Source organism: Pogona vitticeps, chromosome 4 (assembly GCF_051106095.1).
Source record: "Pogona vitticeps strain Pit_001003342236 chromosome 4, PviZW2.1, whole genome shotgun sequence".
NCBI classification, from domain to species: Eukaryota; Metazoa; Chordata; class Lepidosauria; order Squamata; family Agamidae; genus Pogona; species Pogona vitticeps.
The window spans coordinates 47,200,001-47,483,390 of NC_135786.1; the positions used below are offsets into that span (position 1 = coordinate 47,200,001).

At 40.4% G+C, this 283,390-nt stretch overlaps 4 protein-coding genes and 3 long non-coding RNA genes across 22 annotated transcripts; 2 read left to right on the forward strand and 5 right to left on the reverse strand.

Annotated features, from left to right (window-relative positions):
* Window positions 1–815: 815 nt before the first annotated feature.
* LOC140706574 (uncharacterized) lies at window positions 816–20,249 on the reverse strand. Its single transcript, XR_012086290.2, has 2 exons — window positions 1,429–20,249; window positions 816–1,120 (listed from the first exon to the last, which is right to left on the reverse strand). It is a non-coding gene; the product is annotated as an uncharacterized LOC140706574 (long non-coding RNA).
* Window positions 20,250–24,356: 4,107 nt separating this feature from the next.
* On the reverse strand, window positions 24,357–27,840 carry LOC144588670 (uncharacterized). Its single transcript, XR_013544322.1, has 2 exons — window positions 27,804–27,840; window positions 24,357–27,757 (listed from the first exon to the last, which is right to left on the reverse strand). It is a non-coding gene; the product is annotated as an uncharacterized LOC144588670 (long non-coding RNA).
* Window positions 27,841–35,864: 8,024 nt separating this feature from the next.
* Window positions 35,865–82,077, reverse strand: DYRK3 (dual specificity tyrosine phosphorylation regulated kinase 3). Of its 8 annotated transcripts, none has more exons than XM_078391851.1 (4): window positions 49,692–49,724; window positions 49,089–49,204; window positions 38,887–38,965; window positions 35,865–37,758 (listed from the first exon to the last, which is right to left on the reverse strand). In XM_078391851.1, exon 4 carries the CDS (start codon window positions 37,735–37,737, stop codon window positions 36,187–36,189), a length of 1,551 nt encoding a protein of 516 aa, XP_078247977.1. In that variant the 5' UTR covers window positions 37,738–37,758; window positions 38,887–38,965; window positions 49,089–49,204; window positions 49,692–49,724; the 3' UTR covers window positions 35,865–36,186. The 8 variants fall into 8 exon arrangements, with proteins under 8 accessions (XP_078247977.1, XP_078247976.1, XP_072853361.2 ...); XM_078391850.1 differs by lacking the exon at window positions 49,692–49,724 and adding an exon at window positions 39,468–47,612; XM_072997260.2 differs by lacking the exons at window positions 38,887–38,965; window positions 49,692–49,724 and adding an exon at window positions 80,388–82,077 and having other exon boundaries at window positions 49,089–49,200.
* On the forward strand, window positions 58,508–125,734 carry EIF2D (eukaryotic translation initiation factor 2D). 3 transcript variants are annotated; one of them, XR_013544320.1, is made up of 16 exons: window positions 58,508–58,804; window positions 61,374–61,564; window positions 62,628–62,711; window positions 69,218–69,308; window positions 71,150–71,257; window positions 73,198–73,496; window positions 74,838–74,955; window positions 76,784–76,829; window positions 77,450–77,553; window positions 85,067–85,225; window positions 85,674–85,763; window positions 87,594–87,689; window positions 91,052–91,172; window positions 92,812–92,986; window positions 94,108–94,232; window positions 112,290–125,734. XR_013544320.1 is itself a non-coding variant. In XM_020810668.3 (15 exons), exons 1-15 carry the CDS (start codon window positions 58,749–58,751, stop codon window positions 94,176–94,178), a joined length of 1,809 nt encoding a protein of 602 aa, XP_020666327.3. In that variant the 5' UTR covers window positions 58,508–58,748; the 3' UTR covers window positions 94,179–94,308. The 3 variants fall into 3 exon arrangements, 1 of the variants encoding a protein (XP_020666327.3); XR_012086288.2 differs by lacking the exon at window positions 112,290–125,734 and adding an exon at window positions 98,508–98,615; XM_020810668.3 differs by lacking the exon at window positions 112,290–125,734 and having other exon boundaries at window positions 94,108–94,308.
* RASSF5 (Ras association domain family member 5) lies at window positions 95,269–207,763 on the reverse strand. Of its 2 annotated transcripts, XM_072997261.2 has the most exons (6): window positions 206,551–207,763; window positions 168,824–168,945; window positions 105,374–105,487; window positions 103,092–103,389; window positions 100,915–101,030; window positions 95,269–98,348 (listed from the first exon to the last, which is right to left on the reverse strand). In XM_072997261.2, the coding sequence occupies exons 1-6, from the start codon at window positions 207,746–207,748 to the stop codon at window positions 98,196–98,198; spliced, it is 2,001 nt and encodes a 666-aa protein (XP_072853362.2). In that variant the 5' UTR covers window positions 207,749–207,763; the 3' UTR covers window positions 95,269–98,195. The 2 variants fall into 2 exon arrangements, with proteins under 2 accessions (XP_072853362.2, XP_020666324.2); XM_020810665.3 differs by lacking the exons at window positions 168,824–168,945; window positions 206,551–207,763 and adding an exon at window positions 145,933–168,698.
* Window positions 207,764–229,422: 21,659 nt separating this feature from the next.
* On the reverse strand, window positions 229,423–275,060 carry IKBKE (inhibitor of nuclear factor kappa B kinase subunit epsilon). 6 transcript variants are annotated; one of them, XM_072997257.2, is made up of 21 exons: window positions 274,880–275,059; window positions 268,636–268,751; window positions 267,179–267,319; window positions 265,718–265,847; window positions 263,624–263,805; window positions 262,554–262,714; window positions 262,327–262,437; window positions 261,038–261,217; window positions 259,626–259,822; window positions 258,091–258,152; window positions 256,033–256,124; window positions 253,419–253,520; window positions 251,169–251,244; window positions 249,837–249,949; window positions 244,119–244,195; window positions 239,687–239,726; window positions 238,193–238,294; window positions 235,326–235,488; window positions 234,597–234,697; window positions 231,751–231,822; window positions 229,423–231,438 (listed from the first exon to the last, which is right to left on the reverse strand). In XM_072997257.2, exons 2-21 carry the CDS (start codon window positions 268,720–268,722, stop codon window positions 231,411–231,413), a joined length of 2,217 nt encoding a protein of 738 aa, XP_072853358.2. In that variant the 5' UTR covers window positions 268,723–268,751; window positions 274,880–275,059; the 3' UTR covers window positions 229,423–231,410. The 6 variants fall into 6 exon arrangements, 5 of the variants coding, with proteins under 5 accessions (XP_072853358.2, XP_072853356.2, XP_020666329.3 ...); XM_072997255.2 differs by having other exon boundaries at window positions 258,091–258,155; window positions 274,880–275,055; XM_020810670.3 differs by having other exon boundaries at window positions 235,392–235,488; window positions 258,091–258,155; window positions 274,880–275,054.
* On the forward strand, window positions 241,975–250,100 carry LOC144588669 (uncharacterized). Its single transcript, XR_013544321.1, has 2 exons — window positions 241,975–242,641; window positions 244,064–250,100. It is a non-coding gene; the product is annotated as an uncharacterized LOC144588669 (long non-coding RNA).
* Window positions 275,061–283,390: the final 8,330 nt, after the last annotated feature.

Here is a 283,390-nt window from a genome sequence, read left to right on the forward strand (position 1 = left end):
AAATACAAGTAACTGCTGCAACTGTTGGACACATTTTGCCATTAAAAAGGGGGGGGGTATTTCCTAGCTCCTGGTTGCCATAGTAGCCACATTTTATTTACCTAGGTACTCCTCTTTTTTGCTTCTTTCCACAATCAGCTACCCTTCTCCCAATCCCATCCTGTCCTGTCCTTTCCTGTGACATCGTTGGATTCTGTCCCATAAAGTCACTACAGCTGTACCCCTCTCTCAAGTTTGGACCATGAATCTCAAGGAATGGGGTACTTCCAACATCAAAGCCCCACTCACTCTTCTAGTTAGGAAGGCAAGAAGAGATACTCACATTATTTACAATTAATGGCCAGAGATAACTCTTGCAGAATTTGAAGGGCATGCTAAGGGACTTTCTCCATGGAGAAAGAGGTATGGTTTTCTGTGCTTTTCCCTTTATAGAGAAACGGAAGATGAGCAAAAAAAGAAAATATTATTTCAGAGGAAGGGTGTTGGGTGGATTTTACAGGCAAGTGATGGCAACTTTTGCAAAGATTCCCAAAAAGAAAGCTAGGGTTGTCCCTCCCATCTCACCAAAATGAAAAAAAAAATGGAAAGGAGAGAGCAATCAAAGGGACAATGAAATGGTGCCAACTTCTCAAGGCAAACTTTTTGCCCATCACGAAATCTCATTTTTGAGGCAACCTCATGCCCCACGAGATTTTACCATCACCCAGTCTCCTTTTATCAATAACAAAAAATAAATGTGTAATTTAAAATTGAAAATAAACACAGATAGTTTTTCTTGACCCAGAAATAAACAAGGTAGTGTAACACTGTTGAGGTCTATGGGGCTATTTGTTTACTTAGATATCTATTGAAGAACCTTGCAAACACAATTTCACAAATTGAGTCTCTTCTTATTCACAGTTATATTACAGATATGAGCAATTATAATAACAGCAAAATGCTACAGTTTGTGCACCCAAGTCTTCTGCAACAGCACCAATACAGAAGTTGCTTGTAGAATTGCAAAGTTCAAGTGTCCTTTTGAATTCCAGTTCAGGCAAAAATCCAAGATATCTTCCTCAACTGGGCTAGGTATCCATGACACAGAAGAATCAGCTCCACATGCAGAGTTTTCAAAAACCTAAAATAAAATATCAATTCAGTTGCTTATACATGAATTCACTATGTGGATTCATCCCTCCAATACTCACAGCCTTGCTGTTTTTCTTAGTCCCTACCCCTTTGGGCTGAACCAATATTTTATAGGGATTACAGTAGGAGAAAGCCCCCACCCCACACTGGAAGAGTTTAGTTTAAAAATAAGAAAAGGAATGAGCCACTAAAGAAAACAGAATGGACAGGAGGAGATCCAGAGGAGATCTCAACCCATCACCATAAAGTCAGTCATTCCATAGCTGGCAAACCTTTGTCAACCCTTAGATGTCTCACCCTTAAAACCTTCAGTGCCAACAAGGGTGAGGAACACTAGGCTTGGATCCTAGGCGGTGCAGTTTTCATCTCATTTGTCTCCAAGCTAAAAATAAAAACAAAGGATGGGAGATGTGGTGGGACATAACTTTTTCTTCTGAGAAAGTTATGATTCCTAAACTGCATCAAATAAGGCTAGCCTAAGCAACCCAGTGAAGAAATCTAATCCTGGCATCTATTGTAATTGTGTGTTTAACACAATTTGAAACAAGTTCTTTATGAAATAGTGTCACATCCCCTTGGATTATTTTCACAACCCCTCCGCCTTGCCCGCTTGGGAACTAATGTCTTTAACCATCTTTTCCTCAGAGGTATAACAAGGCAAATAAACTGGTATAGAAAAAGAAGCATGGAAGGTTACACACTGCAGTTTTGCAAGTGACTCAAAGTAGTTCAGCAACTTAGGAAAGAATCCACAGTGCTGCTAAAATGCAAAATTGCAAATACCAAGGCTGGAAATATCAACCAAAGTGCCCTTTCAGAGATGTTTGAAATGTTCAGGAACAAAAGATGCCATGATTTATTCTGAGAAAGGATCAGAGTTTGGACATGTCACCATTTTGAGCTAATGTACCTGGAAACTGGAAAGTCAGCATGGCTACTGTCATTGCTGGGTGCAGGATTCTGGCAGGTGTAGTTGGAAAAAGTAGCTTTCCAAGTGCTGAAAGGCTTCCATGGACTTCCTGCTACAGTATTTCCTCTCTGTGTAGATTGAGATGTTGGAATATCAACTGAAGTGCTTTATCCCAGAAAATGGGGGGGCGGGGTCAGGAATCAAATGACTCCCAGAGGAGAACAGATGAATTCTTTCTTACTCTTACCATTCTTCCAACATTTTTCTTTTATGAATTTTTTTCTTTTATTAATTTTAGGTGATTCTAAAACAATAAGCTTTCAGGATGTGTGTGTGTGTGAACCGTTTCTAGAATAGCATTTCTACCCTCTCTTGGTAAAGCTCTTCTTGTTGTTGGGATAACCAGTGTGGTGTAGCAGATAGAGAGAGTGACAGATTAGGATTTAGAAGACATGGCTTAGAATCCCCAATCAGCCACAAAACCTCATGGGGGGGAGGTATGGAAATGGTAAAAAAAAAAAAACACCACTCCTTAAATATCTTGCTTACCTAGAAAGCCCCATTAGGGTCACTATAAGTCAGTTCTAGAAGACATAGAAAGAGCTTCCTCAAAGAGTGGAAAGTTTTGCAAATACACTTGGGATCCCCTGGGCAGTGGTGTACAGACAGCCAATTCTTCACTTCCAGAAGTGTTGCACTATAAACCTGCTGATGAGCAAGATGTCCCAGCACTTTTAAAATCACAAATGATAATTCTAACATTTTAATTTGTGTTTAATGTTTACCTATATTTCATAGAGGTCAAAAATTTTAAATTATGAAATGCTCTGATACAAATAAAGAAAAAGCTGGTACTGACGATGGCATATAACCCACTTCAGAAAAGCTGACATGTATTTACCCACCATACAACTCTTTAAAGTGCAGAAATTCTTCCAGAGAAAAGGAACTAGAGGTCATGATGAGCTCTTGATGACTTTATAGATTTGTCTTAATCCCACTAGCACTTAGAATATTTTGGCAAGGAACATATAAAAAGAATAGCATAATTTTGTGCTGAGTCTTTTCACATTGGCCTAGGCTTTCCCAGAATTATTCCTTTAGGAACTGTGAGATACTTGCCTGGATCCATTACACTTCCTATAGAACACCATTGAAGAATCCACTTAAAGCTTTCCGATCTATCATCTCCTGTTAATGATTTGTATCAAAGTTGAACACTCTTAGTGTTTTTGATGGGTTTCCCTGGAAAGGGGCCAACAGCTATGGACATAATGAGCAATTTGTCATCTGTGATTGAGGGTTTGACAGATAACTGAGGAAAGGTTAGATTTGTAGCATGATTGCTTTTTGTTTCCCAAGAGTCTTAAAACTAAGTGAGGAATCTCATCATGACTTCATGATTCAAAGCATATGCCCAAAGCATCATTTTGGTATAAACGTAGCAGCTCATGCTCAGCTTTTCCAGTTACATGAAGAACAGGGACGTGTGTTCTAGCATCTACAAAGTAATCGTAAATCTTTACCCTCTGCCAGCAGGAAAAGAGTATTTATTTGCCCAGCATGATTGGCTGAGATTACCTCTATTAGCCATAAGCAGCTCCGGTCACTGTCCTTAATCCAGAGAGACATATGCAGGCCAGATTGTGTGGCCTACGTGGTAGCATATATTGTATTTATTGGTATGTATGCCAGGGCACAAGTGGGCTCCAGGGGTTTTCCTCCATTTTCTGGGCAGCAGTCTGCTACTTAAGGTGGCCCTCCCAATGCTTAAAATAACTAGCACATCTAACCACTGATCAGATTTTAAAATTTTTAGACCACTATTGTATCTGAAGCAAAAGGGCATTCACATAAACACCTCCCCCACTCTGGCAGGTTTGCTGTTGCATGGTTGATCACGCAACCACTTGTGAAACCAATCTCATAAGCAGTGTGACATCAGGTGTGCAAAGTGAAGCCTGCCAGAAAAGGACAAATATTTACATGATTGCTGTTGTGTGATTGGGTAAAACTGGCCTTACTTTAACAAAGGATTTCCATTCTGTAGAGCTGCTTATCCAACAAAATATCCAGATTTACCCCTAAATATGAGCCAGTCTTTAACCACTGACAGAAAACATGGCAATTTGTGCTAGAAGAAATCATTAAAGGTTAGCGGATAGCAGCATATTAGTATAAGTCATGCATATTATATGCATCATTACAGCACAGCATTACCTGCATATATTATCCTAAAATGATGTGCATTTGTATGTTGAAATAATAGATACAGTTAGAATACATGGGAGAGAAAACACACACACCCTTTCCTCCAAATGCAGACACCCATAGGTGTTACAGGGAACTCCTCTGAATTCTTGTGTCCTTCCTTTTTTCTGCTCAGCAGCTTTCAGAGAATGAAATCCAAACTCTGCTGATTTATTCAGCACCATTTATCAGGTATTGATTGTTCTGCTCCACGACCCACTTGTAGCAAAACTGGCATCCAACCACCACTGCTTTCACTTCTGTGTTTGCACTTCACTAAAAGCAGTGCTGTCAGCCCGGCCCCAGACACTAGACTAAAAAGGTTTCACTGGCTAAAATCCATTAGTAAGTTGCAGCCATTGAATGATGGGGGGGGGGGAATCAGCACCTATGTAAATTCCACTGATTCAGTGGGCCTACCCTAGTTGTGACTCGCTGTTGGACTTCAGGTAGTGAATGTTGTGAAACTATTTGCTCTTCTTCCTCTTCAGCTGACACAGGCTATCCTTGGCTTCAGACTTCTTATCTCAGCAGCTTATCTAAAAAGCTGCCAGGTGCAAATTTAACAGGAATCTTGAGTTTGCTTGTACACCAATATTCCAGCCACACATTTCACCACCTAAGAAATAAAATTTTGCATATTCACTGTCCTCACAGGGGAAAAAAAATTACAGAGTGAGCACCTACAAGAGGAGCTAACAATAACATGAGAGGTATTCCATCCATTTGACATCAGCATAAATGGTCACATTTTGAGGGCACGGGTGGTGTCTGGGAGGTGGAGGATCAGAAAGATGCCAAGGCACAAACTTTGGCAGACTGTAAAGGGAAAGGGTCTATTCTGGATTTATCATGCTCATCCAAATAGCACCTCTTCTCCACATGCAAAAATGTACTTTTAAGAAAAAGGAGGCTTGTTCATTATTTCTTAATCCAAAACTGGTCTTTATTTCAACTACTGCCTCGGAGTGTCAGAGCTTTTGCCCTGTTCTGTCTTGCTTTCTTGCTGTTAGCAGTTTTGGGAAGGACAGTCCAGTGTGCGTGTTGTCCATACAAGAGAAACCTTATTTTGATCTCAGTCAATTAAACCAGGTAGCTTAAGGTTTAGAGCAATCTTCATTATCTCACACCTTTTATATATTAGTTATTTCACAAGTACTTCACACCATGCAGCAGGATCATCATCTGATGTCCAACCACACAAAAGACAGTCATAACCCAGTGAGTAATTCAGTTTGTACCAAGGTAATTTTGCTCTGAGCTTCAGTCCTTTGGATTGTGAAGGCATATTTACTATGCAACTAAGCTAAGAATCAGAAATCTCACAGCTTCTATGAATTTTCTAGATGGCTTTGCACAGCCAGCTGCTTTTTCTCATCCACATACATCTACAATGTCAAAATAATCATATTGTCTTATTTCACAGTAAAATGTAAAATGGATGGATTGCAACCGGATAATACATATAAAACACTCTGAATACTTCCAAACACTATATAAATGTGAGGTGTTGTTTACTGTTATATACTCCTCTGGTATAATAATTCATTCCTGCCCACATTTCCTCATAGCCATCTTAGTTCTGCAAAGAAATCAGTAGGGCAGGAATATACTGTATGTGGCAGCATATCTGCAGTACCATCCTACTGTTGCTACAGACCAAGCACAGTGTAGTGGATTTAAGGTGTTGCATTAGCAACATGCTTAGGTATGTATCATCTCATTTGTGGTGCAGTACTGTACATTTTAGAACTGTCATAGATAATGCACAAGGACTCAAAGAACCAAATGTAAGGATTCATTTCTGCCTCCGGTACACACCAGACACTTACAGACTGTTATGTGTGTAAGGAATTAGAAGGCGTATGGGACTTGTAGTCATACAAAGATGGAGTCTGTTAAGTTTTCTGTGTAGTTTGGATTTAAGCCACTGAATGTCTCATGGGATTGTTGTTCCAAGTTTGCTCTGCTTAGTACCAAGTTAAAGAGCAAGGTTTGAGAAGACCAAGAGGAAGACAAAACACCACATTCCTCGTAATTGGCACAAGATAAGCCACCTGCAGATCTCATGTGAAATATGGACAGTGAACTGTGTTACGCCCTCATAATCCTAATTGGTTGATAACTGGAAAGCATAGGAAAGAGGGAGGTCCAGAGACATTTAGAAAAATGGTTCTTTCATGTATGTGACAGGTGAATGTTGGAGAGAGAGAGAGAGGTTTATCTTTTTGAAAGAGAGGGGGGAGGGATTTGCCCATTTTCTCTAGAATACTAAGATGTAGATTGTTTGCCAATATGATTACTTTACATAGATTTAGTTGTTATTATTTTAAACTAGAAATAGTAAGCTTATTTGAATCATAGTAACTGTTTGGATATAATCATGCTTCATGCTTTTTAAGCTACAGCTGTATTTTAATGGAACTACTTTATTTTCTTAATAAAACAATTATTCTTCAACAAAGGACTTATCTCTTGAACAGCAGGACTGCACCTAAATCCAGTATGGAGTGGAAAGGTCACTAATTGCTACTATACAGAGAGGTCCTGCCTAGCCAATCTGTTGTGCTGTCTAAGGAAGCACACAATCAATGGTTTATTGGTTGTTGTGGGTTCTTCGGGCTCTTTGGCCGTGTTCTGAATGTTGTTCTTCCTAACGTTTTGCCAGTCTCTGTGGCCGGCATCTTCAGAGGACAGCATTCTGTGCTCTCTGTGCTGTCCTCTGAAGATGCCAGCCACAGAGACTGGTGAAACATTAGGAAGAACAACATTCAGAACACGGCCAAAGAGCCCGAAAAACCCACAACAACCATTAGATCCCGGCTGTGAAAGCCTTCGTGAATACAATGGTTTATTGCCTTGTAAGTAGGCAAGGGGCTCTATTTCAGGTCGAGCTTGTCCATAGGGCAAGGGCTACACACTTCTGAGGCTAAAGGACCTGTTTCAGGTACATATAAAAAGTGGTGGTTGCTTGCACCTACAGTGACTCCTCACTCAAGATGCTATCTCTTTAGGGAGAAGCGATTCTGACAATGTGTAGTGGAGCAGCTAGCAAGAAGAAGGCTTCAGTAGTCTCCTTCACAACACTGCAACAACATTTGCTGGCCAGAGAGAGAGAGGTCATATCCAGATGTCCTGAATGACATTGTATGGTTATGTGGGACTTAAGACTAATGGAGGGATAATAGTACTGATGTAATAAGGATAATAAAGGAGACACAGTGCCCCACCTAATACACTTCTCTCTTTAAAAAATACCTCTCTATTACTATTATGAGATACATGGATGCCTTTTGATTTTCAGTTAGAATTGTTCATATAGCTGAAGATAAATACTTCTGCTGGAGAAATTAATATTTTTGCTCTGAATAACAAAAAATAGAACTACCTCTTCCCTACTCGACTCCACACCCCTGACCACCACATAAAATTAGAAAAGATTTTGCCAAGTTTCCAGCAATCTCTGTCCTGCTGGACAATATCTCTTGCCCTGTCATCGGCTTGTCTGAGCAGCATTCCTTAGCAGGTGGCAGCTATTTTAACGGTGGTGAAATGTAGGGGGAAGGGAAAGTAGTGGGGTAGGGTAGGAATACCATCCATTTTCTGTTGCTGATGAAAAATGTTTAGACCAGCAACAAACTTCAAATGGCAACTGCTGTTGCAGTGGACAGAGCAGCTGCTCTGGCTGGGTAATGCTGAAGAAATTTTCATGTGAACCTGCAAGTGGAGGAAGACCACAGCAGGAGCATAAACCAATCATGTAGGATTACATGGCCCTGACCTACAACCTGGAATGTGGTAGGAGCCAGAAATAAAACTGTTTACATAGCAACCAAGATAATAGTAACCACTAGGTAGGGGAGGCACATTGCTTCTCTTTTTCCCTCCCCATCATAATTGTTCCAGTTTGTTTCTCAAACACTAGTTGGTTTATATTTGGAGAGGGTTGAGACAGGTTTGTGTATGTGTTGCATTATTATATTTAAGGCTCTGATGGAACAGTTGAGGCCAGATGTGGTTTGGATGTGTGACAAGTTTCCCACTTCATGTTGTTTTTAAGTGTAACAAAAGCTACAATAATCAACTGCAAGCAACACAGAAAAGCTTTTCCACTTCTAGGTATTTGCAAGAGCCTCAAAGTACTTTTGCACAGAGACATTCTATCATTACCAGTAAAAGCTATCGTGCTCCTAGCACTACTAAGAAAGAAAGAAAGAAAGAAAGAAAGAAAGAAAGAAAGAAAGAAAAAGAAAGAAAGAAAGAAAGAAAGAAAGAAAGAAAGAAAGAAAGAAAGAAAGAAAGAAAGAAAGAAAGAAAGAAAGAAAGAACTATTCCATCTCCCCACCCCCGTATGTGTGTATGCATGCACACCCGTTGAGGAAAAACAAAATTGCAGCAGTGGACAAACATTAAAATGGATTTTAAAAGGAATGCTATGTTATCTGGACCCCATCTAAAATTCAATGAATGAGGCAGGGTGATGGTAGAACCAAAGCCTTATCAAGAACCATCCTTACCTTCTCAGTTAAAACAACCACATACATTTATCACAGTATTCATTCACAAAGGTGGACAAAGTGGTTCAAACCCACGGGCACAGTGATGCAATTAATGTGAGGATTGTTAGGAAATCAGGTCATTTTGAGAGGCAAAACAAAAAGTTGGATTTTGATATATATATATTTTTAAACTAACTTTTGTGTTTTTTTAAAAAATATCTCACGATCTCTTCATAGCACTAACATTAGTGCTATGAAGAGATCAAGGTACATAACATGCTTCAGGCTAGAACCCTATATGTACTTACATACTGTAGATAGGGAAGTAAGCTTCAGTGATCCCAGTCAACTTGCAATAGAGTTATGCTGTCAATTATCTACTTTCAAAAACTCCTGTTTAGGCCGTTTCAAAATATCTGTGGCCACGTTCCTTTGGATGAATTCCAGAAGTCACCAGAATAAAAAGAAAATGTGTCTGAATGGATGAGTTCCTGAGTGGTTCCATCCCATTCAGAAATGGGTCAAAAGTACTCACATTTCCTTTGGGACAGGATATTTTCAATATATATAAAAAATGTAAAGAACTATGGTTGACAAATTTGCTAGGCCTACTTGATCATGGCATTACCATATACAATATAATCCAAACTCAAAGATATGCTGGCTCCTTAGCTTCTTAGATGTCAAACTGACTGGCAGATTCTTGCCCATATCCATCTTGGTCCCCTTTCTGAAGGCAGGCACAACATTTGTCTGCCTCCAGTCTTCATGGACCTCACTTGTTCTCCAAGAATTCACAAAGGTGATAGCCAAAGGCTTTGAGAAGGTTTGGATGCAGTTCATCTGGCCCTAGAGACATGAATCTGTTTAAAGTAGCTAAGTGTTTCCTGTTTCCATACTACCACTTAACCTATACAGTCGTGCCCCACTTAACGATTGCCCCGCATTACGATCAATCTGCTTTACGACAATGTGTTTGTGATCGCAATTGTGATCACAAAGTAATGGTCTAAATGGGGGAATTTCACTTAGCAATGATCAGTTCCCTGCTTCGGGAACCGATTTTCACTTTACGATGATCAAAAACAGCTGATCGTTGGTTTTTTAAATTGGCTGCTGGGTGCTTAAAATGGCTCCCCGCTGTGCTTAGGGATGGATTCCTTGCTATACAGGCACAGAAAATGGCTGCCTTATGGAGGATCTTCGCTGGACGGTGAGCTTTTGCCCCACTGGAACGCATTGAAAGCTTTTCAGTGCATTTCAATGGGGTTTTTAATTTCGCTTTACGATGTTTTCGCTTAACAGCGATTTTCCTGGAATGGATTATCATCATTAATATAATACACCACTGTATTATTTCTCTTATTGATTTGGTTTCCTCCTTTATCTTTGAGTGCTTCCACCACGAGATTTTACCTAATATTTCCTTAAGCTTCTTAAAATGATCTTTCTTAGTCCAGAATGCACATCATGTAACCCTTCCCTTTTCCTTTTATCAGGATAATGTGTCACCTTCACCTCAGATTCTCCAAGAATTCTCAAAGGTGACAGACAAAGGCTTTGACTACTGTTACTATATTGACGTGGTCCAGGGCAGCTGATTGTCTTCTCACTTCTCCCGCCTTCTAGAAAATGACATTGTCAGCAGAGAAAGTGAATAATTTTTTGGCCCTTACATTCTTGATAGAGCTAGACCATCAGAGTAACTAAGGTCTCCCGTTATAACTATACATCACTAAGAACCGTCAGACTCATTCACCCATTTTGATTTTTTTGTCCATATGTTCTTCAGTAGCTTTTGATACTCCAAATGATGGAACCCAGAGCTACACATCTTTTACCTATTAAACAACTCCCTTTCTGTTCAGTTTATTATGTTTCAATAAGTCATACTTTTCCATTGCTACATTTCAGCCACCTCATATTTGTTAAGAGTTTGTTGTCTCTTACAGAGATACGTGAAACCAGAAGTCACTCCTTTCAGCTGCCAGTAGAGTTTAAAGCCCTCCAGACCATGTTTGTAAGATTTAAAGCAAACATGTTCAATTCAACATAGGAGATACAAGTCATTTAAATGTATTCTCGAAGGCTTTCACGGCTGGGATCTGATGGTTGTTGTGGGTTTTTTATGCTCTTTGGCTGTGTTCTGAAGGTTGTTCTTCCTAATGTTTCGCCAGTCTCTGTGGCCGGCATCTTCAGAGGACTCAGAAGATGCTGGCCACAGAGTCCTCTGAAGATGCTAGCCACAGAGACTGGCGAAACGTCGGGAAGAACAACCTTCAGAAAAACCCACAACAACCATACAAGTCATTTCTTGCATTTTTCACTGAAGTGCAGAATACAGTTCAAGAAACCAAACCTTTCCATGTGACATCATCTGCCAAGCCAGTTAGCTATTCATTTCTAATTCTTTGGTCTCTTCCTTGGCCAAAATCTTCAACAGGGGAGGTTAATCTTCTTAACTAGATGCTGAAGGCTATGTCTGATAGTATATTTTGTTTTCCTATAGATCAGAAAGCAAGGACAAGGGTCAGTGTACTTAATAAGCCTTGGCAAGTTCTGTCCCACCCTGTATCATTGTACCAGGGAAACTGCACATTTGAGACATTCTGCTGGGTCTAAAATTAGATTTCTCCATAAGAAGGCGCCCAGGTTATCTACATAGGCTCCAAAACATGCATGGATCCCTCCAAGGCCCTTCATCTGCCATACTGAGTGAAACAGTAGAGATTGAAAGCACTGGCCTGTTGATTCAGTGTTCTCTTACCTCTAGCTTGTCCAAACTAAATTTCATAGCTCGGCGGAGATTTGAACCTGCATCTGTCGCACTCCAAACCAAACACTCAAGGACTAGACCAGTTATAAGGCATGAAAAAGACTTGTTGTCCAACCTTCCAACTTTTGAAACTTTAAAGGAACTAAGAGCGGTCTGGTTTTTATCAAAGCAGCAGCAGAGGAAAACACATGTCTATTTCTCTCTCTCTTCCCTTCCCATGCATACTGTATTCATGGTCTAAATAAATTCCTTCCTTCCTATTATTTATTGTTATTGGTAAGCTGCTTTCCCACATGAATACTTTCAGTATTTGCCACCCTAGAGAATACACCTGCCATCTGGTGCCCTCCCTGGGAAAGTCTTGTTTTTTTTTCTTATTTTAAAATCATGATATCCCACCATGCATTGGCCATATCATGTAGTGGTATGTGTTGTTTTATAATGAGGGTGCCATGGGCAAGAATAAACATTTGGCTTCCCAGATGTTTTGTACTTCAGTTCCCAGAAGCTCTACTCAACATGGCCAATGGTAAGAAGCAGAGATACAGTTGAGTGAGCCTGTCTTTCTTCTCTGTGAAAGATAGTTATTGCATAAACCTCTAGTCAAGCCATTGTGGTTACCACCTAGGTCATGTATCATAAACTTACAGCATCTCCACTGGCTTCCAATCCATTTCCAAGCATGAGTCAACGTTCTGGTTCTAACCCATAAAGTCCTAAATGACTTGGGTCCAAGCTATCTCAAAGACTGTGCCTCCTTATATGAGCCTACTTGGGTGTTAGGATCATCAGTAAAGGCCTTGCTCTCCATCCTACCACCTTCACAGGTACATTTGGTGGGGACATAGGAGAGGGCCTCTGTTGCTGCTCCCAGACTTTGCAGCTCCCTCCCACAGGAGGCCAGTCTGGCCCCATCTTTGCTGTTCTTCCACAAGTCCTTTCTTCTCCTGCTTTGAATGTGCTTTGGTGTTGCTTTTGGATACCATTTTTAAGTGTGGTATTTGCTAGACCCTTTTTAGTATTTGGATACTTGCTATTCTTAGCTTTAAATTTTGTGTGTGTGTGTGTGTGTGTGTGTGTGTGTGTGTGTGTGTGTGTGTGTGTGTGTGTGTGTGTGTGTGTGTGTGTGTGTGTGTGTGTGTGTGTGTACACACACGATGTAAGCTGCCTTGGCTCTTTCTCAAGGAGAAAGACAGGGTAAACATATTCTAAATAAAATATAAATAAGGTTGCTTTTTTAAGCATAGTTAGATAGGCATTTGCCCTCTGCTTCAAGCAGGAGAAGTTTTCCTTTTTCTTTGAAATTGAACTGAGAGCCACAGACATTTACTCAAAATTATGTAATGTCTCTGCATTGGATTATCTCAGCTAATTCACTGCACAATGCTTTTATTCAGTTAATGTGTTCATTAGAACAGATTTTGCCTTTAAAAAGTCAGTCATATAATCTCAAAGCCAACAAATTTTGGATTTCACAAAGCGTTAGGCACTGTATGCTTTTCAGATAAATTTTCTATACACTTCACTAGAAGTAGACAGCACTTGAATTGAAGTTCATCCAATAAAAATCTGCATGTGTCCAATTTTAATTCAGATCAGCATTATGCAATGGATACAGCTGAATTCTGGGTCAAATCGCCTTTATCTGTGTTGAGCCAAGCATGCTTAGAGTTGAAGTGAACAACTTTGACCTGGTTACAGTGTAGATTGGGACTGGCCTGGTTTGCACCAGAAAAAGTCAGCATGTGAAGTGTTTAATTTTTTTAAAACATGTGCTGCAATTGAATATCACATACAGCAAACTCTGAGATGGCATTCAATGATGCAAAAGCAGGGGAGTTGAGCTTCACTGACAGACAGCTTCACTCCCAATGAAAATAAAATTTCTTCTATACTCTCCGGTCTCCGAGAGCACGGGGATGATACCATACTGCTTTCCTTGACACATTTCTGCTCATTTCCTTTAGACACTAATAACCTACCTAGTGTCTAAAGGAAATGAGCATAAATGTTTGTCTTTACTTTAAGAGCCTGGTGGCGCAGTGGTTAAACTGCTGTACTGCAGCCAAAACTGTGCTCACGACCCTGGGTTCAATCCCAGGTAGCGGCTCAAGGTTGACTCAGCCTTCTATCCTTCCAAGGTCGGTAAAATGAGTACCCAGCTTGCTGGGGGGGGGCAATGTGTAGCCTGCACAATTAACTTGTAAACCGCCCAGAGAGTGCTTGAAGCGCTATGGGGCGGTATATAAGCAGCACGCTTTGCTTTAAGACTGGGTGTATGTGTGAGGACATTGGATGCTTGCTTTCTTGTTTGGCATCTGAGTGATTAGGCTTTGATCCATTTTACCATGGTATGTTCTTTCTTTCTCCATCTTTTCTTTCCTCACCCCAACAGGTTTGGGGGTTTCCTTCTTCCATTTGCCACTTGCTTTGCCTGGGCTGTGGTTTTATGTCAGCCATCACTCAAAGAAACATTGCCACTGCTTCACGAACAAAGCTTTTTCCAACACCGTGACCTGTTCTTCAGGACAAATAATGACTAGAGATGGGCACGAATTAATTTGGCCCAGGGTGACAACATTTGTTGGTGAGGTGCCACTGATGTCATGTGTTCCCTCCCCTCACCCCCACTCTGGCCAGGTACCCCACTCACAAGCCTTTGTGCCACACCTGTGTCATCCTCCACTGCTGGCTGCCCAGTCTGGGAAGGAGCTTGGACTTCCCTTCCCTGTCTCTTCTGGCATTTGGCCACTCAACAGCTGCACAGGGAGAATCCCTGTTACTCCTCCTCATCTGACTGAAAGACAGATGATGTTATCCCCTATCTCACTCTCTTTCTACCATCCTTTTCTCTCTCCTCTCCACCTGACCTCAGAAAATTTACTTTTTTGGACACTAATTCCCAGAATCTCTTAACAGCATGGAACTGACTTTGCTGGCTGGACAATTCCAAGAGTCGGAGTCCAAAAGAGTTCTTTCCAAAATCTGCTTCCCATCTAGTATGCTGCAATAGTAATAATAATATTAATGTGCCATCAAGTCATTTCTGACTTATGGCAACCCTCTTCAGGGTTTTCTAGGTACAGAGTATTCAAAAGTGGTTCACTATTCCCTTCTTCTGGGAGCACCCTGGGACTGTGCAGCTTGCCAAGGTCACACAGGCTGGCTCTTCTCCCCGGAAGGCACAGTGGGGAATCAAACTCCCAACCCAGATACTGAAACCACTGAGCAATCTAGCCACATCAGCAGGCTGCAAAGGAAGGAATGAACAGTTTGGAACCTTGATACCAGTCAGAACACCTCTTCCCGACGAGATCTGCCCATCCTATATGATCTTATCAGGCCAAGCGAATGAGAGTATTGACCCTGAGAGAAGCCCAGAAAAAGAAGACAAAAAGCCACTCTCAACTCTTGGTAGTCACTCCCCAACTCTGGAACAACCTCCTGCCCAAAATCTGTCTGGCTCCTTCACTGGGAACTTTTAAGGTAAAGGTAAAGGTTCCCCTTGACATTTTTTAGTCCAGTCGTGTCCGACTCTAGGGGGCAGAGCTCATCCCGTTTTCAAGCCGCAGAGCCAGCGTTTGCCCAAAGTCAGTTTCCATTGTCAAGTGGCCAGCATGACTAGGGAACACCGTTTTACCTTCCTACTGAGGTGGTACCTATTTATCTACTCGCATTTTGCATGCTTTTGAACTGCTAGGTTGGTGAGGAGCTGGGCAAAGCAAAGGGAGCTCACTTCGTTCCGTGGATTCGATCCTACGACTGCTGGTCTTCTGAACCTGCAGCACAGATGCTTATGCGGTTTAGCCCACAGCGCCACCACATCCCTTTTAAACTTTTAAACAATCGCTAAAACCATGTTATTTTAGACAGGCCTTTCTGGATCTTATATCATCTTAATTCAGCAGTTGTTTTAACACTTATACTGTCAGTCCTGCTACCTTGCTCCCATATTCTTTTAATTATTTTCAGTTACATTTGTTGGTGTGAATGTGTTTCCAATAAACGTATTATTATGTTTATTGTTTTAAATTCTGGTATGATGAAATATTTGTTGAATGTGTAAACCGCCCACAGTGTCCTTGGCAGCCAGATGCGCAGTATAGAAGTCAAACAGATAAATGAACAAACAAAGGTTTATATAGATCACTTGGGAAGGGCTTTTGAACTTCGGCTGAAGCTCACATCCTGTCCTAGAGGTAAAGATTGCTCACCCCTCCTTATGGATGACTATTACACATAGTTGTATATCATTAGTTTATTGTGTGTTTGGTGTGGAGAATCAGCAAAGGAGAAGAGTGTTTAACACTTCCCAATACTGCTCTATTCACCTGTGTCCCCACCCAGCGCCTTCCCTTTCACAAGAGTCCAATGCTTGCTTAAACAGGCAAATATCTCTGGGAGAGGCAAGTGGCTCTGGGCAGGTGCATGATTTGGAGGAGAAAAGTGGAAAAGTTAAGTGGAGTGGACACCAGTGAAATAGTTCAAATGCGCAATCCCTTTCTAGCTCTGGAAAAAATGAGAAAGAGGCACTCTTGGCTATGGCAGTCTTAGCATCTGTGTGGCAGATGTTTGATTATCATGGCTCCACAGACTCTACAGCAGGAAAATTATAATTTGCCCCAGCTTTCAGAATTTCCTTTCTTGATGGATGTTTCTAAAATAATTTGATGGCTGATGCAATTCTGCTGAAGATTGTCATTTTCAAAACCCAGTATAAATACAAAGAAAGTAAAAATAATTTAAAAAGAGCAAGATCTGTCTCTTGTCTCTTTGCTTGTCTCCTTCAGCAATCCAGATTCAGACACAATCCATTTATGCCTGTGCATGAAAAGCCATCTTCCATAACAAGGCTTGGCAAGAAGGCTCATGTTAGCAAAAACCATCAAGTCTCTCACAAGCCTAGAGTTCTAGTCGCACTGAAGATTGGATGAGCAGCATCTTTGCTGACAGTGGACTCAGTGTTTGAAATGCTTATTCCCTACCTAGATGTAAGGCACTCTTAAGAGGAAAAGACAGTCTGTGTATTCTAACCTGAGCTTATCTCTACGGCAGTTTGGAAAATTACCTTGCTTTAATTTTGCAATTAATCTGCACCACTTGTGTGTCCCAGGTCTCTCAGCACATAGCACTGAAAGATTTCTCTTGCTTGGAGGGATAATGACGTAAGAGAAGGAAATAGGCTCTTGCCCTAATCTGTGATCTGACCCTTAACTGGCAAATGCCTTGAGAAACACACACTGTGATAACTTTCCCAGCTGACCTGGTTGCTATTGCTAGCATAGCTATAACTACACCAGAGATTGAGTACATAATTATAACATGAACGGCCTGAGAGACTTTTCTTTAGGTGTCTCTGCGTCCTCATAGCAAACCATGTGCCAAATAAACACTTAGCACTTGACCTTCCCCCTCAAAATTTTTTGACTGAAGAGATTTAAAGTACTTAAGGTTTCTTTGACCTAAAGAAATAGTTCTTTGGGAAGGTACTCATAGTTCAGAACAGTTGATGGTGAAGAGATAACTAGCAACTTAGGTAAGAATCTTTCTCAAGGAAGGAACCCTTCAACTAGAGATGTCAAAGACTAAAAATGGACCCACATAAGGTTGTCAAAGGGACAAGGCTCACAGGCTCAGAGTGCCAGGATTTTAAATTAATAGGCCTGATGCCACTGTCTGATGCCCACCTAGGCTTCTCTGAGCTAGATTACCTGCAGACCTTAAAACAGCTGGCAGGAGAGGGGACCTTCCAAGCACCTTAATATTGTCGTGAACTATCCTGTTGTATATTCGCAAAGGCATAGCATCCACACCAGAATCAAAGAACATGAGAGACACTGCAGACTAAAACAACCAGAAAAATCTGCAGTAGCTGAACATGCCCTGAAACAAACTGGACATGAAATTCTATTCCAAAATACTGAAATACTGGACAACACCAGCAATCATTACGTCAGACTGCACAGGGAAGCCATTGAAATCCACAAGCACCAGCAAAACTTCAACAGAAAAGAGGAAAGTGTGAAGCTCAACAAAACTTGGCTCCCAGCTCTCAAAAATACAGCATGCAAAAGGTCAACGAACTCTACCCATCCACAAGGACAAGGGATCACTACACACAAAAGACCAGCTAATGACACCCATCAACCACAGGAACAGATAATCTCTTCCCCTTAGCACAACAATACACCCACAACAATACACACTAATCACCCATCTTACAGAAAAAGACAAAGGCCTATCTCAAAGCCATAAATACTGCACTCCCAAAGCCAACTACACCAGAGCACAGAGTGCTGTCCTCTGAAGATGCGGGCCACAGAGACTGGTGAAACGTTAGGAAGAACAACCTTCAGAACATGGCCAAAGAGCCCAAAAAACCCACAACAACTATCCCTGTTGTAATCCATTGTATTTTGAAAGTTCCTGCTTCTGAATTGGCAATTATGGCCCATTAGCTTTACAAATTACCTGCTCCTGGTGGAAATCAAAACAATCAAATCTGATTGCTGGCATGGATTTTCTGTCTGTTTTTTTTTTTAAATTCTCCTGCAAGATGTAGCTTGAGGAACCTGTGCACTTCAGAACTTACCACTGGGCATGTCTACATACAAAACACACAGTGCCACAGAATTTAGATACAAAGGGCAATCAACATAAAAAAACACCTCTTGATGGGGTAGTTATTTAAGTAATGAAAAGGAGTGCTATTTTACAACAAAAGCAGAGTCTATATACGCAAGACAGAGGGGCTGCTTATTAAGGAAGCAAAGAGCTTGAAGGAATTCTTAGAAACAATTGTTTGGATGTCTTATTTAGGAAACAGGGATGTTCTGAACTGAGACATTGCCTAAACTGCAGTTTCTTGAAGAAACAATGGATAGATTGGAACAGTTGAAGTTATGTAGAAACTGGTGTAGGAGTATGTAAAAAAATCCATTTGAATGGTCAGAGCAGCAACAGCGCTGGAGCAGAAGGTAGTTATTTCTTCCATAAATGGTACCTTTGCCTGCAGGTATTCACATTCATAATTCTCTGCATTACTGCTTAACAGGCAATTAAGATTCTGAAGAAAGATGATCATGAAGAAAAACAGATGCCGCAACACACCCAGTACATTGATTGCATTGTACCTTGTTCGATGTCCTGAGATTATGTTGTGTGAAGTTTGAGGGGATCAGATCTGCTGAAAGCAAATGATCATACTCAAAATAGTAAAAGGTAAAGGTAAAGGTTCCCCTTGACAATTTTTGTCCAGTCGTGTCCGACTCTAGGGGGCGGCGCTCATCCCGCTCTTCAAGCCATAGAGCCAGCGTTTGTCCGAAGACAATCTTTCCGTGGTCACATGGCCAGTGTGATTTAGACACGGAACGCTGTTTACCTTCCCACCGAGATGGTACCTATTTATCTACTCGCATTTGCATGCTTTCGAACCGCTAGGTTGGCGGGAGCTGGGACAAGCAACGGGCGCTCACTCCGTCGTGTGGATTCGATCTTACGACTGCTTGGTCTTCTGACCCTGCAGCACAGGCCTCTGCGGTTTAGCCCACAGCAAATGTAGCCAGAACATTACTACATCTTTGGAAGGAAATGTATCTCCAATGTTCATCCAAAACTATGGAATGTGCAATCAATTGCAATGCTACCTTTCTCCTTACCCCATTTTTAATTCTAGACTTGTTTAGAATATATAGAAAACCCATACACACTACTTATACCTAGTTCTCACTCATTAGAAACAAAATTAACCTGTACTTGCAGAGGCTGGCTTTGTTTGTATGCCAGCAGCATCAATACAGTAACTGCAGTGGGCTATGCTTCTTGGGTAATTTGAAACTGAGAGTTGCTTAAGTGTCCCCATAGATACAGACAGGAACATCTTATTTCCTAAGCCTGCCATGCTGATGTTCCACAAAAAGTATACAGTGTTAGATTTGTGTGATCTTATGTAAATAGGAGGAAGGGCAGGGAGTAGCTTTTTCTCAAGAACATAAAGGCCTTGCTGGATCATATAGGCCTATGTAGTGCAGCACAGAGGCCAATCAGATGCCTATGGGAAGTCCAACAGGGTCCCCTCTCACTCATATTCCACAGCAACTGCTATTAAGAGGCAAAACACTTCTAATACTGGAGGCAATATAGACTAATGATATTAGTTTATGTTTATGATGCTTGACTTGTTATTCTGTTATTATTTTTATCTTATGTATTATTGTCTTATATGTTCCTCTTTAAGCCAGGGTAGTGGTTTACCACTAATGGGCAGAATTAAAGTTAGGCGGGAAGATAGGCAGGTTTGGCAGTTTGTGCCAGTTCATTTATCAGCCAAACAGGTATTTGGCACTTCAAAGCCCCACCTCCTCCAGTAGGCATCAACTCAGAGGCAATGCCTGGAAGAGGTGGGGCAGGGAAGCCAGGCCACTGCCTCTGAGTGGGCACCCACCAGAGGAGACAGAGCTTTAAAGCATTGAACACCAGTTCAGCCAATAAGCAAACTAACATGAATTGGCAGTTTGTGCCCATCTCTAGGTGGGAAATAAATAACTATATAAATAAATATTCTCCATTGTTGTTGTTGTCAATGTTATGTGCTGTCAAATCACCTTCCACTTATGGCAACCCCATGAATGAGAGATCTCCAAAATATCCTTTCCCCTAACAGCTCTGCTCAGCATTTGTACATTCAAGGATCTGGCTTCTTTTAGGGATTAAATCCATTTTGTATTGGGTCTTCCTGTTTTCATGCTGCCTTCAATCTTTCCCGGCATCACTGTCTTTTCCAGAGAATCTTGTCTTCTGATGTGCCAAAAGTAGGACAGCCTCAGTTTTGTCATTTTTGCCTCTAGAGACAGTTCAGGCTTGATTTGCTTAGGACTAGAGATGGGAATATTTGCTTTCGCCTCCTCCAGGAGACAAATACAAATATCGCCATCACAGGTGGCTGAACCAATGGGAGCCTCACCCCAGAACCTGACTGTCCACTTACCACTCTCAGCATGCATGGCCATCATCATTTGCACTATGCCAATCGTAGAAGTGACCAGACTGGGACCTCCCTCCCTCCCTGTATTGCTGACCAATCCAGTAAGGACATGGAATGACGAGCCTCCCCGCTCAGCTGCTGAGTGTTCAGCAGTGCAGGGAGGTGGGGAAGTCCCGGCTGGGCTTCTTCTGCGATTGGCATGGCACAAACAACAATGGGCTGCAAGTGCTGCACTGCAAGTGGATGGCTCGGTTCTGGGGAGAGGGTCCAATCAGCCTGGCAGTCTGTGGTGACAATATTCATATTCATCTCCCCTGGGAGATGACTAAGAATATCCCATCTCTAATTAGGACTCACTTGTTTATCTTTCTGGCAGTCCAGGATATCTGCAAAGCTCCCCTCTAGTGCCATATTCGAAATGAATCTATTTTTTTCCTGTCAGCGTTCTTCACCACCCAACTTAGTAATCAGCAATACAATGAATGTATTTGGTATTTGTTCTAATGACACATTCATACACTCAACAATCTTTTCTAATTTCTTCATTACCGCCCTTCCAAGTCTCAGTCTTCTGATTTCAAATGTGGTCTCCATTTGGATTGATAAATGAACCAAGGTATAGAAAATATTGAACTATTTCCTGCATTAAAATAGCTAATTCATTTTTACAGTCATACAGTGCTGACAAACACTTCTTACCTGTCCTGAATCTCCCAACATTTAGCATCTTTGAATTGAGGCCTCCAGGTTTGAGTATTATGGAGAGAGAAAAATGTCATGCCCACTTTTTCCATGCCATGCACAATTTTGTCCACTTCTGTCATAATTCTCCTTACTCACCTTTTCCAAAATTAAAAGCCAACAGCTTTGTATCATTTTCTGAGAAGCTATTCCAGCTCTTTGTTTTGGTCACCCTTTTCTACACTTCCTCAGCTCCATAATACCTTTTTAGTGGTATGGTATACCACAAAAAGAACTGTAATACAAGTGTGTAATTTGTAGCTACACTATAGTTTTGTAGAAAGGCTTCATTATGTTGATGTTATGTTTCAATCCCTTTCTTAATAACAGCCCTTCTTTTTTAAAATCTTTAACTGATTTTAAGTCTATAAAGAACATTCCTCTGGTTCTACGAGTGCTAAATTTGCTCTTCGGTGAGAGACTTTTGACTCTCAAAAACCTGTTAAAAACATAAGGAGACAGTGTCCACCTGATCCTTCTTATCCACATATTTGTTTGTGTTTCTCATGATCTTTAAAAGATATCAGGATTTACCTTTCAAGAACCATGTTGATTCTTCTTCTGTATGCTTCTTCTACATGTTTCGTAACTTCATCTTTAATAATGCTTTCCATCATGTTACCAGGGACAAAGGATAAACTACTTGGCCAGTACTGTATTCTGTTGCACCACAGTTTTTACACAAGCTAAAAACTGACTTATTGGAATAGCTGAGGATTATACTTGTGCAAGGAGAAAACGGACACCTCTTTGCCCTAGTGTCAAAGAAATCCTGCTCCATGTAGAATGGGGGTTGACTTTGTGACCCAGGCAAAATAATTCTGGCTCTAGTCTGTAATTTCCTGGGTTCTCCTCAGTCTGATCATTATTTTAAAAATGGCTTTCCATCAATCACTTTCCACTTGTCCTTAAAATGAGACTCTGTATTACATACTTTTGTTATATACCAATTTCATATTTCAGTTATTTCAGATCTGTCCATTAAGCCTAGAATTTTAGGATCTATCCCCATTGTTTTCCTCAGTTCTTTAGACTTCCTTCATAAAAATATCAGTTTAGGCTCAAATGTTTGTCTTATCTCTTCTCCTGTGAATACAGAGGCATCAAATTTGTTTGGGTTTTCTGCTATTTATTTTACACTATTCACACTTTAAAACTCTTCTTGACCATTTTTCTGTTTCTGATGTGTCAAAGTTTTTTTTATTGCTGTTGTTTTATTGTTGGTCATAATTTCATTAGGATTATGGATAGCTCAGTCAGTTAGGTATTTAGTTACAAAATCAGAGATTGGGAGTTCAATTCCCCACTGTGCATCGCAGAAGAGCCAGCCTGTACAGCCATGGGAAAGCTGAACAGTCCCAGGGCACCCCTAGAAGAAGGGAATGGTAAACCACTTTTGAGTACTCGTTACCTAGAATACCCTGAAAAGGGTCACCATAAGTCAGAATTGACTTGTAGCTACGCTATAGTTTTACAGTCTATATTGTAAAACTATGGTCCTGTTTTACATAAAAATGTAACTATTATGGTCTTTAAAAGCTTATATATATAGTCTTAATTTCTCTAGCAGCTTTGCTAACACTCCTAATTAAGCATGGAGATAACATCTTGGACTTTACAATACCTTTCCATGATTACCCTTAGTATACATTCCAGTTGAAAATGTTATTTGGAGTGAGCATGCTAATGGTCCATCACAAAGAAGTTGGGTGCTTTTTTCTAAAGCATGCATGAGAATGCTATTAAACCTTTCTTAAAGTCTCTGCCAAATTCCTGTACCCATTATTCTGAGATAATGCTTCCTGCTGATCTCCCTGTGTGATCTGTGTAGCATAGGCAGCCAAACGAAGACTTTGTCTTTTGTGTTCAATGTGCAACACCATGGCGTACAGCAAACGAGGAAACCCAGCTAGGCAAGTACATGGGGGGAGGGCAGTAATCAGAGACTGCAAAGACAAAAAAAGTCTAGAAGGTGAATGCAAACATTATTACATACATCAAAGCAATTAGGAGAATAATAAACATGTGTTGTCAAATCAATTCTGACTTATGGCAGCTCTTTTCAAGGTTTTCCAGATAGAGTATACTCAAAAGTGGTTTATCATTCTCTTCTTCTGGGGCCACCCTGGGACTTTGCAGCTTGTCAAAGACCACATAGGCTAGTGCTACTTGCAGGAGGCAGTGTGGAATTGAACTCCCAACTTCTGGCTCTGCATACCTAAACCACTGAGCTATAGCACCTAAGAAATAGTCACCTTCCTCTGCCTTATCCCTTTCTCATTACAAATACCTAAAACCTGCTGAGATGATCTCACTTGTGTTTACCACCCATTGTCTAGACTAGGCTCTACTTAGGCTGGGTGATAATTCATGCAACATAAATATTAAGCCCTGGGACAGACACACAAAGCTGTTTGGGACTCAGGAGCAATCTGGCACATGGTTGTTTTTCAGCCAGGGTGAGGTTATCAGGAGGGCAGCACATAAAGCATCACCTGTCAACAATAGCACAGCAGCCGAAAAAAGTACTGCACTCAACAAACCAAGCTTCCATTGCAAAAATTCTAATTTAAATGCAATGTCAATTCCTAATTAGCACTAAACTGTATAAGCAGTACAAAATATGAATTGGGATTAAATACACTTAATGAACAGAGGGGGTTACTTCTAAAGAAACAGGCACTGGATTGTGCAGCATCTTTGACAGTGTTAAATGAAAGGCAGTTTTGCAAGACTGAATCCCAGAAACAGGAAACCAAGTCTGAGACAAACTGTCAAGAAATCCCTTCCTGCCATTTTTGATCCTTATTTGATTGTGGGTTCCTACAACTGCAGCTTCTTACCGCAATTCACAACAGTAATGCACAGTCTTCACAAAATGACTTCATCATTTACTCAGATCCATGGGAACCATAAAGCCCGTGGAAAGGTCCTTGTTCTTGAAACTGATACTAGATCAATTCTTAACTAGCCTTTGACCCTACTCTGGATGCACCTCTACCTTCCACTTGAGTGCTTCCCAATTAGTCCCATCCTTCAGAAGTTCACAATAATATCTCACACATATTTACTTGGTAGGGCATGTTTATTCTCAGTAATCAGCCAGAAAGGCAAAATATTTCCAAACCAGCAACACTGTTTTCTAGCTACTGCTCCAGTGCTGCATGACATCTGGACTCAAATCAGAATCCTGAACTCTTCTCAAGACTGGCAGACACCAATACCCTTATGAAAAACAGATTACCTACGGAATCCAGTCATATATTTTAAAACAAATAAGTGTATATAAATTAGATAAGCATACCTATTTGTCAAATGATTCATGTGATAACTATGCGCCTTCTGATGCCACGTTACTGGGGAAATTCCCACAAACTACGTTCCAGTTTTATGTAAAAGGTCATATTGAATATCTAATGAGCACCTTCTGGCATTAGTTTTCACAACATCATGAAATGACACCTACTCATTATCCTTATTACTGCAGGACTTTAGTCTCTTTGCAGAAATAAGGAAGTGGAACACAAGGGTCAGCAGGTGTGTCTATAATATGGGTGTACACTATGCACAGCAGAAAATTATACAAAAGGGAGATATTCAACATCACAAATACAGAATAATACTAACGACAAGTCAATGCCTTTACAGGGGGAAATTAGGCACTTATTCAGTTCAGGTAAGATCGGACATATTGCATAACTGCATGTTAAATCTATTCAAGAACAATGAAGAAATATTTCATAATCCACCTATAACCTGGCCTCTGTATTTCCACATTTTTATTTTGCCTGGTTGCCCATCACTGGCACGCTGAGACAGAACACGGTGTAAATTACAGAGACAACCTTTTAGGGTTGATGCTATTGTCACAAGAATACTGGATATGCAGAGCTCATATATCATTCCATTTACTTTGCCAATTATAAACACCATGCAATAACAGTATGGTAAATACTGAAACCATAGTGCATAACTTCTGTGAATTATTCAGATAGCCATAATGTGCCTAGTACAGTGGGGTCTTGACTTAAGAACGGCTTGAGTTAAGAACATTTTGACTTAAGAACCACTCTCATAGGAAAATATTGACTTGACTTAAGTACTTAGATTTGAGTTAAGAACTTAAAAAAACCACGTGGGAGGCAGGGAAAGTGCAAAATGTGAACTTTCAGTTAACTGTTGGCCAGTGAAAAGGGTGCCTGTCTGCTTCCTCACTCCTCCCAGCGTTTAGAGAGTGGATTGGGAGACAGTCTTCAGACTGCCTGGTACTGCCTGGACTGTATTTTCCCTGCCTTCCCTGAACCTTTCTTGACCTAAGAAAAAAAGAAACAAAATATCCCCCTCTAGTGGTCGAAGGCAGAATAGCGGCTTCCCATTAGTTTCTATGGACGGAAAAGAGCAGATACGGATCAAATGGTTTTCAATGCATTCCTATGGGAAATGCAGATTTGACCTGAGAACTTTTTGACTTGAGAACCGCCTTCCAATACGGATTAAGTTCTCAAGTCAAGACCCCACTGTACTGTAAAAGCATACAAGACAAAATATTAATCAAAATTCAGAATTGGCAGATGAATGACATAGTGTAAAAGCACGAGTAACTGTGGTATCTCTTAGAAGCAGCTGCTGCTGCCTGGCTGCCTGGCTACACTAAGGGTCTCATAACTCTCTGGAACCAAGTGTGATGTGAAATGTTGTAGTCTACATACAATACTGTATTTTAAGTTCAATTAAAAGAGGGTATGAGACTTTAAGACTTCATTTCTCTCACTTTCTCCTCCTCAGCATCAAGCTCTTTGTTCAAGGCAGTCCAAGCCATCTGAGATACCGCAGTGTTTATGATAACAGGACCCAAAGGAGCTATGATGACACTCTTCTAGCATAGGATGACACAAAGTTCAACCAGTGCAGACCAGCTATCAAGATGCAATGAGCAGGAAGAGGTCAACTGGAAGGGAGCAAAGAAGAGAGGACAGCACTTTGCAGAGATATGTTTCTGGAAGATAGATTCTCACAATCATGAACTTGATATCACACCATAAAGGAGAAATGAAATAATACTGTGCATTACAATCAATGCACAAATAAAGAGTAGCAAATATAAAATTCTGTAAACTGACATGAAGGGGACAATGATTTAAATGTTTCCTTTTTACATCTAATGTGTGTTGTTCTATCCCAATCTCTGTGCTATGTGCATCAGTTTTTGTTGGGATTTACCTGCATTTTACTTGTTCATCATGAGAGATCACAGCTCAGAGATGCAGACGATAGCACTCACTGTATGCATGTGTGTATCCCTCTCTTCTCTAAATGCAAAGTCCTGGGCAGTGGACTGAAGTACACGAATCACCTGGTCAATCTTTCCTAAGCTGATATGTATTTCTGTTTTATAGTATGTACATTTACAATGTTCATCTACATGTACTGTAAGGATATCTGTCTATCTCCTATTTTTAAATATTAGTTTTATCCTCATCTGGCAAGATGGAAGTACTCTAACTTTGTTTGGTAAGAGCTAATGTCTCTGAAGCTTAGAAAGCATGATAAAATTAAAATGCCTCAGGAACTGAGTGAGAGAGGAGGGAGAAGACAAGAAGACTGAAAATTATGGCTCACACACATTTAAAAAGTCACGAAGATTCACTTACTAATTTTTTAACTTAATTTCCACCCCTTCCTCTCAGATATTCAGTTACTAGCACACCCCGTCTAATTGTTTTATTTTTTAAAAAAATAAAGGCTCCATCGAACCATTACGCTCATAACACAAATTTGTCCTCATTTTCATATTACACACTGAAGATTTCCCATGTTAAAAGTTATTATTCTGAATGAAAAGAAAGCAATTTGCAGTTAAACTCAAATGGTTTTATAGAAGAAAAATATAATCCCTTGGCGCCTCGTTCTTTTGACAAAGTAAAATGGCTGCCTTCTTGACATTTTCTCACCATGTTGTCACAGATGAGAGAAAATGTACACAGAGGTAATAAATGTGTGGACAGCTCCTGCTTGCTATACATAGATACAGCTGGCTGGAGACGGCTGCAATTTGAGTCTGTACATATAAGGAGCAAAGATGTTGCTACAAGAGGATTAAAACTGAAGTCAGAATTCTTAATCAGATGACACAGATTTTAAGAGGAGGGATCACTATCACCTCATCGAGAGACCCCAACAGAAATTTATTCAAGTGAATACTCATCTGGTACTATATTTATTATCACTAGGAATAGACAAATCTGGCTATTTCACTTTCTCCTGCATTTGAACATTTTTAGTCTCAAATTCCTTTTGAAGAAATTGGAAATTTTTGGTTAATTCAATTTTTAAAAATGAAACACAATGCTTGCCCAACACTAATTAACATACAAGCACTGACTGTATTCTTTTGTTTTGAAACCTCAATGCACATCTAATTTATGGTGATCCTAGTAGAGATTTCAAGATATGCAAGATATTTAAAGCTTTACCAATGGTATCTCTCCCTCATGGCTAAATGTGAATCTGAACCCCGCTCACCTGAGTCCATAACTATCTGCTATAACACTGGTTCTTAACCTTGGGTTACTCAGGAGTTTTGGACTACAACTCCCAGAAGCCTTCACCACCAACTGTGCTGGCTGGGGTTTCTGGGAGTTGCAGTTCAAAAACATCTGAGTAACAAAGGTTAAGAACCACTGTGCTATAACATACTGGCTCTCTAGAAGTATTTGCAGCTGACTATTCCTTATTGCCATGGAAAACTGCATTGAAGCATTGACCTGTTCCACTGGCAAAATTGCTTCAAAAGACTATTGCTCTGGGAATTCAGTACAAACGGGCAAGGATCAGAAACAGCCATTCAGAGCCCTGGAAAAGTGCAGGTTCAGGGTGTAGTCTTTCTTTATTCATGTCAAGAGAATTGCACAATTCAAAGCCATGGATACACATGAAACATAAGTAAAATCAAAAACCAATTTAACTGTCAAGACAATAAGACTATTTTTGACCTGAACTAGTCAGAGCTTAAGATGCATGCAGAAACTTTTCCTCAACTTCAACCACTGTCCAGAGGGCTCATCGTCCATGATGCAACACTTGGAAGTGACGGATTTGCTGGCTGCACATCGTTGCCCAGAGAGGGAATGCCCGAGTGAATTCACAATGTTTTCCCACCCTGCAGAGGCTCCTTCTACATCCCTGAAGAGAGGGACATTGTGGTTGAGATATGACTGAAGGTGTTTGCATCAACCACAAATAGAAATAAGGGAGTTCTCTTTTTACTTGTGTGGAAGTGGCTACAGTTGATTTTCTCTCAAAAATTGTGTCACATACTTATTTTTAGTAATAATTTTCTTATAATGGATTATCTCCCCTACAGTCTTTACAGTCAGCCACAAGTTAAGATTTTCATTTTACCTGAAGTACATAAAGTCTCAAAGTGTTCTGAAATGTAAAAGCAAACCAGATATCCTCAGAAAAGTTAGTGGGCACTTATTAACAACTGACTTCACAAAGATTAATTGCGTCTCCACAAAACCCTGAGCATGCTCATCTTACATTTCACAGCTGCAAAACATATCTTTTTACAGCATGCAACTCAGCTGTGAACTATGCAGCTGACTAATTGAGTAATTTACTGTACCAAAGCATAGGCTTCGTTTCAAGACAATAAGATCTTGAGTGATCTGTGCTAGATTTTCCTTTCCAGTACAAAGATATAAAAAGCACTCTTGGTTTCTCAGAGTTAAATTAGAACAGTGACAACAGAAGAATGCTATGGTAAGATCTTAGATGTCCAGTTTCACAGCTCCTGTGTCAAGAACTCACGTTCGGCAACTACAGAATGAAATTAAAGCTAGCTATAGTAGCTTCCCTTTAACATGCCAAGTACAGTCTTTATTTATCTGAAGGTACAAACAGAGCCATTAAAGATGGGGGAAGAGAATGAAGGGAAGACTATTTAACTACTACTCCATTAAAGGAGATGTGAATCAAAATTGAAGTCAAATATATTAACTCAGGCAATACATTCTATGAAAGGTACTTCAACTAGTGTTTATACATATATACAAAATTATAACTTGCATTGAGTATGACTAATCTTTCAAGGTTTGCTTCAATGGCACCTACAAATAAGCAGTATTATCACTTGCAACAGTGAACACCAGCAAGTATGAGGTCAGCTGAGAGCCAACCTGCACCAAGACTTTACTGATTTCTTCATACATTCACAGGGCAGATCTTTGCACAGAAAACTAACATTCTTGGCAACAATTGTCGAGAAACATGATGAAGCTGCATTCAGGTAGGGTACTAAAGCTCAACCACATACACAAAGGTCTCTTTCCAAAGCCTTTTGGATGGAAGTTGTTGGATATGCACAGGTTCCTGCACACCCTGTGCTAAAAGCTACCCTGGGGGGGGGGAACCCCATTTTCCCACCATTTACTTCTGTATGTGCATCAACTATTCTGCCAAGTGATATATGAGTCTTCATACTGCATCGGCTATTTGTGGGCAAGCAACACCTTCTCAGACAGATATTATGCATTAAGAAATAATAAACCTCAGAAATACTACTCAAGTCCTGTACAGCCAGGTTCACAAGATACTTTATATGGAAATCTATCCATGTTTTTTCTGCAAGCATTTTTAAAATCAGCAACCTAAGCAGTAGTAGTGGTTTAGCAGTTGTTACTCTTAAGGTACCTGAGAATCAAAACAAAACTTTTCAGTCTGCAAATAATTTGAGGTACCAGCCCTACTTTCCACTCACTTGTGTTCCTCTAGCTTTAAAAATGAAATAAAATGCTTTTTCGCATTTTGAAATCAAGGGCTTTCTTCTGCTTTTCGATTAGAATGTATCTATAGTGGTGGACTCAGTTCCATCACTGGATACCTTAATCATTGTCACCTAACTTCATTTTCCAGGCTTGGCACTTGCGCCCAGTTTTAATGAAATGGGACATGTCCATGTATTTATACATGATTCCATTTTTTTCTCTGCATATATTTTATAGCAAGAAGTTTCTTACAAACTAACGAATATTAAATCTCTGTAGGTATATCAAGATCTTAATGCCAGATAGTATGAACAAAAAGTTTAGGTCCCAACATTTTTTGTAGATTTGCTCACAAACAAGATGCTTAAGAAAACTATACATTTATTTTAACTCATTTTTAAAAGATCTTAACCATTTTAGCAAACATCACTTCATTTGAATATTTAAAACCTGACATTCCAAAGTATTCCTTCACACAGAAATTATTCTAAGTTACAATGAAGTTCAACATTAAATATGTCTTGCACTATGCTAATGCCTCATGACAACATAAAACAAACAGACACAGAGTGGAACAAAGAATTGGAATATTCAGAGCAAATTAACCAATGGAAATATGCCCTAGTGTCAGTATCTGAAGATACATGAAAAATCTGTATTTCAAACCTAATGGACACCACATTATTTTGAAATAACTTGGACACCTCAGCTATACCCTGGTGATGTAATACCAATCATGTTTCTTTGAGGTATATGATGTGGGTGTATTCAGTGGTGGGCCCTTCTTTGTTTAGTCATAAATACAGCAAATTAATTTTATATTAAAAGCCTTTATATTTGTAGATATGAATGGACAGTACTTTTAAATTACATTCCTGAAATTTGGAATCTAAGTGATATTCAGCACAGATGCAACCTAAAAGATTTTACCATTTTAACAAGACATACTTCAGAACTACACATACACCATCAATCTTCAATGTTCAGAAGATCTTAACTATCTTTACTACACATGAACATCAATTCTATTGATAACTCCAACTGAAATATTTTCTGAACATATGATCAGCTAACATTAACGTACATGCCCAGCCCATGGTTATATTTTATATATCATTTTTACTTTTATTTTTCCCCTTCTTTTTCCCTTTTGATATCCAATAAATTTTTTTAAAAAAAATTTAGGCCCAAATCCAGTTCTTTAGTATGATCTCTACACAGATTTTAACTGTCATTATGCAGTATTCAAAATAATGTGTAGTATTTCATCTACCCTGTTTCCCCAAAAGTAAGCCCTAGTATGATTTTTCAAGATCCTCGTAATATAAGCCCTACGCCAAAAAATAAGCCCTAGTTAAGTGAAACCCTGCCCTCCACCATTGTCCAACATTGTGCAGCAACAGAAGATGATGACATTACTGTATTTGAATAAATATAGATTGTTGTACATGAAAAAAACCACATCTCAATAAAATCAACCCTACTGCACTTTTGGAGCAAAAATTAATATAAGACCCTGTCTTATTTTCAGGGAAACACATGGAAATAGATGCAAATAAGCAACGGAAGGTAAAATTAAAAAAACAAAGAACGTTAGAAATGTATCTTCATTGAAAATCCTTTGGATATCCATATGCAGAGACTTGTAAATCAACCAGGCCAAAACCTTTTTCGGTGCAGAAAATCCCTCATGAATTGCAATTAAAAAACCTAAATCTGAGATTTGCAAAGTCACCAATCTCTTTCATTAGCAGGTTTACAGCAAGGGAAGCCACTCTAGAACATGGAACAAAGATCCACTCAAATTTTTGAGGTGATGCACCTGCTTTACAAGGATTATGAAAAAGTGACAAGCTAGAACAAATAATCGAAGATATATTTAAGCTTTGTGTTTTCCCAGTTCTACTATCTAGGAAACTGCACTAAGCTTTTATTACAAAGTTCTGGGTACATTATCAGCCTTTTCCTTCTTCTCCTGGGATTAGAAAGCTATCATTTATGAGCCTTTTCAGAAAAACAAAAGTACAGAAAATGCTTCTTTTAAAAGGTCCACAATTTAAATGAGAGGTTAGTGGAGGGCCTGTTTAAATTGCCCTTCAAAGGGAGCAAAATGCACTGATAATTATTATTAGCCAACAGAATAATTGTTGGCTGGAAAACCCAGTGAGATGGAATGCTTGACTGTGGAGCTGGGAATCAGTAGTTTTGACTTTCCATTGTGCCTTGGAAGAGAATAGCCAGACCATATAGCCTTCAGAAAGCTGTAGTCCCAGAGTCCCCCAGCAGAAAACAGCAAACTACTTCTGAACTTTATATGCTCAGGAAAGGATCATTGTAACTCAGAACTGACTAGACAGTACATCATCATCATCATCATCATCATCATCATCATGATTATGATGATGATGTTGTAATTAACAGCTGTATCAAGACTTTACTTAGTTTTCCAAAGCAATCGAGATCCACTCCTGGTGACTTACCCAAAAGCACAGATGAATCAGGATCAATGAAACCCATAAAAAGCTAGCAACAAGACACACTATAGTCACACGATACCTCAGTGAATTTAAGTATCTTGTAGATATCTTGAAGATTCACCAGACCTCACAGCAAAGATAAGAGTAGCACTAAGACAGTTATATTGAGCTATGAATACTCAACTGAATCATATGCTGATTTATTTTAGATTTACATTGTTTTTATTATTTTAGTGTGATCATTATTTTTAACCTTTATTTGTATATCATCCAAAAAGCTTTGGCTATTGAGCAGCATAAAAATGCAGTCAATACATTAAAAAAATCTTGCAGATATCTGCTTATCTTTTTCGGCTCTGTGTTAACTCTTTATCTACAGTCTTAATGTTCTTATTTGATCATTTCAAGTAAATTATTACAGTCCACGTACTTTTAAAAGATGCAATGCGCACAACACAGTGCATTATAAAGCGTACACAGAAAGCATTTAAAAACAGGAAGTCTAGATCTAACTTTCTTTGTAAGAAAAAAATCAACTTGACAATTGTTATTGTTTTTGATAAAATCAGTATAGAATGAAAACTATTTCAAGGTTGGATGCTTCTTGCAAACACTGTATACTGGTCATATTGTTTACAAGAAGTATTTTGTACATTTTGAATCTATTAAAAATTACATGAAAATGCAGCTTGAGCGATTCTAATAGGACATGAATATTCATCACCACAATCTCAATAGACTCCAAAAGACCAAAAAGTCATCTTTGGTGGCAACCCTACATATAATTATCTGGAAGCAAGCCTCATTTAACTCAGTAAGGCTTAATTCTGAGTAGAAACATAAGTGTTGGACTCTTTAATGGCACAAATGCAACTACAAGATGTCTTTCATTTGAACAATAGCAAAACTACAGAACTGTTTTCTCGGTATGTAATTGGGCAATATAATAGGGACTGAAGATGGTTTGTTCAATGTAGAGTCACTGAGTTCTACTTTACAGAAGATAGTCTTCTCAGTGGTTCCCAACCTTGGATAACCTAGGTTCTCTTGGACTGCAACTCCCAGAGACTCTGGCCAGCACAGCTAGTGGCAAAAGCTTCTGGGAGCTGCAGTCCAAGAACACCTAGGCTACCTAGGTTGGAAATCATTGCTCTATCTGAAGTTATTTTACCCTCACAATCTCTGCTGCCAAGGGCTGAAAGACCAATAATACTTTACCATGAGACCTCTTAACGATTATAAGCATTAAAATAAGTCTGCTTCCATTACAGATTTATTGCCGTTATATTTACTAGATTAAGAGCTCAATTTTAAATTAAAAATCCCATGTGTGCATATAGGACACACTACATTCCAGCTGAATGAAATACATGCAACAGATATTTTAAATCCACATATAGTGGTGACGATAATGCATTCCAGGAAAATCGCCCTTAAGCAAAAACATCGTAAAATGAAAATAAAAACCCCATTGAAACTCACTGAAACCTGTTCAATGCGTTCCCATGGGGTAAAAACTCACCGTCCAGCGAAGATCCTCCATACGGCAGCCATTTCCGCTGCCTGTATAGCAAGGAATCCGTCCCTAAACACAGCGGGGAGCCATTTTAATCACCCGGTGGCAATTTTGAAACCGCCGATCAACTGTTCAAAAAACATTGTTTTGCGAAGAATTGGTTCCCGAAGCAGGGAACTGATCATCTCAAAGCAAAATTCCCCCATTCAGACCATTGATTTGTGATCGCAATTGCGATCGCAAAAAGATCGTTGTTAAGCGGTTTCGTCGTAATGTGGGGCAATCGTAAAGCGAGGCACCACTGTATACCATATGTGAGTTCTATAGGGCCTTCTGGTATAAACCACATTTAATAGATAGAAATTGCCATAATACCTCAATCCAGAAGTGCTTGAAAACTCCTGTTTTTATTATACTCTGTGAAGTTATACAAAATCAAGTACCAGTGAGATCTGAGTGAATAAAGCCCAATTGTGATATATGAAGTAGCACTTGTGACATTAACCAAGGAGTAAATAAAATTACACAAAATTCAACTAATGTTGGAATGCACATTGAAACTAAAATTAAAAGTTATCTTAATTTAAGAGCAATATTTTCTGATAACAGGAGAAATGAATTTATGGTATTTTCCTTGTAACTATTATAATAAAAATGAGGCATATTTATCAGTAACTGTTACAAATTTTAACTATTAACAACCTTAGAGAGTGGGGTCAAAATCATATGTAGGAAAAAGAATTTAAATGGCACTTAACTGATTTGCAAACACCCGATACCATTTCACATCAACAGTGCTTATGATGTGACACTAGTAACAAGGAATTTGTTTTCTCATGGGACAGGTGTAAATAAATTTTTATGAGGCCTGACAAACTATCAAGTGCTTGCCATGGAAAAACATAGTTTGGTGTGGCAAACCTATAAGCAATACTTTATATACCATAAAAATACATCTGATATTTATTTTCCAATAATCAAATGCTGTTCATTCATATGGTGCTCCATTTTATTGAACAACACTTTAGAAATACTGCTTACGTGGACTAGTAGCCTGCTATTACTTTTTCATTAGTTACTGGCATTTCTAGTTTGTCAAAATTTCTGGTTATAATGCTGAGACCTAAAGATTGTACTGTGTCTAAAACAACATTTGTCCTTCAAACAAGTGATTAAAATTAAAATCAGTTAACTATTTATAAGTGAGGAAATGTTTTTGGCTACATTTCTAGCTCCACATACCTAGGGCAAGTTATAAAGACCAATTTAGCAGAATAGGATCAGAAAGAGAACCAAGTGCATTAAACTATGGAGCTAAAAGACCAGTATCTTCATTGACCCAGCTTGACACCTGTTAGTCAGAATCCTGCCGACAATCTGTGTGTGCATGACAAAAATCATGGGTGCACATCAATGAACACTAGTGGCATCTTGCTAAGGTGGTCTGAAATTCTGTTCAATAAAATGTTAACTACATTTTGCTGCTATAGCTTACATGACTTCACTTATGCATGTTTAAAATACCAATAGGTGATCCTGCCACTATCCAAGAGTATGTTATTGCTTCCAGCTGCAAGGAATTTGAAGAAGGGCCATTTCAAGGATTAAAGGTTCCCAAATATTGATATCCTCCACCCATTACATAAAAATGACCATAACTCAGAGAAATGAAATGTCAAAAAGTGTGCTTTTTTGGCCATCATTCTGTGATTATTCATTAGTTCATCAATCAAATGCATAGTTAGGCAAGCATAGTTCCTTCAACCTTGTGTACAGAAAATAGCCTGCAAAGTGAGACTGCCTGCATGGAAAGTGGGCTTTTTCAAAAGTTTTATTACAAGAATGCTATAAAATCCATCTATTACACAATGTGTAATTTCAGCTAACATAACAAATGTGCTGACCTATTGGAAGTCATGAAACAAGCTCCACATTCCAGCTGAAACGTGACAAAACAATCACAGCCCTTAGAATGCTTTATGTTTTGATTCAGATTCTTTTTTATACAAGATTTAGTGCTCAATATAAATTCTTTTCTTTTTCCTCCCTCCTTAAACATTTGTATTTAACAATCTTTTTATAAAGAAGATAATTAAAAACACAGCATATGTACTCTAGGAATATGTACTTCTCTATTAGCTGACCAATTTTGGTAGCACAGTACATAGAGGTATATTGGCATTTGCATCAGACATTAAATTAGCTCTCAGTTTGTTAGCTACCCCAATAACTGGGGGTAATCTGGAACCAATCCCTGGGAAAGAGCTCGTATAATGAGCAATCCGCTTGCCTGACGTTTTATCCATTCCGGGTGGCTTAGGCACTCGTTTACAAATCCAAGGATGTCTTAAAGCTTGGCTAGGAGTCATCCGAGCTGAAGGATCCCAATTAAGACATTCTTTTAAGAATTCTATAAACAAGGGGTCATCACAGCCTTTTAATGCTGTAACCCAATCCTTGTTGCCTGGAGCACCACGCATTTTACCCCTACGTGATCGACTACCAGTAAGAGTTACTTTCCCATCTGCCTGTGTTGTTACAGTGCAATAGCGAGGATGGCCTTTTGAGTTGACAAAATTTTTGGCTCGCTTGGACTGGTCCAGTAGCTTCTGTGGGGGCATTCCAAGGAGCTCCATCATACAAGCTAGCTGATCACCCTCATCCTCTCCTGGAAAAAGAGGGTAACCAGTCAACAGTTCCACAAGAATACAACCAAAACTCCACATGTCTATAGCCATCCCGTAACGACTTCCAAGAATGACTTCAGGGGCTCTATAAAATCGAGATTGTATGTAAGTATAGACTCTTTGGTGCTCAAAACAACTGGATCCAAAATCAATGACTTTGATCCCACTCCGCCCTTGCTGTTTTAGTAGAATATTTTCAGGTTTCAAGTCACAATGTATGATTTTGCTTTTATAAAGACCATCCAGACACTGAAGTATAGAATGGGCAAATTTACGTACAAGTTGCACACTAAATCCTTGAAACTTGTTCCTTTTGATCAGCTCATACAGATTCATGCTCAAGAGTTCAAAGGTCATACATATGTGATTCCGAAAGGTAAAACTCTCTAGCATATGGATCACGTTCATATTGCCAGTCTTATCCTGCTTTTTGAGATGCTCTAAGATCCGGATTTCCTCTGCTGCTTGCCTGTGGAATCTCTTCTCATTACGTACCATCTTCAAGGCCAGGTGCTGGTGGTTCTTATGGTCAAAAACTTTAGCTACTTGGCCAAAACTACCTTTTCCAATTATTTTAAGCACTTCATATCGGTAGGCAAGATGGTCATGAGGCACATGGATATAGCTGCCATGTTCATCATCATACCCACCATTGTTTGGGCCACCAATAACTCCTTGTCTTTTCTTTGCATTTGGACCCACAAAATAAATTTCAGGGAAGTTAAGTATTTCTTGCTGCTCATATGCTGTCAGCTGTTGTTTATATTGCTTCAGCGCTTGATCTGGTGACTGACCACCAGTTTTATGTGCTTTTGTTGAACTGCCACTATTCTTGGTGGTACTTATACTCTCAAAGCTTTTATCTTTTGCTGGAGTCGGAAAAGATCTCTCTGAACCATTTACTCCAGAGGACTGGAGAGTACTACTCCTTCTGTTGCCAGAGTCTTCAAATAACTGCTCAACTTTGACTTGGCTCCCAGTCAAAAGATGATCCTTCATTGTGACTGTGTTAGTAGTTACCTGTAAAGATGAAACAAAGTAACACTTTAGTATTCAATTTTTACTGTAACAACTAGGGAACGACAATGAGATGAATTTTCAAAATGGAGGAAGTAAAAAGTATACTATTTTGTATTTAATCCAGGCACAGGCAACATTATAACAGCATGCAAAAAGAGCAGCTATGCAACACCTATTCTTCAATACGCATATGCACAATAGTGAAGGTTCAGCACATATCAGCCAACAACAGATGCATGTGTCTTTGCTTGGTCAGAACCCCAGCTAAACTGCACCACATTACAAATAAGCTTGGAGAGGGAAGGGAGAAATGGAAGCACATTACTCAGAAGCAGGCTTTCCAAAAGGAAGGATGGGCAGATGACCAAGTTGACAGGGAAGTGAAATTTTGGTTACCAAGGACTGCATGCCAATCGCACATATGTAACCACAGCTCTCATTCACATTTATCTGTAATCTAAAACCTACCCAGACCAATTATGCATGTGCCTAGGATATCACTAATCCAAACTTGAGCCCAGCCAAATGAATTTTTACTGAGCTATACAAGTGAAGAACTAAATCCTTCCCCCAGTAAATAGAAAAATAAAAAATAGGTAAGAAATATTATGAAGATTATTTCGTGTTTCTTGGATTTCTGAGCAACATAAGCACACTGACTCCATGTTCTAGAGGTAATGCTTGCATTTATGGCTTGTACAACCTTTGTTTCTGCACTGTAAGACTGTTACAAGATGCTGTGCTATATTGTGCAACCATTGTGGGTAGCACAGAAATATCTATTGTCCACGTTAGCCTCAAATCTCAAAATAAAATAAAAAACAGCTTTGAAAATTAAAATAACAACTTACTGTTCAATAAAAAACATATATATGTCTGAAGACAGTTGGTGAGTGTTGCTAGTCAATTCCTGTCTACAAACCTAATACCTATAATCCAAACGCAGCACTAGAATAACAACTCTTGTGACACATAACTTTGAACACTACCCTTCACTGGAATGCTAGTGCTCCGTATATGGTATTGGCTTGGGAAATGGTTTCAGAAGCTCAAGATATATATATTCCTGATTACTGCTTAACTGCTACATCTGTCTGGAAAATGTAGACAGTATTGTGAGACACACACCTTTCCAGGAGCCCACAGAAAATTTGATCCAGAGAATTAGCATTTTAGAAACACATTCTTCACTGGGCTTATGGCTGAACTGCAGAGAAAGAACGACAAACTGTGAAATTCTGAATAAGGTGGTCACTCATAACACATAATTAATGAACAGTTGGTGCCATTTTTATTTCTGAAGGCATCTATGTTTCAGGGGAAAATGCTATTTTTCAAAAGTGCCTCCTCTGGCCCCATCAGTGGTCTCAAGTGCCCTACACAGATTTTTTTTCTTTTGTTTTACTGTCAAGCTATGAAGATAAGCAAACACAAAGACAAAGAGAGTCCATCTGCAACTGAACTCAAACTGAAAATTAGGTCCTGCATAAAAATGTTAGCTTCAACTTAAGCTGGGTAAAATATACATGTTCAAATAATATTTCACAATTCAGGTTCACATTTAACAATAATACTAGCTGTGAAGTAGCATACAATAACCAAAAGGCACAGAACTGAAAGGCATTCTGATATGCTTAAAGATGGAGATAAATACATGCCAGGTAGCTGGAAACTGGTAACAAGGAAAAAGAGAAGTCAGAACTGCATACCATATGAGGCAGCAGGGTTCCTCAGACTGAACTATTTGAGACTCCTCCCTGTAGACAGAAAATGAAAAACATTCCTGGATTCTGAACTTAAAACTGTCTGACCCAAGAGTGGCGAGAATCCTGCCTACAAGTTATGCCATATGGAATCTGAGGCAGAGCAACTTTTTTTAAAATAGCAAGTTTCTAGCATTTGTATTCCAAGACAAGGACTAGGCCAAGTATGAAAAAAAGCATTTGCTGAATGGCCAGAAGGTCAACTGGATTTAGTGAGCATGTTGCAAATATTTACATCCATTCCTCAGCCAACAATGTTTCAGTCCTATGGAGGGATTCCCATCAGCTGACACAAACCAAACTTCAACTCCCTGATAGTTTCTTCACATGAACATCCCAAATTTTCTGAATATTATGATCAAGTTCTTTTGCAAACACACTTTGCTTCCCAAAGTGAAATCCCTATTCAAGACTACGATTCCTCCCCCACCTCCATCCTTCTCAGCTGTCTGCTGGAATGGCTCTTCTGTCTCCCATGAACACAAATGCCAAACCACCTACTGCAGGGCCTGACTCTGTAACATAGCTACCCCTTCCCCCTCTGCTTTGGAAGAGATCTGTTACAAGCCTTCTGGGTCAACATTTTGTTTTATAACTGACAAAATGAATACTGCGTTATCTTTTAGGGAAATAAACTGTGGTCACACTCATTAACAAAGTATAAAGATGTTTATTAATAATACTAAATGATTAGTCTTTTGATTGAACAAAGACGACATGTCAAAGGACCTACAGAAATCTGTCACAGAAAGTATTTGCTTGGGAAAACTCCAGCTCATTTCTCTGCCCAGTTTCCATTATCCAGTCATTTTCAGGAGAGGGGAAAGGAGAAAAACAAATAATCTAGGAGTTTCAAGTTCTATAAAATATTAATCCAGTTTTAAACTTCATCTATTTCCTATCAGACTGCACTGAATGAAATCTCTTCCCTTGAGCAGTATACATGAAAATCTACTTTGCATTTCTAACTTAGCACAGTCCAAAAGGTACTCAAGCACCTGAAAACACTTGTTTTAAGACAATAATTAACACCAGACCAGCCATCTACTTAATTGATGGATACAATTTCTCCAACTACTGTATGTTCTGTAAACAATAACCATCCAAGGGATCTAGAAAAATGGTTTCAGTGTAACATTATAAAATATTTAAATGAGAAAGCTCTCTCATCTTGACAAAAACTCTAACAATGGTAAGTTTCTAATAGTGTTCTCCTTGTACAATATTATTTATTTATTTGAAATATTTTAATCTTGCCTTTCTTCTCAAAAAAGGGCCCAAGGCAGCTTGTATCACTGAAAAACAATATTGAAAAGCTAAAAACAGTTATTTCTGGCTGCAAATTCATCCTCACGTGTTTGAAGCCACCAAATTAAAGTATTTTTATGGCCATGGTGAAGCTACACTGTGCAATAACTGAGACAATCTTTTAGGCATAGGTAGAAGTTACTGTCTAATTGGTAATTTAGTGCTCCTCGAAATACATTAACAGATGTGGGGAACAAAACAATTCAAGCATTCCCCCGTTCTCAGTAAGAAGTCAGCATTTTAAAGTATTTACTGAAGCATTTACATGCATCTTTGAACAGATGTCGAATTTATCTTTTAAAACTCAGTGCATAGACACTTCCTACTACTGTAGCACCATAGCCACCATTTTTGAAACTTCTATTTTACATTATTTGCATGGGACAACCTGTTTGAGGCTGGGGGAGGAAAAGTTCTGGAAGCAAAAACAAGAATGTATGGAGCATGGAAGCAAATTTGCATTTCTGGGTATCCAAATTATCTTGCAAATCAAGTATTTAATATCTGCCATTTGCCTTTTCCCAGGTTGACTGACCAAGTTCAAAAGCCAGACAGTAGAATGGTGGCCCATTTTACTCTAACAAACAAAAGGGAAGAATTACAGTCACCACACAATCTCCTTAACAAAAATATTTTCTGTGACTGATAAAAATGCAAGTATATGTAACTGTTCAAAGAACACCGCAAACAGCATTAAAATAATCAGGTACTGCTACGATCTACTGTTCACTTGTGACATCAGAACAACATTATCTAGCTAGGTTACTATATGTGGCTAACTGGCCAATTAATCTTAATTTTTAAGAATATTCACTGTCTCTCATTCATAGAATGGTCACAGCTGAATGATACTAATAGTGATAATGGAACAGATGCATGCTTCAAAAATAACATTTCTTAGTCCTTGTAATTATGCATGTAACTAACTGTAATTCTTTTTTTAATAAAAGAGGAATTATTTTAACATATAGAGAAGTCTACTACCAAAATTTTAAAATGAACTGGGATTCTATCAACATTTAATTTCTACATACTGTATTCCCTGTTTCTAAGAGACTGTGTTCAAATAAAATATTATATTTATGCTCCACCAATCTCCCCAAATTTACCTATCTCTGTTCCCAGTGGGTAGTTATGTAACCAGAAGGAACAAAGGATGACAAATTCATTCCATTATTCTAAGATGATATAATTCTCTTATCACAAACAATACATAGGATTCTAACACCAATCTGTCTTGCCATATGCTCCCCCCACTTTTAATTGCATTGTTTTATTTAATTTAATTGATAAAGAAACGGTACCTAAAGTACTGGCATTCAGAACTATCAACAGCAAGAACAGATTCTTATACAATTAATTCAACATTCACTGTATATATAGCAGATAAGAATACAAACACTTATATCCTAAATCCAAATGCCTATGCCTAAAGACTATTAGTTATCTCCCATAAATTGCAGCCTATCCTCTAAAAGTACCTTTTTAATCCCACAACCTGAAAAATTAATGCTCTATTTAATCACCTATGTATTTTATTAAAATTTGAATACAATTTTTTTATATCAATATATCATATAAACCAGAAAATCAGTATCTGAATGTGTTTATGCTTTATTTTTGGCAATCTTGAATCCCAGTGATGTTTTAAATTTAGTTTCATAATACAATGTCAGTAAATTTTCACTTCCAGATAAACTTCTGGCAACCCACATCAATGCAGTATCACTGTACCTTAGTTAATCGGAATTGTATGCATAACCAGAACAGAAGTTGAGGAGCAAATAGTAACACAAACTATAGAGAACATAGTAACATCACCTGTCACTCCCACAGTATCCATGGCAACACCAGCACAAACCAATAACAAAGCATACACATGAGACTTCCACATTAGCCATATAACAGAATGAGCCAGTCCACACAAGGAATGAAGTTGATGTCTCAGTGATATTACTCTTAAATACACATATACAGCAATACTCCAGAAATTCTGACTGACTTGCTGTGGTATGGATAATAGGCCAGCAACTAAAAGCCTCCAGAAATCCCTAGATACATGGATCCAAACTCCTTTATGCCCTTCATAGACAAATCATGACTACACCTGCTCTGAAATGCAGCCAAAAGTCTACTAATCGAAGTGAGTTGAAGAAAAGGTATGACTCCAGTTTTCTACTGACTTCGCTGGTTGTCTGTTCATTGACAACTATGATTCACAGTACCTGTTATTATCTTTGAAGTCCAAAACCAGGGGTAGTCAATCCTTGGTCCTAGGCCTAATTTTATGGATCTCTCAATTTCATTTGAGGAGCTATTGGCATGTGACTAGTTCAGACGTTTGGTAAGAGTGGTCAGTCCATTCCTTGGCAGCCTTCTGAACAACAGGGAGACAGCGGGAGGAAGACAGAGAAGGGGTGGCAGGAGAAAGTGATGATCCACAGCTTCTTTTGGCTTTGGCCTGCCAGCAAATACTTAGTATGATGGATGACTCAAGGTAATATACACCTCAACTGAAACAAGAACGCCCACCCCTACTCAATACAGTTTAGGACTGTAACACTTTCAAACTAACATGATAGTAATCATATGCTGTCAAGCCTATTCTGACTCATGGTGACCGTTTTCAGAGTTTTCCAGGTAGAGAATCTCAGAAGTGGTTTACCATTCTCTTCTTCTGGGGGCTACCTCCTCCCTGAAGCTGATGAACAGGTTCTTCTGTCTGTCTCCTGTCTGCATAAAATATGTTTTGTGAGGAAAATGAAAAGTACATTTTCTGTGGAAATGTGTAGATTATAGAATCTCCTGAGAGATTTTGGAGGCACTGTTCCACCAGAGAAAAACTATTTCCTCCATACAAAAATGTGGGTTACTCTCTGGTTGGCCTCTAAGTCACTCTGCTTAGCAGTTTGGCTCCACTGACCATTTGTTTGATCTGATTAGGATAATTGTAATACAGTGGTGCCTCGCATATTGACGTTAATTGGTGCAGCAAAAATCGCTGCAAAGTGATTTCGTCGCTATGCGATTTTAAAAAGCCCATAGGAATGCATTGAAACCCTTCAATGCGTTCCTATGGGCTTAAAACTGACCTTTAAGTGAAGATCCTCCATACAGCGGCCATTTTCGCTGCCTGGTAAGTGAGGAATCCATCCCTAAACACAGCAAGGCAGCCATGTTTTTTACCCAGCGACCATTTTGGAACCGCCAATCAGCTGGGGGAAAATCATCGCTTTGTGATAATCGGTAAGCGATCATCGCAAAGGGATTTTTCCCCATTTAAAACATCACAATGTGATCACAAAAGCGATTGCAAAAAGTTCATCGGTATGCGATTTCATCGTTAAACGGGGTGCCCGTTAAGCGAGGCACCACTGTACTTTCTTGAATCAATTTAAAAGTCTCATCAAGAATCCTTGTTTGAGTGAAAAGGGGAGAACAAATATCCTAAAATTAATTCACTCTTTTGACTATACAAGAAATAAAGACATGCAACTGAGCCAGCCAGATAGCTGAGAAGTCAAGGGTTCTGGAACACGAAACAGGTGAGGAAAATTTAAGCTGGGAGGGATGACAGAAGCAAAGTCAAATTTACATTCTGCATGTTTTACCAGCTGTAATTAATGGCAGAAACAAGAAAAGGCACAGAGAAAGATAAAAATCCATACTGCACAGTACTTCACAGATGATTTTAAAAATCCATAACGTTGAGGAGGCAATAGAAAACAAGGGAGGAAAGAGTCCTAAAGTGTTGCTAGAGTAAAACCTGGTCCACCAGCACATCATACCATGGCATTTTGCCTACTCAATAAAATAGAACCCAAGTAACATACTATTCCCATAGGAGCACAGATCCATATGTAAACAACTGAGAGAAATATAGAGAGGCAAGAGGCATATACATACTGCACACCAAACACACCAGATACCAAAGACACTGATACTGGGCACCAAACATCAAACCGTACCACCATGATGCATTTCCAGTCCCCTCCCCTCATCTATCTTGCTCCTATTTGGAAAGAGACTATGGCCACCAATTATATACTTGACCAATGTCTTGTAAAGAACTGTAGTGGGACACTGTGTGCAGCAATTTATGTTTCGCTGTATGAAACCAGACTGTGATCGTTATTCACAAAAGAGACTGTGGCTGTTTTGAATAGCTATGATTGAAGTGAAGAATTCAACAGAATTTACCTTCACAGTTACTAAGTACCCCCAACCCCGCCATTAATTCTTGTCCTTGCATCTTCTGTGCAGGCAACACAGCTGTTGGAGAAGGGACACCAAGCTGATACAAAGTTAAAAATATTTAACATCGGCATGCTGTTAGCATTAGAAAAGACAGTCTTAATGTGTAGCCAAGTCTCTCCTTCCCTTTACGTGTATAGAGTGTATCAGTCTGATATCTTCAAGTTAGGGGGGGAGGAGTTAGCTAGGTGTTTGTGTGTGGAGTCCTGGGTTAGGACATCTGTAGAGTTCTACTGAAATATAAGACTTTATCAGTGTTGTAGGTGAAGTGGCCAGTGCGTTTTGACCCTCCACTGAATTCAGTAGAGATATTTTGGCTTTTATCATCTTTTTAAAAAGTTGTATGGATCTGCTGCAGCAAAGTAAAAAAGAACCATGTAGTACTTTTAAGACTATTAGCTAGCATGGGCTTTTAAGAACTAGTGTGAGTTTTTATGCATTATTGCCCACTTCCACATGCACACTTATCAACTTAAAGATTACAATATACATACAGTGCACATTATTGGGGGTGAGATATTGACAATGGGGCCAGAAAATATTTACATGCAGAAAGTACTCATATTACCTAAAATCCCATGCGTGTGCAAGGAGAGGCTGCATGCAATGAGGGGTTGCATGCACAGTATTTGCACTAGAATCAAGGTTGAAGTGCTATCCCTGAATCACTTCTGCTGGTGCTTTATGTCAGTGGTTCTTAGCCTTTGTTAGATGCTTTTGAACTGCAACTCCCAGAAAGCCCAGTCAGCACAGCTGGTGGTGAAGGCTTCTGGGAGTTGCAGTCCAAAACTCCTGAGTAACCCAAGGTTAAGAACCAGTGCTTTATGTAATCAGACATATTGTGGTTGCCCAGCACATTTACACCAGTGCAACTTTACATTACATTGGCATAAACAGAGCACTGGCCATTGACAACTTCAGTGTATTTTTTTTACCTTTAATTGCTTAAGATGGTCAACAACTACTTTTGACCCCTATGCTACTAGACATTCAACCAGGACATTCTGATGAATTTATACCAGCACAACCCTGATACCCGTAGAACATAGCTAGCCAGTACAAGGAATTTATATCTAATGATCCTAAAGTACAGTTGGCATTACTCTGCTAAGATGGTTGGAGATCAGAAAACTCTCCTACTATGGAGCAAGTTTGATTCTGATTAATAACACTAAACTTCCAGCAAAATTTATCAACAAGTTCTACACCTGGTGAGAAGTCTGTATTTTGCCGCTCAGCTTTGGCAAACCAACTGAAGGACAGCTGGCATGTAAAAAGTCCTCTCCCAAGCAGAGCAACGATCTGGATGATGATCAGATGACTTTTGGCAGACTGACCCATATTATAATTTTAACAGCAAGCTCTATTTTCCAATCAGATGACTTTGGAATAACCTGTCACCCTGTGTCCAACACTTCCTCTTGCAAAAGCTGGAGCACATAGTTTATTTAGCTCATAGCCATACTGTTAGCAGCCAAGAGAAGTGACTGACAACACAAGTGGTGTGCTGTTTAGATTAGCTTTACAGTTTGTGAAGGCTCCCAATATAGATGTGGACTTGGAAAATTACTGTACCTTCAATAATACAGCAACAACTTTTGATCCAACAAGTTTCCAATTGCACTGTAAATACAATGGGACTTATTCTTTAGAATGGTAAGTATTAGAACCAAATGTTGGTTTCAAAAGTCTACAGTATGAATAAACTTTTTTAAAAATAAAAAATAAACAATGGAAACAGGAGGATAGGCAGTGCCCCTATACCTTCCAAGCAGGTTCTAGAGCACTAGAAAACCCTGTGGAGCCAATTTTTAGGCTGAATTGAGGGGTATATGGAGGAATATCTGAAATTTCTGCAAGTACAACACTGCATTTAATGCTGGACCAATGTACAAGGTATTTTTTTATTTTTTTTCTATGACAGAGACAAATTGCATGCCAATTTAAACAGTTTGCAGAGTTCTCTTTTTTACCTGTGGTATCAAACTAATTTTTAAAAGTCAGCATATCAGACATGTAACAAAAATGTGACTTACATCCTGGATCCACTGTAAGTTTTACTGAGAAGGCAGTGCTACAAATTTCAAAGGGGCTTATTTCCACTTGTTTCTCAGAAGTACTGGTGTTTACATCAGAAAAAAAGCCCAAACTAAATATTCATGACGTAAAGAACACGTACTGGAAAAATGGCAGCATTACCCTACATATATATTCAAAAATGACCTGATTATGCAAGTAGCACATTTTATGAAGGGAGGGAACCAGCAAAAATCAGTACTGGGCACTGGTAGTTTTGGTAATGTCAGTTGCCAGGCATCAGGCTGGACCAGACATGATTTGACCCAATGTATTTGCTTTCATTCTTTATCACATTCTAATCCATTTTGTCTCTCTGGCTTTTAGCCACAAGTTTCCAATAAGCAATCAAGGCACAATAGGAAGAGAGAGCTGTACATTATAGTTTCTTCTCCCAAGGACCAGAGACTATGCAGGGAAGCTTCATTTCACTCATAACTGAGGTCCCCATTGCTGGAAAAAAAATTCAGAGAGCATCTTATGGTTAAAATTGTTGCCACAGCTGGATGCAATTGATGCAATCAAACCGAGTCATTTTAGTTAGCTAAGATATAAAGATTTTGATTAAGACACCTAATATTTCTACAAAAACATAATTCAAGTAAAAGCATAAAGTACTGTTTTTCCCCCCAAAACAAGCATTCTTGTTCTACTGCAAACTTATGAAAAATGCTTATTAATAAACATAACATAGAACCAATATGCACCAAGGTACTTGTTTATCCCTATAATTAGGCAAATGCCTGCTTATGTCTAGAGATGTACGGGCATAACTCTAATTTTTCTGCATGTGCTCCAGACTCAAATAAAAGAGGTATAGACTGCCCTGCCTCATTTTCTACATTATCTTACTCTTGTGAGCTGTATTTCTGGTTTCTATCAAAAACAACAACAACTATACAGTTTCAGAACAGTGGTTTGGGGTTGAAAGAAAGTATGAGGCCATGCCTTCTTTCAGAAAAAAAAAACACTTCTCTTGCCATATTTTTAAGGGGGCACACAGTGGCCTGCAGCTTTGGAGGGTGATGTACAAGCCACAGACTATACAATTTGCATCCCTAGATTCCAGGGTAAATTGACTTAATCAACAGTTAGAAGACAACATTCTAATCAAATTTACCAATCAAAGAAAACTGCTCTTACCATATTTTCAGAAATAAGATGGGAAATAATAAATTCAACCATAACATAAAACTCCTACATTTGTAGGTTATTTGTCCTAAGAAAAACAAATTAATGTCCAGAAAATGTTGGGAAATCTGAAGCCAACTTATTAACCATTTTTTCACGCACCCACTGTTTTTGGTTTATACTGCTAGTTGGTTTAACTAAAGAGGAAGTGATCAGACACCAGTAAGGCTCCTCTTCCTTCTCCACATTTTATAAATATACAGTGTAATATACAATAAGTAACTTCTACAGATATGGGAAAACATTAAGTATTGAGATTATATTTCTAAAATGCTGGATGTATTGCCTGTCTAGAGAGGGAGGAGCTCATGGTATCTGCTGCTTTTAATTCTCCTACCAACAGACGTTTAGACTGTCATTTGTTCCCTAAGTACAGCACACCTGTTGCTGGGACTAGAGAAGATTGAATTCAAGACACTTCCCGAAGCTATGATACAACAGGGAACACAAGAGAAACACGAAGGCAAGCAGAAGAACAAGAGGGTGCCCATCCCAGCAAATATATTTATTAGTCTGTACCTGATAGGACTCAAATGAATTAATGAACTATATAAACAAACATAACACACACAAGTTCCATCAAATTATTAACTAATATTGTTAATCATGCTGAACTAAAGAAAAATCAGAATAGAACAAACTGCTTCTTTAACCAATACATCTCTATTAATATGTTAATGGACCATTTATAAAACCAATCAGTTTCTATTTTTTTAAAAGAAGCCTGAAATTACTTACATTAGGTCTCCCCAGCGAAGGAAGTCCAGTAGGATTGCATTCTTCATTTGTCGGATCTGAGTATCTAACCTGATCTATTCTCATGTAGGAATCGTACAAGCCATCTCCAAACCTGGCTGGAAATAACAAGATGGTCAGTCGCTACTGACACTAATACATACAAACCCTACTTCCACTTGCATTTTAGCAAGGCATTTAATTGGCACAGGCCAAATCATAGCAACTAATTCAGTGTCAACTTCAGGTTTTGATTTTTAAGGGAGCTTCCTAACTGGGCTAATCAGAAGTTGAAATACCAATCTTACACCTTTCATTCCAACAATATACTTAAATGAAAAAGGTGGCTGTGAACAATAAGACTTCTGAAATGCTACACTGTGAATGTATTGCTTTGCATTGTTCTATCAGTACTTATGAATCATTCTCTACTGATTAAAGCAGACTGAATCACAGTCCCAGAAAAATCCAGTTACTTGTTTGATTCTACACAACTGGGATCATGAACCTCACACTCCACAAAGTAACCACATTTAAATTAAATGGAATGGGAACTTTACATTACATAATTATTTACACCAAAAATGCAATCTTAGATACACTTACCTGGTAGTAAATGCAACTGAAACCAATGATCCTTGCTCCTAAATGAGTATCCACAAAATGAGATTGTGAATTAACTCTTTATTATCTCTGGTTGTTTTAATAATGTTCTCCACTGGAATATAGTATATTCCCAACAAAATCAGATTATAATATTCTGTCTTGAACACTGTTTATATTGAGGATTTGTATTTGGTTTTTTTTTAAGTCACAAAGAAATCAAATGTGGTCAAAATACAAGGACAACTTACAATAACAGTATTCTATTTTTGATAGCATCCTAAATTGTATAAAAATAATTAAAAGTCCTGGGGCACCATTAAGGCTAATGGGTTTTATTTGGCCTAAGTTTTTGTGGATTGCAGCCCACCTCTTCAGATGCACAAAATGCTGCATCTGAAGAAGTGATCTGCTGTCCACAAAAATATATGCCACATAAACTTGACTTAAATGTGTCACGGGACTCTGTTGTTCTTGTTACAACAGACTAAACACAACTCTCCTGAAGTTCTATAAAGTGCATGATACGCAAACATATTTGTATTAGATTTATCTATATAACTGAAGGGAGAAGAGCCCCTACTTTTAAAAATTTGGATTACAAGCAAACACAGTTAAATGGGAATTATGGCTGATCAAGGAGGAAAGAATGTCCCTTGAGCTATATTCATTATGAACACAGTAGAAAAAAACTAAGTTGCCAAAGGGGGAAAAATGTTTTCTAAAAATATCCTCATACAAAATTTGGCAGTTGCTTCAAGAAATCTGACTTACTTCAAGCGTTTTTAAGTATGAGAACACTCAGGATCAGTTGCTCAGAAACAGCCCATTTCAAGCCCCTTCAGATTAGCCCTTCCCCCTCCCACTAAACTGGCCAAGATGCAGTAACAAAGCAACAGTTACAAAATAAAAGGGAAAAAAAGGCAACGGAAAGCAACGTCGTTTGCTATTGTGAGGCACAAGGCAACCCTGTCCGCCCTCCTGATTCAGGCCAGCCTGTCCGTTAAAATCGGACGCTGCCTGCTTTGTTTTCGAAACTCTCCAGTGATGGGAGTTTTCCATTGGCCTCCCAAAATATTTCGGGAGGCCGCTCGATCACGGCATCCCCGTGAAAAACGAGGCAAACGCTCCCTTTTGCATCAAGTTTGCAACCCGGATTCCATTTACTCGGCAAGTTTGGACCAGCCACGAACCCAGGCGGCTCGTTTTTGTGAATGAACCTGCACAGAACCGGGCCTTACGGTTTCCTTGAATTGATGCCCGTGCTTCCCACGTGGCTCAGCGATCCTCCCGCAAAAGCATCGGCCTCTAATTACAAATCCACGTGCTAACCTTTTCTTCTTCTTTTGTCCTTCCCCACCCCCCACCCGCCCCGCCGAACCTCTTGGTAATGCCGGATCCGATCCACCCCCGCCGAGCCTCGCGTACTCAGACGACCTCCGCCGCATTGCACTGCGGAGCGCCAAACTCTACTAAACCACTTTAACCAGATTAGTTATCCGTCGAGCTACTCACGACCGGGCTGCTGCCAAAAGAAGAGGGTGCAAAAAAAGAAGAGCGATTAGGTGGGAACGCCAAACCACCACCACCAAGCGTGGGGTATGGTGGGTTCTGGGTCACAATTTTTCTTTAAAAGAAAACAACACACCAGCAGCTAGATCTGGGCGATCTCCGCGCACACACACCCCAAGCCAAGAACATCCGTTGCACAAAATGTGGCTAGAAGACATATAAAGTGGGCTTCCTCTAAAAACACGCGTTAAGGAATGTGCGTCTGAATGGGGTGCACATGCAAATGAATGGATCAACACTACGAAGCCAGTAACCCTGCTCCCCTAATTTTTGACTGAATCCAAAGGCCCCCATCATCATCATCATCATCATCACACTACAGATCGAGTCGAGTACGGGGGCTTCATTTTCAAAGCGGAGGAGAGAAATGAGGTTCCCAGGTGAACCCCAAAGGGGCCCCGCCAAGGTCTCCTCGACCCCCCACCCCCACCCCATGCACCCAATCCAGGCGGTTATTACCTGCGGTGAGGGGACCCTCCGGTTTCCTGCTCAGCAGCATCATGGCGACGACGGTAGCGGGGGGGAAGCCCGCGGGCTGGACGCCCCATCACCCTACCCAGGCCTGCAAGACCCTCCGATCCCCGAGTCCGGCTCTCCTCTGATTGCGGCTGCAACGCTCGCCTCCTTCCCCTCTCGAGCCGTAGCAGGGCGGGCGGGGCCGCAGCAGCGCACAGGGCGCGGTTGCTAAGGGAACGCCTGCTTGGGTCGCTCTGCGCTTGCGTGGTCAGAGACGGTTGGGGGGGGTGGCGAGAAAGAAAGGAAGCGAGGAGTCCCTGAGGGGGGAAAAAGGGGGTCGAGGGAGAGGTTAACACGCAGGCCGGTGACAGGCGCGATAAAATGTACTCCAACCGGAGGAGTCTCATAACGGAGTCAACTCGGAAAGTAGTCCTTTTGAGCTCGGATACAACGACTTTCTCTGTAATAATCCTAACCCCCGCTATAAGCTTTTGAGTTTCCGGTGCTTAGTTTATGCTCGGAAAATAAAATAGTTCCACAGGGCACGCCTTTCTTTGGAGTTCACTGGCTCCTCAAAACACAACGGTTTTGAAGGCGGCTCGCTCGCTTACTAGGAACACCCGTCGTCGAACTCAAGTTTGGTTTAAGTAGTTTGGCTGCAAATCACTGAATAATATTGGTTGTTAACACTGTAACACATGAATTTGACCCAACTCTGGGAGGCAGTGGAAGACAGGAGGGCCTGGCATGCTCTGTTCCATGGGGTCATGAAGAGTCGGACACGACTTAACAACAACAGCAAACACTGTAAAGACACATTGTGTCATAAGCTTTTCTGGAGTTGAGTGGACTCGAATGCATCAGATACGTGCCTAAAATGGCAGTTCCTTCAAGGTCCACAGAAGTCTTGTTTTACTGCAACCAAAGCGTGCAAACATTTCTAGAAAGAAAAGACTCGGCCATCATCCTGCCTCTTCTCAATTATGGGTAGCCTCTGTGTGTGCCATTATATTCATTCTTAAAAGTAACTTTCCAAGCTCTTACACAGATTAGTACAGGTACTACTATTCTGGAAATTTCCTTAGGTAAAAATAGGCTTGATCTGCTAAGGATCTATTCTTAATACCTTAAGAATAATAGAGATACTTGGTAGAGGAAAGGAGAGACGATGGTGTTTAAAGTGAAAACAGCGTACCATGAAGTCTGTGATGGAAGCAAGCTGAAGTACAGAAGAAAGTATATAATGGTGAAAAACAATAAAAAAATTTCTCAAAGGCTTTCACGGCCGGGATCTGATGGTTGCTGTGGGTTTTTTGGGCTCTTTGGCGGTGTTCTAAAGATTGAACAACCTTCAGAACATGGCCAAAGAGCCCAAAAAACCCACAGCAATAAAAAAAATGGCTTGTTTGTTTAGTCATGTGATCATGCCACAAAGTAAGTACAAGTTCTATTGGGAGAATAGGGTCTCTCATAGCATAACTTCAAAATTTGAATACTTTCACTAATGACTTGTAAACAGTATAAGCCAAGTATGTCAAAAGAAGGCATCATGCATTGAGGGACAGCTCATTCTGGTAACGTAACAAGGTCCAAAAGCAGAGCTTTGTAAAAGTTAATTTTTTGGACTACAAATCTAGAGTTCCTTAGCCAACATGGCTGGTAGGGAATTCTAGGACATAGTTGGCATGTGTATAAAATTTCAAATAATCCTAGACTTATTCAGCCTAACCCACAAACCAATTAAAAAGTGGATAGATTTTAAACCCATGTTTACTAAAAACTAAAATTTATTGACTTAAGTGGGCTTATCCTTGGGATATATAGGCATGCAGCTACAGGCCGTGGGTAAAATAAATTTAGCCAATGGCCATGTTGTCTGCAGATAATAGGAGCTATAATGCAGTGCATATGCCTTCCTAGTATTACGATCACATGCAGTTATCAGGGTGCTGATTGTGATACTGAACACTCCCCAGTGTTCGCAGAGTTAAACTGCGAATAAAGAGATTCTATCACATGAAAAAGGAAGACCAAGTATTGACATCAGCAAGACTCGTGATCAGAAGAAAGTGGAGGAATTTGCTCAAGTGCTTGAGGAAACTTTTCCAGGCCAGGCTGATGCAAATGCACCTGAACAATGGGAAAATTTCAAGAATGCTGTTTATAACACTGCCTGTCCACACTTGGCAAGAAGACCAAAAAGACGACAGACTCATTTGAAGCCCATTCAGAGGAGTTGATGCCAGCCATCAAGGAAAAGAAGAGAGCTCTAGCAGCATACAAATCCTGTCCTAGTGAGTACAACTTACAGGTTCTTCAAGTTGCTCGTAGCAAAGTCCAAAAGACTGCCAGGAGATGTTCTAACGATTATTGGCTTTAGCTCTACTCTCAGATACAGACAGCAGCAAACACAGGTAACATCAAGGGAATGTATGATGGTATCAAGCAGGCTTTAGGTCCAATACAGAAGAAATCTGCACTTTTGAAGGCTGCTACAGGTGTGATCATGCAGGACCAAGCACAGCAAATGGAACACTGGATGCAGCACTACTCTGAGCTATATTCTAGATATATAAATAATCGAAGAGGCATTAAATAACATTGAGTGCCTGTCTGTCTTCAAAGAATTGGACAGCGAACCAACTTTAGCAGAAATAAAAGTGGCCTTGGATTCCCTCGCCTCCGGCAAAGCACCTGGGAAGGATAACATCCCTGTTGAAGTGCTGTAGAGAAATCATCACCACTGAACTGTATGAAATCTTCTGTCTTTGCTGGAGGAAAGGTGGAGTACCACAGGACATGAATGATGCAAACATTGTCACACTGTACAACAACAAAGGTGACAAGGGCAACTGCAATAACTAACGTGGCATCTCTCTTCTCATCCTTGTAGGGAGAACATCTAAAGACTGCTTTTCTATATGCTTCAATCCTTAGAGAGATTTTCTATTCTTTGTTGAAAATTCATACTAACTTCCACACAGTTTTAATTTCTTTAAAAAATATGTGTTTTAAGACATATAATGGTAAAGATCCCATTAGTGGTAATGGTATCAGAATATACTGATATATATTTCAAATAACTATCTCAGTAGCAAATCTTTTGACTTGTTTGTTATGGACACATGAAAGCAAAGCTGAGAGCCATCTGGTGCTGTAAGTAGGGATCACAGCCCTGCTTGTCTCCCTTGGGGCATATGCTCTATAATATAATGCCATTTACTAAAGGAAAGCAAAACAAGGAAAACAATAAGTTTTCCTCCCCCATCTTGCCTTTAACATTTCAGGTGATATTTTTCAGGCTAGTGTCATTTATTATATTCTCACACCTCTTCTCCCTTGTTGTCTCATGCAAGGGCAACAATACTGGATGCACTGCAGGGGAGCCCATTTATACTGTGCAGATTATATCACAAGTACATTTTCCTACCACACAGATTGTATTATCTCCATCCAGCTGAGTTCTGCATTAAAAAATAGGGTAGGTCAGTCAGTCAGCTTGTCCCTGAAAAGGCATGGCTGAGGTTTGTACTTCTTGTAACCCTCAAATATAAAAAGCAAATCTTACAACAGTTATGAAACTGCACTTTCTTTCACTGACAGGTAAGTGATAGAACATCATCACTATAGAGACTGTTAGCTCTTTGATCCCCAGTTGTGACAGATTTTTACAATGCAGCATGTGAAATTAAAGAATATAGTCAAGCAAGAAAGCCAAAAGTTAAATTTATCTATAGAAACCACAGTGAACCACGCACACTCTAAAAATTTTAGTTAAGGATGGAAACCCCTTTACAGTGAATCAGAAATAATGTTGAGAGTCATTATGGAAAACGGTTTCTTCTCTGTATGTGCACATACAGTATTGTTTACATCTTATGAGATTTGTAGGTGCCATTCAGAAGCCCTGTCACAGCAGGACATTCTAAACCAATTGCTGTCTCAAGTCCTCAGCCTGTACTTGTTTCACACACAAAACTTTTGTGAAACAACCCAGAGACTCTTTAGCTGTCTTACATGGATGTGACAAGAGCCAATGTTAGCACGGATCACCAAACTCTTCTCCCCTCACTGCACTTTATATGGTTACAATGCAGCAAGTCTATTACCAGGGACCTGTCCCTGACAGGCTTTAGGTATTTTCTGCCACAACCTGTGTTTGCTAATACTATCATTGCCATCCTCCCAATCAGTTTCAGTTCTGTCTGCAGTCTCCTGGGAAACAGCAGACTAAAGAGTTAGAATAACTGGGGCACTTATAAGTTCTTAAGAGATTTCATTTTAGACTGTCTGCTACTTGAGTGATACTGCCAAAATCCTAAATTTGTCCTGGAGTCTTTGGGGTTGCAGACTAATCCGCAGAATACTGCTATAATGTGAGCAATCCCTGGAAAATCTCAGGGAATTTGTAATATGGATACTAAATAAAGGAGTCCTATTACAGCTTTATGTAATTATTCAAGAATAAGAGTGCTAGAGCACAGTTTACCATAATATTTTATAACAGTAGAAAAATACTATAATCCCGCTACAATAATGAATGTTATTTTTCACTGGAATCAAACAGCTTAATCAGATTTAAAAAGGAAAGAAGAAGCAAAAGAAAACAATGTCAAGCTGTGAAAGTGTCTGGGGGAAAATGCCCAGACAATGCTATCTGATCAGTCAGATATGTATTTTTAACTGCTTCATGTGATTGTATAAATTTGGCATGCTGATCAACTGACCAGTAAAATAATGGTTAAAATTATGTTGCTTAGTGTTGTAAATCACACCAGAGTAGGCCTATTAATTTAGAGGGAATTTGGTGAGCCAACTCATCAATAAGTTCCCTTGATTCAAATGAGTTTACTTTAGAAAGTCATAACTAGAGCAGGCACATTTGAATCAGTGGAACTTATGGAGGAATTGACTCACTAAACCCCCAGTGATTCAATAGTCTTTAATGTGACTTAGTAATCCAAGCAATAGGATTTCAGCGAATGTTAATTTATTTAATACTCAACCATACTGAAATGTTGAGTATGACTTATACTTACAAGGCGAGATTTCTATTGTCTGGGTCACAGTGCTAATTTATCAATATTTTTCAAATTATTTTTGAATGTTAATAGTTGCATTACTTGTATCATTAATGTCAATTTCAGTTTTTGAAAAGGGTACTAAAACTAGAAGCTGATTTTAGTGTTCTAGAGACAGAAGCTGTTTCTATGTATGGAAACCCTACTGAACATTGCCAAAAGGAATAATAAATCATCACAAGTTCATAATAATACCTTGTTTTTGTAATAACAGATAAAAATAGCACCTATTGATGACTGGGGTGGCTGTAATGAAGCTGATACTTCAAAAATACAAGACTGTTTCAAGAACCTATGGCACTTGAAATATGATGCTATGGCTTGTCTTACTAGGATTGATGGCACTCCCCATCTCTGGCATATCTTGTGGTCATCACATTTCAAATGAATTTGATTGCATTTAGAATAGAATTTAAAAAACTCTTTCAGAAGCTCACATATACACCATCCATCACACTATCTGCAGCTGGAAATAAGAACAAAGACTTAGATTGTAAAGATTTTTCAGTGGATACTCAGTTACTGATTAAAACTTAAGCCAATGCCTAAGCATTCTAGCAAAAGTATGTTATTTGGAAGAACGCCACACCCCATTCCAGGCTGAATAAAGAACCAGAAAATCACAGAAAAAAGACTGGTTGTAACTGATAGGAGCAAAACATATATCATAGAAAATAGCAGCATGTAGATGCAGGACACACAGCTCAAAGCAGATCAAATGCCAGTTTGGACAAGTCCTTCATACCTGGTCCAGAGGATTATCTAAAACTAACAAGTTTTGTTTGAGGAAGGAATAAGCTTTAGCTAAGATCTAGTTACTGCTTTCAGTTGTTTTCAGTGGCAGCCTAGCAGCTGTCTCCTCAGCTATAGCTTTGCCCCATGGCCAAGGCAAGTTCACTTGCTATCTGATACACTTGCCATTGAAAAGGTGTGTGATTTCTGTCTTCATGGCATGGAAGGAATTGATTAAGCCCTTTAAGAGGAGGAAGAAGATACTGTATATGTATATATCTCACATGAAGGGGGAGATATTGTTACAAACAGATGAAGACAGTTCAAAATAATTGCCAGTCACCTAGTACAGTATTTAGGACACGGAATGAGGTCTTTTTAAAGGGACTGTTCATGAAACTGTCCCAAAGAACATGGGGGCAGGAATGAGCCTCCCAATTTACAAACAGGCCCTTGAAAATCAGCCACAACCCAGAAAGCGAGATTTTGCAAATAAAACTTTTAAAAGCAGCACAAACCTCTAACTAGTGCCTTCCCCACTGAAGCCACTGATTGTGGGAAAAGTTCAGGTTGCTCTGTGCGAAGGAGTGAGCTCTACCGAGGAAGCCCCCTCTGACTGGGCCAAAGACTCAATAAAGGGAAACCGCAGAAAACCCAATTCTTGTGGGCGGCTGCTGCTGCTGCTGCTGCGGGAAAACACCACCATAAACTGAATTGTCAAATCCTAGAACAATCAGTGACGTGTACTAACATGATAAGAATATAAATGTTAATCAAATAGGCCCTAGGCATGTAAAAAGCTGGCTGCAAATAAGCTCAGGCTTTTCCTGCTGCTGTTCTGAGTAAACGATCAATAACCCTGTTCGTTAGCTGATGCGGCGTACTGTATATGGTTTCATTACTAAAACCTTAAAGAACTGGTCCGCAGGAAAAGCAGCCTATCACGCGCCGACGTTGCACGTGACGTCGCCCCAGCAGGATGCCGGAGTAACACCGGCGGCTGAGAGAGAGATCGCGCTGTTGCTGCACGGACGCCTTTTGCTGCAGCACCCAGCCATGGCTGCGTCCGTGCCGTGAGAAAAAAAGCGTTGTGTGATTCTTGTCATCTGGCCAGTATTATACCGCTTTCCAGCTACTCGTTTTCCTAAGAACTACACGGTAAATCTGCGGGATTTAAGCCGCCGCAAAGCAGTACTGAAGGCTTGTGATTTCTTTGGCCATGTTTGCCAAAGCCTTCAGGGTGAAGTCCAACACTGCTATCAAAGGGTCCGATAGGTGAGCTTTCCCCCTTTGGCTTCATTCTCTGTGTTTACCGTCACATTTAATTCGTTAAAACCCTATGAAATTGCAAACAGGGATGCTTTCGAACCGAGTGTTATCAAGAATTGTGTGGTGTTGCTTAAGATTGTGTCTGCGGAATGGCTTGCTGTCTTAGTGCCTAATGAAGTCTCTCAGTTGTGTGTATGATGTAAAATGCAGCGATTGATGGTTGTTCAGGTTTGTAATATAGTTATGATAACTGGATTACAGTATAAATAAGTCTTATTTAACATGTAAATTTGGAGGGCCTGTCAATTAATTTTGATATCTTCTTTCATGTAAAACAGGTTCTATTATCAGTTTGAGAGTGATAGATTTCCACTAAGTTACAGTCAAGGCAAAATAAAGTACATTAAATGACAGTTGTCTGCCCATCTCCCTCTTCTTTCCTGTTGTACAATAAACCAGACACCCCATAGTTGTGAAAAAAGTTGGAGTGCAGAATTGTATGTTAACTTGAATTTGTCATTGTATTCCCCTTTTTCAGTTTATCAAACACTCGCTAATTCCAACACAGTTACTCCTGATGAACTGATTACATTAAGTTTTTATGTCTTTTGTTCAGGAGCTAGCTGTAATACTTGAGTTTAGAGAAGTTTAGATCCATATTGTATATTTGTGATGATAGTCTTAAATCCATGTCCACTGGTGGCAGTGCTTTTCCATTTATTAAGCAAGTTGCTAGATGTGTATACATGCCCTTGCCTAAAAGCTGTAGCATATAGACTCACCCTAATAGACTTGATAACTTATTCTTACTTTTTAATTTGCATAACAGCTCAGAAAGATCTCATTCTATAAAATGAATTTGAAACTAATATTAATATGTCCTTGGATACTAAGCTTAAGACTATCTCTTCTATATATTTCACTGAGTAGATACTGTTCTCTCAAGACAAACAATAATTCTCTTCAATCAGAATATTCTTTTTTCTTTTAACAACTCCAGACTGTCCACAGTGATCCTAGATGGCAACAACAAATGAGAAACTCAAATTATAGCTGACCAAATAACTAGCTGCCTGCTACTTATCTAGTCATATGTGCCGAAAAATATCCTCTCTGTTAATGGGACTACTCGATGACATGCCCAGTGTCTTTATTGGATTTAGGGCACAGTAGAATGGATATGCCCACATCAAATATGAGCATAATATGTGTTTAAACAAATACAGAACTACAACTCTACATTCCAAAATAAGCTTTGGCTAACATTAAAGCAGGTGCATATATGCTCTGGAGAGCAAGTACTCTTTATGGTGTTGCACTGAATTGTGTCCTTTCCTCATCTTTCTTTCTTTGCAGCGCACCGTAATGCATGCTGCATCATGCCTATAATGGCTAAAAGAGATAAAATAATAAGGAATTGGAGGTTTGAATCCCTCAGTAAGCTATAGGTGCAAATAGTTATTTATTTACTTGAAATATTCATACGCTGCCTAAAGGTTCCAAGGCAGCTTACGGTATTGAATCAAAATTGAAAGCTAAATAATAAATTATTACAATATTTTAAAAAGCATTAAGTAGATATCATATTGAAACTAATAAATAAGCCATATTAAAGGCTCAAGTAAAACAACAGAATAAAATAATCTCTTGAAAAATTCTCTTGGTCAACCAATCATTTAAGTCTGCCTGAAGATAAAGGTCTTTATCTGCTTGCAGAAGAACAGCAGAGATGGGCCCACCCTGGCCTCCTATGGTGGGATCTAGAGTCTGGGAGAAGCGACAGAAAAGGCCCTCCCTTGTGTCCTCACCTATGAGAGTGGCAGGACTGGGAGAGGCCTTTCCTGATGGTCTTAATACCTGGGCATGTTCATAAAGGGAGATACGATTTTTAAGATAGCTTAGACCCAAGCCGTTTAGGGCTTTATAAATTAGAACCAGCACTTTGAATTGAGTGCAGAAATGGATTGGCAGCCAATGAAGTTGTTGTAGCAGGGGAGTCCCTGTAACCAGTCCTAGTTAACAATCTATCTGTGGCATTTTGGACCTGCTGGAGTTTCTGAAGTTTTCCGAAATAGTAAAGAAGTGAAAAATATTGTGGATTGATTGATGCTTTTTGATTGTTTCTGAAATGATGACATTGATCTAGTTTAGATGTGAACAGTTAGAAAAAAAGAGGATAGTTTTGTAGTACAGCTTTTGCAGTATAGAATAAAAAGAGTAGTGGAAATACTGATGGTGAAAACCTGTGAGTTAAACTGTAGAATAGTGATGATCTGACTCACTATTCTATATATGGATTTCCCCCCTCCCCCCCCCCCACTTATTTGATACTCTAATCCCTAATGTGGTATGGTTTTTTGGGCTGCTTTGAATGGCTGTAAAGGTGTGTCAGAAATGTATAGTTAATACATGGTATTGTATTAATGTCAACAAGGTATAGATTGAGACATACCTGTCACACTTCGCTTTTTATTGGTCACAAAAGGGAATTGTACTGGTTGACATTGTAGAGCTAACTGTACCTCTGATATGGTACACAGTAAATGTGAATAAAATAATTGATTGACTTTTCTAGGAGGAAACTGCGAAGTGATGTTGCTGCAACTTTCCCTATGCTTACCTCTGAGCAATTATCTGAGATTTTGCCAAATAAAGAGGAGCTGAATGTGATTAAACTGTACACTCACAGAGGAGAAGCTCTCACAGTCTATGCCAATAGCAGAAATCCAGTCCTTTTTGAAATAGAGAAGACACTGTATCCCACAGGTATGGAAATATGGGTCTGGGTAGATAGTTACTCTAGAAGTGGGAAGATTCAATTTTGGTTCTTGGATTCACTTCACACTAGATCAAGTTTCAGCTTGTGTCTAAAATGAGAAGTGTGTTTCACTGGTTCTCACTTTATTAAGAGTGTAATTTAGTCCATTAGGGCAAATGGGGCGCTGCATCCTTTTTGTTTTCAGAAAATAATGGTAAATCCCATGCTTTAGCAAAGGCTACAGCAAAGAATCAGGTCTGATAGTGGAGGAGCTTGCTTAACTGCCATGACAGGATAGCTTCTAATTCTTCTATATGTTAAATATTACAGAGCTATATTGCAATGTAAAACTGCAATATAAGGGATGAGGGAGGGAAATCAGAGTTAGCTGGTATTACCACTGTTGACTTTGGTTTCCATTTGAGTCCCAGCAAGCAGAAGCAGCTATTGTTGCTGAAATGTAATTATGCTAATTAGAGAGCTGGGCAGCATATAGTCTTTGGTTCACATGTTGCATCTGAAATATACAGTACAGTATTATAAACGTTGCTTAAGAGCCTGTGAGCTTCATACTGGATAGAGATATTTTTAAGTTTTTAATGTATTTTCATAGTAGTCAATCAAAGATGTAGGCCTTTTCTGTTTTTCTGGTTCCCAACAACCCTACAGTAAAACATAGCATCTGTTGAGCTTGGTTTGAAAGTCTCAAGATCCTTCCTCTCTGCTGTCAGGTAAACAGGAGCTAAATATCATGTCATCCCCCCATCATTCCCTCCTTGTTAGTAACACCCTATGTGCAGGTTCCTTTCCAACTGGGTAGATGTTTTCATGCTTAATAACATTTTTTAAAACATTCTATGGAAGGGACCTTCAATACAAACACAATTATCAAGCAGCAGGTACCATCAGATTGCAGGTGGGTAATGTGCTATAGAATCAGGAAATTTAAAATGGACTGACTTGATATCAATATTAAAGATTATAAATTCTGAAAAATGGGGGAATGATGAAGACAGATAATGTTTCTAATGCTGAAATGTAAACAAGGACTCTGTTTTCTCCCTGGGACAGTATACACCCTGTGGTCTTATCCTTACCTTTTGCCAGCCTTTTCCACGTGGCCACCAGTTTTGCAGAAACTAGCAGGTGGAGCAGGTAAGAAAACTTAGCAGAAATCCTTAGAGGGAAACGTTATGGCATCCAGAGCTTGGGAGTAATGTGATAGAAGAATGTTATTATTTGTGAAATATTGTTCTGGTAGATACAGTATATCACAGAAGTGAGTCCACCCCCTCACATTTCATAAATATTTTAGGATATTTTTTCATGTAACAACACTGAAGAAATGACACTTGGCTGCAGTGTAAAGCAGTGAATATACAGCTTGTATAACAGTGTAAATGTGTTGTCCCCTCAAACTAATGCAACACACAGCCATTAATGTCTAAATCATTGGCAACAAAGGTGAGTACACCCCAAAGTGACAATGTCCAAATTGGGTACAAAGTGGCAATATTTTTTGTGGTCACCATTATTTTCCAGCCCTACCTTAACCCTCTTGGGGATAGAATTCACCAGAGCTTCACAGGTTGCCACTGGAGTCCTCTTCCACTCTTATATGACAACATTACAGAGCTAGTGGCTGTCAGAGACCTTGCATACCTCCACCTTCCATTTCAGGATGCCCCACAGATGCTCAATAGGGTTTAGGTCTGGAGACACGCTTGGCAAGTCACTCATCTTTACCCTCAGCTTCTTTAGAAGACAGTGGTCATTTTGGAGGTGTGTTTGGGGTCGTTATCATGTTGGAATACTGCCCTGCGGCCCAGTCTCCAAAGGGAAGGGATCATGCTCTGCTTCAGTATGTCCCAGTACATGTTGGCATTCATGGTTCCCTCAATGAACTGTAGCTCCCCAGTACTGGCAGCACTCATGTAGCCCCAGACCATGACACTCTCACCACCATGCTTGACTGTAGGTACAACACACTTGTTTTTGTACTCCTCACATGGCTGTCACCACACACGCTTGACACCATGTCCTTGAAATCCATGTCCTTAGTCTCCTTGTCTGCAGCAAACCGTATGCGGGCTTTCTTGTGCATCAGCTTTAGAAGAGGCTTCCTTCTGGAGACCAGTTTGATGCGGTGTGCAGCATATGGTCTGAGCACTGACAGGCTGATCCCCCCCACTCTTTCAACCTCTGCATCAATGCTGGCAGCACTCATACATTTATTTCCAAAGTCAACCTCTGGATATGACGCTGAGCATGGGCACTCAACTTCTTTGCTCCACCATGGCAAGGCCTGTTCTGAGTAAAACCTGTTCTGTTAAACCACTGTATGGTCTTGGCCGCCATGCTGCAGCTCCGTTTCAGGGTTTTGGCAATCTTCCTATAGCCTAGGCCATCTTTATGTAGAGCAACAATTCATTTTTTCAGATCCTCAGATAGTTCATTACCATGAGGTGCCCTGTGGAACTTCCAGTGAACAGTCTGAGTGAGTGAGAGTAATAACACCTGCTCCGCCTTCACACCTGAGACTTGTGACACTAACGGGTCTCATGACACCAGGGAGGGAAAACGACTACAGTGGTGCCTCGCAGAACGGGCGCCTCGTAGAGCGATGAATTCACTCTACGAGGCCGTTTTTGCGATCGCAAATGCGATGGCAAAACGGTGCCCGTATAGGCGGGAAATCGCAGAGCGAAGGTCGGTAAGCTGCTCGCTTATCGACCTTCGCTTTGCGACCCGACAATCAGCTGTCTGGCGGGTCCAAAATGGCCGCCGGAACAGCCAAAAGGGGCCGGGGCGCAGCGTTTTCGCGCCCTTGGTAAGCAAGGGGAGGGCGCGAAAGCGCTGCACGCAGCCATTTCGGGGCTTCCGGCAGCATTTTTGCGCCCTCCCCTTGCTTACCAAGGGCGCGGAAACGCTGTGCCCCGGCCCCTTTCGGCTGTTCCGGCGGCCATTTTGAAGCCGCGGAACAGCTGATTGCAGCCATTTTCGCGCCCTCGTTCTGCGAGGGGAGGGCGCAAAAATGGCTGCCGGCATCGCTGTACAGTAAGTAAACGTGCCGATTGGAACGCATTAAACATAGTTTAATGCTTTTCAATGGCTTTTTTACTTCCGTACAGCAATGTTTCACACAGCGAGGGTTAATCCGGAATGGATTAACCTCGCTGTGCGAGGAACCACTGTACTTGGGCCCAATTTGGACATTGTCACTTAGGGGTTTACTCACTTTTGTTGCCAGCGGTTTAGATATTAACAGTTGTGTGTTGTGTTATTTTGAGGGGACAGCACATTTACACTGTTATACAAGCTGTATACTCACTGCTTTACATTGTAGTCAAGTGTCATTTCTTCAGTATTGTCACATGAAAAGATACACTAAAATCTCTATGAAATGTAAGGGGATATACTCACTTCTGTGATATACTGTAGCAAGTTGGCAATTATATTACTTTTGAAAATAATAGTTTCTGTGAACTACCCTGTTTCCCCAAAAATAAGACAGAGTCTTATATTAATTTTTGCTCCAAAATGCATTAGGGCTTATTTTCAGGGGTTGTTTTATTTTACAGTCATGTCATCATCATCTGGTTGCTGCACAATGGTGGAGGGAGGGGTTTCACTTAATTGGGGCTTATTTTTGGTGTAGGGCTTATATTACGAGCATCCTGAAAAATCCTACTAGGGCTTATTTTCAGGTTAGGTCTTATTTTCAGGGCAATGGGGTATGTTCAGGTTTTGGTGCAATTAATAATGTTTACTCATTAATTAAAATGTTATTGGGAGTTGTTTGATGGAAATAAGCCCATAGTAGTTTAAACAATTAAGGAATAATTAAAGGAATGTGTCACTACTGTAACTGATATTTCTCACTTTATTATTTATTTGATCTATATCCTTCCTTTATCCGAAGCACCTGGTGGGTGGGATTTAGAGCAGCTCACAAAATGGGTAAAAACCATAGTCAGTTACAGTTATAAAACACAATTAAACATGTTGTAATATAATACCAGAACATAATTGCCTAGAGTGGTTGTTTTGAGCGGATAGGCAGGGTACAAATAGAATGAATGAATGAATAAACAAACAAACAAACAAACAAAAAATCCTGTTTATGTATGTGATTGTGTAAGAGTAATTGTGGAAGAATTTTCCTCTCCCATGCAGACTCACCTTCACATACTTGAAACTATGCTGGTTGCAAAGTTGGCCACATAACTGGTTGTCTCATGAAGGGAAGATGTTGAGAGAAGGAAAATGCTGCATGATTGGTCTTACATATGCAGTTTTTTCTTTGGATTTGGCCAGTGTGGCACAGCTTTATGTGTTGCATGTTCCTGTTGATAACATACATGGTTTTGTGGCTGCAGAATTCGTAGTAGAGGAAGAGGGCAGTTTAGTCTTTAAGTTGTGTCCAACTCTTTGTGACCCTATGGACCAAAGCACATCAGGCCCTCCTGTCTTCCGTTGCCTCCCGGAGTTTGGTCAATTTCATGTTGGAAGCTTTGATGACACTGTCCAACCATCTCGTCCTCTGTCGTCCCCTTCTCCTTGTGCCTTGACACTTTCCCAACATCAGGGTCTTTTCCAGGGAGTCTTCGTTTCTCATGAGATGGCCAAAGTATTCGAGGCTCAGTTTCAGGATCTGTCCTTCCAGTGAGCACTCAGGTTTGATTTCCTTCAGAATGGATATGTTTGTTCTCCTTGCAATCCAGGGGACTCTCAAGAGCCTCCTCCAGCACCACAATTCAAAAGCATCAATTCTTCGGCGGTCAGCTTTCTTTATGGTCCAGCTCTTGCTTCCATACATCACAACTGGAAAACCATAGCCTTGACTATGCATATGTCTTTTGGCAAGGTGATGTCTCTGCTTTTTAAGATGCTGTCTAGATTTGTCATCGCTTTCCTCCCAAGAAGCAGGCGTCTTTTAATTTCGTGGCCGCTGTCACCATCTGCAGTGATCATCAAGCCCAAGAAAGTAAATCTGTCACTGCCTCCATGTTTTTCCCTTCTATTTGCCAGGAGGTGATGGGACTAGTGGCCAGGATCTTAGTTTTTTCGATGTTGAGCTTCAGACCATTTTTACACTCTCCTCTTACACCCTCATTAAGAGCTTCTTTAATTCCTCCCTCACTTTCTGTCATCAGAGTGGTATCATTTGCATATCTGAGGTTGTTGATATTTCTTCCCGCAATCTTAATTCCGATTTGGGATTTATCCAGTCCTGCCTTTTGCATGATGTATTCTAAATATAAGTTAAATAAGCAGGGGGACAATATATATCCTTGTTATGCTCCTTTCCCAATTTTGAACCAATCAGTTGTTCCATATCCACTGCTAACTGTTGCTTCCTGTCCCACATATAGATTTCTCAGGAGATAGATAAGGTGGTCAGGCACTCCCATTTCTTTAAGAACTTGCCATAGTTTGCTGTGGTCCACACAGTCAAACGCTTTTGTGTAGTCAATGAAGCAGAAGTAGATGTTTTTCTGGAGCTCTCTGGCTTTCTCCATAATCCAGTGCATGTTAGCAATTTAGTCTCTAGTTCCTCTGCCCCTTCAAAATCCAGCTTGTACTTCTGGGAGTTCTAGGCCCACATACTGCTGAAACCTACCTTGTAGGATTTTAAGCATAACATTGCTAGCGTGTGAAATGAGTGCAATTGTACGATAATTGGAGCATTCTTTGGCACTGCCCTTCGTTGGAATTGGGATGTAGACTGATCTTTTCCAATTCTCTGGCCATTGCTGAGTTTTCCAAACTCACTGGCATATTGAATGTAGCACCTTAACAGTGTCATCTTTTAAGATTTTAAATAGTTCAACTGGAATGCCATCACTTCCGCTGGCCTTGTTGTTAGTCATGCTTTCTAAGGCCCACTTGACTTCACTCTCCAGGATGTCTGGTTCAAGGTCAGCAACCACACTATCCAGGTTGTCCGGGACATCCAAATCTTTCTGGTATAATTCCTCTGTGTATTTTTGCCACCTCTTCTTGATATCTTCTCCTTCTGTTAGGTCCCTCCCATTTTTGTCCTTTATCATGACCATCTTTGCACAAAATGTTCCTTTAATATCTCCAATTTTTTTGAACGTATCTCTGGTTTTCCCCTTTCTATTATTTTCCTCTGTTTCTTTGTACTGTTCATTTAAGAAACCCCTCTTGTCTCTCTTGCTATTCTTTAGAAGTCAGAATTCAATTTTCTGTAACTTTCCCTATCTCCGTTGCCTTTTGTTTCCCTTATCTTCTCTGCTATTTGTAAGGCCTCGTTGGACAGCCACTTTGCTTTCTTGCATTTCCTTTTCCTTGGGATGTTTTTGTTGCTGCCTCCTGTACAATGTTATGAGCCTCTATCCATAGTTCTTCAGGCACTCTGTCCACCAAATCAAGTTCCTTAAATCTGTTCTTCACTTCAACTGTGTATTCATACGGAATTGTTTTTTATTATACCCGAGTAGCACAGTGGTTTTTCCTACTTTCTTCAGTTTAAACTTGAGTTTTGCTATCAGAAGCTGATGATCAGAGCCACAATCAGCTCCAGGTCTTGTTTTTGCTGACTGTATAGAGCTTCTCTATCTTTGGCCGCAGAGAATATTATCAATCTGATTTCAGTATTACTCATCTGGTGATGTCCATGTGTATAGTCACCTCTTGTGTTGTTGGAAAGAGTGTTTTTGATGACCAGCTTGTTCTCTTAACAAAACTCTAGAAGGTGGTGTAAGTCTTCATAGAACTGGTCAATTTCAGCCTCTTCAGCATTGGTGGTTGGTGCATAAACTTGAATTACTGTGATGTTGAAAGGAAATCATTCTATCATTTTTGAGATTGTATCCCAGTACAGCTTTTTCCACTCTTTTGTTGACTATGAGGGCTACTCCATTTCTTCTACGGGATTCTTGTCCACAATAGTAGATATGATAATCATCTGAGCTGAATTCGCCCATTCCTCTCCATTTTAGTTCACTGACGCCCAGGATGTCAATGTTTATTCTTGCCATCTCCTGTTTGACGACATCCAGCTCACCAAGGTTCATAGACCATACATTCCAGGTTCCTATGCAGTATTTTTCTTTGCAGCATCGGACTTTCCTTTCACTTCCAGGCACGTCCACAGCTGAGCGTCCTTTCGGCTTTGGCCCAGCCTCTTCATTAGCTCTGATTCTACTCGTACTTGTTCTCCATTCTGCCTCAGTAGCATGTTGGATGCCTTCCGACCTGAGGAGCTTATCTTCCAGCGTCAAATCTTTTAGCCTTTTGTTTCTGTTCATGGGGTTTTCTTGGCAAAGATACTGGAGTGGCTTGCCAGTTCCTGCTCCAGGTGGATCACGTTTAGTCAGAACTCTCCACCATGACCTGTCCGTCTTGGGTGTCCCTGCATGGCATAGCCCATAGCTTCTCTGAACTACTCAAGTCCCTTTGCCACGACAAGGCAGCAATCCGTGAAGGGGAACAACATGGTAGCAATGAGAAATTAGATGTAATGTTATAAGAATTCTCGTTTCAAATAGGCCTCGAAGTCAGTAGTTCCATGGAGAGATATATTTAATCAGGGATGTACATTGTCAAATTGGCATTGCTGCAGTTTTCTTTTGAAAGATGGTATGTAATTATTTTGAAAAGTTTGAGATGCTAATTGAAGTACTTTTCTGCAGATCTAATGCTGCCAGGGGTTATAGTGCCCTCTTGTGGTCTTCCCGAGGTGAATCGGGGTACTCTCTGTGCTGTTACCTTGGTCGGAAACAGGTATGTTTTATTTTGAAAAATTAATCTTGAAAGGTTTGTCAATGGATTTTGATTGTGTTCATTTTTATTTTGGCAAGGATAAACTGAAGATCAAAGCCAGCTCTTTGCATCCAGAACTGCAACATGAAACTAAACACATTGTTTAGGGGAAATTGCAAAATAATTTGTTTAATTAGTTTTAAAATGTGTTCAGAGAAGAATGTGTTTAGTGTATTTAAAAAATGCAAAAGAACATGTAGCCAGAGGATATGTGATGCCTGTATGACTCCCTGAGTTACACCTTCCAGTTTGAGATTCAGCTTACTTGCAAATCTCCTTGGTTCGAAACCAAGACAGTTGACATTTTGAGCTCTGCTCCTGATAACTGTTTAGCTGTAATGGCAAACGTTTAATCCAAAGAAAAGCAAATTATCTGTCATTGAGTTTTTGTTCCTCTAGGAAAGCCAAACATTATAAGATGCATGTCTTTGTAGTAATGCTAGCAAAATATCTCCTACATGCAGCTGTACTAGCTTTGAAGTTACTTGCCAAATGCACAGATTAAGCAGTGTCGAATTCTTCTTCTTTTTGTGCAAATATATGCACCTATTTTCTGCTCACTGAGCAGAGAGAATTCATGTGTGTGAGTGTGTCATATTTCTAAATACTGTAGTTAAGAAGCAACTTTCCCATCTTGATATTTTCACCATTCACAAAATAATCTTAATAATAATAATCTTAGAACTGCACAGCTGGAAAGGACCCTATGGAACATTGAGTCCAGCTCCTGTCTGGGAGGCACAGTGGGGAATCAAACTCCCAACTTTTTGTTCTGGAGGCAGATACGTAAACCATTGAGCTATCCACTTGTGAACTACTTTGTTGCCAAATTATAGAGAAAGTTACATTTTATGAACCAGTAACATTTTATGAACAGGAAAATTTAGGAAGGCTCATGTTTTGTTTTATGCTTTTCCTTATGTTGCAAGGAGAGCTTACAAATGTAAAGGGGAGGAGAGGGTGATAAGAGTAACATATGTATTTGAGAGTTCAGTAGCACAGAAGGTAAAGTAAAGGAAGAATAAAAAACCAAGTTACATAGAAACTGATCTTTTGTAACCCACAGGGTATCTTTGAGAACCATTAGAGCTTTCCACTGGTAATGAGCTTTGTAAAGTATCTTATACAAATACGTTTATTGGTTCCTGTTGATTTGAGTTACCAACACAACCATTTTTCTTTGTCTGGACAGCTCATTTTCTCAATTTCTCATTTCAAAGAAAGATGAGCTCGTAAAGAAAAGAAGGCTCCTATTTATTTTGGTGCTGTGCTTACATGCTGATATCTGTACTTCCTATCAGTTTTCACTCTTCTCACTCATCAGGGCTTCTAGGAGAAGCAGTGATTTTCATGTATCAAGGAGCAATATCCATGGACCAGCATGATTGATCCTAGGGACTGCTATTTCTCTGCTTCCTTTACATGTTTCAATTCCGTTTTGCACTTCCAGTTTGTGATAGTGATACAGGTTGTCAAGATACCCAGTTCTGCTGAACTCTACAGTGGCTTCCAACCCCAGACTGGGATCTAAATTTTCAAGAAGGTTTTCATTTCCTGTTTAGAGTCAAACAGCTTGTAGGTATGATGGTTTGTCTAATCTGACTGTTGTGGCAAACTATGGGTACCACAAACCAGTAAGTACAAAAGGGGGTTAAACCTTGGAAGAGAAGAAGAAAGCACTCCAGACAACCATAGTTTGACCATGACATCTGAGACAAGATACTTATATTCACTGAGCTACTAATTACAATACTTGCTCTTGATGAAGCATTAATTTTACTATTTGTCTTAATTTTTTTCAGAGCCCCTGTGGCCATTGGAGTAGCCACCATGTCCACTGCAGAGATGACTGCAACTGGAATGAAAGGAAAAGGCTTCACAGTGCTGCATACATATATGGATCAGTTATGGTGAGTGCCTAACCAAAATCCCAAGATAGCCTATAGAATGAGCATAAACCTATAAGTAGCTGTGGTTGGGTGTTTATTTTTGTCTGAAAATTAAGACTTGGGTGATGAATGCTTAGGATATAAGCAGTGATGTAGTAGTAGATATTCAAGTGTAGGTGCTCATAGTGTCTGTTCCCTAAGGGAATTCCAAAGTACAAGCAGTTGTGTTGTTCAGTTGTCAATAAAATAGCCATGTTAAAGGATAGTGCATCATAACTGCTTCATTTAAGACCAAATTATCCCAGTATGCAGCAGGGATGGTTCATAATACATTTTTGCCTGGAGGAACAATTTCTTCTGCTACGAGGCTTTGAGAGCCAGTGTGGATAGAATGATGGACTAGAACTCAGGGGACCTGGATTCAAATCTCCACCTCGCCATGGAAATTCACAGAGGGATATGGGTAAAAGCACTCGGATATCTCATGTACCTTGAAAACCAAGTTAAGGTTGCTACAAGTTGGATGTAACTTGACAGCACATGACAAACCAAAATTATGGGGAATGCAGCCAAGCTCATTGGGAACTGAGCAGTATGAATGGGGAGGCCAGATGGTGTCATCCCTACTGGTAGTTGCAGTGTTTCAGTGCTTCAACCCTATAAGTACTAACTCCAATACAATGTTGAATACAAATATTCTTATGATGAGACATGAGCTGTGATAGCAGTGGGTCTTCTGCACATATCTACAGAGTAATCAACCAGAGTGTAGTTGAGAAGGGGCAAATTTCTTTGAAATTCTTTTTTACACCAGTCATGTATTAGCCTAAAATCTCTCCTTCCTTCCTTTCTAACTCCATGATTGGATTGTACCTGTTAGACTGGAGTATATATTTGAATATTAATAGTTGTATAGACTTGACAGCATTAGGAACTTAACTTTTGAGCTGACACTGCTATAGCCCCTGTTAGACACTAAATGGAATATACACCCAAAATGATGCAGGATTTCAATGGCCTTAGAATATTTTCCTGCTTGAAGTCAAAACATGGTCTTCATGAGGATTAAGTAAGTCTTATTTTGGGTATTACTCAGTGGAGTGAGAACATACCAACACATTTCACCCACTCTGGCCGCATTTCATTGGCTGCCCATCCGATTCCGCATCGACTTCAAAGTGCTGATGCTCACATATAAAGCCCTAAACGGTTTAGGACCTCGATACTTGGCAGAACGCCTTCTTCCGCCAAGATCTACCCGTGTCACTCGTGCAAGCCAGGAGGTGAGGCTGAGGAGCCTAACGCCGAGGGAGGCCCGGAAGGAGAAGACAAGAAATCGGGCCTTCTCAGTGGTGGCTCCTCGCCTCTGGAACAACCTACCTCCTGAGATTCGCGTGGCTCCCTCGCTGGGTATTTTCAAGAATCAATTAAAAACATGGATGTTTAGGCAGGCCTTCCCATCAGATAATTCCTGACGCCTTTTTATTTTATTTTATTTTTTCCTTTCCCTTCCCCTTTTCCTTTAGTTTCCTATTTTGTTTAGTATTTTTGTTTATGTAAAATTGTTTATACACATATATTTATTGTATTATTTTTTAATGTTGTTAGCCGCCTAGAGTGGTCCTGACACGACCAGATAGGCAGGATATAAATTAAATAAATAAATAAATATTACAGTTGTTTGGCTTCTTTTTGATTAATAGCATAAGATAAATTTACTGGAGTCATTGGTTTTATAGATTTTTTGTCCATAATCCTTTTTTAAAAATTGAGTAGATATTTGCAGATGTTCACTGCTGTTTTTATTTCCCTGGAATAGAATTATGTTTATTTGTTTTACAGTGCAGAACTCTATGTTATATGTGATCCTACCTCTTTGCCATGAGCTTCTCTCTTGCTGAAATTGGAATTTGGAGTAATATTTTCCTCTGTCACTTCTTGTTTCCTGTTTAAATAACAAGGGGGCTTGGTGACAAGTCATGCCCACCCACAATAGCCCCTTTAGAACTAGAACCTTCACAAAACGAGGGTACTGAAGAAGAGGAAGAGAAGAGTAAAGAAGGGGAGCACCGGCTTCTTGAAAGCAGCCTCACAGTTGATCCATCCTTGCAGACACAAATTGAAGACCTGAGCATGGAGGATGCTGTTCAGTTTGATGATACAAGAGAAAAGAAGGAACCCAGTGAAAATGAGGCTACTGAAACAACTGAGGAAGATCACCCAGATGTTCCTCAGGAGGCAGAAAATAGAAGTCCACAAGGTATAACTGTAGGAATGAATAAAGGGATATATATTCCAGAGAATCTGTAACAGCAAACTGCTGAAAACAATAAGTGCTTCCTTGTTACATTTTGCTCTCTTTGGGACACTTAATGTATTGTAAACCTAGCTTGTGTGTTGTGTGTATACCTACAAGGGTGAGGAACCTCTTTCAGTCACAGTTTGAGCCTGAGGGTCAAATGTGAGATTTGGTTTCAGATATGTTCTTGGCAGTTGCATTCCAGTGGTAGGCAAGGCTGAATGGAAAAGGGTGGAATCAAAAATGCCCTAAAGAGTAGGATCAGCACATTATGCTTGCTTGTGCCTCCAATAACTAAGTTCCGGAAAAGGCATTTCACTATTCTAGAATGAATCCAACAAAACAAAGAAATAGAAAAAGCTCAGAACCCACCAAACAATGTTATCAGTAAACAGAGGTGTGGCCACTTGTAGAAATCCAGAGGTTAGATTCTGAAGTTCCCCATCTCTGTTAAAATATGCCTCTCTCTTTTTCCCTCTGGTATTCATTGAGAAAGGTATGCACTTTATGGCAGGTTCACTCATTGCCTTTGTAACTCATGCATCCCATACTGAGTTCAGTGGCTACTGCTAGTTGGGCAACTTTTTTACACTCGAAGTATAATACAGTGGTGCCCTGCATAGCGAAGATAATCCGTGCAGCAAAAATCGCTGCAAAGCGATTTCGTCGCTATGCGAAAATAAACAGCCCATAGGAACGCATTAAAACCCGTTTAATGCGTTCCTATGGGCTTAAAACTCACCTTTAAGCGAAAATCCTCCATACAGTGGCCATTTTCGCTGCCCGGTAAGCGAGGAATCGGCGTGAAAACACAGCAGGTGGCCATTTTTTTACCCAGTGGCCATTTTGGAACCGCCAATCAGCTGTTGGAAAATCATCGCTATGCGATAATCAGTAAGCGAAACAGTGAACCGATCATCGCAAAGCGATTTTTTCCCATTTAAAACATCGCAATGCGATCGCAAAACTCTTCATCACTATGTGATTTCATCGTTAAACGGGGCGCCTGTTAAGCGAGGCACCACTGTATTTGGACAGGTGTTATGATGACTTTTATGTTCTTTTAATATTATGTGTCTGCATGATTCTAACAAAAGTGTGGGAGACACTATTGTATGATTTGCATATGGGAAATTATGATGTGTAGAACCAACCCCTTTTTTCTTAATAACACTAAGTTCAACACTATTAGCTCAGAATGGGAGTAGAAAGGATCCCTGTGTGACTGTGACCTATAGCTAACTGGATCTGTTAGCTATAAGTCCTGCAAATGAAAAAACTTGTCTTTTTTGTTTTTATTAGAGCAAATGGATGCATTGCTCCATCAATGTTTCTTTCATGCCTTAAAATGTAAGGTCAAGAAGTCAGAGCTCCCTCTGCTGACAAGCACCTTTCTACGAAACTATATGTTCTTATGCTGGTAGGTGTACTAAACTTATTCTTATGGAATAGATATGAGCATCTGGAGGGTGCCACTCTAAATTTGCTGCAAAACACTCCTTTTTATTGGATTCTTGTGATTTTTACTCCTGTTTACTGTGTAGCATTGGATATTGCTTTAATTCATTCATTCAGAACTTTATTATTCAAAGTGAATTACAACAGCTAGAATTGTATTGGTGATTTATGTTTCTGTTCATGAAATTACACAACTCACTGACAGTTGCTTACTGACTGAATGCACACCTTTAGCATAATTGGGTGTGCACTTTGTAACATGAATGGCATATCATTAATTAGCAGCAGTTTGTTGAAATAAATTCTGCTATTTAATTTACGCATACAAAAGTCATCAACAGGTTCCTGGCCCCAAATCAATACACTGATACAAAGTTCATCTTTCAGAATTCAACTCGTATCAAAGCAACTTGCAAAACTGGCAGGCAACTGTAATTCATTACACATTTTGTGTCTCATTGTCAGTCTACCAGAATTTTATAAAGCTCTCTCTCTGACAAAACTAACAAATGTTTTGTACATTGTATCAACATAGTTTCTATAAAAGTGGTCACATTCCTGTTATGCAGCAAACATTACAGAAAATTTGCTATCTGTGAACAAAGGGGAAATTAGAATACAAGAGTGCTAAATCTTCAGCTCTTTGGCCACAGAGACATTGCATTTGGGATCCTTTAATATTGACATGAAAGAAAGCAATTGGCCTGACTTAGATGCAGTAAATACTGTGCCAGCTGTATGCCACATGGATCAGTCACTCATTTAGTCATGCCTCTGGTTTATTAAGCAGCTTTATTGTGATCCAGGTTAAAAGCCATTTAAAAAAAATGAAATTGCCATAAAACAAGAAGAAATGCCCATCCTCTCTGCCTGTCTTGCAACTTTTATCAGTGCTTGTTTTTTGTTTTTTTGTTTTTAAATTAAAAAAAAAACTCCTGCCCCTGGCTTTAGTTTAACTGGCTTCTGAAACCTATGTGGGTTGAGCTTTAGAGAAAGCTGTTACTTCATGTTTCAGCTCCCAGAATTCCCAGTGATTGTTGTGCCTTGACGATTTTGGGAACAGTTATAAAAGCAACTGTTCCAAACATTTTATTAGCTCAGAAAATTCAAAGATGATGAAATACTATTCTGCCAGTATAACTGTTGGTAGAACATTTGGTAGAATAACTGCAATCAACACTTAGTCCAGTAGAATCATAATGAAGTATCTCAAGGCAAAGATCTTTTGGTGCTCTCTTGCCTTCGAAGCAAAATTGCTAGGAATTGAACTTGGAGCCAGTTGCATGCAGAAAGTGCACTGTTCTCAGAGTCACCTTTAGTTGCATTCTGAAAATTTAGTTTTCTGCCTTCTACAATGTGGGTAGAGCAAGAGTAAATAGAATATGGCTTTTGAATTACATTCTGCAGTCCATCTGGTAGCTACCTCCATTTGGGTGGGTAGGTAGGTAGATGGTTGAGTGGCTCATGTGAGACGGGAAAGACTATGGGATAATTGCACTCCACAGAATACTTTTGTCTGTGTTGTGTGATAATTCAGAAAGGGGAAACACACCTATCTTCCAGTAGAAACATAACGAAAATAAATGAAATGGCTTCTGTGGAAGGTAATTCCATTTGATATATTCATTGAGACGTTAAATTCTGTAGTTCCAGTCTCATTTACATGCATATTCTATAAAATATATCAAGAAGAGAAGTCAAAGCTGTGGGATGGGAACACAACTTCAGATACTTAGGGTTGATCTTCTGCTATTTTTCCCCATGTAATTGTTTTCTTACTTAATTAACAGCCCAAAAGGCCAGCAACTAGACATGAAGAAATCTAGCTACAAAAAGGTGAGTTGCCTTTCTATACTGTGAAAGATTGAGGGAATAGTTATTTAACTTTGATTTTTAAAAGTGTGGGGATGCCTCTGCCTATCTCACAGATATCTGTCCTGTCGCAAGCAGATTGTGGCCACATCTGCATGTTAAAAAGTTCAAGAATGCTGAAGATTTTTTCAAATGTCATTGTATTTGTGGCCTGTTTACTAGACTGCTGTTCCCCATCTTGTCATTTATTTGTAATTGCGTCTATTTCTTTCATTGCTGTCCATGAAGAAATATGTGATAAGAAAGTTCTATTTGCAGTGTTTTGTTTAAAAATGCCTTCTTGCACTTTACTGCAGGGATACATTCCACTTAATGTGTTTATGCATTTCCTATATGTACACATAAAAAACTGCTTTATACACGTCTGAGGATTGCATGCTTGTGTGATTCAAAGACTTCTGTTCATGGGGTTGTACACCTGCCTTACCTGACACTGCCCCAAATGGTAGTGCAGACTGCAGTGCCTTGGTGGTGCAAAAGGATGGGGCTGCTATCTGTGCTACTTAATGCAGGTGCATGATGTTGCCTGTTATACTATACGTACTTGCATGAACATCCAGATTCAAATGCGTTCTTTCTTTCAGTTCTCTAAGTTCCTGCAATCCATGCAGCAGCAGAAGGTCATACAGGTGAAAGAACTGAATAAAGGGGTGGAGAGCATCGTGGCTGTAGACTGGAGACATGAAAGGTAGGATTTCCACATGTTATAAACGAGAGTCTATCTTGAGGAATATCTGAGTTTTCACAGTGGGAAAGGGTTCATGTGCTTTCCTTCTATGATGCTCTAAAAGGAGTTAATGAGCTGAGGTGTCTTTAAGAGCAGAGTGTATAATTAGCAGAGATGTTGCTCTTTTCTTTTATCCCAATTTGCACATTCTGAAAAATATTTTCTCTCCCACACAGAAGATGAGTAATTGGAGTTAGTATCCTGGACAAACTGCTATTTCTGTGATTGAGTTTGAAAAGCTAAAAACTACAACGACAAAATCCGGTAAACAAACCGCTGTCCTCCAGCAGCAGATAAAGAGGGATTTTTTTTTGCAAGTAACAATCTATAGACACACTGTTCATGATCTTAAGTTAAATAACCCAGTGTGTTTATCAGCAAAATGTATTTACATTTGATAGGAATTTCCCCCTAATTATTTATTAATATACAAAATCATGTAAAGCAGATTAAAAAAGGGAAGAAACATCTGCATTGCAAGAAAACCTCAAATAAAATACAACACAATTTAAAAGAATATTACAAAACACAGAAGAAAAGTAAAAATTTGTGCGATATGAAATTTAAGCATATTTGCATAGAGTTCCTTTTTGATATTTTATTCTGCTTCTACTGTAAGAGTTATGCCTGTGCAGCAGAGTTAGAGAAAACAAATGAATGAATGAATGTAGAAACACAGAAAACACTAATAGATATTGAAATATTAATGGCTGATAGGCATGCACCCAAATGCCAGAGAGAACTTCAATTTGGGCTCACACTGTTCTTGCTTTCTGCTAATCTAAATCTTAAGTTATGTGGCAGTTAAAAGTATTCCTTTGTTTGTAGGCATGAGCACATGAAGTATTCCATTCATGATCCTCTATATGTTTTGAACTGTGGGATAGCTCAGTGTTTTAGATAAACTGACTGCGAAACCAGAGGCTTGGGAGTTCATTTTCCACCTATGCCTCCATGACAGAAGCTGGACTCACTGATCCATAGGGTCCCTTCCAGTTCTGCAGTTCTAAGATCAAACATTATTTGCAGCGCTTTGTCCTTCCACATGCGACCTAAATAAATTAAATCCTAAATTGCTGATGGCTCACACTGGGAGTATGTACATACTGTAGTACCTGCACCTATAATATCAGCTTCCATTCTTAGCACAAGCTAGGAGTGGAATTGCAGTTTCCAAACTGTTTGATAAGATTATTTACTTGCAAAATTATATTGCACTGGTCTGCATTGTAAAACTGAACCATCCCAATATTTATATGAGTTACTTGAAACTGCTGGATTATCCTGGCAGTTATGTACGCACAGTGGTCTTCTGTTGCACATTTAAACTGTTGTTACAATTTAATGTCATCTTTCTCAAAAACACTTCTTTATATTTCTACCATTTCTCTACCCTCCATATTTCATGATTTCTTTGTTACTACTGTTATCACCACCAAAAACAAACCATGGTGAATGCTTTTCCCTATTTGAACACCTACACAGGATAACATCTCAGTGACTCCAGAATATAAGACTAAGCATGGCTTTTGTATCTCTTATGAAGTACATTATTCTAGAGAGGTTTTTAGTACATGAAGCTTTTACCATCTATTCTTGCAGCTTGGCAGGTCATACTTTTGGAAACTGGTCCTTGATTATCATTTATAAAAAGCTAAGAAGTTTTCAACAATATCTTAACCATTTTCTCCTATAACAGTTTGTCTTACCCTGACTGATATATTCTCTTATTGCTGCTGCTTATAGTGCTTTGCAGAAGGACACCCATGCAATTGCCTCAGATGTTTATCACCAGTTATGCAACTTATAGGCAACATCTACATTCTCTCTCTCTTCATATGTTATCTCAAACTTTCTAGCATCACACTCTTAATTTTTGAGAAAAGCACACATTTTGACCTCTCCTTGCATTCCTGCAACCCCCTTTGAAAAAAAATTGAATTAGGGTAAAAACAGATTTGGTAAAAAACATTTTAAAGTTAAGGATAGATAGGAGTTGTGTTTTTTGGTTGCACACAAAAGAAGTAGAAACACAACAAATTTAATGTGAAAGATGATGAAAATATCGGACTCAAACTATACTTGGAATTTCTTCATGCTCCTCCCCCTCCAGGAGGTATACCCCGTATTTACAAACCACAATGGAACAGTATTATACCAAATGTGCATAAGAATTTAACTCTTGAGAATCACAATTGTAATCATAAAGAGGAGAGTAAGTGTTAACATTATGATTAATTTAATTAGGATTTCGCTTCTATTTGGTATTATATTGAATGAGTAGGAATGATTTGAATATGCAAGTAGCATCCATAGAGATAAGATTTTCAGATTTTTTTGGTTACAAATCCTATAATTCTTCTGGGAGGTAATGTGGCTCACCTGAGAGAAAGGTCTAAACTGGAAAGTTTTGAGGCCACTTAGGCCTAGCTTTTTCCTGTTCTTGCCTTGGTGTTAGATGGGATCTTTCTTTCTCAACAGCTATTTACCCAACCATTATGAAGATTGTCACTAAGCTCAGAGGAAATTGTGTTTGCGAGAGAGCATATAATGTCATAGCCCCTACTATTCAGAAGGTCCCAGGGCTTTGATCCTGTGAGCCCTGACACTACTACACCACTTCAAGGAAGCTGTTGCTGCTGAAGTGTTAGTAGTGATGAAAGATGTAAAGCAGTGGAGACGGGCAAGGGAATAAAATGGGTGGACATGGTGTGGCTTGTAGGAGCTCTCTTCTCTCCTACATGTGTAAATCTTGCTTTTGCCTCCATTTGAAAGTTGGAAATGAGTATGCTTACCTGTCATCTTTCCCTACTGCTGCCCATGCTCGTTTTGCCAGTCTGCCTTCCATTTCTGCTAAAATTGGCAATGGATTGGTGTTGATGAAGATACATTGTAATGCTTCGTCTCCTTTCTCCTCCTCCAGGATCATCTTTGGTGGTGGTGATGTGTTGATACTGGGCTGTTGGGTCTTGTTTCCCTGGGGTGGTTCTATATTGTCTTGTCCCCCATCCATCTATGATGTCACATACACGTAGCATTGTGAAATTAGCATTTTACAGGATCTTTGAGTTCTCGGTTTTTGCTACACTATTATATGATGTTGGGGAGTCCTACAGTCATCTGTTAGAACTGGCAGGACTCCTGTGCCATAATTCTGTCACAAAGGGCACTTGTGATGTCAGGGAGGTTGCAAAGAATGTAGAGGGAGGAACCATTCAGATCAGATTTCTATAGGAGACTGGCCACAGATGCCCCCTAAGGCTATGAATGGAACTCCTCCACACACCCTTTCCCCCTGAGAGGAAGTCCAGATTACAGCTCCATATTTTATTTACCATAAAAGCACTCCTGGGTACTCTAATTCTAGAAAGTCCTGGGAAGGCTTGCCATAAGTCAGAATAGATTTGATGGCCTGTAATTATTTTTAGTCTGTATAGCTCAAGGGTTTGGGCACCTGGCTATGAAATCTGAGGTTGGGAGTCCAATTTCCCCACTGTGCCTACCATGAGAAGAACCAGCCTGTTTAGCCTTGGGCATGTTGTACAGCCCCAGAGCATCACCCAAAAGAAATAATGTGTACATTTATTTGAGAGCACATAATGATATTAATTATTAGAATCATTCTGAGAATATTCTGGAATGTTCCACTTCTTAGTTTACTATTCCTGCCCATCCTCTTGCAGCTACCTATATCCTCAGCTCATATTAGCACGTATGCTTACTCTTAGCTGTCCATTTGTCTGGACATAGGAGTTAAGAAAAATGAGGGGAAAAGACCTATTCTTTCTCAAGACAAACTGACAGCCAAGAAGGTTGGTGTGAGCCCCTCCTTTTATCATGGTTTTCTAATGTTTTCTTGCCGGAACACCAAAGGGGGGGGGTAGTTAGGCCAAGAAACCTGGACTGGGTGCTACTTAAGAAGAGCTGGACTTTGCAACCCACTACTGTTACTTAGCTTGCAGTATGAATTAGGAAACAGGTGGATAATATAGTTTTAAAACGATTATTTGTTTTGAAGCAAGTGACTCATTCTGATTGGAATGTCTTATTCCGGCAGAACAGATTTTGTCTTCTAGAGACATTAATAGAATTCCTGGCTGGGTAGGGAAGAGGGAGGGAACTAAATGCAAAACATGATAGTGAGAAAAGTTAATGTACTGAAAGTTTACTTTGTAGGATAGGAAAGTTTTCGGATACCAGAAATGAATCTTTGAAAATATATATACAGTGGCGCCCCGCATGATGACGACCCTGCAAAATGACGAAATCGCATGATGACTTTTTTGTGACCGCTATAGCAATTGCAAAACAATGTTTCCTATGGGGAATTTTCGCTTGACGATGATTAGGTCTTTGCTTCGCGAACGGTTTGTTCGCAAAACGACAATTTTCCAGCTCCACAAAATGTCTGCCCTGTGTTTTCCAGACCCATGCTTCACAGGGAAGCCATTTTAACAGCTGATCAGCGCTCAGAAAATAGCTTCCCCTATGGGTGATCTTCGCTGGACGACGAGGTAATTTCCCCATTGGAACACATTAAAGAGGTTTCAATGCATTCCAATGGGGAATTGTTTTTCGCTGGACAATGTTTTTGCTTAACAGCGATTTCAGGGGAACAGATTATCGTCGTGGTGCAGGGCACCACTGTATAATAAAAAATTGAATTTTTACCATATGAAGAATTATGAAGAACAACAGGCATTTTTGAGGGATTTGTTGTCTGAAAAATTAGGGTTTCCTGACTCCATTTGAGCCTGATTTGCTTGCTAGTCCTGGTGAAACCCTTGAGCAAGTACAGGAAACTAGCCAAGATGCAATGAAGCCAGCTGTGGGTCTTGTCAGCTAGATCAGTGGTTCTTAACCTTGGGTTATTCAGGTGTTTTTGGACTGCAACTCCCAGAAGCCTTCACCACCAGCCATGCTGGCTGGGGTTTCTGGGAGCTGCAGTTCAAAAACACCTGAGTAACCCAAGGTTAAGAACCACTGAGCTAGATGGAGCTACCATGCAGCTGCCTTGATTTTCACAATGAATCCTCTGAATAAAGTTTCATTGTTAGCCTGTTACATCAGTCTCCAAATGTCAAGCCTCTAAGAAAAAATCCCTGTACAATCACACACTGAGGAAAGGGTACTGTTCATGTCACCTTTTCTTCTGTATCTGTCATACGCTCATATGTCATATACCTGGTGCAGTGGCTAAGAAGCTGCATCACAAACTGGCCCATGAGGGCTCTACATGTCGCATAAAAACGTCGATGCTGGGGGCCCTTTCCAATCAGATCTTTTCCAACAGAGGAGTGAAGCAAGGCTGCGTTCTGGCACCAACTCTGTTCAATCTATTTATCAATGACCTCGCCCCACTCCTACATAATATCAATGGTCATAGCCCCAAATTGGGCCATATACAGATTCCAGTTCTATTATATGCGGACGACATGGTTATCCTCTCCCGCACAAGGGTTGGCCTAAAGCGATTAGTTATCGGTTGCTATGACTATCTGATACGCAATAATCTCCAGTTAAACTTTGAGAAATCTAAAATTATAGCTTTTGGCAAAGCTTGGAAATCCTTCTCGTGGTCTTTCAATGGCAACCATATTCAGCAGGTTAGAGAGTTTAAGTACCTGGGTGTCTTTTTTCATTATCGACACTCCTGGACAACTCACCAACGGGCAGCGATTAAGTCTGCTAAGCTCTCGGCACAGGCTATTTTACGTTTCCACCATACGTGGGGCCACTCTTACATCCCTGCTGCGCTGCAGATTTTCGATGCCAAATCAGTTACACAGCTTCTATATGGTGTGCCCATCTGGATGTCTGCATTACACAGTTCTGTGGAAAGAGTCCAATCCACATTTCTGTATAAAATCTTTGGTCTTCCCCACTGTGTGCCCTATGCTGCTCTATGCCTTGAAGGTGGCCAGCACAAGATCGAGACTCAGGCCTGGCTCAGATTCTTGAAATATTGGATTAAAATCTGTTTCTTTTCACCCAAGGACATCTTATTCCAAGCGCTCTTGGCAGATAGTCTGTTCCCAAAAGGCCTTGCCCTATTTCTTAAGAAAATCGAGACCCTGGGGCTGTCACCAGACTTACTGGGCTCAATACCCCCCTCCAGGGTGTTTCCAACAATCAAAAAAAGGGTTTTGGATATAGAGGGGCAATCTCTGCACAGCGCTGCCCAAAGAGTCTGCTCTCCACTCTACTTTCAGTTGCCCCTCAGCTATGGCTGTAGACCGAGCTATCTCTATCACTTAGAACAGCCACAAGAACGATGGGCTTTTACCCTTGCCAGATGCAATATAGTACCCTCGAACATAGTGCAGGGCAGGTACAAGGGTTTACCAATAGAACTGAGACTTTGCCCGTGTGGTCAGGGAGTGGTTGAATCCCTGCAGCACATGCTATTTTACTGTATTCTGTACAAGGATATTCGCCTGTCCCATCTGTGCGCTTTTCTCTCCTCCCATTCCGGATGGGATGATATGAGGAAAATGCAGCATCTTCTAAGTGGCAATATTAAGGAACTTACCCTGTCAACTGCCAGATACGTATATGCCATCATGCAGAGACGTCGTAGCACGGTCTCGCAGAATGAAGAGCCCTAAATATGCTCTTGGCTGGCCCTTCCTACCCGTTACCCAGTGAACATTTTAGTTGTATGTTATTGTATTTGTCTGTTTTACTGTACTCAGTATGCCAATAAAGGTTTCTGACTGACTGACTGACTGACAAACTGGCAAGTCCCTAGGCTGCATCTTACTTGTAACATTATTTTACTCACTTCTAAAGAACTTTGAGGTTGAGCTACTTCCCTGTCCCCCTGGTTAATAGAAAAATGCTTTCTAGCATTTCCTTACCAGAAACCCAGCCTTATGCAGTGTGTGTTGACAGTGGGTATCTTATGAGGCTCCTTCAATCTCAGTTTCAGTCCTTCATTTGAAATATGGAGATGATGAGACTGAACTGTCTTTACAGGATGGTTGTTAAGAGCAGTGAGATAATGCATGTGCAGCTTTTCATTCATAAATGTTTAGCAGATGCTATTGATGAATGACCTAAATCCAATTGTTAGTGCCAGTTAAATTAGACTAGTTGAATCTGTGTTGATTTAAATCCTATTTAAATATTATTGGGAACAATATTTAGATTTAGCCAATTATTATTAAAAACTTAGTGCTTCATAACATTGCTTATACTTGTTAATTTGCCACACTAATGGGGCTTGTTTCATGGCAATAGCTCATTATTGAGTCTTTGTTTTGTTACTTGGAGGACATTTAGGTAGCAGAAATAAGAGATTGTTTATGAAACTTCTGCTGAAGGGTTTTCTATACAGCAGTATCAGAAACTGAGTTGTTAATTAGGATGTCTCTTGCCTTAGAGGCAGGAAAAATGTTTCTCATTCAAAAAAGTGGCTAGTCCTCATGATTGTTCTCTCATAGTGAAACTGATCTCTCCCTCTCCATTTCAGCATTAGATCCTTTGTAGTACCAGAAACAGCAGAACCCGAATTGTCTGTCCAGGATAATAAAAGTGGTGATGGAGAACAGCTGTACCACCCTCCTGAAATCATACCCCTCTATGGTGTCTCATCAAAAATGGCTCCTTTGTTCCAGGAATCTGGATATAAGTAAGGAATATTAGAACAAGGTGCATGGCTTGCCCTCTGTATTGTTAAGCTTCCTGTTATTCCTTGCCTGACATTGTGTGCACAAGGGCATTTGGGGAAGAGAAAAATAGACAAGCGATTAAAGAAGTGATGGTGGGGACTGTCAGATTATAGAGTGAAAGAGGGATGCTTTTGAAATCATTGGACAGCCAAAGCTTCATAGTGTTCTTTAAGGATTGAGGTAAATGCTGTACCAGGGTGAGGAGGATTTAAAGTTTGAATATTTCTAGGTGCATGGTTAAAGGATTTGGTTTGCTTTGATTGGATAATTTCCTCTGTATTGTATTGTATTTTGATTTTAAGGAGGATTGGATTTTTTACTAGAGACTTGTTTTATGCTTAAGAGCTGATGTTAACTGTTGCTTCCAACACACAGCTGAGAAAATAACAAATAATCTGTTTTCTTCAGGAAAGGTCACACCTTATCCAGCAGTGAAGTGAGGAGTGCCATTATCAATTATGTGAAGATAAATGAGTTAGTTGACGAAACCAATAAAAAGTATGTAAGAACCAAAAACTTGGTTGAACAATAGGTCTATTGCTCTTCACTAAAATGGTTGCAGGGGTGATTTTCCATACTTGCTCCTCATAAGACACAACTCATATTAAACTGAAAATATTGGAATGGTTGCTAGAAACAATGGTTTATTTGTTTTTGGTTCTCATATTCCAAACTTGAGCAGGATGTTATAATTGGGTGTCTCTGTTATAATTATCTGCATTATAGATGTGGACAAGCAAGCCTTACTGTAGGATTGACTTTGCCCGCTCACGGGGCTGTTGCAGATGTACCTAAATATGTGCCTAACTGGATCAAGAAGCAATTTTAAAGTTACTTCTTTTCTCAAGTTATTTGGAATTGCCACTTTGTGATATAAATCTTAGACAATTGTGTGAAATTTCAGTAGGTCAACAATATTCAGAAAGTCATCTAGAATTTTTTTTAACAGAAGTAATGCTCCTTGAGTGCTTTTCAGAGATAAGATACTCGTTATGATAAATTGCCTACAGAAACTGCAAGATGGCAGGCACTTATCTTGGAGGAAGTATTGTGAAAGACAACTGGGAATATCCCTTCAAAGATGATGCCTGCAACAGCATACACACCTGTGGGCATCATTTGATAAGTAAAAGTAGCAGGAGCCTTGTGGCGCAGTGTTTAAAACTGCTGTGCTGCAGCCAAAACTATGCTCACGACCTGGGGTTCAATCCCAGGTAGCCAGCTCAAGATTGACTCAGCCTTCTCTCCTTCCGAGGTCGGTAAAATGAGTACCCAGCTCGCAGGAGGGGGCAATGTGTAGCCTGCATAATTAACTTGTAAACCGCCCAGAGAGTGCTTAAAGCGCTATGGGGCGGTATATAAGCAGCATGCTTTGCTTTTTTTTTTCCTCGGCTATTTGAAATAGATCTTCCTTTATTTAATTAAATTACTTACTTGTCTTAAAACATTTATTGCTCACCCTATATCACAGGATCTTAAAAGCCATATAAAACAATTTTAAAATATAAGATATTTAAAACAATTTAAAGACAAACAGTTTAAAACACAAAATTAAAACATTCACCATTAAAACTATTGCACTAAAACCTGCACATCCCACCAGCTGCAACCCCAAAAGGCTCTAATAGACAAGTATGTTTTGACTTGGCACTGAGAGGATACCAATGTCAGTGCCAGTCAAACCTCCAAGGGCAAGTTGGAGTGCTGTGGCAGAAAAAGTCATAGGCATAAGCCTTTAGTGAGCTTCCCAAATATAATGTTGTACATTCTTGATGGTGGTATGGGAAAAGCATGGTTCACAGGTCACATATGGCCCTTCAGGATTTCCTGTGTCCCACAGGTTTTTCTTTGGATCTTGGAAGTTTCCTTGTACACTTAAGGGCAATTTTGCTACAATTCATTGCAAGAGGGGCTTTTTTTCCAAAACTGGATGTGACATCTGGCCCACTTTTGAAACAATTTGCCCCTTCCAAATAAAAACAGCTCTGTAGGGCATCAAACGTTTGGCAAAAATGACTCTTGTTCTTCCTAGATAATGTAAGGGACTTTTAAATAACCATTTTAAAAACTGAAGAATTGTCAGGGCATGGGAGGTGGCTTTTTGAGGGAAGCCGCACAAGCTCTGGAAATTGCTTACTCTTGAAGTATTCAATGAGCAAGTTATGGTTGTACAATGGGGTGGGTTTATCTTTTAGCCAATTTTTGGTTTGTCTTTTTATTTCTTTTAAAAACTTTGTAAGCTGGCTGAGCCAGTCCAAAGGGAGGGTATAAAAGTAACAAATAAATGATGGGAATGCACTTTCTAAAATTGCCTTTATTTGATTACAGCTTTGTAAAAGTGAATCCTATTTTGTGTGATTGCCTGCTGAACAAATCAGAGCAAGATGAAGTCTTGAAACTCAAATGGGATGACCTCCTTAGCAGGTGAGGAGGAAGGATTTCCTATTCTTTTATTACTACTGGTGCTGCCTCAACATTTCATGTAACTGCCACTGTGGTACAGTAATCAGTAATGCTTTTCTGTCTACTTTTTCTTCAACTCTTAAATGTTTTAAGACGTGTACATAACACACTGTGCCCATCTCTTCTGTTGCCTGCTAAATCTCCTCATTTGCTTTCCCCACTTTGAATATCATATTTTAATTTTTAAGAGAAAATTGGGAATTAAGATCAGCATGCAAAGTAAAATAAACATCTCTCTAGCAGTTGGAGACTGGTTTTAAACAATCCTTTATTCTTAAGATGCTTTATCTGTCCTCTTACATTGAAAACTGTTGCAGTCAACAGTACTTGCCTGAAGTTCTGCTGTATATTCCTAATTAAGGACCAATGTGTGATTATTTGGGGAATCATAGCTAAATTTGTCATACACCCCCCCAGCACTCATGGGGTGTACACATTACATTATTGTCGTTGAATTTATTGTACCGTTTGTAGCAAAAATTGATAGTGTTGTTGGAAGCTTTTAAAAAGCACCATTAGTCTTGTAAACAAGGTGTGTACATTCCATACACCATGTTTCTAATTAAAATAATGCTGTATTTACAAGGCTAATACGCTTGTGTGTGTAATATAAGCTACGGAGGTAAGACATGTTTTCCAAGTCATGTTTTAACATGAAAGATCCATTTTGGCTGCCAACACAGCAAATAGGCTAGGAGAGGTATACACTGCTTGGTTGTCCATGTTGCCCATCTCTTAGATACTCCGGTTCCTGAGGCTGGCAATGTCAACAGGCTCAGGTCTTGCCCAGTGACATAAAGTAAGGCTTTGGATGTATTTCACATTGCAGGATAGATCCAAAGGTGGGAATTTCAGCATCAAAATTAAGACTTTTCTAGTTGTAGATAACCACTAAACTGGTTAAATGGAGGTCAAGCAGATGTTTGGGAACTGTGCATGCTTTGCACTCCCTTTGAGATGAGCATTTGCATGTTAAAGGCATTTCGTAGGGCCATTTTGAAGTGCCAACTTTTTCAATATAGACTCCCTATGGATGGATGGCCGGATGGACATATGGACATATTTGGTTTATATACTGTTTTCCCCACAAAACTCACCCTTCCTTTCTTGCCTTGTACCAGAAGCATCACAGTTCCTATTAAGAAATATATCAGATAAAATTTGCTCAGTAATGGGCAATAAAGAGCATTTGGGGCAGCTAACATTAAACTTTCCATAGTAGAAGCAGAGTAGACTGACATAGGTACACTGTTCTTACTCAAAAAGGACTGTGTTGGTGTGAAAACACCATTTTTTAAAGTTCATTTCGGTCCTGCCAACTCCAGTCTGTAGCCTATGAAGTGACTTTCAAGTAACTCAATTCTTCTTGTGGCCGGGGGTTGATTTTCCTGCAGTTCTATCTGTTTTTAAAGATGGGCAATTCTTTCTTTTCCTGCCATTCTCTGCTGTTCTGTCAAAATTCACGTATGTTCTGAAAAAAATTTCCTTGATTTTAATCTGAGAGGGAAGGTATAATAATGTGCATTTGAGTCTTCCACTATTAAGCTGCTACCTCTCTCTGTTACTAGATGCAGTGCTTGCTTATTTTATTGATAGGAGTTGGCTTCAGGTATATGACGATTCTATAGCTTTATCTCTTTTGCATGGGTTGAAGTATACCACACTGGGCTGCAGTATTCACCCACAAGAGTAGCATAGGACCAAAGCTGCAGTTCTTTGTGATTGTGTGACCCAACAAGTTCCCAATAGCTTTCAAAGAATATTGTTCCTCATGGAGACTTCTTGCTTTGTATTTGGGCACTCTTTCTGATAGGTCAGCTCAACATATGATCCAAAGTAACATGTGTATTTGGGGGTCCCCACTACTCAGGATACCTGGTGGTGTTTGACTTTTTTCGTTGTAAAACACAGTCTTATAAGATGGAGTAATCACAATATTTCAAGCTCCAAGAAGGACCTATTCCCTGGAATACTTCTCTTTCAGAGCAGCATCATGGCCCAGCAGCCAACCCAATGAGGGACAAACATTAATTTGACAATTGTTTTTTTTTTCCTGTTGTGCCATAGTGTATGGCCTACGTACAGAATCTAGTATTAATATATTAAGATATTTATTTAGTTATTACATGTGTATACTGCTTCTCATTAGTGCCAAAGCACTACTCTGGGTGGTTTACAATAATAAACAAAACAAACTCAGGATAAAACTTTAAAACCAGTCTGGTAACTAACCAATAACAGCAGATGGTGCTAAAACACTAGAACAAAAAAGTGGTGTACAAAAGGCGATTAGATAGGTTTGGTGTGGAAAGCCTGCCTGAAAAGCCACATCTTCAGTTACCTCCTGAATGTCTAAAGGGAGGGTGCCAGGGGAAGGTAAAGATAGGTAAACGGCAAGATTCATCAACATTCTGTCTTGCTAAAAAGACTTGATAGTTAAATATGGCTCTGGTTCTGTGACATGTTTTCACACAGGTAATGACAATTTGCAGAATTATAAGTGATTGAGTCCTTTTCCCCCACTGCTGTCTCCCACCTACATACAGTGGTGCCTCGCTTAGCGATTGCTTCATTTAATGACGAAATCACTTAGCGACGACTTTTTCGGAGCGTTTTTACGCTTTGTTTAATGATGGTCCCTATGGGCGATTTTCGCTTAGCGATGGTTGGGACCATGCTTCGCATAGCGATTAAATTTTGGGTCCCCTGTTTCGCTCAACGATGGTTTAAACAGCCTCATGTTTGCTGTTTTTTAAATGTTTTTCTGTTATTTATAAAGTTAAAGTTTACTGTTTAAAATGTTTGAAATCATAAAGTACACTTAATAAACCCTTTATTAACCAAATTTGACTTTGTTCTGACTCTTTTTTAATTTGTTGTTGTATTTTTCCCCCATTGAGATGCATTGAATAGATTTCAGTGCATTTCAATTGGGGAACTGCGTTTTGCTTAGCGATGTTTCCTATGCCGGTTTTCGCTTAAGGACGGCAATTCGTTCCTATTGGAACGGATTATCCAGTTTTCAATGCATTTCAATGGGAAATCACGTTTCGCTTAGCAATGAAATCGCTTAGCAGCGATTTTTTTGGAATGAATTAACATCACTAAGCGAGGCACCACTTTTTGAAACTTAATCTGAAGAGAAAGGAAATTCTCCAGCAGGTTTTTGCACAGCGTGAATGACTGAGGCAAGAAGGAGAAACTCAGATAGCCATTACTGCCATCAAAATTTAAGTCTATTGCAGGAATCTCAAAGCCAGAAATACTGGACTTCCATTAAGGTATATTGGATATTCTTAATTTTAATATAAACTTTCTGGCAGGTGTCTGGACCAACTGCAGCCCTTCCATCAGGTGACCGTTTTTGGACATGAACCTATCGTGAGGAAAGGAAACATTGACCCCATTGACATAAACCTAGCACAGAGATCATGTAATAAAAAGGTAAGGCTGAAGTTTTCTGAGCAAAAGGCCAAATAATGGTTCTGTCAACTCCACCACTAGGTATAATAAAAACTCACTTGGGTTTTTCTGGTGTTTCCTTTGTTCTCTTTTTTCTGCGTTGCTGTACTGTCAATACAGGTCTGTCTGCTAAACATTCTTTTCACAAAAATGCTCCATTATGCAGAAGAGTAAGTGCAAGTTGCTTGCGAGGCTAAGAGAACTGTTTCACTTGTAGCCATGGGTTAAAATTACTGGAACAGTAGTTGTTACCATGAGATGTTCTTCTGCTTCATAACTGAATCTTACTCCTTCAGTACACACAAGCATTCCCAGGCTTTATAATTCCTGTTCTGGGGTGGTGGTGGGTTGTTAAAGTCCTAAGAATCAAAGTAAGCATGAGGCCTCGTGCTGTTCCGTTTCAGAAGTTAACATTTTGGAATTGATATATATGCTACCTTTCTGTGAAAGAAAAGGCACTTTACAATTTTATGCAATGTCAGGAAGGATACAAAATATGCCATTTAAGGGCCTTTTCAGAAACTGAAAGTGTCAGCTTGACTTTTGTGCTGCTTCAGCTTCACATGCATGTCATGAAATAGCCCCTGAAGGAAGAGCAGTCCTTGTCACATTGTTTCTGGCTCTCTGGGTTCTCTTTGGATGTGTTTCGGAATGGGTGCTGCCTCTTATAGCTTCTCCTTAGTGTACCTGCCCAAGTCTTCAGCTAGGTGATGGAATTATGAAGGAGCAGGTGCTGTAGTTGAATTCTTTTAGACTCGTGATAGTCTTTGGGAAGATGGATAGTGTGAGCTCACATGATACTACTTTTCACCTTGCAGGCCACAGTGTGCGGGTAATGTGAAGGGATTTGTTGACTGTGTCTTCTCCTCACATTGAGAATCATTCATAAATATTTATTTATTTATTTATTTTATTTATATCCCGCCCATCTGGTATATTATACCACTCTGGGCAGCTAGAGTAAATGTCACCAAGTACTTCATTAGGTAAAGGTAAAGGTTCCCCTTGACAATTTTTGTCCAGTCGTGTTCGATTCTAGAGGGCGGTGCTCATCCCCGTTTCCAAGCCATAGAGCCAGCGTTTTGTCCGAAGATAATCTTCCGTGGTCACATGGCCAGTGCGACTTAGACACGGAACGCTGTTACCTTCCCACTGAGGTGGTCCCTATTTATCTACTTGCATTTACATGCTTTCGAACCGCTAGGTTGGCGGGAGCTGGGACAAGTGACGGGTGCTCACTCCGTCATGTGGATTCGATCTTACGACTGCTTGGTCTTCTGACCCTGCAGCACAGGCTTCTGCGGTTTAGCCCACAGCGCCACCACATCCCAAGTACTTCATTACTGCGTCCATATATCCAGGAATATCTGACATTTAAAACAACAGCTTTTGATACTATGTTTGGCATCTTGAGCCATTGTGTTTATTTCAAAATGTACATAGTGGCAATGTTATGGGCTTGGGCAAGAGACTTGCATGCACTTTTTCATACTCATCAGTATGCATTGTAGTGTCAAGGGTACCCTAAAACCTAGATCACTATGTATGATACACAAATTAAATTGTTAAATTGCATAATAATCCGCAGAATAATACTACCATCTTCTCTTTTGGATGACAGGTAACAATAATTAAGAACCTTGAGCTGTATGGTCTAGATCCACAGGCTGTTGCCAATGTTCTGCAACAGAAAGTCCAGGCCAGTGCCACTGTCACCCAGCTCCCAGGAGCAAAGGACAGAGCCCAGGTCCAGATACAAGGCAATCAGATCAACCATCTTGCTAAGTTACTATTGGGTAAGTAGTTGTTGCAAGCACATAATATAGTTTATTAGGAATTGGAGCTTTTATGTTCGGCCACTTGACCAGTTAGACTGACACTTCAGTCCCACACGCCATGACCATCATGCTATCTTGAACGTATCTGACCTTGTGTAATTTTGCAATATAAGCAGAGAAGCGACTGCTTAGTAATAGCATGTGATAACACCACAGATCTCCAGATGGGGCTAGGAAAGAATGCCTCCTGAAGTCCTGGAGAGTTGCTACCGACTTGGCAGTTCTCAGCTAGATGGATCAGTGATCCAGCTCCATAAAAGGCAACTTCCTTCGTTCCTAACTAATATTATCCCTCACTGATGACTGTGCTGGATAAAGCTGATGAGATCTGAGTTGCAGTCAAAGAAGATTTCGTACCTCTACTAATTTATATCTATACTGTGTACTCTCAACCTAAGCGGGCAAAGGATTACATCTGTCAGGAAGCATAAGGATAGTTTTATATGCATTGGAAAGGTTCCATAGGTAGAGAATTTCCCCTTCCTCTGCATCATGGCTGGTGTCCTTTTCTACCTTTCTGGAGACTGTTGTGGGGATAAGCAGTTTCAGTTTAGGGAAAATCCCCCTGTATACTCTAGGGCTCATGGGCAACCATTTTTAAATTTGGCCACTATAAGATTCAAGAGGAGGGTTTTTAAAATCGAACCTGCCTCCTTCTCCAGGTGGGAGCTGTGGGTGAAGATACTGCTAGTAAAACCATCCCACTGGCTGCAAGTTTCAGAAATGAAATATTTTGTCCCGGGTGCTCCAAGAGCTACTCCCACTACAAAAGAGATACCAAATAAGACTTGATGTCTTTGCAGTGAAGGGAATGGGACAATTTAAATAATAATAAAAAAAAACCTACTACAGCCTTAGTTGCCCTATGGATTTTAGTCTCTGTATGCTTCACTGGGAACAGGACCACTGAACATCTGGCAAAAATTACATAGGACTGTAATTACATAGGTGGTGTAATATTTCGATTAAGATGGATACTTAGTTCTCATAGTCGCTCAATAATTGTCAAAACACACAGTAAACTGTAGACTGTCTTGTGTCACATACTACTTATTTCTTCATATTTCTCTCTGTTGCAGAGAACTACCACATACCTCGGAAGTACATCCATGGCCTTGAGAAGGCACCAAAGACAGGCCGAAAGAAGTAGCCAAGCCCTGAGAACAAAAGCAAAGCTCCATAATTTATATTTTATTCATTACAAGTGAGTAATTCCATTGCCTTACCTCTAAAATAATGATTTTTATTTAAAAGATAAAATAAAAATACTTTTTGCCAAATGCTTTGTTGAGCTGCCTAAGTTCACGTTAATAGTTTCAGCAGCAGCTCCCGTGGATTGGAGCAGGAGGAAGGGGGAGGTTGATTTCCAGGTGGAGCAGTTTACCTTCTTGGCCAGAAAGAGAGGGCATGGGAAGACTGGAGGGGGAGCTGCAAAGACCGGGGGAGGGCATATTTTGCCAACCCCTGCTCTAAGGGAAATCTGCATTTTTAATAGCAGAAAATGTTGCTGTGTGCAACACTATTGCCTAAGAAACAGATCTCTGTGTCTGCGTGAGTAGCTCTTCTGCATTCACATGACTGTGTAGTTCTAGTATTTAGCCAAAGAGCACTCACTTCTGTGTAGAAATGTGGGCAATTTACTTTCATGAAACCTTTAAGAAATGCCCTTTCTGCACCTCTCATTTACTCACTCACCTAAGTATGGTGAGGCACAGCATACTCAAGAACTTTTTTTGCCCCTGTTTCTCTGTGAATGGGAACTAACCAGGGTTAGAATAAATGTAACTTGTCATAAGGTGGGAAGGGGATGATTGACCTCTATGTTGTCATAAGATACAACAGAAGAGGCAGTACACTAGACCTTATCGGGTGATGCAGTGGTGTCAAGTTTTCACCAGGTAGAAATTTTGGTCCTCCATCTTAAGAATAAACAAGCCTCCCACAATAAACTCAGCTGCATCTACCCTGTATGAGCACACAGTATTTTTAGTCCAGTGTCTTTTGTTACAACTTGCCTGGTGAAAATATAGTAATTCAGAAAGCTTGCACACTGTGACTTTTTGGTTAGCCTACTTATATAAAATTTAAGTGGCTACTCCTGCTTTTGTTTGTTAAAAATTAGTTTCCTCATTGAGACTGGCACTTTTAAAACTAGCCCCTTTGCTTATTTAAATGTAGTATCTGTGTCTACCAGAATAAGGCATAAGATGATGAAACCAAACTCACTCTTTTGAACCAACTTTTATCTGAGATTGATTTTAATAGCTTCTTACACATTTTGTATGGCATGAACAAATTGGTTAGGAGCTCTTTAAAAAAAAAGCTGGACGGTGACAAAGTCATAGGGCGGAAACAGTAGTAAAAATAAATTACAGCATTGCAAAAATGTATTTAATTTCCCACAAGCTTTCACTAATTCCATTCTATACAGATTGTACATGTTTTACAGTTGACCATTAAAAAAGAAAAAAGTTACACACATACAGATGCAGGCAACACAACATACTAAACAAAGGCACTGCCAGCAGTAGTCTGTGCATCTTGAAGTTGGGGCCCTCCCTAACATACCTAAGGCTTCAGCTCTGCCACAGATCAAGTAGGTCCCTTTTCTCACACCATCTGAGCTTCACAATTTAAAAAAAAAATCTTAATGCCCCATAGCTAAATAATCTTTTAAAGAAAAACACCACACCCATCTATTTTGCAGGAGGCTTAAGTCAGCAGCATCCACATAAATTGCATAAGAAGCCATGCCTTCTATAAAATTGTTCAAGACGTTCAGGGATGGGGGTGGGTAGGGAGAAGAGGAAGAGGATTAAAAGTGCCAGTGATTGAAAAGCTGGGGTGTGTGATTTTTGTTCTCATAAAAAGTAAAACAGAAAATGAAAAGGTCTCTGTAACATTCCTGCAAAGGTGTCAATAGTTACAAAACCTGCCTTCAGTTCTCCTCTCTCCTTGACATCACCACTGAAAGACCTTCTGGCATCTGTTTGCATTGTTGCTTTGTTCAGGATTTTCTACAATGCTTAAGAGGATCTTGAATGTCTTCAAGGGTCAGCATTTTCCAGGTGCTGCTCTGTGAATGTTTCCCACTTTCTTTATGCTATGCTCATTTTTTTTTCAGTACCTCCAGGTGCTGGGTGCACCCGTCCCTCAGTTTGTCCTGTTCTAGAATGAATTGTCTCCATCCAGCCTACCCAAGGAAACCTTTGCTTTAAGGGACATGCAAAGAACATCCCAGGGAATGGCCAGGTGTTCAAAATGGATTGACTTTGGGGCCTTACACCATAAATATTCTCAGTAGGAGGGAAAATTAATCTTCCTTTTCTGAATCAGGGGCAAGATGGGTTAAGGTTGGTTTGAAGTCCTGTACTTTTGCTTCTTGGGGTTTGCATCAGCAAGGACACAGTTGTAGCCAAGACACCTTCTGCAGCCACATGTTCACTCACACTTTAAGCTAGCCCCCAAGGGAAATCTCTAGAACCTAAGTTTATTGAGTCAAATGAAATGCACTTCACAGTGAAATGCACTTAGGAATGGGGGCAGATTAGGAGATGTAACCATTCCTTTGTTGCATAAAATCACCTAATTATCTGCAGAAAAAAAATCTCTTGTTTCAATATCACAGCAAGGAAACTATTATCCACTTTCCTGTAAACATGAGATGTAACTGCAGTTGCTGTGGGCTTTGGATCTAAATAATTTGTCACTATCCTCCTCTATCTTCAGTCTCCCCAGTTACATGACAAGGTTCCATCTACATGGGTTTCTTTCTCACAGCAGCTGCTACAACAAGTGTAAAACACCTGTTTCTTTCCATGTGGAAGAATTATAAGCAGAAGTTCTGCCGAATTCTCACAATACTTGCTTATACTTTCTGCTACTTCAGTATATCGAAAGAATTGAAGGACACCACAGATCTTGCAAATTTTGCACAAAGGGCACATCAGGAACTACCTGTTAAGTTTAGGGGACTCTTCATTTGATACACTGCTAGGGGCAGGACATGTACCTCTCTACTTGTTTATACTTGATCTCTGGCCGTGATATTTGGGACTGATGAGAGTTAGAATTTAACAGCATCTGTAGGGCCAAGGGTTCCCAGTGCTGCCTTAGCAGAAATGAGGTGGCTGATTGCAACTTTCAATTTGGTTGAAAATCAAGCAGGATGGAAAAATAAAGAGTCAGCGGATTGGCCAAACACAAGGTTGCCCCTCATCTCATATTGCATGTGGGCCTGTAACAGAAAAAGCCCAGTACTATTTTTCATTCTCCTCAAGGTCTTGCCATAAGTTTCAGACTAAAGGGTGACTAACATCTCTAATGCTTCATGCTAAGGGGCAAGTCATCTCACTGACAGATCTTTCAGTACTGGTCCCAGTTCCTCCTATATAAGAGGAAACAGATCCAAGTGAGACTACTCTTAAATATTGGGGTAGCAGCGGGCCAAGCAAACAAGCCTCCTGAGGTGCCAACCCCCCTCTGCCCCCACCAAAGGTATCCTTTTCCCCTGAGAAAACACAAATTCCTAACTCAAGGCCAAAGCACTCTAGCACTCATCAAGATACACTCTACAGTCACAGCTTTCTTGGCATCTGTTCAGACAGTTCTCTTCATGCTGTTGATTAGTCTGTTTGGCATCCTCTGCACTGCGCAATATATACTGCCCACAGATGTCAAAGCAATAATCCTCTACGATCCGATTCAGTGCATCCAATAGCCCATGTGATGAAATTACCATGAAAGCACATTCATTGCACTTCTGCCCCACATGTATACACAAATCCAGTAGGTGAGATATAGGGAAGAGAGGTGAAAGGAGGCCACAGTTTGGGTCTGGCCCTTAGCATTCATAACATAAGCAAATCTGTTCCTTGGACATTCAGCATCTACTGCAAAGTTCCCTGGCCATGATGTGTAGGGTGATCACGGTGGTAAGAGAAGCAGTGCTCCATTTTTGGTTTCTGAAGGAACAACGGACTGGGACATCAGCTTCCCATTTCGTCATGAGCAGTTAAGTGCATCTGGGATTGCAACTGATCAAAAAAAGTGTCCTGAGGAAAAAAAAGTCTTGGTTGGGTGTAATTTTTGTATTGTTTTTAAATATATATATATATGTATCTATTTTTAATGTTCAGTTTCTCACTTGCCATGCTACCAGCACTGGTTATCCCGGCTTCCCATTTGCTTCTTTCAAGGCCTCTTGCAGTTTTTGTTTAAACTTGTCATACTTTTTCTGAACTTGCTGGATTTTTTCTTTTTCTTCCCTTTCTAGTATGACTAGGAAATTCTGTAGTTCTGGAATAGAGAAGTCATCCCACTAAGGAAAAAAAAGGGTGGTGGGGGGGAGAGAAACAAATACATTTTATATTGTCAAACAGATACGTATTTTTCTCATTGCACATGCCAGTCTATAACCTGACCATCAAAATGTTTATAAGGAACTTTCTTGCCCTTCTGAAATTATGTATTTTTTCAGTTCCAGTGGAAACCTCCAGCATAAGAAAAAACCTACCTCAAGGAAGCAGAAGCCTCCTACAAGGAAAATTATGTATACAATAAACTGTTTTCTTTCTTGGCTTTCAAATACAGCAGGGCTTGGCTATGTAGATGATGACTCTGAAATAGGTTTTGCTATGTTTTAATCATCACTCTTTAGCTCAATGGGTGCAATTTAGGGACCAAATTCAAAATTACAGCTGGTAGAGATCTGCTACCAGCAAAACAAGTGGGGAGGTGACTGCTGATGCTTTTCTTCTCTCAGAAAAGTTTCCTGAAAATGTGATTTACAGCAGGGGTCCCCAACCCCAAGTCTGGGACCCGGCAGCGGTCCACGGCCTAGGCAGGACCGGGCCATGGATATAGATCTCCTGCCCCCCAATGAGTGCCCCCCATGAGTGCCACCGCGTACATGTGCGCGAGCATGCTTTGCCCCTGCAAGCGCTCTGTGTGCATGCATGTGAGAGCCACCATGTGCATGTGTGCAAGCGCACTCTGTCCCCTGCAAGCATGTTGTGCCCGTGAGTACTCTGCGTGTGAGCACACTCCCCCCCCGGGGCATGCCACACCACCTGTGTGAGCGTGCCATGCCCCCCCCAACTGGTCCGCGGTTGGGAAAAGGTTGGGGACCACTGCTTTACAGCAAGAGGCAGAACATGGGGGGCTGCAAAGGGAAGGGGGAATTCTCAACAACTGTGTCCAAATGGGCTTTCTCCAACAAGGAGAGCCTCTGCTAGATCTTAGTTCATTCTTTAAACACAGTGGGCTCTTCTATGTGTGAAACAGCTGGTCTACATGCAACCCACCCTGTGCACCCCATTGTCTAATTTTGTGTAATGTTTCCTGTTCAAAACATGAAATACCCCAAACATTTTTAACATCCCAAGTTCAAAGGTTAATTTGGTGAGATTGTTCTGTGAAAGCAATTTTTGTGGAAATTCATGGCAGCTTACTAAATAAATATTATTTATCACTAAATATAACTAAATAAATATTAACCAGAGATCCCTAAAAATAATCCACATTTTTCAAGTTTCAGTACAAAGAGACGTTTCAGATTTCACTGTGAGCATCTTTTGAATAGGAAACACTGCCCTGCCCCTAACTGCTCATTGAGAGCCAATGTCTGAAGATAAAGTAGATAACGAATCCAGACTTTTATGAGCATAAGGAAAAAAAACATTCTTGGAAGGAATCAAAACATTTTGTATTGCCAACATACTCCTTGAGAGAAAGCACTGCAAAGCATGAATCTTGTTGTAATTGGCATCCATGGCTGATGCTTAGTGTAATACATCATAACTAGAATTAGGTCCATTGAGTCAACTGACCTTATGGAGAAGTTGACTCACCAAATCCCCACTGATTCAGTGGGCTTACACTAGTTGCTAATTTGCAATAAGCAACAAGATTTCAGTCAATAAGGGAGAAAGTGGCTATTTAAGGTGCAAGGACCCTGGAGATTCTAGGTTTCTGGTAAAATAATATTCAGTGTGCTAGAATAAATTCTGCTCCAAAACAATCTCCTCTTATGGTTGTTGTGGGTTTTTCAGGCTCTTTGGCCGTGTTCTGAAGGTTGGTCTTCCTAACGTTTTGCCAGTCTCTGTGGCCGGCATCTTCAGAGGACAGCACTCTGTGCTCTGGTTGCTGTCCTCTGAAGATGCTGGCCACAAAGACTGGCGGCCACAGAGACTGGTGAAACGTCAGGAAGAACAACCTTCAGAACACAGCCAAAGAGCCCAAAAAACCCACAACAACCATTAGATCCCGGCCGTGAAAGCCTTCGCGAATACATTAATCTCCTCTTAAATTGCCTAAATATTTGCCCCACCCCCTCATATTTGAAGGAGTCCTTGTTGCATTTTGTGTTGGCCTGCTTACTCTTACTTTCAAAGATATTTCTGGGACCTAGAGAAAAAGGAGACAGTGCAGTTCAAAACTTAAAGTAGGTCTCCCATTTGAAGTACAGCTCAAAATTCCAATCTGTGCTACACCCAGCACCCAGTTAAGGTTCACTGTGGCTCTGTGTTTTGAAATAAGCAATGTAAGGATTATAATTTAAAATTCTTAAGAAAAGGACTGGAAATGTTTACCGGCACAACCTAACTTCAAACACAATGATGTTTAAATAATGAAAACAGGAATTCAGTGGGCCTTAACATACTGTCAATTCAAGGAGTCTTTTTACTTGCTTCATTATTCTTTCCCAGTAATGCTGGTACCTAGTAATCTTTTAGTAGCAACCAGTGGCACTATAAAGACAGAAAGTTTGCAGCTGTAAGATCAGGAATGGGTAGCAAAAATAAACTGATGCTTGTTTCAGGTGGTTGTTTTATGAAAATGTAGTGCTTGTGCAAGTTCAACAGCCAACCAACTTCCAGACATACCTCAACTTCCCCTGTTTCATTTTCCTTCAACACAAAGCTTAGAAGGTCTGTGTCAGGACCTGCTTGCAACCGTAGATACAAAGGATACTCTGTCACTGGAAGTTTCTGGGATAGAACTGCAGAAATGACAAAAAGCACAGAGAATTTTGGAATTGTAGATGACTAGGGCTGAAAGGGACTGCAGGGGCCATCAAGTCAAGCTCCCTGCCAAAGCAGGGAAATTCCTACCTAAAATGCCCTTGACATTTAGTCATCCAGCCTCTGCTTAAAACACCTCCAAGGCTGGGAAATCCACCATCTTATGACACAGTCCCTTGCATCATCCAACAGCTTTCAATTTTAGAGAAGTTCTTCCCAATGTTGAGTTGAAATTTCCTTTCCTTTCATTTCAATCCATTACTTCAGGCCCTACCTTCTGGAGCTGAAGAAAAAAAGCTTGCTCCATCTTCTCTGTAACACCCCTTCAAATATTTGAAGATGGCTGTTGTGCTACCTTCTCAAGCTTCTCTTCATAAAACTAAATACGTCAGACTCCTTCAACCACTTATTTTAAGCCTTGTTTTCCAAGCCCTTTATCATCTTATTTGTCCTCCTTTGAACACACTCCAACTTCTCAATATTCTTCTTACACTGTGGTGTCCAGAACTGGACACTGTATTCCAGATGAGGTCTGACCAAAGCAGAATAGAGTGGAGCATATAAATCATTCTGCCACTGCATTACAGGCTCACACAGCCTTAGGTAAAAGTAAAGGTTCCCCTTGACAATTGTCCAGTCGTGCCCGACTCTAGGGGGCGGTGCTCATCCCCGTTTCCAAGCCATAGAGCCAGCGTTTGTCCGTAGATAGTTTGTCATGTGGCCAGCGTGACTAGACACGGAACGTCGTTACCTTCCCACCGAGGTGGTACCTATTTATCTACTCATTTTTACATGCTTTCGAACTGCTAGGTTGGCAGGAGCCTTATGGCTATATAAATTCTCCTCTTAGAACTAGTAACTGAGTTGGCAGCTTTTAGGCTGTACATGATTAGCCTCAAGCTGGCATCAAGTTGGATGCCAGCAACCATTTCCTCTTAGTAGACACTGAATTATAGAATGTAATTCAACAAAATATGACTATTTTTTACCTCTCAATTTCCAATCTCAACGGCTCACAACCATCACTTTCCACAACAAATTGGAGGATGGGCAGATAAGGCAAAAGCACAGACAGGCAGCACCATCTTGACTTTCCCTGTCCTTTGTTGAAGAACATTGTCTAACATTCCATACAGTGAGGAAAGAACAGGTAGCTGGCTACTCATTTAACAGTTCATTCATGCCTGTTTTGAGGGGACTGCTGTAGTGGTCCATAATCTCTAAGTTGATGATCTCATGGTTCTAATGTTTTTGGATATTTTTACATCTTGAATATTAATTGGAGAAAACATTTCTGTATTGATCTGTAGTTTGAGAACTCCATGTTCAATTTAAAAAAAAAACCACTTGATTTTATTACATTTTCTATCCTGACCATGAATGTAGAATTGGAAATACTATTTGGGACTCAGCAGGTGGAAGCTGTAGTATTCCAGATGCTCCTGCACTGCAGTTTCCAGCGTTCATCACTACTGACCTATGTGGCCCAGCAACATCAAGAGCCCATAATTTGTTCACACTTGGCTGAGAGAACTGTCTGAGAAGTGTCCTGGGCTTTCAGTGAAAATTCAGCAACTTTCATATTTTGTCTTTTAAAATGTCTACTACTGTTTCATGATAGGAAGTTGAAATTTTAAGTATAATCAAACAAGAGACTTCACTATAACATACGGAGTTGCATTAGCTAGTTTAAAATATGGGAAATATTTTAATTCTCCTCAAAATGACCCAATGTGGCCTACCTCATTAAAACAGTATTTAAAAGCTAAAAACAGTAAATGTACAAATATTTTAAAAAAGAATTAAACAAGTATTATATAGTAACTAAGATCAATATTAAAAGACATGTAAAACAACAGAGCACAACAATCCATTTAAAACCGCTCTCAGACCACCAGTGATTAAGAAAAAGCCTGCCTGAAGAGAAAGGTTTTTTTCCTATCTGCTATGCATAAGCCAGTTATTCAAAAAGCAGACCACTCTTTCTGGCAGCCTGATGAAACAAAATTATATTGCCTTAAAAAGGAACACCACCTCACCTTGACCATCTTTCTGCATCTGCTTGAAAAGTGCAAATTTCTGTGGGTTGTCCACCACCATAAATTTCTTCAAAAGTCCCTGGATCACCTCACTCACAGTGGTGGTACTGCTGATGTGCAGCTGTTTGATGGCATCCAGTGGCAGGTAGAAGGAAGTCCTTTTCTCTGTTGTCTTGGCCAAGTTGACCTCCTTGAGGGCATCATATATGGACTGTGGCCTGATCCCTGCTGGAACTGTCACAGGCCGGCGCAATTTCAAGTGCACTTTGATGAAACCTGTATAAGTGTCGTCATCATTCTGAATAGAGGGGTTGGAATTAAAATTAAGTTTAAAAGAAGGGTAAATTTAGGTATTTTAGTCATTTCAGTACTGAAAACATGGAACACTAGACTATTTCCACAAAAAACTTTTGTCTAGAAGTAGCTAACCGTTTTTCTTTCTACACATATATTATTTATTGATTACATAAAATGTACTGCAAGTCAACTATAGAAGCTCTGTACAGTCATTATACTAGTCTGAACATCCCTAAACTTGGAAGCTAAATAAGACTGGGCCTCATTAGTACTTGGATGGAAAATTCCTGGGGAATACCAATAAAATTAAGAGTTGTGTAATCAAGCTTTATTTCGTTCACTGAAGTATTACAAACATGTTACACCTGCAAGTTCTCCTGAACTCATCATTAGGTTTCATAAAGATTTATAGAGAATTTGAGTGGAATAAAAATTATATCCTTTTCCCATTAAGTTTGGATTTTTCTAGATCAGGCTGCTTTCCCAAAGGAAGACATAAAGATGCCAACTGAAAACAGATAATCAAGGGTCCTACCTCACGTTTAATACATGTTCTGTGATGGAAAGAATGAACACATCTGCTTCCATATTGGCCCCAAATCCAGGGCAATTGCTGAACCACAGCAGGATGTGGCAAGTTTTGTTCATCTTGACTCATCTGAGCTTGTACAAGAGAGTCACAGCTATTTGTAGAAAACCATCTGCCATTATTCATAGGGCACTTTGGTGACTATAGCACGTTTTGGCTGAATACTCAGTTGCACAGAACTCATTCCAGCTGCTATGTGGCTCACACCAATTATGGAGAGGTTCATTAAATAATTCCTCAAGGAAGTCTGCTGGTGAATAGACCAGAGCTTGGAAGAGATCTTTTTTTTTTCAGAGTCCTCCAACCAGCATAGTCACTGGTGATGCTGGCTGAGAGGTTCTAGGAATGACAGTTCAAAGCAAAGCACAACAAAGCAAAACACTTCTAGGCTTTAGAAAAGATATATTCAAAGCTCTTTTATTTCTCATTTGGGATCAGTCCCCTAAAAGGAACAAAACTAAAGACATTCACAGGGATTCTGGAAAGCCAAGTTAATAACTCTGAAGACTGGGACCTCTGCCTAAGCTGCCAGAATGGGATAATGATTGATCTTACCACCTGTGCCACTAAGTTCTACTTCAGTTCACTGAAGTCCTCATGATAACACAGGTAAGAGAGACCCTGGAAGTCCAATGTCACCATGTTAAAAGGACACCCTGTTTCTGTGTGAAACATTGTTTTAATATTCTTCTATTCATCCATAATAATATGGATCCTGCAAAGCAGGGGACATGCAGATTGTGATTGGTTTACTCAGCAAATGTGATCCAGCAAGAACAAATCACAGACTTAGTTACTCTGTTTAAAAGCACCATATGCAATGTTTTGAGCCTTAAATGGAAATTAAAGGCTGTCTCAGGCAAACATGCGCTGTTTGTAGTATTTAACAAACGCAACTAGGATACCTTTCTGCCCTCAGCTAATTTTGTGAGTTGCGCAATACCATGACCTGTGTAGGAATGGCTTCAGAGAGCCCTTTAACCCTGCAGCTGTTCAAAATATTGTTGTATCTTGCCACTTCTAATATCTACTGCTAGACAACTTTTGGCCCTCCTATGTATTACTGCAGCTCCCACAAGCCCAGACCAAGATAACCAATGGTGAAGGATCACTGGCTACACTAGCTAGGGTTGATAACACATCTGGACGTTCACATGCTGCATATGTCTGATCTGTTGTGTACAATTCGTGCCAAAGTTCTCATAGGGCATGCATTCTGCAAGGATGTCCTTATGAAATACGAACACTAAAAGGACTGATCAACTTTGTGGCATGTTGGTGATGCTTAGGACGTTTGAATGGAATACATTCAAAGCATGACATGGCAATAATCATCTTTTGTTATTCTCTTGTAGTAAATAAATAAATAGAAAAAGAAAGAAAATGCAGTACAAACCAGCTTCATCAGCAAGCCGTTGTTGACTTTTGAATTGTAATTGTCAATCTTTTCTTTCAGCTCCTGAATGGTAGGAGCTTTCGGTTTTTCTTCTTCCACAGTTTTTGTCACATTCTAGAACAAAAGACGATAAGTGATACTTGAGACGCACACTAGTTGACTCATGAGCTTTTAAAATCATGTCTTGTCTAACACACAATCTGCCCACACCAGCACCCATTTTGTCTCTTTCATTTTCTTCCACTGCACATGTTAAATGTATAAGTTCATTTCCAGCTACTAGTGCTTATCATTAGGCGTCAATCCAGGGATGGGCTGTGTTGACCTCCAGAGCTGACCTGTATAAAGACTACTTATCCATTGCAAGATGAGGAGTTGCTTTACACTAAATCAGACCATTAGTCCATCCAGCCTACTCTTTACAGGCAGCAGTGCTCCAGGCTATCAGGCAAGATGATCTCTTAGCTTTACACAATGATGCTGTAGTTTTAGAATTTGTAGCTGTGTTAGTCTGTGCAAGCATATGAGGCAAAATCCAAAGAAACATTCCAAAGAAACAAAACAAAACAATATGTGGCACCTTAAAGGCTATTATATTTTAATGTGAGCTTTTGTGGATCACGTCCACTTCTTCAGACATATGGAGTAAAATGAAATACAGAGTGAAAAAGAGAATCCACAAGAAAAATGTTCAAAACATTCATTGGCTTTCTATATGTCAGACATATGTCTGAAGAAGTGAACATGATCCACAAAAGTTCACATTAAAATATAATAGTCTTTAAAGTGCCACATGTATTTGTCTTGTTTTTCCCCCCTTTGGATTTTGCAGTGATGCTGTTGATTGAACTGAGACGTGCTACAAGCAAAGGATGTGTGCTCTGCCACTGAGCTGTAGCCCGTCTCCAATGCAGGTCCCACGATTCTTTGGCTGTCTCCCTTCGACATCCTAATAAAGACAATCCCTGAATACAAGGATGGTAACTTAGATAATGGCAGTGACACTAAACAGAGCACTAAGCTATCTTGCTGCTGCCGCCATCACTACAGCAGCCAACCAATCATATTATTCACTTACTGGCTGGGACTAGAAAGAGTTTCCAGCAGGGCATGCAACCTCCCTAGACCCACCATGTGTACATTGTGGCTTACTCTCTAAAGGACACAATACAAAAGGAAAAACGTGGAATAAGTGAGAAAAAAGCAGACAGAGGCACCAGTTAGGAATGTTATCTGATTTTCTTACAAGGACTAGTTTGAATGGAATCAAATCAGTGAGGTGTAGCATTAAATAACAGCTTTCTACCTACTCAATCAATGAACATGGCCCTGGAATTCAGTACCTCCTGTATATACATACACATTTTCACTGGATAGAATCATGCACAGGATTGTGATTTTGCTTTTTAGCAATTTTTAAAAAATATATTTATACCAGCTCCAGTGAGTTTAAGACAGTGGGCAAAACAATAACAACAATAAGAACAAACAACGAGAATGGTAGTGGATGATAAATGTTACTACATTACAATGGAAAAGGCTTTTAGCTTCTGTCAGCAGACAAAAGTAGAATAGTACCCAGGGGGATGAGTGCACATTACGTAAGCATGAAGACATAAAATAAACTCAGCTAAGAAAGTTGTGGCACATGGAACTGAAAGAGTTCAGCTCAAACCAATGAAACAAATTTTGCACCTCTTTAATGACATATAAGACTATGCATAAAAGAATGGAAATCAAGTGTGAAAAATGACAGATCATGTGATACTGCATATGGTGTACCTCTATCTGTTCACGATCTGCTATTTGACCGACAGGAGGGCCTGGCATGCTCTAGTAGTCCATGGGGTCATGAAGAGTCAGACACGACTTAACAACTAAACAACAACAAACCTCTGCTGCGGCCACCCCTGATTTCAACATAATACCAGTTTCAGTCTAATGCCTGTGGCTTTTAAAGTCCCACTTACAAGTATGTGCAAAATTTACTTCAGAATTCTTATGCACATAACCCAAAGATTATCTTAGAAAGACCAAGCATTAAGACAAAACCTTTCACAAGATGCTTTAAGTTCCCTGTATTTTAGTGGTTGGGTAGCAGATGAGTTTTCAAATACGATAGGCATCTATATTACAAAACAGTTCTTCCCAAATGTGAAAGGTAAAAGGCCTGCACAATACCATCTAACTGAATGCAAAGGATTCCTTATTATTAACTCAATCTACATAAAAATCATGTTTATTAACAGGGTTTCCTCTGCAGGCCCTAAGCAAAAGGAAGATAAACAGTTATTCAAAGATCCATGGTGGAACTAGACATTCGCTATTCTCCATCTCTTCAGATTCTCCACCAAAAGAAAAATAGAGGTGCAGTACTTAAAATAAATAAGGTCAATTGTGCAAAACTGTTTAAACGTAAGTTTACACAACACTCCAATGGAAGGGTTTCATTTCCTGTGGTTTTTTGTTTTGCAAAATTTAAACACAGTATTTTGGCAAAAGATAGAAAAGATGGCATGTGTACACATGCTTGGCGCCACACAATGAACATACACATGAACATATAGATTCCTCAGGTTAGGAAATGCCTACAACATCCACCTTTCTTCCAAACTCCCAACTGCTGTGTTTTAAAAATTTTTAAACTTCAGTACAGAGTCTGAGAGGCATGCATCCCCAAAGATGTTTTTACAGCCCTCAGACTACTAGACCTGCCCTGAAAAAAATGGAATATTGCTATTCCTGGAATCTTTCACAAGCTGCAATCCACCTTTTAAATAGTTTGCAGACCCCCTCTCTATTGCCTGACACAAAAAGAACCATTTTTCAAAACACAAAGTGGACTTCCAGCCACTTATGACCACATTGTGTCATTTTTCATTATTCTGAGAGGTCTGAAGAGCCCATAGGATCTTGGGGGCAAAATTGGTCCCTCAGACTTGCCCAAGTCTGTTGCCACAAGACCAAAGACTGCTATCACACTGGCATCCAGTGGCAGGTAGAAGGAAGTCCTTTTCTCTGTTGTCCTGGCCAGGTTGACCTCCTTGAGGGCATCATATATGGACTGTGGCCTGATTCCTGCTGGAACTGTCACAGGCCAGTGCAATTTCAAGTGCACTTTGATGAAACCTGTATAAGTGCCGTCATCATTCTGAATAGAGGGGTTGGAATTAAAATTAAGTTTAAAAGAAGGGTAAATTTAGGTATTTTAGTCATTTCAGTACTGGAAACATGGAACACTATTTCCACAAAAAAAACTTTTGTCTAGAAGTAGCTAACCCTCTTTGTTTCTGCCGAGATACACCAGCTCGTACTACTCATTACAATGGGGACTTAACCACTTATATGTCAGAACTGCTATTGTCCTCTGAACTGATGGACATATCAAATATATTAATTGCTTCAACACTGAGTACATGCAGTTCCGTCAGATCACTTTATTTATTCTCTTATCAATCCCCAGTTGTTGTTGTTTTTTAAAATAAGCAACAGCAAGAAGCAAAAAGGTAATGAATGATATAATGAGCAACAAAGCAAGCTACCTTACTACTCATCACAAAGCCTACAGGATTTATTACCTTTTGTTCCTTCAAATTGCCTTTTTTAACACCTCAGAATTGATAAAAGAGTAACATAAATTGATCTGCAACCTTAAACTGTAATTGCTAAGTCATCAAGCCATTAAAGCAGTTGATAGATCCATCAATTTGTAGAGCAATTGCAGTTCCAATGTCTTCCTGGATCTTCCTCCAGCTCTGAAGTTCAATATTCAGTAGCCACAACTTTGAAAGAAGGATGTTTCTTTTCCATCTCTGCCTTAGTGTATAGTAACCTCACTGCTTGGGAAAGAAGATATTTGAAGTGTGCCCCAGGATAGCATTCTATTTCTGATCAAGCCTAAACTACCTATGGCTTGAGGAAATAGCCACTACGCCATGCTTTGGCTTAAAAAAATCACTGGGAAGAGAAGTAATGGGAAAATAAAATAAATCAGCAGAAGTGTAGAAAAAGAATTAATGAATCATCAGGATTTTCCTCTAATTAGTGCACCAAATTAGACATGCACCCAGACCTACCTACAACTTCATTTGTGCACCTCAGGTTACAATTCAAAACTACTGTACTGATAATTTTAACCTCTGCATCACTTTTTTAAAAACATAAAGGTACATGACATACGTCCCCCAGGTGAATAATACAATTACAATTATTTTCAGTTTTATGAACTACTTTCATCCCGATGCAGAACACAACACATAAAATTTCAGCATTCTGTGTACTTAATTTCTAACTAACCCCTTTCTCCACAGATGGAAACAGAATTTAATCTATGCATCTGCAGCCTGGAATGGAAAATTGCTTCATGCAGGAAACAAAAAGAGAGACAATGAGAGAAAAGCCTAATTTTGAAATCCTTTTAAAGGAAGCCAGATTGGAACATAGGTGGTTTTCCAAGTGGGTCTTTATGCAAATCCATTCATTTATTGTTAGATGCAATCGACCAGTCAGTAATCAAGACCTGTCATAAACAGGGACACTTCCAGGACACCAAAGAGGAAATGTAATTAGGAGGCTCTGACAATTGTGCAGATAGGAAATAAACAACTTTGGACACACCTGTCACAGCAGTGGAGATATGAAGGTGGCTCATTACAAGAACAATGGGCTGATTGTCACCAATGCTATGATTGATTCAATGGAATGGCTATGATTGATTGGATACAACTGCAGGTGCTAAATCTTCAAGCTATTAATGCATTTGATTTCCCATCAATTTGGGGAACAATGGCAATTTGAAAGCACAAATGGCTAGGGCCTCCTCCAGTATTTAAATCCATTGGAATCAATGCAGACACAATAAGTTATTGGAGTTGGGGGTCTTGCCATCATCATCTGCTGAAAATTGCAGGCAAATAAGAGATTGATGGCCTTATCTTCTGTCATCAGAAGCCTCTCCATGCAGACAGCCCTCCCATAGGAGGCAGAAACAGCTGTCAAAGGAATTGTGCAATATATCCTAGCAACCTTTCAAAATGTAGAAGCTGATTTGGGAAAGCTAACTTATGCCATTTGAGTCAAAATACTTAGAGCAGTCTTTCAACAGGTGGCTGAGTATCCAACCCTCTTCCACTAGGTGATGCAAACAGTTGACAAAGAAAGCCAAGGACACAGGGACTGGTAGGTCAAAGCAGGGCTGAGGGACTGTACAGGGTGAGGGATTCCCACTATGCAGACCTCTCCAGGCTGAGTGATGAGACAGCATGCCCATGGCCTTGACTCAGGGGCTACATGGCCTCTCCTCAGACACCATTTCGGCTGTAGTACCAGGTGGAATGTCTCCACTGAACACTTCAACCACAGACCTGGCTTCATCCTTCCCATTCCCCATGCAAATTGGGGAGGGACACTGAAATACACTCTGGTAGTGTTCAGATGCCAGTGGTGTACCCAGCTCAACCAGTGCCTCTTCATCTGAGAGGACAACTTCAACCCTTCTCTCACTTTCCTGCCTGGACAGAAAGGCAGGTCACACGGTAGCAATGAAAGAAAGAACTAGTTGGTCTTTCTTTTTTATGAACACTAGAATAGAGTTCTAAAATGATAGATTACTGAAGTATAGTCACCTTTGTTTTAAGAAATGCTGGAGAAAACCAATTTTAGAAAATTACCTGTTTAAAGATTGAGAGTGGAGCAAAACGATTTGGGATAGCTGCAGTATTATATGGATATTAATAGGTCAAAGAGCCAAGCTTTCACCTCTCTCTCTCTCTCATGGACTAGAGAGGGAGTGTCATCTTGTATTTTGCTTTATACAGCAAAATTCCTTGGGACAAGTTATTTGGAACTAGAAATATTCCCTCATTTATCCTTGCCTCCAGATTCCTCTCATCCCAACTCTGTCATGTTGTTACTGTTTATACAGTACTGCCATTGTTAGTCAACACCAACATCACTACAACCCAACCACAATAATCAGAATCACAACAAACAAGACTTGGGTAACTAATAATACAGCAAAACTACAAATAAACAAGCTCAGGCATTGTTAACTCTGAAAAGAAAACAACTTTTAGAAAGTGAAAAAAGCCGCTCAGAGTGGTCGACTAGACCAGATGGGCGGGATATAAATCAAATCAAATCAAATCAAATCAAATCAAATCAAATCAAATCAAATCAAATCAAATCAAATCAAATCAAATCAAATCAAATCAATCAATCAATAAATAGATAAATAAATAAATAAAAATTCTAGCTTTTCCTGTTGTATTTGTAGTCACAGGGGAGAGGGGGTGGACCAAGACTTCCTTGGCACAACTGCTTGGCAAATGTCCATAATGCCTCCGCCAACTGCTAGCTCTGGTTCCTAGTGGGCATTCTTTGCTAAGGAAGGAGGCTGTATTCAGCATGTGCTCTGTGGGCAGAAGGTCTTGGCCTCTGTAATGGTCACTTCTATCCTGAAAGGATTATAAGTTGCAGGACTGGGAAATTCTGTACTCCAAACCCCACAGAGCAGCTGCCAGTTAGAGTAGGTGAATCAGGTTAGAAGGACCAACAATCTGACTCATTTGTGTATGTGCACACAAATTTTTAAAAAAACTTTGCTGCAGTAGCTTTTGGGAAGCTTCAGATGTTCATTATATTTTTTGCAGAACTTCCCAATGACCACCACAACTAAGAATGTTACTGTACATGGAAAAGTCAAGTGCTCAGGTCTTCAAGATGCTTCATTAGAAATTTGATTCTGCCCACTGGCCTGATCACAGCCATGCAGAAGGCTAGTCTTCTCAAATGAAATGATGAAAAAATATATATACTAGCCTCTTAAAAAGCACTGCCCATCTTCTGTCCAAAGTATTGTCATCCTTGATTGTTGTCTATTTCCATCTCCCACAGTGACTAATTTAACCCTTTCCAGGATCTTGGCGTGTTTTGCCCTAGCAACTGATCTTTCAGGAAGACATGCTGCTTGTTTCTATGGAAATCTGGAACTTACTACCAAAGGTAAATTGCTGCTTTTCCTGAGTTTTAAAAGATGTAGACAAAGAAATAAAAAAAATTTGATAAATGAACCATAACACCACTGTACTTAAGAGAAAATGTTCAAAATGGGGGCTGTAAGCATTCACATTACTTATTCAAGTCTCTATTCCATGTGAAAATCATACTCACAAATATCAAACAACATCAGGTTAAGAAAAGGGAAACACAATAAAATGTTAGAGAAATGCTGAGGTCATGTTCTGGTGCTGAAAAATATCTAGCTTCTTTCCTCATTTGCAAGCATTTAGTTAAATCTTACAGAAACATATGGCTCTATGTTGCCTAAAAGCAATCCTTCCAGTATAACCATCATCTTCATTGTTTATTTTTCTCCTCATATGTTTATTTCATAAAATAAAACACTTAATGCTATGGAGATGGTCATAAATCTATCTGCAATAAGTTTACTTTTTGTAAACTGTATACACTTTGTTCTTAGTTTTAATATTGCCTTTTAATGATGTAAGAGATCTCTTTATTCTTTGTTCTTAGCTTTAAAAACAACCTAGGCAAACCATAGAGAATTTAAGACAGGTAAGGAAATATGGAGAAAGTTGTCTTCATTCTCTTGGGATTATATTGTTGATTCCCTGGCTGAAGGTGGGATTGAGGCAATTTGACTAACATCCAGGATTATCAAAATTACAAACCCTCCATATTTTACATGTTCGTTTGTATTACTAATATTGATGGTAGTATGACAGATTAGTGTTTTTCACTTTTACAATATTTGAGCTCCACATATCCTGCTTAACCTGAATGTCCTTTGATTTAGGAAAGAAATGTAAACTGAGGCAACAACTAGAGCTAGAAATATAGTTTTATTGTAGCATAATGATAGCTAAAAACCTACTGGTTTTTCCGTAGAACGTAGGAACATTTGTGAAGATTAAATATAACAACATTCAGTTTAGTCATTTCTGACCCCTAAAACAATATTTCTGCCAGTTAACTAAAGCCATTTGCTTCTAGAATATACAATTAGCTTTGCCTTTCACTCTGAAAGCATTTCTTAACTTGTTATTTTTATCCCCTTGATTCTGAGGAAACCCTGAGATTAGCCCAACATGACTAATTCTATCTCCTTTCACACATTGAGCCTGACTATTCTCCAGAGCCTTTCAAATCCCCAACTCTGTCCTGACTGATCATGTCCTTGTTGAATGGCAGGTGACTGGGAAGCCATCAAGATCTGACAGCAGGAGAAACATCTTGTATTCTGACCAGTAGTTCTGTCAAATGTCTCAAGTTCAGGTACACTGAGTACTTGTTTGGACACATAGCTCAACAAATCCTCAAAAGCAGAGGCATCCAATGATCAATATTACCAGATATTTATTAGTGTTGAGCCATGCCCAACCATCCAAATATTTACAATTTAAATTATGGGGTTGTGTCTGGAAATCTTGTTCACACAATTTAACACACAAGGCAAATAATAAAGAACAAACATACCACTGTTTATGTCAAAACATGTTCTGGAGTGTTCAAGAATGAAAAAAAAGCTTTATATATATTACATATGTATATATGTATTTGTAAAAGAGGAAGAAATATAGATATTTACATATGGAACTCCTGTCCCTTTATTTTGCTAGCAGCTTAAGGACATCATGTTCCAAAAAGAAATTCCAGAAGAACATACACAGCTGAGAGCTTGCGTCTCCTGCATAAGAACTGTAAGGTGTCTGGTATATTGTCAGCTACAACATTCATAATGCAACACTTTGCAATAACTGTTCCAAGCTCTTTAAGAGGAAGAAAATCAGTATCTTTCAGAACTGTAACAAGGGAAGGTGGCTGGGTTTATTTTTAAAGGGCACCAACATATGGAGAATGCAAATCTTTGCCAGTGGAAGAGTGTGGACCCAAGCATGTAGGCCACCTCTAGCCACCTCCTCAGGGAGAAGGAAGCACAAAGCAGGCAAGCTCAACATGGAGCCAATATGTTTCTTGCACTCTCAGACCCAGGTGTTCCTCCACATTCTTCCTCTCAATGGATACAAAATCTCACATGACCCAAGCTGAACAATATGGCAGTGAAGTCCCCAGTATAGAAACCTCTAGTTACAGCTCTGATGACCTACCAAATGTGAAAGAAACCAAAGCAAGATTTTGTAAGCTATTTCTGAACTGTGTCTCTACCAAATAAAAATAACTTACCCTTGCAATTAATTGCCTGGACAAGTCTTTGGAATCTCTGTGCCAATATAGCTGTAAGGACACCATCTGTGTTAACTGTTGGCCAATAATTAGCACAGCAAATGTGATTTTTATTGGGTTTGGAACAAACTAGACTTGCAATATGTCCAAAAGAATCTAGCAAAATTAAAAACTCCAGATACCAGGTTTTGGTTAATAAATCAGCTCATTCATTTCACAAATCTAGCAGGCAACTTGAGGGAGGGCATGTTTCCTATTCTATTCTGAGGATTTTAGTTTTGTTTTAACTTCTGGAGAAGAAGCTGTGCTACTCTGTAACAGTAAAATACAACAAAGAGATTTGTGGCACCCTTAAGACCAACAGATTTATTATCATATGGCAGTTCTTAATGGATTCTTGCCCATAAAATCTTATTCATAATACATCTCTTAGCCTTTAAGGTACCAGAACTTCTTTGTTCTGTTTTCCTTTTTTAAAGCAGATCTATAATCAACTTGAAAAATTAAAGTAGAGTACTAGAGTCAGAATACCCTTTAGAACAGGGATGGGCAATTTATGGCCCTCCAGATGTTGTTGGATTGCAACTCCCATCATCCTGCAGCACTAGCCATAATGACTAGGGCAGATTGGAATTGAACATCAGGAAGATGATATATTCCTCACCCCTCTTTCAGCCTCAAGAAGGGCAAGTCCTAAAGAGACTTGAAATTGCAAAATGTGCATTTTAATCATCTAATCCAGTGGTTCTTAACCTTTGTTACTCGGATGCTTTTGAACTGCAACTCCCAGAAACCCCAGTCAGGACAGCTGGTGGTGAAGGCTTCTGGGAGTTGCAGTCCAAAACTCCTGAGTAACCCAAGGTTAAGAACCAGTGATCTAATCCTCCTTTTAGTACTAAAGATTATCTGCACTTTACAGATATAGCACTGGCCTAGAAGAGTTAAATGATTTATGTATCACACAGAAAGACAACAGGGAAAAGGGCATGATTATTTCCTAAACCAGAGTCCAGTGTATCATTCAGTATTCCCCCTTTTTAAAGCAATCAACTATGAAAGAGAGACATATTTACCGCACTATAAGTTGGGCTCTATGAATCATCAAGCATTAGAACAACTTTGCACGCAACTGCTCAGAACAAATGAAAACATATTGATAAATCTACAGCAATAAGGAGACAGGCAAATTCAATCAAGGCATCATATGCCTGAATGTCAATGCCTTTTCAGTAAAAGCTAACTTGAAAACGTCACCCATGCTATAAGAGAACCAGATTGTATTGTGTGCCACAAATATAACATCCAGTGGATACCTGTTGAAATCACTATTGTTTTGGTCCACACCCATGGAATTACAACGTCTGTTTTTGAAGCTGTACCAATATTAATTCCATTTTGGAGCAGCTAAGAGGCAAGTTTCAATGGAGCAGATGTCACTTAAAAAAAAAGCCATGCTCACAAAAGCAAAGGAACTGCACAATAACTTCCATTCCTTTTTTTTTAAAGAAGAAGACGCTGACCTATTATTAAAAGACCACTCCAGTCCTGGAGCTCGTGACACTTAAGAGTCAGCAAGCTGTAGATAATATAGGAATGCCTCAGGCCAAAGATGATATTTCATTCAAATTGGAACTATGGAAAGGACCAATTTTTTTCCACGACGATTATATGTTTCACCTTTTTTCTCATGGGAAAAAGACCAAGGATGCTTCAATTCTAGGACAGATCATAATGGCTCAAATGCATTAGCAATCACATCATTTCATGTATAGTTAGTTACCACTGGTCCCAGGAAATAAGCAAACTAAAACACACAGACGCAACTGCCCCATTTGACAAGTTCCCACTAGAGAAGATGTACGCATGTTTTGAGTTACATAGAATCTTCTGTGAGGTCTGTTAGAGAGGTTGTCCACACGAACCTTCTCCAATCTGGTGCCTTCCAAGATGTCTTGGACTATAACTGCCATTAGCCCCAAACAAGACCATATGGACATGCTTGCTAGGGATAATGGAAGCTGTAGTCCAACCCAGCTAGAGGGCACCAAAATGAGGAAGGCTGGTTTATACAACATAATAAATATAAAACCTCCAAATAAAAAAATAAATAAAACAAAATCTCCAAAAGATTAATTCATTCAGATTTTGTTTATTAAACAATTTATCTTCAATAACTAATCTTATTTCTACTATTGATACAGAAAGAGAAAAATATTGGCCAAAATCCTATAATTTTTAATACTGGCATAATACAACTGACAGCAATCTTGGTCACACAATCTGCTAGGCAACATCAAATGCCTATGCTGACTTTTTAACTACCAGCAGTTTGCCACCAAGATACACGCCAATGGCATTATTCAAGTCAGTGCAACAAATAGAATTATGGTCAGTATGTCACAGCACTGATCACTTGCTTAAAGTTGAATGGAGATTCTTTTCAGCTTCTGAAATTTTCCTCACAAGGCCCACACACTTTTCCAGTCTAAGACTGGAAAAGATGCAAAACACACACTCAATAAACTGTCACACTATTAAATTGTATACCCAATACTAAATCCCATACTTACACAATATAATTGTAGAAGACACAGCCCTGGATATTGTATTATTTCTGAGTTGTATCTCTCATTTTGTGGTATCAGTCTGCTAAGCGGAAACTTCATTACAATACTGAGCTGTTCAGGGGCAGTATGCGCCATGAAAGCAGATCTCTCCTTTGTTCCCTCACCTCAAATCAACCTGCTATTACAATAATTTCCCCATGAACTGTTTGAGGAGAATAACACTCATTTGTTAACCACCAACTGAACCTAAAGTTTCTACACTATGGTATGGAACGATGGGGCACCTATCTGTGGTATCAGTTAGCAGACAGGAGCATGGTGCTAATTGCCAAATGTTCCATAGGAACAAAGATCTTGAATTTCCACGTGGAAGAAAGATCTAGGGTTCTGATTCAGACTGTCCTCTGCATATTTAAATAGAGAATAGCTTCTCTTTTAATAGAATGATTTACATTATTTTTGGCACTAAGGAATTTCTCACATTGGGCTTTTTCAATGTTACACTTTACAAAAATGGCATCTGTCTGTCACGTTCTCCTCTGTAATGTGCAGGACTATTTGCTCTGTACTGGTGGCTTCATTGTTCATTTCTTCAGCCTTGTTTCACATGATTAGACGATGCTGGCAGTGATGGAGAAAACATATGTATGCTGCAAAACACCTACTTTGCACACATAAGGCTCCCAATTTGATTTAAGAATCTTTGTACCAAACAAAACAGAGAAGACCTTTGTTTGAGAACCTGCAGAAGAGTGACCAAACACCAACATAGGGAACACAGGAAGCTGCCTTACAGAGAGTCAATTTTTCTGTCCATGTAGCTCAGATACTCATAGAGTCTTGAGCACAGACATTTCCTATCATCTGCTACTTGAGTGTTTAAAAAAGGGGAAGGCAACAAGGAAGCTCCTGCACATAAAGCATGTGTCCTTGAACTGCTGAATAGCTCAGTGGTTTAGGTATGGTTAGGAGATCTATTCTCCACTATGCCTTCTTGACATGGACAGGATTCATTGATCCATAGGATCCCTTCTGGCTCTGCAGGTCTAAGATTATTATTATGCTGGAAATGTTGCTGGCACTCAAATGTGTTTCAACACTACTTTAACCTTCATGCAAGATTGTAAAAAGAGCTCATTTTATGGCCATCTCACATTTTGTCCATGTAAAGCCACACACCAGAACAAAGCAAGGCAACTGGAACTGGAGACACAGTCATTTGTCCTCTCCAGTTCACACATCACTAACCAAATGTTGCCAAATACTCATCTGGCTTGCTGACCAGCCAGACAACGTACCTTTAACAAGTTGCCAATTTGCCAGCTGCATCCTCCTCTCCCCAAGGACTCTTTTTCTTACCTTTTCCATGCCATACACAAATGCCAGAAATCTCTACCCTCAGGTCCTTTGTATGCACTAGAGAGCTCCGGAAAGAGCTGAGATATCATCTCAAGTGTGCTGTTTGGCAAAGATAAGGAACAGTAGAAGTCGCTCCTCCTGTTCTCACTTTCTCCAAACCACAGTACACCTCTCCTTTGGCTCTGGCAAAACAGGTTTTGCAGGCTCTGGAGGCAAGTAAAAATAAATTTGTACAGCACTTGCAGAAGCGGCTGTATCTGAATTCTTTCAGCCTTGGGGAAAGAGGATACATTTGTTTTCAGTCTGTGCCATTTTGTGCAAAGAAACTGAGTAAAAAAAAATTAGTTGAATACAAGCACTTGTGTAGCTACATACGTAATTTGTAACATAAAACTGTACTCAAATGAAAGAGGAAAGAAACACAAAAAAATGTTGAAAATCTCTACAAGAAAGAGTAACCAACTGACATGGTGCATATTTTTGATTTACTTTGACACCTGAGTGCACTGAATATTTGACAGTTGTTCAATACGGCATCCCAATTTTTGTTTATATTTGCATTTTAGCACTATGTCCCCAAAATGACAAGAGGTAAAGAAAAAGGTCCTGGAAAAATCTTATATACTTCTTTAGAAATATATTCTAACATTTCAAATTGTAAAATGGCATTAACTCAGTAAAAACAGCACCAACTATGTTATTTCCTTCTGCAGGAACAAGAGCCTCCCACTCCAAAAGGGAAATGGAGATGCTAATGCTTTATTCAACAAGACACTACTCTAAGATCAGAACTTAAGCTGTCAGTCAAGTTACCATTTACTCCAACAGCCCGATGCAAAAAACCAACAGCTAAGATTTTTAATCTCTTTCTGTTGTTGCCATGTGCCATCAAGCCACTTTTTCGAGTAAGGTGAGATGAATAAGTTGACAGCATAAGTTCAAGTATCACACATGTTCTTAATGGAGCAGGAAGTTTTTAAACACCTCTCTGTTCAGTCTTTGCTTCATTTAACTCTTTCTTTGCTTCATTTACCTCTATATCCTGTCTGAAAGTATCACCCCCTTGGTTTAAGCACTGAGGAACATCACAGCATTGGCTATATAGAGTAGGAATATGAAGGCCTTGCTAGCAAAGGCACTGATTCCACATCTAGAAATAGTGCATCCTTAAGAAGAAAATATTGTCTGTTTATACCAACATGAGGGTGTTTCAATCTGCACTTGACAAATTGGCAATTCTTCCCAAATGAGTTCTAAAAATACTGTACAACAGTCATATTCAGATCTTCAAAAAAAGTTAATACAAAAGTATGACCAGGGTCAGACTGGTAACCCATTATGCATCTGTTGATGTCTCCATGGGGAGAGGGACTGTCTGAAGAGAATACCTTCTACTCTCTCCATATAACTGGAAACTCTAGAGAAGCAGGATTCCTGATCACACAGGAATGGTCTCTTTGTAGCAACCTGTCCTCCTTTGTGTGGAGATCATGACAGGTAGGGGGATGAGGCTAGACTCTCTCCCTGCTCATGCTTTCAACTTTTTTTAAAAAATGGAATCCTGAATGGCACTAAGAAAAAATTTTGTCCATGAAGTGTCATTGGCCTTCAATTGAGGCATTTATAAACCCTGGAGGAGTTATGTGTCCCTAATCCAAGATGGACCACAGACTACCATCTATGACTTAATTATTTAGATGAAAATGCTGATCATTTAAGGTCATTCATTACAGGCAACACACTAAAGCATCCTCAATTTGATATGGAAACATTATAGAATGACATTTCAGGCCACTTCAAGTCCCATCTTCCATCATTATCACAAGTGAAGTCTGCTAAAAGTTTCAAATTTGGGCCTTATCAATAAAAATCTATTCACACTTGCTCTGACTCCCCAAATTTATATATTTTAGCCCCACACAACTTCACCTCACAGCACAAGAAGATGAAAATTATGTTTTGTTTTTTTCATATTTCAGTCTCACACCATAATATTTCTATTAATGCAGCAGAGACAGGGGGAATGTATCATTCGACGTGAGAAGCCAGCTAACCATGAACCCTGTCTAGTAAACAAATAAATAAACTACAGAATTGTGCTCCATAATTTGTTTACTGTATCATGTAAATGAAAGTAGCTATCCCTTCTCTGGCTTGTTTTTCTCTAAGAAGAGGACCAAACCAAGACCAAACCAAGAACGAATCATGGTTTGTTTGACAGCGGAACAGACCAGAGATAAATAGCTGCTTGTTTGTATATCTACTCTTTTTTTAGGTCAAAGCAATCATGTAGCATGCACCAGCATATTGCCAACAGCATTCTTATTTGTTATGCCATACAAATCTGCCCATCTTTAAGGCAGAAAGATAAACCCTTCTCATCTATTAAAAAGGCCTGCAAAGAGAAAATGCAACACCAACAAAGAGAACAGCAGAGACTATCAATTAAAATATGGTAATGCAGGGGCACAGCCTCCCAGGCTTCCGCCGCCACCACAATCACCGCCGCCAGGAGGCCTCTGGGAGGCTGAGTATGGCCGGGATGGTCTGGGAGCTCGCCTCCCACCGCCGGCGGCGGAAGCCCGGGAGGCTGAGCTTCCCTTTTCCTAACCGTTGGGGCGAAAGAGCTACAAAGAAGCAGCCTCTTCACCACCAACGGTTTGACTTTCCTGCCTTTTTCGGTTCGTCGAAGCTCCGTTCACATGTAGAAGCAAAATTTTGCGACCGAAGCTGTTCGTACATCGAAATGTTCATAGGTAGGGGCGTTTGTAAGTCGAGGCACCATTGTAGAAGGCAAAGACTGGACCCTTCTATTTCCTCTCGGAGGTTGTGAATGTCACATATTTTCATTTGGTTTTAGCAGTCCTGGTGGTTTTCTCTAGGGGTCATTTAACAAGCCATCCTGCATGTGGTGTGGAATTAATTTGTTCCTATTATACCTCCATGTTTAGTGACAGATGGCACAACCGTTCCATGGCTAACAAACAATTTTAAAACTACACAGAAAAGAGTTGACCTGCTTTACAAACTCGCAAGGGGATCATCACTATAATTCTGAGTCAGACTGCTGAAGAGCTAGCTGTTGACCATGTGCTCACTACCCTTTAAAAGGCACACAGTGGAAATACAGCAGACCCCCTCACCTCCCATATACTTGGAAAATATTTATCTTGGTTCAGATTTTCATGAACACCAAGCAATGTCTGCACTGAACTGCATCAGAAATTAATTTTCGTTAAATTGTGGTTAGAGGAAAGACGTATCATAGAAGCTGCCTCTCCTGTGATCCCAGCATTTGAGAGTGCTTAAATTAGTCAAAACTACAGCAAAGGGTACATTTCTGAACAACAACCTGCAGGCTGTTTCTATGATAGTCAAATGAAAGGTTATCACCCTGCACCTCGTGATGTCTTTCTTGGGTTATCTGAACCTCTTTCACTCTAGTTTGCACAAAACAAAAGATGAGGTGGCAAAACTGTTCCACGATTACACATCTTCTGATTACAAATGGGAGATTACATGACTAAATATTCCTCCTCCAGTTTAAACATTTGCTCCACAAAGAAAGCTTGATGTTCTTGTGTGAATCAAATTCCTGTCAAGGATTCTCCTCGATGTGCTATTTTTACATACTGTATAGAGGATATTTTTCCCCATAGTGAAACATTCAGCCGTGTCCACCCGTTCCCAGACTGCCATAGTCAATGAAAATTCTTCATATCTGATTTTTTCCCTTTTGTGAATCAAAATATTCAAGATCTGAGCCCTTCTGTAAGACGCAAGATCCAAAATGTAACATTACGAATGTTATCCAGAGGATGCAGGTGGTTTAACACACACTTCTCACAAAGGACCTGTGAATCTGCTGATGCCTCTGTTGTGATTTTTTTTTATTTAGAGTCAAACTTGACAAGACACTCAGCCTCTGTTTAGGGGTTCACACCATTTTTGTCCTCCACCAACATGATTACTTCAAAATGGCATATCTGAGAAATAAAAGTTGCAAATTAAGCCCATGTTTACCTCCTGATGTCTGATCCCAGCACAAAATCTAGTTTGCCTGCGCTAGGAAAATCCACTTCCTTAAGTTCCACTTTTAAATGAGCTAAGCATGTCATATAGATCACTATGGGCAGGATTGTGGCCTGTGCAGAAGTGCAAATGCCACACATAGGCCATCACTTAATGGCAGAACAAGGACTTTCCCCAAAGAGGACTCAATTCCTGGTGGCCCCCATCATGGGTTTCTCAGAAAGGACAGCTGTGGGCTTCCACTTCTCATGTTGGCTGGATGAGTCTGAGAATTACATCCACAATGTCAAGCCCCGTCTGCTACCTGTGAAAGGTAACAGTACTAAGGTAGATACTGGCAACTTAGGGGTATTTTTGGCCTTCTACATTCAGCAGTCCTAACCAGCATAGCCAATGGTGAAGGATTATAGCAACTGGACTTCAAAAACCTTTGGGTTGGGTGGGCCAATGATCTAATCTTGCTCAACACAAGATTCATAATGGATATTGCCACACCAATCAAGAGAACACAAAGGCCCTTTTTATGGAGTGAAAAAAAGTGAACTGGTGAAGGGGGTGAGAAACTGACCCAGAACGTATTCAGCATCATTGTTGACAGCCATGACCGAATACAGTAACAGAGCCAAGCATTCAGCTGTTCCTTAACAAGTGGGGAAAAAACCACACATTTAATTGACATGGCACACATTTTCCTTAGTATGTGAAAACTGACTGTTTAATTTGTAGTTTATCGATTAATCGTACAGATTAAGTATGCCTGCTGGGTTAGAACACGTTCACTGCTAGGCTGAACTGAAAAGGTCTCTTTCATTTAGCATTCTCACTCAAATGATCTAATCATAACCTAACCTAGCAGATTACCTAGATTATGTTTATTAAGAGTTTGTCTCTTCCTCTCCCTCTGAATACAGGAAGTGCAGCAACCCTGTTAGGAGGACAGCTTCTGCTTTTATTATAACCCCAAATATAGCAAAAATCTTATCTGTGGCTCCCTGAGCAATCGCAGTAAAACAAGACAGAGTTGCTTTTACTGCTGCTTTCAACTGGAGAACCTTCCAGAGGAGTAAGCGTAGTCTGTAACATCAAAAACAACAGTCTCATGGCATCTTAGGGCTCTTCCACATAGAGCATTTGCTCCCCAACAAGTACTTGACTAATCACCAAATGGTACTGTTTTTTCTTCACCTTCCAAACAAGGCAAGGCTTGTCTCATATAAATAGACATAAAGAACGACAAAAAGTGTGACTTTCCACACTTTTTAAACTTCACCCAACAGAAAGGATTCCCCACCACCACCACTATTTTGTTTTGCACAAGGGGTGGGAATTCAGGTTGTAAAAGCTTCTCAGGTCAGACTTTTAACACTATCCACCAATAACAAAAACAACTGGTGTCCCTATTGGGGAACCATGTGGAACACACTGCAGAGATCTCAGGAAAGTTACAAAGCAAGCAAAGAGAGGGAGAGGGAGAGAGAAAGAGAGCAATGAAATCAACAAATATTAAGTGGGGCCTCTTATCCTTTCTACCAAAAACTAATCAGCTTGAATGTGAAGATTTTTCTGCTACTTGCATGAAATACAGTACAGCTACATGCAGCAGAAAAGTGACTGAGTCTGCCACTGAGATCAATGCAAAAAAACACCCAAAAAGTTAATGCAATTTAGAGGGGGAAAACAAAACTACTGCAATAAAAACAAGTGGAAATATACAGTATCTTCAAGTGAAAACAAATGGAGAAACAAAATAAAGCAAAACAAAACATGAATATGATAATGAAAGCTCTTAAATATATAACAATTGCATGCCGTCACGTTAATTGTGACTTATGGCAACCCTTTTTGGAGGTTTTCTAGGTAAATGATATTCAGAGGTGGTTTGCCATCACCCTCCTCTGGGAGCACTCTTGGACTGTGCAGCTTGTCCCTGGCTTACATAGGCTGGCCCTTCTAGGATGCACAGCAGGGAATTGAACGGATACCCAACCAGTTCATAAACATGTATCTTAATTATCTGGAAGTTGAGTCTTGGCAACTGGACTTCTTTCTTTTTAGGTTGAAACATTATACAGTATCTTAATTCTAAGAAGGAAAAGAAAACAACAAAACTTCAAGTTAGCTTGGGTATGCTCCCTCCCCCCACTCTCTCTCTCACACACACATACACACTCTGTGTGAGCGAGTGAGAGAGATTAAATAAAACATCGCTTTTTGCTTCTTCTTTTTTCAACAGACAGAAAAAGTCTTTCTGGAAATTCTCAGATAGATGAAAGCAGAGATAACTGCACCTAGAGTGTAATACTAGGGAAATTATATGATACTTTTAAACTGCTTCACCTTATTCATTATCTGTCTAGTATTTAACTTTGTCAGCTGTACCCCCCTTAGTGGTCTGAGGCAAAATTGTTATGGGGATCTAACCAAATTATGAACCAACTTCTTCACAAGTAGGAATATCTAGAACTAACAAACATGGTCTGGAGAACTTTGCAGCTGATGGGTGAATATTTAAAGCTTTGTTTCAGCCATTTCCATTGGGTCAACATACAAAAATACAAACAGCACATAACATAAGAAAATTCACAAAGGGTTTTGAAAACCTGTTCAAAGGTCCAACCTAATCTCACCCTGCGAACATTTTCTAGGCAGAACAGGACTGGGTTTGAGAATGGTTTAATTCAGCAACTATGACTATTTCCCCCTCTAGTTTAACAGTATTCTCCCCAATTTCTTCACTTGTACTCCACAGCCACCCGAAGCAAATAAAGGGCATGGTAAAGACAAGATAGCAAAGACAAGCAGTGTGCACCAGTCTGGGATTTGACCATGGTACAGTATTCATGATAGTTCATGGCCTGGCTAGCGATACAAATACGTTAACCAAAGTGCAGCACCAACCTCATGAATCATACTTTCATGATAACTGATGATTAACATGGTTCTGAGGAAAACATGGAACTAAATCAACTCAACAATTGGAAAATCATTATACTTGAAATAGTAAGTTTTTTATAGCTGATTTTTCTTTCTGATGGCATGGTTTCCAAGCCTTTAACATTTTTAAATTTCCTCTATAGCTCTCAAGTGATGAGATTTTCACACAATTTGAACTGGAGGTGCCTTTAAAGGTATCTCTTTTTTTCCTTAAAAGATGACAACACAGAAGGGATGCAATAAATTATGACAATATGCTGTTGCATATTGAGGAGGAATTAAAGAACCTTGTAATGAGAGTGAAAGAGGAGAGTGCAAAAAATGGTCTGAAACTCAACATCAAAAAAACTAAGATCATGGCCACTGGTCCCATCACCTCCTGGGAAATAGAAGGGGAAGATATGGAGGCAGTGACAGATTTTATTTTCCTGGGCTGCATGATCACTGCAGATGGAGACAGCAGCCACGAAATTAAAAGACGCCTGCTTCTGGGGAGGAAAGCGATGACAAATCTTGACAGCATCTTAAAAAGCAGAGACATCACCTTGCCAACAAAAGTCCGAATAGTCAAAGCTATGGTTTTGCCTGTAGTGATGTATGGAAGTGAGAGCTGGACCATAAAGAAAGCAGACCGCCGAAGAATTGATGCCTTTGAATTGTGGTGCTGGAGGAGGCTCTTGAGAATCCCCTGGACTGCAAAGAGAACAAACCTATCCATTTTGAAGGAAATCAACCCTGAGTGCTCACTGGAAGGACAGATCCTGAAGCTGAGGCTCCAGTACTTTGGCCATCTCATGAGAAGAAAAGACTCCTTGGAAAAAAACTTGATGTTAGGAAAGTGTGACGGCAAGAGGAGAAGGGGACGACCGAGGATGAGATGGCTGGACAGTGTCTGCGAAGCAACCAACATGAATTTGACACAGCTCCGGGAGGCAGTGGAAGATAGGCGGGCCTGGCGTTCTCTGGTCCATGGGGTCACGAAGAGTCGGACATTACTAAACGACTAAACGAACGAACGCTGTTGCAAAAAAAAAAAAAAAAGCTTTTGTGTCATGAAAACTTGGCATGCTGCAGTAAAGAGTACGGACGGACCAGCAAACTTAAATTGAAGGATGCTTCCAACAAAATGGTACAAGCAAGTCAGGTGAAGGTGCAGATGACGGTGAGCAGAGGCAGGGCTGAAACTGATGAAATCTATAACGCTGCATAAAGCTCCCTCCTCTCTCTGGGCCATCTTATGCAAAATTAGGTGGAGGACCACATGCGGTCTGTAGCAAATGAAATGCATCACCATGTAATTCCCTCTGCATTACCCTCTAGGCTCAGCCACCTTTGCTTTTATTTTGTATAGCTGGGAAATTCCTATGAAGTTTTTTTTAACTAGTAGGGAGAAAAACAGTCAAATTGGAATTTCAGTTAGAGGTTTCATTCTCTGTCAGACAACTGCAGCTCTTGACGTGAATAATGCAATCTCTCCAGCCCTTACTAACCCTGTTTTACCTTTTAAAAGAAGTTTTGAAGGAAAAATCTAACCACCAATTTTAAATTTATTGTAAGTTTATTTCAAATTATCTTTCAAATAATCTGGCTGGGCCTAAATTCTGTTGTCAGTTTCAACCACAGTAAATTGTTAGCCTCAACCAGAGTAGTGCCATTAAATCACTGGCACTTCCATAGGTGTTGTCTTACCAAAATCTCATTGATTCGGTAGGTCTACGCTAGTTGGGATTAACACCTGAGTTTAATCCTCTGCATCACTTTTTTCTGTCCACCACAAGGGCTAAAAAAGCAGGAACGGGAAACAGGTTTTAGGCACATACGTGGCAGTTCCCTATTTTAATTAGTCGTCTGCTTCTGGAAAGATGTCTGAGAGTGATTGAAAATAAATAAATAAAAAATAACACAATGGTGCAAAGGGTATAATGAATGTGGGCTGAGCTCTGATATGACCAGCTATCCATTAAGTTACTAACCATGCCAAGGCCATGCATCTTTCAAAGGATACTACAAAGGGCATTGGTATGAGCAAAATGTACTGGGATATGTAACCCCAAACCCATAATCTTCCCAATTAGTGTAACTCAACTGCAAGCCTGAGCATGGAGGCAGGCTTATTAGCATTTAAACAGTGAAGAAATCTACCTGGCCATTTTCCTCACATATATGTTTTTATAGAGGTAATGTAAATTATGCTATAAAATATGCATGAATTTAAGGATTATGTTATTAGTCAATATAAATCGATTAGTATTCTCTAAGAACCAAGGAATATTGCAGATATGTTAATTTCTGCACATATACTAAGAGCAAAATATTTGGAAAGTGCCGTTCTTAAAATAATGGGATGGTAACTTTTGGCACAGAGTGTTAATCCAGAAGATTCCATAAGAGGCTTTTTAGAAGGCCATGGTACAACACAACGTGGCTTTTAAAACAGTGGGATTAATCTGTAATTTACTAGTGGAACATAAGGATGAAAGTCAAGAGGAAATATAAGCATACATTTGGCTTCTGAAAGACTAACAAATTTCATTTGGCCTATGCTCTTCTGCATGGCACACTACATTTGTCAATAACTGTTTATATCTAATTTGGTAATAAAGATTAAATCCAACCATTATTCCTAACTAGAGTAGAACCACTGAATAGTTTAATCATATATACTCATACTAGATTCCATTATGAAGCTATATTTTGTAGAATCAGCTTGCAAGTGGCATCTTAGTATGAACTTAGTATGAGTTATATCCAGTGAGGTAGACAAACTAGGACTCTGGAGACCAGGATTTGAATCCATGCTCAGCCATGGAAACTCACTGGGAGAGTGGAACTGATAAAACCACTAAACCTTAAATATCTCACTTACTTTGAAAGCCCTATAGGTTCGCTGTAAGTGGGATATGACTTGACAGCACATAACACACACATAGTATGAGCTAGATTTACATGATGTAAAGCAGTGGGCCCCAGCCTTGGGCCTCCAGATGTTCTTGGACTACAACTCCCAGAAGCCTTCACCACCACCTCTGCTGGCCAGGATTTCTGGGAGTTGAAGTCCAAGAACATCTGGAGGCCCAAGGTTGGGGACCATTGACGTAAAGGATTCAACTCATGGTTAAGAAAAAAAATTCTTTCCTCCACAACAGCTGTGTAGTGTATTTATAAAAAGATTTAATGTCTCTGCCTCCCATTGCCGTTCTTCCAGAAGTATGTGGGGGAAGAAGTTCTGAAACATAGTAATTTAGATGTATTAGAGATTCAAAAATAGTTGTTTGCTTTCGAGGCTGACTTTTCTGGTACTGAATGAAGCCCCCAACAGGATCTAGCAACCTTGACAGAACGAAAGTGGCGGACAAGATATGAACAAATGCACAAATTGATTGTTGTTCCAATTATTAGAACTATTTCACCTTTAAAAAAAGTTATTTACTGTACTGATTCATGAGCTGTGTATTTAAAATTGTTGTTGCTGTTGTTATGTGCTGTCAAGTTGCCTCCGATGAATGAGCAAGCTCCAAACTGTCCTGTCTTCAACTGCCTCACTTCACTCTTGTAAACCCAAGCCTGTGGCTTCCTTTAGGGAGTCAATTTTTTTTCGTATTCAGTCTTCCTTTTTTCCTGCTACCTTCCACCTTTCCTAGCATTATTGTCTTTTGCAGAGAATCCTGCCTTCTCATGATATATCTAAAGAAGGACAGCCCCCGTTTCAACTTTTGTTTTTCTTTTTTGTTTTGCTCCAGAGATAGTTCAGGCTTGATTTAGGACCCATTGTTCGTTTTTCTGGCTTTTTGTGACAGCCAGGTATATTTTGCCAAGGAAATGTACAGAGATGAGGACTGTGGTTGAAATTTACTGTCATAAGGTTCGCTTTGTGTTGAATCCAACTACACACTTTTCCAATGAAGGAGGGATGAATCAATCTCTCTGCAGGCTTCTATTCGAGCTTTTACTACTAAGTGAAGTGCAGGAAGCAGTAGATTATATATGGCAGCCTTCATTTAAAACAAGTTGGAGCTAGAAGGGTCAGTTTATATTCCCCTACAGATTCCTTTGGTGTTTACAAATGCCACACTCTGTATTGCCTAGTTATTTTCCTTTACCTGCAATGCCTTGTTTTCTGCAAGATCTTTACAAAATCACATTCCATAATATGTTTGTTTAGAATACAGTATCTTTGGAACACCAGTCTCGTAATTAACATTTTTAATAATGAAAGAAGAGTCCCGCTGCACAGGATCAAAGTCATTCTGCATTATGTGTCCCACAATGGACCACCACAGGACTGCAAGAAGCCCACAACCCAGTTAAATACTCCTTTTAAATCCTTTTATGGATTTTCATGAGGAAAATATCATTTCCATGTAACTGAGCACACCGGAAAATGTTTTTGCTCATCTTTTTTTGGAAGTGGAAAGGCCACTCTAGACCAGCTATTCTCAACCTTTTTTTGGCCACAGCCATAAACACAAAGTGAAAGTAATATAGGCCATATCAGAATTGTATACATCAAGTATTAAACCTTATAATGTGGTGTATGAAGAACTGTTTCCAGTCTATACCCCTTTCAAATGTTCCATGGCTCCCTAAGGTGTCATATGGCCCCCATCAAGATCAGCTGCTCTAGATAACCATCCATTTTCTGGTTTATACAAATTGAACAGAAAAGGGAATAAAATGCACCCTTGTCTTACACCTCTGCCTACAGGAAACCATTCTTTCTCTTCACGTTCTGTCCTAACAGTAGCTTTTTGTCCACAACAGTGATTACATATCAGGACAATCAAGTGCCGAGGCACACCCATTTCTTTCAGAACAACCCATAACTTCTCATGTTCCACAGAGTCTTCCACAGAGTTCCACAGACTGATCTTCTTCTAAAATCCTTTGGTGCACTCCAGTAGTTAATGGATATTTGCAATATGATCTCAAGTGCCTCTTCTTTTTTTGGAATCCAGCTGGATTATCACGCATTTCTCAGTCCATATAAGGTAAAAACATTTGTTGCAACACCTTGAGCATCACTTGGCTTGCACGGGAAATTAGAGCGATGGTCTTATAGTTACTGTACTGCCTGGCACCTCCTTTCTTGGGGACTGGAATATTGAATGTTGCTAGATACTCTATTTAATGAGGCAAATGCAGCTTGCAGAGAATAAGAGAGCTTTCAGCTTACTTTGCTGTAAGCATATCAGTTCCCTCCTTCCTTGTTCTCCCCACAATAAAAAAGAATCTTCAAATATCATCTTGATCACACATGAATTTACCATTTCACAGAAAGAGAAGAAATTATTTTGTGGGGCCTCTAGGAAAAACTGCTAGTTTTAAATGCTGACAGTCTCTTTTTATGCCTCTGATAGATGTGGATTTAGCAATGCAGGGCACATCTGTGGTTACGACAGTAGATATTGTTTTGGTAGCCTCTGGGCCATTTACTCCGTAAAGAACAAGTTAATACAGTATCTAGTAGATATATATAACTCATTTACTTGCTCTACTAATCATTCAGCATACTAAGTATTTCCAAGTCCCAGCACCTTCTTTGGGAATCACAAAAAAGTCTCCTGCTATATATGCATATGCATATATATCTATAACTGTATCTCTCTCTCTCTCTCTCTCTCACTCACTCTCTCTCTCTCACACACACACACACACATACTTTTCTATCAACATGCTGTTCTAGAATTCTTAAACAGTTGAAGCATATCATCCACTAAAATGTGATCTGCTAAATTCTTTACCACAGGCTGTAGGCTGCTAAATTCTTTACTGCATCAGGATCTTAACATAACAGAGATTATATTTGAGCACATCATGTCTGCACTGTGAGTACAGCCTATGCAAGAGAGATGGGCTAGGCTAATTCTCTTGACTGCAGTTCAGAGAGTCTGCTGGTTCATCATGATTGCTGTGGGCCCTAAGTTGTTTACATGCCTTCTCATCTGTTACAACGAGTTCTCTCAGACACTCTTTTCTAAGATGATCACGAGAATGGGAAGGAGGGGATGTCACAACAAGGCCAATTTGTCTACGCCAAACTATCCCTTTGGGCTGTTTTTCTTCTGTCACATCTTTTCCCCAGTAGACTGAAAAACCAACAGAGCAGGCTGGGCTTCAGACTGGACTGCTGGCATGTACTCACACCTTTTCCTCTAAGCTGGTCATTAATACCTGGAAGTCATTTGAGGCCTGCATTTAACCCTTGGGCCTCCAAATACAAACTGCAATTTAAAAAACATATACATGCTCCTTCATTCCATACTCTGATAGAGTTTAAGTGCCACAAATCGACTTATCTCCACTTTGTCTTCTGTACTAGCTTGGTTCTCTAAACAGTAAATTTTAGAACAGTAATGCATAAATTGGACTCACAGAAAATGGACTGCAAATGAAGGTACAGGAACTCCCTTGATAATCTCCACTATATTCTTTCAAACGATACTGCATTGTTATTGCTACTAGCCACCAGAAAAGAAAGGGGTAAATTATGGTAACCACCTGCTCAGAATTCAGCTCCAGGCTGGGAACTTTGGTGCACAGCATTGTAAATAATGTAAATAATTCAGCAACATGCCCACAAGGATGTATAAGCGTAGCAAAGAAACAATGGAGAACAGTGCCTGTTAATGGATATTGCACCAGGCACTAAAAGCCCATTTCAGCTCTAGGCTTTTTTATTCTTATTACTTTTTAATTTATTTTTTTCTCTATATGCATTTAGAAGCAATGCACATAATGTGAAGTATTTAAAATCCCCTCCTAGACAGGAAAACTATGTGGATTAAAGAGGAGCTGCCAAAATTAAACTGAGGAAAGCTACACCATTTTTGTAAGGGACGTGGTGGCACTGCGGGCTAAACCGCAGAACCCTGTGCTGCAGGGTCGGAAAACCAAGCAGTCGTAAGATCGAATCCACAAGATGGAGTGAGCGCCCGTCGCTTGTCCCAGCTCCCACCAACCTAGCGGTTCGAAAGCATGCAAATGCAAGTAGATATATAGGGACCACCTCGGTGGGAAGGTAACAGTGTTCTGTGTCTAAGTCTCACTGGCCACGTGACCACAGAAGATTGTCTTCGGACAAAAAAGCTGGCTCTATGGCTTGAAAACGAGGATGAGCACCGCCCCCTAGACTCAAACACGACTGGACAAAAATTGTCAAGGGGAACCTTTACCTTTACCTTACACTATTTTTGTAGGCAGCACGGGGGGGGGGGGAGATTAAGAAAGCAACCGATAGCTGAACTGGAATTCTCTACCACTTTTACTAAATCTATTGTTAAGTAATTATACAGCATGTAGAATGTTACACTTTGCACATCTTTGTTCCCTATGCGTAGCTCCCTGTAAGGAAGAAACATGGGTGGCTGAGATGTACAATGTGATGCTGTCACAAAATGGAGCAAGTGATGCTACATGTATAGACAGAAAGGGAGAGCTTCACATGAAATTCCCATTTTCTGCAGCATCAAGCATACCTTGATATGTCTACTTTGAATTAAATGGACTTTTCAGCAGGCCTCACTTGACCTCCAGTCTGCCAAGGCTATTCATATTGCATTAGTCTTCAGCTGCTGAATCATAATCTATCAGTGGGGCATAGCTGGCTTAAACTCAGTAATTCTTTGGACACTGTCTAAATGCTGATGCTCAAAAAACTACTGACAGTCTTTTGTCTTTCACTCTCAGAGCCTCTTCAAAACAGAAGTAGTGTGTTAAATCTGGCACCACCATACAGGGATAGGAAAAAGGAAAGGAATCTTCTGATGGACCACCACCCATATCCATATCCATTCTCTGCTGTTACCCCTAATCCCATCCCTATCCATTGTTTAACATCTGATGGAATTGTTTTTCTAACATGCTCCATGAAAGTTGACAATATATGATATACAGTACTACAAACTTTTCACATTGCTTAGGAACACAGTGTTAAACTCTTTATACCAACCAGACTAGATGAAGCCCTATATAGTACACACCAGGTTTCTACCACATGGGTTTATATGTATAGAGAGAACTGGAATAGAAAGAGCAGGACTAAGGATAATCTGAATATTTGCTATCTAACTGGGAGGATCATTAGTTAAATTTAAAATGAAGCTACTAGCCATAGCCATTATCACCAAGTTTTTCTACTCTGATAAAAAGTATGGCATGACTGTGAGACCCGAGGCGAGGCTATAGAAGAGCTCGCCGGAGTGTCGTCCTCCTATAAGAAAGAAAAGGAGACCCAAATGGAAACTACAACTCCCCGCATCGCGGTCAGGCACCAGGGAACAGACACCCGTGAATTGGAACGGGGTTTGGAGAGACTGTCGGTGGCCACTCAGACAGGACTAGAAAAGGCGCAAACAAGGGTGAAGGAGTAACCGTTGGTAGAGGCGGGACATGGGGATATAAAAGGGGAACGAGACACCATACCGGGTGGCTGGGAGCTAATATGGGTTGAGGATCCCTGGACAGGGAGGTGTGAGAAAGTGAGAGTGCCTCGAGAGGAGGCTGATTACAGGAGAAGAAGGGGATTGCCCCCCAAGCCGTTTTATTGGGGGGGAATCCGAGGCCAGAGAGTGGTAGAGGTGCTTAAGAGAGGAGAAAGAAGCGGTGGAAAGGGAAGAATGTGAACGACGGGCATGGCATAAGGAGGAGGCTCGCCGGAGGAGGTATTTACAGGACCTTGAGACCCCTACGCAGAGGGAACCGACCCCTTTGACCATGAGAGGGGAGACGAGGAGACATTACCCCTGATTGAGGTGGACATTGACAATAAAGACCAGGGTGATACTAACCCTTTCTCTAAAGGACCCTGGTACAATCCAAGTTATAATCCCTTCCTACAAGATTTATGGACACCCTCGTTTGACCCGTTGGCGACAAGAAAAAAGAACAAAGACAAGTTCAATGTTGACACTTCTTTATTGATGTTCCAATAAATCCCAGTTTTGTTTTTCAAAAAACTGAGCATCCTGTATTTGTGTCTGATCAGCCTGAGGTCAATCTTGAACCCTCACAATGACATACAAATGTTTTTATCACATAATGCTTCAATGTTTTCCATATTGGTAAGCACTGCACTAAAAGCTGAACTAATTATGTAGCTCAGGGCAAATTCAACCACCATCTCCCCCCACCCCTGTATGCCGATTCTTGAAACTGTCTTGGATAATCCTGAAACACAGTTCACTATGCAAGTTCACTGGGACTACAGCTATTTAGCAATTTAGTGAGAACCCACACACAACACTTAATTTTCCAGGTTTTCTTGCTTGCCTAAGTGCAAGCAGGAACATCTTTGCTGTAGGTAAATCACTTTCCATAGGTAGAAAGCAATGCCAGAGTGGGAGGGGCTTTGTTGTTTAGTCGTTAAGTCATGTCTGACTCTTCGTGACCCCATGGACCAGAGCACGCCAGGCTCTCCTGTCTTTCACTGCCTCCCGGAGTTTGGTCAAATTCATGTTGGTAGGTTCAGTGACAATGTCCATCCATCTCGTCCTCTTCTCCTCTTGCCTTCACACCTTTCCAACATCAGGGTCTTTTCCAAGGAGTCTTCTCAGGGAGTGGCTAGGCACTCCTATTTAAACATGGCGAGTACATCCATAATGGTAATGATGGAATACTCTGGAGGTTCTATATAATCTTTCTGCAAGGTCAGTAGGGCATACATGGACTTTATTGTTTTACAATGGAAGTACTGTACTGTATTATGTTTTTAAGTTTAGGTTTATTGCTGGTGTTTTTCATTCTGAGTAAATATTGCATTATACAGCAGGTGGTGTTCTGCTACATAGGAGGAGGAGGGCCACTATACAAAGAAATAAATGAAATGAATAGCAGTAAAAAGAATGTTCACTCAGAATGTGTGAATCAAAACAATATGATTCTTCTCTGTTAAAGAAGCATTAGAAAAAAAAATTCAGGAATAAATATATGATGGGATGAGTGCATCTCCACCCCTTCACTGGCTTCGTGGTTTTGAGAACCCCTCCAAAATGTCAATAGTGTTATTTTAAAATGAGAATCTACGGGTCTCTAGGAAAGATGCTTATCCATTAATACAAGGCATAGCCCCTTCTACTAGTGTCTTGTCCCCACCCACACCAAGTTAGTTCTTTTGACTGTTAGGAACTTTGGAAGTGGCCTTCTAGCCATTTCAAATTCCAATTTGAAGTGCATTTTACAAAGTGAGGGAAACCAGGCCACAGAGCCCCAATACCTGCCCATTCCCAGTATATGAAGATCATGTCTATTAACAATACAGTGCCCAATAATAATGAAGGTTAAAGAATAGTGGAAATCCTTGTCCTCATCAGTGTCTGGATATAACAGTTCCATGGCAAACTGCTCCCAATTAAATACTTTTTCAAGTTCAAACTTGATAAGATTATGGATTTGTAGGTGCAAAACAGTCTCTCCTCTATAAGCCCCATAAGTGAAGCAGTGGTGTTATCTAATGTAAATCTAAGAGCAAGATAGTCAGCAATGCAGTATTACTGTACACGGTGATGCCACAGCAACGTTACTATGAATGTTACTGCAGCCCATGAGAGAGTCTGAATGGGAGAACACAGGTTTGCTTCTTTTCCAATTAAAATACCTCTTATTTTAAGGTCCATTTCCCATTTCCCCCAACAATAATTTCCCTAGTTTTTCCAGATGGAATTTCTTGCATTCCTCTTATTCTCCATTAATTTGATTAGCTGCCTGACTTGACAAGCTCTAACGTCAAACAACAACATGGTAATTGACACCATTTCCAGTCAATGCTTCCCACTCATAGGAGGAGGCACCTTATTTTCCATATCTGTTCTCCCACTACAGTACCACGCCTATCCCACAGAAACCATGACATATCAGTTCAGTAGCCTGAAGAATAACTATATTGGCAGGCAGGGTCATGCTCTTGTGTAGAGAAGTTAAGCTTTGAATGATGCTTATTGGGATTCCTTTCTTAAATGGGAAAAATGCTCCATCCAAAGCAAGACTGTGGCTAAAACTGAAACATGGGTCAACTAGAACTCATACACAATTCAGAAGTGGTGGAAACAGATCTAAAAAGACACATATCTTTTACAGAACAAATTGATTGCTACTTTGGACACTGATGCATGTAAACAGTTAAAATATTGTTTGAACATTTCATCAGGAAATAAGACCCACGACTAGTGGTGTTTTTTTTCACTCAGATCCTCATTTTCTTTCTTAAATAACTGAACTGGCTGCAGGAGATGTATTGCTTAGGTTAGGGGTACACAGCTGATATTCAAAGGGCTTCACAAAGCCGGGTTCAGTTTCACACAAGGCCTAGGTTAATTCTAATTTCTGCAAGCAAACAGCTGAAACCTCTGGCAAGAGTATTACCCTCCTTCCCTGCAGTCAAGGAGAAAGAGAAAGAGAGAACAAGGAGTGGCTCAAAGAAAGTGGTGACCTTGCCACTACTATCTTCAGCCATCAAAATGTAGCCGCCGCCCCACACACAACAGATTTTCTGTGAAGAAACATAGCCCTTAACAGGAAAAAAAGTCTGTCAACGCCTAGGAAGTGCTGCACAAATACCAATGTAACCTAACGGTAAGGTAAAGGTTCCCCTTGACAAACTGTCCAGTTGTGTCTGACTCTAGGGGGCGGTGCTCATCCCCGTTTCCAAGCCATAGAGCCAGCGTTTGTCCGTAGAAAGTTTCTGTGGTCACGTGGCCAGCGCAACTTAGACACGGAACGCTGTTACCTTCCCACCGTCATGGTACCTATTTATCTGCGGTACTCACATTTTTACATGCTTTCGAACTGCTAGGTTGGCAGTTGGTAGCAACTAACTAATCCTGATCAGACATTTGAATTTATAATGTTTTTGCCTATCAACTTTAACTTTTTGTTAAAATAAATATTAGAATGTATTAGGCAGGCATGTATCATTATCTCTGCTTTAGGGACTTCACCTGGCATTTTAGTGTTTTCATCCTCACCAAAATTATTCCTTTGTCACAAGCCACTAAAAAAATTCCCTTATCAAAATGTATGCTGTGGGTATCTCAGACAATGTTATGCAGAGGCCTTCATGTTTGTTTTGTTCTGGATCACTTATAATATCCTATGACGCATTGTTTGGGATGATCCTGTTTTCTCCTGAAACACCCTGGCCCTGGGAAAATATAATGTGACTAAAAGAATACTCACTGTATTGAAAATGCAATGTTTCACAAAAATGAAACATGAATTCAAGCATGAATTCCATAAAAGCCAAACAGTACAAAACAGTAAAGTACACTCAACAAGAAAATGTTTGAAAGCTTAGTAGCAGAAATAAAAACCCCACAGAAAAAGAAGGAGAACAGGTTATTCTGCATACAACAGATTTCAGGAGCTTTCAGAATTCTTATCTATACAAGGTGTTCCCTGCAGGTTAATTCAATTTTCAATTCAGTAACAGACTGGGAGTTTTTCCTAACAAAAAATATCACATAATTCTAGCCATAAGAGAGTGTTGTATATAGACTGAGGTTGATGAAGCAATTCCATTCTTTAAACACAAAATGATTTCTGGAAGAAAACAAGCCAACAGGAGGGGGGAAAGAATGAAAGCGGGGAGCGGGGGAATGGAAGGAATATGCAGCACGCCACACTATTTCAGAAAGAACAATTAAAAGCATTGCACTAGAAGGCATTGGTCTGTTTTAGAAGACTCTGGATTTTAACTCCATGCTTTGAATTCCAGTTCCTACCAGAGTTCTCCATTTCATTTTGATAAAGCAGAAGGCTACCTGGCTATCCTCCACGAGGGACCTCTGGATCAAGTTTCAGTTTCAGTTTCACTGTAATGACATTTGCTGTGACCAAGTCTGCATTTGGAGTGACAAGAGAGGTCAAGAGCTAGGAAAGCTAACTTTGCCTCCTTCGTGACATTCTGTAAAAAGGTTACACAGAACATAAAAGCTATACCTCCATCATTTTAGAAAGTCTGTTGTATGCAGAAGTGCTCTCTCTCTCTCTCTCTCCCTCCCTCCCTCACACACACACACACACACACACACACCAGCATAAAAACACATTTGCTCATGTGATCTGTGTGCCTGCACAATAGTTGCACAAATGCCAAATTGTACCATTGCAACCATTCCCCGGCCCCTCCAATAATCCCAGAAGATTCTTGGAAGTGCGGGGAGAAAGAGTACCCACATTAAATTGCCCATACTTCCAAACTGCTTGCACTTCAAATTTTGGCCCAGGAAGCACTTAAAAGGCAGAAACAGGGAAAACTTCCTGTTAGATATATATTATACATAATCTTTTTCTCTTCCCTCCTCCACTAATGACCATACTCCCACCACTTGCCACCAGCAGGAGGTTCTTAAAGTGATGAAGTGCCTAACGTATCAATTACGCTTTTAGAAATGTAGGTTTTTTTTAACTATATGAGGACTGAATTTTGTTCTGAAGTCGTTCTGACCATAATTTGGCAGTTACTTACTTAACAATGTGAGTCCCTATTAGACCTACATGAAGTGTGTTACTCCCCCAACATTCAGTGAACAATTCGAACATTTCAACAAGAAAAATGTCAAAAGTAATCATGAAATGTTAATGGCCCCTTTGTTGGGGCAGAACAATTTCTTAAAGGTTTTAAATTATATCCCTTCAGCCACCAATAAAGGGAGGGGAAAACCAAGCCATTTATACATTTCATTTCATGAAATATGATACTACACACAAGATAGGCAGGAATAAATTGAGTAAGAAGGCTAATTCCCATAACTTGAGAATTCTGGGGGAGAAAATAATGTCATGATCCCTATTTGTATCTGAAAATGCCAAGATTAGAAGCAAAAACAGAAAGTGAATAACTTAATCCATACAGTTGGCCACTGAATCTTCTTTACTTTGGAATACATTACAGACAGAAAAGATAATTAATACAACTTTGTAACCTAATAGAACTCATAACCAAAGAATGGAGGTCAGAAGTTTTTGACCTTTTCTTTTTTTTTTCCTTTTTACATTGGCAAAAGATATATCTATGGCAAGCATTCGAAAGTCCAAAGATCATCAAAGGATTATGTTCAAGCCATTTCTTCCCAGACTACAATACCCAAAGTATGAGGAGAGTCTCCAAATAGCAATCATTTCCAAAGCTTCTTCCAGTTCAGCTCAGTTCAGTATTCCTCACAAAGAGACAAAAATGTTAATTCCTGAAAAAAAAAGCTAGTGTAAGGTAGATAACTAGGAGAGATGAGCACAAATTGGAAAACTAATGGTTATTGATGGTTCGTGGCTCTATCCATGAACCATAAACTATCAGAAACTCCCCCCTTGAATAACAAACCGGTTCACAGTTCATTTTCTGGATTCATGCACCTGCGCCTGCTGTTTCTGTGCATGTGCCCCCCCCCCCATAGCTGAGTGGAGGGTTCATGTGAACAAGCAGCAGGCCTAGCTTGGTGGGGAGCAATGGGGGGAGGGACAGACATCCCATTTTGCTGAAGCAAAATCAAACACATGAGGCAGAGTTTGGTGCTTCATTTTGTTAACAGGTGATCCACTAACCAAACCATGAACCACCCTATTTGTGTTTTTTTTTTTTCTGGTTCATGGTTCAGTTCATCTCTAATAACCAATATTACGCAAGTCCTATGTCACCAATTGGGTACCTTCTAGATGTGTCTGCTTACTGGTCCCATCACTAACAGACAGGCATAACTCCAAGTTTGCAAATCTGTATTTACAACCTGCTGCTGGATCCTAAGTTATGGAAACCTGAATGTCCAGATTTGGAGAAATTCTAATGAAAACTTTAACAACCTTGTTCCTTTAAACCACTGGTTCTTAACTTTGTTACTCAGATGTTTTTGGACTGCAACTCCCAGAAGCCTTCACCATCAGATCTGCTGGCTGGGGTTTCTGGGAGCTGCAGTTCAAAAACACCTGAGTAACAAAGGTTAAGAACCACTGCTTTAACCAAATTAATATAATACAATAATCCTTTGAGTGATGAGAGTGCTTCAAGATTTGAAGCTGCAGAAGTAATGTCTCAGTAGACCAGACAAATCCATAAACCACAAGTGTGCTATAGGGTCCCGGGATAGCAGCATCTTATTCCCTGAGATTTCAGGCCTTAACTTGAGAGGGGTTGTAGGAGAAGGCTTGTGTTGCATCACAGAGACGGGGTAGACAAGAGGCTTCTCCCCATGATTTGTGCAACAGAAGCCAGGACCCATGCAACACATTTTAGTTGTGATGCTGGTGTTCCAAATGGCGCAATGGGCCCAAATGTCAGCGTACCACAGAACTAAGACTGAGAGGAAAGAGCTGAAGAGGGAACCCACGGGTGCATGCTCATGAGCCTACTGCAGCACATATAGAACCACCTTCATTACAAGCCACTGAACCCCAGAGTCTGGGGGGGGGGGAGAGAAGAGGAGGATACATTTATTTTTATTTTTAATTTTTTGACACTCTAGTGCTTAATTGATTTTATTGCACATACCATGTTTGAGCCTCCTCTGGCACTGTTTGCTCTGAGATTTGTTCCCCCTTTTAAAGACCCAGAATGCCTAACAAATCCCCTAGACTTCAGCTGATACATTAAGCCCTGGCAATGTTACATCTTGCTACTAAAAAAAACTCAGTTTATTTGTGTTTTTGGGCGGAGATGCTGGTCAAGCTGGAGAAACTAGATGCTTATCAAATACAATTTACCAATGAATCCTGGGATGTCAAAGTAATTAAATGAATAAAAGCTATGTGAAAGATCATACTGTGAGATCTGGGCTCAACATGTGTACATCTATACACTGCAAAAGTTTCTTCACATGTCAGTCAAACATGTGGACAGTGAGCATAGAATGATCCTGATGCTGTAGATTTCTGCTCCAAATAAAGAAGCCAGCCAGAAAGCTCACAATCATCTCTCTAGTCAAAATCTGTATGATACCAGAGTCCCGGAGGCAGTTCATGTCATTCTGTCAACTCCTGCGACATCGCTGAAACCAGTTGTATTGGCTCTTGCCTTTCCATTGGACTATTTCAGTGACATGGAGAGGGGGAATTTGCTGGTTGGGTAACAGCCTATCCTCCATATTATTTTACCCAGGCTTCGTGCCCTGGAGAAGACACTTCAGCTTTGCGTAAGCATCAAAACACTAGACTCTGTTCCAAGTCCTCCATACAGAGCATGTTACCATAGTCTCTCGAGACGGAAGGATGCCTATGAGATGATACCTTACCTGCCTTGTGTCAAGGGATAGTGCCAAAAATCAGAGATATAGTCTGCATTTCTCCAATTCCTTTCTAATTCCCTCTTATTTTCTTTTGGCCAGTCAGACTCAAGGAAGGAGATAAGACAAGAGTCTTCAGTACTCATACCAGTACGGGCTTGCTCTTCCTTCCCTCCCTCCCTCCCTCCCTCCCTCCCTCCCTCCCTCCCTCCCTACCTACCTACGGAATATAGAAACCAAACCAACATTCATGTTCTAGGCTTAAATCCAAATCATTAATAATTTCTGTCTGTCTTTCTGTCCGCCCGTCCATCTGTCTGTCTGTCCGTCCGTCCGTCAATCTATCTAATGGGTATTTACATCTTGTGGGGAGACTTTTTGTTAGGTGACTGTCAGGGGCAGCAAAGAATAGCACTGAAGTAAGCATGGTGTAACCATATTAAACATCATTAGATTAGAAGAGATGCAAACAAATTCTTGCAAAGATGATCAGGGGTCACAGATTTATTGTTTGATCCAAAATTAACTCACCCCATTTCTTGCAGTTTCCCAGAAAGGAAAAAGAAGCAAAACAAAAACAAAAAACACCAGAACTCAAATAGTTAATGCTACCAAAGGAAGACAGAAACCAAACTGACATTCATATTCTAGGCTTAAATCCAAATCACTAATGATTCCAGAAGTTCTTAAAATGGAAGTAAATTATATAATGGATTGTGAGCTGTTTGTTCTTGCACCCTCCTTCTGAAGCATCTGGTGCTTGCCACCCTTTGAGAAACAGGATATATGGGTAAATAGAACAATTCACTGATTTTGTCTGGCTGCTTCTACACACCTACTGTTAATATAAATGGAAAGGAACAAAATGTCTCCTGTGGCAGAAACGTATAGAATATTTTGATATTTTACATCGCCTCCAGACATGACTCAGTCAAAGCTTCTTCTATGTATATAAAAGTGGCAGCAGATAAAGCAGATTATGAAACTAAACAAAAACTGCCCCCTCTGGCCCTCAATCAATCCAAGACAAATGGAGCAAATGTTGATGAGGAGCTATGAAGGCACTATTATGCCTGTGATATTAAACATTCATGTTAATTGTTTGCCAAGCAATTAGAAAAGAAATCCCAAACTACCTGTTTGGAATTACAGTATTTGTGAAGGAAATGTGAAAAGGGCACAACAGTTCATCAGAATATATTTCTCCACCGATTCAAGAAACAGACAACTGGGTTATGACATCATTTCCTTTGACTGAGTGGAAAGCAGTCGTAGGTGAAAACATCTACACAAGGACATTTACCAACCATAAGGCAGTGAAGGTTTTAAGCTTTTTCTTCCGTGCAAGAACACACTTCCTCCTTTCTCTTCTCTTTTAACTGGTGGTTTAACTAAGTGGTTGTTGACCCAAAATTGGGTAGAAATAATCCTTTCTGTGGGAGTGACTTATCCATCAGTGCTCCAGGGGTCTTAAATTCAATCATTCTACATTGTCTTGGTGACTGTGGAAGAATAATGAAAGCGGGAGAGTTTTTCATTTGAGGAGGGAAATGGTTTGCTGCAGGCAAAAGAACCTATTCAGTCCTTTCCAAAGGAGCAAATAAACATGGAGATGTTCACTCCAGCACTTGAAGGTGGGCGCACACAATGAACAAGAAAAGTAAAGTTGAAAAAGGGGGGAAGAAAAACCTCTTGAAGCTGAGGGACACAGTTGTACGCAAGCCCTTTTCTTCTTCCTTCCCCATTTTTAATGGCCAAATGACCATTTATGAGGTGAGTGCTACTTACTTACTACCCACGCTCCCTCCCTAAGTCACAATTTTGGCAAAGCTATTTTCAGGAGACATAAGCTGACAGCACCATAAACAACTGCAAATAGCTAGCCAACCTTAATATAGTTTCACACCAACCTTTCTAGAACAGTACTGTGGACCAGACCCATTATGGCCACATGAGTAGGGCATCTCATCCTCTGAGATTTCATGGCAAAATCAAGGTCCTTCGGTTATTCCAGAGGACTGTCATGTCCACAGAAGGTGGAAAGGAAAGGGTTGGGAGAGGAATGAGAATTGCTTCTGGGGCAATTGCCTGTGCAAGCAGGCATGAAGAGAATCTAAAGGGGCAAGGAATCTAAAGGAAACTCAGATAAATGGGTAATATGGCAATCCAAACAGGCTGTGTGTCTATGTCATTTTTTGGTGGCAAAAGGCATCTAGAAGCTACAAACGTTGCCATCATTTCCATTCAGACTCCTATACCATGATGCCTTACCTAGCTGATGTAGGTGGAGTCCTTTCAGATCTTACTGTTGCTGGAGCTTATGGAAAGTTCAGAATGTTTGTGTTGAGGCTATGAGCCCAGGTATTAATTGGGAAAAGGTTGAGCAGGGTGGATAAAAATCAATGCTTTTTAAAAAATCAAATTGATTTAAATTTTTAAAAATTTAAATCATTAAAAAAATCCAGTTTTAAAAATTTAAATTGTGGTTTAAATCCATTTGATTTAAATCAAATCCATCCTGGTCTCAAGTACAAAGCCACCTTATACACAGCAATTGTTTTTTTTCTTCTCTAGTGCTCTTTGCTTTGAGATTTGTCTCCTCACCTGGAGAAGCACAAAAACTTCCAGAGACTCCAGCTGATGTACTAAGCCCTGAAAATTTATCTGTAACTTCTTGCTAAGATCCCATCTATATGCACATAAATATCTATGTATCTAGATATACTGTAGATACAAGTATAATAACCAGGTTTTATTATTTAAATTATTTTTAGCAGAGTTTTAAAGATATATATATTTAAAATAATCAGCCATACATAAAAACAAAAAACAATTCCTGAGATCAAGCATTACAGGTATAAATAGAAAAATGTAAAAATGGGTATGCTGACTGGAGTATGATGGGAGATGTAGCTGTACACCGGGTTACAGAAGGCTGCAGGAGATCACACACTACTCTTACTGCAAGCTTTGTACTGAACCCAGAGACTGGTATATGATTATTTTACATGCTATAGTTTGAGAGACAGAATTCTCACCCGGATCAACCAAAAACCCAGCTATGGGAATGTGCAATGGGCTCATTTCTTAAAGTTATGAATATTTATGCCTGCGGCAACCTAACACAAGCAGCAGTTACTTTCATGCCAAGGCAAAACCTTGTTCTGCCCAGTACCTATCAGCTCTCACTTCTAGAAAGTTCTGAACACATGTTCCTCAAGTAAGTGATCATGTTCAGCACATGTGTACCAATACATCCACTAATTTCAAAACATCTCCTTTCTATCCAAGCAAATGTATACTTTTATGCAAACCAATATGTTTCAACATGTTAGTATGCGCAATTCTTCAGCAAATATTTAGATTACAAAGTGGGAAGCTGTATTTAAATTGCTCTCCTTTTTGTGCATTTAATTATTAGTGATTTAAAATCAATCCATTCTACTACGCTTTAATTCATCTAAAAGTGAGTACATACAGTCTTCTAGTTACTGCAAATAAATTGCATTCTATAGTAACAAAAGAGCAGCAACAAGGCTAGCAGGCTTCATTCTATCTTGTTCTAATCTCATGACTCTAACGTAAAACTGGAGGAGTACACAAGATTTTTCCACCTGTCAAGTCTTCACAGCTACCATATAAGAATATACAGAACAAAAGATTATGACCATCAGCTATGAGAATCATTATAATCAGACACATGTACAAGTTAGCCAACAGCCTCTGAGTCATTATAAATCCTTAGCACCAAACATGTTGTCCACACAAGAATAAAATCTTCTAGGGACATAAGATCTTCGCTAAAAACCGAGAGAGAGAGAGAGAGAGAGAGAGAGAGAGAGAGATCTGCTAGACTCGATGCAGTTCAGTGCCATTTGCTCACATTAGCAACCAGTCTCACCGAATTATTGAGAATTTCTATGCTCAGAAACATTATATGCGAACAATGACAACATGTTCTCAGTCAGAGAACTCTGACAGCCAGGGAATAGCAAACAGGTGTCAGAGTCAAGCGTTTGGGTGCATAATACAGAAGGATCAGAGTTGGAAAGAAGGAAATGACATAACCAGAATCTTTCAATCCATTGCAGCTGAGCAAACCACCCATGCATAGCAGGCACGATTTTAAAAAAAGCCTCTAGATTATTAAGCATTCCACCCATTTCGATAACTTCACAGCTAGCACAACATATGCACACAGATACACAGATGATGAGGGCAGGATTCTGCTACAGAACTGTAAGCCTTATGCAGCAGTTACCTTTGCAGTGCATTTGCTCTGGGCACTCCTAAAGAAGGTGGTTTTGGCGGTGAAAAAGCAGTCCTCCAAGTCATCATCCAAGCTACAGTAGCCACTACTCATGCTGTTGTCGACAGTCATCTAAGAAGGAATCCCAGATCCTCAGAAGGAGGACAAGCGAAGACCACAGTTGAGCCAGAGAGACAGGTAAACCCCACCATCGGATTCACACCTCCCTGCAGCAGCAAAAGGAGCACTGTTTCCCAATTTATGTCCTAGGTAATCAGCTTCAAATACACCTCCAGCTCTCACTTGCTATGCTGTGCAACAGTTTCTTCTGATCAGCAAATGAAGTAACGTCTTGTTTAAAAAGCAGAAAGGGGGGGGGAGGAGAAGAGCCTTGCCGGGGACAACCTCTCCTCTCCTTCAGCCAGCAGCCGACCTCTTTCTGGCTAACAGTTGCCAGAAGCGAAGAAGAGTGCCAGACTCCGAGGGATCTCTCTTTGCCACTCGGCTTGCAAATTCACTCACCACCATCTGTGGCTCGCTTCCCCTATCTGCAAGCTCACCGAGAGGCGAGAACAGGCTCATTCCTCCCCCCTTCCTGCTTGCTTTCTTGTTGAGCAGAGTTGAGCCACTTCCTCTTGCAAGATTTCTCACACAGTTTTTGCAACGGGTTCTAGAAAAAAAGGGGGGGAAAATAAGTCTGCATCTCAGCTGATTTTGATTGGCACAACTTGGAGGGGGTGGGGGAGGGGGAAGAGACAGAAGAAGCAGAGTTACAACATCAGGGCAGGAGACAGCCTGTTCTCAGCTCCCTGGTTCCTTAACAACACATACAAAAGGTAGGGACAAAGATGGAAGAGTCTGATTCAAATTATGTTTCATTACCTAAAGCTTCATTGCTGTGCTCTCCCAGGTGAATATTATGTGACAACTGTAATGCTTTCCTTATCCTTTTAGAAAATATTCCAAAACCATCCTTCTCTATTATATCTGTTTATGTTTTTTGCTAAGGAATGAGAATAGTAACAGCTAGGGCAGGGGTGAAGAATGACTGGGCCTCCAAATATTGCCAGACTACAATTCCCATTATCCTTCAGGTCCAGTTGTATGAGCTAAGGCTGATGATATCTGCAGTCCACACATTCTCCATCCCTTAGCTAGGGACTACGAGATGCCAGAAGAAAATATGAAGAGACTTCAGTTTTGAAAGCAAAGTTGGACATCTGTATGAGATTCTAGACATTGACCTCCAGAATCCCCAAATGATACCTGTCATCATAGCACCTGAGCACCTCTATACATTCTCTATACATTCTATACACCTCTATACATTCTCTATACATTCTCCCAGTCCTAAAGCCAAAGGAATCAGTTTGGTGCACAGTGTAAAGAAAGGCAGAGATGGATAAATTCTCCTAGCAACACTTGCAGAAACTAGTCGGTGCCTCTGTGTTCTGCAGCTAATTTTAGAACAGCCAAGATGATTTCTCAGCATAGCTGGCACAAGGAGGTGGCAGTTTTGATTATAACCGTAGCAATCACCGTTCATCACAATGTCTTTGCCATGTGTCACCCAGTGATATTCTAGAGACACTTAGTTCTTTGAGGCCTTAGTCAGCCCAGAATCCTTCACTAACCCTTTGATTTCTCAATGCCTAGGCTGAAGACCTTTTCTGAGCTACCTTCTTCCAGGTTCTGAGCTGCAAGGTCACCTATCTTCAGTAATAATGACATGTGATTTAAAAGCAAAGATCTATAAGATTTTTTCCCTTCTGCCCTACTTTAAAAAATGCATTAGCCTTCCTTTGCACAAATGGTGTTTTAAAAACTGTCCACAATCACTCATCGCAAGTATGGACGTATTTCCTTTCACTACATCTTCTGAGGAAACCACAGAGCCCTATGAAATCAGGGTGCCTCAGCTGGCTGCTTTACACCCTCTGGTATATGATTTCTATGCTGAAAGGGAGCGGAGGGGAAACATCTACATTTAAGCCCGTTAAACTGTCCCAGTATTGCAAATAATATACCATTCCACCTTTCACCTTTAAAGCAGATTGGTTTTAAGGATAAGGTGCAACTAAAAACCTGCAATCTTATTTTCACAAGCAGCTTGCTAGTTTACAAAAAACTAACAATCCAGGCCGAGTCACAACGTTTTTTAGCTTATTCTATTACCATTTCTAAATTAATTCTTCTTCACTATCTGTGTCATTGGGCTGAGACAGAAAACACAAAATATTTTCAGGTACTCATTTCTTAACAATATTCTGGACATATTTGGGTCCAGTGAGAAAGTGAGTATAAAACATAAAACTGACATACAGCCGGATGAAAACCCAAGATACGATATTCGATTATCCCAGAAAAGGATCCATTCATGACAGCTCATCCAAAGTCCCAATTTTGTATGTGCTAGTAAAACAGTTACACTCCATTAAGAAAGGAATCAAAACACTAACTGGAACCATATCATGATGGTATATCATGATGGTATCATGATCAGTTTATAACCGGCAAAATGACCAGATTTGGAATATTGCATATAGTTATGAAATTTAAATGACTCAGGACCTGGCTATTTAGAGGTTCACATTTTCTGCACAAAACCTGTCCATCAGTTAAGTTCTTCACCGGCCTTCCTTTTTATTCCACTTAAATTAAACTACTAGTGAGAAATCCTTTCCAGCATTAATATCTTAATGATACCACCACCACCCTCTGTAGATATGGAGTTTTCTGACTGTGCCTCAAGTGTTGGGTGAAGTCTGTCTTGTTCTACCCATGGCATTAATGTTGGGGTAAGATGCATGTGGCCCACCAGATGCTGGACTACAACTCCCATAATCTCTAGGCAACACTCTCAATGGTGAGGCATAATAACATTTGAGGTTCACTGTCATGGGGGGGGAGGCCTCACTTTCATTTGCCCCTCTTTAACATTTGTGACTAACTTCCTGTTTGTGATTCTTTGCCTTTCACTGACTAGATCTTTATCATATTCTTTTCCTATTGTATTCTAAGCTGGCATGAAGCTACAATAGATAAACTGGGGTACAACTCTTATAAACAGATAAAATACAGTTTGGGGTTCCTGCAGGAACACAGGTAATTCCATTATACTGAGTCAGCTGATCACCAGGAGATTAGACACTTTGGCTGAAATCCTGCTGCACAACGTAATTTGGATGATGTCATCAGCCACAGCTATTTCAGCACAGTGTAAAACGTGGTAGTCCCCCTCCACCCTCAGGCTCTCGGAATTCACTCCATGATGGAGAAGCCTCCATGAGCCACAGAATGGGGTAGAGGATTATAAAAAACCTGAAAATGTTTGCCACCAGTCTTAACCCTGCCACTGAGACTGGAAGCAGCAATGTTTGGACTTTAAATAGTTCCCAACTCCATCCTGAAATCTGAAGATTTCTCCAGGAGGAAGAGGAGTCGGGGATGGGAGGAGGAGTGGAGAGTAGGAAGTTTTGAATTGTCCTGAAATGGCCATGCCTTAGGATAATATCCAAGCTGTGTGGTGAAGATCTGCCAACAGGATTTCAGTCATAGATAGAGAACAGGTCTACCAAAACCTATTTAGCTGTGATAATAAAGAGAAACCTCCACACAGCAATATTCTTCTTCTTTTGTTATCAGGGACAGGGGATAGTGCCACTATAGCAGTGGTCCCCAACCTTGGGCCTCCAGATGTTCTTGGACTTCAACTCCGAGAAATCCCGGCCAGCAGAGGTGGTGGTGAAGGTTTCTGGGAGTTGTAGTCCAAGAACATCTGGAGGCCCAAGGTTGGAGACCACTGCACTATAGGGTTTCTGGCTTCATGTCCTGCTTGTGGGCTCTCTTGGAGCTTCAAAATGTGGGAGTCTTTGTATTTGTTTTTGGGGGGAAGTTATTGTTGGCTGGGACATTCTGCAAGTAAGCCTTTAAAAAAGTAACTTTTCCAAGCTCTGGGCTTTCTTGAACCATCTAGCTAGCTACTGGACGAGATACTTGAGAAGATGAACTTTGAGCCATCTAGATTGTGGAGGTTGTTTTTTCTTTTTCTTTTATTCTTTCATTTGTAGACAGCTGTCTACAGACCTGGGCTATATGTGAAACGAATATACACTATGCCTGAAAATATCAATGAAGCAAATATAAGGCACTTCTGGTTTTGATTCTGGCTTTTTAAAAAGAGGAAGCTTGCTTAAGAAAGAAAATTGAATATTAAATAAGTATATTGTTAGGGGCATTCCCTTTTTTCTCACTGTTGCAAGCAAATATTTTTATGTTTAACAATGATATGTATGATCATGTAGATAAGAATGGCACCATCTGTACAAGCTCATGCTTATCAACATTTTGTGACTTACATTATTTCTCCTTTGCAACCTAAAACCCAGCACTCAAACATTTAAGCAAAGAAATGTATTTTCCATCTTCTAGGGGGCATAGGAGCCAAACCACCAAATTTTGAGGCTTTCCTGATATGTACTGTGGTGCCCCTTACCCCAAAAACTGTCCTTAAAAAAATAACATTAACCATTAAAGTATGCAGGGGGTCTTTTGCCATGCCAAAAAGAAAGAAAGAAAGAAAGAAAGAAAGAAAGAAAGAAAGAAAGAAAGAAAGAAAGAAAGAAAGAAAGAAAGAAAGAAAGAAAGAAAGAAAGGTTAAAAATGGTATGTGGGAAATGGGTGGAGGCTCCAAGAACCAGATACTGATGTGGGTGGCCCTCAGACCTCTGGAGATCACTCAGCCCTGAACTGATATCAGAATAGATGATACAGTCCAAAGACCAAGATGAATGTGGAGATACACAGGTTCCTTTTAAATCTGCCTTTTATGTAAAATCAAAGAAAGAACCACCAAGTTTTGACAAGTGGAAAGAATTCTAACCATCCATGTCTATCCAGATACTTCTGCCTTCTGAAGAAGAGTATGTACAGATGTTTGTTTAAGTGTTATATGTTTCTCTAGCTAGTCATTCCTGAGGAAAGGAATACTCACACTAGGGACTGTAGCTTTGATAGTGAAAAAGGCAGTGTCTTTTCCCATTCTCAGTTCATCTAAGAAGCAATCCAAATGGCTAGGAAAGGAAGAATATTACCTCAACATGAGGAGTCACATATCTTAAGAAACACTTATGCCATGTCAAAACTTCCCTGCATGCATAAAGCTAGTATGCCTTTGAAGATTCTTCTAACCTAAGCTTTTTCATGACAATACTGTGTAGTTCCATGCAGAACATAATCTTGATGGGAGTGGTTTTAATAATCTCACGTGTACATAATATGTTCAAGGTGCCCTGAGGACTACACCATGTGATCTATGTAAATCTTAAACAAGATTTACATTAAACTACTTATTATCTAGGAATTCCACAATATAAAATTGCAGTTTCAGAAACTAGCCTGCCATCTAAGAAAGATGCAAGTTTTCCTTAAGTAGAATATCTAAGTATCTAAGTATATCAATACCAACAGAAAACATATGGTGTGCTCTGCAATCTTTTTCAAACACAAACAGAAAGAGAAGGACTTCCTAATTTAAAGTGCATTTTAATATCATATTAATAACACAACTGTTGTGGAAGGACATCCAAAGATTTGCAATAATGTGAGATTCAAAATCCATTTTGAAACCAATACTATTTTGTTCTCATTTTCAATCATCTAAACTCAATCTTAATAAGGGACGTGATGGCGCTGTGGGCTAAACCGCAGAAGCCTGTGCTGCAGGGTCAGAAGATCCGGCAGTCGTAAGATCGAATCCACGCAATGGAACGAGCACCCGTCGCTTGTCCCAGCTCCCGCCAACCTAGCGGTTCGAAAGCATGTAAATGCGAGTAGATAAATAGGGACCACCTCGGTGGGAAGGTAAACAGCGTTCCGTGTCTAAATCACACTGGCCATGTGACCACGGAAAGATTGTCTTCGGACAAAACGCTGGCTCTATGGCTTGAAGAGCGGGATGAGCGCCGCCCCCTAGAGTCGGACACGACTGGACAAAAAGTGTCAAGGGGAACCTTTACCTTTACCTTAAACTCAATCTTAGTTGCTAATTCTGAGAAACCCGCTCAAATAATTCCCTCTATGAATATACACTGAAAGCAGAAACAAACCTTACAAACAGCACAGAATTACAGATGAAAGCATATTAGATGACTGAAGCAGGCAAAATAATACCAAAATTTTTTTAAAATCCAGTGCTTAACTTCTGGAGACTCATTACAAAAATGCAAGCTGGTCTTGCAAATCAAATTGAGTGAGGAAAGCTACTACTGTACAGTCAGAAATTTTTAGCAGTTAAGAGATTCCATCTTCTACATGGTTCTCCATAATGTCTGTTTCTGCTCTGAAGGTGGATTAGATAACGAGGAAAAAGAGGAAAAAGAGCAGAAGAGGTAGGTAAAATACATAAATATAACAAGAACTATGAAGAATGTTTTTGTGTGTTTGTTTGCATGTATTTGCTTTGTAAATAATGCTTCAAAGACCTTTTATTTGGAAATAGCCTCAAAAGCTGAAAAGGAGTTCAGTGCCTTTTGGGTGGTTGAGTTGGTGGGTGGAAGGCCAAGATGAATAGGCCAGTCCTATGAATCTAATAAATAAGAAGTACAATTGTTGAAAAATCATGGATAATTAAAAAAAAAACAATGTCAGTATTAGGGAAAGGGCCATCCAGAACATATCCATGAATTACTCAGTAAAAATCATATGCTTTGTATTGGACCATTTGTTCTCTAAGTCAGTGGTCCCCAACCTTGGGCCTTCTAATGTTCTTGGACTACAACTCCCAGAAGTCTTCACCACTAGCTCTGCTGACCAGGATTTCTGGGAGTTGAAGTCCAAGAACATCTGAAGGCCCAGGGTTGGGGACCATTGCTTTAAGTCAATGGTCCCCAACCTTTTCGACACAGTGGACCAGTTGGGGGGAGTATGTGGTCTATGCACAGGGGGGTGGGGTAGCCTGCGTGCATGCACGAAGGGGCTGTGGGGGGGGGAGGTCTGTCTCCGCAGCCCGGTCCAGCAAAGGCCATGGACTGGGGGTTGGGGACCCCTGCTCTAAGTCCTAGCTCCTCTGTGCAACAAAATATTGTACTTCAGAGGCTTGAAGCGCAAGTTATGTTTGTGGGTTCCCCTAGGGGTTGTGTTTGGTCCATGAGTCATACTTTGCTTGCACCTGATTTAGAGCAGTTCTTTTAGCCCACTTATAAACATGAACCAATACCTTGAAGCATTTGTATCAGCTTCACATTGTGGGCATTTATTTTATAGCATTTATATATTCAGACTTTTGTGTCTTCTTTATATGATCACAAATTTAATTTGGATTATTATAATACACAAAACTGAGGAGGTCTGTCCGTCTTGGAGCACATCTGTACTGTTATTCAAAAAGTGCAGAAATCAGCCCCTTAGCAGGATATGATGGTAGCACTGCTGCAAACATGATGGATTGGTTAGAGGTACTCTATTCCCCATTGGCCAAAATCCTAGTGCTTAGCATAGTAAACTACCTTGCAGTAGGCCCACTGAATCAACTGAGATTTGGTGAGTTAATGCCTCCATAAATTCCATTGATTCAAATGGCCCTACTCTTACTGCAGCTTATTTTAGGATACTAAGAATCATTGAGTCATCAGAACTTACAGAGAAGTTGATCCATCAAATCCCAGTTGATTCAATCAGCCTACTATGGTGCAATCTACTGTGCTAAAAAGAACAGGATTTTGTCCTCTAATTCGGGTAGGGTAAGTAGGGACATCACAGAGACAAGTCAGCAGGAATTCACAATACCTAGAGTACCACTTTCATCACAGCACTGTCTTAAATGCCACAGTGTAGCTCGGTAGGTTAATTAGAATTTCTCACAATATTGCATTTGGATAGCTGTGAAGTGTAACATTCATGTAAACTGTTAAAAATGCTATTAAGGGGAATGTTGTTAAGAAAAACATCTGGATTCCCCCTTCAACAAATGAACAGCTGTGTGCTGCATTTGAGTAATTGATTGCCTAGAAAGGCCCTTGTGGATCCATCTACAGCTTAGTTTATCTAACTAATTTGAATTGAAACCAGATTTAGCCCCAGCACTGTCAACTAGAGAAGAGACTATGCCTTGTCGTGAGACTGCCCAATGCAAGAGGACCCACCCTAAAGAATTACTGCACAACAACGAGAATAGTATGTGATTATCTCACCCCGCAAGCTGAAAATTAGTTTGTTTTCATCTGGTTATATTAGGTAAGAGACAAAGGCTTAATTTGCAAGTCTGATTGCTCAGGCATAGGGCTTTGAAGTAACTCAATGCTTGGAGGGAAAAGAGTAGTAGGTGGAAATGTCCATTCTTTAATGTGTGAATATGACCAACGGAGGTTTTAAAGTACAAGATAACTGGGTTTGAACACAAACATGCAATACCTGGAGGTATTTGTTTTCAGAGCTGAAATGTGGCCAAGCCCCTTCCACCACACTTTAAAATATACCTCTGGTCACCCTAAGCTTCAAATCTCCTGATAAACATTATTTCCAGTTCTCATTTTCTAGAGATGATACAGATTTCGGATACTGCTATAACTTTGAGAGTCCTTAGAACTGAATGGTGGTGTGTTCTGCTTGCCAGCAGAATTCTGACAGGACTTGTTTGTGCACATGTGAGGTTTTCACAGTTGTTCTAAGACAACAGAACAGGAGGTCTGCTGATTAGCCCCATAAAGACTTGCAAGACATGGTTGGGCTTTCAGAGGAGGAAGATGAATGGGAAAAACATTCCTCCATCAGTCAGCTGTTGTGAATCATCTTACTGTAATTTCAGGGACTTTACGTGCATTTAACCCTGTGTTGGAATACAGCCCAGGTCTCCAAAAATACTCAGAGCTCTGCTGATTTATCTCTCAAGCTGATAGCTAATTCCATTTAGCAACTTGAATCCTACTTTTGAATTGTTGTAGGTGTGCCGCCCTACAGGTTCAGGGTGTGGAGGAGAGGCACAATCCATTCTCAGTTCATCTGAGAAGCAATCCAAATGGCTTGGAAAGGAAGACTAGGACCTCAACATGAGGAGCCACATATCTTAAGAAACATTTGTGCCATGTCAAAACTTCCCTGCATGCATAAAGCTAGTATGCCTTTGAAGATTCTTCTAACCTAAGCTTTTTCATGACAATACCGTGTAGTTCCATGCAGAACATAATCTTGATGGGAGTGGTTTCAATAAATAATCTCACATGTACATATGTTCAAGGTGCCCTGATGTGATCTATGCAAATCTTAAACAAGCTTTACGTGGCAGCCTTCCAAAGCTTACCACATACCGTAGTTCACTGCCTTCCCATGAATCATAAAGAAAGGGTATATGTGCACCCATTTGCTTCAACCCCGTACTCTTGCTATGCTCTGTTCTTTTTTACATATGCTTCAATGGCATATGTAATTGGGTTAAGAATGGCAAAGCTAAATTATTAAAATAAATTACTGAATTGCCAGGGATCAGACTGTTCAGGGTGTGGAGGAGAGGCAGAAAGGTCTCCATATTCTTGCAAGTTGCCCTCTTGACAATTTCTTAAGGCAATCTAGAAATCAATATAGCTGGCACCACAACACAATGTTTAAACATCCCCTTTGTATATATAAGGCTGAGTTTCTGACTAAAATATCCCTTTAGGAGCAAGGCTAAAAGGGGCCCTAAATGGAGGAATTCCAGAACTGTGTCCATGCAGCAGGCCAATCTATTTGTCCTTGTAGGTCAATATGGTCTAATGTGGCTAGCAGTAAATCACTAGGGTTGAAGAAGAGGCCTTCTCATCACCTATTGCTCCATTATGTTAATTAGATGCATCAGGAATTGAACTTTGGTTTTTCTTTGATCGCAAATACTATTATATGATGAATTAACAGAAGCACAGTCCCTAGCACCTATAAAATACTAGTCTCCCTCTTTTCAGCAATGGTTTGGCCTCATCTAGAATACCATGTCCAGTTCTTGACACCACACTTTAAGAAGGATGCCAACGAACTGGATCAAGTTCTGAGGATGGCAATAAAGAGGATCCAAGCCCTATGTGGAAAGGCTGAAAGAACTGGACATGGGAAAGGAAGACTAAGATGAGATATAATAGCACTTTTCAAATGTTCTTTTGCCTCCATTCCCAGATAAAGGTTACTTAATCTAGTTTGAGAAAGGAAGCAAGACACAGGCAGAGTCACCAGAAACCAGAGGAAGACAAAAAATAAACTCATGGGCTAGAGGAGATGACTGACTCTCTCTGGACATCTGGTCTAGGGGAGTGGCTCTAGCTAGCTGCTGGAGTCATTTGTTCTCCACCCACATTCAACCTGTAATACCAGGTTTTAGTTACAAATATATAACATGCCACAAAATTCCCCTGATTTCCTTCAGAAAGAAACCAAACTGTAAATGCTGTAAAGGTAAATGCTGTTCCTCTGAGGAACAGCATTTACCTTCTCACTTCCCACCACTCAGAGAAGCAGTGTGAGTATATATCACTATGGTTGATCATACCGTCCGTTGACAGGGAAAACTATCTAAATCTGATTTTCTTGTCACATGGCAGCTTTGCAAAATTTAGGAAATGATGATGAATTGATGTACTCTCGAATACCTTATCAATTAATAAACTCATATAAATCATCTCCCCCAAAGCTGAAACATGGATAACCATATATGTAACATCAAACAAGAGAGTGAAACATAAAACCAATTTATGTAAAATTTGCATGACTTGTTTTATATTTATAAATAAAATTTTACATCTGGTTACAGAAGATTATCCTTTGATTATCCTTTGAACTGGGTATGTAGTAAAATGCATGGCTGCTGTAGCTGCATCCAGACTCTGATACTTAAATGGACCCAAATAAATCTATGGGACTTCAGTCATGTCTAACTTGTCCCTTTTATTTAAATGGACTTACTTCTAAGCAAAGACCCAACCCCAAGAAGCCACAAACGTGGAATCATATAAATCTTTCTCTGGTCAGGGACAAAAACAAAGAAAAAAAGCTGCATCATCATAAAAATGTAACGATAAGTGTAATCACTTTTGATTAGGACAAGTACGTTACTTGTTCAGGTGGGGAATCCACAAAACAGGAGGGTATTTCCTCAACAAACATCAAGATACAAATGGAGCTTAGGAAGTTCTTTTTTTAAACCCCATCTGGCCATTTTAAATTCTAGCTAAGGGGTTCTAGAAGTGGGAGGGGGTCCATTCCAATCTGATCTGCACAATTCAGCTTCTGAAACAACCTGTTTGTATTTCTTTAAACTTATTTTTCCCCTACCAATGTACATTTGGCAAGAAAGTTCCTCCTTCATGGGCTGAGCAAGGAGGCACACTGAAGTGTCTGAATGATAAATGGCAAGACCTCCTCGCCTGTGTTTTTATTATTGGGCCCATCAATAATGTATTGACTGTTTTGTCAGCCTGAAGATGAAACAGGCTTTTTTAGATACACATTCTGCCTGGGCGGGATCCCTAATACAGTATGTTAAGAAATAGACACTGGCATCTTCACATGTGTGCATGCGCTTTTGTGTGTATGTAAATATATGTAAATATATAAGGTCCTTTGTGCTGTCAGAATCATTCAAGCTTTAATAGAAGTTTTATTTACATTTTTATTTCAATGCCTAGCATTGAAAGTGACAAAATTAGAAGCAGCAAGGAGGGGTTGGCTGCCTGTGCTTGCAGTTTATTATATCTAAATTTAGGTTCTCTCACAGAGTCGGCTTTGCTCTTCAGAATGACTGTCAAGACTGAACTTTTGAACTGAACAACATGCAAAATATAGTGTGTGCTCAAGCGAGAAGCTTTTCTTAGCTTTATCCAAAGTATAAGAAGTTAAGAATTGGCATACTATAAAATATGGTGTCAGATGATCTACCCTACTTCAAGGCCCTCTGGGCACCCAAAAATCATGTGGAGCAAAATATGAATCTTAGAATACTTTAAGGTACTCCACTATCTGACTAGAAACCAATTACTATAAGACTCTCTAGAAAGTTCTAGGGCAAAAAAACTGTGATATTTCCAGAGACCTGTGAGTGTTGCACCTGTGACCTGATCTGTTTTTGCTGAAAAATGAGGTCTATGAGACTGTCACAGGCTGCAAAAACAGCCACAGAGCGTGACATTTGGTCCCAGGGACACACTTTCCACCCTGCTTTGGGCCTGGCTTGTAATGGTTTCCAAGATGCAGCAATAGGTCTCCTGCATAAAAGCTTGATGTATACAAGCAGAATACATACAACTGTACATTTAAGCTGAGTGAACTGACTAGCAATGCTAGTACAGTATTCTTTTAATGGGTAGCCCCTATCTTCCAGCTTTAACCAAGTCAACCCTCAGGACTTAAATACTAAGGCTTGATGCCCTGACTGTCTGGGTGCATCATTCCTCAGCTATGTAAAACAGGTATGGGCAACCTGTAGCCTTCCAGATGTTGCTGCAATTTGCATCAGCATTAGCCAGCAAAGCCAATGCTGAAGGAAACTAAAAGCTACAGTCTAACCATACCTGCAGGGCCACAAGTTGCTCTCTGCCCCCCCAGCTTAAAAACAGAGGAGATGACATCACACTGTCCATAAAGGAGCTTTGTAACACAGTTCTTTGTTTGCCAATTCAGAACCATACCACTGTCTCTTTAATGGAACCTAGTCCTAGGTTAAATGTGATTAAGATTTTTGTCTATGTCTCTTGACAAAGGTAATAGTACATTTGGACGGAACTACAGAGAAATTTGACTTATTGCACAAAACTGAAGTTGATTTGCAATTCCTAGTTTGTTGGAGAATCAACAAGCCATGTTCGGATATAATGGAAAACTTTCATTTCCTTGTTACATTTTTTGCTTAACATAGCCACACTCCCATTGTTGGAAGAAGGAGGAGGATTCACGGGAATTTCTGCTTATTATTATATCCAAGTGTATCAGAAGAGTAGACAAAACATCTGACTGACACAGGAAGAGAAATGCAAATCCATTTCGGTCTCAGTTACGGAACTGATCTTATATAAAAGATTATATAACAAAATGTGTGCTTCAAAATATCCACCAGTTCAGGCTCAACTCCTCTGAAATCCTTCACTCTTCACAAGTTGTTGCCTGCTTGATCAGATTAAGAGCCTTAACTAATGTACTAGGTACAAAATGTCAATAAGATATGCATAGCTAAGAGGCAATACCTGCCTATAAAAGGTACCTACTTGCTCTGATGGTTCTTTCGCAATCTACAGTCATACCTGAGCTTTTCAATGCCACACCCACCTCTACTTCAGGCTCTGAATCAGAATGATTTTGTAGTAAACGCCATATCATTGAGAGCCAGGGGAGGGTAATGGGCAGAGCGTCAGACCAGAATTCAAGAGGCTGGTGTTTGAATCCCCACTCAGCCACTCACTGCAGAGTGGCACTGGGAAAAAGCACTCCTTAAATATTGTATCTCACATACGTACACTCTTGACAACACATAGCAAGCACCAAGCCAACATAGGAGATAGCTCTTGCTGTCCCAGAAAGGGCTGAGTGGATAGCGCAGGTGGAGGTATACTGGCAAACAAGCAGAAGCAATACAGGCAGACTAAGAGACAAGACTTGTCAATAGGGTAAAGTATTCAGTTTTCCAGTTTATTTGTATAAAGATTAGAGGGGAAAGAAAAAAAAGGAGCAAATATATTTTCTCTGTGTTTAACAACAGGGATCCAAAGAAATTGTATTCCTTTATTCATAAGTATATATTAACCAGATGCTGCTCAACGAAATGATACAATAGAAAGTAAACACAGGACAAGCAAATGTTTTTTGACAAAATCTTTTGTCAATAACACAAAATGCAATTTTGTATCAACTGATTTGTTTGTTTGTTTGTTTGTTTGTTCGTTCATTCATTCATTCATTCATTCATTCATTCATTCATTCATTCATTCATTTGATTTTTTATCCCGCCCTTCTAGACTGTCTACTCAGGGTGGCTCACAATAAAATTATTCATAAAACAATTAAAACCATGAATTAAATCAACAATGTTAGTATTGATCAAGATGGAAAATAGAACAAAAGACTAAGTAAAAGTAAGAGTCAAGTATTGACAGGAGGGAAGGCCTGCCTAAAGAGCCAAGTCTTCAATTGGCTCTTTAAAACACCCAGTGAGGGAACCAGGCAGATCTCTGATGGCAAGCTGTTCCAAAGCCGAGAGGCCACTGCTAAGAAGGCCCGGTTTCTTGTTCTTTCTTTCCAGGCCTCTCTCGGTGTTAGGCCCCTCAGCCATCTTTCCTGGCTATAGTGAGTGACACGAGTAGATCTAGGTGGGAGAAGGTGTTCTGCTAGGTATCGAGGTCCTAAATGGTTTAGGGCTTTATATGCTTTATATGTCATCATTAACACAGCATTAAATCAATGCAGAAACTAATGGGCAGCCAATGCAAGGCAGGCAGAGTAGGAGAGATATGGTGGTGTTTTCTCATTCCACTAAGTAATCTGGCTGCCGCATTCTGCACCATTTGAAGCTTCCGCATCAATCTCAAAGGTAGCCCCATGTAGAGTGCATTACAGTGGTCTAATCTCGAGATTACAAGAGCGTGGGCGAGAGTGGTGAGGGGCCCGCCATCAAGATAGGGACGCAGCTGGGCAATCCGCCACAGATCATAATAGGCAGAGCGGACCACTGACGCCACTTGGGTTTCCATGATGATCATCGGATCCAGATGTACTCCCAAGCTGCGAACCTCACTCTTTGTGGCGAGAGTCGCACCCCGAAGGAGAGGGAGTTTCCCAAGCCGCTAATGGAGGGGCCACCCATCTTCAGGACCTCCGTCTTGTCCAGGTTCAGCCTCAACCCATTCTCCTGCATTCATTGCAGTACAGCCTCCAGACAAAGCTGAAGAGACAGAAAGGCATCTACTGAAGTAGGTGAAAAGGAGATGTGGAGCTGAGTGTCATCAGCATACTGATGACACGAGACCCCACACCCCCTGATGACCCCACCCAGCAGCCTCATGTAGATATTAAACAACATTGGGGAGATGATCGAGCCCTGCGAAACCCCACAATTGAGACTCCACAGGGCTGAGACACTCTCTCCAAGCTGTGCTCTTTGGGGGCAGTCCTCCAAGAAGGATTGGAGCCAGGCAAGCACCAGGCCACCAATCCCCCCTTGGAGAGCCTCCTCAGGAGGATACTGTGGTCAATGGTATCGAAGGTGGCTGAGATATCGAGGAGGACCAACAGGGACATTTTGCCCATATCAGCTTCCCTCAACAGGTCATCCAACAGTGTGACCAGTGCCATTTCTGTGCCATGGAGCGGATCCAGGGCATTGGTTTCATCCAAAAGCTGATCAGCCACCACCCTCTCCTGAAGCTGATCAGCCACCACCCTGTCCACCATTTTGTTGAGGAAGGAAACATTGGCGATGGGCCTATAATTGTCAATATCATCCGCTGCCAAGTTTGGTTTCTTCCTGATGGGCCTAATGAGTGTCTCCTTGAGGACAAGGGGGATCTTGCCCTCCTGGAGAGACCCATTAATTATCGCTTGTGGCCCTTTCCATTGGTTGTGTCTGTATTTTTGTAGTATCCATTTTTGATAGATTAAATCACTGTACAATTATGTGTTAAAATATTTGTTGTCCTCTGTTTCCAACTTCTGTTCTTTTTAGCAGCTGTAGTGCTAGCAGTACAACCACTAGGTGGTAGCAGGGCAAAGAGGCAAATATTTGGAAGGGAAAAATAAACGTTTCATTTCTACTTCTATAATGTCCGTACTGTCCATTAAATCCCAAGCAGCTGCACTGGTATTACAATATAAATTCTTTTTCATTGCTTGCATGGATTAAACAATGTGCATGTCATTCTTCTCTAGCTTGAAAAATATTTTCTTTGCTTACAGTAACTTGCTGACATTCTGGTTTTTGTTGGTGGTGGTCCTATAGCACCCATCATCCACCTAGCACAGCCAATGGCAAGGGATTGTGGGAGCTGTTGTGTGTGGGGGGAGGGAACCTGGTCCATCTTCTTTACCCTGCCTTTTTCTTCTAATGTTTACTCCTTTAGGACTTAAAATCATTTTACTGGCAAGGATACCATTAATGAAGCATGCTTATCGATTAAAACCATAGATCTAAACTGCCATCACTCACATTACTCCCACAAAAACATACTCATCTCTCCTAAAATATGCTTCCATTGTGAATTTGTAAAAATGGCTTTGTAAAAATGGATAGAGATTTCTTCACATTTGCACGTTTGCAACAGAAAAAGGGGGGAAGACCACATTTCAAAGTATGGAGGGGCACCATATGGCCTGCAAGCCACAAACAATCCCTCAAGCCAAATTTTGCACCCCCAAGATCCTGAAAAAAAGATTGTTTTAAAATTTATTTATATATTTATTTATTTTATTTATACCCCGCCCATCTGGTCTTGCAACCATTCTAGGCAGCTTCCAGATGCGTAAATAAAAACATACAAATATACACAAAAAATTATAACATCCGCTAATAAATTAATAGATTGTTCAAGATGGCAAAAGAAAAGAAGGAAGGAAGAGGTAATCAAGGATTAACTGGAGGGAAGGCCTGTACAAACATCCATGTTTTCAGTTGGTTTTTTAAGATACCCAGCGAAGGGGCCGCATGAATCACCGGAGGGAGATTGTCCCAGAAGCGAGGAGCCACCACTGAGAAGGCCTGGTTTCTATTTTTTTTCCTTCCAGGCCTCTCTCAGCGTCAGGCTCCTCAGCCTCACCTCCTGACTCGCCCGGGTGATACAGGTAGACCTTGGTGGGAGTAGGCGTTCCACCAAATATGGCAGAAAAAAATGGCAGAAATCCCATGACATAAGCTGCCACCAAGAAAAGTGTGGCACAAGTGCTAGCTGCTGTTCCAGTTTATCTATACTGTAGCTGTTTTATACTTCATTCACCTTGTTTACTTGTATTTAGTGGCTACCTATTGTTTTCAAGCTGACCAAATACCTCCAGTGAGCTGGGTTCTGGGCTGTGGAGCAAGAGTTCAGAAGCCTGATTCCCCACTGTCCCTCCCAGGAGAAGAGCCAGCCTGCATAGTTTGGGGCAAGCTGTGCAGTCCCAGGGCACCCCTGCAAGGAGAGAATGGTAAACAACAGCTGAACACTCTACATGTAGGAAACCATGGAAAGAGTCACCATAAATCAAATTTGACTTGACAGCATGTAATTCAAGAGTATTTTTAACGCAAAATTTTACTGTAATGGACCTAACTGATTCAGGAAATCTCAAATCAGACTGAATGCCTTCTAGACTGCCAACCAAAGTTTAACCCAGAAAGACTAATTTCAACTGAAAATCTCCTGCATCAATCAGGACAATTATATGCGTTTTTAAAAAATCAAATCAAACAAACAAAAATTGTGGTGAAAGCAACTGCTAACTATTAACCATTATTAAACAGCTAAATAAATATGAACCACATGAGTTAAGCACAGAATAGCTGCAGATAAGACAGAAAAATGGCTGGGAGTTGTGCCATCATTTCTTCAATAGCAGTTTTTTTCCCATGGGCTCTTAGTTGCCAGTTGAAGGAGGCTTTGGTTTAATTAGGGGTGTGGTGCTCAGGCTGCCAGCCTTCATGGCTTGCTTTGCTCTCAAGAGCTGCTCAGAACACCTCATCATTTCCCCACAGCTTCCCCATTAAGGCAAGCATGCCTGCAACTACACTTGTTTGCCTTTCAGCTCCCCCAAGTGCCGCTGGTGGGTAAGACACTGAACTATTCTACACAAGAGCTGCCTGATAGGAGGAGAGAAATGGTGTATTAGCACTTAAAAAAAAAACCACAAAGGCTTGTAGTGCCTTTAAGAGTAGCAGATATGTTTCAGCATAGCACTTCTGAAAAAGTGCACTGCAATCTGCAAAAGCTCACAGTGAGATAGCTTTATTAGCCATAAGTATCCTACAAATTTTAGCTTTTGGTTTTGGTGCTTTGGGCTATGTATGCTGAAGCAGACTAGAACGTCACACTGTCTGAAAACTGGGGGTATTAGCATATTGGATCTAACCTTGCTACAGGCAACAGAGACTGTAAAACTGAGTGATGCATTGTCTCCTCACTTAACATTTCCTCTAAGGAAGCATAAATGTCTTTATAGTTCGCAACATCAATTGATCAGGCTCCTTCTTTCTTCTGTCTTGGCATCATGGGCCCAGAATCACTTGCATAACTTCACAAGATCCAAGTTCAATGTGTTGGTCACTTAGCACTCATATAGATTGTAATCTGATTCATACTTACTTGCAGGTGAAACCCACTGAACTCAGAATGCTTAATTCTTAGGAATCCATATAAATTATTGAGCGAAATGGACAGCCTTCATTTGGCTTGTCCTTACCACATCTCTACAGAAGCAAGTGACAACTACTCTCATTTAGCAAAGAGGACATGAAAGTGGGAAAGAAATATAATGGTCCACAAAGCCACTTTAGCATGCCTAAAGGTCATGGAGAGTATATCTACTTGGCCACACTTACTCTTATTGGATTTTACAAACAACCCCTGTGTTTGCCCAGAGCTCAAAAACGTGGCTGTTCTTTGAACTGCAACCCACAGAAACCCATAGCCAGCATCACTGTCCATATGTTCATCCAAGAGGAAAATCTCCCACGCCCCTGATACAGCTTGTTATACACAAAGCAAACGGAGGACTAATTTTAGGCCTAGATGCTTTTATTCTTTGCTGTGAGATCTGAAATGTTCCCATAGCCTCAGCTATAGTGTCCAACCCCTTAACATGGGCTATAAAAATTTCTGCCACTGGCTTAATGCAAGATCAGTCCTTGAAATATCCCCCAGAACACTAGCTGTCTTTTGGTACAACCTCAGGACAAAAAGCAAGGACCCTCCAGATGCTGCTGGATTGCAACTTCCAGCATTTCTCACCAGTGGCTGTTTTTGTTACCATGGCATAACATCTGAAAGGCCAGACTTGCCCCACACCTGGTTTTATGGATCATTTTCAGATTAGCTCTAAAGAGATCACAAGTCAATAGTTTTTTATCAAGCAGGACCCAGATTCAATCACTGGCCTCTCTAGAAAGACAGATGAGGGCAGAAAGATGTCTAGTTGACATTCTAAAGAGCCACTGCTAAGGCTCATGATGTTGACTTGCTTTAAGGAAGCTCTTTATCTTATGATAACAACAAATCCATCTTCAGAGTAAAGGTCCTTATGTAGATAAAGCTGCATCATCCATGTGAAGTACCAGCATAATCAGGAAAATTCCAAGGTTGGCAGAAGTACCAAAATATTGAGGGGGGGGGGAACTCAAAGGGAAGAGAGCCAAAAGAGCCCAGTGAAATGTGAACCTGCTCAATAATTACAGAAGGTTCTCTGAGGGAAGGAACTGAATGGAGTAGAATGTTCTAGAAAGGGGAAGGATGCCTGTTACTGTAACTTCAAGAGTGGGTTCAGGAAACGCTATATATAGATTGCCCAGGAATCAAGGGTTTACATTTTGCCACTTTCTCCAGCATAATCCGATTAGACTGTTCTGACCATTTTTGGATATAGCACGAAAGCAACAATGACAGCATAAGAGAACTCATCTCCAGTCAAGCGTTTCCTAAGGGAGAAGTTGCATTCAGTTCAGCATCTAGGTCAGGTTTCTTTACACGCAACAATCCAATGGCCTACCTAGCTCTTTTTACCACTGACTCTACTACTTACCATGGATTCTGTTCAGTGGCTTTGGGTCAGGATCATGAACTGGAGGGAAAGCAGCCATTCAGATTCTGTTTCACGTCAGATAAATACTTAAACAATCTCAGACCAGATATAAATATTAGAAATAGCCAGAAGTGGGAAATTATTAGCTAATATAAGTGTCTGAATATTTTGGTAGGTTATTTTCTCACCTCTAGGATTATTTAAAATCAGCCTTCTTTGTTTGGTGATTGGTCCTCAGGGTTTAAGTACCAGTTTCCTTTGAACATTTGATTCCATAAACATGGAAGGACTGCCTCAATCATTTCTCTGCAATATTAACATGCTTCCAGCTCTAATTGCAGGCTATCACTAACATCTGTTTCTGGCCTCATTTACAGTAGTACCAGATACTGCTTACAGAGTTTTTTTTCCTGTACACAGAGGCTTCCTTCCTCAGCAGCCATTGAGGCCTGAAGCAGACTACAGAAAGCTTGTGGTTAAAAACAACAGCTCCTTAAATGTTAAGAACTGACTGATCACAATCCCATAAACCTTTCTACTCTCCCATAGCCTGCAAATTGTTTTCTCATTGGCAGGCACCTTGACAATTCATCTGCCCTTTTTCCCTTTGGGTAAATCATATAAAGTCACCTGTCTTCCAAATCTTTTTGGGGAATTTCCACAATCCTTGCTACTGGCCCATAGTGACTAGAAGGACTGATGGACTGTAATCTAAATCCTATCAAGGGCATCAAATTGACAACTGAAAGAGGCTGTCCTTACCACCACCACAATCTCACAACTATGTTCTGCACAAATTCTACTGAAAATAATTAAAGGTGCACAGAAGAAAGTCTTTGTTTCACAGAGAATGAACACAAAGCAAGAAAGGACACAGGAACAAAAGGTTCTAATTTCTCACGCTAAGGATGTGAAAATGGAAAAAATGATAACTGAATTCTAATAACATTACAAGAGGTTCAGCCTTTCCCACGGGGAAAGCAATCCATTTCCCAACTTTGGATGTGAACAGAGCACTCAGCGCAACCACAACAAAAAGGAGAGGAAGTTTTCAAGCCCCAGTTTATTATTACTTTCTGTTGTTGTTGTTGTTTCCCTTGTTCCCAAGAAGACATGCATTTTAATACTTTAGAAACAAATCTCAGTCTCCCTTATAGCAGGGATGCTTCAGGATCATACCATAGCAGGGAGCAAAATCTCAAGAAGAAATATACATTTGTACACTCCTTGCCAATGGATCTAAAACCCTCTTTAGCAAGATGAAAGGTTTTGAAGCAGAAGCCTCACCACCTTCATCAACATACTCCCCAAAGCGTATTTGTTGTTTCAGTCTTGCTGTAACATAAAAGTCTTCAGAAATATATTCTGTTATTCTTAACACACAGTTGCAATAATAAAGCAGTGATGCCTGATCCGCTACCACCAAAATGGAAGGAAATTCTTGGCCAGCATCCTATAGTAAAACTTTCTCAGTCAGTCAGTCAGTCGTCAGTCAGTCAGTCAGTTAGTTAGTTACAGGAGATGCCATGAACATGAGATGCCATGGCAAACAAGACATAATCTGACTTACATCTATTATCAAATAAATAAAGGCTGCTAGGAAGGAAAATCTTAGGCACGTCTATTTGATTCTGTGTTGTCCACACAGAACTTCTCAAGGATTTTGAGAAGAAATATTTCTCAGCTTTATTTGCCATGTTTATGGGTTCAACTTAAACATGGTAGATAAAGCTGGGAAATAGAGTTTTGGGCATACCATGTAAACCAAGTGCTTTATTACTGGGCCAGAGTGTTTCCCTGTATTTTCAGAAGTACATGCACTGTTATACCATATGAGCTATGGCTAAACCTACTGGGAAAAAATGAGCTATGTTAGGTCAGGTCAACATCCAACATGGTCTAGCATTCTGCATTTTCCCACAGTGCCTCAAAAAGGGACCCTTTTTGCTGTTATTCACTAGTAATATAGACACAGGTTCAAGTACCCTTCTGCACCAGGGGAAATGGCATGCCCCCTTACCTCTTTCACACAGGCCGCATGTCCTCTTACCTGTTTACATGGCTCTTGCTCCTTTCTAGAAATTTTTTAAATCAATATTCATACTCCAGAATAGCAGAGCGTGTGTGTGTGTGTGTGTGTGTGTGTGCTTGTACACAAATTTGCACTCTGAAGTGTTGTTTTTTTCCAAAACTAGATGTGAACTTACAATTACTTCCAGTTCTGAACAATTTAAAAAGGATCATATTAAAATAATGTGCAAACACTACTGTATACCAGATGAAGAAGTGCCTCACAGATCTGTCATAAGCTGCCCAGATCTGTCCTATGACTTTTGATTCTGTAGAAAGATTGTCTCACTGGGAATTTGGGACCAGAAGCTCTTAAGGGGCTATGATGGTACGTATCAATTATGAATTCCTAAATGACAGTGACCTATCAAAAAGGTAAATACACCTACTCTGGGTTTCTGTGTGTGAAGTTAATGTAGCTGTTCAGACTCTTGCTGATTTGCAGGAATCAGCAGAGGCAGAGAGCTGTGTTTGCACAGCAGAAGCTGCCTTTGACGAAGTGCTAATTGTCAATTTCCACCTCTTATTTGATTTTTAAATGATTTTTATGATTAAATTCATTTTAATCATTTTTATTGATTTATATAGACTGTAAACCACCTTGTGCTACACTTTATAGTGGAAGGCAGTGTATAAATGTAATAAATGATAATAATAACAATCTAGGAAACACATAGTTCAAAGCAGTGGTTCTCAAACTGGGGTCCCCAGATGTTCTTGGACTGCAGTTCCCAGAAGCCTTCATAATTGCTGGCCAGGATTTTTGGAAGTTGTAGTCCAAGAACATCTGGGGACCCAAGTTTGAGAACCACTGGCTTAAAGGAGAGTTGGACTGGACCACAGCTCTCCAGATGTTGTTCCTAACAACCCACAGTAGCATTGTCTACAGGAGAACACTTGGAGCAGCAATCCAGCATCTGATGGGCTACTATTTGCCCTCACCTAAACCAGAGGTTCTTTGCAAATCCTCAAGCCCTGCTGAAACGGCACTACCAGGGAAGACAGATGCAACACTTGCCACCCCACAACAATGAGCTCATACCACATGTCTACCACCTCTTGGTCGCCAGAAACTCCACAGTCCTATCCTTCTCTCTGGACAAGATGAGGATACTATTATTCATACCTGGTTGTAGCTCTGTGTTAATGTGTTTTCTGGGGAAGGTTTGCTGCGGTTCTGTCCTTCCTGTTGGCTGCAATCCAGTTGAATGAGGCTTCTGCATTCTTGATGGCATGTGTACTTGCAGTCTGGGGAAGAAGCAAATATGGAAGCAACATTACGGCATGGGCTGCATAAAAAATACTAGGTTTTTCCAGTATGACCTTTTGTAGCTCAGAATATTGCAATGACAGAGACATTCTACGGTTTGTTACAATGAAGTAAGGCTCCAATTTCAACAAGGCAATGCAGATCCAGGACAAAATGGGGCATGTTTGCTGGCCCTCTTTTCCTCACTATCTGGATTTGGGCCTAAAAGGCAAAATATCAGGACATGGAAGGTAAGTTGTAAGCAAGCACAGTTTGTGATGTTGCACACCACCCTTCCTGATCACAAAGCAAGTTTGTTAAAACATCAGCCTTTCAATTTCCTGGCCTTATGGTGCTTCAGTCAGCATCAAATAATCCTCATTAACATTCTGATCTTTTCAAACCACTGAATAATGATAGCTAAAGAAGAAAATACATTGCTGTTTTCCTGTCTCCCCCCCCCCCCGGAAGCATGGACAAAGCTGCAACAGTTATACATGTGTTATGCTAGTAAAATAACTGTCCAATCATGTGAATTATAATTGCCAAGATATTAAGTAATCATCTCCTTCCTTATAGTCATCTCACTGGAATTAACATGCAGATATACCCCAGAGGCGATGTCCTTACAGAAACTGAATGACTGACCAAGCCGTGATAATTCAAGATGTACAGGTACACCATGGGCAGACAACCTGGCGGTCTCCAAATGTTCTGAACGACAACTCCCATAATCCCTGAGTGCTGACCATTCTGGCTCAGGTTTATACGAGTTGCAATCCAGTCTAAGAACTGGTGTAAGTCTGAGGGTAGGAACACCTCTCTCTGAAGACAGGGATCAAACGTTTGAATCTCCACCGTACTGTAAGTGGTTCCCAACTTTCAGTAATTCCCTGGGAATTGTAGTCCAAGAAGACCTGGGTTACCCCGGTTAAGAACCACTGACTCAGAGCATGTACACTTGATTGGATTGCATGTCTTGCCCCATTTGGGATCTTGAGTAAACTGGAAAGTCCCATAACACCACAAGGAGTGACTTGTAAATGATGCACGAGCACTCTATACCTATAAAATCCTGGGAGGGTCACTGTGTCTCATAAAGAACTTGACAGCTGCTGCTGCTGTTGACAAAGATAAGAATCACTACTTCCTCCTCCATCAAAAGATAAGAATCACTACTTCCTCCTCCATCACTACTATTCCCAATCCTATTACTTCACTCATGTGGTACCAGGTTGCTTACCCCTATGCTTTTCATAGCAGCTGGATTATATTAGTATTCCACTGTATACATGTCCATTGCATGACCGCTGTGTGACTGCTGTAAAAAATGTTTAAAATGGCTGACACCACTTTAGACATCTACTGGGCTTCATTCACAAGCACTCGATCACTGTGTATGCAGGAATGTATAACTACCTTCAAAATATATGCATCCCTTGACAACCCCCACTGGAATATAGCTTCTCTATAAGGTGTCTCACAAAACTGGTTATCAGATCCCACAGCCCAATAAACAGAGATGGTGAATAAAGCAATAAACTTCTATCCGTTCACATTGCACAGGCCAAACATTGCCCTCCAGCTCAGCACGAAAACAGACCTTATTTCTTTTTCCTAAAGTCACAATTCTAAAGGCATAGAAAATTTTGTGTGACTACTGCCTTAAGAAACTTCTTAAGAAACAATTTATTAATAGCCAGGTTCTGTGTTTGCTCTGAACTGTACTAAGAAAAAAAAGTATCTTTATTCTGCTCTCCGGGCAAAGTTTTGTTTTTGTTGTACATTATTGATCTGAAATCAGCTTCCCATCATAGAGACACTAATCTGTTATATTTCATTAATATGAGTGTTTGCATTTTCTGTTAGAATTCCCACAGAAGCATAATTCCCAGAACTCCCTCGTGGGAAGTCCTAACATTGAATAAAGTATTATGTTGAGTATTGAGTCCAGTACAAATATTTGGTTTTATTTACTACATTTATATATCATTCTTATTCCAAGGTTCTCAAAGCATCACATATGACTGTGTACCCCATCTGTACCATTGCTATAATCTTCTTGAGATAGATTAGATTGGGAAATAAGAACTGGTCCAAGATCATCCAGCAAGTTTAAGGATGTTGTGCGAGACCAGGTTTCCTCAGTCTTGTGCAACACTACTATGCTATAGTTGCTCTCAATGATATGCTATTACTATGAAGGACAAAATACCCTCACCGTCAATAGCCATGATATGTAGAAACTCTCAGTTGAACTAGCCTTCAGTAAACAAACGAAGTCATTATCAAACAAAAGAAGAATATATATTCCCAGTGATTAACCAATTACATATCCCATTTATCCTGCCACTATGGGATGACTTCAAACCAGACTTGCAAATTATGCTTGTGTTTAACTTCCAATGACCAATTGCAAAACAAAGATTGCATGCTAAATGCAAGTTATGAGGAAAATCATGCACTGTTATAGACACATTTCACCACCTGAAGAAACTGTGTTCTTCACACCTCCACAGAAGTTGAAAATGTATTCTCCTAAGACGCTACAGCAACTGATCTGTGTTCGCCATTTCATTTTCATATTAATTGCTCAGGAACAAAACAGTACTGTATAAACTTAAGAAGCTATATTGCACTAACAGGAGACAATACACAGTTCTTTCCATGAACTGAGCTGTATGCCTAACATACAAGCCGCAACAGGATTCTAAGTCCATCACAGCTTCCACGCTTAGACACAGCAGGAACTATTATAATGCCCAGGGCCTCAGCTGCCTTCCCAATGTCATCAAAATTCATGACTGCAGAAATAAAACATTATTCCATTTATGCTAAGAGCCTCTGCTAGGCAATGGCTCATAGACTAAAGTACTTGGAATGCATTCTTAGGAAGGGAGGGAAAGAGGTAAAAAAAATCAATAAACCCAAAAGTCTGCAAAGCACTGTAATTAAAAATGAAAATGTAAAAGGCAGCTGGCCGCAATATATGCAGGCCATTAAACACTACTTTCTTGGGAATAGCAGGCAATTCCTCTTAGGCACAAGTGATAACTTGAGAGAGAGAGAGAGAGAGAGAGAGAGAGAGAGAGAGAGAGAGAGAGAGAAGTAGTAATTCTTTAATGTTCCTGCTGTAGGTAATATAAAATCTGCCAGACTACTGTGCCCACACTATTTAAGAACAGGTTCTTTTGTAATGCTTCTCACCTAAGATGGTTACACACACACACACACAGAGGGGGGGGGTCACAACATACTTTGTTACATGTCATCACATCATTTATGTTTTGAAATTTTTAAAAAAGGAAAAAAATTAGCTCAAAGTATCTCAAGCTTAAATGTTTAACTGGTTGTTTTTTAAAAACAATGAAAACTCTGTGTCTGTTAAATATGTGTTTACTGCAGGAGAAAAAGAAATCCATGATACAATGTTGTTTTAGTTAAATAAAATAGTTTATATTTAAAACAACAAATATGTAAGCATACACTTAGACAAAAACTCACATCACAGTACTCTGTCCCATGACATAAAGTAGTGATCACGTTCCCTTTTGTGGCTAAGAAGGACATAATATGCTGCTTCTGTACCCCATCAGATACCTGCACTCTGGCTTCTCTTGTTTACTCAAAATAAACTAAACCCTAAACATGGTAAAAACAGGTTCTCCACAGTGCAATAAAATCAACAGATGCCCTTTTTACCACTGAAAATTAAGAGGTTTTGTTGTTTTCCATTTTTCATTTTTGCATAGTTTGCCTTCGTCATCTCCTTCTTTCTTTATCTCTTTCTAACACAATCAAACAAGGAATTAAATCAGTTTAATTGGGGAAGCGGCGGAAAAGGAGTAGTACAAAAATTAATCTGGATCAGCATGGAAACAAAAAGTGAAATGAGACATGACAAAAATGTACCTTGCCTGATCCACAGGCTGGGTTCTTTTACAAACTGCCTACAAGGAAATTCCACACAGGAATTGGATTCCATGCAAAGAGCACCAGGTCTACAAAATGCTTAGCAACATTTAATGTCTTGGTAGACTGCCCAAGCCTGTGGTGCTCCATCATACTGTTCTTGGCAGATCAGCAATGCTGCATATGACATTAGTGAAACAGGAAAAAGAGAAAGCATCCATGGCCAATCAGAAGGCAAGCAATGGCACGCACAGGGCTCTACATCTTTGTGATACAGAATATTAAGCTCCACATTGCTCTCCTCCAGCCATATTCTCTTTATACCTATGTGGTACACACCTGCTTATTCTCTTTCTCTCTCCCGCTCCTGCCCCAGTCACACACACACCACCACCACCCCTGAAGTCTCATCCATAGATATTTATCTCGTAATGAATCCCAACAAATTCAAAGGAATTGAAATCTAAAGCAAATGTGGACTGGACTGTCAGGACACTGAAGGAGCCTTTGATAAGGAACCAACACGACCCAAATCTGACTGATTCTCTCCCAAGTATTTTTGCCACTCCAAACCACCTCCAAATATCCATAAAATTAAAATGGCCATTTGTAATATTTAACTGTTGTATGCATTTTCTCCTTTTCAATTCAGCCAAATTGCACAGACGTCTCTGAATCTTTACAAGGCACAAAACCTGAAGGGGAATCGAGCAGGGGAATCATACATATATATTCAACATTCAGATATCTTCTGGAACACAAAATGTTTATTGTGCTTGGCATCTACTTCTGTAGTGAATCTGCATAATGTAGAAAAATAATATATGGGGGGAGCTTCAAAAGCAAGAGACAGTAATTAACCAACATTCCTATTGAACTGTTCTCAGAAATGCATATGAGCTCTCAGACTGCAAAGCATACAGCTGCGATGCTACAGAACCAAAGAAAAACCTAGTTTTTCGAGACTCCCCTCCATGAACATTTTATAAATTATTTCATAAACAATATGGAGGATGTGAGCAGTAACAAGTAGATCTCCAGCTCCGGAGGACAGCTCTTGCGTTGCCAGCAGGTGTTAACAAGCCATCTTTCAAAGAAAAGAAAAATCTTATTAGATACAGAAAGGAGGTTGTGTGGATTGGAACTCAACAACACCAGGAAACAGATGCTTACAAGAGCTACCTCTGAGCTAGCACGTGGGAGAATGGCTATATTTTGTAAGGATTTGGGAGACAGGCGATCACATCCACAGAAGAATGAAACATGCAAGCTTCACTTTCCACTTAAAAACATCCTTTGAGTAGCACTTTGTAAATTAATAAGGTAATTTGAAAAAATTATTCAGATTCTCTCATGCCAATAATCCCTCTAATATAAAAATGCTATAACTGTGTAGCCAAGGTTGGCTTAATCTGATGGATACCTAGCCTCCTTTTTATGGTAAGCATCATAATTCCAGATTTAAATGATCATGACTACCCCAGCAACTGTCTTCTTAATTCCATGCTGTGTCTCATAGCTCTTTATCTTCAGATGGACCACCCAATCCCTGTTTCATGGTGTTTCTGAAAAAGGCCATTTTATTGTGATGGACTTTCAGGGTGGAATAATTAAGTATGCTGTCCAAACAAATAGTGACCCTTATACTTTGCTCTCAATTGTACTCTGTTTCTTGCTTGATCTCTGAGCAGGTGCTTTAATTATTTTATCATGCACTGTTTTTAGGTCATTTGTCAAAAACTCCCCTACACATCAGAGGGGGGGAATCCCCCTCTTCCCCCAACAGCCATCTGTGTCTAGGGAGCTGACCTGTGGCCTCTTGAATGGGAAGGTTTCTACCCAACCAATGAGTTCTGGCTGGAGAGTTCAGTGAGTTGCATACTTGGATGCAGAGCCAGAGGTCAGGAGCTGGATTCTCCACTGTGCTTGTAGGAGAAGAGCCAAACTAGGTGGTCTCATTGTCTCAGAGCACCTTCAGAAGAAGGGAATGATAAACCACTTCTAATTACTCCATGCCTCCAAAACCCTGAGAAGGGTTGTTGTAAATCAAAGTCTACTTGATTGAAATTATACTTGCTGTTAGTAAGTTCATACACCTTAGGTATCTCCTCCCAGGGATATAGACAAGTAATGGCTTTTCCTTGCCAGTGGATGCCTGATTTGGGAAAAGAGACGCCTAGGTTCACATGTAACATCAAGTTAGGTTGTGGTTTTTTTTTAATTCTAGTTTATTATTGCTTTCAAATACACCCATTCAAACAAACCATGGTTTCTTAGCCAGGTGAAAGCTACAATCAGAAATCTTGGTTTGTTGCTTGCTTACAAACTGCAGTTGATTTAATGAATTATCCCCAGCTAAATGCAGAACCAAAGCACATCACTACATGCTCATCCCAAAACAGGAGACAACAAAACAAGTGGGAGAGGAGCAGACCAATACCGCAGCTGGGGAAAACAGTGGTTTGTTTGGTCTTCTGTGCAACCATTTGTGCCTAAAGAAACAAACTGTGGCTGTCCTAAAGCACAGCTTTGTGTGACATGCAAACATGACAAATATCTAGAAAACAGAAGTTTGTAGTCTGACACAATTTATTATTTGCTTTCTTCAAGGACCACCCCTGAATATTGCCCTAAATACACGATAGATGGTGATGACAGCACACACACATATATTTTAGAATGGCTTGGGGCAGACCACTGCAGAATGTTATATTTAGTTCTATTAATTTTTCAAATGAGGACCAAAAGCAGAATGGGCATTAAACATCTCTGAAACCAGCAACCCAACATGGCACCAGAAAATTCCTCATAAGTGAGGAAGGAAAACCACACACTTTTTTTCCTGAAAATCTGTGCAGCTACCTAAAGCAACCAGTTCAAGAAATAAATGTGAGGCATAGATGCCAAAACCCTGCAGGGCAAAAGCATTAGCATCCTCTAGAGAAGAGTAGCTAATTTATCATTTAACATTCATCTAGCATGAGATGCTTATCATACTTCTGTTTAGGGCAACTTTGTTTAAATATGCCACTGAGCAAGCATAGCATGATCCTTCATTTAAATGAAGAAAATGTGAAATAAAGGAAGGAAGGAAACACTAAATGCAGTAATGGTTATGCTAACCTTTGGGTTAAAACTGATGGGTTTGTTTTTTGTTTTAAAAAAGGATGCTCCAGCATTCTGGAAAACTCACAGTACACTTCCCACCTGATGCCACAAAGGGCATGCTGGGATGACTAGGATGGATTGTTTTATGAATTATTTGTCCTGCTGTAGTAAGGAGTTAGTTTATAACAAAAAATAGTATGGATTGGGGAAAGACTTTATCCTAAACAATGTTCATAAGCAAAATGATTTGATGCTTTTTCTAAGCATATATTAAGTAGGGCATGTATTATTGGCTCCACTACATTCACCATAAACACCATGTTGCAAAATGAACTGCTGACATGACTAACCCAACAGAAGAAAGGACTTATTTCAATCAAAAGCCCTCCCTCGCATGCAAAGCTATGCTGCTCACTAGACTGTGGTCTCGTTATGGTTGTGTTCAGGTTCTTAACAGGCTAATCTTGAAGTGATTGATGAGTTGGCCTATGAGATATAACCTGCTGTTCAATAAAGACGTGTAGAAATGCAGACCAGCTTGTAAATAGGTGGTTGGCAATGAGAAGTGCTCAGAGCATCACTGCCCCACAGGTAAAGTGCAGTGCAGATGCCTGTAGTTTTATAAAATTTTAATTGCTTAAGAATTGGGTGGCCATGACCATCTCAAAGTGAAGCACCACGGTTGAGACATCTGCCAAATTTTAACACCCTGAACAAAATGTGGACTGTGTATAGATGCACAGGCATTCTTCAGAAGATCTCTTATGCGATGCTTTGAAAAGCTCTATTTCACTACAGAAAACAAAAGCAAAAAAGCAGTGTTCTGCTTATGTACTGCCCTACAGCACTTAAAACACTCCCTGAGTGATTTCAATTTAATTACGCAGGCTATGGATTGTATGCTAGGTACTCAGTTTACTGACCTTGGAAGGACAGAAGGCTGAGTGAACCCCGAACCGGCTACTTGTGATTGAACCCTGGGTGGTGAGCAGAGTTTTGGCTGCAGTACATCAGTTTAAGCACTGCAACAAGGACAAAGCAGAATACAATGGTTTGTTTGAGCATCTCAGTAAAGAGAGATTGTGCAAAGCTTCTTTGGTCCTATTTTTGTTCTCTGCTGCCAGGCATCCTCCTGTCTTCCTTATAATAGGTCTCCATCCCCACCCACCCCCTTGCAGAAAGTTGCTGGTTGGATAGCTCAGTGGTTTAGGTATCTGACTATGGTTGGGAGTTTGATTCCCCACTGTGCCTTCTACAAAGTGAAGCCAGGCTGCGTGGCCTCAGGCAAACTCCACAGTCCCAGAATGTTCCCAGAAGAAGGAAATGGCAAATGACTTCTAAGTATTCTCTACATAGAAAACTCTGAAAAAGGTTGCCATAAAAATTGACTTCATAGTGCATGATTATTGCACAAGCTTGAGACAAAGGAAGAGGTGTTGGGTAGCACTACAGGGAATTATGGGCCACATTTCAAGTGTTTCCCAGTTTAAAGGGAAGCAAAACTGAAATTGTGAGGTTTGGAATAAAATAAATTGAGTATTTCACCTACTGAACTCAAATAAATAAATTAAAACAAAGGAATTTGAATATTTGAGACAGCGCATTGATTTGGAGGATAAGCAAGTAGATGGTCACCCATTTTGAAGGCACAGAATTTTATGTTGCTCAAACAAGAAAACTGGCTTTTGGATTAGTTTTAATTTCATAACCCTAAAGCAATAAGAATATTACAAAACTTGTAGACAGGATGCTCCAACAGATGATGCATATGTGGATTTTCAAACAGATTTTTACAGTATCCTTCACCAAATGCAACTGCATAAAATTAGCAGTAAGTGGATGGGTCCTTATGTGGCCTCATAACTGAATAAAGAAAAAGAACAGAGGAGGAATAAATGGACAAGTTGCAACCAGGAGAAAAGTAAGAAGTATGGTCCCTCAAGGTTCTGAATTAGAGGTAGGCACAAACTCCTGGTTCAGTAGTTCATGCTGATTCATTTTTGGGATGAACAGCTCTTTGGTGCTTCCCAGTTCCACCTCCCCCAACAGCAACCCACTCAGGCAGTGCCCTGGCTTCCCTGCCCCGCCTCCTCCTGATGCTGCCTCTGAGTGGGCGTCCAGCAGAGGAGGCAGGACTGGGAAGCACTGAACACCTGTTATAGCAAAAAACAAAACCAGCATGAACTGCCAAAGTGATGGTTTGTGACCATCTCTATTCTGAATTAGGACCAGCACTTTTAAACTTGTCTTTAAGTAATCTGAAGCTCAGGAAACTATGAGATGTAAAAGTTTACTGATGATATCAAATATTAAGATTCATAAAAATAAAAAGGGACTGAAAAGAGCTCAAAAGGATTTACCCCCAATCAGATTAATACTGTAGTCTAACTGTACATGAACCGAAGAGATGCAAGTTGACAGCATTACCAATATAATCCTATCCTTATAAAAATCCATAGTGCGACCACATTTAGAATGTAATGTCCAATTCTGCCCACCAGACATTAAAAAGCAGACTGTACAGCTAGAGAAGTAGAAAAGAACAACCAAGAAAAGGACTAGAACAAGCCCTCCATTAGAAAAAGTTACAATGTTCATGGCTATTTGATTTTCTATCAAGGAAAGAAGAAAGAGGCCTGTTAGAGGTATCTAAAAGTATTACAGTGTGGAACAAGTAGATAAACAAATATTTTCCTCCCTTACTCATAAATCTTAAATGTAGGGTCATCCAATGAAGCTGAATAGTAGAAAATTCAGGCAAGAGAATGTAGGTCTTTACAAAGCATATAGTTCAATTACATACGTTACTTCCACAGGATGTAGTGACGGTCACCTGCAAGACTTTAAAAAGGAACTAGATAAACAGGGTTATAAATGGCTTCCAGCCATGATGGTATATGCCACCTGCAGGATGTTTAGGTAGGCCATTGGTTTGATCTAGAGCAGTGGTCCGCAACCTTGGGCCTCCAGATGTTCTTGGACTTCAACTCCCAGAAATCCTGGCCAGCAGAGGTGGTGATGAAGGCTTCTGGGAGTTGTAATTTAAGAACATCCGGAGGCCCAAGGTTGGGGACCACAGATCTAGAGGAGCTCTTCTTAGGTTCTTCTAAGTTATCCCTAATGGTATGGACCACTAGACAGCAAAGAAATAAGAAACTGGATTAAGAAAGTGGAATGCCTTCTTTATGGTACAGTACAGTGGATCCCCGTACTTATGTCATTCTAATCAGCAGCTATCACGTTGAGAGAGAGGGCTGCAAAATGGCAGAAAAAGGATTTAGTACAGCAGATGGAAAATCATTCAGTCTATCTCTGTGCCATGTTAACATCAACTACAGCAGTGGTTCTTAACCTGAGCGATGCCGCCCCCCCAGGGGGCGATTTCGTTTTTCAGGGGGGCGATGGAACGAAAAGGGGTGATGCAGGGGCGAAGGAAAAGAAGGGGGTGAGAGGGGGCGTTGGAGCCACCATGCCTTTGCCGCCATTGAAGAAGTTATCACCCCCTCCCCGCGCCACCGGATCTAGAGCAGCTGGTGCTGGCAGCAGATGTGGTGCCACTGCGCCACCGCCATCACTGAGGAAGTTATCATCACCCGCGGTGGCACCATGCCGCTGCCAGGCGGAGGGAGGCGATGATAACTTCTTCAATGCTCAAGAGGGCGTTTCTTTCAAAAAGGTTAAGAACCACTGAACTACAGCATTCACCAATAACATGGTTCCTTTCCTTGTCTCTTCCTTTTTCTTACCATTTATATTGTATGTAAAACGCACAAACAATCCCAAACGACTAGTTCATGAAATATGGGAGCCATCTATAGTATCCTTCCTAAAGCCTGGCAGTGCATGCTTTTCCATCTATTCAGGAAGGAATCAAAATTAGGGAGAAATAAAGCCTTCTCCGTAATTTCCACCACACCAGAAACAACCCTGCATGTTTGCGACAGTTTTCTGCAAATCCAAATATGTAATTTTTCTGAAGTTGGCATTTTCTGAGTGGTTAGTTTACATCTCAGCTTGATATTGTGCCTCACTTAGCTACAAAGGCCATTTTGATTTTTCCTATGCATGTATTCTTTATTCCTAAAATAATGTACAGTATCTCTTCTGAGATCATATCTCTTCTGATATGTGATTTCATTATGCCTGTTTTCCAATTCAAAACCACCAGCAGCTTTCAACGCTCATCGTAGTTCCAATGTGAGCCCTCTGCAGGGTAGAATTTGCTGATTAATTAAATTACATGCTATTTTATGTTTTAACTTGATGTTGTAGCATTCACCCAATTACTGTAGTTTTAAGACCATTGTAGATATATGTTTCATTAGGGCTGTGAAACAATAATGAAGAGTGCATCTGAGGATCTGCAAATTGAAATTCCTTCATCACTATGAAAACATATCAAAGGGTGTTCTTGTATTGCTTGTACCTTGAAAAATGTGATTTAACCAGTCAGGCAAATCCTCCTGTACGTATTCTCCACCCATCCACAGCATCTTTCTTTCTGGCAAGTGAGCACTGACATTCTTGATATACACTAGAAAGCTACCAAAAATGTGAAGTAGAATGTCTGTATATGCCATAAACAAAATGGAACACAGGAGATTACCAACATTTTTCATTATAGTACTGTACTCTACAATAGATTACTTATAGTCCAGATAGGCGGGATATAAATTAAATAAATAAATAAATAAATAAATTATAGGCAATATTTAGTTGTGCTTGAGGAGGGCAAAAATCCGGCAGGAATTAGATGGAAGTTTCTCCAATCAGGACTAGGTTACAGGAAATAGTCTGAGATAACTCTCTTCAATCCAGCATCTTCTAGATCAGTGGTTCCCAACCTTGGGCCTCCAGATGTTCTTGGACTTCAACTCCCAGAAAACCTGGCCAGCAGAGGTGGTGGTGCAGGCTTCTGGGAGTTGTAGTGCAAGAACATCTGGAGGCCCAAGGTTGGGGACCACTGTTCTAGATGGATTGGACTACAATTTTCATCATCCCCTGCCAGACTGGTCAGAGCACATTTTGGAGAAATGTGGATGTGCACTGTTATGCTCCTTCTCCTTTCTTGTGCAGAAAATAAGATGAACCAATGCTTTATATCCTGGTTGCATCAAATCTGGTTTTCAAAGATCACCCACAGCTTTGCTTAAAAGTTTAGAGTCCAGCCATTCTCAAGGGGGGCCATATAGCCTCCTACCAGCCACGGCACATTTGAAGGGAGCCACAGATTGAAAACAAATCTTCACACACCACTTTACAAGGTTCATTATGCGATTTAGACAAATGAGCCATGTAGCCAATCCTTTAATCTGCTATTGCAGAGTCCTATAAATAATCTATTGTAGAGTACTATAAATAATCACAGATATATCACAGTATGATCTTTGCATATTTCAGGCCACTTCATGAGACACATGAAATACTGTCCAGAATTTCAGATATACACAGAAGAGATACAGAGGTGAAACTGTAGACACAGACATCAGTGGGCAAAGACATGCACAAATTATTGACTGTGACAATTTCATTAGTGACACACGCCATTTAACAAGGCTATTTTTGCTGATAAGTGATAACACAAATATCCTATCATTGGGCGAGCCAATTAACAAATGCAGTATGAAAAGAAACTCTGACCATTATTCAACCCTCTGGAGAAGTATGCAATACTACATGTATTAGTCTTTAATGTGCTCTTGTCTGAATACTCTTAATCCTGTTGCTCACCTAACATTCACCTTCCTGCAAACTCCTGCCTTATTTTCTTTTTCTCCATTTTCATTAAAAGTAATAAGTAACAGGTGAGGGAAATGCAAACTTTGACAAAGCAAGTCATGTGTTAAATTACATTTGAGACATTATTAGAACTGCTAACTGTGGAGAGACACTCAACCGGAAAAAAAGCTGTATGATGTGGGATTAAAACTTGTAACCTCTACTTTAATATTGGTATTGTAAATCTCAACATCATAGTTTCACACCAAATAAACAGAGCTTGTAGCATGTCCTTCTTTGTTCCTTCATTTTGCCGTTAGTATCTACAAATTTTAGTGCATGTTTTTAGTACCTGAGGGGCTTTTTAGTGGATTGCTTGTACCTCGTTGGGTAGCAAAAACGTGAAAGTCCATCCTCAAATCCCGATAAACTCCTAGTATTTTCGTTACAAACCTGCCAACGATCAGCCATCGAGCATTTCTTTACAGAGTTAAGAATAATACTCCCATGGTCACTGTCACCTTCTGAAGAGCCCTAATCACCTAAGCAACGTGCTGAGACAGCTAATTTTGGAAACTCAGCAGAAGCTTAAGGGCAAAGCCACATGACATGGCTCACAAGCAGCTAGTAGAAGGCAGCACATCAAGGAAATACCATGTAGGCAAACATTCAATTGCAATTTCCAAACAAAAAACAATTTTCACAAAATAGCCTGAATGCACTGTTTCTAGTTAGAATCAGTCAACTGATCAGCTCATAGTTGGGCAGTATGGGGTCTTCCAGAAGTTGGACTGTAACTCCCACCTGCCTTCACAAATGCCCACATTGGTTAAGATTGTGTCTTAGCCCAGCACACGATCCCTATCATTCCATCAGCCCATGGCTTTATTATACTATCAGGGAAATCTTTAGTAACATAATACATTGTAAAACAAGGAAACATTTTATTTAAATCTAAAGAGTTTATGGGTCCAACTTTCTCACCTTTTGAAAAGTGGAACGAAGCCCCTATCAATCACAAGTGTCTTGAATATATGGTTTTCAGAGATTCATGACATCATATACAGTATTTAAATATTAAAAACTAGGCTATCCTAAAAGAAAAAAATAACAAAAAAGTATTCTGTTCTGATGCAGTACACATCACTTTGTTGAGATACTTTATAGGTAAAACAGTGCTAACAGAACCATAATGCTTTACACACACAACCCTTTACAAAGGGAGAAAAGAAAAAAAAAGCTTTACTGGTCAGAATCTTATTAGGGATTTACTCTGGGAGAAGTGTAATCACATAAATCATGGCAGGTAAGTTGCTCTTAATTAACAAGTTGCTGCTTACTTTCTTGGCTGCATGCCAGTCATGCCACTTGGCACATGACTAGGAATATGAATGGCAATTCATTAATTAGTGGCATTTCATCACCACAGATTAGGCAATCATAATTACACAAGTGTAAATCTCCAACAGAATTTACAACCTCAAATTGTAAAATGAAATCTGAGGAAGGCCTGTTTCCAAAATGAACTAATTTGCTACAAAATGATAGTTATGATCAAACATGTATCAATTAAGGATGAATGTCAAAGATCTAGAAGAAGTTTATGTTCTCACAACATTAAAGTTTAAACTAAATATAAAACAACATAGCCACAAGAGACTGCATTTCAATTACAGACACAAAAAAGACTTAAAATTTACTAACAACCCTACAATCTGAGCTAGTTGGTAATTCAGATGATACTGGCTTTATAATACTGTAGAATGTACCAGCTGGAAACCACCACAAGAGTACAGCCACCCTGCTGGTCTTAGTTGTGCTGTCAATTGATTTTTACAAATCTATAACTCTTTCTGTATTCAAAAGTAAAAATGAGCAAGGAAAATGATTGCTAAATCATTCTTGACCTATTTGACAAAATGTGCCAGTTCCTGTTTTACACAATCAGCAGCTGAAGGTCGTCTCCATAAAGTTCATGGGATACTCATACACAAGAACATCATGGTCTGACCATTATTCATCTACACTGCTCATTAATAAGCAGGTTTATGAAGAAGGAGAACTGGTCTTTAATTGATATTTGCAAAGTAAAGCTACATAATCGTAAAATCTACAGAATTGTATAGATTTATTCCACTCCTTTTATTGAAGTTCCTAAGTATGCATTCTCCTTCAGAAGTGAGTTATTTGGAAGGTAACAAAAGAACAACTTGGTCCACGTCTATAACTTCCTAGTCTAGCCATTGCAACTTCCATTTAAAGAATTAAAGAATGAGTAAATTTCAGTTTATGGATTCAAATCATTAGACCCTCCAGAAAACTGGATGTAGCATTCTGTTCAGGTGCCTTTCTCCACAAAGAAACTATTTATAGGGAGAAAAGGGCACTAGTATTTCTGTGTTATTTTAGAAAACAGATGCCTTAAGAAAGAGTCCTACACTTAAAAATCCATCATTTTAACCAGATTACTGTTACAAGGCTGCAGTCCTAGTAATACTTTTATTGTGGCTCACAAAAGCATTACTACATGTAGTGCATGTTACTCTCCCATCATTCATACAGTATATTAGTATAATATCGCTGTACAGCTATAATAGAAAAGTTCCCATTATTAATTATTGGGCTGCCTTGTAGCGATCGGACTGCCTCAGGTATCTCCAAAATAAATGTATAATGTCAGAATCAAAGCACGTGGGGATGGGTTACATACAAAAATATTATTTGACAATGTTAAAGCTATTCATCAAGCAGTTTCTTAAACACATTACAAGAGACAGCGGCATAATCCACCCCGCATTCATGTAATCAGCCACCGCTATCATTTATTTTTCCACTCATCAGCAGAATCTATGCATAAATCTGCTGAACTGACCACAACCTACCTCTTGCTAGCAAGACGTTCCTGCTGGATCTCTTGAGTTGGAAATGAAGACCCTCTGACCATGATTTAGACTTTGGGAAATGTCTGAAGAGCTTGCGTATTCTCTTTGTTACCAGTCCAAAGCAAGCCGCAGGCTCTGCTTCCCCTTCTGTCATTCTTCTAATGGAAGATCAATAGCTTCTTTGGGCAAAGACATGCAGGCAGACACTGGTCGAATGCAGAATGTTTTTGAAAGCAAGAAATGTACCACTGCTGCAACTTATTTATGTGGCAAAATTGAGATATGCATCTGCAGACAGCATTTGGTCGCAGCTATCTCACCTGTTTTTCTTTTCTTTTCGCATTCCAAAAACGCAAAAGCATGCACCAGAGTCCACCAACTTCCAGGGCTGCCTTTGCAACTCATGGAAAACTTTCTATTTCTGGGGCTTTTTGTCTGATAAGATAAAGCAACCAAACGGAAGAGGCTACAGCGAAGGGAGAGGCCGGGAGCCACCTCTGTTATTGCAAAGCCTCTTTACAGTATCTTTAACCCACCACCTCTAATGCTCCGTCACATCTTGGTTTAAAGACTACCATTAATTCAGCTATTTTAGGATGGTAAATAATGGATTCTTCAATTTGAGGGCTACTAGTAATACCACAATTAAAAGGCCATTGCTGAAGATATAGAGCCAGTTTCAACCCAAACAAAAATAACAAACTCTTAGTGGTTGCATGAGCCAAATAACAGGATCTCCTTTCTTGTATCTCCCTTTGTACCAGCCTAAATATATATATTTTCAGACAGGAGGGGAAAAAAATAAAAGTTGCCAGAGCACAGAGACAAAATGGCATGATTAGATGTGGATAGGTCTAGTTGTTAACCCAAAACTGGCACAGAGCTTGGAAAAGGTTTTTTTTTTAAATTGGACTACAATTCCCACTATTCCAAAATGATGGGATTACATATGGTCAGGTCTGATGATTTACCCAGAGCCAATGCAGACCTTGGAAAAGTTTTTTTTTCTTTTGGACTACAGCTTTCAGAATTCCCCAGCCAATGTAGCTTTGTAAGATGCTTGGAGTTTTCTTAAGAAAAATCAACTTTACCAAGCTTTGAGGTGGCATAGTGGACAACATGCAATAATTACAGAAAATAACCTTATGGCACCTGAGTGACTAGCAAGGTTTATTTGGCACTAGCCCACTTCTTCCACTGCAGAAGTTACAGTCCATAAAAATGGACTGCAGGTCAGAAAAGTGTCCATTACATAAAATGTGCTTATTTATTTTATTCATTTACTTATATTATTTACATGCCGCCTTTCTCCCCACAGGGGACCCAAAGCAGCCCACAAGAGATAAATCTATAAAACAGAGTTTTAAAATCATATATAAGTATCATATTAAAAAACAATTAAACCTGCATCAAAATTAAAAACCATAATTAAAAACAATTTAAAAACATTTAAAATGTGTTAGTCATTAATGTAGGACAAGACTCTTTATTGCTTTTACTGCAACCAATAGATATGACTACCGCCTTGGAAACATCCAGTAAGCATTTGCAACAGAAATGCAACACTTCTGCCACAGACTTGGTGGAAACTGCAGCCACCAATCTACATACCAGAAATATTAATTTATTGACAACAGGAGCACTGCCTAGGACAGAGATATGTAGGAAAGAATGGCAATATGAAGATACCCCTGGGCTCTGAAATTTGCATAGTTTCTTAATTGATTTCCAAGCCCAATTCAGTGTGATGTTTTTAACCACAGAAGCCCTAAATGATCTGCAGCCAATGTATTCGCGAAGGTTTTCACGGCTGGGATCTAATGGTTGTTGTGGGTTTTTCGGGCTCTTTGGCCATGTTCTGAAGTTTGTTCTTACTAACATTTCGCTAGTCTCTGTGGCCGGCATCTTCAGAGGACAGCACTCTGTGCTCTAGTGTAGTTGGCTTGGGAGTGGAGTATTTATGGCTGTGAGATGGGCTTTTGTCTTTTTCTGTAGATAGGTGATTACTGTGTCTTGCTGTGGGTGTATTGTTGTGATAAGAAGGAGAGATTATCTGTCACTGTGGTTGATGGGTGTCATTAGCTGGTCTTTTGTGTGTAATGATCCCCGGTCCTTGTGGCTGGGTACAGTTTGTTGACCTTTTGCACGCTGTATTTTTGAGATCTGGGAGCCAGGTTTTGTTGAGTGCAGCCAACTTACTGAGGGTATATTTCCATCGGTAAAGGAGCTGCAATGGGTGCTTATGAGAGGGGCAACTTGCCTGTGGAGTGCCTTCTCCAGGGAAGCCTGCCCAGCACAGAAGGTCTTTCCAGGAGAAGTGAAGATCCTGATCTTCTAGGCTCTGTTTCAGTGCTTTTACACCTTTGCAATCCTATCCTACTGCTTATTTTAACTTGCTTTTATATGCCAAAATGTATTAGTCCCTGCTGCTTGTTTTCTAGCCTACGCCTTCTTTAGTCACTGCTTTATTTATTATCTCACCGCCCTGTATCATTGCTGTATTTTAATGTATCATTATGTTTTAAATAGATTGTTCAACAATCTAGAGAACTCTGGCTAGTGAGCTATTTAAAAATAAAACAAATGAAAACAAACAAAGCAGGCTGTGCTTCAGCAAAGGTAAAGATCCATTCTACTTCATTTACACTTCAACAGCAATACAAAAGCATACTCTACCTTTCATAAAAACTGGCTTTTTCAGAAATTTTCCTAACTATTATTTGGGACATAGCAGATCCTGAAATGAAATACTCTCGCATACTGACAGAGGAATGCTGGTTAAACACCTTCCAGTTCTCCTTCAGTCACCATAACATTTACTGGATGCCTGCACACTGTCAGTCAGGTCCATTCACTTATCCTGACTCTTGTCTGTGTGACTGACTTTTCAGCCAGGTTTATCTCAATGGAAATATAATCTGACAGATTTACATCCCCACCCAAGCTAATTTAAGGCTCTAAACCAGCCATTCTCAACCTTTTTGGTTTTTTGGCCATGGCAATAAACACAATATAAAATAAATATAGGCTGAATCAGGACCGTATAAGTCTCATAAGGAGCCTTATTAGAGTGTGTGTGTGTGTGTGTGTGTGAGAGAGAGAGAGGGGGGGGGGAGGGAGAGGGAGAGGGAGACGGAAAATTGTTCCTGTCTGTGCCCCCCCCCCTTTAAATGTGTCAGGGGGCCATACAGGCCCTTTTGAGAATGGCTGCCCTAAAATATGTCACGTTTTAAGAGGCCCTATGGCATTATGCAATAGCTGTTGAGTTGTTTTAAATATATTTAGAAGCTCTGGAGAAGCACTGCCAGGCAAATAATAGCTTTTTCAATTTGGGGGGGGGGTAGGTTTCGGACAGCAAGTAATAATCCTGCATGATTCATCAACAGGTACATCCACTTGTTTGGCATATGTAGATTCATACTACACAGCACTAGTACATTCTCCTGTGAAACAGCATAGTGACAAAGCTGTTGTTCTTATTTTTTGTGGGTGTGCACCACTGTCTGACCCTGCCAGTTTCCAAAGTACTGTATATTATTTCTGGTGACAACTTTCTGCTTGGTACTTAGACAATGTTTGGGGGGGGGGGCTTGAAGACAACTAGTAAAAATTAAGAGCCCTTGTCATCACACAACCATGCTTTTCAGCAAATAAATTAATGTTCTACATTATGTGTTCACACAGTGGAATACACAACCTGTGTTCCAGTTCACTGGGAAAGGCAGTATGTAAATCAAACAAATAAACAAATAAATGTGCCTCCAATGCCATTCTCATGTTGGTGGGTGGTGCAGAGAAGACACCATGTCAGAAAGATTTACCGTAGATCATAATAACATGTCTTGAAAACTGTTCAGTAACAACACACACAGACTAAAAAAAGCCTTGAATATACAATATTTTCACATTTTCCATGCTCATGTTCATACACGTTATTATTTTCAAAACAGCAACACAGTGATATGAAATGTCTTACATTCAAAGAACTAATTTACTTTTTTTATTATTAAAGAAACATCCAACCTAAACAACATAAACCTAACACCACATTAAAATACAATTACATAATACACCAGTGCCACCTTCACCCTCAGGGCTAGCATTAATAATATTTTTAAAATTCATTAAATCCATTTTCTCTCCAAAAATCCATTGTTTCTTCCCTCGGCGTATACCCCTTCCCTCTCTGAAATACATATTCCAAAACTACACTCCATATTTTCTTAAAATCATTATTTTGATAGGTCTCTTCTTATTTTAACATCACGTCAATTTATCATTAATTGGCATATCTCATAATTCTCTATACCCTTCCTCTAAATTAATTTAGTTATCATTTCTCCAGTTTCTTGCAAATATTAACCTTACTGACATAACCATTATTAACTCCTTATTTTCTTTCAACAACTGATCTTTCTTAACCATGTTCAATAAAGCCATTGACGGGGACATTTGAATATTTAATCTAGTTATTTCCCTTATTTCTTTAAAGGTTTGCTTCCATTGTTTCTTTCTTACTTCATACACTACCACATATGTAAATACATCCCCTTCGCTTTTTTGCACCTCCAATATAGTGATGATACGTTTTTATTTATTATATTCAGTTTTACCGGTGTTAAATAGCATCTCCATATTAGCTTATAACAGTTTTCCTTTATCCTTACAGACATATTCTTCATAATTCTTTTATCCCACATTTTATTCCACTCTTCTCCTTGTTGTTGTTGTTTAGTTGTGTGACCCCATGGACCAGGGCACGCCAGGCCCTCCTGTCTTCCACTGCCTCCACTCTTCTCCTACTACTTCATCATCCAAATCATATTGCCACTATGCTTTTAATCCTTGTGTATCCTGTCAAGCCTGAATTGATAATTTATATATTTGACTTACAGTTCTCTTTCTTTATGTCTTTTCCTCTATTTTCAATCTTTTTTAATAAGCTCTTCAAATTTTGTCATTTTTCTATTTTTCCCTTCCTTACTTTTCCATTCCCTTGTACACCTTTCTGTTTGAATCATGTTAAACCAAGAAATCCCCTCCTCCCAAAATCTCTTCTATGTTTCCTTTATCTTTCATCTTCTCCATCCAATCTTTTACCCTATTTATCCCTTTATCTTTAATATATTCTTAAGAGTTTTTTCAAGATTTTTTGGAAAATTCTTTAAATCCACAGCCTGGGATAAGGAAGAAGTCGGTGAGCTCAATGCACCCTAAACTTTTTTCCAATTTTCTAACATATTTTTAAGGAAAGGGTTAGTAATCTTGTTTATTTCTTTTCCAATTTTTTCTTTAAACAATATACTTTCTAATTTTTTCTTCCTTACCCTGCATTTCTATTTCTGTCCAAATTAAATTTTTATTATTTTCAATACTACAAAGAACTAATTTACTAAGGGGTGAGCAGCAGCTTGTCTGACTATATGAAGCCTAACTAATGCCCGCACTTTCTGGGAAGCCTAACCTTTCTTTCAATGTTCAGACCTGCCAAAGGAAATGAGCTGGCTTAAACAAGGAAATGAGCTGGCTTAAACACTTCACAGCCAGAGAAACATATGAAGTCCCATCTCTACAAAGCTACCTAGTACAGTAGTGATTTGTCAATCTGAAAAGCATGAATATGCATAACTGGGAACAAACTGAAATAAGAAATGAAAGGAATAAAATTAATAATAAATTAATAATACCAGCATAAGGTTGATGTAGCCTTGCACTACTTTAGTGCACTGGTGGTTTTTCAACCTTTTTATGTGTCTTAGAAATGGAACTTCTTGAAATGCAAAAATATTATTATTGGTTAGTATGTGTTTCCACTAAGCTCTATACCTAACATCAGTGGTCCCCAACCTTTTTGCCTCCACGGATCGATTTAGCGTGCGGGGAGCCAAGGGAGGCGCTGTGCGTGCATGGGAGGGGCCGTGCCCAGCCTCATATCTCCTCAACAATCACTTTGTGGGAGCAAAAACAGGGCTACTGGCAAGTAAGACCCATTTAATCTCAAATATCTTGCAGAGGGAAGTACCAGAGCAAGAGGTTGTTTTATAGATATCATTACAGGTATAAAAGGAGGGAGAGCAGAGCTTGCAGTTCACATCACTCCTGTTTGAAGGTATGTCCACATGCAGCCTAACTATTGTCAGCAGCAGAACTTCACTCTCTCAGAAACCTAGCCTTTCCTGCAATGTACTGCTGAAAGAGAGGAACGTGGTGACACTGTGGGCTAAACCGCAGAAGCCTTTGTGTGCTGCAGGGTCAGAAGACCAGCAGTCGTAAGATCGAATCCACGCAACGGAGTGAGCTCCCGTCGCTTTGTCCCAGCTCCTCGCCAACCTAGCAGTTCAAAAGCATGTAAACGTAAGTAGATAAATAGGTGCCACCTCGGTGGGAAGGTAAACAGTGTTCCGTGTACAGCCGCGCTGGCCACGTGACAACAGAAACTGTCTCGGACAAACGCTGGCTCTACGGCTTGGAAATGGGGATGAGTACCGCCCCCTAGAGTCAAACACGACTGACTAAAATGTCAAGGGGAACCTTTACCTTACTGCTGAAAGAACATCCATACCTACCAAAAGAAATGAACTATGTACCTCTAACAAACACTAAACAAAAGAAAAAGAGATGGTTAAAATTTTACAAAGTTCTCTGAATCATAGAGAAACTTTAGGAGAACTCCAGCATTTCCTTTTAAGGACAATCAACAGACAATGACTACAAGTGAGGTGAAGACAAAACATGCCTACTTATTTCACCTGGTATTGAGGCATATTCATATTATCCTAAAAAATAAGCAGCCTAATTAAAATAAACTAGGGCAGAGTAGGAACCTAGCACTGTCAGTCTGCTGAATGAAGGACTTCAAATAAAGGCATAAAATTTTGTATCTTCTCAAATGTAAATGGTAAACATACATATTTGCTTTTTCTAGTATAACAAGCTTTCTACAAAGAGGGAGAATGTTGTGAGGCCTGAGTGCCGACATGGCTTCTTTAGCCACCTGACTATACCAAATTGTCAATTTAGTTAGGTGTTGCTTCCCCTGTAATAGCACTGTGTTCATGAAAGCAGCTGTCTTTCCAGATGTTGTCTTTCTATGGCGCCCATAATGATCTGGCAGATATGCCTGATAAATCACTGAGTCATAAGAAGTGCTACTTCCACATTGCACATAGGCAAATCTGTCAGAAGCAACAGCTGGTATAGAGAAAGAGAAGCTCTTAATGTTTCTTCCCCTCCTCACACATTTTCTTCCTTCTGGATAGACCAGTTACAGTTATGGAGAAAGCTTCACCTGTAAAAATTTCACCCTAAGTAAGGTGGAATGATTTCACCAGACAGCACTATGACAAGAAAAGATCAGAGAATGAAAACCACCTCTCATCACATGGATCATGGGAAGTTGTCCTACAGCCTACAGAATTTGACACCTGGCCTATCAGTCCACACTGGAATACAGGATTTCAAAGAGAGATCTCTCCTAGCCCTACTTGGAGGCATTAAAACTGGACATCAGACCATTTACATGTAAAGCATGTAACTACGCAACTGAGCTAACAATCTTCTTCACCTAGCCTAAGCAATGCTTTCTTGACTATATATTAGGAAGAACGTTTTGACAGTAAGATTTATTCAACAGCGGAATGGATTGCCTTGAGAGGTAGGAAATTCTCCTGTGTTGGAGGTTTTTAAGTACCAGCTGGATGGCCACCTGTCAAGGTTCTTTAGTGGTGAGTTTTCTGATTGTCCAGAAACTGGAATCAATAACTTTAGGTTTCCTTTCAGCTCTATAATTCTATGATACTATTATTCTCTTTCTCATTCCCTAACATGGAGGTCTGTAACTATTGCCTAGATCCAGTGAGTAGCTGGATGCATATAGTTCAGGCTATTGAAGTTGTCATGTGGTTTTAAGTTTGCATTCCACATTATAAGTACTTAACAGATCACTGATACTATCCACACTGAAGAGTTGAAGTGCCTTGTCCAACACCTGGCTCAAGGCAAGATAGTCTTAGATACAGAGTTTCTACTCTATCACCTCCCATATAGAGGGTACTTTGTGGGGGGGATTACTTCAGTGAACTTGAACAAATCCTAAACAATAAGTTAGTATTTCCCCATTGTAAAGTATGATAAACTGAACTGAGGAACAGTGCCTAAGTTTTGAGTAGTTCTTGAGTAGGTGCAAACTTTGGATTTCACAGCCTATTGAACTGTAAGGTAAGTACTGTACAGTATATGGAAAGTTCACCAAATGTTAAGTCAGAAACATTTCATAATATTACAAGGGGTAGCTTGTTGTGTTGTTGACAAGTTGCCTTTCAAAAAATTAAATAAGAATGTATACAAACTGCATACTATATAAAATAACAAATATTTTTGTTCTATAATCCTGATATCTCAATAATTCAAACCTTGATAGCATCATTTGTGAAGGAAGGAAAAAAATTAAGAGGTTATAGATTTTGATGAGGAACACATTCCATGATAAAGTACATGAAATGAAAAAGCAGAACCCCCAAATCAGTTTTCTGTTCTTAAATGGCATGTCAGCTTTTTTAAAAAGTGAGTCAAGACCATTTAGTGCATAAACTGAAAAGGTACATCACAAGGTGTTCTACTGACTCATTTAGGAGAAATTTCTACTTACAACCGTTTTTAAAAATATGATTTGCACCATACAGATCTGGGACCTAATACAGAAAAATGTGACAATCCTGCTCTAAATGTTGACTGTTTATTTGCTTCTAAGATGATATCCTGGTCCTCTAATAGGGAGGAACAATTCACAAGGGCTTCAAGCAAAATATCTCATATAATATTTTGAGTAAAGTCTCTGGCATTATTCTTTCTGTAAACATCACCTGCAAATAATCCCATATAGATTTTCAACGTCCGCCACAGAGAGTGTCTGATACCACAGATTGGTTGTATGCTTCAAAATGATGTCTCTACCACCTGACCTGATAAATTCCAGAGGCATATCAAGCTGTGTTACCAGCTGCTTTGGGGTTAGACGGCAAACAACATGCCACAGACATTCAAGCAAAGCAATCATCATTTTATGGTATCACAAAATGTAAAGGTCACACTTGGCTGACCAGCCACCTGGGTCCACTGAGAAGGAAAGCCATTCCGGACATTCCCAACTAAGAAAGTAGAAGCAGACTAAGCTAAGAGGTAGAGGAAGAGTAGGTATGGTTTTTATTGAGAATAAGGAAGAGATACATAGTAATTCTACACATTTATCCTTCTTGGATTTTTTTTTAAAATACTTCTAAGAAAAGACACAGTTTTCACCTTGCACTTTAATCCAGATATTTTGTCAAGATGTACATGTAAGCAGAAAGAAATAATTTCTTTTTAAAAAGGACTAGAACATTATCCAGCAAGCTCTAAGTAGTTTCACGGATTACAGTGCTAAGCATGTTTTAGCTCTGCAAAATACAGTAATATCCTGGAATAATCAAAGAATCCATTTTTCAGGATGAGGCTGAAAAAAGGTCCTCAAGCCCCAAACCTTTTTGACTGAAGATTTCACAAAATGAAAGCAGCTATACAGATAAACTTTGCAGAAATAAGAACAGCAATAATCATGACACTGCTGATTACTGAACTAAAGAATTTAATTTCCCATCCAGTCTTGTGTGCAATTGTGATGACTCCACTAGTTTTTAAAACAAAGCCAAGGGACATACGAATTCAACCTCTTGCTCTGGTCACCTTGAGAAAATGCTCCTGTTTGGTTTTATTTCTCTTCCTTGATTCATTTCATGATTACTTCTGACTCATCCTGGTTCAGTAGCTGCCTGGACTGATTCAGTTTAAGGCAGAAATAGGACACTTTGGATCTCCAGATATTTTAGCTTGCAACTCCCACCACTCACCATAACTAGCAGTAAGGGACTGTGGAAGTTGCAGCTGTATTACAAACATTGAAATAAAATTTCCAAATTTTCTAAGTTACAGATTGGGTTGGGTAGGATCGAAACTGACTAGTTGCAACAAACCAACAACGAGCAAAAAGTAGTCCTGCGGATGTTGTTGAACCACAAGGGCCTAGTATTTCTCATTATTGGCTATGGCACATAGAAGCTCCAGACCAACAACATTTGGCAGGTCACACTTTGCCCACTGTTGCTGTAAACATTTTAAATGCATACATTTGCAATTAATTAACACTATACAGTACATAACCTGGCAATACAATCTCAATTCTCTGGATATGTTGCTCTCATGCCACTTATGTTATAGACCATGTACGTGCTTAGGGAAGCAATTGGGAAATTAATGATTTTTACCTGGTACTTTTTATACTGACATAAAGATATTAATCAGGAATACCTCCATGAAAAAGAAAACCTAAATCCAATACTGCACTGCAGGAAAATGCATCTCTTTCCTGCCTCCTGACAGCTGCTAGCGCTGCCCCAGTATTCTGCCCAAAGACCCAGTCAGGGGTCATGCAGGGGATTGTTGTAAAGAAGGAGATTTCCCCTGGATTCTGCAGTTTCACCAGCAGAAGCCTAGTCCTGGATACGGCCCTAAGTGCACTGCACATTCACAGAAGCAAGATGGTAACTACCAGGCAGAACATTACATCTCCATGACATGAAAAGCAACATGTACTGTTATATACTTGAAAAGTTCTAGATATGATAACCTTAGAACCACAGAGTTGGAAAGGAACCTATGGATCTTCAGGTCCTGCTTCTGTGTCAAGGAAGCACAGTGGGGAATTGAACTCCCAGCCTCTGGTTCTGCAGCCAGATACAGAAACCACTGAGCTATCCTACTGCACAGTAATAAATATGAATGACATGAAAGGTCATATGTTGTAACATATAACATCAACAGACCCTCATTTTTTGTCCCAGCTCAGGCATTAATATACAAAAACAATGACTTGATGACTGCACCTGGGCCAGCCCTACCATGGGCAGAGGGGCTTTGCTGCCAGGAGCTGCTACAGAATGCCAGAGGTCTGTGCCCCGTAGTACTCCCTCAGCCAGCCTGCTGTCTCCTCTGGGGTACTGGAGAATGTCGTTCTCCCACCAGTGCTGAAGGAGATTTAAATGGCTTCTGTGCCCACAATGACAAGCCATGCTATCTTTCCTTTCATCTCAGGCAGCAAACTGTCTTGGGATGGCATGGCCCTGAGCACCATTCGGGCATCAGGTACCTAATCCTTTCAGCCATCAGCCAGGCATGGGGGAAGGGATAGATGGACAACAAGTATTCCAACATTATATGTCCTGATTCCCTTTACTCTTCTTTCTCCTCCCTTCACACACTCAGCTTAATGCATACAATAACTACCTGGTTTGCCATTATGCCAAGCTGAGTTTCTGCAACTCCATTTTGCCCATCTGGCTGAAAGGGTCTTTCTGGAGATAACAGCAAACTGGAAGTACCAACCATCATTGACTATATTGCTGGAACGTGTGCAAAGAAGGATCTGGGACAGAGGGCACTTTCAAGTACTGTACCTAGTTTGTTGCTAAACCTCCATTTCAGGAACAGTGAACATGTGACCATCCATAATTTGCTGAGCTGCAGCTCCCAGCATCCCTCACTATTGCTTATACTGGCTAGGGCTGATGAGAATTGCAGTCCAACATTTGAAGGACCACTTGTTTCCCATTCCTGTTCAAAATGTGCCATGCGAATGCGGCCAACTGATGTAATCAAGAGTCAAAGGATCCTAAGCAATTATGAGTTTGGCAGACATCTTTTATCATAACCAAATATTATTTAATAGAAGCAGTAATGCTGAAAATTCAATTTAAAAGAAAAAGTGATTATTCTAATTAAATGATAGTTGGTGTTTTTTTAATCCACCCTATCCAGTGACAATCAAAAAAAGCCTTCTGTACACAGAAAAGTCAAAGGAAAAACAGCATATTATACTGATATGGTTATACATCAGCAAAATCAGAAGACTGAGATTTGGAAGGGTAGCAATGGAATTAGGGGGAAAATCATCAAGTGTAAGGATATGTCTCTCGAGATCAAAACCAAAATCATCCAAACTCTTATATTCTCAGTCACCAGGTATGAGTGTGAAAGCTGGACAGTTAAGAAAGCTGACAGGAAAAAAACTGATTCATTTGAAATATGGTGCTGGAGAAGAACTTTGTGGATTCATTGGACTGTCAGAAAGACAAATAAGTGTTTACTAGAGCAAATCAAGGCTGAATAATATCTGGAGGCAATGATGTAACTGAGGCTTTCATACTTTGAGCACATCATGAGAAGGCAAGATTCTCTAGAAAAGACAATAATGCTGGGAAAGGTTGAAGACAGCAGGAAAGGAGGAAGACCAAATATGACATGGGTTAAATGAAGCCATAGGCTTGAGTTTCCAATTGCTGAGCAGGGCAGTGGAGGACAAGACATTTTGGAGGTCACTCATTCATAGAGTGAATGTTGGTATGATTAGCCAGTTTTAAGCCACTGTGTCTGTATTTTTTATTGTAAAGGAAGCCATAGCCTTGAGCTTACAAGAGCTAAGCGGGGCTGCTGAGGGCAGGGTATTTTGGAGATCAATCATTCATAGGATTGCCGTAAGTTGAAGGCAACTTGACAGCATGTAACAGCAACAAATCCTAACCATCACATCCGTCTTCTGAGCATTTCACCAAGTAACAACTCGGTAGCATTTGCAAAGAACACAATGTGATTTAAATTTAGCATTCTGATTTCAATCAATACGACTAGTGTGATTGATGGGGTGATTTCACTATCAATATTTGATTCAGTTCTAGTAACAGGTAGTTACAGTACAATTGCAGCCAAGCATAGCACTTCGGGATGTTTTTGTGTGCATAGTTCTATTTAGTGCAGCAGCACTGTTCAGAAGTATACACTTAAGTGTTTCTCAAATCAGCCTTAAAAGAATGGTAATCATGAATTACATGGTTTTCTTTAGTCACACAGAAAACCCATTATTCACTGCTCTGAAGGCATGAGGCTAGAGGAGAATGACCCTTCATTTCCTTCTCCTTTAGTGAGCCTACCTAGTCTAAGACATCTCCTTGGCCTGATCAAGATTTGAACTAAGGACTAGTCTGATAGGAAGCTGGACAAGTTGAAACGGAGTGACAGTCAAACCAAAGCCAACTGAAACAAGTAAAGAAAATGGACAGCAATAAAAAAGAACCAAAAGTTAAAGTTAAACCAGCTGTTCAGAAAACTGCATTTCAATGTCTAACATGGGTAGGATTTGACTTCTCCCTAATCAGCACACACCCAACTTTGACTGTAGCATAAAAAGCCACAAGGAATCCGCCCAAGCACTATTCTTTTCAAAAGGGAGTGTCTGTTGTAAGGGGTTTTTAAAAAATGCATATCTGAAAAGCTGTTCCAGTTTCCAAGAAAAAGTACCAGCAAAAAGTCCCTTTGAATCAGCACATACTGAAAGTTTTACAAAACATAATTGCAACAGTCTACTAAATTAATGGCAGTTAAATATAAGGGGCATCAATATATTTTTGATCCTCTTGATAACAACAAATGGTTATTGTTCACACACCAGATATATTTTATTCACTGTAATTTTAAAGAATGCATTATCTATACAATACACACAAATCAAAAATTAAATTATTGTGAAAATGAATGTACAGATATTTGTTGGTCCTAGGGTTGATACTGACTTCTTGTTCTGAGGGTCTTCAATTATCTATGCCAAGACCAAATTGTCAGAAGTGGCCCAGGACTTCATGTCCTCCATTATGACCATGTATCTGTCCCAAGTGGTATCTGGTCTCACTCATATAACAAGGCACACTTGAGGATGAGCTTTATATAGTTCCATTGTGATAGACAGATCACTACTTGGAAGGCTTTGGGCTCAATGGAACTCAAACTCTCCCCAAGGGCTGATTATTATGAAGGCGGTGATATAAATGGTTTTGTTATGGTTCTTGGAGAGTTTTCTGTCACCTTGTCAGGTGATCCTGTCAAACTCCTGGTTGACCTCCAGAATGAGGGAAAAGCCTGGATTGGAGACACAATAGCTCCTAAGTGTCATCTCCCATGGAATGGAGCTAAATAAAGCCCCTGTTTTACCAAGAAGCTTGCCGTAAAGAAGCAAGTGGGAGAGAGAGTCTTCTTTTTTGAAATCCAGCTTGAATATCAGGCATTTCTCACTCCATATGAGGTAAAAGGCTTTGTCAGATCACCTTGAGCATCACTTTTCTTGTACGGGAAATTAAAGCAATGGTCCCATAGTTACTGCACTTCTTGACATCTCTTATCTTGGGGAATGGAATGTATATTGGACGTTTCCAGTCTGTGGGCCATTGTTTTGTTTCTGCATAGTCCCTTATATGTTTATTGCCTGAAAAATATCAAGGTATAGAAAACATAGAAAAAACCACATTTTCAATGGTCATAATTCAGTCTATGCAATTAATTCCTTATATATGTTGATGTCTTGCTATTGATTTGAATATATGTCTTATAATGCAAATTAACTGGTAATAGAACGTAATGAAGACATGAAATTCAGACAACCTTCATTGCTCAGTGAGGATCACACCATCAGTCTCTGGGTAATATTTGCAACCACCACATGGCTGCCATAGCCAAGGATGGTCAGATCAGTCTGTTTCTCATCATCAAGGTCAGTCTTGCAACTGCACATTCAGAACTATGACTTATTTCCAATTCTATTTAAAATATTACCTTTTTAAAAAAACCACAAGGGCTATTCCATCAAAGTACAAATTACTAAACATTTGGCCCTACATTATTCATATTTCCCCCTAAAACATGAATTTTCAATAAAACTTTTAATATCTTTGGAGCTCTAAACTGCAAGATCTTAAGGAAAATTCACTTCAATTTGCATGTTAGTCCAAGAGGTGAAAATCAGGTCACTTCTTACTAAAAGGAAGATTAAACAAAATTGTCAAACACTTCTAGTCACAGCAATGGCAAAAAAAATACCAGCAGTATTGTTCCCTGCCTGGTGTCCTCCAGATGGAGAAGGCTTGGACTCCTATCATCCCCAGCTGTCCTGGCAGTAGGATGGGAATTTTAGTCCAATACATTGGGAGGTTACCAGGCTGGAGGAATAACCAATGTTTTCCCTGTGGTCAGTTCCTGCCTGTAAGATATTTTGCTACTACTGCTGAGCCATGATTAAGAGCCTTATAAAAATGTCAAGCATTATAGCAAAAGAAAAACACAACAGAAGTGGGGATAATAGCAAATGCATTGAACATCCACAATGATATAACTCTACTTAAAAAAAAACACATGACCAACCATGACATATCCCAAGGCTGAGCAGAGCTCTGAACTATTAATATAACACAGCTAGACCAGATGGAACTGCTGTCTCTTTCAATTGCCTCCCTTTCCCCTTCTTCAAATGCTCTGCAAAAAGTGATCTGAACTCCAGCAACTCTTCCAAGAAATACTTCTTCAAACATGAATTTTGGGAACAAACTCAAACTTCAAAATCAGGAAAGGGAGCTAAGAAGGGTCAGCACCAGAATCTATGGAAACCAGAATAGGAAAGCCCTCCTGCCAGCCACAAACAAGCCTCTGTCACTGGGGAAAGAAAAACTCTCAGGCATGTGGCAAGTCTTCCCAAAAACTGACAGAAATGTGGCATGGCAAGCTTACTGAGTAGCAGCCTCCAAACTGGCAAATTCCTTTTAGCTACAAATTACTATGTGCCCTCCTGCAGGTTAAGGCCCTGCCAGCCAGAAAGCTGGAATACAAGCTTTGCTCGAATTTTCCATATGAGAAGAAGATGGAAGAGTTGGTCAAGCATAAATGTGAAGTATTTTAAGAGAAACATCTCAAAACACCTACCTTCTCTTACGTGTTATTGAGAGTCATGGTTTGCAAGGCAAGGCAAAACTCTCAGCTTTGGCCATAAGCGAAAAGCCATCTTCCTGAAGCTTTATCATCAAATCTATTTCAGTAAAAAACAAGATGGCACATCTGCACAGCAGGAATAGTGGCACACAGAGATTTGAAGGTGATATTTTAATCTACACTGAAAGCTTCATTCACATAATTACCCCAATTAATTGATTAAAGTCTGCAGCCCCTCATGCAAAGATGTGCTTAAGGCAAATTGGTGAGATTATGTTTCTAATACTTTCTCCGCACAGTCATTCTACATACAGGTTATAAATTAACAGTTGCTCTTCAGTGAGCATTTAGGAAAGATAATAATAATTATTATATGCTGTCAAGTCAATTCTGCCTTACAACAACTCTGCTGGGGTTATCTAGGTATAAAGTACTCAAAAATGGTTTACCAGTCCCTTCTTCTGGAACAATGCAGCTTGCCCAAGACCATACAAGGGGCAAGGGACATAACCCATCAGCATCGCACCTTCCAAGTGCTCTCAGCTGTACCCTCTCCTGGTGGAACAGATTTGAATTATCCACAGCTGGGTGCCCCGATCTACTGACCTAGACAGCTCAGCTACTGTGAGTAGCTTCCCATACATACTAAGTAAAAGCACTGCTTTATCACCAAGGCTAAGAAACTCAACAGTTTTGGGTAAATTCCTATATTATCAAATTCCTTACTGCAGGAAACGTATCACATCCTATTATCAACAAGAACTTGAACCAGCCCATATACCTGTGGTGCACTTGCAGCATAAACTTTACACCCAGTTTGAGAAGTGTTTAGTTTAGTCTTGTCTACTGGGCAAACAAACAACACCTTAGAATGCTGTCTTAGGCCCACTTATCTGGACATAAGCCCCACTGAATTAACTGAAGATTAACTTTGAATAAAATTGCACAGGATTGAGCTGCAGGGTTCCAGAAGCCACCCAAAAATCAATGATTCCTTTTGAAAAGTAAGCAGCCTTCAGGTCAAATCACTGAATGCAAATTAGTCATTTATGAAATGTGCAGGTGACATTCCTACACCTGAAAACTATTCGAAAAAATATAATTGCTTATGAAGACTTAATTTCAACCCTGCCAAATATGCAGCATCAATAAAACAAGTCCACCCATTCTTTAGTGATGTGAAAACTGGTGCAACTTACTGCTTAAGAAGAGCTGAAAGCTTCAAATCCCAGCTCAATTACCAATTTATTGGACAGCATTCAATGCAACATTCCCTTTCAGCTTGAGACGCATCACCACCTTCAGTGACTTTCAAAGAAAATCACCCCAAAAATGTTAACAAGCAACACAGTCAGCATACATACAAAGTACCCCTTTCCTGAATCATTCACCTTTCAGAATTGAAACACTTTCAAAAGCAGAGAGGTTCTGCAGTGTTTCCTTGGTAAGTGAATTCCATACAACCAAGAAGCTGCTGCAGAAAAGGCCAGGCCTTTGACAAATCTAAAATGTGATGCTGCATTCTAACTGGGAAAGACAGTGTCTGAAATGGATTGCAGTAGTTTCATCAGCACTTCTTACAAACCCTCTACACATAGGTAGAAAGTTACAGACAACATAATAAACATGCTTAGTAAAAAGATTGCATGACAACTACAGTAACTTCTAACATATTTTTTAGCTTCCTAACAGAGCCATGGGTTGGGAATCTGATCCCCTGCTGTGCCTCCTGGGAGAAGAACCAGTCTGTGTGGCCATGGGGAAGCTGCGCAGTCCCAGCATGCCCCCAGAAAAAGGGGGTGGTAAATTGGTTCTGGGTACTCTATACTTAGAAAACCCTGGAAATTGTCATCCTAATGTAGAATCAACTAGATGGCACTAATCAATAAATTACGTAAACTAGATTCTGCCGCTGTCCCCAAGGCAAATGATAATTCATACTAAAACTGAAAATGTGCATTAGCCACAGGAAAAAAAAATCCCAGGATAAGCATTATTAAGAGGAAGACATGCAGATATTAATTAAACCACCATGCCAAACCAGTTACCATGTCTGTATATGCCAGGTGATTAGCTGGCTTTTTAAGAATAAAATACATGGATGGGCAGGTAGTTCCAATCAGTATAAAGGTCTCCCATTTGAAATATCTCCTAGAGCAGCCATTCTCTAGAACAGTGGAACAAGGGTCCCCAGGTGTTCTTTGACTAAATCTCCCAGAAGTCTTCACCACTAGCTATGCTAGCCAGGAAATAATTACCCCAGTGCAAGTCTCTGTGTACCGTGTTTCCCAGAAAATAAAATAGGGTCCTATATTAATTTTTGCTCCAAAAATGCATTAGGGCTTATTTGAAATCAAAAATATTTATTTATTTATTTATTTATTTATTTATTTATTTATTTATTTATTTATTTATTTAATTATTTAATTAATTAATTAATTAATTAATTAATTAATTAATTAATTAATTAATTAATTAATTAATTAATTAATTAATATGCCGCCCACTCTACCCAGAGGTCTCTGGGCGGCTTACAATAATTAAAATTCAATACAATAAAAATAAAATGATTAAAATACAATTAAAATACAATATTAGTGGCATTCAACATGGAAAAGCAAACTAGAAGTTAAGATAGAAAAGAAAATCAAGTAGTCACCAGAGGGAAGGCCTGCCTGAAGAGCCAGGTCTTAAGTTGGCTCTTAAAAACACCCAGCGAAGGTGCCAGGCGGATCTCTAACAGAAGATTGTTCCAAAGTCAAGAAGGCCCGGTTTCTTGTTCTTTCTTTCCGGGCCTCCCTTGGCATTAGGCCACTTTTCCTGGCTGTATCAAGCGATTCAAGTAGATCTAGGTGGGAGAAGGTGTTCTGCTAGATATCAAGGTCCTAAACCGTTTAGGGCTTTATATGTCAACATTAACACTTTGAAATCAATGCAGAAACGAATGGATAGCCAATGCAAGGCAGCCAGAGTGGGAGAAATACGCTGATGTCTTCTCATCCCACAGTGGTGTCGAACTGTGGCCCTCCAGATGTTCTTGGACTTCAACTCCCAGAAGCCTTCACCACCACCTCTGCTGGCCAGGATTTCTGGGAGTTGAAGGCCAAGAACATCTGGAGGGCCACAGTTCGACACCACTGCTGAAGTCTGGCCGCCGCATTCTGCACCATCTGGAGCTTCTGCATCCATCTAATCATCAAAGGTAGCACCACACAGAGTGCATTACAGTGGTCTAATATCGAGATTACAAGTGCATGGACTAGAATGGTGGGAGCCCCGCCATCAAGCTAGCATGTACTATTTACATGTACAACTGTCTACATTTATTCAAACACAGTCATGTCATCTTCTGGTTGCTGCACAATGGTGGAGGGCGGGGTTTCACTTAACTGGGGCTTATTTTGGGGTTAGAGCTTATATTACGAGGATTCTGAAAAATCATACTAGGACTTATTTTCAGGTTAGGTCTTATTTTCAGGAAAACAGGCCATCATATTCACTAAAACTCATTTAGGTACAAGCAAACACATTTGGGAACTGAGCAGGCTCGCTGCTACTGGCTCTGCTCCTGACCTCTAGATAGACAAATGTGCTTCATGCCTTGTGCCTCAACCTATATAACACCCTAACACTCTCTTTTCCAGAATCACAGGCCACACATGTGCAGCAGGCTGTACACATCTGTGTGTACACTGAGATGCAACAAAGCCAGAATTATTGGGTATCTAGCTTGTTGGGAACACGTAAGGGAAAGGGACAACAAACAATGGTACTTAATTAGAAGGCGATAACATTGCCTCTCCCATAAATTTGATTCTGCATCCTTCCTGTCTCAGCAATTACACTTCCAAACACAACCTGCACCTAGTTCCCAAAGACCCCTCATAAAATAAAAGCAAGCCCATTTGCTAACTCCATCCTCTGTTTCTGTCTTCACTTCCACTGCAAGTGGAAGCAGCTCAACAAATCATAGATGGAAGATCTATTTATTGTGACATTCAAACCAAGCCCTCTGGCTTGTCTCTCCCCCAACAACCAACCAAATAAATCAACCAAGGAAAAACAGTAGATTACTTTTGTAGCTTATTAGGGAGGAGACAGACCATCACACCAGGTGCAGATGTCAGGATAAACAAAACTCGGACAGCAGGTCCATGGTTTGTTAACCCATTTCTGCTTGCAAATGGAGTGACTGGTGAGCATATACTGTACTAATTCACTCTAGAGCTCTGGTTTGCTGCTATTGCATCTGAGTTGGGGATTCGTTAGAAACTTTAAACCTGAACATATGACAGTTGAGGATGGGACAGTAGGTATGGCCGTTAAAAACCCCCTATTCTTTGTGGTACTCAAAGAAATCACTGAATAGGACTTTAATTGACTTTGGAGGAAAAAGCAAGATCTTTCACTGGTACTCTGAAGTGTGCACCGAAAAAGTGATGGTTAGAGAGATAGAAACTCTTGTGCTGTTTTATATTTAGGGAGGGACTGTAGCTCCATGACAGTGCATGTGGATTTCCATGCAGGAGTTCCAAGCCTGAATCCCTGGGACACCAATTAGAAGGAAAATGGACAGCGGTTCTACCTGAGACCACAAAGAGGCTTTCCCAGTCAGAAGAGAAAATGCAATGCTCAGAGAGACAATACTGTAATCTCAATAAAGAAGGGGGGGGAGGTATTGCTGTTCTCCCTGTATGCCCCACATACAGTGAAAAGAGAACCACATTGAGCTCTCTGAGCCCACACTGCCTGTCTGATCGGTGGTACTGGCTATGCATACATAAGCTTTTAGTCTATCCAGAACATCTCCACACATCAGATCCAAGGGAGAAACAGCATCTTTTATAGGTTAGAAAGAGAAACTAAATCATACAGGAGTCACTCTCCTGACAACAAACTAATGTCAGGTGATTTACTGACAGACTCCTGGAAAAAACTGGCAACAGCAGGGTAAGGAGCCAACAAGGGCAATGGAGCAGCTTGGTGAATGTGCAAACCACAGGAACAGGGAGAGAAAAGGAAACAATAGTCTTGAGGCTCTATTGAAGGTTTAGAAAACAAGCAAGCATTTTTACCATTCCATGCAAATAACTGCCTTACCCTGCAATACAATTTTCCTTTAGATCCAAGGCTGCCAAAAAGATCAGCCATTTAGATCAATCTGCAGGCCTGTTTACATAGGAATGTTCTGACCATGGGACTGACTGGCAGCCACAAGATAAAGTTTAACAGGTTAAGCATTTCAAATAAGCAAAATCTGGGGTTGCAGAAGAAGCAAGTTTGTAAAACACGCTTGCAGAGCCCTAAAAGGTAAACATTCCATGCACTGATGTGTTACAGTTTCAAGCTGGTGTACTCAAAGGGCGTTTAAACCTATTTGTAAACTAGAGATCAAAGCACGAACTCAAATCGAAGTCAAGGAAGGGCTCAATGCGCTTCATGAAAGATTTAAAAGGAGTCTGAGCTCTCAGTTTTTAAACATCAATCAGCTGGCGCTCCAGCCTTCCCTTAAAGTAGCAGAACTCTCCTCCTTCAGGACTTCAGAATGCTTACATAGGAATGCAGACCGCATGCTCCCACGGCAGGTTTTGATATCGTTGGGGCAATAAATTAGAGGCTTTCAAAAGCAAGAGTATTTCTGTTCTGATACGCGGCCAATCATGACGGAAGGGCTGAACTGTCAGCTGAATCTGGCAGACGCAAGTGAACAGTTGAAAGACTAAAAGGCCCCCTCACCTGCAAAGGACTGAGAAGGATGAACCAGGCGAAAAACAGGGGGAAGTAGTTTTGCTGTTAAAGAGGCAGTGCGGCACTAGGAAAGGGGGAGGGGGGGGTCAAAGGCGGAAGATCAAGGCTGACCACAGACCCGACCAAGGTGGGCCAGGAGTGACCCGTTGGCACCATGCAAAGGGAGGGCCATGGGGCTGAATGGAACGAGAGGAAGGGGAGACCTCGAGGTTTTTGGGGAAGAGACAGAATTCTCACGAGAGGGTGGCTTGCCCGCATCACCCGGGAGGCTACTTGGGGAATCACCATTTCAGGGCAGGAGGGCCCCTCTTGAGCCGCTGAATCGGGCCCTATCCCCTCCGGCACACCCCGGGGTTCCTCTGTTGCCCAAGGGGGAGAGCGCGCCGAAAGAGCCCCACTTACTGGCGCAGCGCAGCGCCCGCTGCTCCACGGCCGCTCCGCACAGGTCGCACCAGCCCCTCCAGAGGGCGAAGGCTTGGAAGCGGTGCCCTTCGCCCCTCTCCTCCCGCACGCGCGGGTCCCGCGGCTGCTCGAAGATGGTGCGCACGTCCGGCAGCAGGCGAGGCGCCGCCGACCGCAGCCGCAGGCGCTGGCAGTGCAGTCCGCCGCCGCCGCCTCCTCCTCCGGCGCGGAGGGGCTTGGCCGCGGGGGCGACGGGGCCAGGGCTGGCGGGGGCCCCCGGCGGCGGCGGCGCTGCCTCCTCTCCCGCCAGCATCGGCGCGCCCACCGGCTCCGCCACGCCGTCCCGGCCGGTCGAGGCGGCGCTCCGGAAGGGTCTCTCGCCGGAGCTCAAGCGCGCAGCTCCGCGGGGCCAGGCGGCGGCGGCTCCCGTTGCGCTGCGCTCCTGCCGAGGCTGAGCCGGTCCCGCCGCCTGGCCAGGAAGGGGGTGGCCGCCCCGCGCCGCCGCCGCCTCCTCCTCGTCCTCCTCCTCGGCTGCCCCCTCCTCGCCCGCGCCCCCCACAGCCCCGGCCCCCTCGGAGCGCTGGGGCTGCGGCGGCGGCGGCTGCCTGCGCCTCGGCGGCGGCTTCGGCTTGGCGTCGCCGGACGCGGAGCGCTTGAGGATCTTCTTCCTCTCGTTGGCGCTGAGGCTCTGCAGGAAGCGCTGCTGCTCCTTGTCCAGCAGCAGCGGGTACGGGTACTGCCCGATGGCGGGGGAAGCCATGGCCCCGGGAAGCCCGCAGGCGGGCGGCCCGGCCAGCACCTCCGACCTGCCCGAGGGGAGCCGCCGCCGCTGCTGCCGCCGGCGCAGGCGCTCTTCCCGGGGACCTGCGGAGGCGGCAGAGGGTGGAGCGAGGCGCGGAGGGCGGGCGGGCAGCGGGTTGGCCGCCCTCAGGCTGGCCGGGCGGGCGCGCTCGGGGCACCCGGGCGGCCTCTGCTCGTCACCCCTCAAGCCCTTCGGTGCCTGCTCCGGTGGTGCCGCCTCCTCCTCCTCCTCCGGGCGCGGGGCAACGCCGGCTCTTGCCCCTCCGGTCCCGGCGCAGGGAAGGAGCCACCAGCACCACGGGGACCCCAAAGGGCTTCGCGAAGCGAGGACCTTCCCAAGCACCCTAAAGCCTAAACCATCGGGTGGCCAGCAGCAAGAGCGACGGCAACTACGCATTCGCAGGAGGAGGGGGGCCTCTGCGCATGTACAAAGTGCCTTCTCTCCCGCCTGGGATGTCAGTCCGCGGAGCTGTCCAGAGACGTATCCACACACGCACACACACACACACGACACGCTTCCGATAGGGCTCCTCTGCCTTTCCCGGGAAGTAGGACGCTCTGCCAACAGCCAAGCGGTTGCAAAGACCGCAGGACGCCCTTGGCGCTCGGTAGCAGGAGCTGCGCCGAGCGAGCGGCCAGGAGAGGCGGCGCGCGACGTCCCCCTCGCGCAGCCCCAGACCCCGGAGCAGGCAGGCAGGCAGGCAGGCGCGTGGGATCAAACTGACGCCTCGGCGTAGGGACCTCTCGCACGACCCTGCCCTGCTTTGGCACCTGGGGGGTGTGGGGGGGGCAGCAGACTCAAGGGCTGTTCGCTGTGCGGCACGTTCGGTCGGGCGCCTTGGTGGGCACTCCGGCAGCCTCCTGGCCTTTGCCAGAAGCACCGCTTGGAGCAAGCAGGCTGGCAGCTCACGCCATCAAGGCACCGGCGCCAAATGGCTATGCGGCGCTCCGAGGATGGACGGCGCATCCTCCTCCTCCGTGCTGTCAAGAGGAGCAGCCTTCTCCGTTGGGGCCTGGGAGGGAGAGGGTGCTCAGCTAAATCTAAGGCAGCAAAGTGGTGAGTCAGGACACAACGGGCCTGGGGCGATATAATAAATACTTTACAGCATTCCGTTTAGGATGCAGTTGTCAAAGGCGCTTCATCAATAACCCTAATCAACAATATTCAACGGCAGTCGGACAGCTGAACCTTAACAAGATCAGAATCAAGATTACAAAAGAACTACACAACTTCAAGACTGCCAATGAAGAAATTGAAGTAGTTAGAGATATTACAGACCTTGCTTCAATCATCAATACAATAGGAGAATGCAGAGGTCAAGGTGCTTGCGATTTGCGGTAATCCTATGAGTGATCTCCAAAACGTCCTGTCCTAACAAACCTGCTCAGTTCTTGCAGATGTAAATCTGCGGGAGTCAGTCCATCTCATATTTGTTCGTCCTCTTTCCCTGCTGCCTTTAACCTTTTCCAGCATTATTGTCTTTTCCAAAGCATCCTGCCTTCTCCTGATGTGTGCAAAGTAGGAGAGCCTGGGTTTCAACATTTTTTGCCTCCAGAGACAGTTCAGGCTGGATTTGCCCTACGCTCCACTTGTTTGTTTTTCTAGCAGTCCAAGGGAATCCACAAAACTCTAACACAATATTTCAAATGAATTTTTTTTCCTTTCAGCTTTCTTAATTGTTCAGTATTGACACACACATGTGGTGATTGGGCATACAAGAGTGTGGATGATTTTGGTTTTGGCCTCCAATGACGCATTCTTACACTTGACGATCTTTTCTAATTCCTTCACTGCTGCCCTACTGCTGCCCTTCCAAGTCTCTGTCTTCTAATTTCTTGGCTGCACTCTTGATTTGGATTGATAATTGAACCAAGGTCTACAAAATCTGTCACTCTTTCAGTTTCTTAATTGTCAGTATTAAAGCCGTGCAATTCTGTGGTCACAATTTTTGTCTTCTTAACATTCAGTTGCAGTCCTGCTTGGGCACTTGCTTCTTTCAATTTTCACTAAAAGTCATTTACAAATCATTGCTACTTTCTGCCAGTAAGATAATGTCATCTGCATATCTTAAATTACTTACGTTTCTTCCACCACTTTTCACTCCTGCTTGGTCTGGCTTTCTGTGTACATATTGAATAGATAAGGGGATGAAATGCACCCATGTCTGACACCTTTGTCTATAAGAAACTACCCTATCTCTCTATACAGTGTTCTGTCCTAATAGTAGCTTTTTATCCACAATACAAATTACATATCAGGTCAATCAAATGCTGAGGCTCATCTGCTTCTTTTAGACCAACCCATAGTTTCTCATGAGCTACACAAAGGCTTTGCTGTATCTATAAAGCATAGACTGATCTGAGATTCTTTGGTGCTCTCCAGCAGCCAGCAGATATTTCCAATAAGATGTCAAGTGCCTTTTCCTTTTCAGAATCCAGCTTGAACATCAGACATTTCTCGCTCCATAACAAAGTATCCATACCTTGTTTAAAATTATAAATGGGGAGAATAAAATGGATCACAGGGGTGATGGGTAGGATAGCCAAACAAAGATAGGATGGGATGAGGCTAAGCGAGGCCAAATTAAGCTCTACAAAGCAAGGTTGTTCTCTGGTAGTTATGCTGGCAGAGTCTGTGTCCAAGTGGGGACAGTGATCTGGCAAAGCCTGAAAGGAGGCTTCTCTTGAGAAAACAAATACAGCTGCTTGACAAAGGGAAAGGTTTATTTAAGCAGTAGAACAATAGACAAGAAGAGCAAGAGTTTGGTTGTCCATTCCAGCAAAGTGACTCAACAAGGAAAGCATGCCCATAAGTGTATTCCTTCTCAGATAGCTCTTAATAACTCCAGTTTTGCACGAAGAGGCAGACACATTTGAAATTAGATGTGTAATTCCTCTCATGGGTTCTCACTAGCCAACCCAGCTGGGTGTACCTTAGATTCAGGAGGCACACCTGAGATGTGGCATTGAGGAAAGCATTTGCATTCTTCCACATTTAGATTTTTCCCCAATCCATCTTGTTTTGAGCTGCAACACCTGCCAACATTGGGAAATTGATGGGGCCCATTACATAAACCTGCCAGTGCTGTCTGGTATTGACAGGGGTGGAAATGACTGCTTCCCCCCCCCTCCTGCCCAGCTGCAAATATATGGCTGGCTGCCATTAATTCATAAGAAGACAATAGAGTTTGAAACAAAGGTATGCCTATTGAATGTTGCTAATATTGAAGTGCCCGGGAAATGCCCTACCTGGGAGTAGCTCTAGTATTCTGAAGTAGCAGGACACCCTCTCCTGCTGATTGAACCAAAGAGTTTTATCTGGGGTTTTTTTTTCTTTCTCTTTCTCTCTCTCACACAGATATACACTACCTCCCTCTCTCTCTCTCTCTCTCTGTGTGTGTGTGTGTGTGTGTGTGTGTGTGTGAGAGAGAGAGAGAGAGAGAGAGAAATAGGCTTTGTATTGTATATTGGCCAGAACAGATATGTATCTATATAATAGGCATATACATATATGTGCTGGCAGCTGTACCCAGCTTCACTCAGACCAGAGACTCATCAGTTTTAGCCTCTTTGCTTCATTTCTCTACTTTCTCTGTTCCCTTTCCCCACCCACCATGCTAGTCTTATTTAACTCAGTACTCACTTCCACTCATCAGATAATGGAGTGTCCAATTTAGAGGTTTGTGGATAGAGATTTCACAATTACATTAATCCAATTACTATGGTTAAAACAGTTGTTCTGCAAACAGTCCCAGATGCTCTTGGACTACCACTCTCAGAAGCCTTGAGCATTTGCTGTGGTCGTGAGGGTTTTTGAGAGTTGTAGCCCAAGAGCATCTGGATTCCCAAGGTTGGGAAACATTGAGTTTAAAAAAATCCTTCAATATTTTCAGTCTATCTGGTTTGGAAGTTTGTATGTGTGTGTCATGGTGTGTCATCACCCAAACCATATTTTAATATATTATATAAAACAAAAGAGTTGACAGAAGCTTAGTGGTCAACAGAAGAACTACTTAGTTTGTAGCCACAGGAAAAGGATCTTTCTCTTGTGGTTTATATGATATGATATGCTTAACAGAACTATCCAAATGACTGTGATCAGATTGTATTAAAAGCTAATGATCACTGGACTTAGTTGGGGTTCTAGGGAAATCCATTTTGGCATATAAGCAGTCTTGATATTTAAACGGGGCAATCAGTAGCATTTACACAGTGTATATGCCTCCTGTGTTTACCTTTTCTGAGATCTTTTGAAACAGACAAACTTTCAACAGTATTTTTAATTACTTAGTTCATGGCCAAAGGGAAGGGATCTTGTACTTGGAGTGTATCTGATGCACTTTACAGAGGAGTCCAGAAAATGCCTATGATTATGCACTTCTAAAAGCTAACTATCTATTGGCCCACTGGAGGCCACTTCAGGGTGTAACCTATACAGTTATTGACGCTGTGCCCTCAGTCATCTATGTATTCCCCTCCTATCTCTTACTGTTTTGGAGATCTTACAAGACAAATACACAAACTTTGGACAATGTTTACAAGATATTAGGAAATGTCTCCAGCTTCAACCGGGTTAGTTAGTTCTATCCCCGCCTCCAGTGTGTTGCCTCTTTTCTTCCCTGCCCCAACGGTCCCACCCGCACACTGTGCTGTTTTCCTCCCTCACCCCAGTACACTATCCAGTACTCAGAAATGTAAGTTCTAGGACTACAACTCCCAGAATCCCCCAGCTAGCAAGACTTGGGGGGGAGAACCAGCCTACGTGGACTTGGACAAGTTGCATGGCTGCAGAGCACCACTAGGAGGAGCATCTGGGAAACCACTTTTGAGTCCTTTACAGTATATCTAAGCACCAGGGGAAGAATGGCTGTAGGTTGGAATAGTACACCATCATCATCATCATGGTTGCAGTGGTGGTGGTGTGATTTCAGTATGAAGAGGGGTAACCAAGTGCTAGATAGACAGAGATGGCATGAAAGGACTGAGATGAGACAACAGAAGTCCAGAAAGATAAAGATTGTAGTAGTCTCGGGAAGAGATATCCAAAAACAGGGTCAGAGATTTTTACTATAGAGAGCACATAATGTGTTGTTTTCATTTTGATACCAAAGAATTATCCACACAGGGAGCCTGGGAAGTGGATAATGTATTATGAAAAGGATGAATATACAAAGAACTGTCATTGATATTCATCATCTCTTCCTTCATGTGCACGCTGTGCTTCTATGTGGAGTTTGCCAGAGGGGAGACAAGGAAGCAATAAAGTCACATTGGAGGAGTTACTTTGAATTACTCACTATCTGAACAAACAGCACATACTTTAATGTACTCTGTCAGGTCCTTAAATCATACGACTGCTTTAAACAAAAGGTTAGACTGTATATTTACCTTGGTGGAACTTCAAGTTAGCTGGTGCTCTGATTTTCAACAACCATGAAAACTGAATAAAGAATCCATTCCAGTAACTACAGACTACCGTTGTGATTTACCAAATACAAAATAGAAATTAAAAGAAAACACGAGCACATGTTAAAACAAACATGAACTAGAATATCTTATTATGAGATAAAATTTGCATACCCTACATCCCCAGAAGGAGTATCAATAGCAAAGCAAACATTAGAACATTCCAAGAACATTTAAATGACAAAAAATAGATAAGTAACAAAATTAGTCATATGATTTGCTTGAACATTAAATCCTGAATACTCTTTCATCAGATGGATGAGGGAAACCTTTCCTTTTCTAATTTTTGCTTCAATTATGCTTGCAAACAGTTTATGTCCCATTTTTGCCACTAAAACCTTAAAATATTTTAAGGTTCTTCAGCAAGTAAGACACTAATATTGTGAACAGTCACACTGAAATTAATCCATTAGGCTTTAAAATACTTCAGTTTCTCTTTTCTTGTAGTGATGCACAATGATATCAGGCAAGGTGTGAAAAGAAGACAGCTAAGAATTAAGTCTAACAACTGATTTTGATATAAACAGAGTTAAAGCGCAAAACTGTGAGGTGAATTCTCAGGTGCCCTGTGACACCAATACAATGGCATAACATTAACAAGTCTTAAGGGAATGACTTGAACAGAAACAATGAAGGTATGGCTTGGAATCTTAACACAGTAAACACCCATCTGAGAGAAAGGTAGGACAGACTAGGTGGACAGCTTGTCAAAGCATTTTAGTATTGACTCTAAAATACTTAAATCTGCAAGTCATATTTGGAAGAATTAACATCTGCCAAATCTAACACAGCAACAGTATGGATCAGACAATGGAATTTGGTTTTAATTAGCAATTTGCCCTTTAGATGGCAATTCTATAGGGGAAAGACCACAGCTTAGAGAAGATTATTAGTTCTGACAGCTGAGTAAAAGAATCTGGCTTATTTAGCTGTTCTGAAAAATAGAGGAAGTGTGGCCGGTTTTAATGTAAACACAACAATATATGGCAACATATTTCTGGATCAGTGAAAGGCTGGCAGTTTGCTTACTGTGGCACTAGCCCATGTCACATTTTATCTATAACCACAAATTCACAATTTCAGAAGGATACACAGAAAAAGAAAACCAGAAAAACATGCCTTTGGACAATTATAACAATTGTGATCATATTTATTCATGACAAGCACAGTATCTAAAGTATGTTGGTTTTGACTTACATGCTCATATGTAGCGACATATGTATAATGGGCAAAAAGAACAGAACTGAAATTGCACTGAATGATTGGTAAATGTAGGGTACAAAGTTGATTCTCTGTTTGGCTGGCACCTCTCTTTTTAAAGCTGCCATCCCAAGAAACAGATGTCTATGTTTTCATCTAAGATTTTGAAAATCTGTCAAATAATTTCAAACTGAAAACAAAACATTACTAAAAAGCAAAGCAGTAATTCAATTTTATTTTGATAACTTGTTATATCATGCATGATACTTGAAGCCAATTTTGTGTCCATGTCCAGCTTGCACCAAAGAAGGAGCCCCATCAGCTTAGTTTGACTATTCACAGCTTCTATGATCGTGTAATCATAAGCAAAGAGGCTGTGAAAAGTCATAAGGTTGAAGCAAGAATTGATTTGTTATGTGCTGTCAAGTTGCATTCAACTCGTGACAACTCTAATAGGGTTGTCATGGTATGTGAGACATTTAAGGAGTGGTTATACCATTATTGTCATCATTCCAATGAGTGTCCATGACTGAGCAGAGATTTGAAGCCAGATCTTAGTCTGTTATCCCGCATTGGCTTTCAACAGCTGGTTTAAACAGCAGGAAATGACATAATAGGGCAGTACTATGTTAAGTAGAAGAAGAATATGGCTGAATGTTCCCCATATGAAACAATACAGATAAAAGTATGCGCACACACAAATAGACAATATGTGTGTGTGTGTGTGTGTGTGTGTGTGTGTGTGTGTAAAAGTATACACATACAAGGGGGGGGAAGACTTATCCATTAAAATACCTCTGTATTACTTTTCATAAAAATAACATATAAGTATGCATACATGGATGCAAAATGATCAATGAATAGAGCATTCTTACTGCAATTTTCTTGTGACCTGTTAAATTGCTTCCAATTTATGGCAATCCCATTAATTATGAATTAGGGTTGCCAAAAAGTGCTATTATTCACAGCTCTGTGCAGGTGTTACCAACTCAAGGCTGTATCTTCCTTTATTAAGTCAACCCATCTTATAGTTGATCTTTGTCTTCCCAGCTCCCAGTGTTGCTGTTGCTTTTCTAGTGAGTCTTGTCATCTTATTATGTCCCCCAAAATATGACACCTTAAGTGTAGTCACTTTCAGGGACTTCAGGGTTGATTTTATCTAGCACCCACTTATTTGTCTTTCTCATAGTCCATGGTATTTGTAAAGCTCTCCTCCAACACATTTCAAGCTTTTTTCCTGTCAGCTTTCACGTCTGTACACAGTAATCCAACTGTAGCATGTTAGATCTCAGACTTGGTCTCCAGTGGCACAACCTTACAAGTGAGGATCCTTTCTAGTTCCTTCACAACTGCTTAAGTGTCCATCCTCTGTTGATTTCTTAGTTGCAGTTCCATTTGGACTGATGATTGAGACAAGGGGAAGAACTGATGGCAGGATACCCAACACATAGTCTGCTCTCTTGTTTTACTGAAGCAACTGTAAGAGGTGGGTGCTTTTTCCTTTCCATCTACAGCAGAAGAGAATTTCCTGTACCAGCCCCAGGGCTGATGAACCGTCGGGACCTTTGGGGGTGGTACGGGGAATGAGAGACTTTAGATGTAATGGGTCACTGCCCACATGAATTTTCCTTGGAGACCAGTGATGACCTGCCAGCAGAGTGTCCACATTAGTGGAGCTTTTCTTGGGTGTACTGAGGGACCTCTAGAGCAGCCATTCTATACCTTGGGGGGTGGTGGCATGGCCATAAACTCAATATGAAAGAAATATAGACTGAATCAGAATTGTGTAAGTCACATACATCTTATAAGATGGTGTGTGAAAAATTGTTAGTTTGTGGCTCCCTTCAAATTGCCAGAACCCTCCAGGGGTCCATGTGGCCTCCATTTAGAATGGCTGCCCTTGTCATATAGGGGGAGCATAAACACTACATCCTGGGACTTTCCAGTTGGCCTCCAAATGACAGTAAGCTTGCATCCCAAAACAAATAAAAATAGGTACAGACATTAAAACAGCAGCAAAATAAACCAACCAGGTGACCTATAAGCTGAAATCCTGCTGCTTAGGGTAACAAGTCACACTAAAGCAGGTTCAAGGAATCAGTGGGGACCTGGTGAGTCAACTCCTCCATAAGTGCCATTAATTCAAATGGATCTACTCTAGTGTAACTTCCTATACTAAGCAACAGGATTTCAACAATTGGAAAAGAAAGGTCTCCAAAAGGATACAGATTCTAATGAAGCTCTTTTCCTGCTTACTAGCTCCCCCCCCCCCCGCAGAGGTGTTCCTCACCCTTATTATTACAAGCTGTTATTTACCTGAAATGAACTATGTACTGAGAATAGAACCTCTGACAAAGAAACTACACATGCAGACTTTGAAAACACACACTGAAGCAGCAGTGAGGAATTTCATACTAACTTGGTTTTAAATTTTTAACTCTGATTGTACCCTTTCCTACATAAATGGAGACCAATTGTTTCAGTAGTACTGAATATTTACTCAAAGGATTCCCATCCTGAGATCTCTTGAACAGCTGATTACTCCTCCTGGCCACACTGTACCCACACTGTTCAAAGATTCAAGAGAAAGAGGAACGGTAACTTCTGTGTGACATACTGCCTTTGGGATTATTTCAACAGAAAGCATGTAGTTCATTTTTCTTACAAGCAGTAATAATTACAGAACTGAGCATTGCTGAGCTTAAGTAGTATTAGCGTTGTGTTTTTGAATAACTGTCAAAAGTGCATGGCAACAGGGAGAGCTACTAATTAAGAACAGAGATCCACCAAAGTTCATATAAAATATATAAGCCCAAATTCTCTTGCATATTTATGTCAGTAGAATGGAAATGGCATAACTCACAGCAACAATTTGCCATTAATCAACTAGCCTCCACTAGGATTCCTCATTGAGTACTACCGGTGGCCCCAATGTTATACCATTTCCTGCTAAAATAAGTACACAAGAGAATTTTGGCATATAAAAGGGATAGTTGTTGCTGGACAGCTCAGTAGTTTAGGTGTCTGGCTGGGAGTATGATTCCCCCACTGTGCCTCCTTGACAGAGTTTGGGCTCAACGATCCAGCTCTGCAGTTCTAAGATTATTATTATTATGAAATTGAAATACAGGTCTGGCATGAGTGAAGAGGAAAAACAAACAAAATATCAGGCAAAAACAAAATAATTTTTTTTAAAAGATGGCAAAAACATTGTGGCACCTAAAGACTAACTACTATATTTTAATATGAGCTTTCGTGGACAAATCCATTTCCTCAGACATAAGTGTGGAAGCGGACTTGTCCACAAAAGCTCACATTATAACAGTCTTTAAGGTTCTATGGGTTTTGTTTTGGTCTTCTTTATTTTTTATTTTTATTTTGTCTTTATCTGACATGGCAGCACAGGTTAATATGGCTACCTCTTCTAAAATAAACAAAACAAATGCAGAGAGGTTTTGCAAAATATGGTATAAGGAGGTCTGCATGTGAAAAAGACAGTTCTTCAGAAATAAAATGTACACATCCTAATTCATTCGTTTGTTTGTTTGTTTTTACAGTTCCTTTCTCCTTGAAAGGACCCAAGGTAGGGCCAAATAAATATTCAAATCGAAGCTCTCCTCTCATGCTCTCACAGTATTCGCTGGGGTACTAAACTACAGCCAGATGCTCAAGGAGGAGAGGGGCTCCTCTGCCCTTCCATGTTATTGTGCTCAGACTTCCCATGGCCTCCACTAGCATAATCATGAATGTCAGGAGTTGTAGCCCAACAGCTTCTAGAGCAGTGGTTTCCAGCCTTGGGTCCCCAGAAGCCTTCACCACTAGCTGTACTGGCCAGGATTTCTGTGATTTTTGGTAGTCTTTTAAGACTACTGAAATGTGTGCAGAATAGTTTGCTCTATAAAAATGGGAATGGAAAATAATTCTATTTTCGACTTCCTTCATCAGCTCTAGGGAGAGTTGGGGAAATTCCCCATTAATGTCTTTACTAATTGTTCTTCCAAAAGGACATGCCTTCTCTAGGAAAGGACTTTCGGAATTTATACGAGAAGTTTCCTTCTAGGAAATGTGAATACAAGAAGTCGAATTTGGGAACTTTTTCATGGCCAGAATTCCTCTAACGAAACACGTTAGAGAAAATTCCTTCTGTAACATAATTATGCTGTTCTTTCTTTGAACATAGCATTTTAGGCTGATTCTCCACATAAACCTCAAGCTAACTTATAATTATGCAGTAAGAAATACATGAAAACATATCCATAAACTAGAAATACCATGGTAGGTTTGGCGGTTTTTAAGGAGCAAGTTCTAGTTTCAGAGGGGTTGTTCAATAATCAGAATTTAATAGGACCATAGTTCCAATTGGCAGAGCTTGTTAAGATAACACAGGAATGAAGATCATATGTCTCTAGAGCTGGTTCTATAACCCCGAACACTTCCACTCTCTGCCAAAAATATTTGAGACCAAAACCCAAACAACCACAGTTCCTGGAAACCTTTCCTAAATCTTCCTCCCTGCCAATAAACTGTGTCGACTTCTATTGATTTGCTTGCTTTAGCAGGCACCTAAAATCACCTCCAGGTCTGGTACTACAAAAACTGCTTTGACTTTGCTCTGTTCCTGTAATGGGGTCTATGAGCTTAGCAGTGGACAGTGCTGGGTTTGAGTTTCAAGAGGCTTCTTTTTATTTTGAAAATAGAGACTCAGGACTTACGACTTTTTATGCCCCTTATTCTCAGCAAAACTAAGACCCATTCAGGATGACATGAAACACCTGATGAGGCCTGCTTCCTCATTACCATCTTCTTCTCCATGACATCTTAAAACAACATGCTGCCTACATTGCTTTAATATCAAACTTAACCACCACCCCACTACATGTAACATGATGCTTGCTGATGAAGAGATATTTAATCTCAAAAGCTTCCAAAGGGAATTCTATGCCCTTTTAAAGTTGGCTTTAAAATGCTATCAGCACAACATACATTTTGCAATTTGTCTTATGGCTGAAGAAAAATCACATCTCCTGGAAGTTTCTCTGAGTGGCGATTGTCTTCTAAAGGCAGCAAGGTACAGATGTTTATTGAGGGAGGGAGTTTTCAGTGTTTGGAATTGAACCTAACACTGTGAGTTTTGAAAAGAAAAACACAGAGAAAGATACTCAGGGTTTTAGAGGCTCTCTCCATAAATCAAGTTTGTGAGAAAAGATGCACTTCTTCCATAATATAATAAATAAAATAAAATAGACATGTATTTATTACTTTTATATCACATTTCCCCCTTAACAACCACAAGGCTGCATAAATACCTCATTTTGACTTTTTTGGGGGAAAATGCTTATTAACATATAAAGTGTGTAAGCACTGGGGCCAAACTCACTCATGCTTCAATTAGCTAAACAGGGATTTTAAAGTAAAATTGTCCACTTCCTTTCTAATACAAAGCAAAGTGCGCTCTTAATATACTGCACCAAAGTGTTTAAAGCACTCTCTGGGTGGTTCACAATTTAATTATCCAGGCTACACATTGTCCCCACCCCTGCAACCTGGCAATTCAGTTTACCCAACCTCGCAAGGATGGAATGCTAAATCCATTTTGAGCCAGCTACCTGAGTTCACCGGGATCAGACACAGGTCATGAGCAGAGTCTTGAGTGCAGTACTGCAGTTTAACCACTATGCCATGATTTGATACATTAACCTGTGATGGCTATTATAAATATCAATACTGTACATGTAAAAATGATTCATATATGTAATACCAAATTGATCTCCTACTTACATGATGACTTACATTAATGACTTACAGTACATTAAAATATGTATACTGGATAGGGTAACGCAGTGGTCCCCAAGCTTGGGCCTCCAGATGTTCTTGGACTACAACTCCCAGAAGCCTTCACCACCACCTCTGCTGGCCAGGATTTCTGGGCGTTGAAGTCCAAGAACATCTGGAGGCCCAAGGTTGGGGACCACTGGGGTAACGGATTAGGATTCTAGACAGTAGCCATATTAGTCTGCTGCAGCATAAAAGAAACCAGAAATCCAGTAACACCTTTCAGACTGACCAGTTTTTATTTTTCATAAGCTTGTATGTATCTAGACTTCTCCATTCCTTTGAAGGAGTGCACTTAGACATATAAAATCTTATGAAAATAAAAACTATTTATTTGACTTATATACTGTCTCTGTTCTGAACAATACTCTGGGTGGTTGGTGATGATAATGATGACCATCATCATTATCATCTTAGAACTGCAGGGCTGAAAGGAACCCTATGATTCGTCAACTCCAGCCCCTGTCAAGAAGGCACAGTGGGAATTGAACTCCCAACCTCTCTGTTCTGCAGCCAGATGCCTAAACCACTAAGCTATGCAGTTTTACAGATTAAAACTTTAAACCAATTAGTCTCAAAGGTGCTACAAGACGCCTGATTTCTCCTAGGCTAGGATTCAGGAGACCTGTGTTCAAATCATCCACTTGGCCATGGGAACTCATTGGGCTCGTGCCACTAGTAAAACCACTCCTTATCTAACTTGAAAAAATGTATTAGGGTCATCATATGTTAGATACACTTGACGACATATAACAACACAAAAATGCATCTCCATCAATTGATTATATAAAAATATTTGCTAAATTAATAAATGGGTTTTTGTTGTGCTTATCTAAGCAATGTTGGAAAATGTGTGAAAGACAGATTTCTCTTAGCCATTGTTGTCTAGCTAAAATACTTCTGGGATAAATGCTTCTTTTTACTGTAACTAAGTGAGCAATGCATTCTGTTGACCTGTTACAGCTTTTCTGTTGTCCTTTAATGATGTAAGCCACCTTGGGTTCTTTTTAAGAAGAAAGGTGGGGCAAAATATTTTAAATATGGAATACATAAATTAAATATGCAATACATAAATAAAAACATGTCAAATATTGTAGTACATCTGCAGTTAAAAATATTTTTGTTACTCTCCTTATCCTGTTATGACTTACATTAAAATATGGCATGAGGAGCAGAATATAATACTGCAGAAGCCAGCTCTCTTCCGTTTCTGAATAAGACTATTGTAACTATTGCATCTATTTTAACCACTAAATGAAGTGCCCAGTCATGAGGAAATTTTAACTGATTAGTTCCTTATCAGCTACTAGAAGCTCCACTTTTCCCTTGGTTGCTTGTCATAAAGTTTCTAAATTTTTTTCCTAACACTCAGTATCAAAGCAATTTGTCTATGGAGTTTCAGCAGATTCCCCCCCATGAAAAGCAAATTCACCAAATATGCATTTAACTTATATACTACCCAATCCTAGCCAACAAATCTAGGGATTTATTTGCCTTTCCTCACAGATCTCACAAGTGTTATTTTTCCAAACTCTGTGTTCCTCAACTATGCTGATGTTTTGTTTTTATTTCTAAAAACATAATTGTTAAAAATCCTAAGCCCTTCTTGGTTTTCCTATCTGAATCAGGCTTCTGTATTTGCCTTTGGTTTTGCTTTACAAAGAAACCAAGTTTTGTTCCGATGAAAAAGGACTCTGTTTCCATGTGTCAGCATAATTATGCATATGCCAAGAAAAACTGGTTGGAAACTCCGGTTATTTTACTCCAGCATGGCCACACGGCACAGTCATCAGATACTGAAAATTTTCAAGGAAACATATGCAAACATTGACTGTAACAAAAGAAAACTAAAATCTGGGAGTATGCAGCCTTTTTTCATAGTCAATCCAACATGTATTTCACTCAGAAGGAGAAGAAAAATACTTGTTACAGAAGGGTAAACCATAAGAACAACAAATCAAATACAGTTGGCAAAGAAGTTCATTTCCTGTACACTTAGGGAGTTCCCTCATAATTGCTGCTTAGCTAAGATAGCAAAGCAGTGCTGTAGAAAGACTAAGAGATCCCAGATCATAAAGTTGGTTGGTATAAAAATGATGTCCCTTCACTTGTGGGACCAAACAGCTGCAGCTCTGCAACCTTTTTCTTAACACCTGTGCAGCAACCACACAGAAGCAAACACAAATACTATAAAACACAGACTTCCAGTACCACAGTGTTGAGGATTACCAACACAACATAGGAACACTGAAAACTGTCTTATGTAGAGCCAACCATCAATCTGTCTAGGCCAGTGCTGTCAGCTCTGACAAGGAAGGGGTCTTATGTGTTTAAACCACGTAGCTCTCTTTCGTCTCATGTTTATGAAAGAGGTGTACAGATATATTTCTTGTTCCATGTTCCCTTTTTTGTGTAATCTTTTTGTGCCCTTTCACCCTCTGTCTGTGCCAAGTTGCTTGAGAAATTTTAATCCAATAGTGTCACATGGGCTATTGCAAAGATATGGTGATGTAATCAACAATGCCTGACAGCAGCCAATCAGAACATCCCAGGTAGAGTGGGAATTTTAAATCTGTTACAATCCATTGAAGAATGTTCATTTTGCTTCAGTCATTCTTCATGTGTGGGATGACTATGTGCTAAGCTGCTGGAGCTCTTCATCTTGGATTGCTTGCTCTACTCAAAGCAGAGAAGACATCAACTGGTAATCGGGTAGGGGAGAGAACTCTCCCCATATTCTAGTAGGTTTGGCTTGAGGAAGGCTTAGTAATTTGTTTGCCTTAATTTGTTGGGTTTTCTTGGTTTTTGAGAGGAGATTGTGACGTTTTATTTTGCTATTCTTATTCTCTCTTTCTCTCTCTGTCCCTATTGCTCTTTGGTTAATTTAGGGTGTATTCTGTTTAAAGTGAATATTTTCTTGCGGGTTTTGAAAATTATTTTTCTTTCTCATGTACTATTGGAGTAGATTGCTGTTTCCTTGCCTCTACTTTTTGGAGTAGTTTTCATAGTTTCTTTAGGGCTTCTGGAGTACCAAGAAACATGAATAGGGAAACGGGTGGGATATCCAAAAGATATGTTCCCTTACATGAATAATATGAAAACTAAAGAGGTACATCCCCCACAAAAGAACCTGAAATGAAATAAAAATTGAATTTTCACCATGTATATCCTAAATTGACTGGTAGTAGCTAGCCAGGGTTTCAGGTAACATTATTTCCCGGCACTACCATGAGAATCTGGAAATTTCATGGTCAGTTCCCATTCAAGTACTATCCAGGCCTAATGCTGCTTAGTTTCCAAAATTAGACAAGGACAATGTGTCCGAGGTGAAATGTTGGTACAACCTTTATGTAACACTTTTCAAAACAAACAAATGACAACAAAACAGATCTGAGGAAATTTCTGGCCTTCTTTGTAGATAGTGGCTTGTGATAACTATGTTTTTAATTATTACTGCAAGTAGCAAACAGTCCTTCAGCCTACTCCTCATCCATATAGCATCTTCACTGCAATTAGTTAACCAGCCAGCCAGAAACAAAAGGCAGCTCTGTTTAGAGAATGCCATTGTGGAGAATAGATAATCAGTCAGTCATGTCACCTTTGATCATCCTTGGTTTTGAGGGGAGGAAATAGAATGGTCAGGCTAAAGAGAGAGGACTTCCCTAGAGCAACACAACATAAAAAGCCAGGATGAGTTGGGGAAAATTTTACATTAAAGTTTAGAGGATTTTTGCCTTCAAGCTTCTGCAATATCCTCTGGTGGCTGAGAAGATTTGCATATATATTACTTCTTCAAAACCTGCTTTTCCCCTTGTCAGACAGGGGCAACGGACACAGAGAAAAATGGCACAGGCCAACTTACCACCAGAATTCAGTGGCTTTAGAAGAAGTAGTAGTAGTTTGGCAGAACCACAGTGCCAGAAAATGAAAGGCAGCTTCACTCATACTTTAAGAGTCTGAATTCCAGAAAGGAACATTTAATCTCTTTAGATCTTGATGACAGAGGAACCTGTCAGGTGGCTTTTGTGTAAAATACGTATTTGGTTGGACAGAGATGTACATACTCATCTCAGGATTCTTTGTTCTGAGGTGTGCACCATCTGAAACTTCAGGAAAAGCTCTCTTACAGGTTACTAAAATAAAAAGGAGAAAATTAAGAGATCTGGCAACAGTATTAGGAGTTTTAGAAGACACAGCTATGTTGGTCTGTGCTGGCCTATCTGGCCAAAGCAAAATAAAAATAAGACAAAAATGTTGTGGCACCTCAAAAACTCATATTTTAATGTGAGCTTTCATGGACAAGTCCACTGCCTCTGTATTAAGAGTTCATGTGATAGTGTTAATTTTTTTTTCATGTCAACCAAGTGATTCATGGGATCTGCAAGAGCTTCAAACATGGAACATTGTCTACCTAGGAAATAAGTCTCAACAGCATTGGGGAACAAGGTTTGTTCTATAAGATTACTCCTCCAAAAATGCCTATAAGATGGGAAAGACCTACACATTGGTCCATTCACATGGTTGCTTTATTCATACACAGTTCACATGGTTGGGGGCACAACACAAACTTTATGTGCGCTTTCATATAAATCTCTCTCTCTCTCTCTCTCTCTCTCTCTCTCTCTCTCTCTCTCTCTATCTATCTATCTATCCATCCATCCACACATACACACACACCTGCTATAGCTACAAAATCTCAAATTATATGAAGCTTTTCATATACCTGAGAGACCATCCCTCCATTCCAATTATCCCAGTGCTGGACTGGTGGCTTGAGTAGGTCTCATTCCAGCTGGCATGGTAAAAGCCTTGTGTCAAGAGCCTGGTCTGAAGATATATTGACACACAGCACTGAAGTAGCATCATTGTCACAGAAGGGAAATTAACAGTCCATGCACAGAGATTTATGTCTAAGGCCTGGAGAGGAAAAGCAGTTAAGAGAATGGCTTCCTTTTCAAACCATCACTTTCCTGATTCAAAAATAGTTCTTCCCATAAATGGGAGGAGGTACCCTCACATTCAGCACAGACGTTCAGTTTTTTCTGCAGACTGCATTTATCACCAAAATGGCTAGCTCCATCTGCAGCCTGGAGACCTTGCATTTTGCCTGCTCCAATCCATAGGGGTTTGGGCTCGTAAATCACTTACTAAGCAGGTTGAATAGGGTGAAAGGCAAAGATACTGCAGCTGCCCTTTCTGATGGCAAATGGCTTCCTGATATCTTCTCAACGCTTTGTACCCCAGAGACCCCTAGGCTTCTTATATCATTGCTTGACATATTGTGGCTGCTGGCAAACAGCTGAGTCAGCACAGAGCCTCCAAGGGTTACACAGGGCCTCGTAAAGTCCAAGGTTGAAAAATGGTAAAAGGTATGGAGCATAACAACCTGCCTCACTGCCCTGCTTAAAATGCTGTTTTCAGCAAAACCTGATAAACTACTAATAGTCAGTTTGGCTCCCATTCTTTAAAGTCTTGATTATTCTTACCTCGCATGTCTGAAAAACAGAGAGCTATTCATTTCTCTCAGATGTGTGCAGTAGTACTCTACACTCCCATTATATGAAAAAGCTTGTTTACGTGGCAATGATTGAAGGAGGAGTAACAAGGGCAGGGGGAGAATGGTTAACCCTTTTCTGGTCCACTTTTTCTCCATTCTCAATCATGGGAATAGTCGAGGAACCATTACACCCGTTTACCCCACGCCTGACCTTTAGGAATGCAGACTGTGGCATTATGATAAAAATTCTGATGAGATTTTCTTAATAGTCACAATCACACTTAGCTGAGAGCAGCCAGAATTTGTAGGAGGGAGGGATCCCCTATGGTTCTCAAACAGGCGATCTGAGAGACAAAGACTGAAAAAAAAATTAAATGAAAAGAGGAAAACAGTAAATGAAACAAAACTTTTGTGTACCCCTATTGTCCTAAAATGAAGCATTTGTGATTTAGAGGCCTTGTTTCTAGGAATTAATGAAAGACTATGAAAATGGAAGAGAGAGAGAGAGAGAGATTTTCATGTTTTTCCCTTTTGTTATGGCCGATCCCTAGTTACCTTCAAAAGGTACTGCCATTAACAGTCATGCTTATGTCTTGCAGTCTTAAGGGCATGTCTTCCTTTATAGTCAATCCATCTCGTATTTGGTCTTCCTCCTTTCTTACTGCCTTCAACTTTTCCTAGCATTATTATCTTTTCTACTGAGTCTCCTGATTGTGTACTTGAAGTACAACAGCCTTTGTCATTTTTGCTTCAAGAGAGAGTTCAGGCTTGATTTGATGTAGTGTCCACCTTCTTGTCTTTCCAATGGTCTGTGGAATCAAAGACCATCTTCTGCACCCTAGTTTAAATTAATCATTTTTTACCTGTCAGATTTCTTCACTGTCCAGCTTTCACATTCATACATATTAAGTGGAAATAACATATGACAGAAGATCTTGACCTTGGTCTCCTGTGACATGTCCTTACATTTGAGGAACTTTTCTAGTTCCTTCATCGTTGCCCTGTGAAGGCTCAGTCTTCTTTCGTTTTCTTGGTTGCTGTCTCCATTTGGACCGAGGTACAGAAAAATTTCAATTTCTTGATTGTCAATATGAAAGTTATATCATTCTTTCATTAGTCATTATGTCTGACTTTTTAATATTCAACTGCAATGATACTTCTTTCACCTTCATCAGGAATCTTTCCAAATCATTACTACTTTCTCTCAGGAGACCAAACTATACATTGCAATTAAGCTCTTATTCAAAGTGGGAATTCTCTATAGGCTGAATATATCTGATGATGACAGGAGGCTTTGTTTTGAGATAAGTCACTAGAAGGTAAGCAAGTATGACTGCTCAGTCATGAATGTCTCCTTGAATAAACATATCTGGAACACAAATGGGTTTCAGTTTCTTGCAGCGGGTTATCCGTAAGGCCTCAAGAGTCCTTGTTGTATCTGGTCGCAGGTAACAACAGGAATCCTCTTGCAAATGGAGGTAAATCCCCACTGTTATCCCTCACTAGTGACAGTGAAGTTCTTCTCTGTCTCTGTGAGGGATAAGTGTCAGTGGGTTGTCTCCAACAAGCAAGATTATCAACACTGGCACATCAGATAAGGCCCATGGACTGGGGTGTGTGCCCCTCCTTGAAGAAGAGGCTGTTTTCAAGCATAGGATTTTTCTCTGGCATCAAGGACTATCCTCTATAAAACAGACCACATGGCCACCCTATAAACCATAGTATACATGTGGCAGTGCCAGTCAGATGGAGGTATTCAGCTTTTCCCGCATGTTTACAATATTTACATTTACTTGTAATTATGTTTATTTGTACTCCATAGGGAAGCATAGTTCTGTGTTTGTCTGGATTGCCAGGTCAGTAGCACTCAGTTTCCTGAGATTTTAAATCTGAAACCGGGGTATCAGAGAAGCAGGTGAGACCATGGTTGGGAACGTGGTTGGAACTGCTTTTAGGTCAAGGGAATGTAGAAATGGACATCTGGGGATAAATGAGCCCAGAATTCAGCTTAATTCCAGCTAGCAAGGCCAGCCGAGAGCCAAAGAAGGTAAAACCTCATAATCTGGCATTTGGGTAGATGTCAAAAATGTATCCAGCTATTCTTGGTGGAAGTTATTTCCTGTGCCACTCAGAAAATATCAGATTTTCTCCTCCTTCAGTGCTTTTTACCCTGAGATTCATCTCTTCCCCTGGAAAAGCATGGCAATACCCGGAGACTTTAGCCAGCACCCTGTAATCTAGCAACCCATGTCTCTCTGTGTGTGCCTAAATACATAGCCTGGGAAGATGAAATGCAAGTTAGATTCAAAAGCAGTTTCTGAGGCAGGTCAAGTAATACTTCTGAAGGACCAGGAAAAAAATAACCCGGGTCGTATATATCAATCTTGATAGCACATATCTATCACAATACTCCTGAATTAGGGCCGGACCCCCCACCAACCCACCACCACCAGTTTTAGCTTATTTTACCAAGTTTCCTGATTCACCCATCCTAGTTTTTGTGTTTTGTTTGTTTTTAATTGTAAGACTACAGAAAACTCTCTCCCTTTTCTTTAGCTCACTGCCTTTTGGGAAAAGTTTTCACACACATGCAAAAGAGAGAGAGAGAGAGAGAGAGAGAGAGAGAGAGAGAGAGAGAGAGAGAGAGGCCTGTATGCTTAAGATAAATCAAAATAGAAAATAGAAATTTGGAAATGCAGTGCTCGCTGGCTCCGCTTTGGGAAGAAAGTGAAACATTTATAATTAAATACATTTGCAGCAAGAAGCCTCCCGCCTTTCTCTCATCCATCTATGCTAATCTATTTTGGCTCATTTCCAAAACCAAGCCTGGAATAGATGACTCCTATTTTCTATTTACAGGCAACTTCTGCAACCAGCTAAATCCAGTGAGATCTACTAGGCAAAAGAAGTTACATGACTGGAACCAATGTATTAGCTATACAAAAAACTCAAGGACACTTCTTTATGCATTCTATATGATTTAGATAAGAATGCAATTAAAATATAAATTAAAATCATGAATGATACACTTACTAAGTAAAACAGTCAGTGCACTCACTGCAGAAATCAGTCAAACCTAAGATGAAATGAAAAGGGCTTCTGCTACAATTTTTTCAGAAAGTGACAACAACAATAAACATGCCAAAACCCAAGAACACTTCCTTACATTAACAGGGGAAACATTTCACAGCTTGGAAATTACATAGACAAAAGCTCTGCTCTTAGCTGCTTGACACAAACACAGTAGGTAAAGCAGGGCATGTTTTCCAGAAGGAAAGGCATATGGTATTTAGATCCCAGTCAAAACCAGCCCAGGATATTTTACTGCCGGAGGCAGAGCAGCAAGTTACATTCCTCCCCCTGAGGATGATAAGTACTCAAAGCCACTGAAGTAATTTTTGGCACGTGGGACAAAAATTCAAGCCTCTTATCAACCCTTTTACCATTTATGCTAGGAAAAAAATGTTTCATACCACTTGTGAATCCTAATGGGCAGATTCATTTTTATGGCATTTGGTGACCAGGCTGAAACTGGGATACCCAGGAGCTGATCCCCAGTTTTTGAACACACATGTATGACTCATTAGAGCTGTTGCATTAGTTGCAGAAGGAGCTCTCTCATCTAGTTACACACAGTGCCTTTCAGCACAAATCCATTAATATATATCCATCAAGAACCCAAATCACAAACCTGCGTGCCTAAGCTAGTCCTTGTTGCTATAACTGAAGATTATTTGGGGAGTTTAATTTACGTGAGCCAATTAACATTTTTTCTCTCTTAATTCATCAAGAAGTATCCACCCAGAACATCTACTTGATTGATTTTTCTTTGTTTACAATTTTGTATGTTTTCAAAACACTACTTCTAACATTCAGCAAAAGTCCTCTTGAGCATCAGTTATCAATCAAAACAGACAAGTATTGTTGTTGTTGTTTCAAAAAAAGGGGGGGGAGAATTGCCCATCTCCAGTTCTAACACAAACCTTTCACATATAGCACTTAAAAGTGACAGAAAAGAGTCAGCCTCAATTTTTTGGAAGCATATTATAATTAAGAGAATGTACATCAGTCAAAGCTGGCATTGCTTCATGTTTTTATTACAGTGTATTGGTCCACGGGATGGAAACAAGACAAACTGCATATTTGTAATGAGTTTTGGCTTAACAATCATGGGGAGAGGGGGGAGATTTATGGGATTATTTATTAGTTATGTATATACCACATTTTTCTTCTAATGAGGTTTTTATCCTCACCACAAACCTATGAGGTAGGTGTAGTGTCATTGAGAAAGACCTTTGTCATAGTGAGGAGGGTTAATGCTATGTATCAATGGTCCCTCTATGCCCAGACTTAGGCTTCTGTTAGAGACTAGCTCTCCTTTTTATTTCTTTACTTCTTTTTTTATTTCGGCACAGCTTCACTCTCTTCCCAGACCTCTGTTATCTATATAGTAAAAGGCTGCTTAGGAAAGTATGGCCTAGGAATGTGTGTTTACAAGATGTTCTTGGCAGAAGCTCAAGATTAGCCACCTGGTGATAAGAGTATCCAATATCTAGAATGTGTTTATTCTTAGATATTTGGTTCTGTTATCATTTTGCCCATTAGTGAGATGCTTTGTTATCATTTTGCCAATTGACGAGATGTAAACATAGGGAAAGATGGCTGAACATTAATATAAGGAATGAACAGGTGTAATTAACTATTATGCTGCCCGCAGCCCAGGTGTCTCTCTTCAGTGAGTCTCAGCATAGGCCGATTTCCCAAGAAGGTGCTGTGGACTTACTGATTCTTGGGGTTGCCCACTCTCCATGTCCCAGAAGCTTCTGGTACGCAAAGGGACATAGGGCTAGTCTTTTTATGTACTCTGCTTCTTTACAATTCATGTTTTTCTGTTCTACTGTCTCTTTCATAAAGGTTTTACTTTCCCTCTTTGCTGTGCTTATTGTCTCCAGATCCAAAAGCAACTTTTGAAAGCCTTGGGAAAACAATCCATGAAACTGAGAGCATAAGTGACTGGCTGAAGGTAATCCACGAGTGCCACAGCTCAGTGGGGACTAGAATTTAAGACTACACAAGCTGCTGTCCACTACATGTAGCTCAAACATCAGCAAAGTGTTAGCTTATCTGTTCCCAGTTTTGGTGTTCCTGAGTATTATACAGCAGCAAAACATCATCCATTACCACAGGTAGGTGAATATGGAGAGAGGGCTTGGACCCAGTGTACCTGAAGGACTGTTTACATCTACATGCAACTGCCACTCAGTTGTGAGCACCATCAGAACCCTGCCCTGTCTTCTCAGTGGCATACTTGACAAAAAGACTCAGTGTCCACATCTGGATTCTGGAGGTTTCTTAAGGGAAGCTTGCACCTTGATATTTTTTTAAGTCAAGGAGCGAAACATTTTAATTCCATCTATTTAATTGGGTTTAATTTATGTTTTCATTTTTTTAAAAGTATTTTAAGAATTTAATTGCTTTATTTGTATTGCACTGAGCTAGTTTTAAATTATTTCAAAACCTACCATTTGATAAGGGATGACAATACAATACAATAATATGTGCCCATAATGAACTACAGTATGGTCTAACTTCACTTGCTAGTACTGAAAAACAGTGGCTAAGGAGCAGAAGGCCAGGTTGCAACAGACAAGTCAAGAACTGCAATAATACCAGAAGCAGACTCTCTAATACAAAGGATACATATCAGGGAATGGATAACTTGTTCCAGAGCCAGATTGACGAAGAGGCAACACTATCTAATGTCTTATACTCTACCACCATTCACCTGCTTATAAATGGGCTCACTGCCACTGTGAGCCCATTTAGAAGCAGGAGATAGAAATTCCTTCAACACACACACACACACACACCATTTTCATTCTCTCTTAAATATATATAAACATGTCATCAAGGTATTCGCTGCACCAATGGCTCGAAGCCATACCGAAGTGCTAGAGTAGAGAACTAGAACATACTGGGCTCTTTAAGACTGCTTGTTCTCCATAAGATGGCACCAAATTGCCCACTATAATTTTGTTTCAGGCTCCGCACCCTATTTTCTCCCCTACAAATCTGGTGAAACACCATTTAACCTACAAAAACAAAATAGAAAAGAGATTTAAATTAAATGAGGAAGAGAGCTCACAGTTCATCATTTGCATGCATATACTGCAGAAATAGAGAGAGAGAAAGCTACCATGTTCAATATACTGTAATCTGGCACATCTGTGTTTATATCAGGCTGGATAACGGTGACCCTTCAAATGTTTTTTAACTGCATCTCACACAGTCACCCACCAGTGACTGCTATGTCGGCTGGGACTGATGTAGGCCAAAAATACCAGGCAGGCTACAGTTGCCCCTTCTTGCTTTACACCATGCTAAATGATTTCAGAACCTCTTACCGCTGAATGATGTTGTTGTTCAGCTGCAGATTGTGAGCTACTACTTTCATCTGGTCCTGAAGTTCTTGCATCCTATTTGAGATGTTAAAAAAAAGCAGCTTTTTACACTCCAGTACTTGGTAGCTTTCTTCAGACCAGAGGAAATCCAGGCAAGTACTTCTTACATAGAAATGCACATGTGCATGCCCACCACTACTTCTCATGAGCCATATTCACACCAATAGAATCTCTCCCAACTGATCTCCAGGGCACCATCTATCTCATATCTCATCAACGTAGTGTCTATATCTCATTACAGTGGGGTCTTGACTTGAGAACTTAATCCGTATTGGAAGGCAGTTCTCAAGTCAAAAAGTTCTCAAGTCAAATCTGCATTTCCCATAGGAATGCATTGAAAACCATTTAATCCGTATCTGCTCTTTTCCGTCCATAGAAACTAATGGGAAGCTGCTATTCCGCCTTCGACCACTAGAGGGGGATATTTTGTTTCTTTTTTTCTTAGGTCAAGAAAGGTTCAAGGAAAGCAGTCCGAAGACTGTCTCCCAATCCACTCTCTAAACACTAGGAGGAGTGAGGAAGCAGACAGGCACCCTTTTCACTGCCCAACAGTTAACTGAAAGTTCACTTTTTGCACTTTCCCTGCCTCCCACGTGGGTTTTTTTCAGTTCTTAACTCAAATCTAAGTACTTAAGTCAAGTCAATATTTTCCTATGAGGGCGGTTCTTAAGTCAAAATGTTCTTAACTCAAGCCGTTCTTAAGTCAAGACCCCACTGTATAATGACAATGTCTCTTTTTATCTGCACTTACTGTGTATGAATACAAAGAAACACAGTAGCTGGGTCTAGGATGGCAGCAGCCATCACAACAGCCAACATCTAATGCTACTGTGATGGCACTGTTTTAAGAGCAGACCCATACAATGAGCTGATGACTACAAAGAGTGCATGCATGGATTGGGGAGGTAGGCAGAGTGGTCCATCTGGGTTATGCATAGCAGCTGAGAGTATTGGCAGTGTTATATCATTATATTAAATGGTAAATAAATATATATGGCTATACATACAGCCCTTTTTCTTACATTTTATAGCCATTTTCAAAGGAACACCCCTACTACAGAAAATAAGGATGACACCCAAACCAAGTCTGTTTCCATGAACAAAGAAGTGTGTGTGTGTGTGTGTGTGTGTGTGTGTGTGTGTGTGTGTGTGTGTGTGTGTGTGTGAGAGAGAGAGAGAGAGAGAGAGAGAGAGAGAGAGAGAGAGAGAGAGAGAGAAAGAGAAAGAGAAAGAGAAAGAGAAAGAGAAGTACGGTAGATGCAAACTGTTATAAGAACAAAGCTTTCTATTCTCTTAAGAACAACCTTCTGAGGGCATGTCCTGTTCCACAATGTCATCTCTCCTGGAATGTTTTGTATGCCCTCCCACCTTGCCCTAAGGAGCTGGTCACACGTTCCTTTGTTTCTTTCACTCACATCTTTTGTATCTATGTAAAAGAAAAGCTTGGAGCTGGGGATGAGCACCACGCCCTAGAGTCAGACATGACTAGACTAAATGTCAAGGGGAACCTTTACCTTTACCTAAAAGAAAAGCAGGTAACGCAGCCTTTCAGAGAGACATTCTCACAAAGAGAAACTGTTGCCTGAGGCTGGGACATAGTAAAAAGAATAGTCACCTTTCAAAAATCCTGTTTTGTCATTAAAAAAAAGATATTTGGAATTTCTTCAACAAAATATTCTTAAAGCCATGTTTGCACATTGACTAGCATGCAGGGAAAGTCCTGAAATTTTAAAATATGCATACAAACTGTGAGCAGGATATAGTAAAGTCTTGAAACCCCACATCCACCCCTGGTTTAGTTAAATGTGTCTTTTCCCAAAGCTATAATCAGCACACAGCTTGTTGTTCCAACTTCTTGGTCATTTCTGCCTGTGTCTCCCTTGCCTTGTTCATTCTTAACTGTGTGCCAGGCTCTGCATGGAATCGGCATTCATTCAGAGTTTCTTGACCTCCAGCTCTAACATAAACTATGCCTCACAATAGTGTGTACTAGGGCCATAACTTAATGGCATGGAACAGCAGGTGAGAAAACTAAGTTACCTGATGGCCCAATGAAGTGAGGAAATGATACGTGGAAGTTGAGTCTGGAGGTACAGATCCATCTGGTGAATGTAAGCATGCTTTGTTCTCTCTGACAATCGTTACCATAGGATTGTACCTGGGGAAAGGCACATACCTTTCTTCACAGTAATAGTTAAGAACAGGATCCAGCACTACAGTGTATTTCCAGAGACAGAAGCAAAATACAGCAGAACTAGGGAAACATGCAACCCTCGGGATTTGCTGCTCTCCCCCACATGTCAAGCTCTATTCCAGAGAACTGGGAAACCTTCTGAAGGCAACTGTCAAGTGACATGGAAGCTTAGGATGGGAGAAGGAGAAGGTATATGAAGGTTGCAGCAGGAGAATAATTCCTCCTTAGTTCTGCTGGCTCTTATTTGTTTATTAGGTCTTATTTGCTCCTGTCAGTGGAAGGGCACCGGTGGATCTTTGCCTATTCATATATTTTTAATGAATTATAAGACACATAGTAAGACATCATTCTTTTTCATAAATATATAATGTTACTGAGCGGGGTTGTCAGCAGACAGGTAAAAGGTATTATACAGTGATAGGCACAAGAGCTCAAATGACTTAAGCCACAGCTTGAGTGATGGAGGGGGTCAAGGAATGCTCCATAGAATGCCTGTTGCCCCTCTTAGATCATTCTTACAGTGGTGCAATCCGGAGAAGCCCACGGGAACAACTAGACTCCGGCTCTCTTGACAGTTACACTGGTGCACACTTACCCAAACACTATATCTTGATGTTTCTGATTTAGGTAAATGTGTGTAGGGGCAGATGGTGTCATTTTTCTTTGTAGTATTATCTGTGGTAAGTCATCCAAAGCCTGCAGAGGAAACAACAAAACAAAGAGGTGAGAGCTCCCTCGTTACAAGAACAAAATGATGTTCTGACTTAATATTGAAAATCATTAAGAATGAAGCATCTTTTAAAAACATCCAGGTTGAGATATGGGAAATCATAGGTGCTACTAGCACATCTCTAGGAAAATTACAATTCTTAAAAATGAAGATCAACATATTAAAAAAAATTCTTTCATATATCAGTTGAGGGCAGTATATTCTACTTGGAATATGGGGCATTCAAAAATACTACTTTTCCTTAGATGGCTAGGCTGAGGCAAGCATTTTATTCATATCACAGACAGCACAACATTATGCCTAAGAGGATGATGACTGACCCCACCTCCCTAACCATCGAGGAGAAACTGAAATTTAATTATAACTGCAGCAGACCTGACTCCTCCTCTTCCTGCATTACATCCAGATTTCCAAATCACTGGAATCCTCTACTACTGTCTTGTGAACAAGCTTGTAAGAGAGCTCTATTCTGTGAGAGATTCTGTGATGTTGACTTCTCCTGAAAGCATCACAGGCCTCAGCCAGCCATTCATCCAGGAATCAATGGAAGGGAGAATCTGGTAGCTAGGAGAGGGTGAACATCTGGTGACTCACAACCAAACCATGATCCACAGTTGCTGTATGGAAAAGCCTGAACGGGGGAAAAATTGTCAACTGTACTTTATAAAGGCAATCCTGGCATCCCGACATCTCTGCACTGCAAGTAGTTAAAGATCTGTTTAGTTTCTTCAAATGCTTCCTCATATCAGAAGCCTTCCTGGAATGATAAGACAACAACAGTGACTGAATCATCATCATCATTATTATTTTGTCTTTGAAGAACTTTGGGTTAAAATTGTTCTAAAATGGAAATACTGATGTACCCAGATGCAAAAATCCATGGTATGTTCCATGGACGGACTGGCCAAGCTATGCAACATTAATGGTGATGCACGTAAATATTATTTTTGACCTCTCTTGGAAGGAGCTCAAATGTACCATTTCACCCCTTATCACTGGAAACTCTGGATAATCATTTTGTGTGGAGCAGTGGGAGAGAACTGATTCATCACTTAATTGACTGATTGATGGTTAAAAAAAAGTATAAGTTGCTTTTTGGCAAAAGCCCCTAGAGCAGCAGACAATAAAATAATAAAATACAATGTAGTAAAACACCACAAAATGAAGATAAAGCAGAAAATAATATGCCTTATTCTCCTCTCTGTCTTTAAGGAGTGAAGAGGAGCTAATCAGGAACATTATAACCAAGAAAGACAATTTAATAAACATATATATATACAGACAACTCTGAAGGTCAAAGTAATGGCTATTTGAGGTTATGTGATAGGAGGTACACAAATCAGTAAACTACATATTAAAAAGTTGGTCGGACCATATCAATGCTCCAAATCTTGACCTTTGAAGGAGTGAGTTACAGTCCATCAAAGCTTATGCCACACAAAACTTGTTACAGTGGGGTCTCTACTTAAGAATGTCTCTACTTAAGAACAATCCAACTTAAGAACAGCTCCATTTGCTAAATTTTGCTTCTACTTGAGAACAGAAATCCAAGATAAGAACAGGAAAAAAAACCTTTCCTGCTCTTTTTTTAACCTTAGGTCATCTTAGGTTAAAAAAAAAAAATTCTCCCCCTAGTGGTAGAGTACGTATTAACCAGCTTTGCATTAATTCCTATGGGAACTAATGCTTCAATGTACGAACACACCTCTACATAACAAAAAAACAGCCAGAACGGATTAATTGGTTTTCAGTCCATTCCTATGGGAAATTTTGCTTCAACTTAAGAACGTTTCAACTTAAGAACACCATTCCAAAATGGATTAAGTTCTTAAGTAGAGGTTCCACTGTAGTTTCTATGGACGGAAAAGAGCAGATACGGATTAAATGGTTTTCAATGGGTTCCTATGGGAAATGCAGATTCAACATAAGAACTTTTCAACTTGAGAACCACCTTCCAATACGGATTAAGTTCTTAAGTAGAGACCCCACTGTAGTTTCAAAGGTGCCACAGCACTCTGCTGTTCTTGATGCAACAGATTAACATTGCTTCTTCCTTGAAATAACCTTTCTGATCCCTTGGGCATAAATTCTTTGCATGCTGAAAAGTAATTTAAATCATACACAAACACCAAGGGCAAGTATTAATCTAGACACAAAATTATTTGTAATAACTCTATAAACTATAATTTAACAAAGGGAATTGTTTTAAAATTTTAAAAAATCCAGGGTACAATCTAAGCTGTTATTTCAGCAGTAAAATTCTGGACAAGTTTAACTTTCTCCCACTGAAATCAGCTTGATTTAATGCATATCACCAGCTAGCTTGTATTTTTACTTACTGAGCAGTTCAGAGTCTACCTAAATCTGCAGCTGGATGCTATTTTTTTTTATTAATGCCATCTGTTAGAAGGCAATGAAGCTTTCTACTAGTCACATTGTATTCTGCATGACTGTTCCTCACCATAATATATAGCCACTGTTATGTTTCACTTTTGCATTATTCAGAGGTGCAACTATTCCTTCCACCTAATTTCAGTGTCATGATTTCACAAGCAGATTTTGAACTTCTTGATTTTGATTGAGTCTATTGAAGGCTAGGATCTTTATGTCCCAACAGGCAACAGCTAATTGTATCACTGCCATAACAGAAGCCTTCAAGGCTACAGAAACGCAGTGGAAAAAGCTGCTGTGCTTTAAAAGCATCTTGCAGTTTAAAAGCCCAGTTGCGGCTGCAGTTACTTCAATAAATGACCACACTTTTCTTCATTCTCATAAGTCAATGCATGGCTCTCCATCAACACCAGACAATTTGCTCTTTGCATTATTCCCCAAATGCCATTTAACATAAAATCATTCTACTAAGTGCTGCTCTACGTCTTAATAATAGCTTTACTCCAATATGAGAAACTTGCTTGCTGCTGGAAACAAAGAATTCCATCAGTATTCCGGCTGAGAGGCTTGGAAGGATTTACAGTGTGTATAGCTGGTGAAGTGAGTATCAGCTCTGCCATATGTGTTTATTTATAATGTATCGACCATCATGTTGTGCATCACATCATAAAAGGAAAAATAAACTTTCATGTCTAGTTAATTCCAACATTTCAGAAATCCATAATGAGAAAAATGTATACTATTGGGTCAGACAACTGATCACAAAGCAAAAATTGAAAGCTGATATGAGGCAATTACCTCTAAAAGAAAAGGTTGCTAGCAAATACTCTTTTGCCTCCATTTTGTCCTCCCACGATAACCTTGCTCACAAATCTCCTTTTTTTTGTCTAGAAACATCTATTTATTTAGTTTGATCCTAACACACAAATAATTTGATACCTTTGCAGGATCAAGTATACAACCCACCCACATTTCTACGCAGACATCACTCATAAAGGAGATTGGAGGAAAACAATGTTAGCACTTTACTATTCTTACCAAAGGAACAAACAAAGAAACAAAATGATTACCTCATTCTAGTTCCATGTCCTGAAATAGCAGCTTGGTATAGCTGTACACAGTTATCCTGGAAAACTGAAATAACCTTTTTGGCTAAATGTCCTAAATTCACCCTAAATATAAAACAACATAAAGTGTGCATTATTTCAACAATTTGTCTTAGCATTTAAACTTGCAGTGCAAAAACCAATGACTACATTGATGTTTCTTTCACTGCTAGGCTTTTTACTATGATGGAGGCGAAGGAACTATTCAACCAGCCTTGGTTCTCTGGATACTGGTCCTTTGCCTACTGATCAGATGAGCCTCCTCTTCTCACAGGGCAACTGACAACTTAAAATTTGAGGTCATAGCTCAGTCATTCAGAGCATGTGGGTGGGACGAAGAAGGAAATCAGTCTCTCTTATTTCCAGTTGAAAGATTCAGCAGACAGGGGATGGGAAAGATTTCAAGCTTAGTTTCTAGAGAATAGCGATAGGTTGCTGGCCAATGTATAAATGTATATACATCTACTAGGCCACCTTCAACTCACATTTTCTGTAACCTAAAGAGCCCCAACACTGAGATCCAGTGTGGTTCAAATCATCATTCATTCATTCATTCATTCATTCATTCATTCATTCATTCATTCATTCATTCATTCATTCATACTCTGCCCTTCTCCTTTAAAGAACTGAAGGTGGCTTACATCATTAAAAATAAAAAGTTAAAGTTAAAACAGTAAGTATACAAATATTAAAAAAAGATTTGAACAAGTATTCTATTAAAAATGTCAAATAAAATCAATACTAAAAACATATTTAAAAGCAAGAGAGCAGAACAATCCATTTCAAAAACTCTCTCAGACTACCAATCACTAAGGAAAAGCCTGCCTGAAGAGAAAGGTCTTTGCCTGCTTCTGGAAGGGCAGCAAAGATAGGGCCAGCCTAGCTTCTCATGGGAGGGAGTTCCAGAGTTTGGACGTAGCAACAAAGAAGGCCCTTTCCCACATCCCCACTAAATGCACCTGTGAGGGTGGTGGTACCAAGAGAAAGGCCTCTCCTGATGATCTTAACAGTCGGGCAGGCTCATGAAGGGAGACATGGTCCTTGAGATAACTTGGGCCCAAACTGTTTACGGTTTTATTGGCCAGAACCAGCACTTTGAATTTTGCCTAGAAATGGAGATGCTGCATGTGTGTGCGTGTGTGTGTGGGGGGTTATGTGATCCCTCTGACCAGCCCCAGTTTTAGTTTAGTTTCCACTACCAATGGCAAGGGCGACCTACAGTACCCAGCAGTGATATATTCCAGCCCCTTGATCACTGGAACGGCTCTTTCCTGCCCTACAATATACTTTTTGAGGTACAGGACTGTCATCAGCACCAGGCATCTTTTGGCAACAACTGGGAGTCCCAGCATTACACTGATTTAGAACAACAGACATGGAATTAAACTTTTTCAGACAATGTAATCTTTGTACTAACAACGCAGAAAGGCTTACCACACAAACACATAATATACCTACTTGTCCAGCTTGTGGATCTGTTGCTCATTGTAGCCTAGACCTAGAAGAAGAAAAAGCCATATCAGGAGATGACATTGGCATTGCAGATTCACAAATACATACATGGTTTCACATCAACTGTATTGTGACATGGTCCAGCAGGCAAGAGAGAGGTGCTGGACAGCCAGTGAAAACCAACGCATCTGGAAATCAGTCCTACTGGAGAGAAAACATTTAGAAAAGTCATGGGAGAAGGACATCCAGGGGGCTAGTGTGTGCGTTATATTCAACAAAACAGAGAACACAGGAAGCAGCATAAGGCCTAACCAATATATTCTGTACTAGACGCCTTTCATGAGATACCACAGAGCTTCCTTTTAAAAGACCAACCTCAGTAACATTGAGTCATAGATTTTTTTTCTTTTGAGGTCACAAGAGCAAAAACAGGTTTGTATGACTTCTTAATAGAAGACCCTTAGTTGGTACTCTGTCCTATTTTGTGTTGCATTTGTCTCCTCCAACTGCAATAACTGATTAGCCATGTAAGAGTGTATAAGCGTGTAAGGGGCCTGTGTATGCTTCCAAGTCCAGCCCTTGCTTCTTAGACAGAGGCCAAGAGTATTTGGCCAACAATCCCCATTGGCCCCATCCAGCATGGCCAAGAGTAAGAGATTATGGGATCTGTAATCCAAAACATCCAGAAGGCCAGACGTTCTTAACCTTGTAACCCAGATGTTGCTGGGTTGCAACTAACATCATCCCCAGCCACTGGCCACACTAGGTAACAGTGATATATAATGGACTCTAACAACCTATGGAAGATTATGCATTCCCTATCACAGTAATAGGAAACAGGGGATAACATATTTATTTGACTTCAGATCCTTTAGAAAGCATCTAATGGTGTTTGTACAAGACTTTCCATTCTCTAGATCAGTGGTCCCCAACCTTGGGCCTCCAGATGTTTTTGAACTACAACTCCCAGAAGCCTTCACCACCATCCTGCTGGCCAGGATTTCTGGAAGTCCAAGTACCTCTGGAGGCCCAAGGTTGGGGATCACTGCTCTAGATGATGGAGATAAGAATGAGAATGATGGATTTTTAAAAGTTAATAAATGTATTTTTGAGCATCCTAGAATAGGTCTCTTCAGTCCTGGGGGTCCAATTGGACAGTCTCTAGTTTCCACTATATATGACAAAAGGGACTACAGTATAACATCCAGCAGCTGTGGGGCATTTTAATATACCACAATATCTTGTGGTTTGGGGAACTGTAGGAGAGGATAAATTGTATCTAAACCGGAGCCCTATTCAGTTGTGTTTTAAAGAACGTGGAACACAAGCAGTGTGCTAGCTTTGTCCCCTCCATCATCATGGTAATATAACTGTTTGCAGTGGCTGCTGTACCATGTGAGGTAATGCATGCCCGCCACCCACCAACACGCCCTGGCTTTAAAGCACGACTGAACAGGACAACAGTCTCCAGATGGTGTGAATAAACTTTTTTTTTTCCAGGGAGACCAAAGCAGGAATCACAAATGAACAACATTCAATGAGGAATCCCAGCAGCAGATCAAAATTGCCAGGGGCTCCTGCCAAGACCTGTATTGACCCAAGAACAGAACAGAACAAGGCGGTAAGGTTTGCTGCTCAGCAATATGAGTGTGAGGGAGTGCAGGAGTGCCCCCCTAGTGAGCCATCTGAACCCAGCACACTAGTAGCAAGCTGAAGGCAGGTGAGTTTCTTCAGGATCAGGCTGGCTGGGAAGCATCCCTGCAGCTGCAGGAGCAACACCATCCTGATGAGATACAGTTAGAGGAGGTAGGGTCAAGAGTAGAGATGAGATATTTGCATTTGTTAACAAATACGAATATTCCTGGCCCAGGTGGCCCGGATCCCTAGGCCCACCTCCCAGAACTGACCCATCCATTTACAGATTGCAGCGCATGGGGCCAGTGTCCAACCCATTGGTCTAACCTCCAACAAAGCCTGGCTGCTGTGTCTCTGCCTGGCCACTCCAGCCAGGATGGCAGGAAGAGGAGTCTCTCCCTTAGCTGCTGAGTGGCCAGAAGGAGAGGAAGGTGGATACACTGCAGCCAGGCTTCATCGGAGATTGGACCATAGAGCAGGATGCTGGTCCCATGCGCTTTGGCCTGTCAGTGGATGGGTCAGTTCTGGGAGGTGGGCCTGAGGATCTACAGTATGCCACCAGGACCAGGAATATCACATCTCTCACTAAGGGGAATAAAAAAGCAGAACTGGTAAAGCAAAGGGTCACTGCTTGTTTTGAAAGAAGAGGATGTGTGGGAAGATGCTAGAAGCTGTCTACTCTCACCAGGTTTATTGATAGGCAACAGGAGCCAGACACTGGAGCCTCCAGCCACATGCTTGGATAAGGGTATGTTAGCCTGGACACTGTTGCAGTTCTGGAAAGGCAAGTGAGGGAAGGGAGTGGGAAATACCAGCTACAGGGACTGAGTTCTTGCACTCATTTATACAAGCCTTCTCTAAAAGGGGTATGTTCTGGATCTAGGTTATCTCCTCCTTCCTGCCTTCCAGAACCTGGACTCTGGAGAAATTCCTATGAAACTAACTGGACCCCTCAAACTGACAGGTAATTTAGAGACTGAAACTTGACTTGATGAGACTTGGTGGGCAGGGGAGGGGAGGCAGAAGGAATTGCTGCTGTAACTCTAATAAAACATGACATGAGTCAAGAAACTGAGCTGGAGCCCATGGGGCAATCCGGCTCTCCCAGCAAGGGGGAAGGTGGGGAGCACAATGAGAAACAGTGATTAATTGGCATTGTTGATTTCCCTAGACAGGCTTTTTGCCTTGCTTCCAATAAGCCTTGTGCACACTCAAGAGCAGACATCCAGTATAACGCTGGTGCAGTGAAAAGCTGCTACGGTGCATCTCTGGGGGACTTCAGACTGGAAAGGGGGTTGAAGATGGCCAGCTGTAGCCAGAAAACTGGTGAGTTGTGTGGGCATCTGCTGAGTTGCCCAGGATGCAGTGAAAAGACAAAAGAAAATCATATATACAAAGCAGTATCAGATGTTTCCTTGCAATTTCCAGACAGGTACAACCACCCATGCAATTGGAAGTTGTGTGACTGTTTTGCTTCTACAGTGGTGCCTCGCTTAACAACGATAATCCGTTCCAGGAAAATCACCGTTAAGTGAAAACATCGTAAAGCGAAATAAAAACCCCATTGAAACGCATTGAAACCCGTTCAATGCATTCTAATGGGGTAAAAACTCACCGTCCAGCGAAGATCCCCCCCATACGGCGGCCATTTTCGCTGCCTGTATAGCAAGGAATCCATCCCTAAACACAGCTGGGAGCCATTTTATTTACCCGGTGGCCATTTTGAAACCACCGATCAGCTGTTAGAAAAACATCGTTTTACGAAGAATCGGTTCCTGAAGCAGGGAACCAATCATCGCAAAGCAAAATTTCCCCATTTAGACCATTGTTTAAAGATTGTCATAACGCTGTTTTGTCGTAATGTGGGGCAATCGTAATGCGAGGCACCACTGTACTGTACTGCATCCAAGACTACGTGTCTGTAAGATACTTTGTTACAATGTTGATTCTAGAAGTGTATAATATTTGTTTGGGGCCTCACTGCTGGGCTCTGTCTCCTGTTTCCCTTCTGGCCATTTGGAGGGCAGAGATGGAAAAAGATTAGCAAAATAAGGCATAGGACTTTTAAAGCAAAAGGGAAGGAAAAACACATTACTGGCAATTAAATATGAATTAGTTTCTGTTCGGCCACTGACTTAGCTGGGAACTGGCAGATACAACCACATGCACAAAAAGCATGTGCATGTTCCATGCTTTTTGGGTAGGGCTGGACAGCCTTGAGATTAGTCACAGCTTTCTTAATTAATTTCATCTTCTCTGGCTGTTCTGAAACCTTTAATGGCATTTACAAATTACAACAACACAAGCAAAATAGGAGAAGTAAAATTACACAAATTTCACAAATTAGGAGCGAGACGCAGGGGACAATTTCAGGATTGCAGATAAGAAACCTGCAACAGCAGTGGTCAGAGCATTGCATTCATCTTATCTCTATAGGTACTATAGAGATAAGATGGTTGGACAGTGTCTGCGAAGGAACCAACATGAATTTGACACAACTCCGGGAGGCAGTGGAAGACAGGAGGGCCTGGCATGCTCTGGTCCATGGGGTCACGAAGAGTCGGACATGACTAAACGACAACGACAATATAGGTACTGCTAAATGGATGGCTAGAATCCTGATGCATAGCAGTACTGACCTGGCAGTGTGGTTAATTGCCACTATTTTAGTTTTTGAAAGAAACTGTCTAGTTAGAATCTTTAACGATATTTCTGTTCTGGTCGCAGTTAACAACTTCTGATTTATAGGATACAGGCAGGAAGCAGCTTACAACAGAGACAATCATCAGCAGCAGCAACTTACGTGGGCATTTCCGGGTCTTCTTGAACTGACTGTAGATGAGCTGCATTTTGTCGAGGCAGGCCTCTATCTTTTGAATGCTGTTGAACCAGGTTCAAATGAGAAAGGAATAAATTAACCTATTGCATCATATCAGAGGCTGTGTCCACTTTAACACCGAAATTCCAAAGAATCAAAGAGATTGGGTCCAAGAGAGAAAGTACAGGAGGCAAGAGAGATGCTGTAATAAGTGTCTTAAGTTAGACCCGGTCTGGGGTACTCTTGCCATTGCAAGAGGTGATGTTGGCGTAAAGAGCCTTCGCCAGATATCCAGAACGTGAAACATGGTCAGAGGACTTTTTTGCAGGCCCTCCTCTCAGTGATTATCCACTCCTAACAGAATGGAACAGGAGAATTAGCCGTGGCGGATATACCGGATCCACTGACACCAATGGTTGCATTTCTGATGACGGGTGATAGAATAAAACCTTAGGCCACATCAGCACCGTTACCTTCAAGACCAATTCTAAATCATCCATTGTGAACTCAATTAGGTGTATAAACAAGGGTAGTCAGTATGAATTATGATTGCTAAGAACTGAGCTATACATCCAGAATACTATGGATAGCAGAGAATGGAGTTGTTATATAACCTTATTCTAATGTTACATCTTGGCTCGATTACTGCAATGGGCTCCACATGAGGTTGCCTTTGGGAAGTGTTTAGAAATCCCGGTGGGTCCAAAGTGTTATAGCCAGATTGTTAACTGGAGCTAGTTACAGGAACATGCCCCCATTATAGCACCTCCACGACTGCCAATCTGGTTATGGGCACAATTAAAAGTGCTGGTTTTAACTTACAAAAGCCCTAAACAGTTTGGGTCTAAGCTATCTAAAAGACTGTATCTCCCTTTAGGAGCCTGCTGGGGTACTATGTTACTGAGGAGAGGCCTTTCTCTAGCTCCCTCCACCCTCAGAGGCATGTGGGGACACAGCAGAAGGCTTCCTCTGTCACTGCTCCCAGACTTTGGAACTCCCTCCCATGAGAGGCCAGCTTGGCCCCATCTTTGCTGTCCTTCTGCAAACAGATGAAGACCTTTCCCTTCAGGCAGGATTTCCTTTAAATGAATGGTTGGCCAAGGTGATTTTTAAAAGGATTATTGTGTTCTGTTGTTTTACTTGTGCTTTTAAAATTGCTCCTTTTAATATTTTGAATATGTTATTTAATTCTTTTTAAATATTGTAATAATTTGTTGTTTTCTTTTAATACTATAAGCCACTTTGGATTCTTGAGGAGAAAGGTGGCATATAATTATTCTAAATAAGTAATGCTCTCACTTTCAGTGAGCAAGGAGGTTTTAGTTAGGGAAGCATTCAAACACAACCTCCTTGTGTGCTGATATGGTAGAGCTCAGGAGAGCTGGTTCCACATGATTTTCCTGAACACGTTAAAAACGAAAGTCTTACTCACTGCATCCCTTTCCTTTAGAGTCTAAAATGCCACTCTTAATTAACTCGTTCTGCAAACCATTTATCCACCCTATCTGAAGTGTCTGCTCCTCCATGACAGCAGCATATGGTCTATAAACATCTTCACAAAATCTTTGTAAGGGAAGGAGCCAAATGTTTAATCCAGATATTATAGATGGGGAACTGGAGCACAGACAGTTTTAAAGACTTGCTCAGACAGACAAAGCGATGGCAGAGTCAGACCAAAAAAAAGTAGCCTTTTTATTTAGCAAAATCCATCCCATAATATTTTTACTGTATGGCCAATATTGGTACTTTCTGTTCAATGCTGTGGCAAGCATGGGGAGATCCCTGCTGTAAAAGTCTGAACGCTAACTGAAAAGGCATGTGTACACATACCCCCAACAAAGTTCTCATCCCTCAAATCACTACAACCCTTTATTTGTGAGCAAAAATATACTGTAGTAGCAAAGCAATTTTGCTTGTAAGGCGCATTTCCATGATGCTTCCACTGTTTCTGATTCAGCACTTTGGTACAAAGCTGGGAGAGAACAAAATAAGGGATAAGACGCCGGAGCATGTGCACTGTAATAGTAGTAGATTGCACAACCTAAGGTTGCTCACATTTGCTGCACAGGCAAGCAGAAAAGGCTGTGCATGGTTTCCAAAGATATTAAAACTAACTTTGAGTGGAACCACCACATCAAAGAACATATATACTGAACACATAAACACATAGATGCTTCTATTACTCTGGCAATGCTTGCTATGCAGATTCTGCCCTTACAAGCCCCCCTCCCCCCATTAAATAGCTAGGCAGTACAGGGCTTCACCATGCATTCTGCAGTACCTCCTTCCTTCTACATCTGAAGCTTTAAGTCCAGTACCCACGGCTAGATCATATGGCAACGCCTATAGGTAAACTACATCTCCAGGAATAGCCTGACTTGGTACACTCTTCAGGAGCCACGGCCCCTGTTATAGTTGTGGAGAAGAACTTATTTTTAAGATTCTATGGAAGACAAATAAGTGGGTCCTAGATTAAATCAAGCCTTAATTATCTCTGGAGGCAAAAATGTTGAAACTGAGGTTGTCCTACTTTGAGCACATTGTGGAAAGACAAGATTTTCTAGAAAACACATTAATGCTGCACATGAGTGAAGGCAGTAGGAAAAGAGGAAGACCAAATACAAGATGGACTGACTCTCTAAAGGAAGACACAAATTTGGGTTTACAAGAGGTGAAGAGGCCAGTTGAGGACAAGACCTCTCATTCATGGGGTCACATAAGTCAGAGTAAACTTGACAGCACATAACAACAACAAATGCACTTGACAGGAAAACTTTTAACAAACCACTTAGCTGTAAACTGGCATCTGAAACTTTGTGGGATGTTATTTATTCCTTGGACTGCATACGCAACTGATATATCAACATATTTGCCTGTTTGTTATATTTATATTCTGCTTGTCCTCTACTGAGTTAGAGAGCATATATGACTCTCTTATGCTCCATAATGATCCTGTTATGTAAGTCAGGTTGAAATCATGTTACTGGTCCAAGGCCATCCAGTGAGTTTTGTGGCCAAAAAAAAAAAAAAAAAAAGATTTGAACCCAGGTCTCCAGAGTTTTAGAACAACATTCAAAGCACTACACCACACTGGCCTCAGTTTGTACTGTATTGTACCTTACATCTTCCACTGAAACATCCTTGCTTACGTTTATCTCTTGTCCAGTGATCCTATAAACCTTCTCACTCTTCCTCACTGTCTCCCTGTTCCCCCTCCTCCATTTATAAGAATATTCTTCTCTGTCCACTTCAGTTCTGTTTAAGCTTCCATCCCTCACCGTATTATTAATGTCTGCCAATAAATGCCTTGGTGACATAGTCTAGGATGAACACACTATAAAAATAAGTGACATGGTAAACAGAGCTTTGATTAAACTTCAGCCACTGGGGAAACAAACAGGAGATGTCCAAATGCAATCCATTCTGGCTTTTCTATCTGGAAAGGCTCAGCCAGTCCCTGCCTTTGTTGATGCCTTAAAGCTGTCCCGAGAGGTCCATAATCCAAGGAAATGGCATATTCCACTCAAGCTTTAGGTAATAATAGTCTCGAGGCTGGAGGGGAAGACATCCTCCTCTCTGACTGCCCATCTCCTTCATTTTAAGAAAGCGTGACAGTCCACAAAAAACCATGAAGGGCAACAGCCAAAGCCTGCTATGAGCAATCACATGTGAACTGTTGAGGTAGGCTAGATTCAACAGACAAGATTAAGTGTGATTTGTAGTTTGCTGTTTATTTCAACATGATGCTGGACCTTGGGGCTTGTTGTTTTAACAATTCCTTTTTGTCTAGTATTGTTTTGACCAATTCAAACCACATAGACTATCACATTATACTATCACAAGCACCTTATTACACAGGACCTGTTCACGAGAAAATAGTGGTTTGAATATGATTGCTAGTCCCAACTAGATTAAGCCCACTGAAACAATTGGATTAATGTAAATGGGAAGTTACTACTCAGGATTTGATTCACACGGCCTACTCCAGTTTGAACCAGCAAGTGGATTTAGGTCTTGGAGAGACAGGATGGACCAATCTGATTCCTACAAGCAGCACATAAGCAGGCCATGAGCACACCAGCACCATATCTAGTCACGATCCTCACCTTACAGCCTCTGTTACTAGGTATCATATACAGCCACCATGACTAGTAACTGCTGACAGCTTTATTCTTGATGTTGAGTATGAAAATAAGCGAGCTTCCGGCTCAGGAACTTAGTAGCACATTCTGTAGTATTTAAATTTATAGGATTCCACAGCACCCAAGTAGCCCTTTTTGTGTGGTCTTCATGTCATAAGGGGGCTCAATCTAGGAAGATGGCCTGTGCATTCATTCCTTGGTCTCGCATTTGCATTTGTTCAACCCTCGCTGCACCATGGGGTGAGGCTGGGGGATGAGAGAGTGGGGTATGGCGCACTGAGGGACACTGGGGGCAGGGGCAGTGCATGCATCCCCTTCCTGACACCAAACCTTCACAGATTCTGAGCAAAGTATGAACAAAGCTTATATCACCAACAGATTTAATTTTTATGATTGGTTCATCATTTTGTGTGTTCCAGGAAAAGCTAATCTATTGCAGACACTGATTTATTGGAGTGATATAAAATGCAGCTGACCTTATGCCAGCCTGGGAACAACAGAGTAATCTAGAACCCAGGAATTTGGAAACAGCGGATTTGATCTGGGATTATAATGAACCAAAACAGCATGTAAAGAGATCTGTAAAATTAGAAGCCTTATTTGTGAATTTCTGTGATATATTTGACGTATTCTTCATTTTCTGATATGAGTCTTTGAAAGTAAATTGAATCACCGTCATCACATGAGTTCTCCATTTATGTGCATGTTTTCTCAGGGAGACATCCTGGAGGCTGTAAGTCTGCACCCTGAAGAAACGCTATGGGGATAAATCAGCCATGCCTTAGTATGCTACAATTGCCGTTGCTCCTCCCATTAATCTGAGAGTCCACCTTAAGGCTATTTCCTACAGCTGTCTCTTAAAAATGAGATGCCACTGAAACATCTTTCTTCTGTGCCTATTTCTACAACTAGAATGTGTCCTCCGTTAGCGCATCTTCTCCATAGTCAGCTCACAATATTTTGTCACTGCAAACATGTGACCACATCCTTCCTTCCTGACATGTATATTGCAACTGTAAATGCAGTATTAAATGGCAGTGTCAGAGTCATGAGCCTTGCTGGCTAGGGCTCAGGATGTGATTTTGTGACATAAGCAACACAGCTCTGTAATGCCGTACCTGCTGTTGGTTCAGTATGTGCTCAAGGGAAAGAACTGAAGATGGAGAGTGCAGATATATGATGTGGTAAGCAGCCCAGAAAACCTGGGAAAACCACAGAGATAACAGCAGAAAAAAGTGCAGAAGGATCCTCCTTTCTCAGTTAATCCCATGCTCTACTACTTAATAGCACAGCTTGCAAAAGTTACTTTGGTGGACTACAGCTCCTTAAAAAAAAAGCCCAGTCAACATGGCCAATGGTATACTGACAGAGTTTCCAGGTAGTAGTCCCCAAATTTAACTTCTTCAAAGCTCTGTTTTCTCTGTGTTCTGCCTGCTATGGTTTAATCCTTTTTAGCTTTGTCTCACCAAAACTACCTGGATTTTCAGAGTGCGGATGGGCAGCTTTATTTTCAGGTAAGTGTGTTGCAGCCTTTAACAGGTGAAAATGACCTTCTACCAACCTTCTGTCTTCTTTCATTTGACTCTGTTTCTTTCCCACATCGTGACAAATACATCGAGCAACTGCTTGGTACTCAGAGATGCTCTGGTTGTATTTGGAGAGCTCTTCACTGACCTGGTCAGAAAACACAAAGTTAGGAGAAGGAGAAGACCATTCATTCTTTTGCAAAGGTTTCCATTAAATATTTATATTTCAGGAAAAAATATATCCAGTAACTTATCTACCGGAAACATTTTGATAGGATCCAAATTATTAAACACAAAAATCATATTGTTAACATTAAAAAATATCTCTGCATTGAAGACAGTATTTAGAGTGGTTTAAGTTAAATTGTGCAAGTTAAAATGGGTGAAAATCACCTGGTCTGAAATTCATTTTACATTTTGATTCTTTAAACCATCATTAAAAGTGCTTGCAATGACTCAGTGTTGATTTTTGAACTACACCAGGAGCTGCTGAAGCACTGTTTTCTTCCCGACTAATGAGAGAAACCTTTTGCCCCAATAAAAAAGAGCCCAACTATGGATCTTCATCTAGCTACCATTTCCTGTTTTCGAGTGGGAAGAGTAAGAGTCACCATATTGGTTTCTTCCCTCTTCTTGGCACCACTGCATTGAATACAATCCAATATTACAAATAAGCTTTTAACCTCCATGCCTATGTTGAGATGATCTATGGTCTGGTTACCTCCAGACTGACACACGGAATGCACTGTCTGTAGGGTTGCTGAAGATGGACTAGAAGCAGGAAGCAGGCAGAATGTGGCAACGAGTGCAGGACTCCTATCACCCAGGTCTGCAGTCCTCGCTAATTTGCTTCTCAGCCTGAGTCAGTATACAGGGTCTGAAGCAACTTGGATTCTAAAGAGCTGAAAGAACACTTCCTGCTGTACCAACCACTCCTGGCATTAACATTAGCAGAAGAGGTCCTGTTGCCACACCGTAACCCACACAGGTTTGTAAGGGAACATCACACAAAAGGAACGTCTCACTCAAGGTTGTGGAATTCTGTCTGCCTCATCTGAGAAGTATCAAGTGCCTTCACTTCATGTTCTCTGTTGGCAGGGCCTTTCTTTACCCAGACCTTTGTAACGGAAAAAGGTTGTTATCCTTCCCACTCACCCCCAATAAAAAAGCTGAGCACAGTATTTATGCTGGGGACTTTTAATGAGGCTAATTCCTTTAAGGACACTTGGGTTAAGCAGTCACTGGATAACTCTTCCTTGTCACAAACAGTTCTGCTTCAGATCAGACCTTTTGTGCCTGTGAAGTTATTTACATGGCGCCCTGAACTGTCCAGCTACTATTTACAGGCGGTCATGGCACAAACTCACAGCTTGGAGTCTTGCTTGAAGGTCTCTCCGAGCTTTTACCTCTAGAATTTCACCGTCTCCAGCAATAGTCTCATACCTAATGATGACACAGGGCGGGAAAAAGGAGTAGGGGGTTTTAATCAAAAGGGGAGGGGCCACCTCTCAATTTGTGAAGAAACTACAACAGGAATTATAGTGTTCAATTTACACAAAAGCCTCACCATTTAAAAACGTGATCACAATGGCACAGAGGAAGACACATATCATGCCACCAGCTGTATCACAGATACTAGCCAACTGATACCAGCTGGTAACTCGTGTGGAATAACAGTCCACATGTGCAACATTTAAACTGCAATAAATGATTTATAGTAGTATACATCTTGGGAGTGTAAAAGTATACATTCTGGGAGTGTAAAATCTCCTTTTCAAAGCAACAATAAATGTATGTTCACAAGCAGAAAATTTTGAATCGCCTTACAAGCTGAGAGAAAGAAAGGTCAAGGCTTAGAAACTGGAGATCAGGTACCAGTGAGATGAAATACAGACATGGGCGATGGAAAGAAAAAATAAAGAGGGAGCTGAGCTTGGATACACATACAAAAGAGTAGTGAAAAGGGATGGAAGATGGGGGAAGGAGGTCAATTGGGCATTTGCTGGGCCATTTCCAAGCATATGACAGCATTCGGTAATTATGGGCTTACAAAAATTCTCATCTCCTTACATGGTTGCTTTTAAACATTTAATACGCACTCTCATTCTTTTCCCCCACTCACACAAAGCTCAAAATTGCAGTGCTAGTCTTTGACTTCATCTCTGTGGCTTCACGAACATGTTGTATCCTATAATATACAACCGGACACAGCCCGACACAGCAACTACCATAGGCTTTTCTGAAATCAGGGCCAAATGTTCAAAAGCAAAGCCTCTGTGCTGCTGCCAACACCTTGCCTCCAACAAAAGCTGGTTGATAGTTTTCCCCTTTCACTCAAACTATAGCGTAGTATGGTCTTTCTTTGGCCCTAATTATCTTTTGGCACAATATGTTCCAGCAAAAGCCAAATGCACTCGGTAAGTACCAACAGCTATGGAAAATTTAATCCAAGGGCTCCTCCCAATGGTGGTTTTGCATATCCCTCATTCAGTAGCATCTTGGACCAACAGACAACAGTGAAGGAACTTCTTCCTTCAGGAGAATGGGAAGGCAAAATTGGTGGAGGCCACCACAAACCCACACTTCAACAGTGGGGATCTGGTGAAACATTGTTTTCCAAGTGAAGCAAGTACAGAAGTACTTAGTACTGTACTTAAATTCCTGTGGCCTTATCTATTGCCTATGTAGCAGAGGATTTAAAAGATCCAAGGAGCACAAGAGCATCAAATCAATGATGACTGATCGATTTGTAACAATGGTTCACAACCTTGGGTCCCCAGATGTTCTTGGACTAAAACTCCCAGAAACCTTCATCACCAGGATTTCTGGGAGCTGTACTTCAAGAACATCTGGGGCCCAAGGTTGGGAACCACTGATCTATAGCAATGACAGGCATTAGACTGCAACTCTTATCATTTGTCACCATTGGCTCTAATGGTGAGACCTGGGGGTATTGTAATCCAACAATGTCTGCAGTGCTGCAACTTTCCCACCTTCTGGAAGAGCCAAGTAAAACACATATTTTAGGAAGCTATCATCCTTTCTCAGGAAGCTGCATATTTTGATAGCCAACACTTCTCACACATATTTGTTTGCATCAAAGCGCATAGCCTGGAACATGAGGAAGTCAAGTTCTACAACAGAGCCATCCTCAGATATTTCTCCTCTGTCAACTGGACAATGTATTATCGATTTATTGACACAAAGCAAATGTTTGTGTCTTTAAAATGATCAAGGAAGGGTTTTCCAAAAGACAAAGCAGTCTGCAGCCTCCCAGTCCCAAGAGATATATTATTGAAAATGCAAATTGCAACATGAGGAGAAATTGGATCTTTCGCAGCTTCCACTTGGGGGGAAAAGTGTGCATAGAAAACAGAAGCAAACATAAAGCAGGAACTGTACTCCATCCATGAAGTTGGTAAGTAATATGTTCATCTAATCCTGGGGAAGACAGTTGAAATGAAAAAGTATTAGCATCCCCAAGAATTTCCCCTGAGCTCAATAATTTGTCCTTAACATCTTTCTGCAGGACAGCAGGACCCTTTCTTGTTACGCAAAACATGTGGAGTTCTCTGCTGGTGGCAGTATCACAGACACAATTAAAGAGCAATACTTACAACAACAGAGCCTTCCCTTCTTGTTGTTGCAAGCAACCAAGGGTTACCACCAGAGCTTGTCTCTTCTCCAACATCCGCTGACACAGCACTTTCAGGGTCTCACTGCAAAGAAGTGATGGCACAGTTTCGGATGTATCTGGGCTTCAGAGCCCTAGCACAGACTTCTGTTCCTCCCATACAGTAAGAAGTTCCGCTTCCTCCTACCTATTTCCTCTTCTATCGATCATGGAGAAGCCAAGTGGATGGTTTTCTTCCACTTGGAAGAAAATGGCAGCATAAGGAGAGATTATTTATTTACTTATTTAATTAATTTGTATACCACCCATCTAGCCTATGACCACTCTGGGAAGTTCAGAACATAATCAGTGAAAATATTACAAATATAAAATAAAATCAACAAAAAGAAATCATAAAATAAACAATAATTTAATGATTACGTTATTGTTAGGAAAACTGTGGCGTTCCAAAATCATCTGCTGGTTGGAAAGAAAATGGCAGCCCTAGCACACAAACAGAAAAAATATTGGGAGATCCAAGCACTAATGTCCCATACACTGTGGAACTTGAACTCCAGACAACATAAAGAAAAGGACACAATGCAGAAGGCAGATTTTGCTTGATGATTGTGAGCATGCTACTGATTTGTTTGTCATGCACTTCAGAAAGCAGGGCAAGGGCAACTTGACATTTTCTCACTGTATAATCTAGGGAAGGGATGCCCCAATGGATGGAATGGCTTAGCCACCAGTGGATAACCTAGTCTGGAAAGTAAAATCCCCACTTCTGTTTAGGAAGTTGGTTAGTGCTGGTTTAGGGTAAATATTGTAGCAAAAGCCTCATCAAGACACCTATATTACACGAAAAGGAATTATGTTTAAACCTAAAGCCTTTTTGTTATATAACTCACAAATGCTTTGTGTATAAGATTCAGAGTGACTGTTTTTCATGTAGAGTTTATGAACAGTTAACTGGATTTTCCACAAAGCATATAAAACTGCCAGTAGCAGACATTGTTTCTGGTCTATAAACCAAGAGATGTTTCCTTAACTCAACTACTGCTTCCCACATTAGCCACATGATTGTCCCTTCTATGAATTGCTTTGACATTTTGTATTCAGAAAATAATTCCTGACATGTTGGAAACTGTGACCATTCAAGCTGCTGTATCTATCAATGTTCTTCCCTAATCCTGATGATTTATTTCCTACACAGTTGAGGTTTCAAGTCAAAATGCATTTCTCTACAAGTATTACCACTGCTCCAGCTGTCTACTAGTTTCTGTAGTGTAAAGCAAATTCCTGCTATTCTGCTAACTATCCTGCAAAGAAACCATTTTGGAAAAAGCAAAATTAGAGGATACATTGTTTTAAATCAATCAATATTCATTTACCAACTCTGGATCTTTGAACTCCAACCCAAACCACTTTCAATTATGTCTACTGGCACCGAGGGATTATATTCATGTATTGCCTAATGAGCACAGAAATATGGCAGTTTTTACTCATCTATATTATTTATATTCTGCTCACTAACAAAGCTTTTCTAGGCAGTTATGAGCAACACCTAAGACAGTGAAGTAGAAGAATAAATCACAATCTTGAAAAGTTAAATCTAGCTATTAGTCCTAAATAAAGTAGACACATTGAATGAACAGGACTTATCAAACAAACATTTTTCTATGACCTATGGATTCAGTGGATCTAATCTAGTCAGGACGAATTATTAGATTTTACCTAAACCAAAATAAGAAACAGCTACAGAGTAAAACCATAAACATATTGATAGTGCCAAGAATCTAAACAACACTAAACTTATCAATACACACATAACATATGATGTGGTGCCAAGTGAATATCTCAGTGAAGAACCTCCCACAGGAGGATCCTCCACTGGAAATATTAACTCGTCTCACCACTTATTTCAGGGATGGCAACTTCAGTAGAATCAGAACCCAATTTTCTACTCCTGAGATCCTCTCAGGAAGATATGGATCACCAAAGATAGAAGTGGTCAGAAATCTATTTCTGGTTTTGTAAAATGCTTTCAAACACTACAAGAAGGCTCTATGACTTATTTGAAAGGTGAAGGTTTACTACAACAATTAATATTTTTGGGGTGAGGGACTAGGAAAAGCCAAACTGAAGTGGGGAAAGGGAATCTGATGTGAAAACAGCCTTGAAAGGCCACACATTTTCCATCTTTTTCATATTCAGTGGAGACACCCAGGGAAAAAAAGGGGATTTTAAGTTTTGGGAGAGAATATGTCAGTATTTCCACTGGAAATATTAACTTGCCGCACCACTTATTTCTGGGATGGCAACTTCAGTAGATCCAGAACCCAATTTTCTACTCCAGAGACCCTCTCAGGGAATATGTGAGAAGGTATCCTGTCCCCAACCTATTTAGGGTTTTGAATATTAATACAACACTTTGAACTGGGCCCAGAAATGAACTGAAACCAGTTCACAAGAAAAATCACTGGAATAAAATCCTGTTGCCACGAGCTGTTTGGGAAGATGAGGAGAAATTCAAATGACTTTATTTCTAGCAAATCAACTCTATAGAATCCTTGCTCTTTTGTTTACAAAGCAAGTGGAGAAGACATTTTACATACCTCAGCCAATATAGCCCTCTAAGCATAAGTTCTTGACATTGCAGAAATGACTGAGATATCCTCAATGTCTGGTAAGTTGCACTCAGGACATCCTGAAATATAAATAAATCGTGTAAATGAGTGTACTGTGCATGCTTGAGTAACCAATGCAACATTTGTTGAAAAGCAGAAAGATGTAGGGTTTCCATATGTATCTGAAAATATGTCAGTTGGGCAAGGGAGGGAAGGCATCTGTATATTGCACGCTATGTGTGCAAAGTTTGGAAAAGTTACCTTTTGAAGGCTGAATCCCAGAAACTCATATTTGGCAGAGCTACTGGCACTGTAGTCCAAAAAGTAACTTTTCCACACTCTAGTTTGTGCACATACACATATACATGATCCATACACAGGTGTCATATAGAGCAGAGGTTCTGAAACCTTGGTTCCCCAAATGTTCTTGGACTGCAACTCCCAGAAATCCTGGCCAGCACAGTTAGTGGTGAAGGCTTTTGGGACTTGCAGTTCAAGAACATCTGGGGACCCAAGATTAGGAACCACTGATATAAAAGAAAATGATGTGGAATAGAGAAGGCCAGACATGACTGAGGAAGGAATGGAACCACTGGGAAGGAAAGGAACTGGCCAGGTACCACAGGAAATTCCTTCTGCTTTGCTTCAGGTAAGCTGTTCAGGAGCAGAGAAGAGGCATGAGATTTGAGGTGAGTGACAATGAGAAGGAGTGAAGTGGAATAAAGGCACGGAGGAGGAGGAGGAGGAGGGAGAGAATTTATTGCAAGGGAAAATGACTCTCAGCCCTTTTGATCCCAAGTTCCTGTCATAGGCATGCATGGATACAGTACTTTCCATATGTAACTAGAGAGGGGGGAAAAACCTAGCTTATGCCCTTGAATTTTTTTAAAGACATTGAAACCATTTGAATAAATGGGAAGAGGTGCCAAATGCTATGCACTATATTCCCCACATTCTTTAATGTAAATTTAAATGTTATACATTTGTACAAAGCAGCTGCCTGAATTAATTCTGCTTTGTAAGTTACACTGTCATGGAAGTCATTAGAAGCTATGTCCAAATGTAATTTGCATTGGTGCAAATTTATTACATCAATATGCAAATAATTTCATGTATTTGTTCACTGTCAAGAATACATAATCAATTCAGCTACTTCTAGCAAGGGGTAACACATTGCAAATGACAACCCTGAAACCATATTTGGCACTTCAAACAGTTTCCAAACATTTGCCTTCATCTATCCTCACATGCCCTTTCTCTTGTGACTAAGGCAGACAAACACACAGTGGAGCAAACGCTCAGTGCAAAAAGCATTTCATTCCATTTTCGTGATGGCAAAGGAACTACGAGTATCTTCAGATCAACAACACAGAGCGTAACATTCTGAAGTGGAATAAACTCTATTATGCAACTTAGCTGTGAGGGTCCCTGTACTCTCTTTTTTGGAACAAGTCTTATGCCAGGAGCAGGCATAAGAAACTTTGCTCTGATGCTTTTAAAAAGGGCAATAATTAAGAGCCACAAAGACCCAAAGCAGTATATCTGTGCAAACACTTTGGATTATAGGCTCTCCAGAACAGATAAATGAATTAAACTGCAGCAGTGTATCTCTGCAAACAGGCAGCATTCAACTGTCATTGAGCCTTTTCACTGAATCTACAGCTTATGTTCTTCAGTAGGCCTTGGAGGTAAGACAGACATAGCTACGGTGGGTTCTGGATGGTGTCCTCTTCTTCCACTACCGATCACTTTCCCTTTGCCCTCCTCTCCTGTCTCTTGACTCTCCTATGTTCATGTTGGTTGGTTCATTATGTTTTCTCAGACCACAGATACAGGCTTCCAGGAAGTGACACAGATGCACAGGCTCTCACTGAGCCGAGTGAATGCGAAAGTGGAGTGGACCAAAACATCTGTATCCATTCTAAGCCATTCCTGGATTTTGAGCCTTGGAAACCAGCCTTCAACTCCTCTGCCGCCTGGGTTCAAAACAGATCTACATCAGCCCTTCCCAAAAAGTCCCTTGGGAAGCCTGAAGCCAAGATATACCTTTGCTGTGCTACAATCCGCTATGACGTCAATCTTTGGGAGGAACTTGGGGAACTCCAAAGCTGCTAAAAAACACACAGAAAAAAACACATATTTAGTTATTCATTTATTTAAAATACTTTTACCCTGCCTTTCTCTTTGAAAAGGACCCAAGGCAGCTTACAAAATTAAAAGACAATGTTTAAAGTTGAAAACAATGTGTACATCATGGTAGTTAACATCATTAAAGTAAAATATTTAAAGCTAAGAACAATGAGTACGAAGAGGCATCTTACATCATTAAAAGGCGATACTAAAACTAAGAACAATAAGTATACAAATCTTTTTTTAAAGGTGTCATATTTTTCCCTCATTCCAAATCTGGGCTAAGGCACTACAGCAAATAGTGCTGCGTCCCTCAACCAGGTCAGCCTGGATGGAAATGATGGGAATTGCAGTCCACCACATCAGGAGAACACTAGTTTGGGGAATATTGTAATACTGAGCCTCATCTAAAACACACTTTATTAGCCACAAAAGGAGTGCTGCAGCCACATTGCATATGTAGAGTGACAGTGACACCTAGTGTCCACGACACTAAGTAAATAAATGTTTTCACCATTACTCCTGTTTCACAATTATGGCAATTCTGTCTGATATCATATATGCAACTATGCAATTATATATATATCTACAACATTGCATTTCAATTCTAACTATACGATGGGCTAGTCCTACTTTACTCCAGGTCTCCAACTGGGGCTTGAAACAAGTGTTTTAAAGCAGGAATGGGCAGATTGGGAAGCAGATCTAGATGGGAATACTAGCAGACTGCCGGGTGACTTGCAGTCAAATCAGCACAGATTCCTGGATCCTATTTAAAAGCAAGAACAACAAAGACTTTTCCTCAAACCTGAACTAGGCCATAATAACTGTAGGTAGCAAAGAATGGATTTTTGTGTGCTTAAAGCATGAATAGGCAGTGTGTTCCTTTGAGATGCTTTCAAGTAGACACTTCCACTTGAGAATTAAGTGTCCAGGGGAGACGCAGATAAACTGGAAGTGCCAATTAGCCAGTAAACACTTATTGTAGAATGGATGGGCCCTGCTGATCTTTTCTGACAAATCAGAACCATGGCAACTACAACGGGCAACATATTAGTGATGGTGAACATGCATTCTCTGGGTCTAATCCCATCTGCCCCGGCAAATTCTGCTCTCTGGGGGCAAACAGAGAAAGAACCTGTGCTGTTATCTCCAATCTGATCAGAGTTAACTGTGTGGATCCCCCTTGCACACCATACCCCACCCGGTCACGATCATGATTTGCACACAAACATGGCTGTTCACTCAAGCTGGTTCTTGCATGAGCCAAATGCGGAGTCTCAGCTGAGTGCATGTTGCACCTCTTCCACCTTCTCTGCAAAACAGAAAGCTAGAGCTGGAACAACACCAGGTCCCTAAAAACAGGAGCAATACAATCCTAAACCTACTGAGAATGTATAAATGGTACCAACAGCTGGAAATTGGTGATACAACAAAGTAACTGAACTCACGATCTCGGTACCGCAGCCCAACTGGATCCTCCTGTTCTTTGCTCACCAAGATCAGAGGGTAGTCTTTTGAGGTCTTGTGGAAATTATGAGCTTGTAGGTTGGGCTCCAGTTCATATGAGTGACCCTCGAAGAAATACTCCTGGAGACGGGGAGCTATGTTTGTTTGCCTACAGACCTCTTCCAAAAATATTGCAGCTCTATAGAAAAGAAAACAGAAGGAATATGAATAAGCGTTTTCACACACAAAGAACTAGTTATCTTTCTTTGACTAACCTCACATTGTGGTACCTTCTTGAAAAATCATTTTCCAAAGATGCCCTCCAGACACCCCTTCCTCTCACCTCCCAGAAACTAGCTGAAATACTTGTTAGAGCAAACCCTCAGCAAGATGCAGCTGTCTGCTGTTTTTAGTGGGCCTCTGGATGCATTCTATTTGTTGCTGCTGTCAAAATGGCTTTTAAATTGAAGCTATTTTTACAGATTCTAATCATTGTTTTTGTCTGGTTATAAATTTTGGTTACTTTAAAAAGTATCAAAAAAGTGTTATTGTCATTTTGCACCCTGCAAACTAAATACCAGGATATAAATACATATTCATTCACAGTGTATGTTTTCCAAGTATTATAGTGCTAGACTGACAACTGGAAGGCCCGGAAGGAAAAAACAAGAAACTGGGCCTTCTCAGCGGTGGCCCCTCAGCTGTGGAACACTCTCCCAACCGAAATACGGCTGGCACCCTCGCTGGGTGTCTTCAAAAGCCAGTTTAAAACTTGGCTATTCAACCAGGCCTTCCCTCCAGTCAATTAAGTGATTTTTTTTTGCCATCTTGATAATGTATTGTTTGGAATTAATTGCTATAATAGCATTCTTTATGATTATATATATGTTACAAAGGGAAAGGTTCCCCTTGACAATTTTTGTCCAGTCGTGTTCGACTCTAGGGGGTGGTGCTCATCCCCGTTTCCAAGCCATAGAGCCAGCGTTTTGTCCGAAGACAATCTTCCGTGGTCACATGGCCACTGCGACTTAGACACGGAACGCTGTTACCTTCCCACCAAGGTGGTACCTATTGATCTAGTTCCATTTGCATGCTTTCGAACCGCTAGGTTGGCGGGAGCTGGGACAAGCGACGGGAGCTCACTCCGTCACGTGGATTCAATCTTATGACTGCTGGTCTTCTGACCCTGCAGCACAGGCTTCTGCGGTTTAGCCCACAGGGCCACTACATCCCTATATGTTATATTGATGTGTTTTTATCTATGTAAGCTGCCCCGAGTAGACATTGTCTAGAGGGGCAGGGTAAAATCTAATAAATAAATAAATAAAAATAAATAAATAAACAACTTGTAAAAAATCCAGCCTCAGAATTAGATGAAACCACTGTCTTCTCCGTTCCAAGTGAGTACCCTTACGTATTATAGGAATGGATGTAGACTCGGTGCATGACAGCTTGTGACAAAGAAAAGACATGGATTATTGTCCTCTGTAAGATGTCATTGGTTTCAGCAAAAAACTGATCAAATCCCCAGCATTCTTCTTGATCAGCCTCTAGGATGTTCGCAAGGATGGGGACAAGCTGTCTTTTCAGGCCACTGTAGGAAGCAGAGAAGAAAATCTAAATTAGACGTTATTTTTAGAAGCATCTGAGGAAGGACAGGGTCTGAAAAATGCCAGACTGTAAATTCCTTGCCTCCTGAAGCCTTTGCTCATCTGTAGTGTTTGTAAGGTATCGAATGCCAATGGTATGTTGAATCTGCCTCAAGAGTCTATCTTATGAAATCTGGTATATTTTGTGAGATGTTTACTTTAAATGCAATTCAGATGCAGCATGGAAGGATGTTTTTTGTCTGCCAAAGCACTTTTGGAGCTGGCCAGAGTGACTGGGTTTCTAGAGATAATCCACTCATCTTTCTCTCTTTTGTTGTTCATTAAAGTACTAGCATGAAGGGACTGAGTTATAAGTCTAGCCAAAAACAGCAATCAGATCTGTTAAGGGCAGAACTACAGAAACAGACAGCAACACTTCTGTTTCAACAACACACTTGCTGAAAGAAGTTTCCACAGTAAAATGAAAAAAGTAAACAAAATTGTCATATTTCTGTAGTAGGGAAAAATATATGCTACACATTACACAAGACTTCGAAATAAATAGATAAACTACCATGAATAAATAAAATGTTTCTAGTAAGACAGGGTGGGGAACATGTGGCTCTCCAGATGCCCGGCTTAAACTCACACATATTCTAGCCATGACAGTCAATGGTCACACATGATAGCAAGTATAGGCCAGCAACAATTGGAGAGGCCAGAAATCCCCTATTCCAGTATTGCATCATAAGGCTGAGCCATGGATAGCTGCAAACCATCTTGAAGCCTACCTTTGGTGCAGAGAAAATGGCCACATCCAGTTTCACTGTCCACTGGATACGTCTATGTGTAAGTGTGTACGTACATTCACACCTAATTTCATGGGGAAAATAAGCAAGGTGTGTGTGTGCACAGTCCGGCTGCAAGAATCGAGAGACATGTTGCACAGTCCTATGCCTATTTACGTGGAAGTATGCCCCACTGTAAATTCAACAGAATTAATTCCCACTGAGTAGAGTTAAGACTGCAGCTAAGAATTAGAAAGAGATTGTGTTGCAGAGTCAGGAATGGAGCTTCAGAAGATTTTGATTATGAACTCATCCCTTCTACACACAGAGAAATCCGGCATGTGATTGGCAGCTCATAGGTCCATATAATGGCTCCATTCTCTTGCTCTTGGACACCTGCTATAGCTCCAGTAGGTTTCTCTGTCGTTATTTTGTACCTGTAAAATGCAAGAAACATGACATATTTGGAAGTTTTTTTTAAAACAAATAAGGAACATTCGTGGGTGAAGAAGATATGAAGCAAGCAAGTCAAGTAAACCTGCATGATACATACATAATTTCCTTGTTCTTGCGAGGTCCTCCAAAAGGGATGAATGGGAGGCTGCCTGTGGCCGCATGATAAAAAGTTACCCCAATACTCCACAGATCCACAGTCACTCCATAAGCTTTTTGTTGGGGCTTCTTCAGCACTGCTCGTTTATACATGTCAGGGTGCTAAAGGCAGCAAAAGTAAAATGAAATAAATAGATGGCTTTCCTTTTTTTAGCCACGTCCTGTTTATTAGGACAAGCTACTAATCTTTCTCTATCCCTCCACAAAACCATAACCAAAATGAAATAATAGTCTGAAATATTAAAATCAGATAATGTGATTTAATCAACTCCCTATTAACTGAACATCTGTTTTTAAAAAGCTGAATAGAAGGACTAATGAAAACAGGAAAAGTGAAAGCATCATCTTAGAGACACTCTATCTACTCTCAAAGAAGAAAGCTTCTTCTAGAAAAGGGAACCTGTAGTGTTGTCGGTGTTGCTAGTCCCCAACCTCCATCACGTCAGTGAGCATAACCAATGGTCAGGCATGCTGCAGCAACAGGATTATCCACCTGCGCTGTAAGATGACAGTTGCAGTGATGTGTATGCAAATTTCCGCCAACAAAGCAAGCATGATTCTTATTCCAGAAACACATTTTTTATCAATATGTAATAATAGTCACCATGTGCAGTCAAGTCAATTCTGACTTAGGGTCACCCTTTGCAGGTAAAGAGTACTCAAGTGGTTTACCAGTCCCTTCTTGTGGGGGCATCCTGAGACGGTGCAGCTTGCCCAAAGCCACCCAGACTGGCTTTCCCACAATTCAGCTGTACTAAATGACTCTACAAAACCATTTCTAAATAGTTTTGAGATCACATTCATTTTAATTAAATTTTCTTTTCCTCTGGAAAAAAAGAAAAGTAAGGTTCTCCCTCTGGCAGTTAAATAAGTTGACCACATTCCTGCTATAATGAGAAAATCAAGAATAAAATAAGCCAACTCTGAACTTCAACCATGAACTGCATTTTTAAACGTTGTCTCCTTACAGATGCTGTCTTTGTTATCTTTTTTTTTAAATCCACTACTTACAAGGTATTCTTCTGTTCCATAAACTGATTCAAACTTTTCATCATCATCCAGTTCTCGGGCAGCCCCGAAATCTGTCAGTTTGTAGATTCTCTGTCCATCTTCTCCAGTCAGCCGCATTATGTTTCCTGGTTTGATATCTCTGTGAACAACCCCATTCTCACGAAGATGGTTCATTCCAGATACTGCAGAAGGAATTAAAGGAGAAAACACACACACACACTCTCTCTCACTCTCTTCTAATGAAGGCCCCAGTGGAGCCAAGCAGATAGGTTGAAGAAGCAACTGGAATCTGTCCCTTGTTTCTTCACTTGATGGAAGTAACATTAAGTAACCTGGCCTTAGTGACAAACTATTTCACAGAAACCCATTTTGGCCACCATATATAAGGTGATTTTTACTACTGCAGCAGTTTTTAAATATTCTGAGTTATTTTAATTAACTGTATACTTGTTTCAACTTTTCACTCTGTGAATTATCTCAGGCAGGCTTCACCTCAAGAGGTGGCATAGAAATACAGTACTGTTATTCGTTAATTAATTAAGCCCCCCCCCCAGCTCCTTCCTATGCTATTGTCCTGATACAGCTCAAAAGCAAGCGCATCGGGATGAAAGATATGAACATCACCACTTCTAGTTTGGCCCTCATTGGGTGAATTTAGTGACAGCATGTGATATGGGCCCTCTGCTCGGCCATGATTGGGAGCTAGGACATGTTCCTTGCAAGCCTAGTCTAACAAATTCCTTTATTCAGACCAGTGTTAACTGGAGAGCTCAAGGCAGAGTCAAGGGAGGACTGCAAGTAATGAATTTTATCACTTCATCTATTTCTAATGTCTCAGTGGAAGTACCCGTTTGCTCATGTGGCTAAAACCACATTACGCTTGCACAAGAGATGCATGAATCAGCAGGCCAAGGGAAAAACCTCATAGTGTGCCAAGATACGGATTTTTTAAACATGGAGGGGAAAAAACTGAGGGTTTTGAGGATAAACTCCCAAAACACTCCAAAGAGGACAGGGTGTTCTCTGTGGCCTCAAAATGCTGAGGGTATAAAGGAGAAGAGGAGCCAAACTGAAGCAGTTAAAACACCAACATTATATTACAGGTTACAACTGAATATAAATTCCTAATCTAGTTTGTGCAGTAATATAGTCATTTGATTCTTTATTGTACCTGCTGATGCACAAAATTTTCCAACCTTGGCTGTGGTTTCCCTTGAGCAGTCAGAGAGAAATATAAAATTTGTTTAGTCTACCTGGATGATGTTTTAAAATTGGGGAAATGAGTAGATTGTGGGAATCATTATAAAATGCACAATATCACAGGGCATGTTCCACACTTTCCTCCATGCCAGTTTAGCAGAGACAAAAATGTAAGGAATATGTAAGTATCCTCCCTCTAAAAATGCTGAAGGCAGAGCATTGAAATGACTCAGGGTAAAAGTTCTCTAGTGTCTAAATTATAATGGTAATCTACTGGAGTAAAGATCTAACTGTGGTCCCCAGCCTCTGAATAATGTGGAACCTGTACTCAATTGAGCTGGAGAACTACATCCCAGGTCTGTTTCCTAACGATCTCTTTCACTTTTGGAAATGATGGATGTAACAGGGCCCGAGGATATAACACACAGAACAACAATTTTGCCTCCACTGTTCTTGTCCAGCCTGAGAGGTGGTTATCTATTAAAATCAGAGTTTTGTTAAGGCTTGAGCCATAGAATTAATGAAAAAATGAACAATAGGGGGGGCTAAAACACATCCCTGTTTCACACTACCCTTTCTGAATATTGAGACATCATCAGCTTTCTGAGTCAGCCTCTAGATTATGTATCTCAAATTCAGATTACACCGTCCCCTGATAAAACACTGCATGTTATGTGTTTATTGTTAAGATGCTTTGAGAGCTAGTGCTGATGAGAGACCAAGGAGTACTAGAAATAAACCAAGAACAATGAAAAAATGGTGTGAAGCTGTGCAGAGGGCATTATGTTTGTTCCAGTCCACAGAGAAGTCACATTCTGTGCCTTCTGATGGGATTGGTGCCACTAACATACATATGCTCCTAGTCACACCATCCAGCGCTCCTGTGGCACTTACCTACGCAACGCAACACTATGAGGAACTCTGATTCTGACAAACCAAAAGCATTTTCTGGTTCTTCTAGCAGGCTCAGCAGGCTCCCGCCTGAGCAGTACTCCATCACCAGCACCTTCTGTTTGCTGCTTTCCTGCATTTGGATTTGAGGTGAAAATTAAGTCCCATCTGTGGGAGCAGAACTACTTTCCTGATAACATAAAACCAGTTACAGAATGTGCTCCAGACAACTCACACTGTGGCACACTGGAAGCTAGCATGAATCCTCTGCGTAGGATAAGGGTGGTTTTACGTTTTAGACACACGGGCAAATGCAGAGCAAATTCCTCCGGCTGTTTTCTAAGGTGAGAAATAATCAGCGCAGGAGGGAGGCTTTTAACAGGTTTCCTTTGTGTTGTTTTTTGCACTCAACCCTCCCACTTCCAAAAGCTGATTTTGCCTGCATCAGGAAAATAGAATTATTTCATCACATACTGTATACATTATATTTTGTTATATTTTTATATTTTCCTTGGAGAATAAAAACAGCAGGAATGAAGGTGGGCAGGGAAATGTAATTCCAGCACCTACTTTGAACTCTTCTGCTCAGAAAAAGAGTGAACAGAAGAGACGAAAAGAGTGTAATGAAAAGAGATAGTGATCTGTAAGCAACGCTCAGGAAACTGCCATGACCTTTACTGTGTAATGGAATTTATGACACAAATTTTGAACTCTCTCACTCATGCGATACAGTGGTGGTTCAGATGTAAGTGAAGATAAAGCCACATGTGCTTTACATCCCAAACGTAAGCGCAAAAGGAGCTAGCTGGGTCAAAACTGTACAGTATAGGTTAAAAGGTAGGTTGGCCATAGCAGTATTTAAAATGTTCCGGGGTTAAAACTTCACAAACCTAAGTCCCAGTTATTTGCACACAAGCTGGTACAATGGTAACTGCTCACTGAAAATCATTCAGGAAAAAGCAAGCCCCTGGCTGTTTGATTGCCCAAGATTGCTGTTGATTGCACTGTGTGACAAGTTCTTCCAGTCCATGAATTGCTCATTGCTAGTGGGTGAGAACAATGGCAGAGGTTAGCTTTCCTATGGGCCCTAAGGAGACTGCAAAAGAAACATAATGCTTACCTACAAGCTAAGATGCAGAGAATTTCATTCTAATCCTTCTTTGCATTTTCTGCTTAAATTATCTAGTCTATTATGAAAATCTAGTATTTTCTCATTACTCCAAGAGCTTATAGCTAAGCAAGTAGGAAAACAGTGCTTTGTAGACAGGGTTGAAACACCTACACATGCATGTTATCTATGGTAGAAAGGGTCCATACACACTGCATGGATAAACAGAATATAAAAGTGAACAAGGTTTGAGAAAAGGAGTGTTGGAGGGTGGAGTAGGGTTTATGATACTGCCATTATCCCCAAAACACTATGTCATCATTCAGCCCTCATCTTAGAGAGAAAGCAAAACTTACAATCTCTTCCACAGCAAAGAGTTTGACAATGTTCTGGTGGTTTAACTTCCTCAGCACTTCAAACTCTCTTATCTGCACTTCTTGGGGACGGAGGTAACTGACATTGTTGAACACTTTGACGGCAACAGGATCTCCTGATTTCTTGTTGAGGGGAAGACAGGAAACAGAAATAAGAAAAGGCTGCTCATAAACTACTCACATTTCACATACAAACGAGACACATTTCCAAACTGGCGCTGAATAGTTCACCAATTTTATTTGTTTATTTCATGTTATATCCTGACTTTCTATATGTAGCACCTCTTACAACAACTGACAAGATTATCCATCCATCCATGTAGAACTAGTTCAAGAGACTCCAGACACGATCTAAACAACAAATTAAAAATGTATGTGTCTAGAGTGAAAGAACATGAGAAGCAGAAAACTTCCCAAGGAAGTGACATCTCATGTTTCTCATCATCACATACTGTTGGACTGAAAGAAGGAGCCTTCCAGAAGACCTTAAGACACTGGGAAGCTTATACAGGAAAATGTGGCGACTCAGGTAACATGCTCCTAAGCTGTCTAAGAGCTACATAGGTCACATCCAGCATTCTGAATATTCAGGCCATTTATATGATCTGTTTTTTCATGGGGCTGCTGCCATTTCAACTACACTAGCACTAGTTCCTTCCTAACTAGAGCAGCCCCTCTGGATCAATAGGAATTTGGTAGGTCAACACTTATATAAATTCAATTGATTCAGTGTGCCTTTTCCAGCCAGGTCTAATAACTGGATTTAGGCTCTGTCTCCATATAAGGGACGTGGTGGCGCTGTGGGTTAAACCGCAGAAGCCTCTGTGCTGCAGGGTCAGAAGACCAAGCAGTCGTAAGATCGAATCCACGCGATGGAGTGAGTGCCCGTCGCTTGTCCCAGCTCCCGCCAACCTAGCGGTTCGAAAGCAGGCAAATGCAAGTAGATAAATAGGGACCACCTCGGTGGGAAGGTAACAGCATTCCTTGCCTAAGTCGCACTGGCCATGTGACCACGGAAGATTGTCTTCGGACAAAACGCTGGCTCTATGGCTTGGAAACGGGGATGAGCACCGCCCCCTAGAGTCGAACACGACTGGACGGAAAATTTTTTTCAAAGGGAACCTTTACCTTTACCTTTTACCTTCCATATATGTACTTCATTGTCAATAAATGAATTTAGCACTGAGTCATTGCACTGATATACTAGTTTAGCACTAGATCATGGCATAGAAAAAATAATCAGGCCGCACCCCCAATCCATAGTTTTTCCTCATCACCAGAGACCCTTCTACTTTTAAAAAGTGGAATCTTTTTGCTTTATCCAATGCAGAAAGGAAAGATCAACCAAGCAGACACACACACACACAGCAATGCACCTTCCTCCTCACCCACTGCCTCACAAGGAAGGATCAAGAGAGCAAACAGACCTGCATACACACCTTATTACGGGCTTTGTACACACTGGCAGTAGCACCTTGTCCCAGCACATCATCCACCTTCCAGAGATAGTTTGGAGTGCTTTGCATGATCAGAATAAGAATGGCTTTCTAATTAGCTGCAAGATAAATAATGGAAGAACATGACAAATGTTACCAACATGCACAAATCAAACCTGTTTTTTTTTAATTAACTGAGCTTATTCTTTTTTGCTTGATTAACACACAAAAAAGTGGAAACAGATTGTGAGTTAAAAGCTTTTATACCCATCAATCAAAGGCAGACAGATATAGGGTGGTGGAAACAACTGCATCCCTTATAGTCTGGGAGAGCTGCATTGAAATAATTGATACTTGTTCCAAAAATATTTGCCACTGCCAGTATCCAGTTCAGTCTACCATGCATAATGGCAAACATGAAATTGGTCGCAGTAACGTAAGGAGTTCTGGTCACTGGCTCCTCACATGGCTGCTCATGCATCCAGTCTTCCAAGCAGGTTGGCAACTGGAACTGTCTATACTGCCACAGTCACTTCCATCTTTATAGTTAAGTACACAGTAAATTGAATGGGATACTTGGCGTTTTTTCTTATTTCAAGTATTCCTTGTTGAATCTTCTGGGGGGAAACAGTTGTTGCATTTACTTATACATTTCCAGCTCCAGTCTTTGGAAAGGAGCAGCATTTTAGTGTTGTGCTCTTGGTTTTACTTTGTATCATTTATCTTCATTGCATTATTTATTTTTTATTACCTATTTTTGTTAACATTACGGGAACCAGAATCTGAAGAAGCCGGGAGTTGGCTCCTGAAGACCTCCTTTACTGCTTACCAACAACTGAAAGATAACAAGGACTGGCCTGTTGTGGATTCTATACCTCCTCCCCCAATTGTACTTCGATACCAGAAAGAAAAAAATATCGGAAGGAAATAAGAACTTGTAAGGACATTGAATGGTGTTGGGTCGTTCAGAGGTATTACAGAAATATCTTGGAGGAGACACAAAATACTGTATATAGAAAAAATTGCTACAACGTGAAGCATAGTCGTATAGCCACTCCTGTTGGTTGGTATAGTAAGTCAGAACAAACTTGGATCCCTTCACTTTTACTCTTATCTTTATATTCTTTTTTATTAATATCTTCTGGAAGAATGGCAGTGCACATAGTTGCAGCAGCTTGGTGTTTTCCATGTCGGTGCCTTGTATGGTTTTTTTGTTTGAGTTTTTTTTTTTACTTTCAGTAAATGACTTTGTTGGGCAGAGAACCCAGATGTAGAGTATATGACTGTCAAATGCAGGCCCTTCTACCTTCCAAGAGAGTTCTCCATGACCATGATAACTGCGGTTTATATCCACCAGATGCCAATACCAATTTGGCCACTTGGAAGACATGATACTATCAGCAGACAACAGAGCACATATTCTAGCACAGTGCATATCATAGCAGGAGACTTCAATCATGTGGATTTGAAAGCGGCGCTCCCAAAATTCCATCAGCATATTAGTTGTGCCACCAGAGCAGCCAATACATTGCATAAGGTCTATTCTAATATCAGGCTGGGCTACAGGGTCAGCACATCTGGGTCAGTCTGATCATGTGTCCTTGTTTTTAATCCCTGCATATGTTTCCATCAGGAAAACCGTTCTCCCCACTATTAAAACCATAAGAGCATGGCCAGATGGTGCTTACAAGAGCTGCAGGACAGTTCGATCGGACTAACTGAGAGGTTTTTGAACATCAGGACCTGGAGATGTTCAAGGGCAGTGTCATGTGTTATACTGGGAACTGCATAGATACTGTCACAGTGGACAAACAAATCCGGGTCTACCCCAATCAAAATCTCTGGATGACTAGGGTAGTACAGCAGCTGTTAAGGGAAAGGAACATTGCCTTCAGGTCTGGTGACAGGGCCCTTTATAGTATGGCCTGAGCAAACCTGAGGAGAGGCATCAGAGATGCCAATTTATTTATTTGATGTATATACCGCCCATCTAGAACGTGTCTACTCTGAGCGGTTAGACTATAAAAGGAGGATTGAGCACCATTTGGACAGAAGTAATAGCAAGCAAGTGTGGCAAGGAATCAAGCATCCAACTATAAGACCAATACTGTAGCTGTGGTGGGTGATGCAGCATTGGCAGAGGAACAGAACATCTTTTCTGCAAAGTGGAAACATCAACAAGGACTGTTTTACAGTCCCCAGCTCATAGCAATTTCATCCTTAAAGTGGAAGAGCATGAGGAGAGGCGCATGCTGAAAGCTGTCAATCCAAGGAAAGCTGCCGGACCTGATGGCATCCCTGGATGAGTGTTGAAGGATTATGTGAACCAATTGGCTGGAGTCTTCACTAGAATCTTTAACAGCCATTGCTACCATCGAGTGTTCCAACTTGTCTGAAGCTCTCCACTATTGTTCTTGTGCTCAAGAAATCTCACATTTCCAGTCTAAATGATTATCGACCGGTTGCACTCACTCCAGTAGTGATGAAATGTTTTGAAAAACTGGTTCTGAGCCTTTTTATTTATTTATTTATTTATTTATTTATTTATTTATTTATTTATTTATTTATTTATTTATTTATTTATTTATTTGTGTCCCGCCTATCTGGTCAATATGACCACTCCAGGCGGCTAATTACATCATCTCTCCCCCAGAGTCATATTACATCATCTCTCCCCCAGAGTTTTGATACCCACCAGTTTGCATATAGAGCAAATAGATCAACGAAGGATGCTGTAGCTACAGTCCTTCATACCGCATTGCCACATGTGGAGCAGCAGGGGAACTATGTACAGCTGCTTTTTGTGGACTTCAGCTTGGCATTTAATACCATCCTCCCTCATAGGCTGGTGGTTAAACTAAGGGACTTGGGACTTCCATATTCTACTTTTATGTGGATAGACAGTTTTTTGTTTGAATGCAGTCAGAGGGTTAGAGTAGGTCAATATACTTCTATGGTTCTCAGCCTTAGCACTGGTTCACCACAAGGCTGTGTGCTGAGTCCCCTGCTCTATACCCTCTATACATATGATTGTATTTCTGCTTATAACAGCAATGCCATTGTTAAGTTCACATATGATACCACAGCAGTGGGGCTCATCTCAAATGAGAATGAGTCTGCTTATAGGGACGAGGTGGAACGATTGATAAAACGGTGTAGCAAGAATAACTTGCTCTTAAATACTTCAAAAGCTAAGGAGCTTGTAATAGATTATAGGAAGAAGGGGATGGATATTCCACCATTATTCATCAGTGCAGACTGGGTAGAAAGGGTGAGGGTTTTTCATTTTTTGGATATCCATATTGGTACTGAAAAAGGCTCAACAGACATTGTACTTTCTAAGGATGCTTAGGAAGAATAACATCACTCAGAGACTGTTTGTGTCCTTTTATCGATGCTCAATAGAAAGTGTATTGTCATAATGTATGTGCACGTGGTACGCAGTTTGTACAGTGGCCCAGAGAAAATTGCTCCAGAGGTTGATTAATACAGCACAGAAGATTGCTGGGTGTTCCCTCCCCACTTTGGAGGAACTGTACATGTCCCACTGTCTTAAAAAAGCACAAAATATTATAAAGGACACCTCCCACCCTGGACACTCTTTGCTTGAACTACTGCCATCAGGAAGACAATATAGATCTATTAAAACAGTGGTTCTTAACCTTTGTTACTCGGATGTTTTTGAACTGCAACTCCCAGAAACCCCAGCCAGCACAGTTGGTGGTGAAGGCTTCTGGGAGTTGCAGTCCAAAACTCCTGAGTAACGCAAGGTTAAGAACCAGTGTATTAAAACAACAACAAATAGATTTAAAAACAGTTTTTATCCAAGGGCGACAACTTTTCTAAATTCAGTTAAGATTTAATTGTAGTTAAGACTTTATTGTTGGGTTGTATGTGAATGTATTTTGTTGCTGTTGCATTATGTTGGAATTTTGTAAGGAGTTTACATGGAGTTTTAGCTTTTGGTGATGCACTGTCTGGATAGCACTCTGGTGATTTCGTTGCACATGCAATGACAATAAAGTGTTATTCTATTCTATTTTTAAATAATTATATCCCACTTGCCCTATTAAAAAGGGGCCTCAAGTGGTTTACAACAATCAGAAGGTAAATACATAACAAAATTAAATCCACAGAACACAACTGAAAACCCATGAATAAATACTGACATCACAAACCTCTTATGACACTAAACAATGGTACAGAGAAAGTCGCCTTAACATACTTGTGACAGAAACTGACTTCAGGAAAATGGCTCGGATTTGGAATCTAGCTGTTCCAAAACGTATTTATTACTAAGCACTTATCTTGGTGGCAATAATTTCCTTAGTGTTTGGCTTTAGGGGATGAAAGTGGATGGTTAGAGCAAGCATTTGTTGGAATGGAGGTCTTCAACTAAGACTCTGAACTTAAGGAAATGAAGCAAAAATCTTTGTTTTCTTTTCAACAACAAATTAAAATGTTTCAGTTTGCCCATAGATTTTAAGGTCTATTTGTTTTTTGTTTGATTGACTCACTAACTGCATTTAACTAAATGCATTCAACTGCATTGAACCATATCAATGATACTACATGACATTTATCTTCCTATAATTTTATGTGCCTCCTTCTAGGATCCCTTGCAGGCAAACAGCTGGTTATACTTATTAAAACAAAATAAATAAAATGGGGGATGCTACAGAATGGTTCCTGATTGATAGAGGGTACAAAATGCTTCCAACTAGGTGGTGATGCCAGAGGGCCTTTTGCTAGCAAGAAAAAGCAGAAAGATTGAGAAATGGCTGGTTAAAAAGGAAACTCTGTGCTTCCTGCTTAAAGCAAAATAAAATTCCCAGAGTTACAACAACTGATGGCAGTGATTACACTCTTTATTCACTAGTTTCCTTTTTAAAGCCAACCACGTGCCAGGATGTTATTCAAATTTTGAGTTTTCTTAAATGTAGACAGAGATCTTCAGTTAACACTTATGCCTTAGGATATTTATAAACAGAAGTGAAATGTTGAAAGGATTTCAAATTTTCTAACATTTTAGGGGTTAAGGAAGCAGATCTAGATCCAGAGTTATACCTGGTTCCTACTGTTTCTTTTTGGTTTTCTCCACCAAACTGTACCTAACAAGCATCAACTTCAGCCACCTGATAGTGTGCAGCAGTTCAACAAGATTCTTGAATGATCCACAGTTTTCCTGTGTCGTCCTTCAGCAAAAGGGTCACAGGTGAAACTCAGTGGTACAGCACATATTTTGTAGATAGAAAACTCTGGATCCAATCTGTGGCATCTCTGCACCAGGCTGTGAAATGAATGAGCCTCTTGGCAAAGTTTTGCATTCCCATCATTCTAGGAAAGCAAAATCACTGTCAACATGCACTCCCTAGTGGGTCATAAACTGGGGGAGGGGGGAATAGAATAGTTTATTTACAGTCCTTAGACCAGTCACATATGTATAAAACCTTATTATTTCTAACTTTCAACATTCCATTAGAACATGTTAGCATGCATACAACTGGGAGCTACTATCTAGTTGGAATTTGGCTTCTGCCAATGACTAGTGGGTCATAGACTGAGCAGGAAAGCTGCTTCACCCCAACTTTCTCCAGGAGGCCTTTTACCTGCCAGTTCACAAGCAGCCTGTGTGTGTACACTAAATACTGTATATGAGTGATAAGATGGTTGTGGAACAATATTTACCTAGCCTGATGGTTGGGGGCGGGGTTGGCAGGGTGTCACTGAAGGCTTGTTTGAGTTTTATAAATTGGGTTTATTTACATGTTCACTTATTCCTTTTATTTCTTTCCCACCTTCTTTCAATTTGGGGACCCAAGGCTGCCGACAGGTTAGAAGCTGAGCGTAAAGGGAAACGCAGCTTCAACTTTCTCCAAGACGCAGCCAAAATACATTGCTCTCACTCCAGATGTCCAGGGCGAGAGTCGGCTCCTCCAGAGCCATACGGACTCCACATCCAGCTCTGTGGGTGCTTCCAGATACAGTAATGCCTGCATTTTACAGTCAATTATTTTGATCGCCGTGGTCATCTGTTCCACACCCACGGAAGAGATTGGAACATTTCAAACGCAGCTTGCAGGAAATAAAGGGGGGGGGGGAATAAGCATAACGACAGGATACTTCCCCCTAGGGGGAAGAGAGCAAACGTCCGAAATACTCAGTTCCTCCGTTTAAGTGGAGCTGCCAGGGGCATCCCGACGCAGTCTGAACGAACCGGCGCAAGTCTTCAACGGAGCGCACTCACCTGAATCGCGGAGGTGCCCGGTGAGGACAGCGATCAGCAAAGTTTCAGACTTCTCTTGCAGGCTCGGAGCGACTTCCTGTTTTCTTTTTCTCTTAAAGGTACACGCTTGTATTCTCTGCTCTTCGCAGTTCCATTAGACTTTGTAGCTTTCTTCAGCTCCCCACATGTTTTTTTTTTTAAAAAAGAACATCTTTGTTTTAAAGCTTTCTCTGGTATTTAAAATGAGTACTGCAAAATGTTGACAATGAAAAAAAAATTAAATAAAGATTTTGTATACCTTGGTACAATCATCAAACCAAAGGGAGACTGCAGTCAAGAACTGCTGGATTGCTCAGTGGCTTAGGGCGGGGATTCGATTCCTTACTGTGCCTTCTTAATTGGTGCTGGACTTGATAATTTACAGGGTCCCTTCCAGCTCTGAAGTTTTAAGATAATTGTAAATCAGAAGGTGACTGAGACTTTGAAAGGGAGCAATAAAGGAATGAAAAAGAATAATCAGGTGAAAGAATGAGTCACAAGACCAAGATCTTCCACACTCTTGTATTCCGGGTAACCGTATACAAGTGCAGGAGCAAGACAGTTTTAAAAAAATCTGATGGGGAAAAATTGATTCATTTGAAATATGGTGTTGGATGGTGGTAGGCATCCTTCAGTCTCAAAGGACTGTGGTAACATGCTCTGAATAGAGGTCTTGGAACAACGTCTAGTGTGGCTGAGAAGGCCAATTCGAGAGTGAGAATCCCTTCCATGCTGAAGACAAATACAATCTGTCCCCTGTCCAGCTCCCTGATTTTGCTGCTTTCGGGACTGCCTCTTTGCCTCAGCCTGCTGGACAAGGGTCTCTTCAAATTGGGAGAGGCCATAATGCACCGCCTGCCTCCAGGCTGAACACTCGGATGTCTAGTTTTCCCTTCTGTTGAGGTCCATTCCTAAGGCCTTCAGATCCCGCTTGCAGATATCCTTGCATCTCAGTTGTGGTCTCCCTCTGGGGCACTTTACCTGCACTAATTCTCCATACAGGAGATCTTTTGGAATCGGACTGTCAACCATTCTCATGGTGTTAGATGATTGTTTTGAGAATGCCCTGAACTGCTAGAAAGACACTCAAAGATCAAATCAAGACAACACTTTTTCTGGAGGCAAAAATGATAAAACTGAGACTGTTCTACTGTACTTTGGGCACATTGTGTGAAGGCAACATTCTGTGAAAAAGACAATAATGCTGGGAAAGTTTGCAGGAAGCAGGAGAGGAAAACCAAATACCAGATGGATTGACTCCCCAAATGGAAGCCACAAGTTTGCGTTTACAGAAGCTTGAGGACAGGACATTTTGGAGGTTACTCATTCATAGGGTCATCATAAGTCAGAGGCATGGAACAATAGCAGCAACTGCAAAGCAATGTAATAGGTCACAAAGTAAGCCCATTTGAACTGATGAAATTTATGGAAGAGTTGACTCATCAAATCCCTGCTGATTTAATGAGGCTACTTTAGTGTAACTTGCTGTACTAAGCAACAGGACTTCATTCAGTGAAACCCAAATGCTCAGTGGTTGGGTTAATTTTCAAGGCCTTCCACTCTTGATATTAATAATAAAATAAAAATTGGTAACCTGATACATCTAGAGAGCCTTGTCTAGGAACAGGGCTCTATGCCTACATTATTTGTTTCCTCATTCCTGTGACTTCCTTGCTATCTAGCAAGACCATCTCCAAGATACTTTAGAACTTTGTTCTTTGCACTACCAGTTTGAGACTCCCATAAGCCAACATGGCCAGAAGCACAAGAAAAGGAATTTTTTTTTCAGACTTTGGTATCTATGCATTATAGTCGCCCCCACCAGTGATAATGCAGTCCAGAACTACAGCCTGGTGCACTGTCAAAAAGCCATGAAGAGCCTGTATGCAGAGATGAGGGCTTAAAAGAAGTGAGCCAACCACAAGCCACAGCTGGGCTGAGGAACCATTTCTGAGGCTTTGGCCACATTCCTGTCTCAGTGGGACGCTTTTTTCACTTCCCCTCTGGTTTGCCGGCACAGGTAAAGTGACAAGCAGGAAAGCTGAACTGTTTCAGGGATGTTTTGAGAGCTGACTACTCCTCAGATATCTCTCCTTATGTTCCTAAAGGAATAGTACCATTTTGGGAGTGTTTTAAAGAACAAGGGAGGAGCTTTGAAACCAGTGGATAAATAGCACTGGTGCCTGTTATCTTTTGGGCAGAAGGCCCCAGGCAGGTGGGCAAACCTAGGAGTGAGGCAGAGCCACAGCAAAATATTCATACAGGCACAAACATACATGCACACACACAAAGACAGGCACATTTTTCAAAAGAGATATTCAGCAAGAAGAGAACAAAGATGTGGCACCTGATCCTCCATCTCTGGTGAGGCAATAGGCTGGATGGGTATAGGCTGAGCCTGAGGTGGAGCAGTGCTCCACTTGCCATAATAGACAAGCCACCACAGCAGTGGATCCCAGGCTATTCTAAGCCATCATCCAAGCAGCCCCTTTGTGCTGTCAAACGAATGACAGGAGAGCAATAAGACGTGTAGCAGTTTCTGCATCTGCTGTGGGACAGTTTGTAAGAGCAGATCTCCCTCACCACTTGTGGACTTCTTTCTCTCTGTCAGAGAGGGAAATTTCCTTTGTCCCGCTAGGTCCCTGGGATGCCTTCATGGATTAAACAGTTGCAGTCTTAGATTAATTAATTTATATTGAGAATTTATACATTGCCCTTAAAATATATTCCTAGGATGGCTTCCTAGGAATATAAATAAATGTAAAATACATTTAAAAACATTTATATTAATATAAAACTGCTGACTCAGATATGATATATACAACTGTAACACATTAAGATAGGTATTTCAGTTATGTTTTAAAGCAGGGGTGAGCTGGGGATTTCCAACTGTAGTTTGTTGAATGTGTTTGGGGGGGCAGAATAACCCATCATGGTGCAGAGGGTAGAGTACATGAAGAGGAGACCTAGATTCAGATCACTGCTTGGTCACAGACACTCGTGAGGTGGAGTGGAACTGGTAAAACTTTGACTTCAAAGTTTTAATGCTTACCTATAAGGCCCTAAATGGTTTGGGACCTTGATACTTGGCAGAATGCCTGCTCCCACCAAGATCTAACCATACCACCCGCGCGAGCCAGGAGGTGAGGCTGAGGAGCCTGATGCCGAGGGAGGCCCAGAGGGAAAAGACACAAAACTGGGCCTTCTTGGCGGTGGCTTCTTGCCTTTGGAATAACTTTCCCCCGGAGATTCGCGAGGCCCCTACACTGGGTACATTTAAAACCCAACTAAAAACATGGATGTACATCCAGGCCTTCCCTCCTGTCAGCTCTTAACTCTTTTCTTTTGCTATTTATTATTTATTATAATTTTTGCACTGTTTATTATTGATTATGTCAATTGGCTCTGTGTGTTTTTAATGAATATATGTTTGCTGGTAGCCGCTCCCAGAGTGGTAGAACTTACCAGATGGGCGGGATATAAATAAATAAATAAATAAATAAATAAATAAATAAATAAATAAATAAATAAATAAATAAATAAATAAAATCCCTCCTTAATTGTCTCACCTTGAAAACCCTATGAGAGTCACTATAAGTTGGTTCCAATTTGATGGCACATAACATCAAGAACAACTGCATAGTCTGTATCCCATAACTGGACTAAATTCCCATAGCCTCTGACCACTTGCTCTACTGGCTAGAAGCAAGTGCAATAAGGCAAAAACCTCTGGAGACCCACATCCTTGAATTAAAGCCTGAGACGAGAGTACAGAAAACAGATTGCTTAAAAAGACATCAAAGAAAAGGACCAATGAGTTCCTGCTGGCAGAGCTTTTCATATTCAGGTTTCTGCTGTTGAAAAGACATTTTTCCTGGTAAAAGGCTTGGGGGAGGAGAGAGAGAACCTGCTAAGGGGTGCTGTTTAAGGTGTTCGTCTATATAGTGAGGGGCATGTGGAGGTAGGGCCCCCTTTAGGTTAAGCTTCCTTAACATGTGTCCTCCAGATGTGTTGGGCTACAATTGCCATAGTGACTAGATACTATGATGATGCAAACAGGACTCTAACCCAGCTGGAGGGCACCACGTCAGACAAGGTTCTTGAGATACACTGACCCCCAAGCTCTGAAGGGTTTTAAAAACCCAATATCTGGGCGATAGCTGGGGAATGCCTTGAGTTTGCCTGTTTGATTGCTTTGATATATACCTCCTAAGTTTTGTGTCTCTTGTTGGGAAATATTTCCAGACAAATTTTTTTTGCTCAGAAAAGTATGAGAGGAGGAGGTGCTGCTGTTAAGCATTGATTTGATTTATAGAGCCAAGAAATCATGGTTGGATCAGATTCTGCTACAATGTCTTCAGATCTATCCAAGCGATGTGAGTGGCCAGGATTAGAGCCAAAATTCCTTTGCCTCAAGGCTTTTTCTGTTTTCCAATCAATCATGTTATGTATTTCATTGCTCTCTGTGCTCCCTTTCATTAGCTGCAGGATTTAACATGCCTGGTAGGTTGTCTAATCATATTAATCACAATCTAACATTGACTTTAATTAACAATTAATACAGTGATCATTTGTTTAGGAAAATGTATACACCATAGCCTTCCATTTAAAATAGAAAAAAGAAAATAAGTCATGTTACCTTATAAAAAAACTGCTGCTACTAAATGAATGGAACTGGGAAATCAAGTTCCTAACAATTAAAAAAAAACAGTTCTTAGTGTAACACTATGAATAAGATGGATGCTTAACACTCAGGCAATACACTCAAGAAAAAAATGACTGAAAGTTATACTGAAATACAAAATAAACATACCACAAGGTGGCAGTTTAGTTTCACACATAAAGGTTAGAGCAGAAATGGGTTTAGACCACAAAAGGCCTGATAAACTGACAGGGAGAAAAAGAGGTCTCTAGGTGTGGCATTTCATTCAGTGTACATCGTATAGCGTAAAACCAGGTCTGTTAGATACAATAGCACAGAAGCAGCAGATATATATCAGGTATACCTACATCAAAAAAGAGATGATAGAAAAAGATAGGTCTTATTTCTTGTTGTGTATTGTGCCACAAAAAGAGACACTTAGCATTGCATTAAGTATGTCAGAATCAGGATAATGTCCTGCATGATCTCTCTGGAGGAGCTGTGTGGTGCAATGCTTAAACTGCAGTACTACAGTCAAGACTACCTGGGTTTGATCTCAGTGGGTTCAGGTAGCTGCCCCAAGATTGACACAGCCTCCTATTCTTTCAAGGTCAATGAGTACCCAGCTCTTTGGGGGTGGGGACAATGTGCAATCTGTGTAATTAAACTGTGAACTGCCCAGAATGTGCTTTAAGCACTGTAGGACAGTATATAAGCAGCACACTTTGCTTTCAGAAAAGGAGGAGAATTGTACCCTTCAGGAAACGCATGTTTTCATTCAGACTGAGGAAGTTGGCTTAAGACATTTTGTTGCCTAAGAGGAAGAGGAAAGTTGGCACTATTCCATCTTCAAAAGCCAGCAGGACATTTTTTTTTCTGCAACAGTGGTGATGGGATGTCTATTGCTCCACAAGGGTGCAAACGAGCATGGAGGAGGGCAGGAAAGGCCACATGGCATACAGCTTTCCCCTTCAATGCCATTCTGCCACCTCCTAGCATTTGCTGCCAGAGATAATTGCTTGATTCTTCCCAGTGGTGAGGTCGCCTTGTTGAGAGCAGGACTCCGGTTCAAGCCAGGTCAAGTTCTTCACGATTTAATAAAGGAAAGTACGTACATATGTAAATACTTGTAGTGAATAAATCTATTGATCCAGCTGGGTGACTCTGGATGGCAGTCCGGATGCATGATCTCTAGGGTTTCAGTGGTGATCTATCTGGCACCTTCTCCATGCAAAGCATGAGTATCGGCACTCAAAGAAGTACTGGTTTCGTGCAGATGAATGAAGTCAACAGTGATGCAAATTAGTGATAAAGTAACACAAAGCTAGGTAAATGGGTAGCTACTTTAACCTTGAAGCCAATAGTAGGCATGTAATTGTTCTTGTGGGCTAAAAGTCAATCTATATCCGAACAAATGCAAGAGGTACTGTTAGAGTACCCAAACCAGTCTTCGGGGGCGGGGGAGGAAAATGCTTGGCTCATCACACGGACTATCATGGGGTTGTATTGAGCACTGCTTCCAGAGATAGAGGATTCTAAGATTTTAGTGATTCAGCAGCATAAGGAATTCCTATGTGTGTCCCTACCCTTTGTGTGCATCCTGGGCTTAATTTGTGCCAAGGACAAAACATCAGCAGCGCTGGAATTTATCAAGAAAAGGTGATGGTGTTCATTGGGTATCCACAGGCTGTCCATACATAGTTATATACGGTCATGTTCGACAGCCTCACTGAGAAATGAGGCACACCTTACAAGCTGCTCCACACTACACCTACGTACTACTTACCAATTTCTTCTCCATTAGCATTGCAAATGTGGTGTTGCGTAGTACAACAGACAGAAACAGGGCACTTGCAGCAGCAGAAGAAAATATCTACTACAGAAACATGTGACTGACAAGAAGGGCTCCCTTTGGGTCCTGAAATTTCAACCCAGGGATGTGAGGGTTAGAAATAAGAGTAGGTTCATGTATTTTAATGAAGATGGGAAGCTTCTTCATACTTTATGTAATAACCATCATGGCTGCAGCTGGATTAGTGTTACACACAGCTCATATATGAGGCATGAAGGACAAACAAGAGCCAGCAGGTTTATGCACCTATGACACAGCAGTATTTATTGATTATTAAATTATGCAGAAACTGTTTGAAAGAAAGATGTCTTATAACAATTAAAATATTCAAAAGTAAAAAAAAACCCAACAGCTCATATAGCTCACTAATTAGGAATTAGAATCCCCACCATGCCTCTGATTATACCATGATAACTCCACAACTTCTGCTCATTGACAAAATTCTTAGAGAGATATATACAGTATGTGAAAGCTATATATAGCTTTCACATGTACATGTTTTTTTTTGCAACTTGCCTTGAATGCTGCCTTTGGTAATTTTTGGCAGAGAGGGATCTTTCTGGCCTGGGGTGACTGTTAATCTATCCAACACTAATCAATCTCTCTTTCCTTGCTTCTGAATTCAAAGAGAGCCCCACCTCTCTGCTCTGTGTCTCTTTCCTCCTCTTTTGTCTGTCAGAAGCAGTCAGTATTTTGAAGTCTGCTGAAAGGAGTCATATTCGTCAGTTTGCTATGTGATCTGATCAACAGTAAGCAATGAAAGTTTTTATTTTTTTTTCTACTAGATAACTGAAACTGTGGATACTGTTCCTGCAGATACGGGCCTCTACTATATCTGCTGAACTAGTTTTACCTTCTTTATTTGCCCCAGAGGTTTTTTTTTCAAATGTGTGTATCAGTGAGAGTTTGGAACTGACAGATGGATGTATTTGCATCTACTACTTTCCTACTTCCTCCATTTCTGGCTGGAAACAGACACTAGCCACTACCCGAGCCTGCTGGAAATCAATGGTATCTAACCAAATATTCAAAACAATAGAGGCAACATCCTGTTGACTGATTAAATATGACCTTAAGGTGTGTGTGTGTGTGGGGGGGAAGCTTGAAGGAAAAAAAAATCAGCTTTGGAGTCTAGTGATGCAGATTTTGTAGGAACAGTGCTGTTCTACATGGTATACTCTCATTGTTCTCAAGTAAGCAAAATACTGTATTTAAAATACACTGGAGAATGGAGAACGTTAAACAATATAAAACTTAAGAACCCACTTGCTCAGTCAAACCCAGAGGTGTGGTATTTTGATACTTCTGAAAACCTCTGAAAAAAGTTTTGCTCAAGATTGCCTTGTGCTCCGGCCAACATACACTATTAAATATATGTTTCCTCTGGATTTAGACTTCCTTTTCCTAGTTGTTATGAGTCATGACAGAAATTCTGCACAAAAATAAAAATAAATGGCAGGTTTAGTTAATGTGGTTAAAACTACCACTGGCCCTCCATGGTCCCTGTGTGTCCATATATATATCTCACATAAACATTGTGGGATGGAGGCATGAGCTCCAGATGAAAAAATCCTAACCATAATTTAAAGCTATAAATTAACTATAAATTTCTCCATACTAAATAGCTGAGAGGTGCAAACTGTTCTTCAAAGTATAGGTCTATTGTCTGACAACACATGGTTCTCTATATTCAAAAACACTGCGCTGCATATCAAGATGATGGTTTAAAATACATTATCTCTCTCTCTCTTACCCACACATACATACTGGTGAACATTAGATTTGGGAACAAGTATGAATCCACAACAATATGTTGCAATGTAACTTAGCCCCTCACAGGAATTTCTCTCTTCAGGGGTTCAGCTGTTCTTGAACAGGACATGTGTAATGCTCTTCAGAGTTCACAAGGTAGGAAATGTTTAAGGAGGGAGGGGAAAGTGTGTGTGTGTGTGGAATTACTTCCTTTTTCTTTACCTACCTCCTCAGGCCTTCCCCCACT

Coding starts and splice junctions, on each gene's coding strand:
- DYRK3 (XM_020810653.3), bottom strand. CDS start 52,123: ATGAGACTCCTCCGGTTGGAGTACATTTTATCGCGCCTGTCACCGGCC. Junction 49,201..51,719: donor GGAGGGTCCCCTCACCGCAG/GTAATAACCGCC, acceptor ATTTCCAGCCAG/GTTTGGAGATGGCTTGTACG. Junction 37,759..49,088: donor CTTCGCTGGGGAGACCTAAT/GTAAGTAATTTC, acceptor TCATCTTTACAG/GTAACTACTAACACAGTCAC.
- EIF2D (XM_020810668.3), top strand. CDS start 58,749: ATGTTTGCCAAAGCCTTCAGGGTGAAGTCCAACACTGCTATCAAAGGG. Junction 71,258..73,197: donor ACATATATGGATCAGTTATG/GTGAGTGCCTAA, acceptor TTAAATAACAAG/GGGGCTTGGTGACAAGTCAT. Junction 87,690..91,051: donor TGGGATGACCTCCTTAGCAG/GTGAGGAGGAAG, acceptor ACTTTCTGGCAG/GTGTCTGGACCAACTGCAGC.
- RASSF5 (XM_072997261.2), bottom strand. CDS start 207,748: ATGCGTAGTTGCCGTCGCTCTTGCTGCTGGCCACCCGATGGTTTAGGC. Junction 168,946..206,550: donor GCGGGCGCTGCGCTGCGCCA/GTAAGTGGGGCT, acceptor CTTCTTCCCCAG/ACTGCAAGTACACATGCCAT. Junction 98,349..100,914: donor ATGAAACAGGGGAAGTTGAG/GTATGTCTGGAA, acceptor TTTTTTCCTTAG/TGGGATGACTTCTCTATTCC.
- IKBKE (XM_072997255.2), bottom strand. CDS start 268,722: ATGCAAAGCACTCCAAACTATCTCTGGAAGGTGGATGATGTGCTGGGA. Junction 267,320..268,635: donor TGTACAAAGCCCGTAATAAG/GTGTGTATGCAG, acceptor CCCCTCAACAAG/AAATCAGGAGATCCTGTTGC. Junction 258,156..259,625: donor TGGGCTGCGGTACCGAGATC/GTGAGTTCAGTT, acceptor TGTGTTTTTTAG/CAGCTTTGGAGTTCCCCAAG.